This window comes from Columba livia, chromosome 2 (genome assembly GCF_036013475.1).
Source record: "Columba livia isolate bColLiv1 breed racing homer chromosome 2, bColLiv1.pat.W.v2, whole genome shotgun sequence".
Classification (NCBI taxonomy): domain Eukaryota; kingdom Metazoa; phylum Chordata; class Aves; order Columbiformes; family Columbidae; genus Columba; species Columba livia.
The window spans coordinates 106,994,412-107,260,206 of record NC_088603.1 but is presented as its reverse complement, the minus strand read 5'-3'; the positions used below and the strand labels follow the sequence as shown (position 1 = coordinate 107,260,206).

Genomic DNA, 265,795 nt, shown 5'->3' with positions numbered 1-265,795 from the left:
AGACAGATCGTTTTCCCAAGCCACTTCAGCCCCTGGCCACCGCAAGCAGCTGACCTCAGGCACCAGAGGGGGTAGCAAGGGGGCAGAGAGGATGGCCCCATTCACAGATGGTGCCACAGTACACCAGTTTGAAGTTTTCATCAAAGTGCAGTCTTAAAACTATTTGACTACACATATTGACTGAAATAAACTGTACTGAAGTTTGCCCTCCATTTGATTTTTCTTGCCAGCCAGAAGAAACTTCACTCAGCACGCGTGTCCGGCAGCTCTCCGCATGAGGGCGAGCATTCATAATGCAGTTACTGCAGTGCGTTGGCCAGACACTGAAATCCCCCAAAATGCTTAAACGTGGACTCTTCACCCTGCCAACTGTAGTAAAATGCTGCAGATATTTTGCACCGCATATATTATGGAGTACATAAGTGTGTCTGTAATTAGGCATCCAGGGCAGATGAAGGTTTTCTCCCTGAACACTGGCACGAAGATGTCTGTGCTCTGAAAAGTGCCTGCTTCCTCTGCAAGCAAATGGTGCTCAGCTTCCCAAAGCTGCCCCAGTCTGTGTCTGCAGCCCTCACCAGCCCACTGGTGAAGAACATTTTATACCTCCAGGCTTGCTGGCCTCATCTTAGATAATGTGTTCTGGTAAAATAAAGAGTGGAAATAGCTGTAAACTCCAGCAAAATGGTCAGTGGCTGAGTCCTTTGCAGCATGTTTTGTTGAGCTTGTCAGGTTTTACGGAACAAGTATCAGCATGTGTCATATGTGCTGAAGGACTGGTATTTTCTCTTTGATTACACTAGCTAATCTCATAATATTAAAGAAACTTGCATGTATTGGAGCACTTACCTAGGGGCCCACAGGCAGTATTCTCCATTTTTCATCTAGAATTTGGTTTCTGTTTGCAATGGCTTCAATTAAAGCAATAAAAGCATCCACTTACCACCAGCCATTCTGTTACCAGCACTTGAGCTGTGCTGTTTCCCCAGCAAAGCTGGATCTGTTCAGTGTATGCACAGAACATGTGCAAGGGGATCTTAGAATAATGAAATCAGACTTAAGCCACTATATCAAATTAACAAAGACCGCTCCTTTTTTCCTGGTAACTTCCTAGAGCTACCAAGACAGTTTAATTTTTTTGTCTTTATCTCATTAGGGAAACTGTATGCTAAAATGTGCGCTCTTTCAGTACTATATTGCCAAGACTGAAAATGTAGAGAAGTCAGAATTATGGTTCCTACAGCAGTTTCCAACAGTATGTTACAGCTGAGTCTTTCAGAGAATGTCTCCCCAACACTAAGGAACGTGACAAATCATTTACCAATAGCAGAAAGAAGAATTTCCATTTTCTTTTAATCCATGCACAAGACATGACAATAGCACTATAGGACACTGCATTTACATACATGCTGTGTTCAAGCAGCAAAAGAACTACTTTATTCAAAAGAGGAATAACTGTTGGCACTAACTCTGGGTTTCCATTGGGTTTTGCTCCTAAAGTTTTAATTTTAAGATGCATACAATAGTGGGTTTGTGCTTCTGTACTTTACAGTCCATTTTATTTACACAGTGAATTCTAGAGTAAAATGGATTGGAGGTCAAAGTGTGCCCTTTCTCATCACAGAATGGGAAGGTACTTTTTTCTCAAGACAGATAAACAGAATTCTGTATCTCAGCATGGTAAATGTTACTATTTTACTTATAAAAAAACATGTGGTATTTCCCTTGTATACTGCTAAGAAATCCATGCATACAAACAATGTGCTGCAGTGCAGCCTGGTAACAAGACAGACAGACCCAGACCCACCTCATACAGATGGTGTGAGAATTAATTAATGTTCACAAGGCACTTTAATTGTCATTGGTTTTATATAATTACTGAAATCCATTCCATCATACCAAATACTTCAGTGCATACCTAATATACAGCATTTATACATTCATTCTACAGCATTTATACATGCACTCTCTGCAGCCTTTCATGTACACTACCACTGTGTGCTCCGTTAATATCACAACCTGATACACTGCACTTTCTTCAGTTAGCTGCTGACTTTCAGTTTTAATAAAAGCTGTTATTCTTTTAGTGAACACTCCAAATTTTTGTAATGTAGCTATTAAAACTATTGCTTCCTAACTCACTGAAACAAATGGACCCAAACTTGAGGCCTGAGCCTTCTTGCCAACACTTAGTGGGGTGAATTGGATAAATTAGTGGAATTGCACCTGTTTGCAGGAGGAAAAAAAATAGCCAAAATAATTATTCACAGGTAGAACCTTCTACCTGATCACAGGGAGGGAAAGTATCCTCTGTCTCAGGAATGCCCAGTTTGCAGTGCGGAAAAGTAATCAGATCCGAAACCTAGCAATGTCAGTCAAAATCACTGCTAACGGATGTGTGCCAACACAATTTGAAAAAAATATTCTTCATATACTGCCATGCAATCTTATTTTTCGGTATTAATTGAGTGGTGGAACAATAATACTTTATTTATATATATGTATATATAATAGATGACAACTGAGACCAGAATAGGTTTTTTTATTTACAGTTACTCATGCAAAGGCTCACAAAAATTATCTTAAAATTTCTGAGCCTTTGTACCTCCAGCCACCTGTCGCTATCAAATTCGAAGTATTAACCAGTGGAAAGAAAAAATTTATTCAGACATGTTTGCGAAAGTAAAAAGGCTCACAAACACACTCTTTGCACAGAAAGATTATGCTAGGTATTAAAAGGGTCAGTAGGGAAGGGATAAACTTCATCACATTAAGCTGGAAACCTCTTCAAGCGTGAAAGGTCTGTGTCTTTTAACAGTGCTTTTCTTTAAGCCATAAGTATGTAATGGTGGTATTTGAATTTAAGGCTATTTGAGAAAGCAGAAGTATATATGAAAGTGCACTGTTGCTGTATCAGTGACACAGCAGTCCTTCGAAATACTATGACATTAATGGTCACTTATAAGACCGTGAATTGGATATATTTGTGGTGGAAATACTGGTTTATTCTATTTTGAAATTAATTCAAGCATTATTAGCCAGGCTGTCAGACAACATGGAACTAAAATCAGAATTTCATCACTTTTGTTTGTCCATTGCAATAAGTGGCACATTGTTCTTCTGAGAAACACAGATATTCTCTCTTGTCAAATGCTGTTTAATGTTGGTTTTGTTGAGAAGTACCACCAGATTATGCTGGTGAGCCCAGATTAAGAAAATGGGGGCTAAAACCTCTACCGACACAAGGGGACACAAGTTTGGTGATGTTATGAAACTCAGGGCATGGCATGATTATCACTGTAGCTCAGCAGAACTATCAATTGTCTTTGTACTGAAATAACAGCTAACAGTCTTCTGCAGTACAAATACTTACATCCATTAGGTGCCACAGTCAGGATTTCTGGATACACTGAGTGATTCTAAAGCGTTATTTCAGATGTTCAGCATGGCTCAGAGTCACACGTAGCATTTCAGACAACAAATACTTTAATGATTCATTTACTGTAAAATATAGTAATGATTATGCATACATGCAGAAACTTAGAAATTTGATGCTAATCCTCTCCTGCCTGGCGCCTGTTATAATCATTTACTACTTGTAAAAGGGATAAGATGTGCTACATTAACAGAATATTAGTAGTTTGCATTCACTTTTCAAATGTAGAAATAAATATACAATGTACAAGGGCTCACCAGTTTTTAAGACTGAGAAAATTGCTTATATTTTACTGTAGATTTTTTCAGATGCATTGCATCCATGAATTATTTTATCTAGACATAAAACCACAGTGGGAAGAAGGATTAGTCTTAAAGATGCAACCTGACTTCAAAAGATATTAAAGCCAGTTATTTACACCCCACTGACTCACTAGTCTGTATTAAATCTGAACCTAAGTCTACATCTGGAAGCAAAGAAGAAGACATGAAAGTCATTATAATCCATATAGACTTTTCTTCTCCACAGTTTTGTCTATGATGTCCTTCTGTAATTATTATATTGGAAGCTAAGAATAATTACCTTTACATGTTTTATAAAGTCAAGGCAAAGATGATACATTATATGTCTGATAACGTACTTTGGATCAAGAAACCAAAGACCTTACTAATTCCTCATGTAAGCATGTGCGATTTCAATGAATGTTCTCCACCCACTGTTATCAGTTGAATTTAAGCTCATTTCCACCATACGGAGATTTCATCATGCAAACATAGTTTTAAAATGCAGAAAAAAAGAGAAAGTCTGTGTTGTTCTATCTGTAAATAACTTTCATGTTGCACACACCTCTCAGTTTAAGCAAGTTCTGAGATCACACAAGCTTTAATCAAGTTATTTCTGTTCTCAGTTCTCCAATTACTGAAGAAGAGACCAAAAAGTGACAAATCCACTCAGGAGGCAGTATAGTCAAACTTCACATGTGAAAATGATGCTCAGATGAAATAAATACAAAGTGACTTATAGTAGTCATAGAAGAGTAGAATTTAATTAAAACCTGCAAATGTTGAATAGATCCTTTTTCTTCTCCCCACTGACAGAAGTCCAAGCCCTAGATTTTCATCATTGTTATGACTGCTTTGAGTTCCACTTCCCATTTACTCCTCCTGCAAATCAGACAGTTTATCCTAATAGCCAGCCTCACAAACTCACTGTCAGGGCCCCAAGTGCACTTACCTGCCCCAGACATTCAGCTGGCCACATCCAAGACAAGCTGACAAGTTCTGTTTTGAAGAAAGACCTGGAAAAAAGCATCAGCAAGGCTTCTTCCCACGGGACCTGCTATAAAGCTGAAGTACTGCCTCCTGAACCTGACACATGCAAATCCATGGAACCGGACAAGGTGCAACTAAAAGTGCAGTGGGAACTGGCTGATGTTGTTGTGACGCCACTTCTGATGGTCTTTGAAAAGTTATGGTGATCTGGGGATGTTCCTGAGCACTGGAAGAAGGCAAATGTCACTCTTACCATCAAGGAGGACAAAAAGGAAGACCTCAGACAAGCCAGTCAGCCTCACATCAGCCCCTGGGAAGATGATGTTCTAAATAATCCTAGAAACCATTTCAAAACACGTTAAAGACAGGACTGGGAATAGTAAGCATAGATTTATGAAAGGGAAATCAAACTTAACTGACCTGATAGCCTCCTGTGGTGTGATGACTAACTCAGTTTATGTTTATTGTGACTTCAGTTAGGCTTTCCCCATAACCTCCTCTAACATTCTCATACACAAACTGATAAGGTACAGGCTAGACAAGTGGAAAATTAAGTGGGCTGGAAATGGACTGAACAGCTGGGTCCAGAGAGTTGTGATTAGTGGCAAAAAGTCCAGCAGATAGCAGTCACTAGCGGAGTATCTGCAGGGGTTGACACTGGGACCTAAACTTCTTTGTTAATGACCTAGATGACGGGGCAGAGTGCACACTCAGCAAGTTTGCAGATGATACAAAACTGGGAGGAGTGGCTGATACACCAGATAGTTGTCCTGCCAGCCAGAGTGATCTCAACAGCCCAGAGAAATGGGCAGACAGGAACTTTATAGACTTCAGTGAAGGGAAATGCGAAGTCCTACATCTGAAGAGGAACAGCCCTACACACCAGTACTAGGCACTCCAGGAGCTGACTGGATGGAAAGCAGCTTTGTAAAGAAGACCTAGGGGACTGGGTGAACAACAAGTTGATCATGAGCCAGCAATGTGCTCTTGTCTCAAAGAAGCCTTGAAGTGTCCTGGGCTGCAATAGAAGTGTTGCCAGCAAGCAGGTCAAGGGAGTTGATCCTTCCCCTCTGCTCAGCACTGGTGAGGCCACAGCTGGAGTGCTGGGTCCAGTTCTGGGCTCCTCACTACAAGGGAGAGAGACAGGCATACTGGAGCAAGTCCAGCAAAGAGCCACTAAGATGATTAAGAGCTTGGAGGAGAGGCTAAGAGAGCTGGGATTGTTTAGCCTGGAGCAGAGAAGACTCAGGAGGATCTTATTGAAGTATAACACATAAATATTAATATCTGGTGTAATGGAGTAAGGAAGATGGAGTCAGACTCTTCTCATCAGTGTCCAGAGACAGAACAAGAGACAATGGGCACAAATTGAACTACAATAATTTTGTTTAAACATAAGAAAAAGTTTTTCTGCTTTATATTTGAAGGGTGACTGAGCACTGGAACAGGTTGCCCTGCGAGGCTATGGGGTCTCCATCCTTGGAGATATTCAAAACCCCACTGGACACAGCCCTGAGCAACATGCTCTGATTGATTCTGCTTTGTGCAGACAGGTTGGACCAGGCAATCCTGAGAGATGCCTTCCAGCTTCTGCAATTCTGTGATCCCTCCTCAGTGGCTGTTACAGGATTCTTAGACAACATCTTCTCCAAGACACAAATGAAAACAAAATTAAGCACCATCAGCATACAGATGTTAGCAGTAAACAACTGTACTCTAGGATATCTAGAGATCAAAACTAATCTTCATTGCTTTAAAGCTTAAAAAAAGTAAAATTAACAAGATGGGCTAGGTAGCACCAATCTGTAATGAATAGCTGGAAAACTCTTCTTTGCAATGCAGTGTGACAGTAATGTGACAAGCAGTAGCTCTCCGCCATTGCAAGGCTGTACTGAAAAGCAAGGTACACAGGTAACCTCAGGAACCTGATCTACTTCTTTGCTCCCTTAAAGCTTTGCTTTCAGTCTACTTTAGGTAAACCACTACTTCAAGTGAAGTAGAGTACTAAAACCAAACAAAAATCCCCCTGTCTCAAAATAAACTGAAAATAAAGGTGTAATTACAGAGAAAAAATTCACCGCCAAGCAGAATGTCACAGAACAGGATTGGTATGACTAGGAGGTGTCTGAACTGAATTTCATTAAAGGATATAATTTCTTTCTGAATCTCATAAATAAGATCAAAACATCTTCAGCGTAAGTGCTGTAAGTACATTTAATTCAACCTAAATGCTGAACTATGGAAATGGCCAGGAATATTTAGCTGTGGCTAACACGTTGTTGCTTTTTGTCTCCTCTTTAATTACTGTACTCTCTCCACAGCCCAGTCATCCAGTATAGGCCAGTTTTCTCTCTCAAAACCTAACGACACTATTCGCATATGTTCATAAAGGTTCTTAAATACACGTATGCACAGAATCCTCTCACCTGCTTACGAAAGACAGCTTCTTCCCACCATTAAAATAAGAAGATAACCAAAATACTGGGAAAGCACATTCCTTATGCAGCATGTGTTATGCTGTTTATCTAATTAAATTGTAATTTCCTTTGGACAAGACACAAGTGCAGAGCAGCATGCAAATTTGGCTCCCAAAGAAAGACTGAAAAATGCCAAACTGAGAAACAACAGTCGTGCACAGCTCAGGGTGCAGGGACTCCCTGAGTCAACCTCTACCTTTGATAGCTGAAAAGCTCCCTGGGTTAGGCCATAAACATTGTTTTGATAGCTACACAAACAACTTCAAACAAGGATATATTGTTATATGTTCATGAAGCCGTTGCAGCAGCTTCAGACTCTGTTTGATAGGCAGCCCTGCCAGAGAGCCACTGCAGCAACCCTTAGCCTGATACTATGAAGCGCTGAGGAGCAAATCCTACTCCCACTGAAAGAAATTAAACAATTCCCATTTACTGCAGTAAAATAGGTAAGATCCTAAGTTTCAGTGCTTCTACTAACATTGTTGTCACTCAGTGACATCATACCTTGAAAATGCCCTTTGTATGAGTAGTAGGGATTTTTAAAAGAAAACAAAAAGTGAAAGCCTCAAAGAGAAACAAAATGCTTGATGTATTACCTGAAAACCTGGCTGCACATATAGCAAAGCTGATATGGCTACTCTTAAAATTACTAGATGTTTCCTCCAGCAGCGTAATGTCAGCATTGCCACATTTCCCTTCCAACAAGAGATATTAATGTTCTTATCTTTGCTCTGACAAATATATTTCCTGCTGACAAATCACAGGCCTTTATTGTCTTCCTGATGGCTCAAAAAATAAAATAGATTGTTTGAAACAGTTCCAATTTCGTGCATACATGAAGAATAGAGCTTGGTCTTAACATAGAGCCACCTGCTAACAGCCAAGTATATTAAGGTTAAATCCTTAAAATCAGAACTGGCTGGTGTTGAAATCACATATTGATAATTAGAAAATAAAGGATAGAAAATACGTAAGTCAATTTTAACCAACAGAAACCTTCTATTCCTACCCATGTTGAATTTAAACTGCTGTCTCTGTTTCCTAGAAAACTACAGTTCTTGGCATTTTTTTTCTGTCTCTTTATCTGTGTCAAAGGTCTTTGAGGGAGAGAAGTTACAAAGCAGATCATCAAAACAAATGTAACTATGCAGCCATCCTGTTGTATCTTTAAATATTTGTAAACCAGCACACATACTACATGTGATATTTGAGAGAGAATCTTTTGGCACTTACCAGCACTTCCAGATTTTAATTTCAGAGGTGAGCAAATTTCTGTCCACACTGATTCTCTTCAGTAGTGAAATGAGCTGCCAAAGCCAGGGGGAAAAGAGCACGATGTGACACAGCCCATCTCTGACCGGTGTTCGGATCAAGAAGATCTGATGAAGCAGCTTGCTCTGAAAGACATGTTCGGTCTGGAAGTTTGAAACTGGCTTGTTTTCAGATTGATTATTCAGTCCACTCTGCCTCATGCACCTGGGGACATTTCAGATGCCATCATCTGTGTATGCCTGAGAGGCTATGACAAAACATCTACATTCAATCTCATTTTAAACCAAACAGCTAGTTCTGGTGTATTAGCTGGCAAGCACATGTGGTGGCTTAAGGCCATGCAAAAGCAGAATATTTTCTGCAAATCCTGATGACTGTGTTTGTTTATTTCTGCTTAGAGTTGTATGAAAAAGTGAGGAGGGTGCATATACAAGATCCTTAGGTATTTTTTTCTTTCCTTCTCAGGATTGTACAGAAAAAGTCAAACAAAATCTGATGTGGTTATTGATCTAGCAACATTTGATCCCTTTCTGCTTGTTTTCCTGAAATGTCATTGATGTGACGAGTAGACGGCTGCTTCCTGGGGCTGTCCCTGGCTGCCTTGCTGTCCTGCACCACCTGTCAGCTCAGGGCGTGTGGAGCTGTCACTTGCCCTAACTCTGCTCCTGCCAATTCACAAAAAAATATCCCTTTCCTAGAGGCCAACTGACCGGCCTGGCTTGCCCATAGAGGGCAGTCCTACATCGGGATGGGTTTTTGTGCCCATGCACTCAGACTCACACTGCCTGGGCTGGAGGCCCACTGACCATACTGGAGTTCTTCCATCCGTCCCAGTCAGCAGGCCAGAGCGAGGAACAGACTCACTCCACACCTCTGGCATTGCCGATGTGCTGCAATCCAGGAGCACAAGAGCAATGGTTACAAAACCTCACATTACACCTCTCCTTGAGCTCCATAAGAGGAATTAATTTCTGTGCACGCATCTTTCTGGTTAATGCTTGCCTAGCCTCTCAAGCAACACATAGGCACTGCATACCTAATGCTTCTGCACTTCTACAAGTATGTGTGTTAGAAGGAAAAGACTTAACACATAATCAAAGACAGAAAGGATTCATTCTGTGGGATCACGGTTCTACATGTACCCACCATAAGAAATGAAATGGACATTTGACACTGACAGAAAGAAGCTGGCATCACAGAAGGGAATATACTATGCAGAAAAGCCAGTTAGATATGAATATGGTTAATATGTCAAAATAGGGTAAGGTGCTCCAGATAGATCTGTGGAAATAACACAAAATGTGACCAATCTCTACAAGGTTTAGACCAAAGTGACAGTTTGGCCTAAGAAAGTGTGCCTCAAAGCTGGAGCAAGAAGGCAGCAACTGGCATATCTCAGCAGGCATGGCCAAAGCCTTTGTAGGACACCTGCAGCCAAGAGCCTTGGAAAATCCACTCTGAGCAGATCCGAGCTCCCAGGTCTGCACTCAGCCCCAACACAGCGTGCTCATTAACCTCTTCCAGGGGATGCAGCTCAGAAGGCAGTCAGAGCACATACTTCAGCCAGATCCCTCATCCCTACACTTTCCCTAAAAATTGAATTTAATTGGCATAAACTCTTAGAGTTAAAACAGGCTGACCTTTTACCTTGGGTATGCTTATGTCAGTATATTGCACATATAAAACTACAGCTTGTTCTCTCCCCACCCTCTGGTAGTCCCCAGGAATGACTACATCAGCATTGCTTTCTTCTTTCTCTAAAAACAAACAAAAAAACTCAACCCCAAAACATTCAAAAATGGTGAGTAGGCCAAAGTTTAGCTGAGAAAGTTGTTCAGACAGAGGCCTTGGCTGAGTGCCCACCAAAATCAATACGAGTCTTTCCATTTACTTAATAGACTTTGACTGACCCCTAAGTGAAGGAGGCAAGGGGGAGAAATCTGTGCTGATTACCAACTAACAAAGAAGTGTTTGAAATAATCTGCTGCCATCTGTCTTTGTTTTGCTAACCCACGCAGCTGGGCCTGAACGGAAAATCCATCAGATGAACAGAAAATCAATTATCACAAGAAGGATATGTTTGCATTTCTCACCTTCCATAAGAACTACCCCTATTGATGATGTGGGAGATTTCCTTGCATAATTACAACAAACCATCATGAATTTAAGAGGCTGTGGCGGTTACATACATATGTATGTATGTCATGCAAGTTATAAAAATAACCAGGTTTCTTCAGCCTCAAAGAGCTGCTATAAGATTCGTGTTCTATTCAGAGAGACAAATTATATTACCTGGGTTTGAGGGTACAAAGGAGTTTAAGCCTCTTTTAATAAAGGATTGGTAATATTTCATGTGATTGCTCAGCTCTTGCCAACTATATGAACATGGAGCTGATTATAGGAATCTAACGCTATTGCACGCAGTGTTATATGTATATATGTCTACCTGGAGGGGAAAAAGGAATACCACTATGGAGATCAGAAAAGCTACAGAAAACCAGATTATCTGATGCATTCTAACAGGAAGACAAATCCTCTTTTTAGAGTAAACACCTATAAGCAAGAGTATAGAAGCTTAGCAAAAATCTGACAAATCATTATTCAGTCAGTGTTGCAGAGGGAAGGAGAGGACAGCGTTGATGCCTGTTTAGGGGATGTGAAGTCTATTTCTGTGGGAAGGAGTGGTACATGCGACAGCCTGTGAGTCAAGTGAGCTGGTGGGACACATAGCTACACAAAAGCCCTTCAGCCTTTTGTTCTCACTGCAAATACATAATGGTTTATCAGGCTCCTAACCAAACAAAATAACTGGAAATATAACTTCTTTGGCAACTCTTCATCAGGCAGTAGTACCACACAGAAAAGTTACAGGTCTTGTTTACATTTCCTCCAGAGGGGAAAATCAACCACAGTTTTATGTTATTCCCTCTACCAGCTGATCAAGAGTGGGATTTTTCCATCAAAGAGCACTATCCTTTGCCCATGGTGAAATAGTCTCCTTCTAAGTGAATATGCTTTCCTCAGACCATCACAAATCATGACCAGCCTAAGGTGATCTGTAATAAATAGGTCTTCAGATTCCAGGGAGTTACTTTGGGTTTAGTCACATAAAAAAAGGGCACACGTACAACCGATGCCCACATCATGTTTTTGGGTACCTTCCTGAAGCATCCAGAAGATTTTACTGCCTGATTTCCTAATTTCGCTTCCTAATTTCAAATTTGCAGAAGACCCAGGCATTAGTTATAATTTTCTCAGCACACTACGCTTTGCAGATAAAACAAAGATTTGGTATAACTTTACAGGAGTTGAGTGCCATTTCAGAAGAGATAAATTTGTATGACATGCATGTCCAAAGCTGACAAAACAATGATAAAAGTATTTAACATTGGTGACTCATGCAGAAGAAGCCCATGATTTCTGCTGCATGAACATAGCCTTAACCATGTTTTTGAACCTCATGGAAGCCAGCAGAATGACAGGCAACCAGACTCACATCTGCTCTTTGACCCTAAAGTTACTCCACAATAAGGTGTCACAGGAACAGAGTCATTCTCAGTTGCTCATCATGGGAACATGGGTGAATGTTACAGTGGATATTCCAGCACTGCATGTGTTTAAGAGCTCTCTTATCAGGTAGTAGTAACATGTTCCTAGTATCCCTCAGAAAGAGAATGGCTCAAGTGTGACCATGAGATAAGACTGGCAGCCCCGTATCCTCCTCAACATGTTCCGCTCACTTCATTCCAGAAACTAAGCAAGACTAGGCCAGGTGCTACTTGTATGGTAGACCACCAAGAACACACGCCCATCTGGAGCAAAGTGATAAACGGCATGATTTCTCAAGAATCATCCAGAATTACTGTGAATACTCACCTGCTCTAGCCTCACCATAAATGAAAGGGTATAGTAACTTCATGCTTTCAGGTGTCATGACCCACACTCATTGGGTTTGTCAGGCATACTACCCAATGGTCAGAGTCAAAACCAGCAAAGCCAAACCTGAGGGGTTGACAGGCCAGGAGACAGCACATGGGCTGGGGCCAGTGGGGGAGGCACAAACAGAAATCTGAGCTTGTGAGGTGAGAGAGGAGAAAGGCTTTGGAGCTGAGGTGACCAGGGTCAGGAAGCTGCAGTTGAGCAGTGTTGGAAAGCAAGGGGTGAATATTAAGGCTCAGTCATTCAGATCTGGTAACTATTGACCTTATGGCATAAACCTGTTCCCCTCCTTCTGCAGCCTGACCCACCTAAAGGCAGGTCTGAGGGAAACGAGTCCATGTTGGGGTACACCATAGACCAGGCCAATGGCTAACAACTACCCCTGTTCCAAAGGGATTATAAAAGACAACTACACACATATGAAAATAGTCACAGTGTAAAAAAAGACCTGTTGGAGTCTGAAGGCTGACTATGGGTATTTTGGAGGGTTGGGTACAGAGGCAGGCCAGCTCTGGTCAGAAGGGGCATTTAGCTCCTAAGTCAGACTTGGACTGCAAACTAGGTCTGACAGTTGCTTGACTTGGAGGGTTCCTGCAGCTTACCAAGAGCCTTTTTATCCAGAGAGCAAAAGTACCTGAGCAGAATCTGAAAGCAGTAAGTCGTAGCAATATTTTTCTCAGTCTCTTTCAATCTGTGGTCCCTAAAAATTTCCTAGTGAAGCTGCTTTGGAAGTTTTACGTGCACATAGATTACTGTGCAGCACCTATGAATCTATTTCCTATTTGTGCATCCCTTATAAAATGATCAAGCTCAGAGGTCACTGGATCACAGGCTGAAACACGTTTCAAATGCAGTGGGATCCTCAGGAAGATCACCCATTAAGATGTCTGAGTATTATAGCCCTAGTTGTCGTGTTTTGGACAAAACAAAAATACAATAATTGTTATTTTTAATTGAATTTTGAGATTATGCGATGTAAGACACAAACTAGAGATGCTCCTTGTCCAAAAAGATTTTTAAAATTTACTTTTTTAATTAATTAGTGCAGCTACCAAAGAAGCACGAGCTCCCAGTTCAGTTTGGTGGCCAGTAGTTCTGGAGTGTTGCCTGGAGTCTGAAGCTCTTCAAGATCTGCTGTAAAAATCATAACATTGCTGTGCAGCTATGGGACAATCCCACACTTGACAGCCTCCTATTTTGTGGAGAAAATCCTCATAAAACAAAATTTAAAACTTATAAAATAAAAAGTCATCTTTCTTTCTGAATAATATTTTCTTTTCTTCCTGTAGGGAGTATCACTAAACAGTAATAAACTGTACAGATGTTAGAAACAAAAAAAAAATAACAGTGATTTAGTTTTATTTGGAGCTTATACATTTTTGAAATTGCTACTTTTGAAATGTGAAATTAAATATTCCAGTTTATCTTTGGCATGATCAGAATAAACAAATTTTAATTTTCCAGCACATTGTCTTCAATAATGAATCTTATGGGCAAAATTTCTGCTTTTCATTACTCCTGTCATAATGTAGCTCTCAATGCGTCAGCTTTCATCTAAATCCTGCAGTTCATTCACACAGTATTGCAAAGGGGGCAAATGAGGGTGAAGCCTAACTTTCTGATCTTAGTATCTTGTCTAACTATAAAACATCTAAATTTAAATTTGTTTTTGAAGAATTTCACACCACTGAAATACTCTTGGCAGGGTTTTTCTCGTGTATACAGCATGTACCCATCCATCAACACTATCTTGATCTTATTGTTAAAATAATTGAAAACCAAAAAGAACAAAATAACAAAATACCCACCCATGAAATCTCCTAATAGAGAACACTTTTCTTGGCCAGATGGTTCACTGAAGCAAAGGGTTAGTCTTTTCTTCAAACAGGGCTTTCAATATCGGGATCTTTGCTGCCCACAAAACCATTTCCAGTCAGTTACAGAGGATTTTAACTAGAACACAAAAGTGTTCCCATCTTCTTCTGTATAGCCTTGCAGATCAGCAAGATCACCTTTAGGAGGAGCCTTATCCCCTCCTGTACATCTTAGAAAACCACTCAGTAGCTCCTGCAAAGATAGACATTATAAAATATGGTTTCATTAAGAAAGATTCTGGAAAAGATGGAAAATTATAAAAAGCAGCCTCATGAGAACTTTTACTCCATAGTCTTATCTGAAAATAATCAGCCGTATCTAAGCTTTCTGTGACAGATGCTTGTCTAATTTGCTCTTTAAAACTCCCAGTGATGGTGAAGTAGTGGTTAACACAAATATTAAGAATGAACAACCAAATCTTCAACATGAACAGCTTGGCAGAAATAAAGTAGAACCAGAGGCAGGGGAGATAGAGACCTGCTGAATAGTAAAAGCAATTTAGAAACCAAAATAGTTATTTTGAGGACACAGTAAAGAATAGAAAGTCATGTCTCTGTGAAAGGGATAAGAAATAATTAAATCTACTTAGGGGTGGTCACAAGAGTGGTTCTAACAGAAATCAGGATCAGGCTTAGCTGAAAACAGGAAAGGGCAGAAAGGTTGAACTTTGTTGCTAATGCTGCTGTAAGTACACCTGTTTACTTCTTGCACTCTCCTCTTTGGTCCAGGGAGGCAAGGTACAAAAACAGTTGTACTTTGCATTAACTCTGCATTAATCTCACTCATATAGTTTGTCGGAACTCTGAGAAATAGAAGGAATGTCCAAATTGATCCTCGGTGTCCTGATTTGTCCTTTGTGTCACTTAAACGCTGGACCAAGCAATGTCTGTGTCTGAATTTACATCTTCAGTAGGCAGCTGATCCCAGGACCTAACTGTCCCCTTACAGACAAAGTGTTTCTTGATGGACAACTTCATTCTCCTTTCCTACAGGTTAAGTCCCTGTAGGCATCAAGAAAATTGTATTCCATCCTTCTTCACAGAGTTCTGTAAAATCATTGGAGGCTGTGATTCACATTTCCACTCAGTCTTCCTATTTCTCAAACTACACAGCCCATACACCATGTTTTCCAGATCTCTGATCATTCCTGCTTTCCTCTGGGTTTGTTCCAGTTTGTCAATATTGAGGGGTGGCAAGGAAAACCTGGCCTGATACTGCATGCTCACCAATGTGAAGTTGCGTGTAAAACTACTGCAAGTACCTTCTCCTCCCCACTGAATGTGCCACGTGCAGACTTTTTTTTTCACAGCAATACAACCCCTATGAGAAGTAACTTAAGCAAGCTTGTTTAACTTGAACTGCAGTGGACAAGTAACATGTATAGACTCAGTCACTGCACCTCAGCAAAGAGATAGTAAGACAGTAATTTAGTAAGAGGGATTAATACAATTGCTTATTTAACTCCACCTCTAATGATTACTCCCTTCAACATCAGCCACGTACTTTGTCCCCCACATGATTAATGTTTTCAGTGATGACTGAATCAAAACATTGCTAAGTATTCTGGTCTCCTTACCTCAACCTATGGTTCATTTTCCCTTCCTGTAAAAGAGCAGAATGATTCTGCCCTGGTTTTCCTCTTACAGCTAGTGTCCTTATACTGAATGTTATCTTGTCACATCCACATTTAATGAATGAAATCTCACTTTGCCTTGGCCTGCCAGATTTGGCTCATGCTACTGTTTTATACTCTTCCTCAGTAGGTTCTGCACACATCTCATCTATGCACTCTCTTGCCGATGTTCAAAGACACTTCTTTGCTGAGATACCCAGCTCTTACCCATCTGATGGCTTCACTGCTGCTTGCTCAGAAAAAAAAAAGGGAGCATCAGTGCAGTTTGTGAAACTACAGGTAATAACCTCCCGTTCTTACAGATCGGGACAGACCTCACAAGGACCTGTTTTTCCTGTTGCTATTAAGTCAACAGCTGCCTTTACATTAGTTAGTACAACTGTCACGCAAGTTGAAGTACTAATGCCGATGGAGGAGCACGTGCTTGCAAAACACGCTGTCCCTGCCTTAGAGCTGTGGCAGGCCTTGCACTGGGTATGTCACTTCGGGGTCTGCTTGACAGTGGCTGCACTGGTTGGATGTCTCTGCAGGGACCTCTGGGAAGAGGTGTGTGACCAGAGAGGAAGGCTCAGCTTCTGCAGGACCAAAATTTCTGCCTCCTCCAGACATCTGTGTCCCAGCCTGACTGGAAAATCCTTGAGGTTACTGCAATTTCCATATGGTTTCTAAGAGGCACTCTCCCTTCTCTTCTACAGGTGGTGGTACTAAGAGACAAACCATCTGACAAAACATCTCCTTCTCCCCTGTTTTCTCCTTCTACAGCAGGAGAGAGTATATACACAAGTATTTTGACAGTAGGGAAACACTTGATACGAATTCCTTACAAATGTGCCACTTCGCATTAGTAATTTCAGCTGTGGTCCACAATTAACCACAACATAGAAATCCAGGGTAAAACAGGCTAGTTGGAGTCTCATACTCAGAGAACTCTTTACTGTTCTCCATTTCCCACTCTCTGCGACATATTATCAGGGACACATTACAGAACTGTCACAGAATTAAGTGTCATAAAAAACAGGAAAAGAAGGGGTTAACATTTAAGAGTCCCCACACACCTGCAAGTGGCCTGAGGAGGAAGAGATAAAGGTCTAGGCTGTCTCACAGTGGAAAGTCTGTTGGTCTAAGCTTTGCTCTGGGGAAGGGAGCTATTTATTCTACCAAACTGGGAAGGAGATGCCATCCAAGAAAACAATTCGCCCTGGACTAAAGGTCAGTGGTTTTCTAGGAGCTGATAAAAACCCCCAAACCAAGGACTGAAGACATCTAGCAGTTGTCAGCCTGCCTGCTAGAGAAGCCTGGAGAGTAAAAAATATGGTGAGTGGCTCTTCTGCCCTAAACAGGTTAGTGTAGGAAAAACAATCCAGGCAACCACCTATTCCTGACCCTGAGGGTAACCTGAGTGCTGATGGTAAGGGATCAGCAGTGACAGGGTTTCCCAGTTCAGGCGCTGGCCTGTGGTCAGGCAGTTGCCTGAAAGGCATGTTCTGAGGCTCCTGGCTCTGCTTTCCCTGTGCAATAGTGCAACAGTGATTGCACAGCCCTGAGAAACAGAACATGGCTTTAAAGCCAAAAAAAATACTGTATTTGTGCCCACAGGCATACATCAAAAGGAAATAACTGCCTTTTTACCTGCTTAGTGTCCAGAAGTCACTGCTCCCTTGCCTGTAGGAATAACACTAAATACCTCTGCTGAAGCTACTGTATATATTAATCCAAGCTGTAAGCTTATTCACAGGCTCTAAAATCAGAAGCTGAGACACTTAATCTGTTAATTTGCTCTAATGCTGAGAGGCTTCAAATGAGATTGGCTTCCACTGTTGCTATATTAGCTGTAACTAGCTAATGTGTAGTAAGTCAGATACACACTAAACAAAACCCTTCTTGCTCCTTTCCCAGGTTAAAGCAAAGCGCACCTGAAGAAATATTCCTTTCCTACGTGGGGCGTCTTGCACCTGTTACTACCTCCCTGCCGTTTGTGCTGCGGACAAGCTTGGAACTTCGCTGGGGCCCAGCACCGCCGTGACAAGCGCCGTGGAGCGGGCTGGCCCCCCAGTCCACCCTCTCTCCCCGCCGGGGCCGCCGCGGGGGAAGGGCCGGGCGGAGGGGCCGTCCCGCCCCGCCGCGGGGAGGAGCTCGGCCGCACCACTTAAGCACGGCGGCCGGCGCTGCCCCGCGGCCGGGCTGGCCATGGAGGCGGCGCGGGAGTACGCGGGCTCGCTGGTGCGGTGAGTGCGGGGACCCTCACCCCTCCGGGCGGCCGCCGCCGCCGCCTTCCTCCCATGCTGATCCCCGCGGTGGTTCGGAGGTTGACGGTGGGTTCGGCTGCTGGGGAATGCTCGGGAGGAGCCGAGTTTGAGTAACTATTTGTCAGCTCCAGCTCCTCGGGAGCAAAGGGCGCTTCCCAAGCACGGTGTGAGGACTAGGCACAGGGGGCGTTGGAGACGGGAGTCAGGTTAAACGTGGTGGACGGTAGGTGGGACAAGCAAGAAGGTGTGCTCTTGCAGCCTTTCGAGCTTCAGATTAAGTACTTCTGAGGGAAGCACAAGTAGGAGATTTGCAGTTTTAAGTCCTTTCTGAGGTGTAATGGCTGGGACGTATTCACCTCTCAACAGTAGTGAAGCTGCTGTCGTGTGTGAAGAGCTTGTACGCCAGGCATGGGGCTTCAGTGTAGTTAGGAGCCACTTAATACTCAGTGAAAACAGGACCACAGCTCCTGGCCTCTGCCTGCATTTTGGTTGTGCTGACCATGTCTGTGAAGTTGTCCATTTGCGTGCAACTCAAAAATGCGTCTAGTTCTAGCTGTGCTTCTGACATCTCTATGGTTCATGTTTTAACAGGGAAATCAAGTCTGCAATCTGGGTGCAACCTACGTCTCCTGACTAATTTCTGACTCTTTTTTTGGCTTTGCTATTACTGCCATTGTCGTTTGTCAGTGAACTTTAACCTAAAAGTCAAACTGTGCTGTGTTCTGAAGCCACTCACGTTGTGCAACGTTGATTTTTCTGAGTGAGGCTGAAGACCATTGCACCACATTCTTAGGCAAACATACGAGGCATATTGCAAACAAAAGACAAAGAGGGAAATATATGTACGGGACACAAGGCAGGCTTTTAATTGCCAGGTGTTTCCCAAAAAAATAATTCATCTGTCCGACCAACCTTGACACTACACTGAATGTGTAGTTATACAAAGCGAGTTTGAAGATCTTTGCTCTTTCCATTATAAATATATTTTTGTGGTTTCCACTGGCTGACATAAGATCTCACTCTCCTTTAGGGAAGAGCTAGGATTTTATCTTTTTGACTTTAAAGAACAGCAGAACAGCAATGGAGTTGTCTATATCTAACCTGTCACTCAACTTTCTAATAAAGCTGACTATGTCTTAGTATGTTTCTTTTCTATCCACTGCTTGTTCCCTGACTTAGCTTGATCAGCTTTTAGTAGGAAATTATTTTTGATAATGCCAATCTAGCAGAGGAATTTCCTGCATCAAAAATCAGTTTGTCTGGTGTCTGCAGCAAAAATTTATCTTTTTAGGAACCCTGAAGGTAGGCTGGCCTGTTTGAGTCTGTAGCCTTTGTGTGTGGGGGAAACAAAGGAAGAGAAACAAGCTTTCAGCAACAGGCCCAGAAGTAGAAGGCTTCACACTCTGTTTATCTGGCTCTTTTTAATCATACTGGCTTTTGCTTTCTAGTTGACTGAAACCTCAGCCTGCACTGGAGCCTAGACTCACTGCTTCATAAGCAGAATTATTTAAAGATGACATTGGTTTATTGAAATGTAGGTGTAGTGGCATCGATGTTAAATAACTCCTTAAGACTTGGACTCCTGTGAAGTAATTGTCTGATGTAGCTGGTGAAAGTCCTGGTTTGTTAATCTGGTTTGTGGTGGGTTTTTTTGTTTGTTTTGGTTTGTTTTTTTCCTCTGACTTTTTACATCTGGTACGACTGGGCAGCAGTGTGACATGAGTGATCTTGAATCCTGACGAAAGTTCTGCTCAGAGCTGCAAAATATGGCTTGTATAGTTGGCAGTGCTAATGCCCGATGTTGAATCCTGTTAGCTTAAGTCCTGCCCATGATCTGTGCCGCTAACGCTTTTCTGTATCAGGATGTATGTTCGGCTTTTTTCCTTATGCTTTGTCTTTTGTCAGTAACAACCTGGCTTAAGTAATGGGAAAGAACTGTTCAACAGGACTGCTATTTTCCGTCCTCACCAGAAAAAAAAAATTTGGCAGTACCATCATGTATACCACTCAAGTAACTATTCTACATGCTAGTTTTCAAATGTGTGAGGGGGAATGGGGCGTAACTAGATCTGAAAGCATTGTCTCTTGAAACCTGACTGTTGCGCCTTCTGACATAAGGGTGCCCTGTGAAGTGATGTCACCAGCCCCAAGATCAATGAGCAAGCTTTATATCTGAGGAGAAGACTTGGGTGATTCAGAATGGGAGCTGCCCACAGACCAGATGGGTGTCTGGGGGACTATTAACTTAGTCAGTGAAGAGATTAGCCAACATGCCCTGTCCTAGCACACTACCCTTCTGTGTAGCTTCAATGCTTTTGCAAGTGCTACTCTGTCACCTCATCCTCCTCCCTGGTCTTGACCCTTCTCCAGGACAAAAGTATTTATTACCTCTTTAATTTGAAACAGTACCTGTCTCCTGAAAAACATACTGACTGCTTAACCTCACCAGCTTTGTTGTGGGGAGGAGATTTCCACCAGCCATGTATGTATACGTGCAAACTGTTGAAAGCCAGGGACCTAATGTTTAGACAACACTACTAAGAAAGTATTAGCTTGAGCTAGAATAAAACTGTTGAACATTCTGCTCCCTTAAAAAAATAGAAGTTCTAACAATGCTGAGGAATTTTTGAGGGAGGTAAACTTTGCTGTACTAAGGAAAGGCAATAGCCCAAAGCCCTGTAGAAGGGCATTTCAGAATGAGAGCAGGAAATGAATTGCCAGCACTCTATCTGGCCAGTCAAAAAAAAACCCACAAAACTTTCTGTGCATCTCAAAAATATTCTTAAAGACCAGATAAGAACTTTGGAAAATAAAGTTATTCTCCCTGGTCAATGTAGACTTGCACAAAAGATGTGACAGGGACAATGAGTAACTTTATACCACTTCATCATTGTTCTAAAAATTCCTGTATTCACTTTCTTGCTGCAGAAAGAGACTGCCGGTTCACTCCCTCCCCCTCTGTGACAGTGTCCAATAATAGATTTTCCTACATAAAGCTGACTTTTTACATCTGTGTGGGAGAACAAAGTGGGGATGCATGCCTTTCCCACCCCTGTGCAATTCAGCATTAAGGAGCAAAAGAGATACCGAGGGTGAAGTCCAGGAATGGGGGAGACAAAATGTTTTCTCCCTTTAAAAGACTTGTCAGAGATCAATCCTTTCCAGGTGTCATGCAGAGGGTGATTTTTGACAAGCTGGATATTGAATTAACCAATGTAATTTGGCAGCAAAAAGCTGTCATGAGATGTAGTTGGGAGCAGGTCTGTGCCTTGGTGTGGGAGTAGGAAGTTAGAGTTATGTGTTTGGTTTACCTAAGGAAACGTAAAGAGTGACTGTTAAAACATGTGACTGCTTAGGAAAATTTACAACCTCTTTCTAAAAGTGTTTGAATTCTTCCAGCCTCTCTGACAGCCTTCTCCAACCCTGCAATTATGTACTTTGATCTTAATTTTCATTTTATTTTATGGCTTTTGATACATTAGGGCACAAATAAGTTTTATTTTTGATTTTTTTCAAAAGTAGATGAGGTTTTGTAAGCTATAGATATTTTTTTACAATGTAAACACCTTGGCTGTTTGGAAATCAAGCATAACTATATTGAAAAGCTCAACTTGCATTCTGGTGCTGGGTGTTTTGGGTATGGATAATGTGTTCAGTCTTCCTAAAGCAAACTCGTATCTTAAATAATTAGTTGAAAGTAGTCTCAGAGTATCTCTCTGAGCATTTATCTTGCAGGTAAAGAGAATGATCTAAGTGGCTGAATGCAGTTAAGACCTGCTGCCTTTCCAATTCAGTGTTAAAACTTGTCAGCCTTGCTGTAATCATGACCTTGACATCAGCTGAGCTAGAGGTGGCCCACATCTGCTTGAAATGTTTTTAATTTTAGAAGTGTATTCAAATGTCACTGGCAAGAGACAGTTCAGAGACAACATGTCTGTAGGGCAATGTAATATTTAGTTTTGAAAGCAAGCTGCACGAGTCTAATGTGACCTGTGAATTACTTGTATAATGTGCTTACGTCACTGAACTCAAAAGTCCTCCTCCTTCTCATGGTACTTGAAGTGACTATTTTTATAACTACACTAAATTTCTATTTGTCTTAGATCTTTGGTATCCATGGGAGCATCTGTAGGAGCGGTAACAAAACAGACCCTGTTCCCTCCTCTCATGCCTGCAGGGCGACCTTTCCGTGTGTCGAATGCCTCCCGAAGCAGCCGGAAAGGAATTGTTGCAAGCAGTCTGCAAGAGCTCATCAGCAAGGTAGAGCAAATGTTCCCGCTTGGGCTGAAACTTACAGTGAAGTACAGTATCCCAGAAAGGCAACCCACACACTCGTGTTCTTCTAAAAATCGTTACTGGGGAAGTTTAGGAGAATATGGCAGGATCAGCAAATCTTAATATGAAATCATGTCATTATTTAGGTTGGACAAGACCTTTAACATCGAGTCCAGCTGCAAACCAAACACTGCCAAGTCCACCACTAAACCATGTTGCTAAGTGCCACATCTATACATCTTGGATGACAGACCCCCTTTCGAATGCTAAAATTTACTGGGTTTTTGCAGACTTTAGATGCCTTCCTTATATCTGCTGGAATAGTTACTCTGGTTTTGGAGGAAGATGGCACAATTGTGGATACAGAAGAGTTCTTCCAGTCCCTGGATGATAATACGCACTTCATGGTTCTAGAAAAAGGACAGAAATGGACACAAGTAAGTGTTGACCTGCTCTCTGTCACTTAAATATAAGTGGATGAAAGAATGTTTATGGCTGCTAAAATTGTTGGAAAGGAGAGAGATGAGAAAAAAAACTTCCACTAAAGAAGGCAAGGTATAAACTCTTTGAGCATCCTGGATGACAGATCAAGTTTGTTTTTTGGTTGGTTTGTTTCTTCTGTCCCTTGCTTGAACATAGAACTCTTGGCAAAGATCTGCCAAGAACTGAAATGAAACATTACAACTGAAAAGAATTATAGGGGAAATCTCCTGCTTTTGGGGATCCTCAGAAGTAACTTTATTCTTGAGCCTTTTTGTAACATAAAGAAAACCAGGACTGTAACTGCATGAAGTTAAAAATACGATGTCTTTAAAGGTTAGCTTTAGAAAGGAAAAAAATTCCCAAAGGTAAAAAAAGTTTTGTCTTGTGAGTGCAGTAATGATTTAGTGAAGGTTAGAAAAATGCCTGTGTTTAATCTAGCAAACAGCTAAAAGTTATCATCAAAACCCACTGTTAGCCTACATGCTTCAAGATATTTTAAAAACTGTTATAATCAGCTTGCTTTAGCCTTCTGTTCATGTCAACACAGTGTCCGACTTGTGGTTTTGTGGGGCGATAGTCATCTGCACGTTAATGAGATAAACTCCCAATTGTCTCTCTGTTAAGTGGTTGTTGCTAGAAAGGTAGCATCAAAATTTCTTCTACTGGGGCAAAGCTAGCTGAGGAGCTGTAAACAGACCTATGATTTGTCTGCTTGTACACAGGTGGCTCAATTGTGTGGCCCTGTTTTCTCAGTCTCCTATTGCAGTGTGGGCAGTTTGTACATTTTTCCCCGAGATACCTCACTGGCTTATCAACCTGCTGCATCTAGGCCATGAGCTCCAAGAGCAGAAAAGAAGTTGGAGCCAGGGCATGACTCCACCTTGCTCCTTCCCTCTTTGCCCTGTGTCCTGTCTGGCATGGAGCAGAACAAGTTTGAATGCTGTCCCACTTCAGGACATCCTGAATGACAGGAGGACTACTGCAGCTTCACAAATCATCTAGAGGGTAGCACAAACTCTGTCATGCTTTATCCAGATATTCTGGGTGCTAGTGGGGGATACGCTACCAAGAATACCAACGGCTTCTACATATCCAAAACTTTTGTTAGTGGGGAGCCCTGTTGCTAGAGCTTTGAGGCTGTTGAAGTAAAGCAGGCATAAAATTGCTGGCTAATTATATACTACAGTGTTTAACTTGGTTTGACTTATCACAGTGCTGTCTGAGTGCTGGGGTAACAAGTACAAAAAGGCCCAGTCTTACACAACTTTATTGCTTCATTCAGTATGCAAAAAACAGCCTGGCAGCTGCCAAGTCAGTAACCTTGAGCGGGATGTGCTGAGCGGAGTATCTAGTGTTTCCACTAGGTGTCTCTGTAAATATGGGTCTGCTCTACTATTTTCTTATTTTTCTTGAAGCAAGCATGGTGAAAGCATAATTGTCAGCCCTGAAGCTGACAAAGGCTGCTCTCAATAAAGAAGGCCGGATTTAAGGTGGAAGATGACTTTCCATGCTTTTCCTCCTTTTCCTCTTAAAAACCTCAAACCCTAGGCCTAATCAGTAGTGGCTCCCACCTCATATTACTTTTTTAGCAGGAGGAGAAAGAGAGGTGTTATGAGCCAGGATGTGAAATGACTTTTCACAGATGTCATCTTTGCAGCCCTCTCTAAGAGTGCTTATCAGTATTGTGGTTCTTCCTAAACAGAATAACCTAATGTCATCCTGGTAATTTGGTGGCCTACTTTGGTGTTGACTGTGCTGCCCCAGGTAGCAGCTGGAACATATCGGGATAATTAAGTAATGACGCTGTGCTCTGGCATTACCAGTGGTTTCAGTATACCCTGAAGAAGCAGCCATATTATAAGAAATAAATATTCAATGGGTACTACATCACTCTAGAACTTCTGTGTCTGTTTGGAATACCTTCAGGCTCCTGGTCAGGACTTTTACAAAATTATGTGAGCCAGGGTCTTGCTTTTCTGTGTGTGAGTGCTTTTAATTCTATTTTAGAGTTGATTGAGAACTAGCCCAAAGACTGGAATAAGCAAGCTGTTTCTGAAAAGCTGCACTGTTAACAATTGTCTTGCTGTATTTTCCTGGCTTATAGTACAAATTGCCTCTTTCTCTCTTTTTAAATTAGACACGAAATGGAGTCACCACCCTGAGACAAAAGAAGAAAATGGGAGTAGCTAACATCACATTTGATTTGTACAAGCTGAACCCTAAGGATTTTATTGGCTGCTTAAACATCAAGGCAACCTTCTATGAGATCTACTCTGTCTCATATGACATCAAATGTATGGGAGCGAAAAGTGTATTGCGGTAAGCATATTTCCACTACTGGTGAGGCGTATGCATTAATGTAAAATCGGTGTTTGCTTATTGTTTCCGTGAAGCAGGTGTGTTTATAAATTTAGTATTTTTATTCTTACATACTGGCCAATGTACAGAATCCCCAGATTTCTTTGACTTGTTTGAAGAATGCAGGAGGCTGAGGAAGAAGCAAAATACTCTTTGAAGAGGGGCCTTCAAGGGAATGAAATGAGAGAGGAATTTGAGATCTGATGGCAGAGGTCTTAAAGCTTGTCCAGACTTGGCAATCACTGGTTGCCAAATTCATCACCCGAGCTACACAGAAGAGATATGACACTGTCTACTGTCTTAATGTGAATTTATAATCTGTAGTAAGATTGTGTAATGTCACTCTTAAAACCAAGTGGTCTCTAAGCAAACTAATGGAGCCTAACAAGAACCACTGTTCCATGCGGGACCAATCTGTAGTGGGTTGTGAGTTTGGTAGAACTGGCTGTTGTGAAATGCTGTCTTATGCAGGAGCAAAAAGTTGTTGAGTCTCCTTCTCTGGAACCTGCTTTAGGTCAACCTGCTTTAGCAGGTGGGTTAGACTAGATGATCTCCAGAGGTCCCTTCCAACCCCAACCATTCTGTGATTCATTTGTGAAAATAATACCTGTCCTCTCTGCTGCATTCATGTGTTGAAAGTCTGTATCTTGTCAAAACTAGCTGTGTCCTGCCCTGATTGAAGAAAACTTTCGAGTTCAGACTCCTTCACAAAGGTGCCCTATTTAACAGCTGTTTAAGCTGCAGCCCCGAATTTCTCTACCTGACCTTTCAAATTCTGGTTGAGAATCTGGTTGAGAGGTAGTGGAGAGTTGATGCATTTTATTACTTGAGGACCAGATCTGCTCTATACAAGACAGATGTATCAGCCTGTTAGGTTTTCACTTTCCCTGCACAACAAGTAGTCTCTAGTTTGAAGTGTTCGAACAGTCCGTCCTCTCATGATGCAGCTATTAAGAATTGTAATGCTAAATTTGTTCCCTGTTTTTCTGTCTGACCTCTCCCACCCTACTTAGGTGGTCCCTTGCTTAATCTTTTAGGCTACAGCTGATGTGACTGTAGATGAGACCCATCTCTACAGTGAGTCTCCAGCTATATGCTATGCCCTCCTGTAGCGCTGGCTTCATTAGGGTTCCTTCAAAGCAAAGGGTTACCCTTGAACAGCTGTGCTCCTCCAGTTCCTATGTTTGTCAAGTCTCTTGAGCCAGAACAAACTCTGATTTCTGGCTATCTGCTATGGAGATGAGTATCAGCACTGGAACTTGCACTGTTACAGAGAATTTGAAGTGACAGTTCTGCCTCCCTGCCAACACAGGGCAGCTGGTCAGAAAGAAGTGATACTGACAGACAGCTGAAGTAGCTGTGGAGTTCTGGAAGCGCTGTTATGTTACGGAGTTGAGATGTGAGGGAAGCGCCAGTGTCAGGGTGGGAAAATAGTCCACTAGCAAAGAACAGGGGTGACAGAAGAGACAACTGTGGATACTCTTGAACACAATAGTGAGATGGCATGTCTCAACTTGCTATTGAAATTGAAGACAGATGATGTTTGGTTCTTGGCGTTGCCCCTCTGCTAATGAGATCCAAATTACTAACTCTGATGCCCTCTCCCTGAGCCCACCTGCGGAGTGTGAAGGGAAAGGACTTTAAAATGCTGCAGTTGTTCATTGGGGAAAGGGGCTCAGAGCCTGCCAGATCTGATTAGTGCATTTCCCCTAGCAGTTTCTCCCTGTAGTGTCCAACTGAAGGATCAAATGTCCGGTTCAACAAATAACTTCCTCTGTGGCTTAAGTGACAACTGCACTTGTGTGCAAGTGACACACTGCAGCTGCTCAAAAACTCAGTACCAGGTGCAGCTTTCTTTACAACTGTAAAGCTCCTTGGTCTTGTACTATATGGTGGAAGGAAGGACATACTGAAATGGTGTACATGAGGGAAGCATGAACAAGGAGTACAGTGGGTTTTTTTGTTTGTTTGTTTGTTTTTAAGGCTTCCCAGGCTCTCTAAGTACGGGATACTCTACTCTATTGAAGCATTGGATTTTCACTGCAAACTTTCTTCATCACCGTGGAAAAAATGAATTTTTAGGAAAAAGACTTTGCCTTCTCTGCTAGAGCTCAAAGGAGAAGTGAATAGCAGCATAGGTTTCACAGCTGTGTATTTTCTCAGACAAATTCAGAAAATCTTCCCCCTTTTTTGCAGAAGAGGGAAGCTGGTCTGGTTTCTGCATCCTCAGAAAGGGATGCATTTCCAGTTTTGGAATTGTTCCAGTTCTTGTGTACCACATCCCCAATGCCTCAGCTTCACACTTGTGAGGGCCTACTTAACTTTCAGGGGATGAGGCTTGAACATGGCTCTTAGTACTGATGTCCCCATTGTTTTGTGGAGAATAGAAGGAAGATGCAGCTATAACTAAGTTGAATAAATGACCATTTATGATGATCTCTATTCTCTTGCAATCCTGTGGTGGCCTACAATTTATATTGTAAACCTCTGATGCTTATTTGATCTTAGTTTAGGGATCTGTACTGGTTCTCAGACAGTATTATGTATTTGAACACTGATACTTATTAAATCTTTACAAAATAGAATAGTTGTGAACTGAGAATTCTTAAGGTTTGCAGCTTAGACAACATTAATTTGCCTGGCTTCACTCATTTTGTTGTTGGGCATCCACTGTAATGTGATTGCTCAGCTTCAGATCTAATTAAGTTTGATCTGCAGCTTAGAGATACACACAGTGTTGTATTAGTCAATGGCCTAAAGGTGAGATGCAAGATGGATTCACACTGCAGGAATGCTGCTGGGCTCCCAGGCAAAGTTGTTTTCAGTGGTGCTCTAGTAGTTTGTGATGGCTTTGCAAAACACCTGTAAATGTCTAATGGGATGACTGCCTGCTTTCTTAAATGTTTTTTTCTGCTTCTGCCAACATGTCAATAGTTTTCTGTTAATCAATGGCCACATAAGTGTTTTTTCTGAAGAAGATACAAAAAAGACAAGCTTATCAGAAGTGAGGAGAAATTAGAGTTTTTAAATGTATCTACCTAAATCATCCTAAAGGTGGTGTGGGTGGGGAGAAAGGAGTGATGCCATTCTGCTGGTGATTAAGAAAAAACAAAACATATTTTCTTCTATAATTAACTTTTCTTCTAGGAAGATACTTCAGCTAATGTCCCATGCAGCACAAATAATCGGACAATTTCTTCTCTATACTGGAACGTATATGTTGCAGTTGATGGGTGAATATGATGAAGACGTCCCATGTAGAAGATCAAGGCGGGAGTAGTCAGCACAGCTACACTTCTGATATCGAATCCTTTTGCTTAAAGACATTCTCTTGCCCAGTTTTGATTGTAATGATGTTATGGTAGGGGGATGTCCACTGATGTGAACTGACATTTTTCACACTTGGGAATGCTTGTAAGCCTTAGTCATAAAATAAGTGTTTGGTGTTCACAGGCAAAAGCAGCAAAAGGATGGGTGCCTCATGTCTGAGAATGGAGCAAAAGGAGAGAGGGCAGGTTTTTGCCTCAGCAAAAGTATACTTGGAAACTTGCTTGCTTTGTAACCAGTGGGATCAAAGCATAGTTGGTTTTTGGTTTGGTTTTGTTGGTTTTTTTTTTTCCTGGTTTTTGTTAGTTTTCATGGCTGTCTGTTTGCCTTGTGAACAGACTGGGCTGTAAGGTGGTGGCAGGGGGTCTGTGTGTGTTTTTGTTTTGTTTTAATCCTTAACAGTTTTGGTATTAGTGCCCAACTGGCATTGAGGTACAAAAGTGTGAAGTGTACTTCTTTACTCCTTCTGACAATGGAACTACACAATACAGCTGAATCCTGATTCTCTCATTAAGTCTGATTTGAAGAAAGTGCAACTAAACAGAAGCTTAATATTTAGCCTTATTTCCCTTAAAACAAAGAAAAACCTTTCATTATGACTCATTATATTACTATAGCTCATACCAGTTGAAGAAGCTGATGTATTTCTTTTATGAGTCTGATGTCTATTTCTTCCTGAAGTGTTGAATAATTTACCGTAGTTTCATGAATGCAGCTTACAAGCAACCTGCTGAAGCTTGGTTCAGGGGTTAAATGATCACTTATGTAGTTTCTAATGTTCATTTACAAGATGACACTACATTCCAAGTTGTACTTGAGGCACATGTAAGAGATGCTGGATTTTTATGCCCCTGTGTTCAGGGGAGAGCAGCAGGACACTATCTAGTCTTGTGTAACATGCATATGCTCTTAACTGGATATTTTGGGGTTTATAGTTTCTCAAGACAAGCTGTATTAAAGGACAAAATTTTTAATCCTTAGGTAAAATTGTTCTTAATGTTTTCTACAGTTTAGTGAGCTGGCTAGCATGACCAGCTTCCCACAAGCTTTTCCTCAACAGTGTTGAAAACTGGAAAACAAGCAGTGTTAGGTGCCCTGTATTAAAATACAAACTTCCATTGGTGAAGGGAAAAAGCCCAACTTTGGTTGTTCATAGGTGTGGCTTTTAAGGTTTTCATTTGCTCACTCATGAATAATTTTAGTAAGTTGTTATATTCTTGCTTAGGACTGAAAGCTGGTAAGGAGACAGTGGATACAGTTAAATATGTCTGACCTGACAGCAGGTGCCACCTAGGAAGAGAAGCTCTGGTGACAGAGTGAACAAGTGGGGCAGGAGAAGAAAGCAGTGGGGGTGAAAGGGAAAGGAAAGGGAAAGGGAAAAGACCAGTGTGGACCCTGCATTGCCTGCCATGTCTCTGCTGAGACAGGGATCCATTAACTGCGCTCATCAGTTGGGGGAAAACCTAATCTAAAAGAGGAGCAGGTGGACTGCAAAGACCAAGACCAAGCATCTTGGTTGAATGGATCTATTCTGATCTGTCAGCTGGGTCTGTGTCATGTCAAATGTCACTAATATGTGGGAATATTGCTCTCACTTTAATCTGCAAATTTCACCTTCATATGCTTATTTTTGCCTTCCCTTCATGGATGTGAGTTAGCCAGCTGGAACCGCATCTTTCAAATCACTATTGTGATGAAAAGCAGCCTAAATCTAAGTGTTAAAGGGACTGATTTGGCAAGTTTGGCAGGTGTCTGCCTGTCTCTTCAGTAATGGTATTGCAAATAAGTAGACAGCTAAGAAAAACCTTGATTTCAGTTGTTTTGCATCTACTGAGTGTTGTCTGGAGCAGTGTGCCCTCTTCCAGCAACGGGGAGGACTGATTCTTTCCTAATTTCTCACAGGGAAGAATGTCTGTAGCTTACAGCACTGTCAGGTTTCCTACAAAAGAAAACAATAAACTATTCTGTGAGTAATGAGAAAGAGGTTATATTAAAATGGAAGCTGTATACTTAATGTGTTGTTCTTAACACCCTTCCCTCCTATCCCCCCCAAATGATTGTTGCTGTGATAACTGTTGGCCGAAGTCTTTCTACCCCTACCAAAGAATTGCATTTAACCAATGCAGTGCAATGACTTTGTCGGTAATTCTTTCAGCTTTTAAGGACCATTTATTCAATTAAAAAAAGCACACATCTTGAAAGCAAACTCTGTGTAATGATCCTAAGAATATTTATGTTGCTAATGGTGGGAGCACAAACATTTAAAAAAAACACAGCAACTTGCGTAGCACAATATTGCTTTGTGTGAATTGCTTCTTCGACATCTGTAATAAAAAAGCTTTTGCAAGTCTGAACTGTGCAGATCTCAAATTCCAGCCTTCTGTAGCTAGAGGCAATTGTTACAGAACTAACACTCCAGAGGTTCCAATGGCACTGTCTGAGAACCTAATGTGATCTAAAATGTTAACTCAGTATGAATTTGCAACATTTTGAAGCAGCTGCTGCTTTGACAGCTTAACACTTAAAACTTGAGCTGCTGAAGGTCATGTGAGCTGCAAAGTCTCAATCTCGGAACATCTCCCTCTAATTCAAAATGCAAACAGCTGAACAAAGTAACTCAGCTTTGATATTTTCTCAAAATGGAAGATGTGTCTTGCAAGTTGTGTCTGAAACTGTTTCTTTGCTTCTGAATCTTGTTTTGCCACAGGCTTGGTATTTGGGGGATGATATTTGCTACTGTAGCAACTGCTTTCCAGAGATAAAGTTTTGGCTTTGGGTCAAACTGGAGGAGTTTGTCGTTCTCTAGGTTGGAACCAGTTTGGGTTATTTGTTTTACAGAATGCTTAGAAGGCATAGCTTTCGCTTCACCTATGTGTGGTACACAGCAAAGAACTACTTCAGCATTATCTACCTTTCAAAAAGTTATATACAAGTTGTGTACAGTATTTAGCAAGAGACAGGAAAACTAAAAGCACAGGCTTTTCACTACAGGTATCTAGAGAAGAAGCTAGCTTTCCCACTTGACACTTTTAGCTTTAACTTTTTCCCATGAACTGGGTTAATCTGCGATCGTTACTGTTGCAGGCGAGGCTGGTGGCAGTGTCATGTGGAAGGTGTGAAATGTGTTTACTGCCTCCTTGCTTGCACTGGCCCTTTTTGCCTGTTGCTTTGCATCACTTGCTAACAATGTACCAAGTCATACTCTCTAGTTACCAAAAAAGGAATTTTCACTGAAGTACTCGAACTTGTTGACTCAGACACTGTTCATGTTCTGCAGGCAAAACAAAGTTGCTCTCTTCATGACTGGAATGAAGAATCTAGTAGCTTTTTGTGTGTGTAATTTATCACTACTTCATTTCCTTCCTTTCATAAACCCATGAAGTTGTTGCTTTCTTCCACCTTCCTATTCTTTCAGGAGAAACAGGGTTACAAGAGGAAAAGGCAAGGTCTAAATTCCTTAGATAATTTAGAATATGCTCTAGGAAACATCCTGAATCCCTTCCCTACAGAGAAGGGCAAATAAAGGAAAAACAGGGTTTTTGAGCTGGAATTTTTTCTTAGTACTGTGAGAAGATAGGTAGGTGCTAACAATTTAGGAAATGTTGGTAAGACTAAATATTAACTGTGAAGTTAACTATATGTGATCTTTTGTAACTGACTAGAATTATAACTAAATCATTTCAGCATGCCTCTTCCTGAGATAGCACTTGAACTAAAGGCACAAGCTTCTTTAATGAAAACCAAAGTAAAAAAGTATATTTTTTACTTGACGCCTCAAGTTTTACTGGAGGTATTAATGTGATTAACATATCACTTCAGTTATGTATTAATAAGTATCCTTTTGGGTTTACAGGTTATCACTGCTTTCTCTACCTTACCTTGTCGTGTATGCAGTTAAGATATTTATAAACTTGAGGATCACTGTTTTGCTAAGGGTGGAAATAGTATTTTACCACTTCACAATTTTCAAGCTCAGTAGTTTAACTTGCTATCACAATTGAGGCAGGTGAGAATTATGTGTCAGTGTGGTGCCAATTTTAAGGAACACTGTCCATGAATGAATAAAATCAGATGGTGGCTTTGGATGTTGTCTCTATTAATTTCTAGAATAACTTATTCCTGAAATAATCATGAATGTTAATGGATCTGTGGTCTGGCACAGACAGTTTCTAAATGCTGGACTGTGGCAGTGAAGTAACTGGATACTGTTATGTGGCTCTGAACTCTTAACTCTTTACTGCTGACTCGCTTTCTGGCCTCAAAGAAGCTGTGCAAACTGTGTTTCATTTAATGCAAAAGGAATGTCTTCCTCCATCTTTTACCAAAGCTGGAGAAGACTACAAGCTACTGATTACAGGAGACAGAAGGCTTCAGCATTCTTTGTTTTTCACAAAATACTGTAAGGATCAAGGACCTCTTTTTATAATGCCTCATGAAAACTCCCTGTAGTCATTTACCTACAGATACAATAGTACACATTTGACTGCAGAAAAATATGAATTTAATTTAGTCAAAGATAGATTTGTCTGGTTTGGAATTAACTTAGTCTTCAGGAGGAACAGCATGCAAGTATGATCAGTCTAGCATGTTTCCATCTAATAAGTACAGTTTTGCCAAGCTTGATTATTGAGCAGTTCTCCTCTTGTGGGAGAACCTCGGTCTGATTTCTTGCAGTGGAAAAGCACAAAATAGCGCTGTATTTAGCTTACTGGTAAGGTGGTGGTAGTGGCAGGTGAAGGGGTGCTATGGGGATGGCCTCAGTGAGTAGAGACTGGGGTTGCCTCTGCATGGTTCAGAGCTGCTTCCAGCTGGCTCCAAAATGGACCCACCATTGCTCAAAGCTGAGCCCTTCAACCAAGTTTGTGGTGCCTCTGTGTGGTAAGGGATAAAAAATGCTGTGCAGCAGCTGTGAGAGAGGACTGAGTAAAATGGGGGAAAAACAGCCCTGGAGACACAAAGGTCAGAAAGAAGGGGGAGGGGGTGCTCCAAGTGCCAGAGCAGAGATTCCCATAGAGCTTCTTGTGAAGACCATGGTGAAGAAAGTTGTGCCCCTGCAACTCGTGGAGGACCGCACCAGAGAAGATATCCACGCTGCAACCCATGGAGGCCCCATGCTACAGCAGGTAGCTGTGTCTTGAAGGAAGCTGCAGCCAGCAGAGACCCCATGCACAAACAGGTTCCTGTCAAGAGAGGAGCCCAGGCTGGAGCAGGTTTGCTGGCAGGACTTGTGACCCCACAGGAGATTCATGTTGGAGCAGTCTGTTCCTGAAGAACTGTACCCTGTGGAAGGGCCCCATGCCGGAGCAGAGGAAAAATGTGGAAAGGAAGGAGTAGTAGAGAGGAACTGTTGTAGTCTGACCATGACCCCTGTTCCCCTGTGCCACTTGGGGCCAGGGAGCGGCGGTGGAGGAGTTTGGAACAAAGTTGAGCTTGAGAAGGAGGAGAGATGGGGGAAAGGTGTTTTTAGTTTTATCCTTGTTTCTCATCATCCTTCTCTATTTTTTAATTTACAATAAATTAATTTAATCTTCCTTGAGTCTAATCTGGTTTACTGGTGTTGGTAATTGGTGAGGGATCTTTATCTTGACCCACAAGTTTTTTCCCCATGTCCTGTTGAGGGTGTGGAGTGAGAGATTGGTTTGGTGGGTACCTGGCAGCCAGCCAAGGTTAACCCATGACAAGCATAAAACACTGAAAGTAAAAATAAGCAAGAAGACAGCTGTCTGTGCTATAGGTGACCAGTAAAATTGGAAACAAACAAACAAATCTGAGTGTTTTCTGAATGGCTTTTCACAGCTGTGTTTGCAGAGACTACATCCAGTCATACACAGACAGGATTATTATTTTCAGTTGTCATGGTACAAACTATTTACTAACCTCAATCTCAAGTATGTCTTTTCTAAGGTTATGCATCTGTTTGAATTCATTTGTAGTAGGCCCTATTCCTAATGTATTCTTGGTTTGGAATATTTATTAATAAATATTAATTATCACTTGAAAGAACATTGAAATAGTACTGCTAGTTGTTTTATGAAAAAGCTAATGAAATTTAACTCTAGAAATACAGTATGTCTTTATAGACTCCAGAATCCAGATAGTGCATTCTATGCAATTTCAACATAAAAAAGTTGATTGATCATCAGTTTTTCTAAAAAGACTGCTTTAATAATCAGCATGCATTATGTAAAGATTGTGTTTGGGTTCTTGTTAAAGTAATGTAACTATTGTCAAAGGTTGGTTGTGAAACTGTTGTGTTTAAAAAAAAAAAAAAAAAAAAAAAAAAGCTTAGATCCTCAAAGACCAACTATATTTAAGAAAACAGTAGCTTAATGATGTGGGTAGTCAGTCTATTATAGACCCAGAGAAATGTCAGACATCGAAGTCCTTTAAAGTCTTAAAGTTAGGTATAATTATTTCTGACACATTTTATAATTACATTGTGAAGTCCATTATCCTTTATGTTAAAAGCACATCTAATTACAAAGCATCTTCCCTTGCATAGGTATGTGACTTGGTTTGCTGCTGCTCTTGATGAAGTCGTGGTTTCAAATGCTCTTCCTCCATCTCAAAAATAGGGAAAGAATAAACAAGAAAACAATAAATAATCTTATTTAGGTGTAAGGACTACTGATTTATTATTTGAGCTAGAGAAACTGAAGTCTACTGTGCTCTCTGTTTTGTTCCTGCAAGGTTAAAGTGCAAATGGCATTATTTCAGTGAGCCCTGTACCAAATGTGCTTAATTCAGGTGCTCTCCCAGCTGCATCTGTCCTGCTTTCTTGCCCATTTAGGGAAGTTGCCTAGAGAATCCACCTATTTAAAGGCTTGAATATTGTTCTAATCTGCACTCAACTCTCTGAGTGATCATGCTTTCCAAATAAAAGTCACTGCCTTCCAGAATAACTGATGTGTTTTCAGAGACAATCGATTATTCAACAATAAACCCATTTTATCTGAAATCACAAATTACTAAATAGTTGCTGAAAATAGCTAGCTATTCCAGTCACCTGGAAAAGCCATTTCATCTTTCGATGGGATCATCAAGCTGGTTTTCCTCATAATTATAAGTATTTGCTGCAAACTCCATGGAGATCAGAATTTCATGTAGATAAATACAGCTTCACCTGTGTTACCACTGAATTCAGTAAACAATTATCTCAGTTTCTCCTAGTCTTACCTGGCCCTGACATGCTACAGTGTTTAGTTTTCACAAGAGTTATGAACAGTGAAAACGAAGCAGGTTTTATTACTAGTAGCACCAGCAATGACTAAAGGCAGTAGCGATCTAATGGATAAAAGTCACCTTTGTTTCCATTACTTGTACCTCTCCAAAGAGTTGGTTGTGGGTTTTTATATTTTCTTTTCTTTTTTTTTTTTTTTTTTCTGTGGTGTTTTGGTTTTGTGTGTTTTGGGGTTCTTTTGTGTTTTGTTGTTGTCGCTGTTTTTTGGTTTGTTTGTTTGTTTTCTTTCCCCAGAAAATTTCAACTGCTACATTCTGGTTTTCTCTTGGAAGTTCCCAGCACTTTTTGCACTGCTCTTGTTTTCTTTCATCTAAATCTTTCTCTCTCTGATGCCATTACTTAGATGTCACCAGCTTCAAGCACTCAGTTCTTTCTTCTGTTTTTCTATACCTTGCTCTGGTGACCCCTTTACACATGCAACCTGTTATGTTGTTCCTTTTGTGGCCTTCCGTCACCTGTTCCAGATTCCCTTTGGACACATTCAAACTAAAAATACTCGAAGACTGAGGAAGTGGGCAGGGCAGGGGGTCAGGTGTTTAAACAAATGTAAATCTTTTTTTAAAAAAGACATTTCTATCTGTCTTGCTCTATCTGTAGTTCATATTAATTTTTTATATAGAACTGGTCAGCCTCTTTGTTTATGCAGCATTTTTAGCATAACTGTCTTCCACACTAACCAAGCTACTGTCCTGAGATAAAAAGCTTTTGACTACTTAGAGCTGCGCCCTATTCCTGACAGATCATACAGGCCACACATAATATAAAGTCCCTATTCAGTAGAGAGACGGGACACCACAATGAAATAGTTTTACACAACAGAGATGTATCTCTCTGCAAATCTGTGCACAGGCAACAACTGCATCTCCACACCCTTCCCACAAAGCAATGGCATTTAATCATGCAGTCAACTTATATTGTAACCCCATATCCTCCTGCATTCTGGTACACTGTTTAACAAACGGACCGTGAAATGGATCATTCACTGTGGGTGGGCAGTGGGTTGAGTCCTGGCCACAGGCCAAACTGACCTCTTACATTCTTAGCATTCATAAGCCTTTAAATCATTAATATGGTAATGCTGCTAATAGGCTGCAGTCCAAGGCAACAGGCACACACCCTCAGTCTCACTGCTACGGAGTAGTTCTCTAAAAGAAAAATTATCAGTTCTCTGTGTGTAAATGCTGTTTTCCCCTCCTAATTCCCAGTCAGTAGCTCTCAGGCTACCCTGCTCAGAGGGGGATGCTTCAGCTGCTTCTGTGCGTTCAGCACCAGACCACATTCCTTCTGTGGCTGTACCCACCCGCCCTTGACAGTGCTGCAGACTGCACTGTTAAAAATAAGCCAGACTTTGTCCAGCCGTAGCTTCTGCTGTGCAGTTTGTCCTGGGGCTGATGGACTTGCAAGGAATGGTGTTTTTCTCCTTACAAATGTAACCTGAGAGAATAATTTACAAAGCAGGCTAGAAGCAGTATGCTGATTTGGTTTGGACATGTGTGGCAGATGAGCAGGATCTATGCTGGTGAGGGAAGCAGGTCAGACTGGAGCCACTCACCACCTGAGAAAAAGGGTAAGGAGGAAAACCATGACTCACTTGTGAAATCCAAGACCTAACTGGAGCAATTTATAATTGATTTTAGCTACAAAATTACTCTTTTAAAATAAACGTTTCTCACAGTGAGATGAATCATTTTACTTGGAAACCCATGCATTTGATCTCAAATATATGCTTGGCTTAGTAAGTGTTAAATAACTGACAGTCTAGACAGGACTCCAGTCCTTCATCTTAGAGGTCTATTGCTTTGTCTTTTTTTCTCAGAGAATAAAACCATGAAAAATTATTTGTGTAATGCAACCTACACCTGCCCTTTCCCCCCTTCCCCTTGCACACGCTGCTGTACAGAGCTCTACTGCCAAGCATTGCAAGGTGTTTTACTCCAGAGTCTTAAGGAGATGGAGCTAGATGGGATAAGATGCAGGTGCTCTTCTGCTTTAGCAACAAAATACAAGAAAAAAAGTCCAGAACAGATCCATCAGTTGTGCTTGGACCTGTTCAACTTAATCCTATATGATCTAGGAAAAACATAATGAAGTGGTGAAGCCTTTTGATTGTATAAAAATCTTTAGGGTAGCCAACACTGCTTGGAATGAGTGTCAGAAGTATTTCATTATACCAATTTGAGTGAAACAATATCTGATGAAATTAAATATCTGTAACTGCATAACACAAGGCAAAACAACTCTGTGTCTCTGCAGTTAAGGGATCTAATTTAGCTGTCACCACTCTCAAAAGACATGTTGGAGGTCAATGAAAATAAAAGCTCAGCAGCAACCAAGAGGGCAAACATGATGTTGAGACCTATTAGAAAATAAAGACCAGATTAGGAAGCATCGTAGACCACTGCATATATCAATGGTTGTTATTTGAATATTGTCACTCCCATTTCACAGAGGCTGCAGCAGAGCTCATAGATGTAGAGAAGGGTGATAAGCAATGACTAATACAGGAGTGCAATGTCCCCCCCAAATACAGGAAAATTAATTAGGCTAGTCATTTCAGCTCGGAAATGTTGGACAGACAGGGAAAGAAAGAACAAAACAAATACTAGAACCTTCATCTTACACACAACTACGATGGTCATTAGAAACTGTTAGTCCCTTTTTCTCAGAATAGAAGAATTATGGGGCATCAAATTAAGGAATTCAGTTGGGCATGACAGGCAATGCCATAGGAGACTTTGGAGGCTGAAAGTGTAAGTGGGTTAAAAAATCAATTAAATAACTTAATAGATGCTTCAAAAGGACTATTAAATGTCATGGGCCAGATTCAGTCTTTGGCTCAACAAATCCTTAATTACTGATAGTCAGGATATAGAAGGGCATTTTTGGGGAAGCATTACCATACTCTTTCCCTGGTACCCATCACTGACTACTGTCAGAGATGTAATTCTAGATTAGATGGAGCTTCCATCTAATCAAGACCAGCTGCTGTCAGTGTACTCATCTAGTCAGAACATGCTTTTTCTCCTGATAATCTTTAGCGTGTCTTCTGGTTAAAAGACCATTTTGTCCTCATTCTGATGTCTCCCACACTCAGAACACTAGGACTTTACTGATAAGCTCTGCATTGTATTGACATCTATTCAGAGCTGACTAAACTCCAAAAGCAAGTCAGCAATATCTCAGATTCATCATCCTCTTACAGCTGTACCACTCACTGTGTGATACAGATAATGGAGAGTACACCTGCCAGCTAAAATTTGTTTTCATTCTGTCCTTCAAACAACTCAGTTCCTCCCCATGTCTGATGTCCAGAGAGGCTGGAGAGTTTAATATAGAGAAATTCCTGACTTTTCATTCCTATGTTCTTGGTTGAAGCTCTAAGAAAACACTAACCTAGATATTTCACTGACTTTGTGCAGCCCGTTCTCTGGCTTTGTTTGTTTATGTAGCCAAGTGATCTATTAAAATGGAAGTTAAAAACATAGCCACACCAGACACACATTCTGCCTGACAAAACAGGCAGGTACATGCCTCCCTCTTCTCCAGCTGCTACAGCTGTTGCATAAAAATCACTATGACCAACTCTGCAAAAAGTCCTGGATGAGTTATTATGAACACTGAGGCTAAACACAGGGGGAAACAAAAGAATATACTCATTTCCAAAGGACAGACAATGTGTTACAAATTAAAAGACAACAAGTGCTGGAAAGTGCAAAGGTAACTGAATTCAAACATGTTAATATTCTGGGCTGGTCTTTTAGTGTTTTTGCATTCATCTTGTCAAACAGCGAGAAAAGTGTTTGAAAATGTAGGTGGAAACACTGTTTGATGAGATGGTGGAATTCCTCCAGCGTTTCTTCACACTCAGACATTTCAACCATAAACATATTTACCCCTGACCTGATGCAGTGACCTCTGCTTTAACATTACAAAGTTCGGACCACATCTTGTAGGCTAAAACACAAACACCAGCATTATCTCCACTGACAGCTACACTTATAAAGCAGACATATAAACAGCATTAAAACAAACCCCTGAATAATATGTTTGAGCATAAGTGACAATTAGTGACACTACATCTTCCACAGCAACAAGCCTGATGGGGAGGAACAAAACAAGAAGCTTTCTGAGTACCATATGAAATATAGTAGCTTTCCTAGGCAAAATATGTAAGCTGCAAGACACCTGTGATACATGTGTACACTGGTGTTAGCCTTGTTAGACTGTGTGTTTCTCTGTGTGTCTTGCTGTTTTCAACCCCTTTTCAACCTGTCCGACCATGCTGTTAGGTTCTTGGGCTGTTTCTAGACTCTTTTGCACCTGCAATATCTCTGGAACTCACATGCCTGTGACAGATATTCTCACAAGAGGCTGACAGATTGAAAGGTGGTGACAGAGATAGATAGGCACATGCTTGCACAGAGCATGGCTTCCCATACTTCGTTTCCTCAGGAAGCCAGGCAAAAAACCCTCAAAGCCAAACTATTTTAAGATTTTTTTCCCCTCTTTTTAAACAAGTGAAAAATTTTCAGACTAAAAAGGAGAGAAAGGAACAACATTCACCCTGAGATCTTTCTCCTAAAGGTGACCGTGGGGTTAGTGGCATTTACTAGTCTGCTACAAGCTGTCATAGTGAATCCAGTGTGTGGATTATATTTATTGCTCTGGCAGTTAATGTGAGTGCTAACAAGCTACATAATACTGGATGGACCCTTGTTGATATTGTTATGAATCAAAATACAGCATACTTATCACTCTGAAAAAAAGAATAGTAGCTATCATGTTAACTGTTCTGCTATGACATGAATTTCTCTCTACTTCTTAAAAATGCCAGTAAATAGAAATAGTCCTAGCAACAACCCTGATATAAACACAAATGTGTTTCCTGAAAAGCAGGAAGCAGCTTAACAATCATATCATATGACCAGCTAAATAGAGAGGAACTTTGCTGGGGTTTTTCCAGGGCATTAAAGCAAATTTCCATGTGAGTTTGTGGGAGATGACTATCGCCTAAGTTGCTATTACTGGAAAATCCTTCTAGTTGGTAGCATAGGCATCTTACACATTTTGTCCTGCCTTGTGAAATTCATCATCTTGTAGGTATCCATTTCTATTTTAGCCTTTGCAAGAGCAAGGAGTACGTGAGAAAGGCTAAAAGCAAGAACTCTGGAGGCTCTGCAAGCCCACATGGCCCCATCAGTTTGTCTTGACCATTAACATATTCAGCTTTTTCAAGGCAGCTGCGTCTCGCACAGGAGCCCTATGAGTATTTTGTTTGCTGACACTCTCTGATACCACTGCTAGGACTGACAGCCAAGATCCTTGTCAGTGCTGACTAGCAGGAATAAAGAACCACATTGGGGTCTACCCACCACATCGGAGCACCAAAGGGCTTTCCAGTGGAAATTAACTGTTCTTGCCTTTAACCAGGTAGAAATCTCAGACTAATCCAGTCCTTGCCTAGAGTCAGATCTTCCTTAATCCACATGCTGTCTATTGTAAAGGGTCGTGACACTCTTAAAATGCAAGCATGGACCTCTCTTATTATTTTAACTTTTCCTTCCACACCTGGGAATAAGAATTACTTTGGGGATGTAAGTCGTGTGAACAAATTGTTCAAGAGGTTGTCAGGAACACGATTTTGAAAAGCTGGGCTGATATTCTGCAGCTATCACAACACCTTAGTAATTTTTTGAGTTTAACATATTATCTACTTATTTGTTTTTCACAACAGAAGTGGAGCTAAAATTGCAAAAGGAAGGAAAAAAATGAAAAAAACAATGGAGTAAATTTACAAGTAAAATATTAAGAAATATTTCTTCATTTTTTTTTGCATTAAGACAAAAGGCATAATCAAATTAGGCTGTGAAGCGAATGGGAAGAAAAGACTATGAGTTAAGAAGAGCTCAATATATATTGTAGATATCTGAGAGAGACTACACAGCCAAATAAAAGTTAAAATCCATTGTACAGAATTTACAGTGTATTCCTATGTTAATCTATTTAAAGAATGAATCTTATGGACTCAGTCAGATGAAGCACCTAGAGAGAAATCTTTAAAGATATTTAAGTGCCTTAATTTTCAAGAGGGGTTTTAAAATACATCCAAAAGTAATCCATAGCAGCTAAATATATAGTAGGATTTTGAAACACGTAAGTGCCTTTAAAATCCTGGACCAAACCTGTCAAAACTTAAAGAGAATGTGTAGACTTTTGTAGACGTGGGTTATAATGGCACCTCTGCCTCCTACGTCAGTTGAACTACTAAGTAAACACAAACATGGATGAAAAGGATTTGAAAGTACATTTTTATTCAATGACCAACAAACGGGTGTTGCTTCTTTTCAGATTACTAGCAATAAAACATGGAGAAACTGCAGGTTGATTCAGGTCTGACTGAATATTAGAACATGCATACTTAGTTATGAGTACAAGTGAGGTGCAAATTTGTTGGGTAAACTATTGCTCACCTTCATCACACACACAGTTCTACAGTCTTACATGTACTGCAGTGGGTTACTTTGTAAGCGTGGGAAACTGATTGAAGTTTTGGCCTCTAAATGGTGTTTGACCAACTGCTGCTCCCAGGAGAGTAGACAAACCTTTTGAAGACAAGAGACACTGGCTGGTACAACCTACACAGATTTTCAGGAGGCATGTGGATTAAAGACTCTACTACAATATTCTCTTATTGCTTCTTTTAACCCCACAAATACTAAGGAGCACAGAGGAACAGTGACAGGTAGGGGAATCCCAGTAGTATAGCCAGACAAGAAGAAACTCTGCCCTGGTTCCTCCCAGAGAGGAATCAGCCCATGGGCCAGGAGTGACACCCATCACCAACAGTCAATGGGAAAGGCTCCATGGGTCACTGTACAGAGTGGAGTTACTGCCTGCAGTGGTACAGGTCTCTTTAGGGCAGGAGTTTCAAACTCATTTTCACTGGGCACCACACCAGCCTCGTGGTTGCGTTCAAAGGGCCAAATGTAATTTTAGGACTGTATAAATGTTTGACACCCCGGCTTTAGGGGATGGAAGGGAAGAGCATCTTTGGGACTGTACAAGATTACTTAAAAGACATTTAGAGGAGGAATCAAAGGTGGGGAAAGGAGGGGGGAAAAGGTGATTTGGTGTAGAAAAAAATAAGAGTATGGGGCTAAAATGGCCTAGTTGGCTGGCCAGTATGCTTATCTGACCATGCCTTGCACCTGATCACCTTAGTCTGTCTTGTCACATTAATCTGTATTTTAATTATTTTCCTAGGTGAGACAAGGTCTGTGTTCCGTATGTATGTGTGTGTGTGGTCATCCGAGTGCTAGCAATTAGAGGCTGGGGCCACAAGTCATGCGGTCTTCTGTGTTTGTGATGGAGCAAATGTAGAGACCAGCGTGCATGCACATTATGCAGATCTGTATGTCAGTGTGTGGTCAGTGGTAAACACCAAGCCAGGCTAGCTGGAGGGTAGGGTAGGAAGCTTGGGAGTAAAGTTTTGGAGGAGCCATAAGTCCAGGTAAGATATTGAAGAGACCAGAGGGTCTGTGAGTTGGCTACTGGAGGGATCAGGGGGTCCAAGACAGCTACTGGGGAGACTGTGGTGGGGTCTGGGGGTCACCTACTGTTTAGGTCATGAGTTTGTATCAGCTACCAGAGGGACTCATTTGCCTCTTTGTGTCTCTGTGTGAGGCAACTGGGGATCCATGGGCCAGATACTGAATAGGCTGAGTGTCCTAAGACCAGCTACTGGAGGAGTGAGCCATAGTTCATGTGTGTGACTGTGTCTGTAGGTCTGAATACCAGCAACTGGAGCAGAGCTGCAGGCCTCTGGGGATAACATTTCCAGGTGCCAGCAACTGGGAAGACTTTGGATCCAGGGGTCAGCAACTGAGTGGATGTCTAGGACCAACTACTGGAGGGATTCATATTGCATAGATGTATACAAATTCGTATTTATTTTCCATTAATGGGCTTCTATCCTGATCGGCCAGAGAAGGCAACAAGATGAGGCCATTAGTGCTGTTTGTGTTTGCACGAGTGCTGCGGTTTTTGCTTGTGTTAATTGGTGTGGCCAGCTGTGTGTGCATGTATGTGCGTGTGGCAGGGTATGCATGTGCATGTGAATGTGCATGTGCCTACTCAGCTTCACCACTAGCTGGACCCAGGAACTGACTGAATTTTGAAAAGTAACATACCAGCAGAGTCGATGGCAAGTATGAGCCGCACAACTGTATACGGAAGGATCTACAAAGTGTGGGGAAAGCCAGGCCTGGAAGGCGTATTCAAGGACCTATAGATTCAAGCAAAGCCCAAGACAACCTCATTGATCAGGCTACTGAACAAATGACTTTTTTTCATGGACCTCTTCCAAAAACGCAGATCACACACAAAAGGACATTTATTTGAGTCCTTGGGCAGATAAAAAGGCACATAGTATCCAATGCTGAGCTGGTGGCTGCTTGCAAGGCAAACAAACTGATCCTCCAGCTGCTACATTTATATCAGAAAGACATTTGACTCAGCCAAATGTGGTGTGCGGGAGCTTCTCGGACAAACAGCAAGAACAGCAAGAAGCTGTTAGCCCAGTTGAAAAACATTTATGAAAAGGTGAGATTGATGCCCTGTGCACATAGTCTAGCTGGCATCAGTCATGTCACAGCAACATAAGGGTAGGCAGGCAGGAGGTGGCCTCTCAGCCTAGATACAGATTCTGGGTTATTTTGGGATTATTTATTGATTGATAGGGGTTACCTTAACTGTGTTCAAGATGGAGAGAGCATGCAAGATTCTTCTTCTGTAGAGTCCTAGCTAGGTCACCTTTCATCAAGCAAATAATGAGGTTCTGTAACTCTGGCCTCAGGGCTGCTCTTGCACAACAGCAGAGATCAGGTCAGACAGTAAAGATGTGCATAGATACATGAATGCTTCCCACCAGGGCTATATATCACAATAGGCTATGTAGACAATAGCATCCCACAGAAGAGTCATGCTGGTGTTAAAACAGGCAGACAAGCTAGGCAGCTTTTTTCTGCCAGGGAAACCATGAAACAGCTACCTAAAGGGATGATAAAGGAGATACATCAGGTGTGGGAACTTGTTTTCTCTCTGGAGGAGACAGAAAATCTCCCTTTTAATTAAAAATCAAGCTACTAAAACTCAGAGTATTCCATGGCACACTCTGTATTGTGGTTACATGGACTTTCAGGGAAGCTGCTGCACAGAGACTGCTTGCCTTTCCAGTTACAAGTTTCAGGCAGCAGCTTGTTATCTGCTGGTAAAACCACACGAGCAAACAGCGATGCAAAGAAGATGGCAGTTGGCGGGGCATTGAGAAGGTCCTCCACCCATTCCTCTGGATGCTGCCACTTCAGTGGAGGTTGCAATCTGACTGTTGTACAGGGCAGCAGACAAAGGCCAGCGATGGAGAAGGTGATGACCACAGAATCACAGAGTGTTAGGGATTGGAAGGGACCTCAAAAGGTCACCTAGTCCAATCCCCCTGCTAGAGCAGGAACACCTAGATGAGGTTACACAGGAATGTGTCCAGGTGGGTTTTGAATATCTCCATAGTAGGAGACTCCACAACCCCCCTGGGCAGCCTGTTCCAGTGTTCTGTCACCCTCACCGTGAAGAAGTTTCTTCTCAAATTTAAATGGAACCTCCTGTGTTCCAGTTTGAACCCATTGGCCCTTGTCCTGGCTCCATCCTCGTGACACTCACCCTTTACATATTTATAAACATGAATGAGGTCACCCCTCAGTCTCCTCCAAGCTAAAGAGCCCCAGCCTCAGCCTTTCCTCATATGGGAGATGCTCCAGTCCCTAAGTCATCTTTGTGGCTCTAGTGCTGTCCACCTGCACACAGCAAGGGCAGGATTCCTCGGCGAGTGAAGACGCCATGCCCATCTTCACCAAACACGGGCTGGGCGGAAAGCACAGCGGGGATGAGAGACACCTCAGGGGCCAGAGGACCCTGGCTGAGGCCGATGTTAGGGAGCGGGTGGCCCCGAGGCGCCGTGGGTTCGAGGGCGGTTCCCGCTGGGGGCGGCCGTTGGCGGAGCGCGCGCGCGGGGCGCCGGCCGTTGGGCGAGACGCAGCGGCGAAGTGTGTGTGGGGGGAGCGCGCACCGCCCCGGAGCCCATAAAGCGGCGAGCGGGCGGCTGGCGCCGCGCAGAACCGGGTGCGGCGGCGGGAGAACCGGGGCATCGCCATGAGGGAGATCGTGCACATCCAGGCGGGACAGTGCGGGAACCAGATCGGGACCAAGGTGAGCCTTGAGGGGACCCCCGCTGCTTGCGGAGTGTCCCAGTGCCTGCAGGACGCTCCCGGCCGCTTCTGCGGGGCTGCTGTGCCTCGGCGGGGCGGGGTTGTGCTCGCCACCGCCGGCCGCTGCCGTCCTGCTCCCCTTGCCGAGCGGCGCCGGGCGCGCTCGGGGCTCGGAGCGCCGCGCATCTCGCCTCTCTCCGTGACCATAAATGGCTTTGGGAAGCACCGAAACCAAACGGGGCTTTTCAAATTGCTATTATTTTATTATTTTTTTAGTGTGTTTAAACTGGCCAGGCCGGGGCTCAAGGGCGAGCCCGAGCGGCCCCCTCCAGACGCCGGGGCGCCACAGCCCGTCCGGGCGTGGAGTTGGCGGCCGGGCCGCTTGTCCGTTGGGTTTAAATGCTGGTGCTCGCCCGGCTTGTGCTGTCCCGTCCCGTCCCGCGCAGGGAGGGGCGGCGGGCACGCCAGGAATCCGGCAGCTGCGGCCGGGCCGGGCCGAGCCGAGCCGCGGGGCTGCCGCCCCCGCCCGCCCGCCCGTCCGCGCTGAGGCCGGGGCGCTGGGCAGGGCAGGGTCGCCGGTGCTCCGCGGGGCAGTTCCCAACCCGCTTCTCCTTTTCCTCCCTTAGTTTTGGGAAGTGATAAGTGATGAGCATGGCATTGACCCAGCCGGAGGCTATGTCGGTGACTCAGCGCTGCAGCTGGAGAGGATCAATGTCTACTATAATGAATCATCGTGTGAGTGTGGGACGGGGAGGGGTGCGGGACAGGGGTCTCTGTGGGAAGGGACACAGGTATCTGGGAGAAGATGGGTTTGTGAAGCCCTATTGCACATCTGGTTATGCTTTTCACGTGCCATCAGCCCCCATATCTGATCCCAGCTCATCCCATTACACACAGAAAAGATTTTCTGCTTTCTTAGAAGCTTATAACTGGGTGTTACCTCCCCTGGCAGAGAAAAATGACACAAGGAGTTGTCCTCAGGGGTGGAGGCTTATTTATTATTTAACACTCTGCTAGACCTTTGCTTTTTAAACATATTATTATTTCATCACATGTGTCTTATCAGTTTCCCCAAATTAAACTGTTGATTATATGAGCCTGTGTCTGTAGTAGAGCCCATGTCTGTAGATTTTGTGACTGAGAGGACTGGGCCACAGGTAATGCAGAAGTCAATGGTGATTCATTAATAAGATGTGAAAGGTGGCTAAATCCTCTGAGTCAGTCTGTTGTTAAAGGGTGTTAACAGTATAAAATAGGGATCATGAGTCCTTTGGTCTATTGACATGAACCTGCAAGTGCAAATGTTTCACCTTTTGTCCAGTTCAGGTTAATTCATATTATTTGCCTTGGTTTCCTGGAGCAACTTCAGATGGATACAGATTCTTTATCTATTGCTAAAACAGAGTTTACAAAATGTAATCTACCATCTGTAGGACCAAAAAGATGTCAGCTCTGTCTTTCAAGCAGAACTGATTTGTTCCTATGGTGCTGAGTTTTTTCACCACCATGGTTTGCTGTATCAGAAATACTTACATATGTACAGTCTTAAGTAGAATAATAGTATGAGATATAATGTATTTGTGTATTGAAACCTGTAAATGTGTTAGCTTATTTCAGAACATTAAGGGCATGCTTACTTTTTGTTGTAGCCCAGAAATTTGTACCAAGAGCAGTCTTAGTGGACTTGGAGCCGGGAACCATGGATAGTGTGCGATCTGGTCCTTTTGGTCAGCTCTTTCGGCCTGATAATTTCATCTTTGGTATGTGAACATCACTCTTTAAAAAACAGAACTATCCAACAGGTGCTTGATTACCAAGTGAAGAGTCAAAAAGCATTTAAGCTCCCTATTCAAAGTAGTTGTTTGTACTGAGAAATCCTACTAGCTTAACAATACAATTACAATTATCTGTAAGTCAGATAAAGATCCTGTTAACTGGAAAAGTCATTCCTTTGTTAATCATTCCTTCAATTAGCAAACTACTGAAACTTTCCTATGGTGTTCAGACAAAGTACATTGGCTTTCCATATACATGAACTCCAGAGAAATCCTGAGACCACTTCTTCACAACAAAATGTATGGAAATTTTGCAGAAAATGGAGAGGGGGAAAAAACTTCAGACACAAACCAACCAGATTACTCTTCACTTGAATTCACATTAAAAGCTTGAGCATTAAATTTTTTTACAGTCTGTGTAATTCAACTTTTTCAGCAGATTCTTACAGAATAGTAAACAGTACAGGAAGACCAACTGTAATATGAAAAGACTGTCATATATAGCCACTTACTGGGTTATTTTCCAACATAATGGGGAACTTCTGGGTTTGCAGTGTTCTAGAAGAGGGTTGTTCTAACCTTTACTGTTTCACTTTGGAATTTTGTAGTACTTTCCATCTAAGCTTAAAAATGCACATTACCAGGGTTAAATTTCGTAGCATCCTTACAAAGTACAGTCCCTTTGCACTAAACAAGAAACAGTGTGTGGAAGTTAAGTGGTCCACTTGCTGAAACAGGAAGTCTGAATGAAAGCTACCATGAGAACTCTCATGTCCTTTTGGTTTTCAAGTCTGCACTAGCCACAAAACACATTTCTTCCTGCCAAGGCAAGCTTAAGTTGCAACTTAGTTTGGTATATTGTGTTAACATAAGGAAGGAACAATGCCAGGGACAGACAGAGAGAAGATAAACATTATTTAGGTGGTATAAACCAAACTTCAGTCTGTGTTGTTGCTGTTGAGGTGGGGACTAAAGAAGCCATACAGAGTCACTTTAAGTCTTTAACTGACTTCGAACTTTTAACACTATCACTGTTGTTCTCCTGTATACCCCGTAGCAGAGATATTAAGGGACTTTTTCAAAGGAGTTTTAAGTTACAACATATAGAAGCCATCTTGGGGAGAAAAGCCATAGACATGGACAGCTTTATGACATATGTTTCTATGTTCAAGTTTCTCCTTTCATTCCTTTCTCCTGCATGGACCATACGAGCCTCCGAAAGTGGATTCACCTGACCTATGGAAATACCTGAACTGGAGATTTGCCTTTTGGCATACCACCAGTAAAAACAGAGCAAAATCAGTTCAGAGTGTCTTCAACAATAGTTCAGTTCACTGTACTCCCTTTCTGCCAAACTAACAATGAACCAACAGCATGTGATCAACTCGTATCTGACAGAGGCCCCTGCCAGCATCAGGCACTGTCCTTCCAACCTGCTGAATAATGCAGAATGGCTGCCTGAGTGCTGAAGTAATGATCTTCTGTGTCAAAAGCCAACAAAGCATTTTATTTTCTCTTTTAAAAATCTGGCCTGGGCTCACAAAGGATTTTGTGGCAGAAGCTGGCAGTTCCATGCTTCCTGTACCCCAGGCTGTTAGGGTTCATTCTGATGGACATGTTTTCTGCCTCTGCTTGTATATGCCTGCATGCATACCTGTCTGTATAGCAAGTAACTGTGGACCATCAATCAGGATTTCATTCAGGTATATTGAGTACATAACAACACACTCCAGATACAGGAGTTTTAGCTCAGACTAGCAGGAGACTCAGGTGGACACAAAATAATCCTTATGCTTTAATGCTTGTGTTGGCAAGGTGGTGATCCAAAATGTGAAGAGGTGCAACTGGAATGAAGCTGCTGTACAAGAGCAGCAGGTCTCCTGGCCTTCTGACAGCATACAGTTGCCCACCAGGAGTTGTTAAGAACTCTGATGTATCTCTTCTTGTTAGCCAGTTTTCATTTGTACATTTTGCATTTATCATTCTTGTGTACACTCCCAATAGTTTTGCTACATAGATGCCACCCCAATTTAAGTTGTCTGAACTGGTAGGGGCAATCACAAGATGGCAGTTAGCCCAAGAAGCTGTCCCTCCCTCTAAATTGTACCATTAGTTCTACACCAAGGCTGTTCACACTGGGCTTCTAAGTGTTAGCGTGCAAGCTACTGATCTGTCAGTTTATCTTGTGTTTCCAGCAGTGAAGAGAGGAAAGGAGTGAAAGCAGATTGCAGGAAATAGTTGCCATTTTAGGGATTAAAAAATAAATGGACTTTTAGACAATGGACTTTTAGCTGCATTTGCAGCTCAACCTGAACGTGTGTGATAACGCTACAATGTGTTAGAGAAAGAAGTAGTGGTAGAAGGATCTGGAGGTACCAAGAGTGCATATCAGTTGTAGGATTGTGTTGTGTAAACTCCCTTGTGTAAACTCGGTAAATGCACAGTGAGAAAAAGCAGATGCAGGATGCTAGAGGTGGGCTGCATACAATCATTGCAGTTTAACCCAAGCTAGCAATCAAAACCGTAATAGCTGCTTGCTTACTCTTACCCTTCCCTCCCCACCAAATAGAGGAGAGAATTAAAAGGGGAGAAACTTGTGGACTGAGATAAGCACAGTTTAATACAACAACAAAATACTACTACCACTATATATATATAATGGAAAATAGAATATAAAATAAAAGATACTCATTGCTATTCCTTAAACACTCATCTGTTCTGAGCAGCCAATCCCAGAAAGAGAGAGAGCACCCTGGTCTTGAACAGTGATGCAGGGGGAAGGGAGAAAAAAGGCAGAGGCTCACTGCAAGGACTGGCAAAAAATCTGCTGAGTCCTGGTTTCTACGGACACGTGCTCATTTCTCCCATAGAAATTTAATCCTGGGGAGCTTGATGATTTTATGTGTTTGTCTAAAATTTTTCGGAGGTTTGGTATATACTTGGTAAGTGGAGGGTATCCAGTAGGGTTTCACAGGGTCATGATCAAGATCTCCAGGTGTGTGACAGCCTAGTCAGTCCCATGGCACCTCCAGACTGTACTGCATTGTCCTGAGTAAGAGGTCTGGATTCCTGCACAGCAGAAAATTTCAAATGCCAATGTCAAGATCCTTGACAGGTGACTGACTAGTGGATGAAGTGCATGGGAGTAGCCGATAGTTGTGGGCTAGAGGGAACCCATTGGTACTGGTGTAGGCAACTGCTGCTACAGTTTCACTCAACAATTTAAATACAAAGGTTGTATTAGTGCAATAGAGAGGTGGTAGTAGTTGTGTGAGCATCCAGGAGTTCAACTCAGATTAAGACTGAGGGAGTGTAGTGCAGTGGAACGCTCGAAGGAGGACATGTCCACCTCTGTGTTAGGCATTTTACCTCCTAACTTAATTTGCAAACTAAGCAAAAGCAAGTAAAATCAGTCTTTACTGATTTCTGCCTCCCGCCCCCCATTAAAATAATATTTCCATATTTGTGAGAGTAATTCCCATTCTTCTTTTGTCTTGTTCTTTGTTTGTATTCTCCATTCTCTCCTGTTCTCCATTCTTTCCTTATGTCACTGTCCACAGAATGACAACACAATCTTTACGCAAGGAGCAATCTATAAAATGAGGTCCTAAACTCAGAATTTAGCTTTCTTAGGATCCTACTGCATCTTGAAGTGTTGTGTGCTTGTTAGTGTGCATCCTAATATGCTGCCCTGTCTGTAGTAGGGGATCTGCTCAACCAGACCCCAGATGGTTACAAACATGTTTAATTCTGGAAGGATATTACTTTGTGCTGTGCCCAGCTGGACAGGAAGTGCTGAGCTCCCTATGTTCAAAGAGAGAAAAATATAGCAACCTGCAGAACAATGCATTAACTAACCAAATACATCATGAGGAAACCAAGCATTTATGCAGTGAAAATAAAGTGCATCATATTTAAACAATATCCCAGCAAGTAGTTTCCCTGATTCACATGTTTGGCATCAACAAAGTGCACTGGGAATTGAAATGAGATATGGTAATAGGAAGGAAGGGGAAGGTCTTGCAGAACAACACAGAAGCTGACAGCCCTACACCTGATTCTGAAACTATTGCTCTTTCTGAACACCCCTCACAAGAGTACCATTAAGTGACTTCTGTGGCACAATGTATGTATGTAGTAGACACAACGAGGAACAGGAGTATTGGAAAACTGGCCCCCCGTTTCATCCTCCTTATTATCTAAGTAATAACAAAATAGTGACATAGCAAAGGATCCAGATTGTCCATCTTAATAAATTGAGTGGCACATAAAAGGCAAATGGAAGCCTTGGGGAGAAAAAGAGGGACTCATGAAATGTCAGTGATCTGATTTTGCAAGTTGCTTTGCAGATCCTGAAGAACAGTGAGTTCGTAGGGAGAACAGTAAAAGCTAAAAGGCACTTATTGACTACCAGATTTTTTAAATAACATTCTCGAAGCTTCAGTCTGTCAGTATTTTCAGTCAGATTAGGTAACCATGAATTAAAAAAGCTATAGTTCTTGATATAACAAGTTAAATAGAGCTCCTGAAGCCCAGCCTTATCCTTGAATGACAACAATGCCTCCATGTCTCATGGGAACGGTCCAAGAACCTTTCGTTTAGGAATGTGTATCTGTGGTTTAGCTTTGTGTACATCACTGTTCTTAAAAAAGTATTTAAATATTAAACAGTCATCTTGTGTTTATGGAATAAGCAGGATTGGGAGTGTGAAAGCTTTCAAAACAAGGAGACAAGGCCATCTTTGCATTTATGGAAGGTTAAATACCAAAAAATAAAAGAAACATGCAAAGGCATAAATGAAAACTACCAGGGATTTGAGACAAAACGAGACTATATAAAAAGTTTCTGTTTATACTTACGAAGATATTTGTGGGCAAAACTGAAGAGCACAGTTATCTACCTGACAGATTTATAGCAGCTTTTGTTACAGATGTAAATCCATTTGGCATGCAAATATCAAACCTTACCAATAATTTTGTATATTTTCTTTCCCTATTGTATGTTATTTTAGGACAAACTGGTGCAGGAAACAACTGGGCTAAAGGACACTATACAGAAGGGGCAGAGTTGGTTGATTCCGTACTTGATGTAGTAAGAAAAGAGTGTGAACACTGCGATTGCTTGCAAGGATTTCAGCTCACTCATTCCCTGGGAGGAGGGACAGGGTCTGGCATGGGAACCCTACTCATCAGCAAGATACGAGAGGAATACCCTGACAGGATAATGAATACCTTTAGTGTCATGCCTTCTCCAAAGGTTTCTGATACAGTGGTGGAGCCTTATAATGCTACACTCTCGGTCCACCAGCTGGTTGAAAATACAGATGAAACCTACTGCATTGACAATGAAGCTTTGTATGACATTTGCTTCCGCACGCTGAAGCTCACCACTCCAACATATGGTGATTTAAACCATTTGGTTTCTGCCACCATGAGCGGGGTGACTACATCCCTGCGGTTTCCAGGCCAACTAAATGCTGACCTCCGGAAGCTGGCAGTAAATATGGTCCCTTTCCCACGCCTTCATTTTTTCATGCCAGGCTTTGCTCCTCTGACAGCCCGAGGCAGCCAGCAATACCGAGCACTCACTGTTCCAGAGCTCACCCAGCAGATGTTTGATGCCAAAAATATGATGGCAGCCTGTGACCCAAGACATGGGCGATATTTGACAGTGGCTACTGTCTTCCGTGGTCCCATGTCTATGAAGGAGGTCGATGAGCAGATGTTGGCCATCCAGAACAAGAACAGCAGTTACTTTGTGGAGTGGATCCCAAATAATGTCAAGGTGGCAGTGTGTGACATACCTCCTCGTGGCCTCAAGATGGCTTCCACATTCATTGGCAACAGTACTGCTATTCAAGAGCTCTTCAAAAGGATCTCGGAGCAGTTTTCGGCCATGTTCAGGAGAAAGGCCTTTCTCCACTGGTTCACAGGAGAAGGAATGGATGAAATGGAATTTACAGAAGCAGAAAGCAACATGAATGATCTGGTTTCAGAGTATCAGCAATACCAAGAAGCAACAGCAAATGATGGAGAGGAAGCATTTGAAGATGATGAAGAAGAAATCAATGAATAAAAAATTAGGTGCGCTGTTTTGCAGGCCAAATACTCAAATCTGGATTTCTAATAATTAAGCTTATCAATTTCTATTTAGGCTTATTAAAAAAAGAAAAAAGAATAAAAGGAGCATGAGCCTCAGATATTAGAGGTGCTCTTCAGAGTCCATTGAGGTCACAGAGAACTGAGGACATTCAGCATTTCTGGAAATCAGGCCATTTCTATTAATGAGACAAATATAAGGTATTCAGTTAAGACTTTGACCTAAGAATTGGAACACACAGATTTCTAGTTTGGGATATTTTTTTTTCCCCAAAATTCATAACTTGTAAAGTTGTACAAGAGAAGATGTAAAATAGGCATGAAAATCTACAAAATAGAGCTGCACTATTTTCATCCAATTACGATTAAGAAAATTTTGTGTGTTTGAAGTATTCATTCTGTACCAAACGTACACTACTAAAGTGCCAGGAACAAATGAATTCATAATAAAAGGAAGAAAAAAGTTTTTGCTATTCTGTACAGTAACTGTTAACAGTGATATTTTACTCCAGTCCTCTAGAAATAAAAGAGATGAGTATCCTTTCAAGCAAAAGTGTTTCGAGCAGTCAGTGCTGTATAAATATCCAGTGAGCTGCGGGCCAGAAGCTGGATTTGTGCTAGGCGACTCCATCACTTGCTGCTGAATAATCACAGATTATGTATATGAAATCTAGCCATTTTGGATGTATTCTTTAAGGATCCTTGGGGTTTAAAGTGGCACCTCAATATCTGGCTGGTCCCATGTCTTTCTGACTGTCCCCAGTTACAGGTGCTACTCCTATCTCTGTTCCACCTGGCCCATATAGCTGAAATTCAGATACTCCACAGAACATGGTCGGAGAGGGGACATAGGCTATGTGCCGATATATCTCACTACACAGGTTTATAAGTTCACCCCACATAGATGCTATGGATGTCTTGTTACGATAATAGGTTAAAATCACTGGACAAATTAAAGTTAAAAGGCAAATAAAAGCATTTATCCACAATATTCAAAACTGCTGGCAAAATGAAAGATGAACAACAGTTGATCTGCTTACGCTAAAGCTGAAACAGAAAGGTCTCTGTCTTACCCAGCTGACTTACCGCCTTGACAAAGTGACTGTTGGGCATTCGCTTTTCGTGCGTGCCTTATGCCTCTGCTCATATCAATTAAACAGTCCTTCTCCATTAGAGAGCCTCTACCAGAGAACACTCTGTCTACATGGAATCTCTTACTTAGGTCAGTTTCTAGGCAACAAAACAAGCAAACAGAGGAGAAACCCTCTGGAAATCCAAACTTTAAACGTTTCGGGAACTCTTTGCTCTTTTTCTTCTCGCCTTCAGAAGCAATTTCTGAACAAAAGTGTTGCTCAATACTTAAAAAGGCACTTTGCAAACAGTGTAATTTCCAAAGATCGTTGCTCCTAGTAAGATAATGTTACATGTTGTTAGTTTGGGATTCAGGGAAGGAGACAGTATTTTATAAAGTATATGACCCAGGCAATTGTTAATCACATAAGTTGAGGTTGTCTGCGCAATTTTATTTACACAGAAATGGAACTGAACTAGTTTTGATTGAGTACAAGTTTTCCATGTGACATGATTTCATGGCTTGAGACACAGTCATTGGAACATACTAACCAAACTGGCTTTGGCGTAGGTGTGTAGGCAGAGGTGGGAAGGCCTGGCTGAGTATCTTCTGAAGGGTCATGATGGAGTCAGCAAAATCACAGGGACCGTGTTCTTTGCAATGGCTGGTGATGTCTAAAGAATTTGCGCATAGCAATAGAGCACCTTTAAATAGACATTTTATAAATGTTTAGATATGCTGTGTCTGCATATTTATCATGGCACGAGTTTATGCTAAAACACAATATGCATGAAATAGAAATTAATATTTAGTGCAATATAAAGCAAAATCCATACGGAATAAAGTCATTAAACTTAGAATTTTAGGTGCTGCTTTGTAAATGGCAGCTTTTTAGCCTCAAGAGGGAGGAGAATGTGTTACAGGCTCAGAGCCTGCCATCATACAGCTGTGGCACAGACTTTTCAATTAAAGCCCTAGCATAACTGCTTCTGAATGAAGTAAAACCAACCACCTCACACTTTGTGGAATTGCATGTTGTTGTAATACAGAATTTGTAACTAGGTCCCAGCCATAAATTCTGATTTTATTGGGGAGAAGGGGAGAGGAAAGTTAATACTTTAAAAATGCCAAGAATCTTGGAGTTCCTAAATAACTGAGTTATTCACTTGGTAGGCCAGCCTGTTCTTTACTGTTTTTCACACATTGACTCAAAATCCATAATACAGACTCTGAGCCTGTGGAATCCAGACCTGACAACGTCCTCTGATCCTGGTTTAACTCAGCCATTCCTTCACATGTATTTACTTGCAGACGTTTGATGTGAATTTCTAGAACGTGAGGATGTGGGGGAGGCAAACTAATGCCCTCTTTAGGAAAAAAAAAAAAAAAAGGGAGATAGGTTTCTATCTGATCTTAAGAAAAGAAAAAACCAAACAAACAACCCCCCCACCAAAATGAACCCATGAACCTCTAGTAGGAACATATGCAGAGGACCAGCTTCCATGTAAGCAGTAAGAAAGTCACGGGAAGCACAAATGCTTCCTGTTCCTCTTCAGTCAACCAACTCACATCATCTTTTCCTGGTATAAAACTGAAAACTGTTTTAGTAACAGGTCTGGTGAACAATTCCTTCAGTTGCATTTCCTTTCGAATGGAGTCCTACTTTTTCCTTGGAAACTTTTCTTTTAAAATCTGCTTGCTGAATCCCACCTAGCTATGTCCTCTTCACATTCCTCACCTATGCGGTTTTCATTTTCCCCGTAGTTTTCCAGCCTAGTCTCTTGTACCTGTTCTTTCTGTGCTCCGCTCACCTTCATTTTATCTCCTTTTTACCGCTTTGCACCTGCCAACTCTAAGAAGGCCTGGAAGTCCAACTCCCAGTCCTGCCCAGTCACAAAGACCTCTGCCAGCACTAGGATGAGGGGGAAAAAAACTAGCAACCTGCACAGCTGACAGCACTTGAGAACAGGGAGTGGGTGAGCTGTGCCATGGGAAGAAGGTGTAGTATCGGGACAGAAACAGGAATCCTGAAGGGCCAGGTCCTTTGCAAAGTCACTCTGGTCAAAGTGACAGTGATCAGAGGGCTGGAACACCTCTCCTACAAGGACAGGCTGAGAGAGTTGGGGCTGTTCAGCCTGGAGAAGAGATGGTGCTGGGGAGACCTTATTGCAGCCTTTCAGTACTTAAAAGGGGCCTGTAAGAAAGATGGGGACAGACTTTTTAGCAGGGCCTCTTGTGGTAGAACAAGGGGTAATGATTTTAAACTAAAAGAGGGGAGATTCAGGCTGCACATGAGGAAGAAAGTTTTTACAGTGATGGGGGTGAAACACTGGCCCACGTTGCTGAGAGGTGGTAGATGCCCCATCCCTGGAGACATTCCAGGCCAGGCTGGACGGGGCTCTGAACAACCTGATCTAGTTGAAGATGTCCCTGATCATTGCAGGGGGTTGGACTAGATGACCTTGGAAGGTCCCTTCCAACTGAAACTATCCTATGATTCTGTGATAATGGGGAAGACTCTTATTCACAGACATGAGAGTCCCTGCATGTGCTACCTTAACCAAGCCACTGCTCTTGATTGCTCTGTATCCTGGGGGTCACTTCTTTCCATTTCTTCTCTTGCATTTACACCCTAGAGGAAAACATGGACACCTCCTGGGAACAGGGTCAGGCTGGGAAGGAGGGTCTCAACCTGCTCCTCCCAACAATGGGAGGATCAGGGAAGTCAGTGCCTCCCTCCATGCTGTACAAGCCCCTACTAGTTGAAGCAGCACTGCCCAGTGTGTTTCCAAGAAAAAAAATCAATTTGGCTTCACCGGCAGCCATAGCACAGACTAAACTTGATTTTTTTGTTAAACCACCTGAACTTTTAAAGCTGTGAGTAGGAGGAAACTAACAGTCCTCTTTAAGAAGCAGGGTGGGTAAACAGCTTTTAAAAAAATTAAAAATAATAATATTTTTTTTTCTCCATAGCTTTGTTTTCATTCCAAAATCCCAGCACAGTCAAATTCTGCCACTTTTGGCACACAAAATACTAAGACTGAAGTAAGAGTACACAAAGCAAGTTAATGCTCTAAAATAGGGGCAAAGGGACTTCCCTCTCCTTTATATTATCACATGCTATGAATTGCATGCTGCAACTAAACAAGTGTGAAATATAAAAGTAGAGAGCACAAGCATGGAGTAAGAGAAAACATTTTCTGGAGGGGAGGTGGTTCTTTTACAGTCCGGTAGTGCCATCATGAAGAGTTCAGTTAGGGCTGTGTTTTTTGGGGGACGTTTGGCTGTGGTTTGTGGTTGGTTTGTTGTTGTTTTAAATAAGGAATGGAGAAATGCAGAATTCTGACCTTTACAACATAAGCACGGTTAGTCCTCAACACTGGATACAAATTGCCTATTCTAAACATAAAGTGCTCAGCTAAAAGCGGAGGGCAGGGAAGGGGGGCTGTAGGGAAATAGAACAAACAAGGCATTAATACAGAATACATCTTAAGGTACAGCACTAGCGTATATGCACAGAAATCAGTCACTACCATGTGTGCAAGACTTAAGTTTTGTAAAACAAGTTTACTGTTGCAATAAATAATTTTAAACTTTTACTCCAGTAATAAAGGAACTGAAGTTTAGTTTTACTGAAGACTTTTTTATCATTTATTCTACAACAACAAATCCAACAGGGATACATAGAAGTGTTGTTTAACAGCTAAAAGTGCTCAGTATATATACCCAAATTTGCTGTATTTGCTCTGTTTCTCTTGTTTCCTCTTCACTGTAAATCCAAAGCAGGGACAGCAACAGCTTCATCATGGAGAAAAAAAAAAAAATTCCCCCAAAATAATTTCCATAAACAATTCACTTCAAATAACTCAAGCAAAGAGCCTGTGTCTGACCTTTCAGAGCCAACTTTTTCCTTTGTCATCTCACTGCTTTCCAATATGTTGCAACATACAGATGGAATCAATCACTAGTTATTCCATTAACCTGCCCTTTCAGTCATAAACCTTAGAAGATTTGTTATCCAGCAGAGAAGCTTGGCTCCTTCTCCTTTCCCACTTCCCCACCACCCCAACCATGCTTCCCTCTTCTTCTGGGACAGAGAGATGGTCAGTTCAATTCTGAACAGTTAAATTCTCCAACTCATAAATCCTCAGCATGTAGCAGACGACCAGAAGCAGATTACTATACTAAGGCAACTGTATTCAACTAAGCAGAGGAAAATAACAGCTTTAGGTTAAGCAAACCTATACGAATCTCTGACAATCTGATTTAGCAACTTCAGATCTAGATGCTGGTTTTGGTATTTGTGAGCACAATCTTGCTACCCTAATTTAACAAAATCTTATGCTTAAGTGGAAGTTTTGTATTGGTCTGAATTCTATATCAAGAAAACAGAAAAAAAAAACCCAAAAAACAAAAATGAGCTTTGTTCAGAAAAGTACTGATTTTATTGACCCAAACTGTATTTACACAACACATTCATATGTTCAATATCTTACAGAAGTCTGTAAAAAACCTGACTAATAAAACTGCAGGAGCCAAGCTGAGTTTCAGACTTAAAGACACTGAACCACGAGAAAATTTTAAGGTATCTAAGTGGGTGTTGAGTTTCACTGTCAACTTACATGGCAGTTCTCTGTGGGAAAACTTTTAAAAATCAAAATGAAAGATAGAGGGGAAAAGGGGCAGATGAAAGAACCGATAGCTTTGCAAAGCTAGTACTCGGTAAGACCAAACTTTTGGCTAAGCATTCAACAATGCATTTTGTATGATTTTTTTTTTGGCAACAGGTCACATAGAGGTATACTTTAGATTAATAATCAGAAAGACTTTAATATTTGTAAGCTTACATACATCTTTAAAAAACAGAGAACAGGGCCGCAAAGTTTATGCATGAATCCAAACTGTTTCAAAATTTGAGAGGCTCAGTTCTGGCATTCCACTGCAGCTCAAATCCAATGTATGTTTCTTCAGTTGACAAATGAAAGATGATCATCTTTTACCAGTGAACTGACGATATCACACATGTAAAACAGGAGCAGAATATCCTTATCTCATCACAAGAGATCACTCTTCCACCCATCCCTAATACAGTTTGGTTGAATAAATATTTTTTTTGTTTTGAAGTACAAACCAGGTGAGCTTGTTTCTCTTCCAGAGTGCAAGTCAACATCACCACACACTTTGCAGTTAAAACGGTACCCCTCCTGTGGTCTGCCTAGCAACCTGTTCATCTGTGGTCTCCTCTTTCTCTTTTTCACGCTCTTTGTTCCAGTCTTTAAGGCCTTCTGGTAGTGAAGTGTCCTCATCCAAACTTCCTGTACCTTCAACAAATTCTTCATATGTAGACTTTTCTGCAAATGGTCTTGGGCCAAGCAAGTCTAGCATATCGCTTTTATCAAGCACTTCCTTCTCCAGTAGCCGTAGTGCAACCTGGAACAGCAATAGGTTATGTCACACACATAAAATACCTAAGCTAGCTAAGTTGTTAAGGCAATTTGGGACCAAATACAGCACTGATTAATTTTGACAGAAAAAAACAGGTTGCTCAGAGTTCACTTAGTACATGATTTTTCTCCCCTGTGAGCATTTAGGTAGCAAAAATACCATTTTTTAAATCCTACTTCTAAGATTTGGCACAGTGCTGCTGTTGCTGTTATTGTTGCTTCAGAACAGCGGTCTGTTGCTGCTTCCAAAAGGCTCCTGAGGCAAGACATGAAGCTATTGATGAAAACAAGCAATCCCTTCCTATCAAACCAGAGGGTTCAACAGGGCTGCTGTTATGTTACAAGCTAGAGAACACCATAAAAAAATGTGTACAATAGTGTAGTTTGTAGCTTTCTTGGGTTTGTGAGTGCTCTGTTCAGCACAAACCCCATTCAGGAATCTTTTGTGGGATGGTAACCTGCTATACCACCATTTACTGAATCTATACAAACTTGTCCTCTTGTCTGTAAGTCTGTCAGATGCCTATCCTGGAAAATTATCCTCTTGCTGTATCAGGCTTTCTGGTGTGGAGGAAGAAGAGAATATGCACAAGGGTAATGTCAGCTGCAGTGCGGCAGATGATAGAAAGATTCTTTTTATATCATGTTCAAAAGGAATTCAGAGAAGGGAAGTTATACGAACTTCCCTTCTTACAGACCTTCTTTTAGCCTAACAAATTGGAATCTTGGTATTTCGTGTTTGGGTTTTTTAAGTTTCATAGTTGTCTAATACATCTACCAAATCCTTCTTTAGTAGACAGACTCTTCCCTCCAACTTTCCAAATTAATAATGACCATGTAAGGGAAGAGGGATGTTAAATCACATTCTTGAGAACCTTTGAGGCACTCTAACAAAAAAGCTTTCTATTTACTCACTTCAAGTCCTGTGACACACTCTCAAAATTACAACAAAAAGTTTGAGCAAACTTCCTCATATAACAGTCACTATTTTTAATCTATTCAGTTCAATTCAGATTCTGGCTTGGCAGCTGAAAACATTGCAACGCTCACCTTCTCCACTTCAGCTTTCTTCTCTGTCAGGAGACGTAATGTCCTGTCATAAGCAATGTTAATAAGTGACCGTACTTCTTCATCGATCAATCTGGCAGTTGCCTCACTGTAAGGTTTCTCTAATACCATGTCTCCTTGACGAGGGAGGTCGAAGGAAATCTGCCCTACTTTTTCATTCATACCAAACTGAACAATCTGAAGAATAAAAGAAGAAAATAAATAAATAAATAAATAAATAAATAAATAAATAAATAAATAAAACAGAGTAAGATTTTAGGGTATGTTAATGTAAAATCTGGTAAATGAAACTGAAGGGAAAAAGTTATTTTGCTGTGACCCAACCTTTTCCTCTAAGCACAACCCTCCCCTGAAAACTCAAGTCTATCTAAGCTAAATTACCTTACTTGACTTTCACCTATTCCTGTTTAATGATTAAATTGAAGCACCCAAATGTCACCGTTCAAAGGTAGTTACTCATGATATATATAATATTTCGCTCTTTAAGTACTAAGATATTACAGAAAAAATACTTCAGCCTTCACTAAGCAGTAAAACTGTTTTCCTTTACCAGAAATATAAGCATTTTTCCAATTCAAAATGCTTCTAAAGTATAACATATTCCACTCATCTGTATAGATATATTAACTTAAGGGTTAAAGCAGAGGGTCTTGAAGATTTTGGCTTATATGTAAAAATCATATGCTATATTTCATCCCAAGACACCCCACTACAAAGGCAAAAAAGATTCTGGTCTTGCTTGACTCATTACTGAATCTTAACTTCTCTGGTTACCAAACATGTTTTAAGTTGCATTTTAGTCCAGCAGAGGCAGAAATAATTTCAAACTGCTATTTATATATGCACTCCATGGTCACTATCAATTTGATCATTACTAAAGCAGCACTCCCCTGCTTGGCCGTGCAAGATGAATATAGCTATGACAAAGAACATTCAGAATTCAAAGAGATCTGAACATTAGAACCAAGCATCTTCACCTTAAGAAAAAGTCCGTACTTTTTTTTAAGCCCCAGTTCTCTCTGGAGACGATGTGTCTGGTTCATGCGAACAAGAGGCTACACCTAAACAACTTTTAATTTAAAATCAAATGAGCACCACAGAAGGTCCTGCAAAATTGACATTAGCAAGACTTCCTTACACGTTTACTTCCAGAACTGGGGCAACAAGCACCACACCAGAACCAGCACATGGGTGTGGTTTTGGGGTAGGAGTAAGTGTTGTGCAGGGGAAGAGAAGCATACTCCAAAATGTCCCTCCTGCTCACCTTGTGAGTGTCTTTTAAAATGACAGCTGTTGTGGTGATGCAGGAAATGGAATAAAGTGCCCATGTGTAGCACATGGCTCTACTCAGGTGAGTCATTACACTGATAAGATTTTGAATTACTCATCAACACTAGTTAATATGGTACAAACAAATTAATTTCAGCAGCTTTAATTGACAGCAAATACTGCTTAAATACAAGGTTCTCTGGATTTAGTTACACGTGTGAATCCAAACTGGGTCTTCAAACTGGGAAACTGTAAATGTAGGATAAGATGATCAAATCTGTGCACTAAATTTCATTTAAAAGTACATAATTTCCACATATATTTGAATCCAATTGTGGCATATATGTTCCTGCAGGCAGATGTAGGATAGTAATCAAAGCCTAATGCATGAACTCCTGTTGTAAGACTATAATAAAATACTTGAGTCATCAGCATCTCTATACAACAGCATAAAGTTTAGTTATACAATATTTTTTGCAACTAGGCTTTTGAGGGACATACCTGATTAATTGAATCCTTTCAAAATATTAGTGTTAGGTGGTAGATGAGGAAAATTGTAAGAAAAAAAACCTGCCTTCCTACTGAAGAACCTACCTGAGCATATGCACTCTGGGTCACTTTCTTCAAGTCATCTTGGGCACCAGTTGTAATTCTTCCAAAGAAGATTTGCTCAGATACACGCCCTCCCAGAGTCATGCACATTCTGTCAAGTAATTGCTCTTTGGTATAAAGATACTGTTCCTTGGGTAAATACTGAGCATAACCCAGTCCTTTACCACGTGGGATAATGGATACCTACAATCAAAATTAACAGAATGCTAGGCCCAAATAGTGTTAAAAAACAAAGCTTTATTTGGTTTGACTTAATTTTTAATACCACAACCTATGCCATACTCACCCTTGAAGTTTAATTCAGACATTACTTCCATTTAGAGTTTTGCCCTCATTGTGATTTATCCTTAATAGCCCTGGCTAGCTCTAAACTGGGATAACAACTACTAGAATATCTGGAAAAGAAAGGTAAGACCACTGTCATATCCTTTCCAAAGATTGTATGGTATTTTAAAAATCTTTAAATGAAAAACCACAATTCTTTTGGAGTTACATATTGGGCCTTAACTATTCTGTAGGAGACATGGAATTCCTGCATCTTCAGTATTCTGAATAGTTGGAGGAGTTTCCGTGTTTACCAATGTCTGTTGTTCCAGTAGGAAATTGTATGAGATGAATTTTAGGCTTAAAAGTCAGATGAGATTAAGAACAGAATCAAGCAAAACTATGAATGTTAAAGCAAGTTTGGGAGATTGAGGTGTTTTTTCCTTTCTCTTTGACTTGTCAAGCTGTGCATCCAAAAAGCAAATTAAACTAATCAGCTTCTAGATGATAAATTTTATAGCTACATCCCTGAAGAGGCATCTACCTGCATAACCTGCTAAGATTAACTTAAACCACTGAGATATGCTAAAAGCCTCAGAGAAAGAGCAGCTATCAAGGCAGGTAGACTCATGGAAGACAAGGTCCCTTTTGCTTTCCAAGGACATTTATAGTACAAATCCTGTAAGAGCTAAGTCAGAAACAGTTAAGAAAGCTACAGAAAACAAACCAAAAAAGTACTCTAAAATTTACACACACTATCTTTGGTGATATTATATATTTTAATACCCTCTAAACATTGGGGAGTGCAGCAGGTAAAGAAAAGAAAAAGATGCTGTCCATGCTACTATTAAATTCCAAGTTCAAATTGGTTTCCTTTACCTTTAAGAGTGGGTCAGCATGTTCCAGAAACCATCCCGCAACAGCATGCCCTGCCTCATGATATGCTACTGTCTTTTTCTCCTCTGGTTGCAGTACTTGAGTTTTCTTTTCCAAACCTTTATAAAACAAATTCGATTAATAGTTTCAGACATACCTTTTCTCCACTGAAATCCCTTATCTCATTTAGAAAGACAGTGAGCAATACTTAGATGCTATGCACACTATCTACTGGAAAAGTTAAAAAAAACCAAAACAAACACAAACCCCAAACCTGCAAGTTTCAGAAATGTGTATCGTCCAGATTTTACTGTAAGCTTCTCCTTGATTAGGTTTTCTAGTTTCAAAGTATAAGTTCTTAAGAATATTCAAACACTTAAATAAAACGCTTGCACTTTAAAAATCAAATAGTTTTTTAGACTACCTCAGGCTAACAGCAACTACAAGTATTGCTAAATCCAAACAGCTATTCCTCTTGCCAATTTGAAGCAATTAGAAAAGCATCCTGATGAAACTTCTCTCCACTACACCCTTGTCCATTACAGAAGTTGGCAATATAGACAGGATATTTCTTTCCTAAATATCAAGTTCAGGAGAGGAAAAGAAATACCAACCCTGAAGAACAGGAGAAACATTTAAACTGTGACTTGAAATATACATATATACACATATTAAAAAATATATAAACATATATATGTATATAAATGTATACATAAATCAAGTGGCCTGTCCTATTACAATTTTTGAGAAATGATTGATGCAATTCACCTACCTCCAATAACTCTTTCAATTGCTTGCTCAAAGTGCTTTTGGTTTATAGCATCCGACAGATGCCTCGCAGCAATTAAGGCAGCTTCATTACAAACATTAGCAATATCAGCACCTAAAAGCAGAGAAGGCTTGAATTACTGATCATTTTCAACAACTTTCTCTCAGTGTAACATAAAGATAACCTCATCCAGAATCAGATTTCTATAGATTCACACAGACCTTGAAAATTAAAGGCAATGCTCTCTGAAGCAGTTAATTACACATAGCATAATTTTAAAAGACATATTTAAATACACATACTACAGTTATAGGCGTTTGGATTTTCCTCTTGGGTAGACAGCTACTAAACAGAACTTATTATCAGTCAAGTATTTATTTGATACATCCTACATTCCATAAGTTTTCTGTCTGCAACAGGCTATACTAGTATATATTTACCAGAATTCATTTCCTACATATGGATCCAGGACAGCTCAGACCTTGATGTATCTCTAAAGGATCCCCTTTCACATCACTGGCTTCAAGCCATCCACTTCTTGTTAATATTATTTGCAGTAATTCTACTGAGATAACTTAGTTTAAGCATCATCACTGCAATTGCCAGAAATGCTAACCATCAGACCTCAGAAAACCAGTTTTATACAGACCACAAAAACAGTGAAGAATTTAACCACTGGTCAACATGGATTTTAAATGGATTAAATTACAAGCCAGTAATGACAGTTCTCATATCCATTCCTAATTCAACACAAGGTTGCAATACCTTTTCCAGAGATAATTTCTTACATTCAGAAACAGAAATCCTCCTACGAGATGCGTGCACAAACTCCACAAAAACCAAGTCTTCTCTAATAATATTCAAATAATCTAACAAACATATTAAAGAAAGAACACAGGCACAAGTGACAGCAATGAGAAATCCCTGGATTGCTTTTGCTGAAGAGAGAAGAAACTGCCTTTGGTAGTCATCTTGACTGTGGCAGACAAAACTTAAGATCCTCAGAAGATAAGAAGATAAGGAGAATTTCATGCTATACCAGTCTATAAAATAAGAGTGCCATCCAAAAGATCAGGTGCAAGAAAAACAGAAGCAGTAAGGAAGTAAAATATATACAGCTTATATAGTAAATGCAGAAAAATAGTGGCACTAGAAGTCACTTACCAGAAAAACCAGGTGTTAGTGATGCGAGTTTTCTTGCTAGGTTATCTTTATCTAAGACAGTGTCTAATTTCAGAGGTCTGAGGTGAACTTTGAAAATAGATGCTCTTCCTTTTATATCTGGGGGTCCTTCAAAATTAAAGAAATATGCTTTTACTTTTCATATATATATATATATATATATATATATATACACACACACACACATATATATACACACACACACATATATATATGTATATATATATATATATATAGTAATTGAATGTGTGCAAGGAAATTACACATGTAAATAGCTGCAGTGATTTCAGTGGTATTCTACAAATGCAGAAGTATACAGCGATGCAGATAAAACTTACCAATGTAAATCTGCCTGTCAAAGCGTCCTGGTCTCATTAAAGCAGGGTCTAAAATATCTGGCCTGTTAGTACCTGCCAAAATTACTACATTTGTGGTTGTATTAAATCCTGTAGAAGAAACGTAATGAAGAGGAAATCTGTGTGAATATAACTTCCATGAAAAAAAAAACCAAACAGAAATAGACTGTCCGCTTTACAAGGCCATATAAGAGCTAGTATTGTAAACAAATTATCTTCTAGCTGAAAATACTTCCACTTATTAGAGCACTGTCCAGCTTTTCATAACAAGCAAAAATTGTCCTTGGGCTCTGCTTTGTGAAGTACTACATCAAATCCTACTTTATCTTAAAAACACAGTAATAGATTAACTGCTTGGGAAATCAGAGAACCAGCATGGCTAGTTGTTGTTGTTTGTTTGCTTTTACAGACAGACTAGTCTCATGGAAATATTTTTTTTGGCCTATTCAACTATGACAGAGTTATCAGATGTAGAATGATGGTTCTTTTTTCTGAACAACTTAGAGCAAAACATCATGCTGTAGCAAAATGAGTCACCATTCTTCATCATAGGAAGCAAGGAAACACAGTTTATATTTAAGCTAGAACCCAAATCTTGGTTAACCAGTCTGAACAAGTGTATCAGTTTTTTCCCTTATCCTTCTTATTATACTGTAATATCAGATGTAAAATACTTACCATCCATTTCTACTAGAAGCTGATTTAGCGTGTTCTCTTGTTCACTTTGTCCTCCAAAGTTGCCCCTTCCTCTCTTCCTTCCCACTGCATCTATTTCATCAATGAAGAGAATGCACGGGGCATTTTTACGAGCAAGAGCAAATAAGTCTCTAACCTTAATAGGAGAACAGAATATGTATCAGGTAACTGTTCAGGGTTGGGTAGGAGGGAAAGAAGCACATCAGTAACAGTATCACTGTAATTGAGTAAAGTTGTTAATAAGTGTTCCAAAGCCCCCAGCCAGCTCTCAAGGCAATAGTAAGTTACACTGTAGCTGCTGCTAAGCAAGAATCACTCCTGTGGAGGCCTATTCGTTAACAAATCCTTTCTCAATCCATAAATTGAGAAGATTAAATAAACTAAAAGCCTTAAGAAAGAAACATTTTCCCTGAATAACTGATATGTATCTTCAACTTCAGCTCCAAAAGCCTCCAAACTGCAGAGATTTAAAACAAGATTTCTCTTTTAAAAGCTGCTCTTCAATGCACATTATCGCAAGCAGAACTGGAGCAAGAACAGGCATGCCACCAGACAGTAGTTCTTCACACAAAGAAAAAATCTTCTAAGTTTTCCTGCAGTTACAACAGGGTGATGTAGCTCCCACGGTGAAATTAAGGCTCACTTACAAGTGCTGAACATTGTACTCTAACCATATGCTGATAAAATATTGACTCTTAGACATCCTGTCTTCCCACTACATGGGCTAGGAAAACTGAATTCACCTCCAAATATTTGGAAACTAAATTAACTTCTAGAAGCCTGAAAAAATGGCCAAGACTTCAACAGACAGCAGAAAATTTTTTTGGACTTTCACATAAGATATTACCTATCAAATTCTACTGTAGTAGTTACACCACAACATGATTTGCTTTAAGATGCAACATTACTATGTCACTCTGCTTGCCAATGTATCAGAAGGACCTCATTAAAACCAGTTCAGTGAGTTAACAGAGCTACAAACAAGGAATCGAACTGGAGCAAACAGGAAATGAAAAATTACAGAACAATTTTGACTTGAATGGGAATTACATGCAGCTCAGAGCTTTACTACTTTGTTTTTGAGAGATGTAATTAGAGGAGGCTTCTCTGATGACAAACAATGTACAGCAGATATGAAGAAATGCTAATTTTGGAACAGTACGCTCTATGACAGAAGGTAACTCTGATTTATAAAAAGAATTTGGAAAAAAACCAAGTACAGCGAATAAGGCATGAAGGAATGTGATAAACAAGGAAAAAGTGTTAGATGCTCAAAGCTAACTATCTTCTGGTTGGAAAGAAACAGAGATCCAGAAATATACAACTATTTTTCATACAGAATGGAACTAAAAAATACTGTTATGCATACATAACTTAAAAACAAAACCACAACAAAGAAAACAAGGCTGTGCAACCAGTTCTAGCATATCCTAATTTACAAATAATTAAACACCATTAAGAATTGTCTTATTTACTAAACTCATAGGAAATGAAACTAGAATTCTCTCTCCTGCAGTTTTCTACAGGCATCTGAAATTATCAAATGTGTTGAAACCTCGATTCACAGCCAAAGCAGCAACTGTTATGTCAACAGATTTCACTCAGCAGTAAAAGCTGATAATCATCTGCATAGACCAGCAGAGAAAGGTTAAGTCACTTTGCTTTGGGGCTTTTCAGGTATTTACTGACATCTGATGACAATGTAGTTTCTGAGTACCATTATTATTTCAGTGTATCTAATACTTTCCCAGAGGATATGGATCAGTTTCTTATCATTTCTTGGTAAAGTCTCTTCTACACTGTGCGCTCCCTCTTTCAAGTCCCACTCACCTCACATACACAATCACTACCCCCATACCCTCTGGCTTTCAAACAATTACTTTTTTCAGTCACCATTCATGGTTTTTATCATTAGCCATTTCTGCGTCTATTTCCCCACTCTGTCTAAACCCCCTCCCCAGCTTTTCCCAATCTCCTGACACATTTCCAGTCTCTCTCCGCATCCTCACTGAATCTTCCACTCCCAACTAGCGCCTGCATTTGATTTTCTGAATACCTCCTGTTAGTCCCAAGCTCTGTGCCTACCTGCAAGTGTCCCCTCTCCTCTTCCCTTTTTTCTTTTCAGAAGACCCAAAATTATGTGGCTTCACTTATATTTTCCCACCTATAGTACTGGAAGAATTCCAGTGAGAGACCATCAAAAGAGAGCTGGGCTTGCAAGAGGTGTATGTGTGCACAGCTGCGACAAACTTAGGATCAAACCTTGGAAAGTTTCTCTGCTAAACTCTAAAACACCAAGTTATGTGAAAATGGCAGTTTTTCACGGCTTTACAGAACTTAGCCAAAATGAGTTTTCCTGTGAATTTTCACAGGACATAAAGCCAAGTATATCTGGTAAAAGCCATTCCCTGTCAAATTTCAAATGCAAATCGAGACCCTAAAGCATTTCTGTTTCATGCTATCAGAATTAGTTTTTAAACAAGAGTAAAAACCATGGCACACTTCCTTAAGTCTGTTTGCAAAGTTTGCAGCAAACAAATCTCAAGTTTTCCAAAACTGTGTCACCTTGCAGTAAACTTTTTAAGGCTTAAGACAAGATGGTTGGCATTTGGTGAAAGGACGAGCCGTTTGAAATGGAGTATAATTTTGGACATTATGAGAAACCTTTTTTTGTGCTAAGTGCCTTGTTTGTAAAATATTATCAGTAACTTGATTATAAGTGTGCTGCTTTCCTTCCTAGACAGAAGATAGATTTAAAATGAAATGTTTGAAATGTAGTTGTAATTAAAGAAAAATGGATGTACGGAAAAGAACTAACTCTCTCCACTTAATATGTTTTTCATAGAACAGAACGGAGTATTTCAGTTGGAAGGGACCTACAACTATCATCTAGTCCAACTGCCCGACCAATTCAGGGCTGACCAAAAGTTACAGCATGTTATTGAAAGCATTGTCCAAATGCCTCTGAAACACTGACAGGCTTGGGGCATCGACCACCTCTCTAGAAAGCCTGTTCAGTGTTTGACCACACTCTTGGTAAATAAATGCTTCCTAATGTCCAGTTTAAACCCTTCCGATACAGCTTTGAATAATTCCCATGTGTCTTGTCACTGGGTACCAGGAAAAAGAGCTCAGCACCTCCCTCTCCACATCCCTTCCTCAGGAAGCTGTAGAGAGAAATGACGTCACTCCTCAGCCTCCTTTTCTGCAAACAAGACAAGCCCAAAGCCTTCAGCTGCTCCTCACAGGACATTCCTTCCAGCCCTTTCACCAGTTTTGCTGCCCTCCTCTGGACACATTCAAGGACCTTCACATCCTTCTTAAACTGGGTCCCAGAACTGTTCCCAGTACTCCAGGTGAGGCCGCACCAACACTGAATGCAGCGGGATCATCATCTCTTTTGACCGGCTGGTGATGCCGTGTTTGATGCACCCCAGGATGTGGTTTGCCATCCTGGCTGCCAGGCACCACTGCTGACTCATGTTGAGGCTGCTGCTGACCAGCACCCTCAGACCCCTTTCTGCAGAGCTGCTCTCCAGCCACCCCTCTCGCAGTTTATACTTCTGCCTAGCATTACTCAGTCCTAATAAGCTATTTTAAGAGAGTTAAGGCAAAAAAGCAAAAAAAAATGTTAGATAGATATATTTGGTTATTTAAATCACCTGATCTCCAGAAATCATTAGCTCCGTGACCCTTGGACTCCTATTTCAACCTTAAGTTCACTCATGTGTCCCAGAAAACTATCTATATCTAAGAGTTTGGCACTACAAAGAGAATAAAGTTCTTCAGAGAAATAAGAATTCAAAGCAGGAGAAGACACTCCCATAGCAGTAGTCAAACTAGCTACATATTTCTGAGCCAGCTAGTAAATTTACTTCAGAGTAGACCTTGGAGAGTTCTGTTCTGTTTTCTTAAGTTTTTGCAAAGAGGTAAACCCTTAAGGTCCCCCACAACAAGAAAATGAATTGCACTGGTTCCCTTTATGAAAAGTACATCTGTAATTCTTGGGTTTAGATAAACATCTGGCATCACTTATAAGTAATGTGCATAGATGAGAGAACTCCAGCTACAATCAAACCGCCGCCCAAACTTGACAATGGCCTTTCAACAATCAACACTGAAATAAAAGAGGAAAGCAAAAGACTTACTCGAGCTGGACCCACACCAACAAACATCTCTAAGAACTCTGAGCCATTGACTGTGATAAATGGTACATTAGCTTCTCCGGCTGTAGCTTTAGCTAGAAGTGTTTTCCCAGTACCTGGAGGACCTGTCAGAATTGCCCCCTGCAAGAGAAACAGGCATATTTTCCTCATGAAGAAAACATAAGTAAGAAATACCTTACTTAAAAGATGTTATGAGGTCAAGTCCACTGTCTCTTCTTCCACCACAGTCAAAATGGTGCAAGGAAACAAACTGAGGATTCATATCTCATTCAAACCAGCAAAAAAGAAAAAAAAAATACAACATTGTGATGATGTCTTAGATTTACAGGAACAGTGTTTTCTTTGACTTACACATTAAAAAAAAAAAAAGGAAGGTGGGCTACCAAGACAACAGAGTCAAATGACAATTCTATAACAATTATATGCAATGATGGTACACATGCATATGATGTATTATTTCCGACCCACGTGAACAGATGAAGTATTCCACAGGCAAATCTTCTGGCACCATAGTTATGCTGTTTGCACTTAATGCCTATTTTTTCTGACTGTGAGAAAAAGTAGCTTCAAAGCGTTGCCTAGGTAAAAATTACTAGTTCAGTTTAGACTATTAAGGAGTACCAAAAGAATGAAGTCTTTATCCGCTAAGTCATCATTTTCTTACCTTTGGAATTTTTGCTCCCAGATCTTCATACTGTTTGGGATTTTTCAGAAAGTTAACAAACTCCATTATCTCTAATTTGGCCTCCTCACAGCCAGCTACATCTTTGAATTTAACATCTATTTCATCCTTGAGGACTTTAGCTGTGGTTTCACCCACACTGAAGAGTCCACCCATTCCACGCCCTGTTCGACCTAAGCCTGCAGGACCTCTTCTTAGTGTGTACAGTAAAGAACCAATAATCAAGATTGTAGGCAGCAAACTCAGGAGAAATGACCTGTGAAGAAAAACCAAACAAAGAAGAAAACGGTGTATATTGCAAAAATCCATTACTGCATGTAACATGTACAAAACGTTGGTTCCATCAGAAGTGAAAAAAATTCAGGACTAATAGTCTATTAACTCATAATGTTTACATTTTTTGCAGGTTGTTCACACAGGGAAATACACAAAATAAATTTGAGAACAAAAAAAAATAGATTCTGAATTACAAAAGCCAAACAAGCCAAAACTCTCATAACTACAATTAAAGGAAGTGTTGGAATTAGTTTTTCATTGCCCATCGTCCATCCCTCACAACCCTGGGAAAATGTAAATTAATGATCTTCAACGATAACACATTTTTACACTTGATGTTTAAAAAGTGACACCTTTGGGGTTTGTTTTATTGATGTTTGTTTTTAAACCAAGCACATGATCATGTGACAATGACGAGTTTTAGAGGAAAACTGCATTACCTAGTACACAGAAGTAGCTCATTTTCTGTGCCCTTCAAAGGTAAATTCATGGGACTATTTATGCAAATGGTTATATTCTTAAAGTTTAAGTTGTATTAGGTAGCATATAGTCAGTGTATGCTACAACTTCAAGCATAAATTTCTACTCACTCTTCTTTCCTTGTGTCTTTCTCAATTTTTACATTTTCTTCTTCTTGCAATGTCTCTATTTCCCTTCCCCAAGGCAATAGGTTAGGTTTATTTGTTTGGTGTTTGGAGTTTTTTCTTTTTCTTCCCTTTTTTTATTTTTAAATTTATTTCTCATTGCCCATTATCCTTCACTGTCTGTCCTCCAGCTTTCTAGCACAGCTCTGTACAAGCCAAAACTCCTAACACAGCCCTCATTATCATAGTGTCTGAGCAATGCACAGATTCTTCTGTGGCAAGAACTTCAAAGAACAGCTCACAAGAGGTTCTGTCAACACTCAGCAAAAACCAGAATGCTGAGAAGCACCACCGCAAGTGAGCACAGGATTTCCAGGCTTTATTTATATCCTGCATTCCTGGGATGAAGAGGAAAAGAAGGATTTTTCCCTGTCCTACGGTATCCAGCAGACTCTGATCTGTCAGGTAACAGCAGCACTCTGATCATATAGCTGCTGCTTTCTCCTGTTTCCTGTGGCATTTCTAGGGCAGAGCAAGAAGATGTGGGCAATGTATACTATGAAGAACAGACACTGAGGAAGAAAGGGCCAGAGACTGGGGTCAGAAAGAGGGGGTCAGCAAGTAAGGGATTTGTGTGAGGCTGAAGGTGGCACAGGAACTGGCATACTTTTCCCAGCCTGCTGTAAGAAGCCTCAGGCTGACATGCAGCCTCTTTGCACAAGCACTGGGTTGGCCTGTCCACTGTTTTCTTTTCCCCAGATTTGTTTAAATATGGGCTCAACAGGTTTATTTATGAACTGTCCTTAAGAGCATGCCTCATTAGACATAAACAGAGAAATAAAGCAGAGACAGTTTGTAGAAGAACAGGGAACAGAAAACCTCTATTTGAAGTTGCAGGATGGCCTAGAGTTAAGGCTACTGTTTTTCCTGTTGCCGCCAAGACAAACATGCTGCAGCAGCTTGGTAAAACACATTGCAGAAATAAACAAAACTTTCCCCTCCATCCCCAAAAGCTGAAACACACACCATAGTATCAAGAATGAAAATAAATGAGAGGAAGAAAATGAGCCTTTTTCATTAGTAATACAAGCTACTATGCCCAAAGTTGAACTTCCTGATGGTGCAAAACCTATTTCACAGGTAACAGCACGAGTAATTTTCAAGCTGCTCACTTGGATCAAAAAGAAATCAGTTATTGGGAGAAAACATTACATCTGTCTTCTAAGCCATTCTGAAAACCACGCCTAGTATCTTCTAAAGCCTAGCCCAACAAAACTCAGATACATAAGACTAATAAAAAGGATACAAAGCTAGTACTGGAGCCATTATTCCCTACTGGGGAAGCAACAATGCCGTAAACCAAATGTCATTCCTATTTTCCTTAACCAGTTTAGAGATTAAAAGCAAGATGCATCTTCCAGCTCCTGCTAACAGGCAGGATAAGGTGATTTACTTTATCACCAATTTCTTGCCTTTTTGCAAGGCAGCAGAATTTGACTCCTCCTGAATTTACAGGCAGATATTGGTGCTTGTTGTATCTCACTTGATATACTGGAGTTCTATGCCATATTTTGTACGTCCAAAAACCTGTATGAGTGCCATCTCTGGAGCTTTACAGCTCTGCCTGGCTGATTCCTGTTCTAGTCCAAGTCACTTGGAGAAAGGGCTTAAATGAAGGGAGGACTAACTGTAAACAGTAACAATTATGTTACTGCATGTCAGCCTGAGGCTTCTTACAGCAGGCTGGGAAAAGTATGCCAGTTCCTGTGCCACCTTCAGCCTCACACAAATCCCTTACTTGCTGACCCCCTCTTTCTGACCCCAGTCTCTGGCCCTTTCTTCCTCAGTGTCTGTTCTTCATAGTATACATTGCCCACATCTTCTTGCTCTGCCCTAGAAATGCCACAGGAAACAGGAGAAAGCAGCAGCTATATGATCAGAGTGCTGCTGTTACCTGACAGATCAGAGTCTGCTGGATACCGTAGGACAGGGAAAAATCCTTCTTTTCCTCTTCATCCCAGGAATGCGGGATATAAATAAAGCCTGGAAATCCTGTGCTCACTTGCGGTGGTGCTTCTCAGCATTCTGGTTTTTGCTGAGTGTTGACAGAACCTCTTGTGAGCTGTTCTTTGAAGTTCTTGCCACAGAAGAATCTGTGCATTGCTCAGACACTATGATAATGAGGGCTGTGTTAGGAGTTTTGGCTTGTACAGAGCTGTGCTAGAAAGCTGGAGGACAGACAGTGAAGGATAATGGGCAATGAGAAGGTACATTTAGGGTAAGAGGATACGTATTTCTACATAGACAAAAAAGTCCTGAACAGCTGCTCTTACAGTTAACATTCAAAAACAAAGCCAAGATGATTGTTATTCTGATAATAATGCCACCTAGTGAGCATAAGGTGCATGTCTTACAAATCTACTTTTCTACTGTAAACACAACCATTTTTTAATCAAGAGACTTTTTAAAAGCAGCTTCTTACCCATCACTCTCTGTTGAGTAGACTACAGGCAACCTGTTCTCCACTTCTATTCCCAGATCTTGCTGCACAGCTTCAAGATTCCGTTCAAAAGTGTCCACGCTACCAATATTAAACCAGACGTACTGCTATTAAAAAAAAAAAAAAAGAGATCACCACAAAGTGCCCCATCTTATTTCAGCTTTATTACAAGCCAACTTCTTCTAACATATACACAAGCAACTATCAGAACAGATCCAGACCAAGTTTAAGTTGCCTTGTAAAGTGTGTAACTGATATAAGATGCACCCAATAAATTTAAGTCCTACCGACTTGAACAGACTGTATCCATCATCGCTTCTACAGAAATCGTACGTGCAATAGTTCAATAGTTTGGGGGCACTTTAAATAGACCGAAATCCTGGCATTTTCTCCAGGAACAAATGGAAGGAGAGTAGGTAAACAGTTCTTTAGGAGAGAGCTATGCAATCAGAATAATACAGAGCGCTGAACCAGCAAATACAGCAGCCATACACTGTTTCACCTGAAGGTCTCAGCTTTTCTAGCTAAAAACCACTATTCTCTACTGTTGGAGTCCATGCTAGCTTTAAAGTTAGCTGTCTCCACAAGAGGGAGCATGAACTTACATTATACACCAGAAAAAAAGATTCAGACATTACTTTCAAATGGTGTTGAGATTCATTTTTTCAAGAAAATCTCCCCTTTTGCACCATGACCTGCCTGACTTGTCCCTAACCCTAACCTCGAAAAAGAAAAAAAAAAAAAGAAGAGTAGTCCTCAGTATTAACTGATTGAGAAACCAAGGCAATTAGTGGTATGTGGGCTAAAGAGTGGGTGTATAAATAAATGACACTGAACAACCACTGATGAAGTAATTGCTGCAGATTTCACTTTACCCTGGGGGGAACTTGCAGACCTCGTTTCAGAAAGTCAGTTAAAAAACTCTACCACCCAGGAAGAGGTAACCTGATAAAGCTTCTCTTTTGCTTTCCAAATAACTGGCTAAAAGCAGTCCAGAAAAGAAAAGATCCAAAAGCATGTATCGTCAAGTCTGGGCTTTTCTTGAGCAGATGGAAAACAGCAGTTAGAAATACAGAACCTTCAGCAATTTCTCACTTTTCATGTTTGTGTATTCATATTAAGAGCATGGCGCTGGAAAGGAACTACTTGCCATAACCAAGATATCTGTGGCAAAACAATTGATACAGCAAAGTGAAAAACACACAATGTAACGGTAAATCAGAAAACATGTTTTAGATTAAGAGATTATTAATGCTCCAGACCAAGCTTTCTGCATCAGACTTTACCTAAAAAGATTGCTTTCCTGTTTCTAATGTCTCATGTATATGTACTAAAAGCATTTACCCATTCATGAGGAGACTTTCCTGGAACAAAGATCACTCTAACAAAGCGCTTGTTCACCACTTCAAGTCTGTCAACCTGTAGGAGGAAAGCACAAAAGGTGTGATGTGTCACGAGTGTACAGTCACTGCACATCAATCACAGCTAAGGGCTACATATACCAAATAGGAACCTGTTCTGTTTTTCAGTAAGAATAAAAAAAATCACATTTGTAGATTAGGATGGTTCCACAATCTACAGTTTGCCATTAGGAATGACATGAGGAATCATGTATGTAATCAGTAAGCAAGTAATACTGGCACATTAGAGTTTAGAGTGAAAGGATGACCTCGTACCCTTTTTCAAGGAAAAAACCCAACGTGCTCCTCAGCTCAAATCACAGGTACATAGAAACAGTTAAATAATATTTAACTATTTCAGTGGTCAACCACCAAAAGCAACAGACCACACAACTTCAAACACTTTAACAGCTTCCAAAACAAATCAAACTGAAGAGAATGAGGGAAAATTTAACTTTGCTCTTACAGATTTCCCTAATATAGGACCTCCTGTGCTACCAATATTAAACACAGTAACATCAATTAGATGAAGAAGAATTTCATTGAGGTAACAGATACCATATAAACTAAAATCAAGAACTGAGCTGCAGTTCTGCAGATATGCATTGTTTTAATAGCAAAAGTCTCAAATGGTTAGTTTATTGAATGTTACTAAAGTTTCCTTCAATTTTTTCTTCCTGTTTCCATGAAATAACTGGTTTCAGCATCTTTAAAGAATTTAAAACTAGCGATGGTTCTACAAGTTGGGCCTGAACTGTACACAGACTAGTAAAGTATCCCTGAATTCATTACATGTGGCCATTTCTGGCAGAATTTAAGCAAAGTATGAACTAAGAAGCCACTCTAGATCTAGCCTGACTTCATGCAAAACTACTTGAACATCTTTGTTTTGAAAAGTGCATAACCCCAGTAGTGTTGATGTCTTTTCCCCACTGACTGGCCACCACTATGGCAATCAACAGCATTTGATAGCTACATATTTAGCTTATCTGAATATCCAGACTACATCTTACAAAGGCCCAAGAGACTTGGTTCTGTGCAACAACCCACTTTCATAATGCTTTTCTGCAACAAGGGTTCAGGCTTTGTTCACTGTAACAGTTAAACTAATCTTTTTACTGAGCTAGCGTCTTACTCCTTCCCGACAGATCTAATCAGTAAGGTTTTTTCACAAGTTGTACACATGATTGTCAATTAAGAACAGGACTATAAGACACAGTCCAGGCAGAAAGAGAGAAGCACACAGAGCAGCTCTGCATAGATCAGTAAAACAAAGGAAGGTAGGAAAACACCTGTTTAGCAGTTTACCAAAGTAATGGAGGGGTAGGAAGCATGCTGTTCACACAAAATCCCAGATCTGAAATCTAGAGGAGGAAGCAAGCCAAGGTTTTCCTAACCTGCAGGTGAAGCTACAAACAGGGAGGTAACAGAGCCAAGAACTAGCGGCTCCTGAAGTGGAAGATGCCTGTGTAAGATACTCGATTTCCTGAACTTCAAGGCATCACCAACCTATTACTCCAAGGGTGGAAAGCTGCCAAGTTCTATAGAGACAGGACACCGAGAACAAAATTGATTGCTTCAGTAGTGGGTCCAGGTAAAAAGAAAAGAAGAAATAAGAGAGGAGAAAACAAATAAAGGACGCTATTTTGCGGCAGTTATGCCAATTTATTGTCATCAGGATTTTTCCATTCCCTACTCCCACCTTCCTGTTTGCACTGCAGCTCCTCAAAATTCCCTGAGGAACTGATTTAAGGCACGAAACAAGCAGAACACTTATTTCTTCAGGGGGGTGGGGCTCACGGAAGTGTTTCAGGTTAGAAGTAAGTTTCTCCTGAAGGCAGCTCACATGTCTACTTAAGTAACTAGGCCAGCTCACCTATACTATAAGAATATGCTTAGAGGCTGTGGTTCCTCTGCCTCTTCAAACAAGCATGAATAGGAGCTAGTCAACAAAAAAGCTCTGTCCTGAGCTGCTCATTCCTTCTCCTCTCTTGAATGGACACAAATCTTCAGACAGCCATCCAGAACATCAGATCAAGGAACTGATTAAGATGAAAGCTGATCCCCTTCTCCCTCAAAAGTTACTCTTGAGTCAGTTCTCACTCCACAGATGCAGTAATACAAGCATAAGCGAGGAGGCAGAAATTAGCATCTTCAGCACACTGATTTTCCATGTCAACTCCCCTCACTACTCACCAGTCCTTTAGAAAGGTAGCTATTGACAAAGTCTTTCCAGGTGATTTCTCTCCCAGGAACCCTGAAGAAGAAGTAATATACAACCATCGTCCAGAAGAAAGAACTTCCCACTACGTACATCCGAAACTCCCTGACATCCCATGGAATGTCACCCTAGGAAATGAAGGAAAAGAAAAGGCTTTAGAGTCTGTAATACAGTAAGAACATAACAAAGAGGTCAAAAAGGTTCTTGTATCTATTTCTGGCTTCTACTCCCAGCCCTCAAGGTTACTACAGAGAACATAAAATAAAGCTGCATTTTGTTGTATAAACACACTTCAGTACCTTCTGAGGAATTACAACATTAGTAGAAAATCTTTTAAGGGCTTTACAAACAGCAATTGAACACTTTTGATCTATGAACTACTTATATTACAAAAGTTTTGCCATCTGTTATATGACCATTGTCTCTCCATTCTACAACAATTTTCCCTGCCTTCCAAGACTACATGCAAGACTTAGGAAAAAAAAAAAAAAAAGGATTAAAAAGTAACATGAAAAACGCAGGAATGAGGAAAAAATTTTGCTCACTAAGTAAAAATCAGAAAAATATTCTTTATATTCTTGTACTGCCACATGCTGTCACATTTGTGCTACACCTAATGACAATAAATATAAATTAAGAAAATAAACTTAGGTAAGTATTCTAATAAGGTCAGAACAGCTAATAGTAAACTGCATTTAACTAGCACTGTGTGGTCAGCAAGTTTTACAAACTGACATTATGAAACAAATTACAAAGCCTTTCAAGGACTGAGGCTCCACTATAACAATACTGACTACTAGCAGCCATATCTGTATAGCTTGAAACTCCTTTAATGTTCCTGAACCAGAGTTAGATGCCTCTAAAGTATATACAAAACAGTTAGTTATGAAAGGCTTTGAGCAGGGAGCCACCTAGAGTCAGTTACTACAAAATACTAGGCATAGGAGGCTTAAGAAGGATTTAGGCAGAGTATGGCCCTAAAAAGCAAAAAAGCATGCAAGGTTATTACAAGGGACAAAACATTTAGTACCATAAAGATATTTTAAAGTAAAGACCTTCTGTAATCTGGTCCACCAGTTAGTTTCTTCTTTCTTGCCACCTTTTTTTCCACCACTGCCACCTCCTCCACTACTTGTGCCATTAGGCTGTCGGGTGCTAGCTGGCTTTGCTTCTAACAAAAATAAAACATTACAGAAATACATCTTTACATCTTATACCAATCTCACACTATTTTTATTAATTTTAAAACTGAAAAGTTGTTCTGAAAAATGAACTAGTTTGCAATGCTACAATAAAAGATGTGAGAAACTGCATTTTCCATAGAAAAAGAGAGACATAGTCCATTAACTGTCAGAGAGACATCTATCTCATACAGCTGTGATCAGTAGAGAGGTCTGCTAACTGTATAACTGATGACACTTGGGCACCAAGAACTGAAAAACGTATCAAATATAAAAGAAACCTGTTATGGACACTGCACGAGACTTATTTGCATGTCTTGGATTGGTGAAGTAGAAGATAATTCTAAGCCTTTTGTTGGGGATTGGGAAGCGGGGGGATGAGTGGAGTTTTTCATTGGTTTGGGGGCAGGGAGGGGTGTGCAGGTATTTTTTGGTGTGTGTGTGTGTGGTGTGGGTTTGTTTTGTTTTTTAATAAAAAAGAAACAACCACCCACATACCACAAGCTCTAAATAACACTTCCTTCTCCTATAATTCACCTCTCCAGTCATACTATGGTCCTCCTAAAGCTCAGGATTTATTGAAATCACAGGTTGGCATCATTTTTATTACTCTAGAGACAAGCACAGCACAGTAACAGCCAACTACAGCTGAGGAGCTAATCTGAATCATTCCTCTACTCACTCAACTCATAAGGTGCCTGCAGGGTGCAGCATAATGTCATATGCCAACACACTCAAGGGGTTGAGACAGAGCACAACACCAACACATGCTCTTCTAACTCCAGCTCTTTATAGAACTTTGTAGTTTGGGCATCTAGGAATGACACTAGATTTTACCATTCAAGGCACAGAGGAAGAAAAACTACTGCTCTCATAAGAGACTCACAGGGTTGCCATCTCTCCTTCTCCTTGGAAGACATTACATTGACTTCCAATATAACGGAGTGGCTGTTATTGCTAATTTCCAGATTCATCCCCCTCCTTGTAAGCACACAGCTCCTTCTAGCACTGCCACTTCTAACTCCTCTTTCAAGCAGCAGGCTACGTGGTTAGTCCTGGCTCAAGAGCCAGTTCTGAATCATCACTCAGAATGACAATTCTGGTTATTCCATACAACAAAATGGGTATTTTAGCTTGCTCTAGCAAAAGCTGAGAACTATACACAGTCATGCATTCAGAGATTCTCTATCTCAACTAATAGAAAACAGTAAAAAAAGAATATCAGGACAGCATTCAAACAGAAGCATAAGAGAAAATAAATGTTATTCCAGAAGATACACATGATATGAAAGCAAAATAACATTTAATAAAAATATATAAATTTGCACTTTTAAACTAATCTGGTACAGTTGTGCTAAAATCTAATCTAATGAATACACATTCCACAAAAAGAACTAAAATCAAGCAGCTTTTTGTACCTTTTGTTTCTGCAGCTGCACCTTTAGTTCCATTAGCTTTCTTCCCATTGGGAAAATATTTTTCAAATCCTATTAAGAAAGAGTCATAATTGGTTTTTAGCTTAAAATTCTGTCATTACATTTCAGTAGTCACAAATTAAATGTATACAACAAAGAACTAGCAACATATAGACTGCAAAAGTGGTTTTGTTCTTGTATTTTTGTTGAAGAGTTCTACCAGGCTCCCATAAATAAATCTACTACTGTTGACAAGAAAATATGAAATGTTTCTACTAATGTGAAGTGAAGTGATCCTTTAAACCAGAGATAGACAAGCTCAGGTCAATAGAAAATTGCATTGCATAGTGTGAAGTTGAGCAAACCGCAGTCATTCTTTAAGAGCTCCCAAAAACCCCATAAATCAACATACCATATCAAGATTAATGGCTGGTTAATGCAAGAACTTACTTCCTCACAGACAGTAAACCTAAATGACACACAAGTGCAGTCCTCAGCAAGGAATGCAGTCTGCTTCACTTCACTGATCAAAGTTATAATCACCTTTGGGAGGCTGAGAGAAAAGCCTTCTGCAAGCAGCAATCACACTTGCCAAGATAGTACTTCTGTCAGTGGGAACTCCAGTGGTAACTTTTTCATGAAGCTGAAAAATGAAAAACAAATATGAAGCAACAAAGATCTTCAAGCTCCCTAACAGTCCTGACCTGCAACAAATCAGATATTACTTTACAGCAGGAACTTTACAACAGACTTCATAATAACTGCTGTGGACTAGAGCATAAGACAAAAATGGAAAAGTCAATCAAACAGGTAATTTCTATATCAAAGAAATTTTAATTCTATTTGTTAAGAGCAGAGTTTCGTCTTACAGACAAACACAACATTCTTTATTAAAAGCGTAAAATCAAGCAGGAAACACTAAAAGCTATGAACACTAAACACCTACACACTGTTCCTATGGGAAGTATTTCATCACAGCCAGCTGAAGAACACTTAAATGCAGCACTGACTGTGATTGCACAAGAATGGTCCACAGAGTCCTGAATCATGTTTTGTCAAAGAACTGCAACTGCTTCCAAATAGTTAAGAACCTGTATCTTCTGAATATGAGAGGTGTGTTTCAATCCAAAAGAAAGGGGTACAGCAGACAATGTTTACATCAAGCTAAAAAACCAACACAGAGGAAGAATGCCAGTTCAAAAACATATGTAAAGATCCAGTTATATAAACCCAACAAACCCAAGTCCATTACATTGTGTTCTCAGACTCTTTACTTTTATTTGCCATTTAAATGCAATGAAGGAAATATAAATATTTTAAATTACTAATTCTTGAGAAAACTTTTGGCATCATAACTAAATACTTAAAAATAGGCTAAAATGCATTTTTTTAAACAGAGAAATCAAACCTCCTTTCTCCAAGAAAGACATATTTTAGATAAAATCCTAACTTATCCCCTTGTAAGAAAAAACAAACAAACCCAACATTATTCACATCAAGATTTCTCCACAGGCTTTCTTTCTACCTCCATTCCCTTTTGCCCCATTCAGACACTCAGTCTCCTCCTGTTCTTTTTAGATTACAAGCTATTTACCTTAGGATTCAGAGAAATAGTAAAAAACAAACAAACAAACCAACCTCCACAACAACCCAAAACAAAACAAAACAATAAACCAACCAAACAAAACCACCTCAACAAAGAACAGAAAACATGAGGTCCTGGAAACATGATTCAAGGTATCCATGCAAGACAGCAAACATCCATCTAGGACTAACACCTCTAGGGCTATGTGAGTGAAGCAAAGCTCAATGCTAGCATCTCCATAGCAATTTTGTTACAGTCAAGTTAAAACCTATTTTGACATGTTAAACAAACTTGTAGGATACTAGAACACAAGCTAAGACTCCCCTAGGAATGCTGATGTATCATTAAATGAATTCTAACACTCCTGAAGCCTTCTGTCTGGGAGTTTCCCTCTACACCCTTTATTAAATGATGAAATACATTAGACTTATTTCGAGCAACCATCTAGTTCCACCTGCTGGAACCAAGAGGAATACGAAAACGTCTTTGTTGCTCACTTTGGCTGTAGATTTAGGCTGCTCGATTCAGCCATTATTTTGTTCCACTGCATGTCTTTGAACAAACTCTGACACTGAAAATCCCAGATCATGAAAAGCATGCGTAGTACAGATAGTCTGGAGAGCAGCTAATCTAGAGAATAGCTGCTAGGTCCAACACATTATGACCTTCACTATGAGCAATTGCATCTGTGCTCCTAGAAGAAGCTTTAGGACAAGTGGGATACATCCATGGGGGGGGGGGGGGAGGGGGAAGAGTATTCAAGAAACCTTTACTCCAACTAAAATAAAGCAACTGCTGACATTTAAAAGAAAAGTTTGGAGTAAGCCAAATCCCATTCCGTGGCTCAGCTAGGCCAGCATGGGTTTATTACAGAGTTAAGTTATAGTTTAATCAGGTTGTGGGGTGGAAGGGAAGAAATGAAGCGAAGGGTAAGCAGATTGAGCTTTGGGTCAGACCTGGATAATGGAACTGGTTTGTTGCTGGATTGTCTCTACAGATCCTAACTTCCATTAATAAATAGAGAGCCATCTGTCAAGTTAATATGCAGAGAGCTAAGCGTTTTAAAAGTAATTTTGTGAGAAAAAGAAACAACTGACTTCATGGCACATTCAGTAACTCACCCAAGTCTGGGAGTTGTGCTTTTACGCTACCAACAGGCCTTGGTGAGTCAATCTACTGAAACATGCAGTTTCCTTTTTCCATAGCATTCCACAAATGTGAAAGTTACACTGGTAACAACTGCTTGGGTTTGGCTTGGTTGTTTCATTTTTTTTGACTTTGTAAATCATCAGCATGAAAACTGATCATATTGGTCTTGATACAGGAGCTGTCCCTGGGTTGGCTGGCAATGGGAATGCCAAAGCAAGCTTAGTTGATATAAGCACACCCACAGCCTAAGCAGAGGAAAAGAAAACAAAGCACATTTGGGTTGGATGCTTAAATAGCACAGTGGCTGTTCTGGGCATTGTACCATGAAATTGTCACAGCATATAAGGCAAAAGCCTTATCATTTCTGACTTGTTTGCTTGTTCTCAGACAAACCTTGGGACACCTTCTTAAAAAAAAAAAAAAAAAAATATATATATATATATATATATATATACATTTTAATAGAAGTTCAAGATAAGCAAGCTTAAAGCACACAACAGTCTGCTTTACAAATGCAATTGAGGTGTTACTACTCCAGTAAAACATAAACACAAGATCTGTAACAACAAAGAAATGCCTTCTCCCTGATTCCAGCATTAAATAGATAATTTTAAATAGACAGAAATATTGACTTCACAAAAACATGGTAACCATAATCCATGTTTTAAAAGAGGATACACAAAGCAAGAACATAAAAATCCACTTGATTATGTAAGCAAAGATCAAGAATCTATTAATTCAAAGAAGTTACAAATTTACAGTTTTATTCATAAATAAGTTCCAAATCAAACAAAATAAAGTCAAGCCAAAAGTCTTAATTATCTAACAGTCACCAAAATATTACATAAGAGCATGTTAAAGAGGGAACGGAAAGCTGGTAAAGAAATCTAACTTCATGCAAGCTACTTATTTTGTTTTGCCAAAAGCCATAACTTTTTTGTCCATTAAAAAAAAAAAAACCAACAACGTTGTTTTGTCACCTATACACTAACCCAGATGCTAAAGTGAATACAAAGTTCTCTTAATAGTTTCTGCTCCAAGTAAGAACTATTAAGTTTTAATGACAGAAACAAGAATCAGCTCCCTGACAGATTAGCAGTACTGCTGACAGAGCTTCATTTACTGTTTTAATTAATAATAATCATTTGTTATTGTATTGTTTAGCTCCAGCCAAAGAAAACCCAGAAATTCAATTTTTAAAAACCCCACATATTTACACTTAGGACTAAGTTACTGACATCCTACGTTCACCGCACAGTTATCGCTATCCTAGCGATAACCTTCATAACTATAAAGGTGCAACTGTTTTCATCTACATGCTACAGAAAAATGAAGCAATCTGCCCAACATGGCACTGAAATATGCAGGAATTAAGCGTTTCCCTTTTCCCAAGCAGTAGTATAGGCCTGTCACTACTCCAGTATGTTAGGGTTGACAACAAGGGTAATACACCGTCTAAACCATTTTACTAAGAGCAAACATCCAGCCACCACCATTTATCAGTTAATGCTAGAACAGCAGGCTCAAATCCACGCTGCCATAGCACAGTACAACCCCAGAAGGCAAACAACCGACCTTCAGCACTTCAGCGCTGCACTCACTGACAACCCAAACTCCTAAACAAACCGCTCAGCCCACAACTCAGATCCACAAACCCACCCACCGCCAACCATCACCTGGAAGCAGCAATGGAGGTACTTATGAATTAGACGGAACACGCCCCTCGAGAAAAAGCTACAAACCCGGCAGAACCGGCGGGGCGCAGCAGCAGCTCTGAGGTGCTGCCTCATCCTCTGCCAGGGCAGTCTCTCCTTCGGCCGCAGCCCGCCGTGCCCGGGGGTACCCACCCACCGGCCCTCGCTCGCCGCCGCAGGCACCGACCGAGCCTCCGGCGAAGGAGGTGAAGACTCCTCGGGGAAGGCCGCAGAGAACAGTGAGGAACCCCCGCCCCAGGACAGCCCAGCACCGCCCCTCGCCCCGCTGTCTTGGGCAGCGGAGGGGCCGCGCCGCACGTCACCATGGTAACCGAGACCCTCCCGCCTCCCCCACCCCCCCGTGCTTGCAGCCAACGGGCCAGGGAGCGGCCGACTGGGCCCTTGCCCTGCCTCTCACCTGCGCCAGGCAGGGCCTCGTCCCCAGCAGGCCCCTCCCGCAGAGCAGCTGTTGCAGCAGGACCCCGGGGAGCCCCCGGCGCCGGCAGCTCCCCCGCGCCAGCAGCAGGTACCGGTGCGCCATGGCCCCAGCGCCCGCCCCGGCCCACCGTGCCCGCCGCCCCGCGCCGCGGTCGCTGCCGCTGCCCCGCCCCCCCCGTTTACGACATCTGACCTCATCACGCTGTCGCGTGCATTTCCTCTACGTCCGAAGGACCCCTCCCGGAGACCCCGCCCCTTGGTGGCGGCAGAACCTCGCCCGGCGCGGCCCCCTTTTTTTTTGGCCACGCCCACCGCCGTCACCTCTGCCGGGACGGGGCTGAGGGCGGTGGCCGTTCCGGCCGGGGAGATGGGGCCGGTGGCTGATGCGTTTGCTGAGTCAAGGCGTGTGGGTGGTGCGGCGGGGCCCGGCCGAGGCCGCCAAGAAGGACGGGATTTCCTGCTTCGGCGGATGGAGCAGGTTATGGGGCTGCGGGAGGGCGTCGGTGACCGAGCTCCCCTCCTCGCCGGTGCTGGGGGGGACGGGTCTCCCATGGCGTTGCCGTTTTATCCTGCGGGAACGTTCAACAAAGCCTGGTGGAAAATAAGAAACCTTGTCTCCCTTTATTTTTTTTTTCCATATGTAGTGCGTTTTATATCGAGACGTTCACTATAAAATTACTTTGTGAATTAAGGCGTTTGGCAGCAGCGTTTTGCACGCGTCAGGAATAGTGTGGCCAGCAGGACCAGGGCACTGCTGAGGCCACACCTCAAATGCTCCGTTCAGTTTTGGGCCCCTCACTACAGGAAAGACATGGAGGTGCTGGAGAGAGTGCAGAGAAGGGCAACGAAGCTGGTGAGGGGTCTGGAGCACAAGTCTGATGAGGAGCGGCTGAGGGAGCTGGGGCTGTTTAGCCTGGAGAAAAGGAGGCTGAGGGGAGACCCTATCGCTGTCTGCAACTGCCTGAAAGGAGGTTGTAGCATGGAGGGGGTTGGTCTCCCGAGTAGCAAATTAATAAGACGAGAAGAAATGGCCTCAAGTTGTGCCAGTTCAGATTGGGTATTAGGAAAAAATTTCTTCATGGAAAGCATTGTCAGGCATTGGAACAGGCTGCCCAGGGGAGATTGAGTCACCATCCCTGGCGGTGTTTAAAAGACACATAGACAAGGTTCTTGGGGACATAATTTAGTGCCAGAGTTAGGTTATGGTGGGACGCGGTGATCTTGAGGGTTTCTTCTAGCAACAATGATTCTATGACTCTGTGATCATTTCACTCCTAGGCGCCGCAATGCACACACTACACCTGGCTGCGTGTTACACCCACAACCGTTAGCACGTTGAAAGCAAAACGCCAACGCAACGGCGGCGCCGTGTGCGCATGCGCGATGCCGCTTCTCCAGGGCCGGGCGGTACCAGGCGGTGACGGCAGTGCATGACGCAAGCCGCCCGGGCACGGCCAGTGCCGGCACCCGGAGCTCCGCCCCCGCCGCTGCTCTCGCTCGCCGACCTGCTTGCGGCTGTCAGGCACCGCCGAGCTCGGGTGCTGCTGCCCGCCTGCCATCCCGCCGGCCCCGAGGAGAGACGGAAAGCGGCCATGAAGATCTGGAGCTCGGAGCATGTGTTCGGGTGAGGGGCGCGGGGGGCAGGGCTGAGGGGCGGCGGGGCCCCCGGGCGCTGAACGGCGGCGCCGCTCCTTCCTTCCCCCGGCCGCGCGGGCGGGCCGCCGCTCCGGCGCCTCACCGGGCCGGGCCGTGCGGGGGAAGCCGGGCACTGCCAGGGCGGAAATGGGAAATTCGGCGGGCGCGGTCAGAGGAGGGAGCTGGCAGCGGCGGTGGCTCCCGAGCGGCTGTGCCGGCACGAAGGCTCGCCCGGCAGGCGGGGGCAGGGAGGGGGCACCGGCTTCTGGCGGCGCTGAGGGGTGGGCTGGGGCCGGGCCCGGCGGTGCGTCAGCGCTCCCACCGCTGCGGAGTCTGCAGCGTCTTCGGGTGTTTCCTGCGCGCTCGGACCCCGTGCGGGGATCTCTCCCATCTCCTGCCGCTTTCGGCGGGAAATACAATTCCAACGGGGCTGTGGTGGAGGTGGCCCGGCTGCGTAATCGCTTGATGAGATGTGGGTATTTAAGGAAAAATAACTTTCACACACTAAAAAAAACAAGCAATCCCAAACTACTGACGTACTTGATGATACATTCCAAGAGGTATGCACAGAGTAGGTGTGTTACCTTAGCCGTCAGATACTCTCACAGACAACATATGTGATAGCTGAGTAAGTTTTCTGACCATTAGTCCCTTCTTGCATTTCCTGCATTTTGCACATTGTTCTGGTCATCCAGTTCCACCGTTGTGTAACAAGGGAACAACAGGCAAAAGTATCAACAGGTTTATAACGACCTGCACTGGGCACCTGGTGTGGAGGACACAGGAGTTCCAGTGCAACTCTTAAAATGCCACAGATAACTCACCTGCTACAGGTCTCTTGAAAATCCTGAAACCTGAAGAGCATCGGGGTGACAGTTCTTAAAATATTTACAAAATATCGCAGATATGCAGTTTTAAACTTCTTTAATTTCATTAACACAACTGACATAGGTATTAGGTATTCAGCTTTAACATTACTCTGCTATAAGTAAACGGTAGCTTCTAGTATGAAATGGCAAGCAGAAGCTAGTAAAGGCTGCTTGTGTATGACATAACTTCTGAGTTTGAGATGAATACGTGTCACCTGGAAAACACAAAATTGATTTTTATTTGGCATTTTCTCATCAAGGTATGTATTGGAACACCCCCATACTATGGTGTAATGTGTTCAGGTGTAGATTGTTCAAAGCAACTAAACTGAACTATCTACAGGGGTTAATAAAACATAGTTCAGGGATTTATAAAATGCTGTTGTAGCTTATCAGATCTCTAACCCTTAAAATCCCTCAAAGACACTTAACAGAAATTTGATGGTTTTCAATTTGTTTTTCAGTCTTCTGTTGATGATGGTGTATAGTTACTGCAGATAACAAGGAATAGTTCTCCAGTTCCCCTTCTGATGTAGGAATTGAGGGCTCTGTTTTTCCTGCTTACACTAATAAAGCTGAAAGACCTTTTCTTTGTCTTCTTGTTGGAAAAATAACTTCCTTTTCCAAGCTTCTGTTTGTTCTTGTGGTGGTGTACTGTTGATTCTCTTCTGTACTGGTCTATTTTAAGAATAAAAGTAGGATTCTTAGAAATCAAATCCATTTAGGGCCCTAAGTGCAACTCTTCCATACAAGTTGGCACACCAAGGCTTCTTAAGTTAGATATCAATAGCTGAATTTTTAAAAGTACCTTTCAAGATTATAAACTTTTCATTCGAGATCTGTCAGGTATGCTGAATATAGAAATCATTGCTTAGGGACAGAAGTTCAATATTGGATCAAGTCCATGATTTCTCTAGCCCCCTCTTTCAGAAGAAGAAATATGAAGCCCCACAACATGAACCATGTGAACAGCCTGGCCTCCAGGAGTGGGTCTGCTCTGATCTCTGGAGTTTGAGAGTATCAAAACTTGTCTCATAAAAACAGTTCTGTATTGAGAAAAGTATCCATAAATGTAATTCATGCTAACAAATTTCTGGAAGGACAGGTAGCACAGGTACAGACTGCACCTATCATATCAACAGTGAGCTGATACGGTTTCTGGAAATCCGTTTCTTTATTTTGAACTTCCTGATTTTTTTTTGGTTGAATTGACTTACACTTCGCTTTTTTGCTATAGGAAGAAACAAAAGCTAATCATTTCTTCTTTAGTTTATTTGCTGTGCTTAGAATTATAGAAGAATTTATGTGGACTTCTACAGGTCATCAAGTCCAGCTGCCTTCTTAAAGCAGGATTAACTTAAATGTTAGGTCAGGTTGCTTTTCCGGTTGATTTCTGAAATGAATCTCAACGATCTTTGTGGACAGCTACCCTGTTATTGTGGGGTTTTTGCACAGCTAATTGGAATGTCACTTGCAACAATTCGTGACTGTTGCCCATTGCCCTCATTTCTGTTAGTCTTGGGTTAATAATTCCTTTCTTCACTCTGGAGAAAGGAATATTTTCTTTTTCTGTTTGTGTGTTGATACTGTCTTATTGCCTTTCCAAGCATCATTGTATCCTGCAGGGACTTTTGGAAGCTATGAAGTTACAGCATGTGCCGTATTACACAAACTAGATCCCTGATTTACAGGGTGTTTCAGAAAGATGGACCCAATTTCAAAGATGTGGTGATTTCAAATTGTGCCCATCTCTTTGAAACACCCTGTAGTATTGTCTGAATACTTGCAATTAGATACAAAAGAGTTGCAAATATTGTGTCCTCTTCTTTTTACAGACACCCCTGGGATACAGTGATCAAAGCTGCTATGAGAAAGTACCCCAACCCAATGAATCCCAGTGTGGTAGGAGTAGATGTCCTCGACAGAAGCCTTGATAACCAGGGGAGGTTGCACAGTCACCGTCTCCTCAGCACAGAGTGGGGATTGCCGAGTATCGTAAAGGCGGTACGCTCTTACAGGCTTAATGGTTTACTAAGGGTGTGATGCAGTTTGATGTCATCATCTGAATTGGAGCTGAATTCAAAGTAAAAGCTTAATTTATAGGAAATATCATCCACAAATATCACATAAGCTGCAATTAGTGTACTTAGAAGTGAGAATATGTTGTAGGCTTTAATATGCTTATAGTGTGTGTATGTCTACACATGCCTTCCAGTCTGGTCTGTGTCATGCTATATGGCTGATACAACCTACCAGGATGTAGTCTTCCCACTGATCAGAGTGTTGTGGTATTCATTAATTACTTTGTATTTATCTGGGGTCACTAAGAACTTGACATTTATGCGTTTCTCCTTTTTTTTTTTTTTTAAATTATAGTACTTAATTTTTAAAATTTGTAATTTCTTTTGTTTCTTCACTTTTAGATTTTAGGAACAAGTAGAACCCTGACTTACGTTGCAGAACATTCTGTGGTGGATCCAGTGGAAAAAAAGATGGAGCTTTGCTCAACGAATGTGAGTGGTAGCTAAAGAAGTTTCTGGTAGTTAGTTCTGGAGATTAGATGTTTTACTCTTTAATATTTAGATTAGACATGTGTTTGTATCTTTGATCAGGAGGCAGCAATGTCCACGTCTTAGTTATTTTTCCCTCTGTCTTTCCACAAATAGGAAACTTAAATACTTAGGAATCAAACATTTGTGATTCTGTTTTTAATGTACAATTATTTCTTAGGATGCGTGTAAAATAGTTTGACTTCGAAATTAATAGCTTATTCTACATTACACAACAGAAGTTTTCATGTGAAATGCCTTTTTTTTCTCGAAATATAAATGAAGTATTATGCTGTATTTTGGTATCCTGGGAACTTGTAACTGTCAGATTTAAAGTGAAGTTGTCTGTAGGAGAGCCCTACCTCTGTACAGAGGCATTGTCTTTCCTGAGTATTAATTTTCTGTATAGTCCAAATAGTGTTATGGTGGTCTTGGTCTTGGAGAGCCTCTCTGAATCACATGCCATAAATCAGGGAAAATTAATGGAAAGCTGTGCTTTGTACCGTGAATAGAAACTTTGATATAATTAGATCTAGGATATGAGAAGACGCATCACCCTTTATAGGTCTTTTTATTGAATGTGGTTTGAGTTTATATTCTGTGTACACTGCTTTGCCTCGGACACTAAATTGAGTGTTCTACTCTTGAGTAGTGCTTTTGGTGACAAAAAAACGAAAGGTGGGAAGTGAAGATTTCAGCTTTTTTTTTTTTGTCTTTTTAAGATTACTCTCACAAACTTGGTGTCTGTTGATGAGAGATTGGTTTATACACCTCATCCTGAAAACCCTGAAAAGTAAGTAAGGATATTTGTGTGTTTCTTTGTGTATAGGAGACATTATGTTAGTCCAATTCAGTTTAGGTATTAATTTTTCTTTGCTCTCTTCTAGAACTGTGCTAACTCAAGAAGCAATTATTACTGTTAAAGGCATTAGCTTGAGCAGTTATCTGGAAAGCTTAATGGCAAACACGATATCTTCTAATGCCAGAAAGGTACATCTTTATTCTGTTTTCTCTCTTTCTCCCTACCACCTTTCTTTTTGTTGAAACAGTAACTGTCAGTCACATGTGCTGAATACTGTATTTAATTTCTCTAAACATTGTGCATGGAGTTTAAACTGATTTTTTCTTTTTTTTTGGACCTCAGCAAGTAGAATATAATTTCCCAAAGTATGAAAAGGTTTCACTACTTCATCTTTGTTTTTCAGCTAGAATTGCACAGCAGAACAAACAAACTGCTCTGTGGATGCTGCAGTTATGTGTAGCAGAAACATTGTTAATTATTAGTTGATTTTTGTTTTGTTTTGTTGTTTTTGTTTTTTTCCAAAGCACCTTTTTAAACACTATCCTCCTATTTCCAGGAGGTCATGCTAGTAGTGAATATAGCTTCCTTTTCAGATTTAGCAGTCAATGCTAGCGTATTTTCTGTGCTGCTTTGTCAGTTGTTCCAGTTCCCTGTCCATTATTGAGCTGCTCCTTGCCTTTGGCTGAAAGTAATGTAGTGTAAGCAGAGGCACGATCTTTGAAGAGGTGAAACTATGCTGACTTTTGTAGGTAACACTACACCGACTCCTCTGTCTTGTGCTTGCTTTTCCTACTTGGCTTGCAGCCATGGAGCTGCACTTGAGCACAGGCAGAGCTATGGGAGTGCTTTTTCTTGCGCACTTTGTCCTATGCTTCTTCAGAGAAGGTGGGAGAGAAATGGAGTTGCTGGAGAAGCACAGGCATCACTGCCAAACAGCAGGGTGAGTGCCCCGGCAATTTGAGTTTGTGCTCTGTGCTGCTGGAGACGTTCAGCGCTGTGGGAGTCTGGCCCAGGTAACTCCTGCTATGCCAGAGAGCTTGTGTTTTGGCCAGGCCTTGGTCCTTGTGAGAGATGGTGCTTGACCAAGGCAGTGTAAGCCAACTTGAGAGGGAATATTGACCAACTAGGTCAGAGAAGAGGAGGCCTCCTTTTCCTCCCCTCTGTGCACTTCTCCAAAAATGAGAGGAAAACAGGCTAAAATCAGGAGATGGGGAAGGAGTGATAGGTAATTTCTAGAAACTAAAGAGTAACTTTAGCTGAGTGCACCCTGTGTTTGTTTGAAAGTCATAAATAGGATGTATTTCAGTTAAATTACAATTCTATTCTGATCCATTTTCCATTGAAAAGTCTATGTGGGGTACAAATTCTTGAAAGAGAAGTCCAAATCTGACTCACAACCAAACTTCAGTCTGACTCAGAGGTAGCAAAGCACCAGCTAGTTGGAATGACCAGATCAACTGGGCACACTTAAAAGTGCCAGCTGAGTTCCTCTTGTGGTGTGTGTCACATTTGCATGTCTCTATTGAGCTTGGAGGAAGCGTGTAAATATTTCTTGGTGCCTCTTCAGGTGTTGCCTGTGTGGGAACTCTATTTCTTTTAAAGATTGTTCTTCTGCCATTTTCAAGGAATGCACTGGCTCACAAGCTTCTTGCAAATCAAAAAGACCTTCTTGACCTGTGTGTTTCACTGAAGAGTCTCTTCAGAGGTTTTGAGCTTGGCAGGAATTTGTATTTGCTGTTACCAGCCCTTTGTTTGCTAGCCAGTAATCTACTCTGCTGTTACGAGTTGTTCTTGCATGCTGTGCTGTGCTTCTGTGCTCTTAGCACCCCTCCTTCATTGAAGTCGCTGAAAAATGTGTTGTTGTTCTGAAGAAGTAGGAAGTATTGAGATTTCGCTCTGAGGCAAAGGTGGCAGATGACACATTATTACTTTTAATAACAATGGGAAAATCATTTGCCATGTGTTGTAAATCTTTTTTGTGTTGCTCCAGGGGTGGGATGCTATTGAGTGGATAATTCAAAATTCTGAAAGCGCTCTAAGCTAGCAGTTCTTCACATCTACAGTTTGTACTAACTAGTGGTAATGCCAGCATTCTTCTTCTTGGTACAGCATTTCAGCTTCCTAGCAAATATGTGCATGGATTGTTGTCATGTGAATTTCATAAATTAACCTGCATGTATGTTTTATATACATTGCAAACAGGAATGGCAAACATGTTCATTACACTGCAGTTGCAGAGAGTGGGAGTAGGTCAGATCTGGACTGCGTCAGTTAACCTGTGCTTATGTCGTTGCACAATCAACTTGCTGCAGCCATGTCTTGTGCCACGCAGTATTTCTTATGGTTTGAAAGTGGAACAATGACTGCGGATAACTAGGCATGTGGATGAGTCCCTCCACCAAGTGTTCCATCTGCTCCTAGTTTCTGTCATTTCAGTATGTAAAACTGGTACCCGAAAGAAATTAATAAATTGGTTAGTGGCTAGAATTGGCATTATAAAAATGAAAGAGAATTGTATTCTTAGGATATAAAACTGATTTATTGAAACAGATTACCTAACAGGGGTAATCTTTTGCATAGTGAAATTGTATTTGCTTTTCTTATGCCTGAGGAATATTGTTGCCCTCCTGTGAACTTCTGTGGGAATCTGTACAAAGCTTGAAGCTGTCAGAATGCCAGACTGTTTGTGGTTTTTGTTGCTCTTGTAGTTATATTCATTTCAGTAGTGATGTGTCCCTTAAGTGACGTACCTATGAAAAAATCTGACTTAAAGGTTGAGAGAACAGTGTGTACTTGCCTCTGTGATACCTCTGTGCAGATTGTTTTCCTTCCACTAGTCAGTGTAGCCTCTGTCATTCCTGTATTGGCTTATGCTTCAACTAGTAAGATTCTTTTAAAAAAGAAAAAAAAAATCATTATGCTGCTTCTCCTGGTTAAGATTGTACAGGTTTTTAACAGTGCTTACTTTGAGATCAGTGTATGCCATGAGTTTGTTTCTACATTCTCATTTCACTAAGCTTTTATGGCTGTTTTTCTGGAAAACATCAACTACAAAGGCTCAGCACTTACCAGTCACTTAAGCTCTACCAACAAGTCTTCCTATGCAGCATTTGGTCTGTCAAACATGTCGTACTGTTAACATATGCAATAAAAACTAATATAATATGCATGCTTGGTTATGAATGTGCTTGCTTAATGACTTACTACAGAATCTGTACAATATGAAACTTTATAGACCAATCCTCTGTCAGATTATTTTTTGGTAACTGGGTAGTCCTACAGTACTTGGAGGCTTTGCATCTGATTAAGATTTTATAACTTAATTTCCTGTGCAGAATATTGCTGAAACCTTCCTTGCCGATATCACGAGTTTCTTCTTAGCTGCAAAGTATAGCACATAGTGTATGCAGGTCTAAGGAAATGTGCAGACCTGTGTAGTCTCAAAAGCTGAAGGAAATATCTTGGTGCTCCAGTTGAATGTCATGGATTTTTTTTTTCTTTGTTATCTATCTTATCAACAAATACATCAACTAAAACACTATGACCTGCTTGTTTTGTAGTCAGGACCTGGAAAGAATCTCAGCAGTTTCCTGCTGAGCATTTTCTAGGTCAAAGGTGTTTGACTTTCTGACAAGTCTTCATTGTGCAATTAGACAAATACAACATCTAAGGTGTTCCTGTCTTTACTCAGTTCTCTGTGCCTGTGTCACTGAAGAGAGGACATTTTAACCTGACTTTTAAATATCCAAATGCATGCTTACTGAAAGATGATCCCCCCTCTCTCCCCCCACTTTGTTCCTTGCAGAGCACTCTACTCCATTAATTCATGGCTTGTTACAACTTGTTGCTATGCAGTAGCCTACTCCCATCTGGGTTCTTTTAGCTGTGCTTTGCTGGTGTTCCCAGGTCTTGCAGAGGATGTAGAGATGATGGAAGCTATCACGTGCTGAAGCGTGGCTGATTTGGTGCTCAAATGGAAGGAACACAGAAGTTAAATCATGCTCCTCTAAGGGCTTTTTTCAGCAGCCCATACTTAAATTGGACAGTTTAGATCATGCTTTCTTGAATATTGTCATTATTTTTTAAAAGGCATATCTTGAACTAAGTTAACTTAAAGATACTAGTTCTTGAGGTAATTCTGAGTAGGGCTGAATCCTCTCTTTCTGAGCTCTGGCCAAGGCTTGAATGCTTTGTTGCGATATGTGGATGGCTTTTCTCTGTGTAAGGACTGTCAGTCGGTGCAGACGCTGCATTAGTATTTATGGTGTGAGTCCCTGTAAATATGAAAAACTGGAAGAGAAGCAGCCAGCCCTTGACCGAACTTAGTGACGATCTTGGGATAAGTGTGCTTTATTTGTAGTAAAACTTAATTTCTTTTGAGAGGTTACACTGTGCAGTCTAGAACTGGGCTTTTAATATTGTTCCAGAGTAGTGTTCCTAAACTCCAGAACCAATTCTTCAAGAATATGTATAGGTTTTGGTTTGACTTTTTTGTTACATTTTGAGATTTTCAAAGCTGTTTATAGAGATTCTTGTTCATGCTTAGTGATTCATAATAGGACATAACAAGACAACAGCAGGTTCTGGACTCTTCAAGAGCTTTTGTTTGTTTGTTTGGGTTTTGTTTTTTTTCTTGTTTTGTTTGTTTGGTTTTGTTTGGTTTTTTTTCACTCTATCACCTATAATGCATGCAACAAAAATAGTACATCGGAGTTCAGAACAGCTCTGTGTGTGTCTGGCTGTTCTCCCTCTCTTCCTCAGCCTCTGCAGAGGACTCGAACACTGACACTCTCTTGAAGACAGGACTTTTTGGGGCTCAGACCCTTTATCTCCAGAACCCCTCTAGACATGGCCAGAGCCACGTGGCTCCCAGTTACTGGTCTCCGGTGTTTGTATTTCTTATTCTTAGTGGGGTAATAGAGGTGAATATCTCTTGGCTTCTCTCTATGTGAAGAAAGGCCAGGTGTTTTCCTGCTCTGATCCCATCTGCTGGTTTTGGCAAAAGCTGTGATTCTGAGATTGTGTGGCAGCTCTAAAATCTTGCACTTTTGTTTAGTTAAAGTGCTTCTCTTTATGGTCTTGGCTTTATTGTGTGGCTGCTTGCTCATCTTATGGTCATCGGGGAGCAGCTGCTGCAGCAGGGTTTTGACATGCTTATTTTATTGGAATCCCCGGTTCTTACTGAATTATTGGCTGTCAGTGCCTAGCTGTGAGGCATTCGTGTTCTGAGACCTGAAAGAGAAAGACCATACCTTGATATAAAATGTATGACTATAGTCTCTCAATTAAGCCTGTTTTATGTGCTGAAAAGTTGCTGTGCATGAATACAGAACTCGCTGTGAATCCCCCTCTGAACTCTCGCTAGAGATCAAATCAATTTGTTGCTACTTCAAAGAGCACTTGGAAGACTATCTTTCTTTATCCTGGATCTTCTCAATAGCTGTACCTGTGTAACTCGGCTAATGAATCTGAGAACAGTATGTAGACTTTGCCATAAATGCCTCGGTGTTCTTCAGGTGTTGTGAGCAGCAAATATAAAACCAGCAATATGCTTACACAAGGGAACCTAACTATTGGATTAGGCTTTTTGCCTAGATGTGCTGCTGGGAGCTCACACCGATATGGCATTTACTTCTTGCTTATGGGTTAAGCAAATGACTTGGCAGTGAAGTTTCAGTAAGAAGATGCTAACAAATCACTGATTTAATTTGCTATCAAACCATGCAGGACACGGAATTAATTTTGAAACAAGTTTCATGTCTGACAGAGGAAAAAACTATAGAAACATGAACAGTGGTGGTGTATCTGTTCTGATTCTAAATTCCAGTTATTTTCCTGGCAGGGTCGGGATGCCCTGGAGTGGGTGATCAGCAAACTAAACGCAGAATTGGAGGAGCTGAAGTCAACACGTGAGGGCATGAAACCAGCCATGGCAGCAGCTTCAACAGAAAAGTAAAACCAAAAATACCAAGTAACTGGCAGAAAAGTTTTATGCTGCAGACTGCATTGAAGATCTCCTTTCCAAGGCTGATCTGCATAGATTTTATATATTTATACGAATATTCGCATCAGCGGAAAAGTAACCTCATCTACCATCTCTGCAGCAGCTCCTGTTGCCTACTGAAGATTAAATTGACCTCCTGCAGACGCTCTTTTCATTTAAACAATTCATTTTTAACACTGGAAACAAAACAGCACATTTAAAACTGCCTAGATGTGCCTTTTATAACAAAAGGAGAGAGTATGTTATATTTACACCATCTCATTTTTTCGTACTCAAAACTTGAAAAGAACGCATGTGTGGTATTAAGAATTTTCCATGTGATTGTTTGCTCTGTGAAGGGCTGATTGATAGGTACTAGAGCACTGAAATTTGTCCGTTTTGTAATCTGATAGTGTTTTATAATAATTTAAAGGGAACTATCTGAGTCAGAACATGATACTGTAGAATTAGAAATCTATCTAGAGGATGAGCCTGAAAAGATAAAACTTGTGTGGTACTAATTTTTCTTATGGTGTTTAAATGTGCTACCTGTACATGACACACAGATGTTTTTACCTCTTAAATGTTTCTATCTAAACAAAGAGAAAGTTTCTATTGATGTTAATAGCCTAATTTTGTGTATGTGTGTGGGGAGAAGGGTATATTAATAATTTATTTTCATATTATTAACTTGCCCTAGTTCCTCCCCTCCCTACGAGGAGAGGAGTAGTGATTCCTGGAAGGTGCTGGAAAATACTTCTCTTATTTATCTCTAAGAAATGTATTTGTAGGCTGCTTGAATGAAGAGACTGTGCTGTTAGGCTGGTCCTTGCTCTTCACATCAAGTCTCAACTGAGGGAGAGACTGACGCAATAACCAGAAGAGTTGAAAAAAGCGGGAAATTTGAAATCCAAAGGGTACAGTTCCATGAACTTCTCATGCCCTGAGTGGAGAAAACAAGAGTACAAGGAAAACAAATGGACTCACCTTTTTGAGTGCTTTCTACTAACTGCTGACTACCAGTGTAACTGAATTTTATCAACACTTTTCCACATCGGTAGAAAACGGTTTTAGGATCATTTTAAGTGCTTCTCATTATCTAGAAAAAATACTCCAGTAACTGCAGAAATTGTTTCCTATGAAACATGCAGAATTATATATTGGTAATAATCTTAGCCTTGTCTGATGTTCGCAACATTTTCATATTTGGTCCAGGTGTAGTACATGTTTCTTAGACAGCTCTTTATTAGGGCATTTTAACTTATTTTTGGGTGTGCACACAAAGTGAAATAAATGTAAGGATGTTTACTTGTGCGAGTGGCAAGCTTGTGTTTAGGAAGCTGTTAAAGAGCATGAGTCACTTCTAGAAAACTAGAAGAATAAAATCTTGGTCACTGTTTTGATCTGGTAATTTTAAAGTGTCTATAGCTTAAGGGAAATTTCAGCATTTTTATTCTGGTTAGTTTGAAAGTGAGCATTAATTTGGGTGTAACTATCAGTAAATGACATGATCCTAATGAATAAACTTAATTTAAAAAGATGTATATATATTAGTCAAAAGCAATTAAATGAGTGGCTAATAATTACATTGCTCTTTTTATATGGACCTAAGGCCTTTCTTGTTTTGGAACAGAAACTTAGAGCTTAAAGTCTGATGGCAGCTCCTCTCCAGAAGATACGCTGGGTAGCTTTGATGTGGGTCAGTTGTGCTTCTCAGAGGAGTGATGCTGCTTCCTGGATAAAGAATGCAGATGATGTTCCAGCTCCTGCTGGGAAGGGGAGTGCAGCTACGGCAGAGCTCTGCAAAGGAAAGGACGAGATGAGTAAGTGTGTGTGCGTGTGGAAACCTGTGCTACAGCGTTTCCATACATGCCTCCTGGAGATGATGAAAGCATAGCTGTCAAGCAGGGTAGAAATGTCTTTGGAGAGGCTCATGTATTGCTTCGTTTTGAAAAAAGAATTGTCTAAAGGTACTTTTTGCATCAGATTTGAAATCATTGCTTAGTGTTGTCTTGTGTGTAGCACCTTCCAGCACTAGCTGGTGTCCCAGAAGAGTCAGCAGAGGCTCCTACATTCTGTCCAGGGCTGAACTCCTCTGCCATAGCCTAGGGCCTGTACCAGCTATGCATCAGTTTTCTGGATTACTTTCTGTGCACTTTGTTTCCTTCTTCCAGAAACAAATCCTTACCTGCTTGTGTTGCAGTATCTCCTTTCAGTTTCATTCCCTGCTGTAGGTTTTGGGCCGCTCGCTCTCCATGTTTCATGCTGCTTAGGAAGCAGAGAGCTAGATACTTTGTTTGCCAGTCTCTTTGATGCTCCATGTGCCATGGATCAGCACCTTGCCTGCTTGTGCTTTGTCCTCTTCTGCTGTTCTCTAGACTAGATGGCAGTGGGGAGGCTTCGGCTAAGAAAAAGAGTAATTCTTTTTGTTTTAAAAGGAAGAAATTCCAGAGGCTGGTTCTGTTACCCAGCTGCCTCTCTCTGCTGCTGGACAGTGCTGCTGTTTCTCACCTTGTCTTTGGGGTAGCTGACACTCCGGCACATCTGGGTTGATCGATCTTCCCGTGGTTGCTCATCTCGCCAGTGCGTACAAAGGACCTTCCTTGCAGGCCGTGGTCACACTGGGAGCAGGTAGGCTCCGGTGTTTTGCAGATCAACAGATTCTTAATTTCCCGTAAGCTTTCCTGGACACTTTTCACTCTTCTGCTTTCTGCTCATCTGATTTGCACATGGGGCTCCCACCTTTCTTCTCCTTTGACCATGTGAGTCTTCTCCATGGGATCTGTATCTGTATGTTCAGCCCTGCTATGCATGACACTGGTTTTGAAGCACTCCATTTCCCACTCCAGTTCTGTCAGTGTTACAGTCGAGTTGACCTTTTGGGCAAAAATCCCCAGCCCGTGTTTGAAATTGCTTATCTTGGTCTTGTACCCCAGTCCTTCCCTAGGGAACACCCCCCATCTTTTCTTTATTTACTGGAAATGGCTCAAAAATGTTTCTGAAGTCAGTTTTACGTCACATGCAGTGTATGAGATCTCTGTCAAGGGCAGACAGCCACGTGTGAGAGAAAGTGCTGGGCTGTTTGCAAGAGGCAGCTTTTTGGGCTGGTGCAGAAACAGCCAGGTACGTAGGAGAAAAAAATTTATAAAGCAGAAATGGTGTTAAGTCTATAGGCATTAACTTGGCAGGATGTTGACCAAGCAGAAGCAAGCTCAGCACTTGTAACCATGCTGATCAATGGGTAGCAAGTTCCGTTTTCAATAAGAATTCTGCAGAGTTGAAAATAGAAAGTCGAGTTTGGTGTGTTGATGGAGGGAGGTTGTTTGCTGCTGTTGTTCAGTCCACTGAGGCTTGCAGTTTAGTGTTTCTCAGCCATTAGGCTGCAGTTTGAGGGAAAGGGAGTAGGGGGGGTGCGTGCAGGGTTTGGTTTTAAGAATTGATTGCCAGCGTATCAGGGCTCCAGGCTGCTTAGATGTGTGGCTGCTCACCTTGCCCAGTAACAACAGCTGCATCGCACACGCCTGCTGTGGACTGGTGAAGCTGGGGGGAGCTGGTTTCTGACTGAGGGGGAAAACAGAGAGGGAAGCTGGCAGTGCCGGCTCCCAGAGTTTGGCAAACTGGGCACGTGAGCTCTCAGCCCTGTCAGATTTTAAGATGTTGATGGTACCTGACTTGAGGAGGTAAGCTCAGGTTTCTGGTTGGTGTTTATTTTTCATGCTAGTGCAGAACAGGCTCATGTTAGCAACAAAAGGTGTTAACTTACAGCAGTATGATCAAACGGTCATGTGGGTCATTGGTTTTGTGTAGCCTATCCTTTTTTTTTCTGATTTGCCCCAGTGCCAGTGTGAGTCTTCCATGCTCCCCTGTACTACTTACTTATTTTTCCCCACCAGGTCAGCAGGTACAATGGGAAAAGGGTTGTATTTGTTGGGAAAATGGGCAATCCTAGCAAGAGTTGCAGTATTCTTGGAAGACTTGCCCAATGGAAGTGAAGGCACTGAACTGCACCACTTAGCATGTATCGGGAACTGATGTATAGCACGTATCAGGCATTGATGTATGTGATGATGTAATAAAGTAGCACTAAGATGACCAGTGACATTCCTTGTTGTGACACTTTTCATTTAAATCTTCAGGTGGAGCAGTGGGTAACACCTGTTCTTGCATCATCCTAGATTGTAAGCTGTGAAGGGCAGGACTCTGTGAAGCGTCTATGTACACTGCGGTGCTATCTTAAATAAATGCCATCCTCAGGTTAAAAAAACCACTCCTGGGTGTAACTCCTGTCATATAAAATGGGCTGTTGGTTTTCAGAGGAGGCTGAAGAAAAATGCACGTTAGTCTGTGCTGTGTGAGGAGCAGGTCCCAGTACCAGGCTCCCTGGGGTTTGCTGTCAGCCAAGCATCATGCTGCTCAAAAACTGCAGGGATCCTCTGCACCTCAGCTGCATAATTCTGCAGTAAAACAGAAGGAGTCACCTGAAATGATTAGCCTTGACTTGTAGGACCTTTTTAACTGAATAAACTGTCTTCTTACCCCATCAACAGTAATTGCCACTGGTCAAAATCCTGCAGGTTATGGGCTAGCCTTTTGATTGCAGCTCCAGGAGGCAGGTTGTGCTTTTGCTATGGATTTGTTCAATGAAAAAGCATTTTGGTGAAGCACAAGTCCTGTCCTCTGAATTTTCCCACAGCTAAGGTGACTGATGTATAATTCCCATTTTACTGGAAGGCACCTGCAAATAAATTCATCAGTAATGGTTCCTAATTTGGGGCCCTGCTCTTACACTCTTTCCCTGTCTGACTCTTCTATAATTTTGTTTCTAACCTGGTTAAAATCAGGTTAAATTCAGGGTTCTAACTGACCAAACTGATGTGGAACGTGCCCTTACCAGCTGCACTACGAAATGCTGCTTGGCATCTTTACAGGTAGCTCAAGGACGTGAGAGCAATGCACTGCCATTTCAAATAACTTTTTATTAGTAAAGCATCAACAAGAACTTGCATTTCGGTACCACATCACATGAAAAGAAGCAGAAGCCAATTCTATTGCCTTTTCTCTGTTAGAGCCGATGCCCCGGGCGTGCCTGAAGCCGCACAGAAGGGACACGTGCAGTGGCAGCACAGAAGCAGAAGTTCAATGGGGAAGGGTTTGTGCTTTAGGCTGGTTGATGTCCAAAAAGTGCATTTTCTGTTTGGGATTTTCTTTTTTCCTTTCTTAAAGGAAGGGGTTGGGTAGGGAGCTTTAACTACAGTACAGCTCAAACACGCTCCTCATGGTATCTTGGTTTTGCTCTCTAATTCACAGGTAATGTAGCTGCCAGCTCCTTCATCAGACTCGTGCCCATCTTAAACTGCCCAAGCCAAACTTGTCCCTGGCCTCCAGCTGTGCTGTAAGCTGGGCCATGAGAGCGCAGCCTCGCTACATATATAATCAGCTGAACTGGGTGCTTACTCCCACCAAACTTTGGAAGCCAAATTTCTGCAGAAGTTGCATCAACTTATGCCCATCTCCTTTAATTCCAGGTTTAGCAACCTCTGAAATCCAGTTCAACAATCCCACCCTGCAATGTTTGGCTCACAGCCTGTCCTGCCAAAGCCAAGGTGCTACTGGCTCCCACTGTTAAAATGCTGATGTGACTGGTTAAGGAAGCACAATGAGCACCCGTAGCTTAATGTAAACACTACAACTGCACAGGAGGCACCAAGAACCTAATTTTTCATACTGGGTGCTCACCTTTTTGCACTTGCAGGTTGGGGTTTTTTTGTTTGTTTTGTTTAAATTTTTTAATCAAATAGGTTGATAATCAAATAGCTCTTACCCAGTTGTGACTGTACAAGAAGTAGCCTGGCACCTCAAAAGACTATCTGCTTAAAAATGTATTTTTTTATTAGCTACAGAAAGGTCTATGCCAAATGGCTTCCTCTAGAACTGTTCTACCAAAACCATCTCGATGACCTTTGCAGACTGCAGCGGCTGCTGCCATTCCAGGACACCGAGCCCAGGCAACCTGCTGCGTATCTGACACTCGGTTCCACAGGCACGGCCGCTGCAAAACAGCCTGACCGGAGGAGAAACCGGGAAGTTACTGAATTGCAGTTCAGTGCAACTAAACCATCAAAGCTACCGCTACAGAAAATCTGCTGTGTCTGTTTCATAACTATTTAGCTCCATCTCCGGATTACACTCTGTGACATTTGTTGAGTGCGGCCTACCATGGTAAAATTAATTCACAAATCTTGGCTTATCGAAGTGTTGTAAAGTTTGAGCTGTCTGGAATTCGGTGCTGCTGATTGCTGTCAGCTACCGAGAGGGGTGGAAGCCTGCAGCGCAGGATGCCATCAACCCCCACGCTCGGCACTCGGCTCCTCAGCAGCGGCTCTCAAAATTCTTTAAACCCCTGTAACCACTTTGTAGTCCCTGTTGTCACAGATGGGGACCCTGAAGCATGGACGGGCGCTTGCGCCTGCTCGACTGAGCAACAAGAGCAGCTTGGGGATTTTCCCATGTTGAGCTGAGGATGCAAGGAGGGCTGGGGGCTCTGTCTGCTCAGCCCCCAGGCCTCGCACAAGCTCTGCCAGCCAAGGGCACCGCGGCACTGGACTCGACTGAGCTGCCACGAGGACGCCACCAGTGAACTTACGCTTCTGTGTCTTTGTGTATCAGGTCAGACTGAGCCAATGCCCCTCTCCGGTTGCTCTACCAGGAAATTCTGGTAATGTCTGGTATCCAAAAAAAACTGAAACACGGTAGTAAAAATCAGACAGAAACAACAGAACACATCTTTATAGCTGGAATCAATATTGATGAACATTTTCAGATTGACCTTAAGATACAGACATACATATAAAAGAAGAAATAAACCAGAGCAGCTCCAAGTCATTAACATGGAAAGTATAAAATTTGATGGCAACATTAACATAATCCATATGCTGTAGCACCAGAGTGTACAGTAGCAGCACCTTTCCCTTGTGCCTGTGTGGTGTCGCTGTTTCACAGATGAGACTGACCTCATAGGAGAGACATTCTGAAAAGATGTACAGAGCTGCTGGATGAGGTAAAGCATGAAGGCAGCAATCAGCGTCTAAAGTTGGAGCTTTTAAATTAGTTTTAACCTATGCAGCATGCAGCCAGTAACTAACCATGGAAGCTGATGCTAAATTTGCCTGGGGGAAAAGGGAGCTTGAAAGAGAAAAGAGAACAACATAATCGTTGTGGTTAAAATGTTCTCTCTGCTTCTGGTTTAAAAACTAAATCATCCAAAAACCTCTCCAGAAGACTGCCAGCATTTCTCTCCTGAAGGCGAGGGATGCGGATTTTTCTAAGCCGGGACTACCTGCAGGACAAGCGCATCTCACCTACAGCCCGTCGGCGTTGGAAGGAGCGACACGTTGGTAACGGAGCCGGCGGGAAAGGTTCACTATGTGCTAATCACATCACTGGGGTTACAGAAGCAGTTTTATTGCTATTCTAAGAGTACCTGGACATGTGGTGGACTTGGCAGTGCTGGGTTAACAGTTGGACTCGAATGTCTTTTCCAACCAAAATGATTTTATGATTCTGTTCTATAATTCTATGTTTCCAGCCCTTCCTGCAGCCCAGCCAGTGCTCAGCTGTTATTCAATCCTTTTCATCAACAATTCTTTGCCAAAGGAAATGTCTGACTAATCTTACAAAACTAGAAAAGCATGAAAAAGGAGAGAGACAGAGTATTTAAATCGGCTTCCACATGAATAATTAACACAGACAAAGGCTATAATGGAAAGGCATTTTATTTTTGCCAGGTAACACCCCTGTATAAAGGAAGCAATGGGGAGAGGGAGAAAAAAAAACAACAAACCCCATAAGCACTATTGTCACCACGAACATTTGACAGGTCATGTTTGTTACCGCAGCACAGGCCTGCTCGCCTCCCCCATCGCTGCCGTGGGGCAGAGCTGCTGCTGAATCCTCCACAGCCAGGTTCGCATACAAGCCAACAAAACCAGTGCCACCAGCAGCATTTTTAACTCCTTGGGTCTCCTATGAGATATTTAAACAGACCTTGGGCATATTAGTAAAGCTAAAAAAAGATATTTTAAAAATTCATGGAAGGGAGGAGCTTACTGTGCTAGTCCCATGTTCTTTTCAGCAGTAACTCGCTCTAAAATGCCTAAGGAGTGCAAACTGTAGTAGGGGGCCGAAAGCATTAACTCTAATAAAGATAATAGCCAACACACATATAAATAAGACTCATTTCCTTTTTAAAACATGATGGGAAAGTTGATTTGAATTGCATGATGGATGGAGACTTCCTAAATATTAATAAATATATTACACATATTTACAAGCTTCTGATTTCATCCTCTGACGCTAAATGTGAAGTTCAGACCGTAAGTAGGCCATGCTGGGCAGCACCGCGGGGTAGGCAGGCGAGCGGCTGCGGTGGATTTGGGAGGCGAGCGCAAGCAGCGAGATGGGAAGCTAAAAATAGCCCATTCCGCAGAGACCCGGGCAGCCAGCGAGCGCAGCTCCTCCAGGCTTTGCCTGGCAAACCAACCCGCTGCTTTTTCTTTTGCGGAATGAGATGCCGGGATAATGCGGAGCGACTGCGGCAGAGGGAGGGATGGGGGGGAAGGGGAGAGGCAGCCCCTGCACCACGTTTTCTGGAGCTTGCCACAACGCGTGTCAGCAGCCCGGAGGGTTTTTTCCAGGGGGAAAAAAGGCGTCTGGGACCGGCCCCGTGGTGTCTCTGTGTGAGCAATGTGGAGCAGTTTGTACAACCACTGAGCTTTCTGGGTCCCTGCCTTGCCTAGCGCAGCAGAGCCTGGCCTGAGCCAAGGGCTCCCAGGAGGGCAAAGCCAGAGCACGGCCCGAGGCACAGGGTGGCCCAGGTGAGCCCCGAGGGGCTCATTTTCTTTCACACACTCAGTATTTACTTAGTCCTTGATCCTGCCCGCTCTGTGACATCCTAAATCCTTCTCAAAGGGGAAAATAAACATGCGGGATACCTCGCACCTCAGTGGCTTGAGGATGGCAGGGAACATGACTGCGAGCAGAGGACTGAGTGATTGTAATGTGTGGCTGGGGCATTTCCAGGAGAAAAGGTTAAGAAAAAACAAGAGGGGAGATTCAAAGCGAGATTTCATGTGTTTCTTTCAGTCCAGCTTTCCTGATGTGCTGTGCAGCAAACACACGGCCTGGTTTTGGCACAGAAACAAGAAAAAGTGCTGATGTGACTGAGATCGGGCGAGCCTTCCAGCAACAGCCGACCTTTCCAATCAGCCCGCGCTCCTCGCCTCCTGTGCTCCTACATCCTTCTCTCACGCCAGGGCTCCGTGTGCTTTAACATGCAAGTGCTAGAGTTAGGGTAGGTTATGTTTGTACTCGATGATCCTGAGGGTCTCTTCCAACTGAAATGATTCTATGATTTTATGAAAAGGCGTCTCCAGAGGTAGCCCAAGGAGAGGGCCGTGACAGCTACGAGGGACAGTGAGCCTCCAGCCCCGCTCTTCCTCTTTGCATTGCTTCAGAAGAAATTAAAAACTCTTTCAATAAGCCCTGCACATGCAAACATTCTCATTTTCCAAGGGGGCATTTGAAGAAAAATACAAGGACGGACGAGTCCCTGGGAAGGTTTAAGGAGATTTTTTTCATGTCCTTTTCAAATTGACTTAGAAAAATACGATACGAGTGGCTGCTCCAAAGGCTGCAACCCAACATGCAAATACACTCTGAAGGGGAAACCTCGCTCCCCTGGGCAGCAGGAGGCAGCCCCCAGTGGGACCGGAGCTGAGCTACCATGTGGGGACAAGCACCCCTGGTACTGGGGCTGTGGGGACAGTCTGCCATGCCTTGGGCTTTCCAATGCACGAGATCTGGAGAGGAGAGAAACTGCTTTGATTAATACATCTTTAAAATCATGTTATGGAATTCCAGTCCCAGCTACTTTGGAGCAGTTCTGAGGTATCTCTCATTAAATCCAAAGTATAGAAATGTTAATAAATAGATCTGAAACTTCTCTGCTATGTCATTCTATAATACACTGCTATATAGATATTAAATATGCCTCAGGGTATTAAAAAGTTTATGAAAAAGTTACAGTAGTTGATTTTCAAGTATTAATAACTTGGCTATGTTAGCTTGTTTTTAAATGCCAAAATGTTCTGGCCCCGATTTATTGACTAAACTCTGGCTATGCCCGAATTAAGAAAAAAAAGTATTTTGAATACCAAAAAAAAGTGCAAAAAAGCATGAGATGTCAGTTAACGTTGTAACATTGTTGGAATTTCTAAACAACTAGTCTAGCACTCTTTCATAGGTGAATTAAAATGAGAAAAAGAAAGAAAAAAGGTAAAAGAAAAAAGACAGATTGCTCCCAATCTGAGACAGCACTGTCCCAAATTTCAGCAGAACACAAATTTTTACAGCCAAGTTATAAACCCCAGAAAAAATGGGGTTGCCAGTGGATATGCTGTCAGACGTAACTATAGCAGTATTTGTGTGCTCCAATATAATACAAATGTACACCTTACCCACCGTATTCTCCGAGTAACCACAAGAAGAACTTTACAGGTTAAAATTAGAAGCCTCCCTTATTTCCCATCCTCCCCATAAACTGTACAACTCTGCCTACTGTGAAAAGTCACTGCTACTAGTAGTCATCACCGTCATACATTCAAGATAGAAAGTAAACTACTGAAACCTGCTCAGGAGACACTGAGAAGTGCACTAAGGCTTCAAAAGTCCAGCATCTCAGGGGAACGGGCAATCACACGGGCAAACAGCTTTGTCACGTATTTTGCCCCAGGACGGTGTCCTGTGCTGAACCCTGATCTCAGAGCAACCAAACAGTTCAAACAAAGGTGGTTTTGACCACAGTCGCTCACACTTGGTGTCTGGTGTGCGACAGGACCCTTTGCTGTTTCAACCAGGACGTGAGCATTACTACTGGGGTGGTGATGCCAATGTGACTTCTTGCCGGCTACCGTGCTAACACTGACGCTTTGTTAGATTTGGTTCTTCGTTCAACTTAAGTTTTCAGCTCATCTCCTGAAAAAAATGATTCAAAGCATGGTTAAAAAAAGATTGAAAGCAAGAAAAGGCTTTCTAGTTTCAACACGCACATACAAAAGAGGCAACGATTTCAAACTCTCAGTTTTCTTCCAGTGCGAGCAGCTGACCTGTCGTGTATCATTCTGCCCAGATCTAAACGTAAGAGTTCTGTGTCCCTGGGAACCGCTGGAGCAGGAAATCCTGTGATCGAATGCAAATTCAAGCCAGTCAAGTGAAACGAAGCGACGGAATGATGACCCGGTTTCAGTGACCTTGCTCATGGATGACGACCTCATGGAGACAAAAGCAAAGAAAAAAGGCACAAGGCTCAGATCTCATTGATCGTCCTTTCAGAGGGGCAGTACTCGGATGTGCCTGGTGATGACATGTAGAAGGACTGCGTTTTCCTTTTTAACCTGGCTCTCTTGTTGGCCAGGGACAGGCTGCGCCGGCTGGAATTGATGATTTCTGAAATGAACTTCTTGCAGTCCACGCACACCTCCATCGTGCTCCAGTCCTCCATTAATTCTTTGGGAAACTCTTCATGTGACTTATCCACAGATTTGGACCTTGAGGTCAACCTGAAAGGCAAAAGACAGGAGCTGTCACGTTATTTAGCAGCATGGGAGTGGGCCCCAAGGGACACCTTCAGGAAACAGCACGTCAGAATGGTCTTCATTCAAATCTTCCTTTCTTCTGTCCCAAAAATAACAGCAGGGGACAAAACACCGGAGATGACCCCCAGCAAGGCTGCAGGGTCACTAACTGAAGGTATGTGTAACGTTTCCCTTGACAAAAACAACCAACAACCTTCCTAATAACTATAAACAGATGATGTGTTTGGCTACTCTGACACAGCATCATAGAACCTTGTGATTTATGCAGGTGGTTTATACTGTAGATCCCCTCAAAAAGGAGCATTTCTTCTATATTTCATTTATCGGATTAACTCTGACAACCATCTGCATATAAGATATAAAACCAGCAGAGAACTTCATAACGTCAAAGTGAAAAAAAAAAAAGGTGAACATCAGAAAAATTAAGAAAAAAAAAGGTAAAGTTATGTAAGAGATCATTGAATTCCTGTTCCGTGAGTGAATCTGGCCTGCGAGATTTATCTCTGGAGATTCTACTCACACCAGAAAAAGACGCACTAGGGATATTTTTGCAGAGGTGCTACAGAAACACAGTTGTCCCAGACTCCTATTATTTTTCACCTGTAATGTGAAAAAAGGTTCAAGACACGCTGTTAGTAATGCTGTTTCTCTAAATCAAAGCAACGAGTGGAAGCGACACGGATTTTCAGGCTTCTGAAAAGCTACTACAAGCACTAGAAACATTGACAACTACAAAATGAGCAATGAGTAACTCAAGAGGAAACGTTGGGGAAGTGTTTCCAACAGGCAGGGGTGAGCTGGGGTTGTTCCTCACCGGGACATGCTCCGCAGCGATCGGTGGTGACTGGTAGAGGGTTTCTCCGGCCTCATAAAACTTTCTCCTCTTTGCAAGGTGGAAGGTCCCAGCGAGAAGATGGGGAGGGTAGAATATGGCTTTGATGGCAACCGCATCTGTCGTGAGAGCAGCAGAAGGAACATGCAGTATTCATTACAAAGATCACGGCTTTTTAGGGAGGGTCTAACCAAAAATTCATTTACTTACTTTTTTGCAACACTGTGAGCATACAGGCCTGTGTAAGAAAGTAAGAGCATGAATAATTTCATTGGGCAAAATTACATTAAAATCAAGAATGAGAGAGAAATGTTTTTCAGAGTGAGAATCCTCCCTCATGCTCCCCTTAAGCAAACGTTTTTTAAGGCTTCCTCAATGTAATAACTTCAACCAGAACACGAAGCCAAAGTGCTAAACAAGAACTCCAGCTAAATTAAAAAACAAAATAAGCTTTTTCCTCCAAAGAAACCTCATTTGGCAAGTGACACAATAAATTAGTGATTCCATACATCTCCAGACTTATTGTCTCACTGTTCACCTTAAAAGTTTTCATTTTGGGTGAAAAAAAAATATTCTTTCTCCCTTCTCCACCCACCAATACTCTAAAAATAATTGAAAAGGTAAATTGCTCAGAAAAGTTTTCCGTAACAATGGAGGTTATAGAAGTGTTGACTAGGGAGTCTGAATAAATCTGTCTCGCTCTCCCATGACTAGAGAAGAACAAATGGGTGTTTCTCTCACTTCCAGCCTAAAGTTTCACTCCAAGGAAGCAATTCTGTCGCTTAGGAAGGATCTGGTTTCGCGTAATTGTTTTTTAACTTGTTACAGATAATAATTTTTTTAACCTGTTTTTCTGTTACAGAAACAAAAGTCAACAGTATGCAGCAGAAACATTTGGGGATTTCTAACACATAAATCAGTATTTTTCCCTCTGAAATGGTACTAATTTATTATCAGATGTTAAATACTTACCTCTTACAGAACTGACAAGTGTAAGACCACGTAAAGAAAGAAAACCTTCTCGTTCGGCAGCAAAAGCAGAGCTGAAAGAAGAACAGAGCAGTCCACAATGTTAGGCCAAGTCCCGCATGATACTTACTTCAGCCACCAGTTGCCACCAGTGAGACCACAGTTCTAGAGTCTGTACTTCTCAGAAGATGTTGAAAAGAATGGTCCAGAATTGTACCTTCCTGTATTTAGAAATACTCCTTAATTTTTTTACCTAAGTTAAATACTTGTCAGTTAATTGTTAACTTATTTTTACTCCTCCCTCACTGATGCTTACATCATTACTATGATAAAAGCAACAGGAAAGTAGCAGCAGTGAGGAAGGGTAACTGTTACAACTGCAAACATAAGAACAAATAGGCATAAATTCAGCCATGAATACATTTAGGCTGGAAATTGTTCCTAACCATCTGGGTGAGGTTCTGGGACACAAAGTTTTTGCTTGTGGTAACATTTGATTATTTTATTCCAATCCTACGCTCTTGAAATTCAGAGGATGTGCAGGAAAGAACTACTATAGCGACTTACTTGAGGAAAATCTGCTTTATAGTGGGATAATAAATCACATCTATGCAGTTTATTCAAAGGAGTTAGGGATCACAGCTTAAGAGCATTTCTAGGAAGGAAAGGCACTGAACAATGAAAAGTTTTGGAGTCAAATGTAAGATGAGATAATGAGATCCAAAGACTCAGGTGATGCTAGATAGATTTGGTTAGAAATAAAAGTGAACAATTTTAATAGTACACTAAATTAATTGAAGCATCAACTTTGTGATTTGATAAAAGCTCATTACTAATGTTTATATATGATAATATGCAACAGCTGAACCTAATGAATGACATTTTAAGATTATTGTCCCTCTGCCTTAAATGTATTAACTCTTTACATTAAATCTGCATACTAAACATGGGTAGGCCTGTAGGTAAAATACACTGTGAAGTCAAAATACCCTTGCTGGAGGTGTTCAAGAAGCACAAGTCAAAAGTGAGAGAAAAGGACACAGCTTCTACTGGTAAATACCAATCCCTAGTCTGCAGTTTATGGAAAAAAAAGTGTTAGTTAATTGGTTCTCTAATATTAAAGTTCCTTCTGGGGTCACATGTTGTCTGACTTCTGTGATGGCTTTTATTCCCTCTTTGCGCGGCAGCGAGGATTCAGATGAAAAACCTGTTGTAAGTTCCTATTGCCAGCTGTAATTCCATTTCTGGAGTAGAAATGCGAAGCAATACTGCAAAAGGCCCAGGGGCAGAAATCACTTTAGTCAATGAAATTTAAAAGGTACGTTCTATAACTGCAAACACTACTGCATTTTTATAGACAATCTAAGCAAATAAAATATTTCCACGAAAAGTTTTCACAGAATCACAGAATGTTGGGGATTGGAAGGGACCTCAAAAGATCATCTAGTCCAATTCCCCCTGCTGGAGCAGGAACACCTAGATGAGGTTACACAGGAATGTGTCCAGGTGGGTTTTGAATGTCTCCAGAAAAAGAGACTCCACAATCTCCCTGGGCAGCCTGTTCCAGTGTTCTGTCACCCTCACTGAGAACAAGTTTCTCCTCATATTTAAATGGAACCTCCTGTGTTCCAATTTGAACCCATTACCCCTTGTCTTATCATTGGTTCTCACCAAGAGGAGCCTGGCTCCATCCTCATGGCACTCACCCTTTACATATTTATAAACATGAATGAGGTCACCCCTTAGTCTCCTCCAAGCTAAAGAGCCCCAGCTCCCTCAGCCTTTCCTCATAAGGGAGAGGCTCCACTCCCTTAATCATCTTTGTTGCCCTACGCTGGATCTCTCCAGCAGTTCCCTGTCCTTCTTGAAATGAGGGGCCCAGAACTGGACACAATATTCCAGGTGTGGTCTCACCAGGGCAGAGTAGAGGGGAAGGAGAACCTCTCTGGACCTACTAACAACCCCCCTTGTAATACACCCCAGGATGCCATTGGCCTTCCTGGCCACAAGGGCACAGTGCTGGCTCATGGTCATCCTGCTGTCCACCAGGACTTCCAGGTCCCTTTCCCCTACACTGCTCTCCAACAGGTCATTCCCCAACCTATACTGGAACCTGGGATTGTTCCTGCCCAGATGCTTCTGCACGAAGTTCAAGGAAGCTGAACTATGTGTTATACATTTAGGGGGAGTTTCACGGATATTCTTTTTCTCCAATTCAGGGTAAAAAATGAATGTGTAAACAGGAGGCTGGTGCTGTACCTTTCCTTTCTTGAGAGCAGTGTAGACATCTTTATACTGCTGGTACTTTTCCAGCTCTGCCTTCACCAGCACCTGACGGATGTGCATGACCTCCTCCACCGTCAGAGCCAGACATTCCACCGGGTAACAGAACTCCTCCTGGAAGCCAAAAAACCTGTATTATTTCAAAGCCAAGCAGCTTCTTCCAGACTTCAACCTAGACAACCAGCCACCTGGTTAGTAACTCCAGAAACAGAGGGTTTCTCCCTTCAAACTGGAATAGCACTGGCTCATTCGTGGGCATCACATGAGTTTCAAACTGTTGCAGACTGCCTAAGTGTGACCTAAATGGTCTGAACTTCAGCCTTCACAACAATGACAGTTTTCTTCATTTTTCCTCCTCAAACCACTCGACCTTTCTCTCCATCTTTTATTACAAAGATTTCTTTCAAACCAATCAATGTTCAGGATTGTAATTTTAAAGGGAAAAGGTAATTTGGCAGATGGTAACACTACTAAGTATATTGTTTGAAGACAATCCAATTTCTTTGAGACTTTGTGGTGCCCAGAGTGGCCAAGGAAAGTTGTTAGTAGCCCATTCTAGCAGAAATTTTTATTCCGTGGTACCACATCTTGGTGCTCACACGATCAGAATCCCACCAAGACTACAAAAAGTTTACAGCAGTTCAGGCAAAAAAGTTCTCCTTTCTCCCCCAGGAAAGTAACAACAGCTATTTAATCTTTATAGAATAATCTTCAAATATAAAGCAGGAGAACTGGTTACCCAGTGTTGCATTATTAATGACAGAGACTCAAACTAACAACACAACTCCCCACTTATAACATTTTGTGTCTGTTCTGTATTGCAGCATTTAGGAGAATATTGAGAACTCCTGAATTTGGTACCAGAGAATAAAAAGCACCAACCCAATTTGTAATCCAGCCCTGTAGTTGATTAGACATTTCCAACAGAAAGGCAGAAACCTCTGTGGGAACTCCCATGGCTTTATGCTCAGCGAACCTTTTCAGTCAGCCCAGAGGGGCTGCTGTGCGGTAATGACAATGACCCGTAATTCTCTCTGAATAACTGAGGGAAATTTCTCCTGCAAACACAAAGATGTGCCTGACAGGTCGGAGATCCCGTTTACAAATTGAAGTGATGAATTGGATTAGTAGTGAAATGCTCATTTCCATGTACTCAGAGGTCGGTTCTGTCTTTCCGTTAGATTACAAAGAAAATCTTTCTACGTTGCAGACCTGGCAAACATTAGCATTTAGGAACCACCACATTTTTAAAAACTGTTGTCTTACCTATCTAGAAAGGGAACACAAAGAAACTTCACCCTGCTTAAGGTACCCCACAAAAGACTAGAATTGAGTTAACTTTGTTAGATTTGCCAGCTAAACCTTCGGGGGTATAGAATAACTATTTTTCTAGGAAAAACAAACTACGTGAAAAACAACTGCGATTCGCTCTGAGGTGTAAAAACTGCACAGCCAAACCAAAATAACTTTGTGTTTCTTATGATCAAACTTCACAGCTCAGCAGCAGCTCTCAGGGCTTCGTTTCTGGGCTCTCCCCATAGCAACTGCCTCGCCATGGAGAAGGCACGGCCGCTGGCCGGGGGTGGGAAAGCGGGACACGCACAATGCCGGCAAAACCCCCGCGATCCTGCACCGTGGGAGACCAAGAGAAACTGTCCGAGGTGAATGAGGCCGCCTGAATGCTCGTCGTCAATCAGTCAGAGCTTTAAGTCCTTTAGAAATACATTTCTTACTTGGAGCTCTTCCTTCCCCCTCACGAACGCCCAATTCCTTTAATTTACAGAGTGGTGACGTTGGGGAATTACCGCTCCTGGGGAGAAAGGCTGCGGATCTGCTAAAGGTGCAGAGCAGGTGCTAGGGGAATAGTGTGGGTCTCTTGTTGTACCTATCGGAAACGATTATCGCTAAAGCAAATAGAAAGAGCTGGCAGGCAACAGGGGAAACATAGAAAATGTTCACATGTTTAAATGCTAATGTTTTAATTCCAGCGGTTACACAAGGACAACAAAATGTTAATGCAACATTAAATGAGAGATAAATATGATGCTGATTTCAGAAAACGGCTTGGTTTTTTTTTTCCCCTTTTTGGAATAGAAATAAAGACACAAGAAAATCTTTTGTTTCAGCACTACCTCTAAGGCATTGAAATGAATTAAAATTACGCTAAGCACTGACTAAACTTCATTAAACAATGATGCTTTGGAGTTATTGCTCAAACTTTCAACAACAATCTGCACCCAAATTAGGCAGCTCCAAGTGAGAGAACTTCAGCTCTCTGCAACACCTGCACACAACAGAATGTACTAAAGAGAAAATGTGGTTTGGATGGTGTTGATTTTCTGGAATTGTACTCAATACTCAATTTAATATGAAAGACAAGTCAGTATTCTTATTTTTAAAGGGAAAAAAATCTTACTTAAAAATACTATTTTGAACTTGAAGTTTCCATAATCCTCATGAGAACTGGCTTAAAACTTTGACTGTGCAATCATCTTATATAGACTGTAATAGCTTAAGGCATATATGTGTATTTTTTTTTAAACTCAGGAAAAGCAGGCAGTAAGAATTACATATCCATAATGTGAAATAAAGTGCTTCATAGGTCATTCTCAGCATACATACACCTAATAGGTTCTTACGACTAACACACTTTTACACTAATGTATTCCTTGTAAAACTTCTCATTAAAGGACGTCACTAGGCATTCAAATGAGCTGCACTAGTAAATCACAATATGAACAAGTGCTGGGTTTGCCTCTAAATTCTGCAATTCACAATTAGTCAAGCAATCTAAAATCTCATTGCTTTTGCAGGCTAAAAAGTTTTTAAGAAGTCAGCTAGATATCTCAAATATAAACTCTACTGCAACAGGTCTCATGCTTTCACTTACTGGTTGGGACAAGAAAAAGAAGGAAAAAATTAAATTGCTCATGTTCAGTTCTACATAGGGGTAAATGAATTAGCTTTTGTCTTTAGTGGATTTGCTTTCCCTGGTACAAGGCTATTTGTTATTCTGCAAGTTCTGATAAGTAAGTATGTTGAGGACTGGAATCGTACGTAGGTTTTCAAGTAAAACAGATTGCAAATGCCCTTCCATTCTACATAATGTATCTTGGTAGAAACATAAAACCTCATTACTTTCAACATAGTCCAAGGATTCCAATAGTTTTGCCAGATTTTTGCTGCAGGATCTTCACGTGCCCTAACATTTAAGGTCTGTCCCATTGATAATCTTGTGATGTTGCATTTTTAGTTTGCTGTCCTTTCAGAACTGATTTCTTTTCCCCGTGAGGTGATTGAAGACACACAAATATCCTTCACACATTGAAATCAATGTCAATCAGGTGCAGTGTCCCAGCCTAAGCTTTAATTCTTGCCACAGCTTAGGAAGTGCTCCCCTAAGGAGGGAACATGCTAGTGAAGGTGATTTCCAAAGCCAGCAAAAAGAGGCAAACCTTTGCGGGTTTCCACCTGCTGGCAAAAGCTCTCTCACAGAGATAGTACATAGCCCCTGCCACCCCGCACATGACTGCTTCAACGGGATGAGAGCTGAGCAGAGAAGCTGTTTGCATAGTTGAAAAAAGTGGTCTGAAAGTCATCCTTGGAAATAAACTGGTTATCCTAGGAACCTGAACAATAGATAGGAAGCAGAGAAGCGAATGCTGCGCATGAACAAAACCATTAGCTTTGGTCCTTTGGCTCATGAAAAATTAATAATGATAATAATAATAATTTTAAAAGCAAACAGACTACAAAGGCATTCATATGTACATCTCAGGACACTGGCTTCATCTCTCCGATTAAGCACCGAGTCAGCTCACTGCAGTGAGCACACCACCAGGACGACCACCCGAAAAATCGCAGAGCTGCCCTGCCTGTCCATGCAGTGCTGGTAGGGCGACACACCAATAGCACTGTGTTTGGCCTCTTTCCAAATCTGTTTCCCCTCTCCACCTCCTGAGGTCTAACTCCCTCTGTCTGCTGAGATGCCAGCTCACAAAACCATCGTTAGTATGCAAGACAGACCAGTTCCTTGCTAATCCTGACAGGAGACTGTAGCAAACTCCTGCCTGTTTTCACTGGCTATTGATGAGCTCTCTTTCACCTTGGAAAGAAACTGCGGTGATGGGAGCAGCTGATAAGAAATGAAACTCCATCAGTCCTGGAGGAAGGGATGAAGAAGTGTGAAGTCAAATGAAAAGTAAATAATATTCTACATTTATTAAGAAGCGCTCGCTCCAGGAATGTCAATGTTCCATACGCAGCACCCACAGAAAGAGGCTGGCACCTCTGCGGGGAAGGAAGGTCTTGCAATAAGCCAAAGCGTGGAACTGGGCCAGTGCCAGCATCTCAAAAACCATGGACCAGAACTAAAAAACAAAGTATTGTGCGACTTGGCTGTCACACCCTAGAGGGCACTATTGCCAAGCTAAAGAATTAGCTCTCTAGGTATCAAATAAAATCGGTTCTTATTAACAGAACATAATTTCACTGCTGATTTTCCTTGTTTCTCACTTCGTAGCCAAAACCAAGCTAGGTGACAGTGTTCTGAAGATTAAAAAACAAAAAACCCAAAACAACACAAAAAAAGCAACAATACAAAACACAAAAAAACCCTCAAGCACAAAAGAAACTAGTAAAACCCTTCTCATGTGTTCCCCTATTCGCCTGACTTATCTAATGTCTTCTTCTCCCTTTGCCTTTAGAATTTTTAAGGGGAAACGGAATAATCGCATTAGTTTTTCTGCAATAGCTTTATTTTGTATCTATTTTTCTAGACGTATGTCAGTGAACAGACTGGCAGAAGGAAAATACTCAAGTGGTCAAAAAGGTCCTGTTAAGAACTTGGCTGACCTATTTAAAATAATGGCTTCATATATAAGATTTTTAAGTTGCATGATGCCCTCAAATACATGATACGAGATCAGCATTATGGTGTAACATATTTAGATACACTAAAAGCGTGATGGAGCAAAAGCATCAGTGTAACAGATAAAGCTTTCTCCCCTCTTCCCTTAAACAACATGTTCATGAATGACTCTGGGCCCATCGGAAAATAAAACTCGTGCTTCCACGTGCAGTGAGCGTGGCAGGCGATGACAGGCCATTCCATCAGTGTTTCAGTGTTTTCAAACACACACTGAAGGAACCCTGCAGCTTGATTCTAGTGCAATATGTTCTGCTCCAAGTTCACTTCTACTTGTGCTGTGCGCTTATCAACATGCTACTACCTGGCCTTCACCTGGAAAGAGAAACTGAATTCTAAATTGAAGGATATAACAAACAAAATGTGGCAGACTGTCAGAAAAGAAGAGGAGGAAGCATGTTGTGGGAATATTTGGAGATTTTTGTTACCGTTCAGGTTCATCACTTAATAGGGTTGGGTCCCGGCCACCATCTCTTGGGCCAACAAGAACAATCTTCAAAGCCTGTTAATACCACTGCACTAAAAAACAGGGCAAGTGTATATTCCCTTCCTTTCAAAACTAGGATGTGTTTATCGATTTCTCTATTCACCAGCACCTCATGGGGCATACTTCAAAACCCTGCTGGTAGGAAAAGTGATGAGGAACATAACCTGCATGAAATTACAAAGCACTAATCACAGCATAAATGAACCAGGATTTCATACCCTTTGCTCTTTATACTCTGTTGGAAAACAGCTCTCAATTAAAGCTAATTGATCAAATGTACTGTACTTTCTTTCCAAGCAGTAATACAGGTTTTTGCCTCAGTAGCTTCAACAAAGTGACACAGACAAACCTTGATTTGGATTACTGAAAGAGCTTTCACATGTATAAACATTACCACGTATGTTCTTAAGGTGGGAAGAAAAGAAACCATTCCATTCATTCAACCGTTAACTAAAATACTTTCAGCAACTAAAAAATTCCCCCAAATCCCAAAATAGATCCTCTGCTTTGGAATTGTCTCTATTCAAATGGAAAATCAGTAAGGTGAAGTTCGTCTGGTTTGGTAGCATTCTGAAATAAAATCAAGGCACATGGCTTTACCCAGAGTCCTAATCGCAGTGCAAATGTTTTCTGAGGCACCTGTACCTGGGATTTTGGATAAATACGCTAGAGAAGCAAAGTTCAAATCTTGACTTCAAAATGTCTTTAGTAGCCAAGGGCTGTTTCTGCATTGAGGAGTTTTCTTTAGGTTCTAATCACACTGAAGCCACGTTTTAACTTTCATTATACTCTTAGCATGCCTCTTTTTCTCTCTTCTACCACCTACTCCACTTACAAGTGATCTGGAGCTCTGTTTTGAAGGTGGTAGGAACTGTCTCACATTGGTTGGTGTCTCCTTTTCAATGGAGTGTCGTCTCTGAGGTGGCTGCCGTCTCTCAGGCTGTGGTGTAGATGATATGGGCAAGAATTTCAGAGGCACTAAAGATTCAATCAGTATAAAAAAATTAGTTCTTGTAAGACAGACTGTTGGATAACATTGCCCAGTACTTACACCAGCCACTGATTTGCTAGAATTCCCACTACTGGTGGCTGAAGTTACATGTTCATGCTCAGAGCATCTTCAAGAGAGGTATCACATTTTACAGATCGAGAGAATAGGAAAACTCATAAACCTGGCAAATACAGGCATGCTACTGTCCAGTTAACACTGTATATAAATTCAGTGTGTCAGGGTATTGGCTTGTTCTACTTATTTCACCACAGTGCACAGAAAGTACATGCACAGATTACCTGTTTCATTACAAAACCTCTCCAGTGACAGGGAAACACTTTGAAACAAATGAAAAATATTGTTGCACAGTAAACACACATAACTATGCCTGAAACAAACAAACAAACACATCAGATCCTCCCCTCTTCCCAGTAACTACTAATGAGAATTACTGGTGATTGCTATGTGCTTTTCAAACAAGTACATTCATTGCCATAGTGACACAGATGCAGAAAACATTTAAATTTGTCTTACATTAGAATGTATTTCTGCAGCAACAAATTATTTTACAAGATGGACGTAGCTAAACTACCCCACACTGACTTGTGACTTCTTCTACAGTTCCACATCAAGGATGAAACTCACATATAGTGGAGGCTAATGCCTTTCAATTGTTCGTTATATTTGACCTATTCAGCAGGTTCTAGGGTTCAGATTTAGAGATTTATTCTGTTAACAACACTCAGCTTCAACTTTCCATAAAAGTTTCAGACAAAGTTCATAGAACAGAAGACAACAGAAGTGTGTAAAAGCAGCCACTGGGCTCTCTCATGGAAACTCACTCTTTCTGCTGCTGGTGCCTTCTTGAGAGGGGTCTTCTGCTTGCGATGGGGAGATGCTGCTGCTACTTGCTGATTTGTGCACTGATTCCTCCTGTGAGGCCAGAGGAAAAGAAACAGAATTTTTTTTCTTCTCTTGCTGCTTCTTAGCACACAGAAATCACAAGCTATCCAAGGTATTTTGCACTGTTCCATCACTCAAAGCCCTAGAACAGGGCTGTCAAACTCATTTTCACCAGGGGCCACATCAGCATCGCGTTGCCTTCAAAAGGCCAAATGTAATTTTAAGGACTGTATAAACATAGGAGTAGGTATATTTATACAGCCCTAAAATTACATTTGGCCCTTTGAAGACAACTACAAGGCGGATGTGCCCCCCCGTGAAAATGAGTTTGACACTCCCGCCCTAGAAGTCCTGAGAAAAACATGGAGTACACTGCAAGAGTGAGTACATGGAATTTTCAATGCTCTTTTCTTTTTTTTTTCAAACTGGAATAAATGGTACATGATTGGAATTCAGTGTATTTAACTATCCCATGAAAGAACATGACCAAAAGAGAGGTGCATGAATCCACTGTAACCTGTTGATTTTCCTCATTGTATTCAAGGACTTCTAACGATTTGCAGCTACAGGAGATACATTAACTCAACTTTCTATCTCGCACTAGCAAGCAACCAGCACTTGGATTTCTTTGATCTCCAAAGGAATGAGAGCCACTCATACAAGTGACTCAGGCAAGGAGAAATTAATCTGATCTCTGCTGCATTGTTCTCTAATCCCTAATCTGGGTGCATTTATCCTTTCTTTGCATTGAAAAGAAATCTCATTTATTATGTGTTTCATCACAACAGCCAACAGCAATTCCTGCAAACTAAATGAAAGTGAAACAGGCTTTGACTAGCACCTTTCAGCTATCTAAAGCATTACACCACCCAAATTATTAAACCCTTTTGGTTTCACCTGAAACTTCTGTCTTCAGCCACCAGATATCAGCAAGATACAGATCATCACAGGAGCCTCCCAAAGGAGTAAAGTTGAGGGACTGAGTGTGAATGCTCTTTACCTCTAATGTGAACACTTTTAACCAAGGAGACTTAGATCATTTAAGCTGTCAAGATTTACAGATCAAACAAGTGACCTGCTCTAAATTCCTGCCAGTGACTGAGCTTCTCCCTCACAGATTTCCTTAGTCATGGGAAGAACAAGCAGGAAAACCTTCACCGGCTGAAAGATGGTCCTCTTTGGTAAAAGCGAGTCGGAAAAGAAAAGCTGGCAGGATCACCTCAGTGAGCACCATGCATCATAGGACAGAGGCCCTTACAAACTCCCACCAGGTGATCTGTACATCATGCTCAAGGGTATATGTTGTATGCGAGGACACTGGTGCACACTGTTCCCAAACATGCGCCACAACACTGTGTGTTGCAAAGGGACCCAAACCAGCTCAGATCCCAAACCAAATCAAACGTGAGCCCACAAAACCGTTGTGACGGGAAGCTCTCAGGGAAGTTTGAGCAGCACATTTAGCTACATCAGCTGTTTTCCTTCCAGAAATCAGGACAGTTTAGCTAAGAGCCAGTTCAGACAGCTTTGCAGACCACGGCTTCATGCTGCACCATTGCCTTCAAAGACCACTGAAGACCTTGTAAGACAACTGGATGCACTGCTCTCTAGAAGGGGTGCAACAGTGTTCACAAGTGTAGAGTTAAATATTTAAATCTTGTGAAGGAGAAAAACCTCTGTGCAAAGGGAATTACTAAACTTTTCACTTTGTAGAAGTCAAATTCTTCTGAGTGGAAGCTTACTTTCCCATTGGCAGAGAAGCTAAGAAGCTAAGACTAAGAACTAAGTAGGTGTCGATTCAAAAAAGCATAACCATGGTCCCATCCAGCTTGTTTTGAAGAATGAAGAGTAGCCAGGGCTTCGGAGAGAGCTTTTTGAAGAGTAGAGGAGGAACACCTGTCTGGAGCACAATCCAAGCAATCCTTTCTCTAGAGAAGTCTCTTGTTCCGTGGGGCCCTACCTAGTCCTGACCAAAAATTAGAAGTGCTTCAGCTGTCGGCATCTTAGGCTGTAGAGTTTTACAAAAGACTGAATCACGATTCAGGCAACAGCCCGTGCACTGAATTTGTTTACACGCTTTCCTGTGGTTTTTTGTTCTCTGTTTTCTTCCGTTTTTCCTGTGTCTCAAACACTGGCACGGGGAGAAGGGAGACAAAACAAGGTGCACAACTGAAAATACCAAAAGCCTATACATATTTTAACATAAAGCTGTAAAACAGGTATTACAGAAATGTTTCACATGTCTGTCTAATTTTGCTAACTGCCAGCTTTCAGTGGAAAGATAGCTGTTGACCATCCTTCATTCCACTTCTGAACTCGAGATGGACATGATGTCTGTCACATGTCGCGAAAGCAGGCAGCACACAGATGCCTCCATGTTGCTCCCATTTTTGTGAAAGATTTCCAGATATTTCATTAGTAATGGCTCAACGCTGGCTATTCCAGTGGCCTAGCAGTCTTGAAAAAAACAGAGTGAAAGAAATGGACAAAAATAGAGGAGTAAGGTGCTCCTCTATGGTAAACACCTACAAGAAGGATTCCAGGAGCCACACTTCTTATTCTAAAGAATGAGAGGGAATGAACTGTCAGAGCCAATGGCTAAGTATAAATCATAGTAAGTATAAACAACAAACCCAGGCAGAATGGAAGCCAGAAGTATGGTAAATTTGACATATCACCCTAATAGACAACAGGTATTCCTGGTTGTCATTTCAAATTATTTTTTCTGTGCACTACTGCAGGCACTGAGAATGCTATTACTGCCCTACAATTTCTCAGACATTGAAGGCTTTTTTTGAGAATGAAAACTTGTGTAGGAAGTGCTGATGAACCATCAAACACATTTCTTCATATCAATACAGTAACTGTTGACTATTATGGTAGACTATCTGACATTTTACATTTGAGGTTGGATCAACCCAACATATGGGACCGTGCACTTCTCCACAGAGAGCTAAAAAACTAGAATTTTACATGTACTGAGAAAGCTGCAGCTTTAAAGGCATCACCTTAAAACATCTGAATATGCTACCGACATGATTTTTGTCCAGACAGCTCTAGCTTCGTTAGGAAGATAACATTTTTATACCTATATCAAAAATCACTTCTTTTAGCCACATAAAGCAAAATGGCACTTCTGGCTCCCCTTCTGAAACTGTGATTCTATTGGTGATGCAGAAAAAATTATGGACAGAAAGCAGGAAAGGATTTTATAATATTCATCTTTGCCAGCAAATGGGCACAGGGCTGTATCAGACCCTTCCTTTCACCTCTGGCTGGAAACACTGAGTGTTCGGGTATAGTCTGCATCACAACACAGCTGAAAGAAGAACAGAGAGGATGCAAAGGAAAAAAAAGCATCTGCATCATAGCTCATTTGGAGGTCCACAGCTCAGCAGTACAGATTCTTGCAGCCTGTAATTTAGGGCATAACACAGTCATAATTTAACTCCCAGTGAGTAACTCTCAATAGGTTAAGCCCCATTCAAATTGTAGGCAAAGAGGTGGCCAAGTCATTCATAGGCAATCAGGACAACACATAGGCTCTTCTGTATGTTAGAGACAAAGTAAGTCAGGAAAGAAATAGGACATTTTGGACAAAAGTTATCTTCACTTTCTTCAAATGTTCTCTGGCCTACTCTCCTTGTCAGCTTCGAAAATTTCACCCAAACTCCCTTCAGTGTGTTTATGTACACTACTCTAGCACTGCTCCTGAGCCCCAACCAGTATTCTACTGAGCATCTTAATCGTCTTATTTGTTTCACCAGCTACTTCTGTTGACTCAGACCAGTACAGCATCTGTTCTCTGTGACAGCTCGATGTGGCTGATTTATTTTCAATTCCTCTTTTGCTGTATGTTCTAGGGCTTATTCTATATGACTTTGCTTGCCTACACAGTATTCTCCAATCAATAGTCACAGTCAGACATCTTATTTTTTCTTCCTATAAGAATCACTTCATGTCTCCCTTTACAGAATTTTCTTTTAGTGACTTCTGCTCATTTTTCCGTATGAAATATGCTGCATTAGCTTCAGGATATACCGAGCTACAAGCTGGGAAGTTGCAAGTTCAAGATCCAACTCTCATTGACAGGTCTTAATATTCCTGCATCCTGCCCAGCTTCATTGATATTAATAAAACCTGATATAGCCTCTATTGTAATTTTAAAGACTGCTGAGAGATTTCAGAATGCAAATCTCTTCTGCCTTCAGAACAGATGCACCAAATTATGCACCCACACAAGTCACCCATAGGATAACTCCTAATACAAAGAGTCAACCTTTCACAGATCAAGAAAGTATGCAAAAATATATTTCTCCTCACATATATTTCCACCCAGCCTTGTATCTTTCAGCTTAGGCGCCTCTGTAAGTGCCCTGTCAGGAAACTCCTCCTTCCCCTTTTACTAGAGAGAAAGAGAGTCAGGGAAGGCTGCTTTCCCCAGGCTAAAATGAGCCTCTGTGAATAAAACCTGCCTGCATGGGCTTTCCAGGCAGCTTCCCTTTCAGAAAGGTCCAAATTCAATTAATACTGCTACTGGTGCAGAAGACAAAGCTCATTCTTGAGGATGTAATGTTAGCGCTTCTTGAGGATCACATGTAATGCAGCTTTTAAACTAGACAGCTTTTGTTAGCTTTTCTCCTTTTTATGCCTTTAAAAAAAAAATAAATCTTTAACTCTCCATTTGAGACAGGATGGATTCAAAGTCATTTCTCCATCTAAGTGAAACATTTGTTGGGTGGTACTTCCCAAGCCTCTATAGCAAACCAAATGACATCTGCACCAAAGTGCAACCCCCCTGGCACAGCTGATGCTCTTTATTTACAGCTGGTACAGTGAGGCTGTGACAGCTTTAGTGACAGCTCCTGCACAGGTGCCAGAAGGGTGCAACACATTTGCCTGCATTCCCAAAAGTATAATTGCTGCATATACACTGTGGACATTCAGAAAAAACAAGAAAATACTGGGTTCGAGGCCAAAATTAACATTTAACCTTCTTAAAGAATATTCTCATTTTTGAGGTCTGATCTAATATTTTTGAAGTTCTGCGGGTTGACAAAGCACTCACGGAAAATTCAGATCATAGTCTGCAAAGTCACTTCTCACCTGATCAGCTCAGCAAATTAAGGAATAAGACTCAGTTCTGACGAATCGCGAAGCAAGTTGTGTCCTGATTTTTTACCTCTGAATCTGAGCTGTCAAGTTCAGCCAACGTGGGAGCCTTAAGGAGTCTCTTGCGTTGTACTGTCACTTGCGTGGCCCCGTTCTGCTTTCCCTGTGGTGCCGGGCCACCGTTCACTACAGAGGCATCCAATAATTTTCTTCCAGCCTCTGGAGTAGCTACATCTACCAAAAGAAACAGAACAATTTTTATTTTGCCTTCTCAAATCTTACTGTCAAAGCAATACACACAAAAGAAAAAAAAAAAAATCGTGATAGTTATATGTGTGCAATTATTTTACTTTAGCAATGCATTTCTCAGAGAACTATAGGCAATGGCTTGTGTTATAGAAGCGATATGAAAGAATGAAGGCAGTGGAAAAAAGCAGCAGTGCACAATACTAAAAATCAACCTCAGACTAATACCAATCGACTTAAAAAAAAAACAACCCCTGTGTTAAGCCCGAAAATATTCTTCCTTCAACTTATACTCTATAGTTAACTATACAACAAGTATCAGAAGAATAGACAACTGTATCTGGGCAAGTAGGTTTCCAGTGAATCTGAAGACAACACAACACAGAAATTAGGAGGTTTAGCATGGAGTAAACCTTGTTTTTCCCGTGAGGACAGAATTACACTTTATTCTGCAGTATACAGAAAAGGAATGAAAATGAGCTGAATAACTAGCATTCACCAAAAAGATGCACAATTCCTAGGTTTGCATGGTCATTTGTATTAAAAATATGCCTGTGATGTAAAGTCTTCATCTAACAGCGGAAACATGAGGCTCTAGCTCTGTTTTCATCTACATGAGTTTTACAAGGATGTACCTCCACTGGATAAACTACTCGGGATTTCTGCCAGTGTGCAATGAAGACGCATTTCGGGTAATGTAAGCATTGGGTCTGCTGTGCTTAACCTAGCTTAGCTTAGACATTAAGATAATGACCTAAGCTTTGATATTTTAGGAGAGCTTAGAGTTTGGTCTGATAAATCAGTTCTATCCCTGTAAAAGTTCAAAGTGCAGTATTCCAATCTGGAGAAAATTATGTCGGAGGGAGAAGGAAGAGAAGCTTTTAATCTCCCATTTGCATGTGTGCCTAAGCATCTGGTCTTTCTACAAATGTGTTTTGCTACCCATGTAATTATAGGACTCATTCCCCAGTCTTGTAATAACAAAGTACCTCCAGGTATTTTAAAGCTAGGGTAATGACAAGTTATTATTCTCATACATGGCAAAAAGAGGCAGAGAAGGTCAAATGACTCGTACCTCAGGTTACTGGGAGGACTACGACAGAAATGATATCACCCAGATACTCCCAATGCCAACAACATAAGTACTTACACATCATTTGGAGTTACTTCCACAGTTGCCCTGGTATAAACAGACACAGTCACTGCTGCTACAACACAATTTGCATTGATAAAAGCCATTCTTGAGCTAGGTAAGTTAAAACTACACGGTCTAGACAAAGCTCCAGTTGCAGCAGTACATCTGTTTTACAAGATTCTCACCCAGAGTAGCTACTGAAAAGGAATGAGAAGAGGAATAAGTGAAATGAGTATACCTTTTTAATTAATGAGGTTATTGTTAAATGCTGGAAACTGAGCTAGAAAGGACAGGGGTTGTATTACAGTTCCTCTATAAATCATACCTTCAACTAGGAGTATAAGAAAAGGCAATTATTTGGACTATTAAAGTCATGGTGACATTCCAAGCCTGTGAATCTGTGTACTACAGTGTCATTACTGCCTTCAGGTCCTCCCTACAAAGACTTGCAATCAAAGACTTCGACTCTCTAACCCTTAGTTCCTATCTTCAAAGGCTTTGCTAATGGGTGTCCTGACTACCACTATGGCTTATAGGTCACGGTTATTTTCCTCCTGGATTTCTGTGAGTACAGTATGGGCGTCCTCCACATCAAATGCATTCCTGCTCTAACAGCCACTCAATGCAACCCCAGAAAGCAACAGGAGGAAAACAAAACCTGAACTGCCTCACTGCCCTGCTGCCAATACCACTTTTCTTGAGACCTCGTATTTAGCTGGTGTGCAGTCGATCGAGGCAGCTTTCCCAAATGAGCAAGAGAAAAACCCGTGGTTTGTCTTTCCATTGCACAGGGCAGTTCCTGAACAGACCGTTCGATGGTGCAGCCCCGGCACCACCACCATGCCAGCCAAAGGTGGTGTCCGTCCTCACAAGAGCTTCCCGGGTGGTGACTCCCCTGCCCGGTGGCAGGGAGGCTGAAGGACGCCCTGCCAGTATTGTTGGACTCACCACAATAAAAATTATGGGAAGGCCAACAGTATCGCCCTCTTTCCAAAAGATAAAACACACAATAGCTCTGGGGAAAGGCAAGAGGAGGGAACATCCACTAGACACCCCCTAGCACTATGGGAGTTCATAACACATATCCAGTTTCTGTTCTTTTCTGGTTTGTGCTTTTGTTTGGGGGTTTGGTTTTGTTTTCTAAGAATTTAGAATCATAGAATCATTCTGGTTGGAAGAGACTCTCAAGATCATCAAGTCCAAGCATAATGTAACTCTACTACTAAACCATGTCCCTAAGAACCTCATCTCTAGGCCTTTTAAACCCCTCCAGGGCTGGTGACTCCACTGCTTCCCTGGGCAGCCTGTTCCAGTGCCTGACAACCCTTTCCGTGAAGATTTTTTTCCTAATACCCAACCCGAACCTCCCCTGGTGCAACTAAGATGGGGTTTGAATTGTGTGCAGCAGAACAGCTCTTGGATCTGTTCTGGGAAGTAAAGCCAGTCTTCACCTATCTAGTGCCACAAAAAAGAGAGACTATTTCTTTAGGCTCCAGAAAGGGAAATTTCTGATGCATTTTGGAAGTAATTTATGTAGCCAATCACTATGGACAAAGCCTCAAACAGGTGTTATTTAAGTTTGCACATGTATGAATTGTTCAGAAACAGATTGTTTGTAAGTCTTCTTGAAATACCACGGAAGCTTAGGTGAATTGAAAATACAATCCACAGTATTTGTGTTGTCATTTACTACCATTCTTTCCTCTAAAGAAAAAACACAGGAAGTGTTTTTACAACTTGCAACCACTAAATAAAACAATAATAAACCAAAAATTGGTTACAAAAGTAAAATTAGAAAATGATCCAATTTATAAAATCTGGTTTGACAACAGTGCTCGAGTTCAGTTTATCATTCCTGCACTTACGGTACTGGATATACCTGAATAAAAGGATCATAATAATTTAAGGAAGAGATCATGAAATTTTACAGTTTCAGCAAATAGATTTCAACAAATATAACTTGTTCCAAAGTTAAAACCAGGATTTGTTACCAGATACAGTCCAAAAAGCAATTACTTTAAGCTATTTTAGTGAGGTGCTCAGGCAACAGAAACGTTACCATGTGGCAAATAATCGTACATCATCATAAACAAGATAAAATTCATCAGGATAAACAAGTCAGGAACAACGATTAGACTAATACTTATAAAAATGAATATGAGAGAAGAAATTAATGGACAATTCCCTGAAAGAAAAGCTTTTTCTTTTTTTTTAATGGGCAGTAGTTTCACAATCTCTAGTTTCATACAGCATCTAAATGTTTTGGAGATGATCCAAATTATGCTAAAAAAAAAAAGGTCTTGTATGAGTAACACCCTCGGGTTAAGATTTTATTAAAGAGTCAGACACACTGGGAGAGCGTCACTTCTCCATCTTTTCAGGCAGCAAGTACAATGAATAGCACTTGCAAATTGGATATGTTTGGTTTCTTTCGAGTTTCTTCTAAGCTATCATTACAACAGGCAAATTAAAGAAAAGGGCTTAATTTGATACTTCATCTTTGTGTTGGCCTTTCCTGATTAGCCTGAAGAAGAGGCAGACAAAAAAACCCCACCCTAGGATAATATGAAATGCGCCTTTATTTACATGTACGATTATGTCTCTTACGAAACAAGGAATTAAGCAGACCACAGATTACATGCAAACCACAGTATTCATGTAACCATATGCTGTCTGCCTCCTAACCAGCTCTCCTTGGCAAATAATGACAACAGAAACCTGATTTTGTTCTATACAGCGAATGTACTCCTCAACCTTATCATTTTTACACTGAGTTTAAAAGGCTAAAATGGATTTGCAGAATGAATATAGGTATATGATGATGATATATACTGGGAAGGATTATATAATGAATAGTGGTAACCGAGGTGTGCTGTTCCTTTCAATGGACTTAGCTGTTAAAGTCAAACCTGAGAACTAATAATTCAGTACAGCAAACTGCCAGGCTTTCGCTGGTGTTTGCTACACATTTTTCATCGTGTTACCTGAACTAAGCGATTACTGGGACCTGGTGGAGTTCCTTCCTCACACTGGTCTGAGGCACAGACCATATAAATCCAACAGTGACAAAACACCACCTTGCAAGGCTGGGAATAATGGGAATAATCCCCATGAAGTCTGGGTTTACACGTTTCCACTCACTTTTTCTTCTCTCCCTGCACCCCTCCACCCCCAAGAGGTACAAACTGTCTCTGAAGTAACAACTCCAAAGCAGTCACGCATACAGCTTTCAGGTAGGAACTTGAGGGTTAACAGTGGGAATTACTGGTCTTTCCAGCTACATTCAACGCTGTGCATAGAAGTGAAGCTGTTTTTAAGCTATTTTTCTATTAGAAGAAGTCGGCAACGATTGCCCTGCTCCCTAGTTGATATCTGAGTACCTCTCAGATTACCCTCATTATAGGTAGTTACTGCGTGCTCCTTGTGTTCCACGGGTAGCAAACAGCAGTGTGAAAGGAGGTCCCAGGCACCTCTCGGCTGCCCTTGGGGGTGACAGCAGCAGGCAGATGCCTGGAGCCAGGCAGTGGGACACACCAGCTCCACCGGCTCGGTGCCAGCTCAAGTCTTCTCAGTGTTGGTCTGCATCATATCCCAGTTGCAGAGAGCAAACACAATAAAAGCCTGCACACCTGTCCTTTAGTGCTTCGTAGGAAACACTTCTGGTTTTCAGCTGGTTTGTGTTTTTCCATGACAGCAGTTCCATCAAAGCAGAAAACAATGAAAGCAGTGAAAAAGCAAGCGTGTGGAAACGGTAATCACAGAATGAAAGCACAGGATAGCTTCCCTGACTCCAAAATAAGGAAAAAAGTAAAAGCACACAAAGCAACAACATTTAAAAGTATCTCTTATCTGCTTACTATCGACATCCCAACCCACCTCATTCACTTGTACTGCTCATCTGGTGTTTCACAGCTACCTAATTTGAATGTTTTAATCATCCTCAGTTTCCTTCTACAGACAATTTATCAGATCACTCAGTCACGCCATATGATACTATTTGCTGAGAACCACATGACTTAGAGAAACAAAAAAACAATCACATTTGGAAGATGGATAAAGAAAACAGGAAGAATTCTTCAATGGTCAGTCAAAAGGAGAAAATCCATGTCCAGTATAGATTGCTATGGAGCTACTTCTTTCAAACAAAAACATTATGGTAATGAATTAATGGATTATGAAGAAAGCTTTTACAAAATGTTGGTTGGCTATAAACAAATGAGGATGTCTTAGGATTCTTGGAAATAAAGAGCAAAAGAAGAAGCAAACAGACACATGTAGCAGGACAGATCTGAACATTTCTCTTTTGCTGGTCACTGGCACATTCAGTTTTATTGTCTTAAAACTGAAGGGACTTCTGGTGTTTCTGAAAGCAGCAAAACTTTTTGAAAACTGATGTTTGCCTGTTTGTGTTGCTCTCTGACCCCCTGAGGACCCTTCAGCTTTCAGTGGAGTAAAACGTGCTACCAAGTACATCCATAATTTGAATCCCAGCAGGCAGCTGTAGTAGCTGCAGAATATGCCAGTGTAAGGTTTCACAAAAGGGCTTGAGCTGGATTAACAGCTTGTCACTGTCCCTGGCAGGGAGAGCCTGTCCCTCCCTCCCTCCCATGCTCATCATCCGTCCTCAGCCAGCCCTCGGATCATCTGATCAGATAGTCAGAGGGTTTAAATGACTGAAAGAGCAGAAAACCAACAAAGTATTTGTTCTTGGGTTACATGGGTTTAACCAGGTCATTTTGTGAGTAAATGAGCAGGCCTGGCACAGGGGAGGGGGAATCACCTTGGGGAGAGGGAGCATCGAGACCCCCTCCTTGCCTCTTGACAGGAGGACAAGCTCTTTACTTGGCTCAGCCAAAACATGAAGCCACGTTCACACACAGGTCACTTGTGAACTTCATTCACTCCCATATTACAAAACCACTGTATTTTTTATATTATGGTAATAAAAAAACTCCTGTGTGGTCTTTCTAGTTCACAATATGCTAGCACTTAGGTTAGAGAATAAGCACACGAGGTGACAGGTTGCACGGAGAAACAGAGGATGAAAACTCTGCAAAAGTAGCAGATGAGATGTTTCTATGTGCAATTGGAAGAGGGAAGGGTACAGCTGCTGTTGCTTCTTCACAAAATGAGAGCACGGATTTATTTGGAGACTGTTTTTCTTGGGAGGCGCTTAGGGAAAATTAGGTAAGAGCTAGCATAAGAGCTCTCCTCAGCTGACAGACCTTTGAGGCTAATGTAGGATACTTCCAGCCTCAATGACTGAGTCTGTGGGCCTGAGCATCCTGGGAAGCTAGCGTACAATAAGTGAGGACTTGATTTATTTTCTGGCTAGTGGGCACAAGCTCTCTCTGACATTGCTGTCTTTGAAGTAGAGCATGTTCATACAGTTATTGCATGTCCTAACTAATGGCCCGCCAAAAGGAAATTTGAAATTAAATAGTTCATGAAGGACCAATCTATCGAACCTGCTGCATCAGGTATTACCAGCAAACCTTAGCAACTTATTTTGCTAATTAGTAAAGAAGAAAGGTTTAGCCTCTTTTGAGTGAATGTCTTTGATTTCATGACTCACAAAACATTTACTGTAAAGACACTCAGTAGAACTGACAGTTCCTTTCTAGATCAGTATTCATAGGTGTATTTCATTACATCCAGAAAGGCAGATGAGTTCAAAACTAGTTTTTGGACCCTTGTGAGAAATGAAGTTCTGCAAAAGATAGTCTAGTCAAAAAGTGAGTGTAAAGACACTAAGGTCAGATGAATAAATAGGTAAATCAGACTTAAAGGTGATGTTGTATTCTGCAGTCCTTTTTAGAGTTTGGAATATCTCTGGGCCGCCTTACTTTGGTTATTTATTTAAACAGAATTCTAGCATTCTATTTCAGGTGAAATGCAGTTGCTTCCTATACCTAGGCATCCTTTTGTGGCAAGGGAAATGTAGGTATTAGTAAGTAATTTATCTTAATTTTTATTTTCACTGACCATATATCGGAAGAATCCCTTCAAGTTTCTTTTTAAAATGGGAATTCAACAAACAGATGGAACAAAATTCACAATAAGCACAATAACCACGTCAGGTGTTGTTGCACCTTTTACCTGACAAGTCAAAACTGTAAGACATGCTAAGTGGCCGCATTGCTGTAAAAAAGAAACAAAAACAACAGAAAGAAAACAATTCAGCTATTAGAAAAGCAAAGGGATAATGAAAACAAAATATTAACTCCACTTGAGACATTTTGGATTCTGTTGCCTAAATCCAAAATGTGTCAGATACACTATTGCTTTACTGTAGTAAACTCAAAGTCTGAAAACTATAGTAGCACAAATGGGACTTGCAAACCAAGCAGTTATAAATGTATTTGTATAGTTTTAGAATGAGATTTTTGGAATTCAACAAATCAAATATCAAAACAAGAGGCAAGTATCTTAAAAATGGAATATTTTCAATTAAAATGCCATGAAAGAGAGAAAGGGGAGAGGGAAACGAGAGACGGAGGAGAGAAAGAACTGAAAAGAATTGAAAGTACAAAGCCACACTTCACACAAGTTTCAGTGACCTGAAATAAATATATTTCTTATTTTTTAAAGCATAATCTCCAATGATTATAATTAAACTAATAAAGAGAGACACTCAAGCTAAGCTTGAACAGTAGTTTCCTTGAAAAGGATGGGAAAAAAGGCCAAACACGGTGTGATTTGTGCTGATTCTTTTTCTTTTTAAAAACCTTAGGTGGACTTAGCCTTTAAAATGTATTAATAGTATTATCCTCATCTTTCTGATTCTCTAACCATTTTATTCTTCGATAAGAAAGTGGTCAAATGTTCTTTATTTCTGGAAATATCTGTGTATATTTCTAATTAAACCGTGTAATACAGGGAGCAGACACTCAAAATATTTCTCGACTGAAAACAAAATGCCAATGCATTAATCCAAGTAAGCAGGCCAAGCCCAGTGACAAGAATGTACAAAAATGCATCGAAACTGACATCAGCTTATCTGTCTTACTTGACAGATGATAAACATGCAAAGTGGTAGGAAAGGGCCTGTCAGACTCACATACCACTGCATTAAAAGATTTTTGTATAAAGTTTGTGCTGGGACAAGTTTTGCTCATGAGAACAGATCCATGTCAGGGGTGTCAAACTCATTTTCACCGGGGGCTGCATCAGCCTCGCGGTTGCCTTCAAAGGACCGAATGTAATTTTAGGACTATATAAATGTAACTGCTCCTAAAATTACATTCAGTCCTTTGAAGGCAACCACGAGGCTGATATGGCCCCCGGTGAAAATGAGTTTGACACCCCAATCTATGTGGAGAACAGAGTAGGTGGCTGTCTCAGAGCCAAATTTGGGAGTCAGGGTATTTTTCCTGTAGTTCATTAACGAGACAACATCAGTCACAGACAACAGGTACAGAAACAGCATCTAAATCCTTGTCCAAACGTAGCAGAAAGGCAAATACATTTTAAAGCGTAAGGGTATTTGCCACCTAATGCTGAGTCCTAACTGAAGGTTGATAAAACATATACCTGAAAAAAAAAAGCTTTCTCCACGCTTCATTAACTCAACTTGCTGCAGTCACAAATCCATGCTTTTAATTAAAAGAACATGTACCTCAAGGCTGTGTTTGTCTCCGTAGCTCACTCTGATGATTTCATGAGGTCATTTGAAAGCTCACCTCAGTTCCTCCAGTCAAACCTCTCCCTCTGTGAGAACAGCTACCAAGAATTAAATTACCATTTCCAATGAAGTTTTAGACTGAGAACAGCCAGCCATGGCAGCCCAGGGCAGAGAAGATCTTACCCGTGGGCATGTGCTGTGCAGAGCAGAGGGACAAAGCCTGTGGCTGCTGGGGAAAACATGCCAAAGGTCCACCCGTGTCACAGAGGAGGAACTGAAGGAGTGCAGCCCTGCTCACCTCAATAGTCAAGTGTAGTTGTGCTCTGCTATGAACCGAGCAACAGGCAGTAACTGGCACATGTGCAACATACCTTATACTGCCAAATATTTCACTGTAATGCTCTTTTTTTCCACCTTCTTTTTAATAGCAACAAATGACAGAATCATGGAATTGTTTTGGTTGGAAAAGACCTGTAAGGCCATTGAGCCCAACTGTTAACCTAACACTGTCGAGTCCACCACTAAACCGTGTCCCTAAGAACCTTATCTATGCATCCAGATGGCACAAATGTCCCACATGGTGTTTCTACTTAGATTCGTAATCCTTAAGCCTCATTACCTTACACGCTGTTACACTGAATTACATTCAGTGGTCATTTAAACTATATGGCAGATCTATTTGTACCATACTGAACGTCACTAGCATTACTCTATTACCAATTTTGCAGAAACATGTTTTATTCTAAAAGGAACTTTGGACATAACAATCATTTCAATATGAGAAAGAAAAAAACCTTGTATTTCAACATGAGGAAAATTATCTTCAAGGCCTTTGCTCTTTTTTCTTCTTCATGCCAGCAGCAAATAAACACTTGAGAAGTAAAATGTGAATGCATCCCCTTCTAAAACTCCAGTAATATGGCATTTAATCGAAATGATTCCCTGGACTAAAGGGGAATAACCATAGTTTAAAAAAACCTCAAAAATTTAATTCTTTAACAAAAAGGGAAGAATTGGTTGAAGACAGGTATCCCTCATTGGAGGGAAATCAGCACATGAAGTCCTAACCAGTAATACTCCAAAATTTAACAGTTTTTAGAAACTGTTTACTAAAGGGGTTTGACGTCATTTATATCAGTCAGAAATTTTAAAGGTCTGTTAGATCAGATTTGCTGCCCCTGAGAAGACACGGTAGTTCCCAGATGGAAAACATTTAAAATACTGAAATTGAGTGTTTGAAAGAAAACTAAGGAACCGTTCCAAATTTTTACAAGCTTCCTACATTTGGAAAAACGTCCAGGCCTATTAGAAACCTTAATTGATACAGCAAGCACAAACTGCATCCAAACCAGAAATTGGAAGGCCCAAAGGAACAATATTCAAAACAACATGCTTTTAAAAATGCACCCAAGCATTCACCAAACTCTACCAAGCACTTCCAAAACAACACAACAAAGCAAGACTGATGAAATTGTTTTTCTCTGGAGACAATGGGTCGTCACAATCCACTTGAATCTGGAGCAGTGCCTTTAAGCACATGTGGCAAGCACAAATATTTTGCAAAATGCAGTGACAGGGAGTACATACGTGGATTATTTCATGCATTTCAGCCATAAGATGCCACTTTTGCTCTTCAAAAATCCAGCTAGGTCAGTTTTTCTGACACAGGTAAATACCGTGCGCTTAAAGAAATGTAAGTCACTAGGTAAGACAGTATTTGTCATGCTTGTGTCATCAGAACCATAGAACTAATGCAAATTGCTGCTTGTTGGAAAGCATAGTATTGGTGAATTTCATAGCAGGTTCTTGAATATACACTGTGGAAATGAAATGCTGTGCAGTGCAGGTCTGAACTATTTGGCCACGAAAATATATACAAACACATGTTCCATAACTGAGAAAATGAAGCAAAGATTTGGATTCAAAATTAAAGCAATAGATTCAGTAAATGAAATAAAAGATTTTAAATTAAGATAAGGACATTGATGACAATAACAACAGGAAACAGAATAAAATTAATTAAAAACAGATATGTAAAGAATTCTTGCAGACATGGGTGGAATATTGCACTGTGGAGAAGCAACACCAATGCCATTCTGAGCAAATCTGTCATGTGCAACAAGCAATATAATGCCATTAAATTTATATAATACTTACATTAAAAACTTGAAGGGAATCAAGCTGAATGATACAGTATCTTATTTTTGAATACAACTTAGCACAAAGATCGCAGAGCCCTAGCAAAGCCTGTAGGTTCCTTCTTTTTCTGAAGGGACGAGAATAATTGTATCTTCTGTGAAATCTGCACAAGTATCACTAATATTGCTGCTTCTTATGTGGGCAGTTTTCTGCGGATGCTGCAGGTGAAAACCAGCAATGTGCTTACCCAGCCGGCTGCGCCTGATCTCATCAGGTGAGACTGGACGTAACTTCCTCTCTGCCTTGATTTCCTCCAGGATCCTTTCATGAAGGCTGCGTGGACGTGGTGGGGTTGGTTTCAGTTTTCTTGCTGACGCCTTGGGATATAAAGATAATCACGTCTACGTAAACCAGTCCTTCCTTGAAAGTAGATTCCATATTTTTTTCCAAAAAATGTTTGGAATGTTGTGATGTGATTTTATATGCACTTAATTGTAAAACTCACTGAAATTGGAAAAAGGATTGTATTTTTCCCCAATTCATAATGATTTATGAGAGATAAAGGGCTGCTGGTAATTACAGCTGCTAACTGGTAGTGCAAGATATTACACGCTGTTCTTTTAAGATATCACATTCTATACACAAAAGACAATATTTTTGAAATCCTATGTCAGAAAACATAATATTTAACATGTTCCCTGGACACAAACATGCTTTTAAAAGCCACATTTTTGTTAGGAATGAAGCCCACTGGATTACATACCGGATTTAATGGAGGTCGCGATCGGATGAAATCCAGGATTATTTCATGGGCACTCTTTTTTAATCGAGGTGGAATGTCACCGTTGACCTGGAAAGGAGAAAGTGAAATATGCATTTCTGTGTTTTGCATTCATATTCATGCAGATGATGAGATCAATTGAAAGCTCACAACAACCCCAACAGAGCTTGCAGTGTTCTGGCACCTGCACCCAATGTAAAACCCCACCAGTCCTGAGCAGAACAACCATCCATGTGCAGAGCACAGGCAGGCAAAAAAAGCGGATGACAGCTTTTCAGCTTTGCAGATGGCTGCAGAATAACCACAGCTTCAATCAGTAATACTTAGGATTTTGAAATGATGAAATTGCATGTCAAGGCTGCAATCGTGTATATGGGAGAACGCAGATGAAGACTCTGTCTTGCTTGGGGGAAAAGTTGCCAACACCATTTGAAAAAACACTTATTTGAACCATGTCTCACTGTCAACCATTACACAGCCTCTAAATCTCTGTCCTTAGCCCCTGAGAAAACAGAGATGCTCTTTAAGGCCCCAGTTTTCTTGAGCTCCTTACCATCTCCCAAGCACTGACCTGAAAGCTAAGCTAGATCTGGCACGATCACCAATTATTTGCTTGTAGCACTGGATGAAAAATATGTTCCCCTTGTTTTTTTGCCTTCATCTTTCTGCTCTGGCCATGAAGAGCTGCCCTTGTGTGTAAATCCCAGAAAGAGGAGAAGGAAGCCCTGAGCGTAATTTCATAGCTACCTCTTCACCTGTGTTTTAAAGGTTACTCAAGCGAAAAATGAAGTTTGTTAATATGTCTAGAAAGCAAATCATTAGAATGCCATGGCATGCCATTTGAAGTACAGGAAGCATGTTTCCTCACTATAAAACATATATTTCTGTAGAACAAGGGCTGACTGAGGGTTGTTTGCTTGTTTGGTTGGTTTTCTCCAGAGAGACAGACATGTCTTTCTCTGATTACCTCATTTAGACATGACACCATATACAACACGTATGCACAGGATATAAAAGAAGAAAATGGAAGTTCTCCTATCACGTGGAGAATTTAGAGATTGGTAAATAGGAATAAGTGTACAGATTTGCTTTAAAAAATCCACCTATCAGGTTCAGCCTTCATGTAGCACAGTGCCCAAGCGCACTGTCAGGGATGAGAGAGCATCCTATGCCAGGCATCCTTCTGGTACCTCTTACCACTACACAGTAGCTGGCTATCAGCCCTGTGCTCCAATTTGACAGAAATTCCCACAACACCGTATTTTTTAGATCAAAGTGTCCCAAATTTCAGCAGTTTTGTTTTTTTTTCTTTTTCCTTTTTAAGTGTCAGTTGGCTCATTTTATTTTGGGAGACTATTCATACAAGTTCTGTAGCCAGAAAATACATGTAAAGACACAGCTCTGGTTTGTCAAATCGCATGCACTTTTGTTAACCAGAAGGAATGCTGCAGTCAGAAAAATGGTTTTAAATGGCCACAAAGTCACCTGAATGTGATTCCAAATTGAAATTCCCCAATGTCATGCAGCTGCCGTACAAGCTCTGCCCTGTTTCCAGGCTGAGGCAGCGTGACAGCCTCCCAGAGAAGATTCATCACAGCCATGATAAGGAAGCCGATGAGAGTCTCTCCTGGGGAACACTTCATTGCTTTCCTGGGAACTCTTTCTGGAGGTATCCTACCCCAGACACGGTCCAAATTCTATTTGTTCCCCCCACACAGCTCCTTCGCTTCCTTAAAGTAAATTTCATACAGCTTGGCAGAGAACACCAAGCTGCTAAACTCTGCAACATGCATCACCTTCCTAAAAATAGCTCAGAAAAATTAAAATTGAAGAGGTTTATGTTAAACAGCGATCTGACATTTTATCACAAGGAGAATATTATTTTAAGTGGTGTGATTGATTTCTTCTGTTTAAAGACTGAGCAATTTTTTGAGGCCAGCATGCTTTGTGGGATCGTTAATGAAATGAGGAGTCTCTCCTCCTCGAGTTACTGTTCATCAGATGTCAAAGTTGATAGCTGGAGCTGAGAATTATTACCATCAGAACAGCCATTTTGTAAACTCATAATCTCCATTCCAGCCTTGGGGAACAACCCTCTGCATGACAATATGAAATAAATTATACATGGCTCTGAGCCTTTCACCTCAGGGCACTCTACGCCCTGACTTAGCACCACCAAGGGTATAATTAGTATCAGTATTCCCATTTGATTGGAAAAGGAGGAATGTAAGGTTTGCTTAAGTGATTTTCCACAGGATATGCGGGGAGCTGGTGGTGAAGCAAGTGGATGTTTCTCAGCCAAGAGCAGGAGCGCTGATGGCAGAACCCAACCTGTATTCAGCACCCAAACAAGATGCTGATATGAAAGACACTGAAGGGGAAGCTTTTATACTCTGTCCACGCTAGATCTATTTCTTTACTCAAACTAACTTTCTGTAATGAACAATTTCATATGCATCTTTTAATTAATTAAAATGAATGGCTTTTGATTAAAATCTAAATCAGAGGTATATTGCACAGATGCAGCCATGATACATGCAGGCAGAAAAAAAGACAAAACACCACACACCACACCCAACAAAATTATCTTTCTTTTCCCACATACCAGATTGGCCCCAATTGCAAAATAGTATTTAAATAAATACCTCAAAACACTGTAAAACTATCCTAAGTCTTCATGTGTATAAACCAGCTTTTGTACAGAAGCATGCATTAAAACTGGCAGTGTAGGGAAAGCATAACCAAGGATTATAAAATTCAATCAGAAATTTAGACATCTAGACAGCTAAAGCACAGAAAAATTACCATGTAATCATCTACTCACTCTCAACCTGCTACCATCACATTTTAATATATAAATATGGATTTGTAGTTTAAAAAATAGCTGCAAATGGTACTTAGTAACCTTTGGCTAAAGCCTGAGCTTTACATATGGTGATCCTGAACAAGAAGTACATTGCACGTGACATTCACAAAAGAAACACCACTTATCATTGACATTCAATTATCTCAGCCATTTCTTTGTCTCACTGTAAAAGGTGACAGCATGAAGTAGGAGAGTGCTATCTCTAATTAAGAGGCATCAATAAACTGATATTGTTTTGTACTATGTAGAAATTTTCATTTAAAATGAAATTGCATGGACACTGAAAGAGCCAGAGAGGGCGTGCTACATCATTTCCAGAACAGCTCATGATAAATGTCTGTTGCGAATTAAAGCATTTTAAGTAGATACAGATTTGCCATGTTTCATTATGCAGACAGTATAATGCTTTTGGCTAATACAGTTGTTACACAGTGTGTATTTGACACCACACAGAAAGCTCAAGTGTCCAGGAATGAAGTGCTTTGGTGCTTCACGTCATAAGCCACTGTATTCACGCTGCTGTTCCTGCACATCTGTTACAGATCCAAGTTTACAATCCCACATAATAACCACAGTACTTGCACAGAGTCAGTCCTTCTCGGAATACCCCTAGAGCACGATAGGAACCGCAAAGCTCACTGCTCTGCCTAGGAGGACTCCTGAACTTCTGCAGAAACGTGTGATGAGGGCAGAGGATGAAAAAGGCGAGTTCCCCGCTACAAGCAGCTGGATACCCCTCAGTGACACCGAGTCAGAGCTGTGCATTAGAGCACGACAGACTCCACAATGCTCAGCTGGACAAACTGGGCAAAGTCTTTTCCTCACATTCTCTGTGTCCAGCTTGAAACATCTGAAATCTTGCTTATGAAAATCCTGTCCATGCACAGCTGTTAATGCAATTAATGTAAGTAATGTAAAGAAATAAATATTTTTTTGTTAAAAATACCCAAACAACTATGCCACAGGATTCTCAGATTAGACATTCAATTTACTGGATATTTTTTATAATAATAGCTTCAACCTATAAGCCTATATATATTATATATTCACCTTTTGCAACATGTCCAAGCGAATACCATTGCATCACAGGTACTTGTGAAGAGTTCGAATACAAAGAGCATTGTTGCCTGTGAAGAATTTAACTGCTGTACAATGTAATGCTGAGTTTGGGTACTACATAAAAGGCACCTCATGGCCATGAATTGAATAAGTAACGTACGAGATATCAGTTATCATCCAATAAGTGCTGCTCAAGGAATGCAGTGAAGGGTGCACATCTTGGAGGGGGGAGGTGGGCAGGAAAGGGAGCTAATTGGCAACCAATGTGGAATTAGAAGCTGTAGCTTAACACATGTGCATAATAAAGAAAAAATATGCCTGTAAGAGTAATTTAATTATCAAATTTCCCCATTTCCAAGTGTTGACTCTACTAATGTTCACAATTTTTTACTATTTTGGGAGTGAGCGCTCCATAGAAGAAAAATGCTACTAAATCTCTTCAGGTAGACATGCAAAGATTACAAAATGCCAGGATTAAACTTATCTTTTTCCCACAACAACACCACAAACAAGGACTTGCATTGGAGGGATAGAGAAATGACAAATTTGAAATTCTTTTCACTTGTACTGAAACAGAAATACCAACGTGACTGAAACTAGTTAAACCAGTTATTTACAAAAAGCCCAGAATTTGGCATTTTACACCTTCAGAACATTTTTAATATTTGCACGCTGACTGAAGACAGGCGAGAACAGCCAGTTCCAGTTATTGGCATCTGTTAACTAACACTTTTCATAGTCTGAAACACCAAAATAGTACCTGAGTAATGCACCTATAGGAACATTTGTTCCTTTCCTGGTTTCTACTCAGACTACTGAGCAGTAAGGGACAAATCAAGCTACCCTTTTAAATACAGCATTATATTAATTAAAAGAACAGTAAAGACTTCATGTTGCATCTCATTTGCTTAAAAAATGTACTTAACCTCTTGTTACTATTAGTAGCATATGCATTTTCACAAGCTAACAAGTCTTAAAATACTCTCTATAAATTTAAAGCAAAAAATTGCTTTTAATAAAAATTTTGCCAAACATCTGTTTTGACTGATAGAAAGAAACATAACCCATCTTGCCCAGGCTGCCTTAAAATTCAGATATCAGATTTTTGTCCTTTTCTCCTCTTCCCAAGAACCACAACAGTTTTCTCTGATGGGATTACATATAGAATCATAGAATCATCAAATCATTTCAGTTGGAAGAGACCCCCAGGATCATTGAGTCCAACCATAACCTAACTCTAGCACTAAACCATATAATCAGCTTCGAACCAATGACGGTCAGCTAAAAGATGCTGTGATCTAACTAAACATGCATTTTTGTTTGAATCCTTCAGGCTCCACACATTTCATGTCAATCTGCACTCATCGTCGTGCATGCTTTGCACATTTTTCAAGGAGACCCTGCAACAGAATCCAAGTTAGCGAATTTAAGGTTTCCAATAAGGAGATATTTTTTTAACACAATGTCACTAGCAGTTGTCAAACTAAGCCAACAACCACATCACAGACAGCACTACAGGTACTGTACCTGCAGCTGACTGTAATCCCAATTCATGTTTACGTCGAGAGGTCACTTTGGACAACCTACCTAGCAGGCAAGATAGCAGGACAAAAATAGATGCTTGCAGGGATTTCATATACAGTGAGAGTCTGGATAAGCAGAGGAACAGCTGTGCCCCCATGACCTACCATATAATGAAGAAAATCTCCTCTGAAGAGGCAGGAGCTTGCTCAGCAGAAGGTGAATTTGAGGCTAGTCTGACAAAAGCAAAATTAGATGACCCGGGGGATCCCAATCAAACAAAACTACTACACTGACTGCACACAGGAAGCGAGGTCCTGAGGGGACTGCTCCTCTTCTGCACTGGGAAGCAGGAACACTTAGCGCAGTTCTCTCACTTGTTAGCAGAAAGAGATCACATCAAGACCTGGGTATGTATTTTACCCTATTGATTTAATACTTAAGCAACATCTGCTGCAGAAAACAAATACAACCTGATAGTGAAAATCCAGATCTTGATTAGGAAAGTACTTTCAGCTCATACATAAAAGGCATTTATACTTCTAACAGAACTCATTTATTTGCTCCCCATGTAGTTCTTCTAATTTTGTCTTCCTTTATTCTTTTTTCTAATGATCTCTGACAGAACAAACCATACACTTTCTGTCTCCTCTCCACCCCCACCTCTGATTTTTTCTGGTGGAATCATGGCTTTCTCACTAACAAAGGTTATGTGAGGTTTTGCTAGGAAAGCAAATACATTTGGACGCTGCATATTCTAAGACAATGCTTCCACTGTAACTAACGCCAGGCAAAGATAAGTAAGTGCAAGGTATAAATATTGACATTGACCAAATTTATGCCTCTGACAAAGGGGTTTAAAATGTCCTACGAGGGTAAGGGGCCCTTCAGATCAGTTGCTAGCTTATCAGGAAAACACCTTAATGTTGAACAGACTATAAACCAAACGGAAAGAAAGAACAGGGAGACACCACTAAATATCAAATGGGTTCTGCTAAAAAGAGTGACCTAAGTCAATCTTACATGCACCTGTCTGAGTACCTAGGAGGACGAGACCAATCAACACTCTCCAGCTTGCTTTGGCATAGTGTTGACTTGAAGGCAGCAACAGGATATGCTGAAAATAATTAAGCTCATCTTCTACAAATTGAAGATTTAAATTTTTTTACATGGAGTGTTCCTTGAAAATTCATAACAGATCATGGTAACATAAGTTTTCAAACACTGCAATATAGTTCATAGGTAATCTAAGTTTTCAATCACTGTAGGTTTTCCTTTCCTGTCACAGTACCACTCATGTAACAACACGGTAGCACTTTACGTTCTGGAATTCCAAAAATTATGTTGTAACTCAAAATAAATGTTCTCCCCAGTAAGAAGAGCCTAAAATAATCTCTCAGCAGAAAGTGTGACAGGACTTCTGATGGGACTCTTAGCATTATCATAAAACCAACACAAGTTATTTGTCCAAGCATATGATATGTAGGTATTTCTTTCAGAATGTTAAATGTCTGCCATATGGAAAACAAAATACACAATATTTGTTGTTTTCACATTTTTTACCCTCAATATACTATATAAATTCGAGATGCCATATCAAAACCATAAACATTACTATTTACATGAAATCATAATTTCAAGGTTCTCAGAAAAAAAAATAAGAAGACAAAAAAGGAAAAGAACATTTCAGATTTGACAAATTCTAGTGACTCTGTTGACTTACCATGACCTTCCTCAAGGTATAGCGTTTGGATCTAATATCATCCATCAGCATTTCATAGGGCGTGAGCTGATATTCTATTGGGAGCGGGTTGTACTGACGCTCTTGAACTTTCTTAAGTTTAACACCATTCCGGAGATCTCGCATCACTTGTACCCAAAAACGAGCCTGAAGAGAAAACAGAGAGAAATTTTATTTGATACTTTACCCTTGAATACCACCTCAGATTAAACCAAAGTTGTTAATTCCCCTTTCATTGTTGTTCATTCCCCTTTCCACCAAATAAGTACAGTTGTACTATTTTAACACATCAAGCAAACCCCATTTTATTTAAGTCTATTTTTAACCCTCATGAATGTAACAAAACTTTGTTGCAACTCAGCATGACTGCAGTCTCACCTCAAGTGATGGTTGTCTCCAAGATAATACAGAAAAAGAATCTGAAATGCTCATATCATACCTCTATATTTCCATTTCAAATATACTGCAAGCACGTCAGGAAAGTTTCTAGACTTACAGCTAACAGTATGGGAATTAAAAGAGTGATTGAATCTAAAACTTTGGTTCCCGTAGGCCCAGAACTTTCTTGCAAAAATTCCCAGTAGTTGTTCTTCGAACAGAAATTTTGGAATAGACCCCAAGTCCTAAGATTTAGCAATATCCTCTCAGTACTGAACTTCCTTTTGCTCTGAGGTGCTAATGCCTCCCTCTCATTTTTTGGGCAGAAAGAATGGCTGGAGAGGACGAAGAACATGTGGTGGATAGAAGAATGGGAGACTGAAATCAAGTATTTTTAAGAACCTCATAATATTCCTCTATGAACTGGCAAGAATAGTAACTAGAAAACAAAACAAGCTACTTTCTGTTAAGAGTTTCTCTGCAACATTTTTCTTTCACCCTTGGAGAAACTGAGTTGATGGCTCTGCCCTTTGAAGGGCAGTCAGCACGATACCTGCCTAAATGTCCAGTTCTTCTTAAATTGCAAAAGCTTCTCTACAAAACCAGTCTAAAGAAAAAAGATAATGCTTGGATACTTGTATTATTTCATCTGTCTGAGAAGGAAGGTTGAGAATTCATTTAGTTCTAACTTGTCATGGCTTACTATGAATTCATAGGTTACAAAAACAACACGCACTGATTTTAAAATAAAACAAAGAAATTTAGGTAAGCTTTATAAAGAAATATAAACTGCTAGTAATGATGCTGAATCACTATTCAATTGTTGTCTTACCCAGTCAGCATTTTTTAAGTCATCAAGATCTGTGCTGGATTCATCACTTGCCTCTTTGTCCATTTCTTGAATCTTCTTCAGATTCTGCCAATGAAAAGAAAATGAGTCAACAAACAAATGGTGGCATTGCTCTCAAGTGAAACTGAAGCTTAATTGTTGACACTGGTTAACTTGCGTTGCTTAGGTATTCTACTGAACGTTTCGTGACTGTAAAAGTAACTTGAAGTACTATTTGAATATATTTCTCTTCATTGAAAAGTTTTCCTTAAATGCTGGAAAAAAAATCTAAAGTTTGGAGTACAAAAGTACTTCAGATAACAGCATACCAGATGAAAACCATGTATAGACATTTTAATATTGCTAAAATCAGGCTATGCACAGAAAAAAAACCCCAACCATCTAGCAGGTCTGTTCAGCTACAACACAGAAAATGTTACTGACTTAGTAAGGATGCCATTAATAGCAAAGTTATTGTTACTTGTTGAATTCAAGACAACTCATTCTTGTAGAGGAGAAATTCCCAGAAACTCAGTTGTGAGGAGAAATAAACTTTGAGAAATCCTTTAAACTGAATAGTGACAGACTTGCATTTATATTGATATCAAGTAGTCTGTATAACATGGTTATTGATTCTGAAATCTGAGTAACAAAATCATGTAAGGAAGAGAAACAGATCTTTCAAAGGTAAAAACGGCTATTTATGAACAAGATCAGATCATGCAAATACAGAAAAGGTTGTCTGAAAAGGCGCAAAAAAGCGCTTTCATACTAATAATAAAATGAAAAATGATAAAAAATTACAGTAGACCAAAGAAGAGGCAAGCTTGTACATAGGGAAGTGCAAGTAAAAGATTTAAAAGGCCATGGCTTTACAGAAATGATCTCATACACATGAAGAACTGTATATTCAAAATGCTATTTTTTGGTTTACCTCTGTATTGAAATGTTCTGGAATCAGACGTACAAACAAATTCTTAATACTACATTCCACTTGTACTTTCCAGGAAATCCCTAACAATGTTTCATTTGATCTGCTGTCTAAGTACTCAGTAATGTATTCAAAATAGATAGTTACATCCTCTGCTAGCTACTTGTTTATTTTATGAGACTAAAGCAACAGGTCAGAGATCCAACAGTCGTATTTATCATTAATCTTTTTCTCACTTTTGAGTACTCAAACTCTTTCTTTAATAGAACTGAACAATTGGTCTCAATTTAGTTTCTGAGCTTCCCATAAAACTTAAAAATAAACTTATTCTGTAAAAAATTATTTTCCTGGAAGTAGTTCCAAAACTGTCATCCTTTCAGTGGAAGAAGTGAAAGCCCTTACTGGAAGAGCGTTTAACTTGCACATTTATCAGAGTGCAAGTATCTACCAAACCTGGTTACAGAGAGAGCACATGAGAGTCAGCCACCACAAAGGTTTTGGAAAGAGAGCAGATGGGTTGTTTACTGTCTTATTTAAATAACATACTTGCTTTCATATCAAAGAAGAAATACTACCATTGCCCTATAAAAATAAAATACATCATTTACTGAAAGACTCTAAGAAGACCCATAAATCACCTGCACTACAAAAGCAAATATACCATGGGACAATGCGGGAACATTTGGGCATGACTTGCAGCATCACCAGAGGATACACAATTGGGAAAAAATGTCTTCACAGAAACGTGTGTTGGTCCTGTCGCTGCAGTCAGTCTGACACTTACAGACAATCACCCTTCTCTAAGGAAAATAAAAAATAAAAAAGGAAAATGGAAAGAACGAGTATCTTAAAGGCCTCACTTCTGTGTATTTCGCTGCCTAGCCTATCTTCTTTTCTGTATCATAGAGTTTCAGTAATCATTTCAAATGTGGTATCTCTGAACCGTAAATTAGTTGCTTTCTTGCAAACTGCTAACACTGACAAACTGCAAAATTAAAAAAAAAATAAATCCATCATTTTCATACTTTCTCGTTTTCCTCTTTGTAATCCAAAAGCTAAACTCGGTAAACGAGCTCACAGCTGTCAGGTTTGCTGTTCCTTTCCATATTGGAAGGTACACATTAATTTTTTAAAAAATAACATGTTCCAGCTGCTTAACCTTTGCTCTGACTGTTCAACAAGATTTGCCGCAACTACCCATCTCGGCAATCACGTTCCCTACCATACAGTTTACTGGGCTGGTTTATGCCCAAAGGTTCATGCCTTTGATTGACACAAATATTCCATGAAGCTAAAAAGATTGCAACCTGTTTTTCTTAACAGTTGAAAATCAGAAGGGAACAAAAAAAAACCCTGAACAGCTGAAAGATGTTCCAAATAAGGCAACCATCCAATTAGTCTCTCTGGAACATAGCTAGAGGGGCAGTTTCTACCCGAGAAAGCCCAGGTGTAAGCGATGCTGGAGAGCTGGAAAAGCAAAATCTGTCAACCAAGAGATAAGTCTCTCAAAGTGCAGTTTTATGATCCAAAGGAGCTGATCCAAGCACAGGCCACTGCCAAAGCTGGGCTCCTGCTCCTCCCCATCGCAGCTGAGTGCTCCAGCTGCATCGCTCACACCAGCACAGACCCGCATTTTGCAGGGATGGTTCATTCCCCTCCACGGCACCCAGCTCGGATCTCTAAATGCAGCTCACCACGCAGTTAGTGGAGAACAGTAGAAGGAAAAGGAATTTTCATCATCATAGATGTCAGAAAGCTTTGTAGGATTGGGGAGAAAAAGAAATAGCAAGTTCTCTATCCTGCAGCCAGTGCTTCTTTTAACTCTTCTGCACCTGTCAGGTGCTGCTTAGGAAGGAATAAATTCACAGTCACAAATGATTATCTTTAAACTTCCAGCCTAAATGAAATATTATAATTTCCCTCCAGCATCCCCGGCCAGCATCAGTGGGTTTCGGCATCTGTTTCGATCATAAATTATGGAAACCGACACATTCACGATACAAGAGGCCATTTGTCAGAACTTAACTGGGATCCAAAATCTGAGTCACCCCAGTGGCTGTAGCCACTTGTACTTACACCCTTGGCACAACGGCTTAAGAAAAGCTATGACAGCATAACAAATACATGGCCTAAATGGGTTTCCATTTCAAAACACAGAAACATCTTAGAAGGGTTTTTCTAAATCATCCCAGAACCACAGACCTGATTCACCTATTATAGCCTGGGCATTCATTCAGGAAATAAGGGTTAGATGTGTAGGGAGTGAGTGTTTCAACAGCTTTGGCTTTATAAAAACCATTACAGCATTTGGTCACTAAAAAAATATATTAAAAAAGAAGCATTTTGTGACAAAAGCTAGTAATAAAAATACCAAATGTCTTCAAACGTCTTGCTGTGCTATTAAAAGCAGGCAGTTGATTTGCTGCTGCTGAGTGCCCCACATTTTAGACGCGCTCTCCTGGGCTCGCTGACAGATGGGAGTTTATATAAGACACTTGTCAGCGCAACGTCAAAGGCTCGCTACCACAAAATGCTCTCTAACATGCAACGTTTTAATGAAGACGGCATTCTTGGGAATCCAGATCTGGACTTAGTCTTTCACCAATTGCAGAACACAGTCTACTGCAGTTCTCAGTTGATTTCCTTATTTAGGAATCATTTCTTATGCTGCTACCTGCAAAACTAATTAAAAATTCTTGCACTTCTAGGCAAAGCTTTAAAAAATATAACCTTCACATAGGGGAAAACTTGCTTTTATATATTCAGCTATCCAAGATGGGTGTAATGTCTAAGGGCTTGGCCAGCAGTATTACTCAAATTCTTTGAAAAGATCCAAACCTCTTGTAACACAAAAGTGAGAATAGGATCAGTTAAATCAGTCCACGAAAACCTCATGAGTGAGTATCAGACAAAGGTCTTCATATAGTAGTGGTATGGACCAAAACACTTGGCTCAGCTCTGGCAAGGGCAATATTCAAAGAGGCAAAAAAGCTCCAAACCAAGCACATGTAACACTTACTGAGTGACAGTGCCTGCATCACTTAAGAAAAACAAACCAACCACAAAACTAAACCAGCAGCCTTTTCCCTTATTAAAGCACCTAAATTGAGGGATCAAACAAATCAGTATGGGGCTGCACGCCTGATGGCAACACAGTTGCAAAAGTGGAGCCACTCGAAGTCTGGACGTGCAGGCGAAAGTGAATTCGGAGCAGAAAAGTTTGTGAATCAACTCCTTTCTCCAGCTGTGCTTTCTGAACATGCAAGCAGCAGGGTATTTAACAGCTTTTACAGTCACAAGACTATTCAGAGTAACTTAGCCAATGACCACCTTTCCAAAATAAGTTAGCCATTAACATTGTCTAGGTACCTATTAACTACCTCTATTATCATATTTTGCACAAATAATACACCAGTACAGCCATGGAAAGCAACACTTGACTTTTTTAATTAACTGTTTTCAAATTGAGACTTCACATGGCATGAAACCAGGAAAAAACAAAAGGAACAATTTCATTTCTGCTCATGTACTTAATTAGAGTTTGTATGTTTACACATTCATACAGATCAGATTGAAATATATCCAGGTAAACGGAAAGAATTTTGATTCCACATCAGAAAGGACAGAAATTAAAGGCAACATGATTTAAAATAACAGTATGAAGATGACAGATTGGCAGCTTTATCTGCATTCTACCAAAAACTTAATTACAAAGTGTACTGTGGATAGCGAAATTATGGATGAGTTTTTGATGAACACAGACTTTCACTGCAAGCAAAGATGGCACTGCAATTATAAAACTATATACCATCTTAATTAGTTTGGAAGAAATATTAATTTTGATGCTTTAGGGCATAAATCAATCTCTAAAAACTTTTGAGAGATGAGCCAAATCTACTGCAGCAGATTAAGACACATCTGCCTACTGGACACTTGTATTTTATGCTGCCCAGCACCGCATGGTGACTTTCAGCACCAGCTGTGCCAGCTGTGGAGTTTATCACCCACAGCACACCCATGAATGCTTGGCTCTGCTACGGGCTGGCATCACCATTTGCTGGTACCACTCACAGGGCGGTTGAGGTTGGAAGGCACCTCTGGAGGTCATCTGGTCCAAACCCACTGCTCAAGCTGGGCTACCTAGAGGCAGTTGCCCAGGGCCTCACCTAGGCGTTCCTGCTCCAGCAGGGGGATTGGACTAGATGATCTTTTGAGGTCCCTTCCAATCCCAAACATACTGTGATACTGTGATACTGTGATTATCAGGCTGCTTTTGAATAACTCAAAGGATGGAGATTCCACAACCTCCCTGGACAACCTGTGCCAGTGCTCAGTCACCCTTACAGTGAAAAAGTGTCGCCTGACGGTCAGAAGGAACTATCTGTGTTTCAGGTTGTGCCAAGTGCCTCTGGTTCTGTCACTAAGCACCACTGTAAAGAGCCTGGATCTGTCCTTGCACCCTCCCTTCAGACATTTGTAGATGTAGATGAGACCCCCAGAGCTTTCTCTTCTCCAGCCCAAGCAGCCCCAGCTCTCTCAGCCTTTCCTCACAGGAGAGAAGTTCCAGTTCATCATCTTTGTGGCCCTTCATGGGCCCTTTTATGTCCATGTTTCTCTGGTACTGGGAAGCCCAGAATGGGACCCAGTGCTCCAGCTGTGGCCTCACCGGTGCTGAGCAGAGGGGAAGGATTACGTCCCTTGACCTGCAAGCAATATTTCACATTTTTTGGTGACAAGGGCACACTGTGGGCTCACCCAGGCATGAAGCACACATGGAACACAAACTCCAGAAGACAAGACTGGGCAGCATGAGGGAGCTGCAGGAGGCCCAGGGCAGATGTCCCCTCAATAAAGCAGGTTCACTATGTGGACAGCAGGGCAGGTGGATCTGGTCTGATCCAGAGCAGAAATTTCTGCTCTCCTGTGCTTGCACAGTCTCTCTCCCTGTCTTTCTCAGCCACACTTGTTGCAATTTCTGAGCAACGTGCATGACCTTTTCAGATACTCCACAGCAGAAGCATTTGCTTTATCTCATGGACATCACTTATTTGTGCCTACATTCCTGTCTATGGCTAGGTGCCAACAAAGATGATCTCAGTGACTTTTGGATGATCCTGAAAAAGATTAATCTTTTCTTTTACATGAGGTCCATTTTCAGCAGATATTCAAACTACCTTCCCCTTGGCCACCCATGCATGCATTTCCTCCACCTTGTTGACATTTTTCCCCACGCACAGTAAATAAAAAAAAGGGAGGGAGCCCCTTTTTTTGTGGAATTTTCCTACTGCAATTTTAAGAGCTCACTGCCTGAGACGAGAAACAAGTTGTACTCTATTTTTGCCATCAGTGCTAAATGCTTAAGCAGTAGGAAACAGAGTTAGGAGGTATTGGCCCATCAGAAGACCACTTCTGGATGGCAGCAGAGGGTACCCGAGGTGGATGTGCAGCAAAGGCAACTTTCAGAGTCTGAGCAGCGTACAGATGCTGCCAGCAAGCTGAAAAAACACTGCAGTAAACTTGCTAGAAAAACTTCAGCTTGCAAAAAGATGCAAAGTTAGATCAGATTTGTTAACGTAATTTCAAGCCTATCTTTGGAGTTGCTGCTGGCATTCCACAGAAATGGGCATTTTTACTACTGTTACTCTGTTTATTTTTTTTCTTATTGCAATAGTAGTATCACACCTTTCTCAACTCTGGCTTGAGTCCTGCCCTGTGCATCCACTACATTAAACATTTAATTCTCTTTAAGAATAGAAGTACCGTCTTCCTGTCTGCAAGTCAGCTTTACTGCTGACCTTTCATACACAGGCAGACTGGAAATAAAAACCACATAGCATCAAGTATGTGACAAAGTGCCTTAAATGTTTTATTTGGCATCCATTGAGATGACCTGAACAGCTCACTCATTGCTTCATCATTTCTGATTAATGCACTCACCCAAATGCATGCCAATAAAACCCTTTCTGAAACTGCATTCCATTTGTTATATGACAGGGATGTTCACATGATAGACTGGAGAGCACATGACTACTCAGTATATATATCAGCAACAAAACATGTTACAACTCTATATGCCTGTCCTTCCTGCCTTGTGATCTGTCCCTCATGAAACCCTGCAACTCTCAGAATCCTGACAAGTTTTTACAGTGCCAAATTGAAACCAGCATGACAGCAGTATTTTTTCTGCCTCTTTCACAGTTTATTTACCATATAAACCTGTCCTGGGCTGTAGTAAAAGACATGTCAGATTGGGTCCAAATGCAAGTGCATTTCTGCAGATAAAAATTCTCCCTCTTCCACCACAATGAAGTGGGCTGTTTAAGCACTCACTGAGTTAAAACTATGATCTTCATATACCTGGAAACAGATACCCAGATGCCATCCAGTGGCCCTAGAAGGAATCCATGGGATTTCACAACAATTTTATTCATAGGTAAGCTATTTTAAGTAATTTTAGAGGATTTTTTTCTCCCTTTTAGTGTTTTCAGTTTCATTTTGATCTCCAATCCTCAACTGTGTCTAGGTCTGAGGGATTTTAAAGGAAGACCTCCAGATAAAGCCGTCAGGTTTTGAAATAAACTAACAGTTTAAAATTCCTGGCATCTTTAGTGTGACAAACACAATATCACACAGCATAAGGTTTGTTAAAATTGGAGCTGATGTATATAACTTTTTTTTTCCCAGTTAACTGCCAATACAAACACCACAAGGTAATGACAACAAAATATCCTTACTGAAGTATTAAGTGTTTATCTCCTTTATACCCAATACTCATCTGAGAACAACAAATGGAAAAGGATTTTATTGACTTAAATGTATTTAACTGTATTCCTCATGAATTAAGATCCTTCTATGTATTTGCAAGAGAGAAAAGCACATAAACAACACCACAGCTTTTACTGGCACAAACCTAGTGTGATCATATGATTCCTGCTTGCCTAAAGTATAAACTACAGAGGTCATTTTAAAATGGCCTAGCAAGATTTAAAGCATTCTACCTCATATTTTCTTCACACGGATCTTTTTCTTTGTATGCTACCTTATTTTCAAAATTAAATACATTCTAAATCTATAGTCAAATGAAAGCTATAAGCAAGGATCAAGCACATCATAAAACCAAAGTATTCAGATTCCAAAAGCTGCTTGTAAGACAGTTTTCTTGGTCACTTCTTGCATGCCTACAGGTGGACTGAGCCAGTGTAAAATGAAATCAGAATATCAAAATTCTGGCCTTGGTTAGGTGCAGCAATAAAAGTCTTGCTCATTTTAGTAGGGCCAAAATTCCATCTAGAAGGATTACTTCCTTTGACCTAAATGTGCTTTGAATCAATGCCTAACAACCTTTGAGAGGCAAATGGTTTCTTTCATTTGGGATTAACTCATAGTATGCTCTATGGTGCGATCAGACACTGTTGGTTTTTCATATCCAATTACAAGGTGACTAAATAATTTGCAAATTCAAAACACCCCTTTATTTTAAAAATAAATTTTAAAACATCATTGTTAAGTTAACTTAAAGCAGTTATAAAAGACAATATTTTGTTTTGACATTGACAACAGACATGTCATAATAGTGCTTACTGTGGCCAAAATGTTCAAGAACTACTGGAAACATAATTCCTATCTGAGCAGAAAGAAAAACTCCAAAGGGTCTTATCTTTGAGCCTCAACATGGCCTTTGCAATAGTTATTAGTTGAGGCATTTCTAGCACAGGTCTCTCAATAAGTATGTCTGGTGGTCAGAACATTAAGGAGCAGTCAAAAACCAAGATGTGAAACTAACGATGTCACGGTTCAGGAGATAGATTTAGCACAGAGACACTCTACACGGTCTGCTCGCTGTACCAGGCATGTTGGATGCAGATGAACTGCAACACAGGCATTTTGGAAAACAGGTGGCTCTTTAGTTGCACTGACACTTATCAAAATTATCCTTGTGTGATGCTGCTTCAGTTAAAGGAGGAAAAATGGAGATGAAACTTGACCCTGTGCAACAGAAAAACATCTCTGAAGGATTCTCCCCCTTGGACAGATGCATCTCCACCAGGAAGAAAAGACAGCACCAGTCCTCTATGCCTCTGCCTGGTTTGCGTCTTCCCCCAGCAGCATGAAGATAAAAGCTCTCTTCTGCTGCTTTGAGGCTCATCTGACCCTTTGATGAGCTGATTCAGCTCATTAATCTGACAAGGAATGACTTCTTGTTTTGGGGGGTGGGTATTGGCTGTGTTTGTTTCCAAAAACCAGACAAAGGAAAATAGTGGGAGTATGTATGCGTGGGTGGAATAGCTCTGTCTCTTGCAGCAGAAAAGTTTTGAGATCAGGCTGTAAAATCCCATCCTGCTTTTCAAAGGTACTGACTTACAAAGAAAAGAAAATCCTTCAGGGATTTATTAAAAAGAAAAATTATGAGTGTCGTTACGTGAAAAGATAAAGAAAGGTAAAGAAACCAGCTTTAAGAAGCATCTTTCCCTTCCCTGCCCTTCCCCTCACCCACTAGTTTTCCAATGTAGCCAACACCTCCACTGTGTTAATAAAATTGTTTATGGAGCCATTCTGCAGGCCAGATCACTGAAGCTATCTTAGCTAAAAATCATCTGCCCACCCTAAAAGTTATCCTTCAGCCAGACCATTTAATTGCAGTGGTTCATAGGATGGCCCTTCAGTCAACAGTAACATCCAAGCGGGCAGTGAACACCAGCATCATGCCCTACAGGAGGAAATATTTCTTTTTTAAGTTGGCTCTGTGGTGAAGCCTATGCAAGAGACAAACAAGGCAATCACATCATAGATAAGGAAAGCTGCTGACTGGGGACAAAATATCAGCAAGAAGAATCTCGGATAATTCTCAGCCAAAGACATGGCATGAGAAGGAGGTGAGGAACAACAGGTAAAGGTCTGACACTTCACAACATCCCTGAAACACCAGAGAAGTTTTTAGACCTTGCACATATGCATGCAGGAATGGATGCACATATGCAATGTGTAACCCCCCCAAGAAAATATTTCTTTTACTCCCAAACAGGTTAGTCACAATTAATAACTGTTTCTACAAGACACCTGTAAATGGTTACAAGCCAAAAGAAAAAAAAATCTCAGCTGTAGAACTGCTCTCTCTGAACACTACAGATCATTTCCTCAAGTATCTGACGTTCACTAGTGGCTGAGTACAAAAGTGATTTCGTAAGCCTGGTTCACACAGTAATGAGCTCAAAAGTAGAAAACCTTCTCAGACTGCTTACCTCTTTTGCACTTTTAATTTTGGCCAAGAAAGTGTAGAGTTCCATTGTTTCTGTAAACAGAGCCCGACATACTGCTTGATAGTGGTTTGGTGCCTCTGATCGGGTTGGCAGGTGGGCAGCACACAGCTAGAGAGAAAAACAAAGAGTAATATCAAAACAATGCCCCACTGCTTTCATTAATGCTACAGAGCATGAGCTAACATGAAAGCAAATGCAATGGAATATTTAGGGCACAAAAATCCATGAGACATTCAAGTTCAGGCAGAAATGGGGGTGCATCTTCTAAACCTTCTGCTACCATTTATTTTACGAGATGAGTTCTATAAGGACGGTACGGGGACTGGTTGACCGCATCCTGAAAATCTTTGAAAACCAAGACACTGCCTTTTCACTTAAAAATAAATAAATACATAAATAAAATAAACAAATAAATAAACAAAAGAGACAACATAATTGTGAAGAAGATTAAAAGCAATCTTACAGTATCAAATTTTGGGAAAATTTACTTAATTCAAACCAGCTTTAACACGGTAAGTGTTGTTTAGCTTCCTATGAATGTGGAAGAGAACAGTGTCCCTATCAATTTATGAGAGGATAGAAGGTGAAGCAAGGAAAAAAGTAAAACATAATCATCAAGCTGAAACTCTGATTTAATTTATTTAAAGTGATACAAAGCCTTCAAAAACTAGCAAGAACCATGGAAGCACAGGCTTGTTGCTTCATCTCAGACATTCATTAAGATTTCCAGATACAAGCCCACCTTATGTAAAGAAACACTGATAAATGCTTTCAGATATGCTAAACCTGCAAAAACTCTGAAAGCCTACACAAATCACTACTAATAATTCACAACTACTGTTAAGCAGTTAAGTCAGTCCAGCATTGCTTTTAGAGTGAAACGTGCAGCTCCCATTTGCAACAAGACGAGTTTCACTGAGACCAGCCTTTTTATTTAAAACAGAGAACCTGAATGGTATGAGCACCATCAAGCTTCATGAACATCCAGCTTCTACTACTGTAGAATTGCTCAGCACTGATACTAATAGTTGCAATAATTTTTTCCCCTAAGGCAAATCCATCACCTGTAAGTATTAGTCATGGAAATCTCGGCTGGAAACTGACAGAACAAAATAACATCTATAATTTGTTCCCTAAACAGTTTTAAATAAAAAACCCAAAGGCAAAACTAGAGCACCCATATAATATATCACATTGGTGCATATATTAAAATAAAACAAAATCTTAACCAAGGCCTTAAAATTTATCTTGTTGCTGTGGTTTTATAGTAGCTATTTATTAAATATATAGCTGTACTTTTATATATATTATTATATTATTTTATATATCTATATATATATCTATATATATATATCTATATATGTATCTGTACTATAGCTATAGAGCTAAAACTAAGAACAAACCAAAACCTGAGGTGCTAGGTGGCTGCACTCAGACCTCCAGACCCGAAGCTTGAGACAAAAGCCTCTTTAGAAGAAGAGCCCTTAATGAGCCTAGTGGCACATTTGTCTAAATCTCTCCTGTTGTTACAGTGAACACGGCGGTAACAAGGGGCACAACGCGTGTAAAGCTCAGGCTGCTTTTCCAGATTGCTTTCCATTTGATTTAAATCCATACTGCCACTAAAAGGTGCGGTCCTGTGGCCTCCAGCTGCGCGTGTCCACAGATGCCCTGATGCTGGCACTGGAGTTCATGCCCTCGCTCAGACAGAGTTACTCACCCGGGCAAAAATTAACACCACAGAGGACGCGGGGCAGGAGACAATAATTCCTCACGGCACGGACACAGGCGTAGTAGTGCAGGCAAACAGGAGTTAGGGGAATGCGCTGCCAGAGCAGGGAGAGAAGGGGAAAGGGAGGAAGGGCAGAAACATCTCTTTGGGTTTAGACTGGCTCCGTCTCACTGACATGTTACCTTCTAAGGCCACAGTCCCCTCGTTATCTTTTATTTTTTCCAATTAGTACAACAATACAGACTTCAGAGGTAGGTCAGATTTAGGCAACTTCTTGCATAAATTTTCATAGGCACAATTTGGACTTCTGCAATATCCTATTCTGATTACTATATCCACACATATATATATATATATACACACACATCTCCTTTTAGTCATAAAAAGACTATAAGGTAAGAGTATATGTCTGTGTGGAAATATGCCTTCCTTCCTTCCTTCCAAATCATATCACCTCCTTTGCAGGTAAAGGGAGGAAATCTATAACAGATGGTCCTCTAGTGTGTGCTACAGTGACGATGCATACCACAAAGATAGAAGCTACTAAATATTTCCTTTGACATAATGAAAAAGTCAGAACATTTAAAAGAGCAGATTTTGAGTATGGTTAGTTTGTGTTCCTTTCTCTCAGTAACTAACCATGTGCTTACCTGCCTTACTATATTTTCAGTAAGGTATTTCTGGTTATTAATTATAGAACAGATTAAAAGGGTTTCATTCTAAAATAAACCACTTACAGGAATAACAATAACTATCAGAATAACAACAACAGCAATTTCAAAAAGGTCATAAAATGGTATGAGTCTTCACAGCTTAGAATAAAGTTTTATTATTATACAGATTGCACACAGGTTTTTAAGAATGTTTTTTTTCTTTATTTAGAAGCATGTTAATTAGAAGCAATTTGCATTAAATATTGAGAAATTAATGAAATGCAGCGGTGGCAAGTGCAAGCAGGGGATGGATATAATCTTGATTCTATTAATGAACAAGAAGTAAAGCAAAAAACAAAAAATTAAATGCCTGCTGCTAAACTTAGTTACAAAAACAACCACATAAAAAGTTAACCATTTGGTTTGTAAATGTTAGACTGCAGATATTAAAAGAGGGGCACCAGCTCCTACTAACTTTCATGTTCTGAAAAATCAATCTCTGAGTGATATTATATTATGTGAAGATGCATTACATACAAAAAACTCTTGTGGTAACATTAAGTCAAGTGACTTAGCATAAATTTTTGAATTGGTGAAGGTAAGCCTGAAGAAAAAGGAAAATGCACACAGGACAGACTTTTTTCCCCTTCATTGGAATATATTGTACTTGCACGTTAGTCAGAGCATGTTGTTGACAAACTATAACTTCTACATTAAAAAATACTGCAAAATCTATGCAGGCAAGGCAAATCAAGTACAAAATGTCACTTGTAGACCAAGTTCAGGATATTTATCCACTTAAAAAAAAAAAAATTAAAAATCACATATTTGATTTTTTGATAGTAGTGCTTGAAAAGCTATGTTACTGTATCACAAAAATCACAGCCAGAATGTCTGAATAATTGAGATATGAAATGATAGCCTCCTAATGAAACCCCTGCTCTTGCCATGTCGTAGTGGTCGAGGTGCAAGAAGGATTAAGATCAGGTCTCCAGTCTTTTCCAGCCATTTGGTGTTCATCGAGGAAAGGAAGCTCCTGTACACTGCTTATTCTGATGCTTTCCTTTTCATCCCTCATGGTACAACTTAAAACTATCCTAAGGAGAATGAATGCAAAGAGTGTCCAGAGCTTAACACGAGGGATGTTTGTTCTGTTTCCAAGCAGTCTCCAAAAGTACGTTTGAAAACAAATGACATGGTCTTTGCAAACTGGGAAAATATCAAAAATATTTTTAACAACTGAAACATCACCTAGCTTGGTCTGTAAGTGTTTCCATTTGCAATCATTGTGAAGAGCTGGGATTTTAAAAAAATGTTATTTTTCCTAACTGAGCCTATCCAAAATCCTGCTTGACCTAAAGCATTCAATCTTTGCTGAGATCACTAAGAAGATTAGAGACTGTTTCCATCCATATTCAGGGTTCACAGAAAAAAAAAAAGGGCATTATGTAAATACCATAGCCTTGCCAGCTCCTCCATCCAAATTCATCCTCAATTGACCAGGAAACAGAGTGCACTAAGCCAAAGCAGTGTTAACAGAAATCACAATTTAACCATCCAAGGAGATCAAACAGCATTTCTTGCATCTGTTTGAATATATTGCATCAAGGGCTCCATAAAATTACAAAAAAATACAGCTGATTCACCCACTAAAACTCAGGTAGGCTTTGCTAAACCTTTTTGGCTAGTTATATACTAGAAGCTTCACCCAAACACCTGGCCTGCTGGAATTAAGATTTCAAAAGACAAAAACAGTTTCCACTTGCAGTCATGTTGGGCAGAGGGCCTGTATGAAAGCACCACAAAGAAGAGAAAGCAAAGACAAGCTATTGATATTATGCAAAACATACTACCAGCCTGCAAATGCCAGGCTTGTTAAGTGCTTTGAAAGCCTTGAAGTATTAACACAGACTTAAAAGACGTGCTTTTTCTTAAGCAACAAGAAGAAATCACTTCAACCAGCAGATGGCTGAACATGCAACCGTACAAGGTACCTGCCTCATCCTTTTCAGTATGGTACTGCATAATAAAACTCAGTTTGAGATGCCATCCCAAGTTCAGGTTATTTTCTGAAAGGTTTTATCTCCATGCAGATAAACTAGACTTTTTTTTTTTTTTTTTCAATATATGTCCTTTTATTCCTATAAATATGAACTTCAAGGAGCCATGTGCCTTACCAGAAAAATCTTACCAAGGCAATACTTGTGTATTTGTAAAACCCAACTGAGCATTTTGCTTCACTTTATTATCCAGAATAACGTTAAGGGATGGACCATTCAAAGGAATAAGAAGTGTTTTGACATGAGTTTGTAAGATGTTTCTCCCTGCTAGGACCACCCCTGTGCACAGTACACCAGACTTAGGCCCAGTGCAAGTTTTGAGGTGGTTTCCATAGCACCTGGAGCCATCTCGGCAGCTCCTGACCAGTTCACAGCTGCTCTTTCCAACTTCCTGGGCAGAGGTTTGTCCCCACCTCCACCATTTGGAACCGCAGTAAGCCAAGGGACCGGCTAATCCCTCTGATAAAGGACCTGATGGGAATACTAGCAAGGTAAGGCTGTGATGAGACAAAAGGGATGGGAGCAGAGTTAGCTACTAATACACAAAATAAATTCACAGGAAGTTACTCTACCCAGACTAACTGCAGAAGCTTTGCAACTTTTTAAATTGATATTTTAAATGATCCTTTTCAAGAGCTCTGGAATGTCCATTTGCTTGATATGTGAGCTCCTAATTAATTTTACGCACCTCAAGGAAAAGGTCGGTTTTGCAGAAACAGAGGCAAATTGCTAGTTTGCTGGTGTCAGGCACATCTACCTTGTTATTGAAGTGTTCTCCAGCAATCTGGTAAGGCTTTGCCCTCACACTGGTGTTTGTAGTTTTGATCATGTTTTTTACCGCTTTGAGGTGGACAAGAGAAGAACTACATAGTTCTCCACTTAAACAAGTTCAGAATTTGATGTTTTAAGTGATCCTCCCCATAAAATGACTTGACAAATACAATCTTTCTTTATCAACTTTCCTTTCTAATTGCAACTAAGCTATTGCATTTAGCAATAACAGGTACGACTTGATTAAGTCATGGCCTTGGTTGGTTCCCTCTTTGAGGATTGTAAAATGAAGAAAAAAAGTGTAGCTGCCGAAATTAAAATCAAAACTGCAAATGGGAATTAGATGATGCAAGGACTAAAACCAGTGCTTTGCATAAGATCTTGATCCATAAAGAAGGGTCCAGTTGTCTGTATCATGCAATCTTCATTAACTACCCTCTGATTTGCAAACTCGGAGGATTAAAGGCCTTGAGCAAATTATTTACATATATGCTAAAATGTCAAACAGGAATGGACTAACAAATGTTTGCAAATGCTCTCCTGAATCAAAACTTAAGTCAGCGTGGATGTTAAAAGACTCATGTGGGTCGACTGGGAAATGCTGCAGTGCTCTTTCATGTGCTGTGGTTGTTTTTAGAAACACAAAGCAAAACCCAAGCAATTCAACCATGCTCAGGATGAAACTGGTGCACAGTAAAGGTTTCTCCTCCACTATTCTCTTCTAAACAGAGTATCTGTCCTGACACTCTTTCCTCCAGGTACTGATTGCCTTGAGGTGCTGAGCACTGCGATTCATTTTCTTTCTTAAAATCTGACATTTCACAGCCACTTGAAGAGTCTTAACTACTTTTCCATGCTCTTAGACTGAATTTAAGTGGTGATGAGACTCTTGATGAAAATTCAACAGACAGCAACTGCAAGACTAACAGCTCACTGAACTATCTCACTTACAAACTTGAACCTTTTCCAAGGACAAAAGCAATTAAAGGTGAAGACAATTTGTATTCTGTTATATTTATTTGATACTATCTTCAGGGAAACAAGTCTTATACATATTCAACACAATTACAAACGTGTTTGAAAGCATTTAAAACTTACATGAGTTTTAAGAAATGGAAAGCAAACTACAGTATAAATTACTGACTACATTTCAATTTTTAAGCCAAATCCTGTATTTTTAATGCTCAGTGAATCCTATTCTTACTCTTTTTTAGCTGTCTCAGTACAGAATGAAAACCTTGACTATCGAAATAGGCTTCCAGTTCAGGTAAACCTATGTTTTTGTGAGACGATGATACTTCCACTGGACTTTTTGACATTAATTTTTCAATGACTGACTAATTTTATGTGCTCATGCAGACTTCTTGACAAAGCTGCATGCGTGTAAATTCTCATTTCTTTTTGAGAGCTATTGAGCTATTTTGACCTCTCAAATATACCCCCTGCACACAGCTGTTTCTGGAATATGTGTTAGGTGTATTGTTACACTGTCTTTACACAGTGGACTAACAACATCCTGCTTCTCAAAGAGGCTTGTTTCAAAAGAGCCAATTAAGTGAAAACCAATTCTGCATTCTCTCTCAGTTTCAGAGAAACTGTGCTCTATTGTTTCTTAGCAGAATAATGGAGGAATTTATAATATAAATACACAGTAACCTGAATTTGCTAGCTCTCGTTCTATGACTAGTCAGTGGAACATCAATGGGATTATTCACGAGCAACGTCAAAATCCTACAATGTATATTTTTCCCATTCTTTTACACGAAATGTCAACCCCTGCAACGTTTACCGAAACCACTAGTTAGCCTGTCAACAGCAGCCGTTTTGTAAAGCTTTCTGCTTCACAGCAAGGCAGCAGCTCTCTGTACGTTCTCTGTACATTGGGCAGCTCCTATCTGCGCAGCTCACGCAGCTGCGTTTTGCGCAGGAGCAGCAGCGTGAAGGACGGGATGGAGGCATCCAAGTAAGAAAACCAGCTTCAGAAGCCGTGTAGAGGCGTAGATGGGGAAACATGATAAAAATGGATAATTAAAGGAAAAGGGGAGTGGCTGCACATATTCGCAGGGCTACCTGTACAGTTGTTTAGCTAACAGCCTATTAAACCGGGGAACCACCCTTTGCACTATTAAATAGACTCAAACAACTGATAGCAAAGAGTAGCACCGCTGTAATGTCATTTTGTATGGTTGTCTGCCACGCTCCTCAGGCCCTCCTTAGGGCCAGAGAGTACCTTCTTGCTGGATGTACTGCTTCTGTTCAGCAGGAAAGAGAGGAGAGCTGGTTTTGTACCAGGATGCTTGGCACACGCAGCAGAGAATGAGAGCAGGATGGATACCCTGCTTTTTCCCCCCCCTCTCCAAGCCTCCATCCAAGCATACAAAGCAGCTATTACACTCAGGGTACTGCTTGAAAAACAAACAAAACAGAGCATCTCTGGAAAAACAGTGGAACATAGTGAAGTTTTCAAACAGAATAAAAGAGAAAACAATTTCCTCAGGAGGCAGCAGAAAATGGTAGGGAATGACTCTCAAATCAGAAACCAAATCTCACTGACACACATGGAAAAGGAGGGGACAATAACGCAGAAAAGAGGTTGTTTCTTTATCAGTTTTCCAAAAATGCCCATCAATCTCCTTACTAAACAATTCAGATGCTTGCATACTTACTAAATGAGAGACAGTATATTAATGTGATGCAGTTTTATTCATCAGCCACTTAAAAGCCAATTAAAATGTATCAACTCAAATAAAAACATGCACTTTCCTTGGCAGCAATTTACAGTTCACATACAGAGCTTTAAAATGTACGTGTGGGAAGCTTTTCTGTTTTTATGTAAAGCGCTGAAACTTCTCTTGGTAGGCATAAAAATAACTTGCTTTCATGTTTTGTCCTGAAGCACGACCTTTTATTCCTATCCAAAAAAATTTAAAAAGAGATTTTTCAGGGGCATAACCAAATAAACTGCATTACTAAACACAACAAGCTTTTAAATTTCACTCCCAATGAATAAATCCGGCAACTTCTAAACAGTCTCATTTTGCTTTGATTCATTCCCAGTGTATGGAAAACTATTCTGTTCCTCCATGTATACTGTACTCCTTATTTGTAGTACATTTGTCAGGGAAATCAGGTCTTGAAACTCTGACTGCATGGAAAAGGCCTAAAGAAAATTTTTTCCCCTTCTTCTTCCAGGCAAGTATGCTTAACATTTTTTTCTTAAAATTTACAGGCATTGAATCTACATTGAAATTGTCTTATCGAGCATATCAGTTACATAAATGTTAATAATTAAAACATGCCACTCTAAGATAGGTATGAACGAAATTATCTAACCCACAATTTATTGATTAATTTATTAAAAATAAAACACTAAAATTTTTATTCAAATGTATATCCTTGCTTATTCAAGCAGAACAGATATCCAGCAAATCAGAATGTAAAAGGTGTTATTTTCTCTTCAGTTCCCCCTGTTTCTAGTGGTGGTGCCCTTTTTTGTCCTTCTCCTCTATGCACACCCCATTCCTGGAAATTGTCTCCAGTATGGTAATTACTAGAAATTGAATTATCTGGAGTCAATGGCTTTGACATACGCCCTGTATATAGGTGGGATTAACCACCTGTAGGGACTGCAGATGGTGTTTATACTGCCCCGACTCCTCAGAGACTTGCGGTAAAAACAGCTTTACTTCAGCTCCATGCATTTCTCGCCAACAGCAGCAACAGGAGTGAAACCACCACTCTACTCCACCAAGCATCAGGGCCACTTCATACATCCCAAACTGCACAGGGTCTGTCGTCAGTGCTGCGGGGACTCTGTGACAGCAGCTGCCTCGCAGTCCACACCGCATGTATTCTCTGACCCTTGCAACACTAAGGATTACCTATTCTATTGTGCTGATGGAGATCTGAAACTGATGCAAAGCCCACTGAGTTTGTCACGAATCTCTTCTGATAAAGAAAACTTCTTTCAACCGCATTAGATAATTCTTAGCATTCTTATCTAAGAAGGAGACTTGTAGAAACAAGCATGTTCTACAGTAAAAAGGAGATGCCCTTGACAAAGAATAGTGAAGGGAAAAAACAACAATAAAAAACCACACACCACAACCCAGCAAACAGCTGCCTCTTCATCAAAACCTTATTATTTGAAAGGAAAAAATAGAAAATGGAAGGAGGCAAATCACTTTCCTAGTTCTCCAGTCAACTGCTGCATGAGTGCTTTGTTTTCAAACACAGCTCTTAAAATAATTAAACCATTTAGTGCCAGGTACTCTAAGGAGCTGCACCATAGATAATTATTTACCTGTTCTCAGTTACATATCATGAAAGATATATCTCTGCAAGTCAGGCAGGAACTCCCAGCTCAGTTCCTCAACTTCAAAGCCACCTTTAAAACCCCTGGCACTTGCAGAGGCATCTACTACATGTCCATTGAAATAGATGCCTTTTCATGACATGTTTACCAATGCCTTCCAAAGCAGAAATATAAAAGGAAGGTAATTAATACTGTAGTGACCTCAGTCCATGGAGATTAAGGTAATCAAAGGGCTGATCACGGTGGAGCACTCTCCTGCATGTAGTCAAAGACCAATTGTTACTCTCGGGTAGCTCTGTTCTGTACTGACATTTTAATAATAAAGCCACTTCTGAGGGCCAAAACTCAGGGCAGTTATTTTTAAAAGAAACAAGACTCAAAAGCAAAGTACAGGTAACTAGAAATGCAAACATATAAATCTATCTCAAACATTGCTACCTTCAACAAAATGAAAGCCTGTTTAATTTCATACAGAAGAATTTGATAGCGATGGAGAAAGGGGCAAGTCTAAGGCACTGCCAAAATGCCTCAACTGGAGTTTGTTGACAGCTCTGAACTGAATTTAGGACACACCATCACATCTACAACAAGTCTGGTGTAAAACCGATGAGTGTTAAACCTTACAGCTCGTTCTGTCAGCCAAGAGAGCTGAAAACCTCGCTCTCTTGTCAAAAAGCCCCAAATGAAGTGTTTCTCAAGGACTTTTTGCCAGTATCCTTCAGCATACCCCAGGATCCCACAAGACAGATGACTTCGGATGGAAACTGGGGAGGTGAGGGGGCCCCAGTTCCCCCAAATTCGGTGTGACACCAGCAGGCAGCAGCCAAGAAATCACTCTGCTTGCAGCATCTTCATTAAAAGGCCTACATAGCTGCCAAATTAACCTCAAAGAGAGGTTATCTTTATCCGTCGGAGTGGTGAAGAAATTAATTGTTTTATTGTGGCAGGCCTCTGGGACAATGGAGGTTGGCGAGGGGGTGGCCTCATTATCTCCTCAGTTACCTCACCTCAGCAGTTCGCTGCTGGGCACCCAGGCAGCAATGATTCCCGCTGGGAGAGATTACAAACCTCTTGAGTTTCACCTTTACGGCAGAGAGTGTCCTGAATGTGACAAGAGACGCCTGTCCTGTTTGACCTGCCGGCCTGACCCTAGAGTCAGGCCGAGGGCAGATGGGTGCCATGCAACATCCCCCGGCCTGCTGGAGAGCACGTGCAAGGAGCGGGCATGTCCCCTTTCCCCTTCTCCTTCAGCCTCGTGACAGAAACTGGGCCCATGTAGGAAAGAAAACCCAACCCGTAGTGTTCAGAGGTACACTTTGTGCGACTATTTGGCAGTTTGTTTTGTTATATTTTGTTTTCTTAAGGTTTCCCGTAAGGACAGATTTCAGCACTCCTGCAGAAGGTGACCACCATGAGGCCAAGTGCCAGGCTCCTCACTGGAAAATCCCCTGCTCTGAATGCAGTTAAGCACCATTTCCAGAACAAGAAATTGCAATAAACACCCCTCCTTTTGCTCGCTAACACATTCAAATGCGAGAAGGACTGACATCACCCTTTTAAAATGAGCACAGTGGTTACTTTCAAAGTAAAGCAGACCATGTGTTGACCTCCAATTACACTGCCCAGAATGAAAAAGCTGAGCATCTCTTTAAGACACCAAATGACATCACTTTAATTAATGAAACCTGTCTATCAACATAATTCACTTAAACACTTGTCACGTTCAAAGCTGCTTTAAAATTACCTTAAAGGGATTTACACAAACTGTCCCCTGCTTTCTTGATCAAGCTAATGTCCAGGAATTCTTTCACTTTCTGTATAGGTTTATAAGACATCAAATTCAAACACAAGGACAAAAATAACTTACTGAATATTTTTATTTCCCAATGTGTGTGTTGCCTGGAAAACATATTTGCCTTTTTTTTTTTTAAACCTCTGAGCCATTAAAAATATTTCTACTGTGACACAATCCCTCTGTCCAGACTTGAAAAGACTTAATAAATCATGCTAATACTCTCCTGAACTTCATTTTTTTAATTTGTTTGTTAATATTACATGCTACCACAGAAGTCAGGTTTGTTGGGTTTTTTTTAGGTAAGCCTATAGCTCATGTTCTTCCCCGAACACCATCATGTTTTCAAATAGCACCTTATAATATTTCCATTTTGATAAGTGGACTGAGGACTGTGATATTTTACATCTACCTGTGCAGGTGTATGTGGCTATATAAAACACATATATGGGGACTTGTTACACACATTGTATGATATAGCAGACTGAATTGATTACAACAGATCAGTTCATAAAGAGATTTGGCTTTATAACAATTTGGTCATCTAAAGCAAGCATTCCTTTTAGTGCTCAGATGAAGAAACCTTGGCATTATGAAAAGGAAAACAAATAAAATTGCTCATTAGGACCTTCTTGTCCCAACTCCAAGCTTGCTTTGTCCTAAGAGAAAGCCATGCAAAAAAACCATAGAACTCTCTTTTGGCTTAAATCACCCAAAGTATCTTGTTCTTCCTTGCCATCATGAACTCAACAACAATCTAACAACCCGCTGTTTTTTCTAGTGTTTAAGATCAAGTTTCTAGCCTCTTTCTCGGAGATGCAAATACATAAACAACAAGAAAATAAAGGGGTTTCTTCTCTCTCCAGGGCAAAGGCAGAAAAACTCCTCTGTTTTCCATCCAAAAAAGTCTTCCCAGTGCCTGCTTTACAGGCATTCCACAAAGCAAACGGAGAGCAGTGTCTGAAGCGTTGCCCCTGTGTGCAGCTGGCTTCCTTCAGCACAACCCCTTAGCCCACTGCCCTTGCCAGTCCCTCAGCTACATCTTCTCCTTCATATGATTTACTTTGTGTCTCCAGACACCACGTAGCCACAGTTGCTACTCAGCTCTGCCAGTTCGCTTTGCTTCCCCACACAAAATCCCTGAATCCCTGTGCCTGCTGTCTTCCTATAACATCCAGGCTTACCTATGCCTTCCCGTCTACAAATGCTGTCCCAGACTTCATAGATTCAAGGAATTTATCTCTTGGGATCATTTTGTTCGGTTGCACAAGTTAGTGTGAGTTACTGGGAAGGCTGCTAGATTAAAACGTTCAAATAATTCTCCACAACTATGCATACAAGACTCATCTGCACAGATGCGCAAGCTTTGGGACAGTGTAGCCCAAGCGATGCAGTAAGGTATAGCTAAAACTACCTAAAAAATGCACTGAAGCCATCACCCAGAAGAATACTGATTTTCCCACTAGGTTATTTCATTACAAATATTTACAAATCAATCATTTACAATACATCCAGGGCTGTGCATCCTGCGGACAATAGTCTTTTGAAAGCTACCCCTTAAGACTACTTCAGCTATGATACTACTAAAGGGTGTTGCAGCTACAAGTTTTAAACAAAAACCTACTGTAAAAATCCTTTAACTAAGAAATGCAAAACACGCCCTGCCTTCAGACCAGTCTTTGGGATAAATATGATATTCTGACATTTGGATGTAGACCTTCAGGGGACAGCACCATCTAATATACACTGTTTATTTCTTTGTATCAAATGGCCTTATCTCGCTCAACTACTTTTCTAAAATACAGCATGCAACAGTACACTAAGCAAAGGGGTACAGAAGATAGCTAAATTAGAAAAATTATTATTTTGGAAAATGAGCGGTACTTCCAAGTAAATTCAAACAGCTTTCCTCCAAATGTTTCGTTTCTTTTAATACTGTTACCTCCACTGAAATAAATACACCAAAATAAACTTTGCCTCAAGCCCAAGGCTCCCTCTTGAATAATTCAAAAGCAAGAAGATCACAGTGGCTTAATTAAAGGGCCCTCGCTTCGTTTACTTTTCCCATGTTGCTGTTACAGGACAACATCAGGAATTAAGTAATTTTGTAGCACCTATGTTGCTTCCATTTTCTTTGGCAATGCAATTATATCATCCTTAAAGTGACTCCGAACTTGCAATATTGACAACTAAAATACCCATAGTTTTTTACACAACTGCTTTCGGCAAGAAAAACTTCCGAGCATCCTCCAATCTGGTCATTTGTGTCCTGGGAAGAACCAGAAAGGCAAAACTTCCACAGCCACTTCTCCTCTTGACTCTTCTCCTGAATTTAGTGGTGGATTGTGAGGCATTAACACCTCACAGAATTTAGAGACTTCAAAATTTATAGCAGAACGGTGCTTGGAGACTCTGCCCTTGAACCTTCCATTTCAGCATGGATGAGCTAACAGATGTTCCCCTGGCTAAATCAGTTGGCCTAATTAAGAAGTTCTCTCCGATCCCAGAAATTCTGCTCCTCTCATGCCTGTAGAGCATTAAAGCTACAAGAACACGTTTACCGCCCATTTCAAACAAGATCTGTGTGTGTACAACTTAAAACCTGGAAAAACAAGTTAATCTACTGTTTTGAATCTGGTATTTGAGGGCAGCTACTGGGAACCTTGAAGAGATAACGGTATATGAGTAAGAAAATTGTACAGCAATTTTGCATGTCACCATTAATTTACGTGTCTACTAAAACATATATCAAACACATAACATAAATAATACAAGCAGTACTGATAAGGTGCATGGGAGATGCCCTATGGGATGCTGGCATTACATAGAAATCAAAGAACATTTGTGCCTTACAGACACGGTAGAAGATGTCGCATGAATCGTTATAAAAATTGACTATATTTTTAAAGGAGAGAAAGGAGCCAGTCGAGGTAAAAAGCTGTCTGCGACACCATGTATATCCAGAACTGCAAAGTCTGCATGGGTGAAAACCAGATTCTGACAAGATGAACCTTTGCCAAATGCCAATGTACAATAAGCTGCTGTCCTGGCTAATTTTTCTGAGCAGATCTACTGCCTTTTACCAGGCTGACTGTGAACCTGAAAAATCCATCTATCATTTTCAACACCTGGAGCGGGAAGAGAGTTGAGAATTGCGGGACTCTCAGGTAGATCCCTGCAGCTTTGGGCAGGCCAGTCTGCATCCCCCGGCTGAGCGCTGGAGTTAATTCACAGCACAGATTAGATACAGGTCACTTTTGTAACAACAGCTCTGCTCTTTTTATTTTTTTTTTTACTTTGTTATGGGTCACTACAACATTACTGTGTTAATTGACCATTACCCTGATTTCCAGTCATTAGTTAGAATTTCAAATTAATCTGATCAAACAAAATGGTACCTTGTTAAAGTAAACACTCATTGATCTACTTTAGTCTCCAGGGTCTATTTTAGGCAGCACAGGCTAACACAGGCTCTTTGATACTTCAGATTAAACCTCATATTCAGACATGTTATTTCTAACAGATTGCTTTGGATGTTTTAGATATATGTATTTTTAAAGGGAAAAATAGTGCTCTGTCATGACAAAAATCTGTATTTTATGCACTATGGGACACCACTACCACCAAAGAATCCTTCCACCTTCACTAAAAATTAGGTCCTTACTTTTACCCATGTAAAAATTATTTATAATACTTGCAGCATAAAACAGATGGGAAAAAAGTCCATGCCCTACTCTGCTTCTTTTAGATGCATAAAGGCCACACACGAATTTCAGGTGTATTCTAACCTCCCCATACATAAAAATAATCTGAACACCCAATCTGTGTTTCCTGTTTTTTCTGGACAACTCCTTGGATTCCTCAGACTATTTTAGACCTTAGACAGGTTATACCAGTATAATTATGTGAATTATGGGTACAAGGGTTTTTAACCAGTGTAGATGTGTTACTGTGAGCCATAATGGCAAGGTAAAAATCACTGCAGAAAAGGTGATACGGTTTTGTCCCCCAGCCCAGAATAAGACACTCCAATCTATCTAAACCCATGCTGATAGAAAGGGTGTTTCCACTGTTCTGCATGAGAATAATTAAGGAAAACCAAACCAAACCAAACCCCACGTATTTTTTTAATAGGAAGACCAAAATCATGAGGGACAACTTCCTTGCAAGTACATTTGGTATAATGCAGTTCTAAGCAAAACCTCTCAAAATAAGCATTGTGAATAGTGCAAAATTACTTCCACTTCTATTTACCTTTCAATTGCATACTCCTCGGTTGTCATAAATCCACTTGCTCCACAGCTGTTTCTAAAGCCCTTCGCATCAAAACCATACTATGGTTGTTAAATAATTTTAATTTAAAACCAACACCATGGAGATAATGCTCATACATTCTGAAGACTTAAACATGCAGAGAGACACTTCTGCTTTATCTTGCACAGTCTGTCCTCAGCTCAGCTCCCCGGGCCCACACAGTACTGGAGCTTCAAACACTGACTCCTTTCACGGCTCAGCCAGCAGCACAGTTTGCTCTACCAGTCCTTCAGTTGTGCCTGCACAAATGTTTGAGAGGTCTTGCAGCAAAAGAGATAAAGGAACTGATGGAGTTAAACAAAAAAAAATAAATCTTTCAGGATGCTTTGACTAAATATAGGTGACATGGAGCCCGGCCAAGGTGACAGGACACACAGAAGAAACTCTGTGCTTTGGATGAATAACCATGATGTATAAGGCTTGCTAGGGCAAGAGAAAAATTTAATAGTGGGTTTATTGCATTTCTAAGTCAGCCCAAAGAATGGTGAAGGAATAAGAAAACACGTGTGGATGGGTCCTATTCAGTCAAGATGCATATATTCCTTTGTTAACCCAATCTCGGCAATTGTTTTCCAGGGAACTCCGTGACATCTGTGTGTCTTGTCTGAAGACACTGGGTAGCTGATAAAAAAAGGTGTACGCTCCGTCACCTTTGGAAGGGTAAGAGCCCAAAAGGGAATGTTTTTAAGCCCCTGAGCGCATGACATGAACACTGGTCCTTGGGATTTTGCTGCTGAACTCAGAGGCCCCACTTCTGTCAATGCAGCACAGACAGAAAGGGTAGTCTGGGAGTGTGCCAACACATGTCATCTACCTCCTCAGACCAGCACCATGAAGGTCCCTTCAGAGGCGCAAACTCCCCAGGGGCATCCACGTGGCGCTGCCCTGTCACAGCAGTACGATATGGAGGTGTGTTCACAAGACCATTCTGAGAGATGTTTGGGTTTCTTTCTAGCTTATGTCCCCCAAAAGACTTAAACTACAAAATGGAATAGCTAAAGGAGAACTTGCCCCCACAGAACATAACAGGTACAAAACTTAGGTAGTTGCACTTTCAGGGACACAGACAGTTGGGAAAGGAGGTTCCTCAATGCTACAAAAATGGTCTCAGCACCAGGTCTCTGTGGACAACTGAAGATCCAGGGGTAGAAGGTAATTAATTTTTTGTTAAGACAACAAATCAAGCTCAAGAATTGTGACAGTAAAAGTAAGGGGAAATGAGGACTTCCAATCTACTGCAATTTCAGTTTTTCTCCCCATCAACATATGGAGACACAGATCGCCTTTTTCTAAAAGAAGATGCATGAAGATAAAGACTAGCGTGTGACATTTAAGTACACTAAGAACAGGACTCAAGAAGAGAGTTGATCACTTATCTTTATTGAGCGTCATGATTTTATAAATGCTCAATGTTGTTGCCTTTCTTTTTAACAGAAAATGTAGTTACAACATCTGGGGCATTGATCACCATCTCAGTAAGGTTCCAAAATATTTACTCAAATATTAACTCAGGCAGAGTTGCAGGATACACTGCAAGTTGCTTGTTTTGAAACGAAGCATAAATACTGTTCTGCAGACTCATATAAAAATGCTAAAACCAACCCAGCCTTAAACAGAGTTACACTCACAGAGCTGCTTCTTACTAATTTTAACCTCATGGACTAGGCAAAATTATGGGCCTTTGAATTCCAGTAACATGAACTCTTTAACTGTCTGTCATAAACAAATTCCAAGACTTGTTTTTAACTGCATTTTCTGGTTCCTCTCTGACAGGTTCTCATACTATACTTACATGGGGTCATACCACATGTATGATAATAATGTATGTCCTCAAACTCAGAGGGAGCCTCCAAAATAGACCTAAATGTAGATGATCTTATCCCGCCTGTAATTGCATGAAGACAGAACATACTCTCCTTTTCCTCTCTAACTCTACACATGCCACAGATAGTTGATCTGTAATACCATCAGAGTACTCAAAACACAAGCAGATCAATATCACCACTGTAATTTTCAGTTCCTTCCAGGTGAAAGAAGTCAGTCATATACTTGAACTATCAAGACACATGAGTCAGCTTCACTAACAGGTTTCTCATTTTAGAGACCATGCCAACGATTAAAGGGCAACTAAAATATGTGAAACATGGGGGGATGGGGTTGACTGAAACATAACTTATTCTTCCTCTTTGCTTACAAGCAAAGCACAAACACAAATTTCTACCAATAAAAATATTGCAAAGCATAATCTTGTTTACATTTGTAGCGAGATAACACAATATTGCACATGCTGCTCTGCAAATAATTTTCATACAAATTAAAAGGTCAGCATGGAGATTTCCTAAGTACAAGCTTTGTTCACTGTGGGACCTGGGTATTTCAACTTTGCACAGCACCAGTTGCACAAGAGTTAATTTTTGATCGGAATGAATGAACGAACAGTATTACTGCACTACCTAAAACCAATTATTTAGGTAAGGCCTGGGACCAGAAGCCACTGGGCACCAGGAGCCACCCACCTATATTTGACTCTGAGACAAGAAGGTGTGGCTTGGCTTCAGATAAGGTTCCTGTTATAGCCGAGTTAACTTTTGGGATGAAAGGTGAATGTAAGTAAGAACAAGATATTGGTTCAGGAAAACTGCTGCCTCCTAATGTATCTTCTAGCAGACCTGCAGAAAAAGGTAGCAGAGGCAGTGGCAAAGGCTAGTGTCATAACTTGCAGATACTGCTGATAACACTTCTGCTCTGAAGCAGAGCTAAGCTAACGTCTAGTACTGGCAGTAGCGATTTGGCTATGATGACATTCAACATGGAAGAAATGGCAGGGCTAGGGCTGGGATGGCGGTTCAGCCCAGCGAATACCAGCACAGAATAAAACCTGCTATCAAAGGGTAATGTGGCTTTATATACATCTGCACTTGAAGAGAGTGCTGGCCTAGAATAAAGGATAATACTTGAAATGGGTTTAGGGTTGGGGCTCAGGCCAGCAGATATTGATAAACTACAGCTTAGAAAGCACCTCCGGGTTAACATGAAAAGTGGTGCTGGCTTAAATCATCTGACTGCAGAGATCTGTGTGATAAGGAGTGAGATAACATTAAGACTAGGAGTGGAATTAGGGTTTGAGCATACTTTGGAAGAGGTTGATCATCTCATTTCAGTATCAGGGATGGCCACACACTGTGATAAAGGTGCCACATGACAGGACTTGACACATCTTTGGCAAGCCCAACACAGCATGCTGGGCCTACCCTATCTATTACCTCTGTTGACCCAAGGCTCCCCAAGCTGTACATGTCCTGTCATAGACTCACAGAATCATTTGGTTGGAAAAGACATTTAAGATCATCGAGACCAACTGTTAACCTAGCACTGCCATGTCCACCACTAAACCATGTCCCTAAGAACCTCATCTACGTGTCTTAAAAACACCTTCAGGGATGGTGATTCAACCACTTCCCTGGGCAGCCTGTTCCAGTCCTTTACAACCCCTTTTGCGAATAATTTTTTTCTAATATCCAACGTGAACCTTCCCTGGCACAACTTGAGGCCATTTCCTCTGGTCCTATTGCTTGCTGCTTGGGAAAAGAGACTGACATCCTTGTCGCTACAACCCCCTTTCAGGAGGTCAACCTGATGGGCTCCTGACCCCTTGGATGACTGTATATTTCTGTCCTTCTGTATCTGCACAGTGAACCTGACACTCCTGAGATGTATAGATTTCCTACACTGTATGTGCACAGTGTGTATGTACTATGGATGGGGGCAGGGAAGAGGGCCCCAAACAATGAAAGCATCTATCTGAAAACATCCAGTCCTTACTGTCTCTGTTTGTCCTTTCATTTCCGCTAGGGTTGCCATATTCAAAATACATCAAAGACTAAAAAGTGTTTGGCAACCGTCATCTCCTCTTTTCATAGACGCGTTTTTAAAAACAGTGCATCGAGTCTGTGCAACAGGTTGGTCCTGCCAAGGAAATTAAAATCCAAATCAGCCCAATATACCAAGAAGCAGCACAAAAGCTTGTCTGTGTCTTCTCCAAAGAGAAGCTTTGCCAATTATTTATCTTGGCAGTACTATTTAGCATTTAGCCTTTTCCCAGTTCTTGCAAATAGGTGTCCACCACATTACTCAGCGTTTTCCAGCCTAGGGGAGGGTTCAGGATTGACCTTGCCTACTTCACATTACAGAAAAAGCCAAAACATATCTTATCTAGCTCTGCGTTTTAATCACAAAACGGGCTCACCCACATTAGTGATTAATGGTGAAACATTCAGTACTAGTGGCAGACAGGCTTTGAACCTGACAATGACACTTTCTGGAGAAGGACAAAACATACAATCACATTTCAATGACAAAATAATGTCCATACCGGAGACTATATAGTTGAAAACCTTAAAAATCAATATAAGTAGCTCACAGCCCATCTCTGCCATTTTCCAGGCTTGCAATTTAGAGAATGCAGGGTAGGCACAAACATCACTTGCCCAATTCAATGAGCAAACCAGATTCAGCATTCACTACAAACTGCAGAAGAGGAAGCTTCGCAGTGAGACTGGCCAAAAGGGAATTAGAATAATTGAGTCTCATGGTCACAAGACCACACACTACTGTTGTGAAACAGTCACTGGGTAAATAAGGGTGTAGCCTGCAACACAGTTTATTACCACTGCTGGAAAACAACAACAACAAAAAATCCACACGAAAAACCTGGTCTTACCCCGGAAAAGGTACTAAGAAAAAAGTACCTTACAAATCTGCACTCGTGTAAAAAACACGGCAGAATGATGCTGCCATTCTAGTACTGTTAATGCAGTAATGACACAGAGTAGGGAATAAAGGCAAGTCACAGAGTTAAGCCTGCATCAAATAATTTAGGCAAAAGCAAGAACACCAAGAAAACAGAATTCCAAGGGATGGAGCAGTGAAAGTTAGGAAGATGTAGAAATGACAGCTGAACTTCAGTTCACTAAGGTGAAGTGACAAAAGCAGTGCATTTCCAGAATGATAAAAAATTAACCGTGATAAAAGTTAAAATGCAAGACACTGATCTTAAAAACATTTTAAAAAGCAGGTACCTCAGACTAGCAGAGATATGCATTAACAAAGCAAAACCAGAATGATGCTATTCAGTAGCTTTAACAGTTGAAACCTGACTAAACATTTTCTTATCCTTTTTGTATTCCAGGGATGCGTACCAGTGTAACTGAAGAGTTAGTTGAAGAAAGTTTACGAATTTATCTTATTTGCAGAAATCAAGTAAAGAACTTGCAAAATAACTTCCACAAGCCACTGCCCTCTGTTCTGTTTATACAAAGGTCTCATCTGCCCCTGCACTAAGCAAAACTTTCCCTAACAATTCAACTTTGACTGTCCCACCAATTCACAGCATTTTTGCCAAACCAGGGGCAAAGAGGATGTATTACATCTATCTTCTATGTAACAGCACGCTGTTTGGAGCAGCTCCCAGGAGGGCTCAGCCGGGTGCTGCTGGACACATCTAGAGAAGGTGACTGGGTGACAGGGAGCAGCAGGGGGAGGAATGAGCAAAGCACCTGCCTGCAGCCAGGGCACTGACTCAGCATGGCTGGGAGTGGCAGGGGATTGAAGTGTGGAGCGCTTCATCCAGCCAGGCTTCCCATCATCAGTGACAGAGACAGTGAAATCAAGTGCACTTTTCAGCAAGTTTGCGGGTGACACCAAGCTGAGTGATGCAGTTGACACACCTGAGGTCATGCCATGCAGAGGGACCTGGACAAGCTCAAGAAGTGGGCCTATGCAAACCTCATGAGGTTCAGGAAGGCCAAGTGCAAAGTCCTGCACCTGCATTGGGGCAGCCCTGGTATCAATACAGGCTGGGGAGGAAGGGATTGAGAGCAGCCCAGTGAAGAAGGACTTGGGGATACTGGTGGATGGAAGATTAAATATGAGTCAGCAACGTGCACTTGCAGCCCAGAAGGCAAATAATATCTTGGGCCGCATCAAAAGCAGCGTGACCAGCAGGTCAAGGGAGGTGATTCTGCTCCTCTGCTCTGCTGAGACCCCACCTGGAGTCCTGTGTCCAGCTCTGGAGCCCTCAGCACAGGAAAGACATGGACCTGTTGGAGAGGGTCCAGAGGAGGCCACAAAAGTGATCAGAGGGCTGGAACAGCTCTGCTGTGAGGACAGGCTGAGAGAGTTGGGGTTGTTCAGCATGGAGAACAGAAGGCTCCGAGGAGACCTTATTGCGGCCTTTCAGTACTTACAAGTGGCCTATAAGAAGAATGGGGATAGACTTTTTAGCAGGGCCTCTTGTGATAGGACAAGGGATAATGGTTTTAAATTAAAGCAGGGAAGATTCAGGCTAGACACGAGGAAGGTATTTTTTACAATGAGGTGGTGAAACACTGGCCCAGGTTGCCCAAAGAGGTGGTAGATGCCCCAACCCTGGAGACATTCCAGGCCAGGTTGGATGGGGCTCTGAGCAACCTGATCTAGTTGAAGATGTCCCTGCTCATTGCAGGGGGTTGGACTAGATGACCTTGGAAGGTCCCTTCCAACTCAAACCATTCTATGATTACAGGGGAGCAAAATGTCGTTTCATTCATTTCTCCATGTGACCCTTGCTCCTCTGAAGGAGGGAGAAAAAACTAAGGCATTGAGTACTTAGCATAATTTTGATGCAAGGAGGATCCAAAAGCATCTCAAGCAAAAGTTACTCCCATCCTCGTCTCCTAAGAGCTTCTGTCATTAGCGTCAACCCATCAGAAGTGGCAAGTTTTAGTGGGGTTTTGTTTCTGCATGCAAATGTATCCTGATGTGGTATCCAGGACACTCTTCTAGTCTCAGCTTCCACCACTACACTCTTAATTTCTGTGACACTGTAAGCTCCTGGTCCTTAGATGTAACTTGCATTTATAAAGAAGCAATATACAGGGTTCAATCCCCTGGCACAAGTTAACATACAATTTTCCAAACTGCATTAATCCCTCAGATTATTTATGAGGTAAACCAATTATACAAGTTTTGTCAAAATACGTGTTTATTAATACTTTTGTCTGTATTAAGAGCTCACCGGGCTCTAAAATCTGTACTGAAGACTACTCTATAGAAAACAGAGGGTTAATACTTTTAAATGATTGTTCACAGTAGCCCAGATAACATTAAATGACCTGTTGCAATTAAAAGTCATAACCTATATTTCCAAATCTCACAACTCAGGTCAAGAATTGCAACCATAGCAATTGTCAAAGAAATCCTGTGTCCTGACTCACTCCATACAAATAAGCTACTCTTATAAATGCCCTTCACTTCTCTGCCTCAGTAGAGGAGGGTGGCAAAGGAAGAAACTGATAAGGAATAATTAAATACTGCACTAATGAAGAGGTGAATTAATTAAAACACCCCGTGAAGTATCCAAGTGTACACAAAATAATTCAACAGATATTACACTGGAAGGCTGAGTATGCAGTGCATGGATGAAAACAGAACGTGATATTAATGGCACATACAACAATGAAGTTGATGAAATACTACTTCATGTCATTTTTGAAAGCAACCCTTAGAGAATGACCAGGAAAATAAAAATATTATAAAGCCAGTATCACACTAGGCAATAACATGGAAAACAGGGTTGATTTTCTCATAGATAAAACCAATGAAGTATCATGTAATTGCCCATTACTGTACCTTCATGACATCTTTATAGGAATGAATGGCCTCAACTTCCTCTTTGTCATTATCATCGTCATCATCTTCCACTCCTTCATCCAGAGCATCATATCCTTCATCCCTGCTCCCATCTGTTTCTGTGGTGTTAGTCATGTGGTCAATAAGCTGCTCCAGTGGAGGACTTAATTCCCGCTCTTCATTATCCTTCAAACCATAGTCCAGGGCTTTATATATAATAATCCCTAGTGATTCAATAACCTGTAGAAGTGAAAAAGAAATGTTTATTAATGCCACTTACATGAATGAATAGGTCAGTCTAGGAACACCCTTTTATGGTGTTTTTATAACAAACTTAGCAACTGAGAGGGCAATAAAACATCAAACTTAACGAGAAAAATGATCCTCTAATACCTACAGCAGTATTTCAGTAATGCAGCACAGAACATGCAAGAGCAAGTCATACCACATACCTACCGCTTTCTTATTTCAAAGTTTGAAACAAAAATTTATAATTTAAAAACAAAGCAAGACCTTTTAAGATCATTTTCCTTTTCCTTCTAATAAGAAAAACCTCAAAATAATTTACTCAACATTTTTTAAGACTATATTACATGCACAAGACCTTTTGGGATGGGACAGCGGGGAAGAAATTAAAATAAAGAATAAACTACTGTGAGATGCCTCCCTCCTCCCACAGATTAATGACACTTGGGAACTGCCCTTCAGTTTCTGCATCTCTTTGTTGACCTGAGAGGTGTCTGGACACAGCTGTGGACATCCCAATATTGACTCGCTGAGCACTGGGACATCAGATCCCAGGAATTCCTTGGCTGTTGCACAGCTGTTGAGGGCACACGTATTCCACCGAAACTACCAACAACTGGATGTCATACTAATGAAGTATGACCCTGATTTTTAATTGAACTTAAGGCTTCTCTTTTGTGCTCTGTCGAGGGCAAAGCAAACAGACAACCTCTTACTCAGTATAAGCTAGTGAAAAATGGTCATGAACATCCCCAAATGTTAAATTGACTCTAGCAGTTTACACAGCAAAGTATTTTGGGTCTGAGAGGCTGGAGGTTAGCAAAGACTTAAAATGATGTCCTATTAGTTTATCAAGACAGACAATTTAATGAACTAGCTATAGTCTGACAGCTTTACACTTGCAGGCCTCATTCCTCTGTTGAGATTACTTTGCAGTGGAAATTTACATTGCAAGACAGTGGCTAATAAATAAACATAAAAAACAATTAACAAATCTCACCCTTCTATAATTCATTTCCAATAGTTTTGGTAATTCAATAGAAGCAATTTTTCTATGCTATTCTCTTGAAATGTTTTTATACATATTTGGAAAAAATTCTTAAAATGTAGTTAAGAAAAGTGATCATGCAAATCAATGGAGAAAAATTTGTCTTGGTTCATTCAGTTCAAAGAACAGCTTCTGACTTGGGAAATGCTAGTGGGACAGCAAAGTATCCCAAGGAAGCATCACTGCTCAGCTCTCATACCATTCCCCGGGCTTCTGCCATGACCCCCTTTGGAGACACGACACTGCACCATGTAGACCTTACAAATAGCTGTAACAGATCAAACTTGCATTTGCAGCATATCTGGTTTGCCTCTCAGAGAAGCTATTTTCTCACAGCTGTCTTGTAAACCTTGCACTGTTCTAAAAAATAACCTGAAAATGTAAAAATTTCACAAAATATAATATATTCTACTGGTAGATATGTATGTTTCCTGTAACTCAGGTTCTGAGTACGACCTCAACATACACCTCTTCAGTAGCTGAAAGGGAACAAAGAACACCAAGTTAATTCCAGTTTGAAGTAGACCTAAATGAAAATGAAGCAGAATTGAATAATTGCTTTGATATTTTAAACACTTGGGAGTAAATACAATGTGAGTAATCTCTAATAAAATCTACATTTGAAAGAGCTTTGCATACATGAGAAGGACTGCGATGTTCAAATTAGATGCAAAAAAATAACATCTTGTGCCATGCAGTGACAGCTGCTAAAGACAGCTTCTGGATTTTGCTGTACCAACACTTCAAAAAAATAGAAAGTGGGGGACATACAAAGAAAGTGTGCGCGCTCTGCCTCCTCCGGTTTGGGAAGAGGATTAAGGCATTCAAAAGCACCGTGGCTAAAGCTGGATGACAGCTGCTGCTCGCTTTGATGTATCGGCAGTGGAGCTTTGCAGTTCAGTAATAAGGTTTGTGCATTTTTATGTACTATGAACAGATTTCATAATACATGCAAAGCTGACACAACACGAAAACCTGCAATGGCACCAACTCAGACCTATATTCCAGTCTCTCAGCTCCTTATTTAGGAGTCGTGATCAAATCCGTATTTATTCAGCGTCTGTCAGCATCACGGATTCTTCTTGCCGAAAGACAAAGCAGCAAACACCTGAACTAAGAAACTTTGCTTTGCATTAAAAATGAAAACATTCAGTTATTTCAGTAACACTGGTTTACCCGGGAACTTGTAGAACCACACAAGTGGCATACGAATCCCAAACAAAAGTCACGGAATCCTCAACACTTCTTCACATGGACAAAACTACCAACGCAGTTTCACACACATAAAACTCCTATGACTGTATAACTGGAAACATAACATACAAGGTTAGATAGTCAGCTCCTTGCTGCTTAAATGCATGAGTGCTGTCACTATGCCTGTAATACAAATCAACTACAAACAAAAAAGGAAAAGCTTTTCACAGCTGAATTTATGAACTGATAAATACACGAGTTTTTTAGTTGGATAATCAGGGACTATCACTTTTTTTTTTAAGCATCGTTTACAATGTAGTCACTGGTTCTAAACTGCAGTATTTGCTATTTTCACACAAAATAAATACTTCTGGCACCTAACAAGTGACAAGCACTGGCATAGTTTTCAATATATGTCAAAACAGAAGTATAGTAGAAAAATGGGGGGTAAAAATGGACCTAGCAAGGCTCTTTTAAACTACAGAGTTGTACATGAACACACGGAAACAACCGAATGGCACTGAAATAAGTGTCAGCACTGATGAAAAATAATGTTACTCAATTCAGATGGAAAAAAAAAATCATCTGTATCTTGAAATTTAGAACTCATTTGTTCCTGATAGATTACAATTTTAGTGAAGGACCTGACCTTTGCAAATTGATCAGTGGCTAAATAAAAAATAAACAAGGAAGTCTGCATTATTATGCTTTACACCTTCTCACCAAGTTCTTTTGAAAGTCATGGCTTCAGACCAAAAAAAAAATAACCCAACTAAACAACACATCAACATTTCCCACAGACTGAACTTGTACTCTGTTGTGCTTAAATCATCAGCGAAAGGGGAATTTTGTCTCACCGTATGTGAGCATTCTTTCAGTTCCTACACCAGTCTGACCTCTTATATATACTCTTATATATACTTACATATACTTATATATACTCTTAGATATACTGTTCTTTTATAGCAAGTTGTGATGAAGTTGCTGGAGCTCTTAGACATCAAACACGATGTAAAAACAATATCCTTACGCTCCTTTTATACATGCAGGAAAACCCAAACAATTCAGATTATTTTCATCCACCAACACCGCATGGAACTTTCCATTCCATATACCTTCCTCCAAGACATTAAGGCACGCCTCTCGGAAGGGGGTTCATTAGGGTTTTAAGCCTTGTATATGACACAAATTATGTTCTTCCAATGAACACTGCAAATTGAAAATTCTCAAAAACTCCTCAAATATACAGACTTTGTATAGGAAGCAAACATGTTTGAGGCTTGCAAAAATCTCAAGTGAAATTACTTCAAGTACTTCACGTATACATATTATATATATATTTTTTTTTTAATTTCAAGGAAGAACCCTTTTTTCCCCTCAACACGTACATCTCTGACTTGCTGAATGAAGCGTAGACGACAGCAGGCAGAACCTCCATGCCATTCCCCCCACTCGGCACACACACAATAGGGCACTCTCTCAGTTTTCATCCCCTTCCTCAGCTTTGCCTTAATTTTTAAACAAAGCAACAAAGCCTAAGGACAGGTTTGTACTTAGAGCACCAAAGGTTTTCATGTTTTTTTGAGCTCAAACGCCAGTCCCTCCCTAAAGTTCTCCCTTCCTCCAAAAGTCACTCAGGTTTTGCATCCCTAAATTGGGATTAAAGACCCTGTAAAAGCTCCAGCTCCCAAGGTGAGTCAACTAACTTTGAACTTTCCCACAGGGACCTCAGATACGGCAACCAGCCACAACAATATTTGCATTGCTACCGCACTGTCTTTCAAGCATTTGCATATTTGTTTTAATTAAAAATGTACACTGCAATTATTATTTTTAAGTGCTCCTATTTCTTACCAGCAGACCTCCAACACAATTTAGGAAGGAGAATCACCCTGCCTTGCGGAAAGCGCCGTGACAGCGCCGGGCTGGCGTTAGCCACGGCACTTCTTGGGACACAGCTCCTCTGCCACAACCCCTGGAGTTAGGCAGCGCTTAGTCAACCTGCAAAGATGAACCTGTCCTACTGCCAACTTTCAGCCAGCCTGGAATCGTAAGACATATGCAAACATATCCATAGACACTCCCGAAGCCAAGAGTTATGTACCTTAAATCTTCAGTGGCACAATTAGAAGACACGCAAGCATGCAAAAATTTTCATGCTAGAACTCTGTAATACAGTCCAAAAGACAGGCGTGTTAAAATTTTACATAAACCAAACTGTTTCTCTCCAGCTAGATGAGCAAGCTATCGCCCTGTTACTGCCTCCATCTGTAACAAAATAATTTTCCTGTTTCTTCAGTATCTAATTCCGGAACTGAAAAAAACATGCTTTTAGAAAGGCTGAACTAATAATGGGGTTAGGATAAACCAAAATACACTTTTTGGTTATTTACCTCATCCTTAGATGCCCTACATAACTCTTAAGAGTACGTCACAGAAGAGCATGTTGAAATAGGTTGCTACAAGAGATGCATTGCTGTCACTGTATACCTTGGCTATACCAAGGTAGTTTTTACCACAACATTCCCCGGTGGAAACAGGCTGGCCTTACTCAGGTTTGAATATTATAGCTGGGGACATTGCTAAATTTAAATATGACCTTCGCTAAATTAGAGCAACTTGCAACTGACTGTCAAATGAGAACAGTGAGTAAAACTTCCAAGCGCTTCCAGGTAAGCAGCAAATTCAGAATATTTCCAGAATCAGAATAAACACTCATTTCTAGAGAACACAGATGTAAGACACAGAATCATTTAACTTCTGGGTGATGTTGGTTTCCTACTGAAATAATGAGATACTGCTTTCTGCAAAATAATGAGCCTTGCTTTTTAAGACAAAGTAGTAATGAAAGCAAAGAAAAAAAAATCTAAGTATGTAGAGTCTAATAGAAAATAAATAGGAAAGGAAATTAAATGCATCCTTTTAACAAGATTCAGTCTGTTATAGATACATTCAGAGTCAGGAAAATTTCTCTACCATATTCAGGGGAGATCTTTTTCAAAGTGATTTTGTATCTATGAGTCTTTGAATGCACTAAGCGGGTAGAGAGACCTACTTACTGAATTCTTTTTGCTATTCAGGAAGAACTCCTGATCAAAGACCCAGAAGGAGCCTAAAATATACAAAGGAGATGCTAGCTTTTTGGGGCTTTGTTTTGTTTTCTTCTCCTCAAAGTGAAAATGTAAAAATTTAAGCAGTTAAATGTTGTTGGACTCAGCTGCCTCTAATAAAATAGCAGTAATTTAACTCTAAGCTTATTTTGGCTCAAGTGCAATATATCTTTCCAACTCATTCAACGGTTCAGATAATTATAAGCATGTTTTTGGTTGTTTAAGTTTCACTACAGATATTATCTAAGGAGAACTGTCATGTATCAGCATAAATGAAAGCAAAATTTATGCCATTGTATCAGTCTCAACTTACATTTTATCTGCTGCAGTAAAACACTGAAACAAAAACCTCGTCTTACTTCCAGTTTTTGTTCATACATTATAATCCTCTGGATTAAGACAAATTGTTACCCTGTTATTAAGGAATTTATCCAGCCTGAAGGAATTTCACCAAAGTGACAGTTCATCCCCAGAGAAAAACAAAATTTAATTCCCTGATTTAACTCTGGAGACTCCAATAACAGCTAAAACTCCAGTAAAAGAATAAGGTGCAATAATTAAGTAATGCAGATGGTGCAAGTCAGTTGAAAGTTCTTAAATATACCTCTACTCATATAACGGTTTTCAATACAGGTCATGTTATCCCTACCCCATTTAAGTAAATGGCAGAGATGGCGAGGACCTTAAGAATTCTAAGGTTGGAATATATTTGCTGAAACAAATAGGCAGAATAGGTACATTGTTGAATTTTAGGCACAGTATCTTGTGTTGATTTTTTTAGAACATTTTATTATCACAGTCTATAAATACAATTTGCTCAAAAACTTCACTCCAAATATTAATGGCTTCAGAATTAAATACATCAAAATTACACAAAAACACCACGGTCTACGGAAATGTTATTTGGAAATATCAAGAGAATATATGCTTTGTATCTAAAGTCAAAGACACAAAATCAGACCATGTAACAAGCTTCTGCTCTAGTTCCCTTCTCATGTACATCAAAGCCATAAAATCTGCTATCACCCTTCAGCGTAATGTTTCTTACACATAAGAGATAATAAAAAAAAAATTCAATCCAGAATTAACCTGATAAAACAACAGATAGTATTGCTGTATCATAATACTACACCTATCCAACCAAATAAATTATTATTCTTTTCAACACACATAACCCTTCAGTATTCCTGACCTTACTAAAGAAAGTCAAGTCCAAAGTTTTTGTTGGTGGTTTTGTTTGGGTTGGGTTTTTTTTTGTTTGTTTGCTTGCTTGTTTTGAATGATGAAATATAGTTGAACATATATATCTAGTTTTATATAGAAATAGAAAGCCATCAGGTGAACTTCCCAAGTAAACCAACAGGTGCAAACACAACCAGGCCACAGAAACTCCAATGGGGTCCAATTGTGTAAGAGGTAGAAAATGCCAATTTGTCCTATGACCCTTTTGAATAAAGCTTTATCTAAACTACACGAGAGTACCACATTAACTACAGCAAAAGATGTGAGAGACAGAGGTGACCAGCTCAAGGAAAACTGGTATAAAGAAGAGCGAAACTAGTCCAGTAGCTCTGATCCTAAGAACTTGTGTGTGACTGGTTTAAATTCAGCTGATACTGCATACATTCTTACAGTCTGCAAAAGAAGCTATGGATTAAAGAAAATAAAACGCTTACAGTAGCTTCGATTCAGTTCAATTTCAGTAGTCACAAAGCAATGCAAAATCAATGCCACTTTTATTCAAAACACCCACACAGTTCAACTAATCTACCCAAAAAGTCAGTTTGCATTAACTTCTCAGCTTTCTCACAGGTTTCCTTTAAACCACTACAGCTGTCTGCTACAGGCTTGGCCCCCATTTAATAAATCCAGAAACTGTAGTGACTAAACACCCACTGCAATGTAAACCATCTCCTCCTATGAGTCAAGAACTTTCTCACACCTATTTTCCCCAAAATTAACGACTGCAAAAGCCAAGTAAACAAAATACCTGTACAATGAAAGCTATTCTTTTAAATACAGATTTTTGATTAGTTAACATTTTACATCTGCATGTATGTCTTATAAACTTTCCAGCAGCAGCTCTTCAACAGACTTTATAAAAATTAGGCTGGTTTTACCAAATTTGTCAGAGGTATGTCTGCATTTCAAGCCTTTCACAGATGATCAACTTCACAGAGACAGATGAAGCACCTGAACGAGTTCACACAGTTGGGAACATGGCACCGCTTCTGGTTTCACTGCAGCTTTCCTAAAATCCATCATCTTCCAATCCTAAAAAAATATGTCGTCCTGCCAGACTTCTCCCATCATCCAAATCATTGTAATTCCAAGATTTCATGCCTAAACTCAATGATGTCAAGAAACAAGCTCAAATGCAACCACGCCACGGGTCCTTTTTAAAGCCATGTGCCGCAAAAGAAGGCTGACATATGCTGCTGTTTTCTAATGGCTGGAGTATTCATTAACTACACAAAAAGCAACACAAATTTAATACTGTTTGCCTTAAATGTACTGAATATTGATGGAAAGTCGACCAACCACTGATAAGGTTGTGATTTTCAACCCTACCGAAGGAGGAACTTCTGAGATGTCTATGGGATGCTGGCATTTATTACACAGCCCCTCAAGACGAACCATGCAGAGCTACCCCCATTATCCTGTGGAAGAGCACTCTGCCAGACCTAGGTAGACATTTATAAATGACTTCTTTCCTAAAGAAACTAATGGGAATTCACAGACATGGCCTGTAAACAGAAAGCTAAAAACCAGAGATTCTTACTGAGAGGTTTTTTGCTAGTCAGCTTTGCAAGGAAATATGAGGTTGACATTAAGGACATGATGTGAACATTAAATAAGTGAATTTTCAAATGGAGTATTATGATAGTCCAAGGAGTTACTGAAGTACCAGACAGCTATGCATTTAGGTCACATATGATGCCTAGCTATGTCACACAAGCATAACACAGCAGACTGACAAAGCCTCTGCAAAGCTACTGATTTTATGAATATTCTTCCACATCCTCTTTGCCATAAGCAGCAACATTGGATACCGGCATTTGGATCACTGGCATTCAAACAAATATTCCTCCAAGAGTGAATGCCTAAGTGAACATGAAATATTTCAGTGATGAGAAAAGGGAGTTGCTGCACAATTACCTTTGAGCCCTCGCAATGGCCTCGTTGGAGAGACCGGCACTTGCTAGAATAATTCAAGAAAGCACCAGTAGGTACTGTTGACAAGTTATCTACTCATAACAAGCTATAAGCCTGACATTATGTTTTAGGTCTGAAATTCATATACAATCATAGCATGGAAGACTGACTTACCCTACACCAAAGAGCAACAGAACACGTGGCCAAGCCTCAGCAGAAAGCTGCCAACAGCTCTTCAGGCCCCAGAGATCCCATTTATGGAATGACACACACAGTTTTCTGTTTCCTTCACTGTTCCTCCTGAACAGTGAAATCCTCCCAGAAGAAATACACGTTAAAACACACCTCTATCCCAGTGAAAGGTTATTGATATAGAAAACATACAGTTTATAACCTCAGGCATGAAGTACCATAGCACAAGATATTCCAGCACCTGCCATCTCCCAGCCGTCAAAGCGCTCAACTGTGAGAGTTTATTATCCCTAATGGGACAGCCGTATTTCCTGGATTACAAATTGCTGAGCGTTGTTTTATTGCTCTCTGCCAATAACGATAATATTCATGTATTCCAGTACAGTGATGAAAAAGATTTGCTTGCACTCACAGTTTAGAGGTGTTATGCTATTTCAAGTAAAATGCATATGCATTTTTTGCTTTGATCAAAAAAAACCAAAAATGTAACCAAAGCAATTCCAAACTGGCTGGCTGCAGAAACCTGTATCACACTGCCAGATTTTCTAAAATGGTCAGAATTTGGCCTTCTAATAAAGTAGAGATTTTAGCTAGACAATTTTTTAGCTGCTTAGATAGCAGCCAAGTTACTAAATATCCAGCCATTGTGGAAGAGGGATTAATTCCAACACTTACATCTATGTAAGCTGCACAGGTACTTGGGAACAAAAAAAAGAGGCTAAATTTAAAAAAAATAAAATAATGAAAGGTATATGCATACCAATTAACTGGATTGCTGCCTCAAAATCTATAGTGAAATTCTCCGTCCTATTCAGTGCTTTTTGCACTGCTTGGAAAACTTGCAAGTCACATAAACTTACACCTAAAAGAGCAGATTCTGAGTTTCTTCTGTGCTGAGACCCTGTTAATGGATGTGCTGAAGTTATTTAGTGTACAAACCACTCTCCCCTCCTCAGCCCAAGGAGAAACAAGACATGTAAAGATGCACATTGGAAGTAACATGATAGAAAGGGGCAACACCAGGGCAGAGTGACCTGTCACATCCATAGGACCACTATAGGAGCGCTCAAACATAGTTCTGCAACATTCATCCCCTGATCAGGGATTCACACCAAGCTCCTCACAGCTGCCTTGCTGGCCTGCAAAGAACAAGGCCAAGCTCAGGAGTACAGGGAGTATATATTCCTTTGGACTTCTCATGCTTCGGAAATTAAAATGATGCTGTAATATTACCCTGTCTTTCTAGCCAGATAGTCAGCCTTTAAATGACAGAATGGGATCCCCGCCTGGAAAAAGAAAATCAAGGTGTTATGTTCATACTATGGCAAGTTTCCCGATTTTGAAAATATCACACTTTTTTTTTTTTTTTTGTAAAATATCAATTACAACTCAGAGTTTAGAATTTCCAGGTAAGTGATATCCCAGCACCCCTAGGTCAGAATACAGTCGCCTCCACAATTTTCATAACACAAAACAACCATAGAATTCCAGTCCTAAATTTAGTCTCATCTTCATGCCCCCAACTCCACAGCAAAATAAACTCAACTGCTGTTCCTCAGCACACTGTAAAACACGGGCATGACCAATTCCATGCAGCACTTGAGCCAGTTTCAAATGTAGGAAGTGTATGGGGCTGAAGGTCCTGTGGGGTTTTCCTAATTGCTCATTTCTGGTGAGACCTCACACTTGTCATTTCCCGTCTCCTATAACGGTTTTGCCACCTGTTCTATGAGGATACTGACCCATTTTCAAAGCTTCGGTTGAGAAGTGCTGTGCAAGTTTAAATGATATTTCTGCATGTCACACACACAGGCTTAAAACCCAGCTGGAAGTGCCTCTAATCATCCACTTTTCCCTGTGACTTTTGTTTCCTATAAACCAGGGGAAGGAAACATGAAGAAAAGCCCATGCCTGAGGCTAATGGTTGGGCTTATCATCTGGGTGCAATGCAACACACAAATCTGCCTTTCTTTGAGAACATAAAGTAAGACATACAAGTGATTTATTTAAATGTAAGTGTAATAGCACAGGTAGCCAGAGAAAACAGCTACTAAAATTACATTATCAGATTGTTCTAAACTTCACAGGAAATAAATCCTGACAACATCATCCCTTTGTCTTATTATACCAACATAATTATACCTACCAGCCTGCACTCTAGAAAAGTAATGTCTTGAAGTTTAAGAAACAGGAAAAATGGCAAAGTTTTCATGATTTTTGATACTGTGATTTTAAATGTTGATCCTTAAATTAATTACAAATCCCTAATTATTTTTAGTATCCTTTAAGATTTAACATTTTTTACAAACTTGATCATATCCAGAGACCCTTTTGGGAATAACTTTGTAATATGCACAGCATGACAGTTCATATTATAGCTCAAAAAGAAACAACCTGACAATTTCTAGACCAAGCAAAATGAAAAGAAGGTTGTTTCTTCAGACAGTTCTCTAACAAGTGAAATCATTTCCCTGGAAGGCATTTTTATTTCTTTAAAAAGGTAGCAATGTAACAGTCAGAAGTTCCATTACAGAAGGAACACTTAATTCTGCTGGACTTCCATAGGAAATGGTAGCTTTGGAATAGCAAAACCATTCCTGCGTAGCCAAGAAACAAGTTACTTAAAAGTAACCTCCTTAAATCGCAGAGACAACCATTCGATTACATCAGAGAATATTTTTTCTCGTTCTTTTGTATTGTAGCCCCCCAAAACTTTAAGAAATGTAAAAATAAAATAAAATTATCATTGTATTACAAACATAAGCCTAGATTTCTTTAACTAAATGAGCACAGTCATCAATACTCTTGAAGGAGTTAAAAGATCTTCAATCAAATCGGTTTGAAAGAGCATCTACTCAACTATCTCCAGGGAATCAAACATGCAGTACTTCAAATGCCAGTGAACAATTTATGTCTGTGAATTCAGGAGCTCAGCGTGATGGCAGGATTTGTTTTTATTTTCTTCCCATTAACCCTTTAGTAAGGCTTATATTTCTCCTTTGTCCAGTCATACTGTGCTTCATTAAACTGCATATTCTCGTGTAAACTACAAAACAGGCAGCAGCATGTAAATGTCAGCTCATGAGCAGGTGAAGGAGGGGAGCCTTTTGTAAGGGTTGGGAGCAGGAGTAAGCGTTGGACAAACTGCAACACCTCCATTTCAGAGAACATGGGTTTTAAGGAATAACTAGTACTTGCTAGAGGGGGGGGGGGGGGGTGTGTCATCCTCACCTCCCCACCTGCTCCTTGCTACCATAGTGGTGTGCTGCAGTGGGGTCTGCTGGATCACAACACTGACTTTAATGAAAAAAGGGGGAGAGAAAGAAGGGGAGAGAAAGAAGGGGAGAGAAAGAAGGGGAGAGAAAGAAGGGGAGAGAAAGAAGGGGAGAGAAAGAAGGGGAGAGAAAGAAGGGGAGAGAAAGAAGGGGAGAGAAAGAAGGGGAGAGAAAGAAGGGGAGAGAAAGAAGGGGAGAGAAAGAAGGGGAGAGAAAGAAGGGGAGAGAAAGAAGGGGAGAGAAAGAAGGGGAGAGAAAGAAGGGGAGAGAAAGAAGGGGAGAGAAAGAAGGGGAGAGAAAGAAGGGGAGAGAAAGAAGGGGAGAGAAAGAAGGGGAGAGAAAGAAGGGGAGAGAAAGAAGGGGAGAGAAAGAAGGGGAGAGAAAGAAGGGGAGAGAAAGAAGGGGAGAGAAAGAAGGGGAGAGAAAGAAGGGGAGAGAAAGAAGGGGAGAGAAAGAAGGGGAGAGAAAGAAGGGGAGAGAAAGAAGGGGAGAGAAAGAAGGGGAGAGAAAGAAGGGGAGAGAAAGAAGGGGAGAGAAAGAAGGGGAGAGAAAGAAGGGGAGAGAAAGAAGGGGAGAGAAAGAAGGGGAGAGAAAGAAGGGGAGAGAAAGAAGGGGAGAGAAAGAAGGGGAGAGAAAGAAGGGGAGAGAAAGAAGGGGAGAGAAAGAAGGGGAGAGAAAGAAGGGGAGAGAAAGAAGGGGAGAGAAAGAAGGGGAGAGAAAGAAGGGCAGAGAAAGAAGGGCAGAGAAAGAAGGGCAGAGAAAGAAGGGCAGAGAAAGAAGGGCAGAGAAAGAAGGGGAAAAAGAAAATAAAAAGAGAGAAGAAAAAATAAAAAGAGAAAACAAACCCCCAACAACCCCAGCCCCCAGCTCTCTATGCTACCATATGCAGTCTCTACGCATGTGCATACACATTCTGTGCTCCCATACATCAGCTTTGGCTTCAGGCCAAAAGGAAGCATTAGCACTGCAGAAACCCCAAAGCTATACTTACAGATAAAAGAAATGACTGTTTTAACTGGAAGAGCTAAAATTAGCCTTAAAAAAAGAGTGACAGCATGAGTTTGGCCATGTTTTTAGATAAAATGCTTGGTGTGAACATAATCCTTTCTCTGACAAGTTTTCTGTGTTTTTTCAATACCCTGACTTCCCTAATCTCCAGTTTTACCTATAAACATTGCTTTTCACCAAATACTATAACAGAGCTGAGAGGAGGAAATGTTAGAAGGTTTTGCTTTGTATATTTAAGATTTTTTTCAAAAGGTTTAGTTATTTTAAAACTATTATATAAAAATTAATCAAGTCAACCAAAAGCAAGACACAATAAAATAAAAGAATACTAACTGAAATAATAACATTACTTTAAATTAACATTTATCAGTAAGAGGAATCTAATAGCATTAGAGAGATTTCAAAGTGGAGCCAAATACTCCAAATACAATGTTTTCTTTTAGATTTTTTTTTTTTTTTACCTGATTAAATAAAAACCCCTAAAATCAAATTTCTAGGGATTTTCCCACTACACTTCAAGGCGTTTTTACAGCGTCATACATGACATTCCAACAAAGCCCAGGTGCAAAGGAACAAGCAGACTGGAAACACAACCACCCTCTCTGCTCATTGCCCTTATCTAATTAAGCTAATAAAAAGTATTCTACCAGAAGATTCTAAGCTTTTCTCTGTCCCAGAAAGCCCTCTATTTTTAGATGGTAAAACTGGGGGAATGAACAATGTTTATAATAATTTTAAACACACCTCCCAGCTAAAACATTTATTCCATGACTTGACAAACCAGTGGCACTACCTAAGTGTCTGACCTAGAAACTTGTACAAAATAAATTCAAGAGAATTGTTTTTTTCTTTATGCAGAAGGTACACCTGGAACTGTGGATTCCTGCTCACTAGAAAGCACGGCCCTCAGGGAGAAACTTCTTCCAGTGAGCAGATGCTTCAGTACTTGCTGCTCATATGGGAACACACCATGAAATATGAAATGTTGGGCAGGATGGCCAGTGGCCACCACAGAGACAGACTGCAACAATTCCTGAGGAATTTTTAACTGAAGGCAAGACTTAATATTCTTACAGTATATGTGATTTTTGCCCAGATCTCTCTGACTGTTCAACTACAGCTAATGTTTTCTGGGCTGATTTACAGCTGCTTCCTCCAGACATGCCTCATCTTAATATGAAACATCCAGTTAAATCTCTGTTGGAGTATTTTGCTCTTTTCTAAAGTTTAAAAAACTCTGGTCTAATGTTAACAATTACCTGTTCTCAACAGCCCACTTGTCACTGTTTTGCAAGGAACAGTAGTCATTAAACCTAGGAGAAGAAGCTTGAGATGACTATGAGACCTCCCAGGTCTACTCCAAACATTTACCAATTTTGCAGCATTCATTACTGAGGGCCCACATTTACACCTCTTGTTCAGTCACATTTTTGGGCTACAGCTTTAAAGAAACACTGGACCCATAAAAAAGCACTGTCTTCTGTAACTCACTAATTAAGAAGTAACTGCTTACGAATTATAAACACATATGAAATACATTCACAGTCCTGTTTCTGCATTCATTACTCATCCCACGATGAATGTGGTACAAAGTGGAATGATGTTTCGGACTTAGTGTGGGTTGCTAAGCTGACGATGAAGCACCCACAGTCACTAAAGTGTACTATGGTACTTCAGTTTTCAAGTAAAATGGGCTTTGGTTCACCTTACTAGAAGAGAGTTTTGATCAACCACATTTTTCTTTGCGCAACTCACATTAGTTTCTACGTTAACAGATCAGACCAGCGCTTTTGAAGTCAACCTCCCCATCATCTTTCTTGGAGCTTTTGGGATGCATCATGGTATGCTATGCACAATGATAAAACTAAAAGAGAAGATCTACACACAAAGCTCACCTACTATATTCACATTTTGCTGACGGCACACCCAGCCTAAGGCTCTCAAAAGAGCTAAAGTTTCTTTTAAAACCAGAAATGTCAATAATTCAGATATTCTAAAGAAAATAGCCTGTTTTTTCTCCTTTAACAACATCAGTATATTTTCTTCCTGCTACACGGCTGTGAAACTGCAAGTTAATTATCATCAATGTAAAATTACCAGAGGAATGCAACAGATCTAAAAAAGAATTTGGAGCTTTGGATATTAAAAGGTGAAATAATACAGATACACCTATACTGCAGTTCAAATCAACACCTTATACCCACTCTTCTTCACTCTGTGTGAAGGAAATCACACGCGGAGTAGGCAATGAATACTTTGAGTAAAAAAATAAAAGGTGGTTTAACATTAATGACAACATTTGGTCTTCTTTTTAAATAAATACCAGTGCGTATACACATGTTGTTCAGCAATCTATTTGTCTTCTTTTAGGACATCTACATTTCTTACTTCAGGTCCAATTTTAATGGGACTACAGATCATGAAATACGGATGAAATAAGGTTATAGTTATATGCTAAACATTTACAACACCCTGTGAATACTTAAGGCACTGTAATTATGATCTCCCAAGCCACACCTTTCCCATACAGGATGTTTTTCACCTGTGTGGTACCTAGCATGCAACTCGGGCATCTCCTCTCTGCTGAGTCCCTGCTTGCTGAGCAAAACCCTGTGAGATGGGAGTGATGCTGGAGATGGAATTCACCACGGCCTGGCCACTTCTACTACCAGAATGTGGATACATCTTCTAGTACCTAAAAGAAGGGATTCCAGAAGGCCAGAGGGGTTCTGGATTCTCTGCACTCACCAAATCTAGTCCCTCTTTCCACCCCAAGGTTAAATTACTTAACATTTTTCAGTCAGCAACAGGGAGAACAACAGCTTCTCAATAGAAGCCAAACATGGACTGCAAGTTAAATTCTCAAAATGTTTTCTTTCATTCATAACCTTAAAAAGGCAGGAAAGGAGGTATATGAAAAGAGCTACTAACACGAAGTGACATGCTGGAGCAAGAATATTCCCCATCAAAGAGTTCCTCAGGGCGGAAAATAAGGCTTCTTTTGTCTGTCCTACAGGGCCTCTCCAACACTAATGAGTACTTGCTTCATGACAAAAAATATCAGATGACTTTGGACACCCTGTGAATAGGTGTATAGGTATATATTAATACTTTTTAATCTCATCTCACAGTGATTGATAAATTCACTCCGCTCTTCCAAAAGCCTCTCTTTTACCATACACTTTGCAATAGGATAAAAAAATCCCACACAGATTAAAAACTCCACATTTTTAACCCACATAGCCCTCACCTGAGATAACCTGCTTCCTATAGGTAATACCTGTATTCGAAAGTAAATCCTCAGGTAACGTGTCATCTCAGAAAACCTGCACATGTGGTGGTATCACAGAACAAAGAGGAGTAAAGGAGCTTTTGAGGGATCAGAAGCAAGGGTGGGAAAGGGGAGAGGGGACTGCAAGGGAACAGGGTGCTACGAGTAACCTGCATCTTATACAACCACTCACATATACAGGAAACTGCACTGATTAATCTCTGTGGGGAAAAAAAAGGAATCAAAAACCGATAACCCATGTGAAATGCACCTGCAAATACAGCCATTAACTATGATCCAGGGTGCCTGAAACAAATGGTGCTGGGAACATGAGGGGATGCAGTGCTCTGAGCCACTTCATCACACAGATTTTTACCAGAGAGATCCCTCTCAAAGGAGCATTTAGTCCAAAGGGGAGACGACTCCTGTGCAGATCAGCATTTGTCCAACATCACCTTGAACAATTTGCCAGGCGGGAGCTACGCTCCGAGAGACTATAAAGGACTCTAATGAGGACCTGACTCACAAAGCGGCATTGATGTACAAACCTACTTTACAAGTAGTTATTGTAGTTATTTCACAATGCCTGGCCTGTGAGATGCAATCTCAGGTGGTCTACACCTGTTCTGCCGGGCTCTGGGCTGTCAAGGTCAGGTATCTCGAGCTGGCTGTAACCTGAACTCGGCTGGAGTTAGAGAGAGAAGAGAGAGAGCTTCAGTGTCTCCTGAGCATCCTATTCCAACAAAGAGCAAAGGGAAACAGAAAGAAAGTTTGTGTTGGTAACACAAACCTGGCTCTGTCTTTTTTCCCTTCTTCTCTCCTGTCCCCAAATCCACAGGTATTGTTAGATGTCTAATTTTAGTTTCAGATAGCAGATATCTTTTTCATAGCTTCTCCAAGCAAAGGGGGGTTTCTTCAAAGTTTAAAGGGCAGAAGAGAATCTGTTGAATCTCTTGCTGTTACTGCTAATTACAGGCACTAAATAGATTTAATTAGAACCAACCAAACAGAAAAACATATGTAATCTATGCCTTTGGCATAGCGTGAATCATGCAAAGGGCAATGAAGCAACTCCCTGCTGGACAATTCAATTAATTTTATTTTAAAAGGAATATTCCGATCAGGATTCGGCAGGGTTATTTGCAGTAACTGATATATGATCATCGTTATGAAGGATAAGCTTTAAAACCACATTACATTTTGAGACAATAGATCATGACACATTAAAATCTTGCTATGTGAGCACAAGGGGCTTCCTATTGTGATTGAATGGGCAATACTAATTTTGACAGTTCCCAGCTCTCACATGCAGGAGTTCATAGGTTTTACTTCATGAAAGCAAGAAGTAAGAAAAGGTGGTGGGAGAGCTGAAAAAAATGAGCTCTGTCAAAGCATTACTATCAAGACACCTGTAAAATTGTAACCTTTAACCCAGAACCTAAGCACAATACAAGGCTGCTGTCTTCCATGTGGATTGTTTTATCCTTGGCAGACATTTGCTGAAGGAAAGAATTTTCCCTGATACTTTTGACCAGAACCCTCCAAAAGTGTCTAGCCTGTCTCTCTTTCACCTGCATGCTCTTCAGCCCATTCTTCCCCATGTTTCATCTCCTAATGGAAAAAATGAAGATATATTGTGTTAAGATTGGGCAACCTTTTATCGGTAAAACTTTAGTCCTCCCCACTGATTTGAAGACTGGCTTAAAACATGGGCATCCATGGCTTTGTTTTCAGGAATGGCTTTTCTTAGTTTTTAGAAAAATCTTTCACAGTAGATCTTCATAAATGGCCAGAAGGCCAGCTGCACATACTTTGTACAGTCAGCCACTACATTTTATACCCCTCTTTTCCTACAAGCCTGAATTGTAGGTGTAGGTCTGAAGAGGAGAGGTGTGGAACCACTGGAGCTGAAATGGAGATCAGTGCTTGAGGTGCTATACGGCATTAAGTATTCTGAAGGTCAGGTTTGGGGTATTCAGAAAGAGGCACCTAAAATTAGATGGTCTGTACAACAAAATGAAAACACGTTATGAAAATATACATTTATAAAACCTTTTGAAATTGGAGCAATTCAAACAACAGTAAAGTTCACGAAAGAGTCAACCCTTCTTTGAAAATTTACTTGAATAGTGCAATTGTAACATAGGATGACTCAGTGAAAATCCTATGGAAAACCTGTAGGATGATGCAGACACAGAAAGAAACCAAACTGCTCTGCAAGGCCACCATCAATTATGGGCATTCCGAGTTCGTGAACTCTTGAATTTACAACCTTAAGTTTTTCCTTTTTAAAACGTGTGTGTATAAATAGTATTAAACACAGATCTTCCTCCAAAATGACATTTTGAAATATATCTGTGCATAGCCCACTGTACTAATGTTTTAACATGTGTGCACCTATAGTATGCACATGGGTAAGTGCACAGACACACAGAAGCACCATTACCTACGGCAGTAAACAATGTTCCCATCTACCCCCTGCTATGGCTTTGAAGCTAAGCTGTTTATTTCAAAAGAGTTGAACCTAATGAACCTACTCTATTTACTCTGGAAGCTTATTAGGAGCAATTTTACACCATAACAGTTAGAGGGATAATTGCTTTAAAAAAAAATATAGGTTTGCCTTTTTCTGAAGACCATAAAATGGTCAACCCTCTGTCTAGTGCCTGAGTATTTCACAAAGGAGAGACCAAACCTGTACTTGAGTGGTTTTATTCCTGGGGGAGAAGCTACTACAGAGAAGACAGGCAGCCTTTGAGATAAGGCTGTCTGAGCCATTTAGGCTTTGAACTTAGGCAGCCAGATTTAAAGCCGCACCCAGGATGCGAGCTGAGCGGCAGCTGAGATCAATGCAGGGCGCAGGCACGGCCCTGAGCACTCTCAATAGTAAAAGAGTAAAATTGGCATTTGTTCCCTTCATGTGGCCTCTTAGTCATGGACTGGTGAGCTACAGATACCATAATTCAGCCCTTCACAAGACTATTAACCACAGCCCAAGAAGCAGTCAAGAGGAAGGAGTTTAGAGCCCCATCAACAAAAGGTATCAGATGTCAACCAGCAGCACTTGTTAGCAGCTTGCTTTAAATTAAAACTAATAATTTGAAGAAATTATGCAAGCTTTTCTTAACTACCAACTGCTAGTACCACCTACATATTTCAAGCATTAGGTCAGTTCCACAGAGCCTGTGAAAATCAGCTTAATTTTAGCAAGTCTTGTTTACAAGTGTTTTACAGTGTGATTACTCAAATGGTGAATTCAAGCATAGTTTGAACATACCGAAGTTCCATTTATGAAATTTGACTTTCAAAGGTATTACATGAAATTAATTAGGAAAACAGTAATTATCTGGGACATAGTAATAACATTTTTTAAATGAAACACTTAGCAAATTCACAGCTATCCAGAATTAGGGGGTTCATAGCTAATATATCTAATATACTGTTGTTCTTGGTGTTCCTTTGGTTGGTTTGGTTGCTTTTTTTTTAAAGGAACAGCCATAAGGCCTGTTAAAAGATGAACCTTTACAATCCTGTTGCTCTTTCAAATTAATGATGCCATACGGCGGGGGAAAAGAGCAATTATTTCTAGACATTTAACAGACTTAATGATTTTAAAATAAACTCTTAATAAGATCATGAATGAACGTGTGAACTTCCACACCGCTTGAAAGATATATGAGGAAAAAGATAAGCATTTCAGTCAATATAAGCATTACTAGCAAGCTGAAATGAGTGGTCTCTGTCATGACAGATGGGCTTAATTTTTTGCACATGCTTTTACTGTGTACCTATTCCCATCATAATATTCTGCAGGATTCCATTTCAACATCATTTCAAACACCCCTGCCAGCAATTGCTAGGAAAAAAAGAAAGTCAAGGGTGATTATGTATGTCCTGCTCAATTCAGATCTCTTTACAATATAGTTTTGCAGAATTTTGTGAGATTAGAGTGCGTGGAAAAAAAAGGATTTTGGAAATATATGCAAATATACCGCCTAATAAAAGAGTATAATCTGAACATTAATGTTGCAAGTATACAAAATAGATAGCACCAAAGAGGATTTCCTGGTGGCTTTTAATTAGGGAGTTTGTTAGTAAACACTGACAGCATAACTAGGAATTTTGCTCTGTGCCTGCAAGGGCAGAAAGGTCAAGAGCACAAAAGCTCCTTTTTCATGAGCAGGAAGAAAGAAGGCTGAAGAAAATGTCACAAAAGGATTCTTTCCCCCTCTTTGCTTTCAAATAAATAAGGGACTGGAGAAAAGCCTGGTTAACTTTTAATCCACACCAATAATTGTTTTGTTCACATAAAGAAGCACTTTTATTTTGGCAACTACCTCTACTGTTTTGCCTCTATCCTAAAAAATAGTCAAGCCCAAGAGCATCTTGAACATTATCAGTTTAAAGAATTCAAAACAGAGGATGAAGAGTATCAGAATAACTGCCAGTAAAATGAATGATAAAGATCTTTTGTTTTTAAAAGCACACAGACCTTCCTGCAGAATATTTCTTTCACTGGCAGACTGCTTTCCCAATATGACATTCTGTTTTCATGAGCACTAATTCAAAACTATTGATGTATCTCAAACATCTCCACTTATTCTTAGAGCTCGTTTCAACAAAGCCTTGACGAAGCAATCCAAGAATGTCTCCAGAAAACAAAATTACATGAGTGCTTACAACAGATTCACGGAAACAGATAATCAGATAACACAGGAGAGCCTATTATACTGCATAGTTCAAAAGCTTAAACCCCCTCCTTATTAAGATTTCATTTTTAATCATTAAAATACCCTGTATCCTTAATTATAAGGTTCTTACATCTTTGTAACGCCACTTTTCAAAGCAGTGAGTTCCTCAGACCAGGCTTTGATTGTGAATAGGCCGAGTTTCCTTTCAGTTCAACTTCACAGTGTTCTGGAGATGTTCCTTCCCATCGCTCCTCTCCCCTCCTCTGCTCTAACTAGCCCTTAAAATATTTGCAGAAAAATCATAAAAAACAAGACTTACAAAGATAAGGACAAATCCCTGGATAAGACTGTCTTTATTTTGTTTATTATAGATGGTTGGGTGCTGGAATATTTGCCATTAAAGTCAGATAGACCTGGGCTTCTTCAAGGCTGGAGAAGGTAAAATGTTGAGGTAACCAATATCTGCAAAGTGATCACTGAGAAGACACAGCCGGGCTCTCCACTGAATTGCACCGGGTGAGAACAAGAGACAATGATCATATAGTGAAACAGGAGAGTTCCAGATCATATATAAGGAAAAAAAAATAAATAAATCGCCTGAAGGACAAGTAAACAATGGAACAGGCTGTCCAGAGATGATGTGGAACTGCTGGCCTTGGAGGTTTTCAAAACCCAACTGGACAGAAAGCCTTGAGCAACCCAGTCTGAGCTGCGAGTTGACCAGAGGCCCCTTCCAGCTTAATGGCTGGAAAATTTTAGGCAAACGTTCATCTTTAAATTTTAACACTGCAGTTGCAACAGAAAGAGTAGTTGGCCTAAAGTAATCGTATTTATGGCCATAAGCAGCAAATACATAGCAGAAGTAAATACAGAGCAGCAGCAAATAGAGAAATGAGGAATCTTCTTTTTTTAGAAATACACTAATTAATCATCACGTATATACGATTAAAAAAAAAAAAAAAAAGCTGTCCCTTAGAACCAGTATTTATTAGGATTTATCTTTTCTTAAGATGGCATCTTTCTGTGGGCATGAGTTCGTGTACATGCACACAGTATTATTACCTCTTTATGGAATAAGTGCTACTGATATGTGTTATTTAAATTAAACTATAAAATTCATTGCATATTTATGTATGGATGTTTTGAAATAAAACTGTTTGCAGGATTGGTGTCTTGCCTGGCTAACAAAAAATAAAAGAATTTTCCTGGCAAACTGATTAAAAATTTGCACATGACAATTCATAATTTATGTAGCTATTTATAATCTGATAAGTTATATAGTCTTAAAAGTACATTTGTATCAAATAGGGTGCAAATCATAACATTTAAAGAGCCTTCCCCTCCCTTTTTTCTGAATAACAAATATAACCAGTTACCTTACTTGAGCCCCTGTATTTTTTTCTACCATTATTTTATGTGCCCAAATGACAGCTATGTACTGAAGAACTTCCAAACATTGTGCTAAATTATAATATGGGAAAGCAATCAAACATACCAAAGAACTAGAAGTCCCTAAAACTCTGTAAGAGCCACCTGATTTAGCTGCCTACTTTTTGGTACCAAAAATAAATGCATTCGTCTTGTTTCCAAGGCTGTATCGTAATGGGGAGAAAACCAACTGGAAAACTGACAGCTTAGGTGAAGACAGGCTGGCACCACGTCACATTTGAAGGACAGCAAGTAGGAACAGATTGGACATAACAGGGAAACACATCTAGGAAGACTCTGGCATATTCAGGAGAAAGCCTGGGTTACGTAGATACTTTATGAAAAAGAACAATATTGACTAGTTCGATAAAGTCTTCTCCATCTGAACAATTAAATACTTTAACTGACTCACAGAAGTGCTGCTGTTTGACAGAGCTGACTCTGAAATATTATGTAGAGTCACACTATAAAATCCAGGTCACACTCTCTTCTCAGTTCTGGGCCCCTCAGTTCAAGAAGGACAGGGAACTGCTGGAGAGAGTCCAGCACAGGGCAACAAAGATGATGGAGTGGAGCATCTCCCTTATGAGGAAAGGCTGAGGGAGCTGGGGCTCTTTAGCTTGGAGGAGACTGAGGGGTGACCTCATTAATGTTTGTAAATATATAAAGGATGAGTATCACGAGGATGGAGCCAGGCTCTTCTCGGTGACAACCAACGGTAGGACAAGGGGTAATGGGTACAAACTGGAACACAAGAGGTCCCACTTAAATTTGAGAAGAAACTTCTTCTCAGTGAGGGTGACAGAACACTGGAACAGGCTGCCCACGGAGGTTGTGGAGTCTCCTTCTCTGGAGACATTCAAAACCCGCCTGGACATGTTCCTGTGCGACCTCATCTAGGTGTTCCTGCTCCAGCAGGGGGATTGGACTGGATGATCTTTTGAGGTCCATTCCAATCCCCAACATTCTGTGATTCTGTGATCTAGTCATTTTTGTACTAAAACCTGTTCCGCCTTGAAACATCTTTCCAATTGTACTTGAAATATTAGGTACCAGTTCTCATTATTTCATCAAAAAAGACTCATACAATTTAGTCTGTTCCTTATAGTTCCAATTTCCAAGTTGCAGAACAGATTTTTGCTGCTTTGTATTAAAGTGGGAGTTTTAGCCTTTAAAGTTCAAGTAAAATAAAAATAAAACCTCAAGAATTGTGAAAGACCTGGGGCTTTAAGGAGGAAATGAAAGAATTCATACTCATGAATTTCTGAGGGGAAAAAAAGGATTTTCTAAAGCGTGACCTGATTTTGAATGCTTGGATTTTATTCTACTGCTTAGCATAATTTCAGATTTATTATTCCCATAATAATCGTTATATAACTTCTACTTTTTAACAGCTGCAGATTTTCTAGGGATGTTTAGCATATAGAGGCTTTACGACAATATTATAAGTGCTAAGGAGCAAAACGAAAAAGAAAATAATAAACTCACACTATCCCAGTATCAATATTCTTGCTCCTACAAACATTAAGCTATTTTCAAGCACCAGTCAAATCCTACACAAAGAGGGCAGTATTATTAGCAATTATCATTATAATACTTCCCCAGTGTCCAACTAACCAATCCCAAAACATATTCCATTACAAAACCCAAGCTTTCTGCACCATATTCCAATCACATGCGGGAAATCCACACACTTTCAAGTAATTCACTTACTGTAGCATACAAAATAAAAGCAAAATACATAGAAAAAAAAAAGAAACGCACCATTCTTAAAAAATCACTAAGCATTCAAGAAACAGTTTATACGTTAAACCTCTCCTAAACTTAATCTTAGCTAGGCCTGTCTTTTGCTCAGAGGTAGACCAGGCAGCCCTTTATTGTATCTAAAGGATTTTACAAAATCAGGAAATATTATCAAGAGGATAAAATATTTACAACAGAGGTGGCAGATCTATTGTGATTTGTTAACCCAAAGCCATGAAAGCTACTACCTAGAAAGCAAAAGACAGGGATTCACGTGCCTTCATAGTGGGTTTTTTTTTACACTATGATCATTAATCTTTCTTGGTAGGGAAAGCAAGAACAAAGAGGAGCAGCACAGGACTATACAAGCAAATTGACAGGAACAAACAAGCAAATTGACTACTTTCTCTAAGAAGAAACCATCAACTGAGTGAAAAGTGATGATAGAATTTAGATAGATTTTTTGCTTTTCTGGTTCCATGAAGAAGGGAGAATTACACAAGATTTCTAAAAGTCTCTTCTATCTACATGTTTATGATTCTGTGCTGAACACAGCTTGAGGCAGCTGTAATCACCAAAGAGTCCCACACCAAGTCTGCAAAATGTCATGAGACCTAAGGAACAGAATGTTTCTATTGTTCTGATGAGACTGCAATATCCTAAAAAATATTTTCTTTCTTCCTAAAAGGCAGATGCAATGTATTTATAGCACATCATTATTCTCTTAGAAGTTTATCTATCTTGCAGAATTTCATATAAGACCAACAGTCTTGTGAGATTTCTCACTTCCACATCCTGCTGCTAATGGAAGAAAAAGAAGCTCCAACCAGTCAACCATAGTATGACAATTTTTGACTTATCATAAGACATGACATTAGTTTTGACTATATCTGTTAGGCTGGCACACATCACTACTTCTATTGCAAAATGACTTCAGTCTAATCTTCCTTTGGAAAGTACATGTACATAATCCTATAAAATTTGTGTAAAGGTACAAAGAAAGTCATCAAAAGACAGGAGAAAGGGGGGAAAAAGGGCATTTTGCAAGAAAAATAATAATAAATTGTTCCCTGCCTCCCTGATACTTTTAAGTCCAAGTACCATAAGTAACCTCTCCCATAACTGTAATAAGTTTGGCTCATCAATTATACCCTACATCAAAGTAGAGTAGTATGTAGGACTCCACATACAGTTTTGTTATGAAAGGGCATATTTCAGCAACAAGTAAAGCATCTATTCTGCATGTTGACTTTGAGTGCACGAAAGATATACCCACACGATGCACGCCACCAGAATTTCCAACAAGCCAGAAAACTCTCTCTTGCGAACTGGTTTACGGGAGCATCTCTCATGCAGAGCTGTGGGCCATCATGGTAAACTGCATTCAGAGATAGCTCAGATGGGCTGACACAAAGAGCCGGGTATTCCCTGTGGTTACAAGTCTTAAATTTTGTGTCTTCTGTTTGGAAACTGTGCCACACGTTTCTGATTGAGGTATCACGCATTTATCTAACCAAGGTGGTCCACTTGTATTAGGTATTATTATACAGATGGCAACATCACAGAGATATAGTTGTTTTTTTTTCCTAAGTATTTCCTTTCTGGAAAAACTGCATGCTCAAACCCAAAGCACTGTCATCTCTACTCCTTTTAGCCGTGAAGGCAGCCCAAATACATCAATCAGCTCAAGGTGGAAGAACCTCAGCTACAACTCACTGGCTGGGGAATTTCTGTCCACTCCACATCAGTCAGGAAATGGCACAGTCATGCTGAATAGGCTCGTCCTCTTGCAAAACAGCTACCAAAAAAATATCTGTACGCCAATTCATATTCCAACCACTCCCCCTGATTCACAGCCTCAGCCAGTGTGTAGACTATATGTAGACATTTTAGTTTTTTTTTAAAAAAAAAAAAAAGTGTAACATATGGATTTTTTTTCTGTTCTTGTTTTTAATGAAATTTCTGTATTAGTAAAATAGCAGTGCTTAATCAGGGGAGCCAGAATGGCAGAAAGATGTGAAAAAGGTGGCATCAGATGATGATGTGATGCTCACCTTGTAGGATGTTAGATATAACCAGTTGACTAAATAACAGATCCTTCATTTAACACATATAATTCTTTCATTCACAGAATGGTCATGTCTCAGATAACAGCTGCCATCTTCTCTGCTGGGCTTTTCTGAAATATTGACTTAACAATTTTGAAATGGAAGATTTTTGATGTTTTCTTTTACTTTGCCAGTTTGCAATAATAGGATAAGCAAAGCTATCTAATAAATACTTCAAAATTTAGAGTTCCACAGATACATGAAGTATGTCATCATTCCTGTTTGGACAGCAATGAAAAATGGGCAAAGGACAATTTTCTGTGTTCTGCAGAGTCCAAAATTAACTTTAGCATCAAAATTTTGACTAAAATATTAACAATATGGAAGTCACAAAACTGATGTTCCTTGAAAACAGCTCCCAGTTTAGATGTTGCAAGAGGAGAAAGGACACAGTATTCACTTCGTTATGCATCCTTAGAAAGGGCAGGCTTTTACTGCTCCTATTTGGAGTTCCCTCTGCATGTTCTTTCCTCTCTTCAGAGAGACAGGATACACAAACTGTATTAGTTTGCTTTAAAACACTTTTTGCAGTACTGTGTGATGATGTTAACACTGCTAATGAAAGTAAGTGGGAACACTTATGGTATTAGATGAGATTTAGTATTTATTGAATTATTTTAGTTGGCCTGAGAGTTTAAGCCTGCTTTTTTCTGACTCATAAAGTAAGTGGACATCATCATTTCTCTTCTCAGAAGTTCAGTAAGATCATTTCTTTCCAAATATAATTTGCTATGAAACAATTGAGACGTTTGTCTTTCCACACAGGAATTTCTCTCAGTCACAAACACGTCCCTGACCTTCAAGCAAACAGGCACAATGATCCCAGTAATAATCTCAAGTTATATTGTGACTTGTTCACAATGGCCACATAAAACAGACATCAAGGGTGGGAAGATGTAAAAATGGGCAGGTCACAGTCACCCCACTGGCTGGTGGCTCTTCCGCAGATGTTGCCCCTGTCATTGTGACATCTCCACTGGCTGGGAAGAGGAGGTGGATATAAAATACTGCGGCAAACCTGGAATGAATTTGTCAGACGCTGGGGCATGCTGACTCCTGGTAGCAGATAGGACATGGCCATGCATTGGGACAAACATAGACAGCTCCTTGGTATTTACTTTGATACCCTATAATGATACTCACAAGATGGATGAGGCATTAAAGCTATGATTTTTCCAAATCCTTCATAACTTTACCTTAAAAGCCTTTGCATTCTGTGTTCTGCAAACCTGCACTCACATGCACATATTGGCTGCCACTGCAGCAGGGAGAGAAAAGAAGTGCATATGTCCTTACCCACGAGGTTCAGCATCCATGTGTGTCTATTTTCTGTACTGTTTTTCTATGCTGTGATCAGAGAAAGGAAACAAGCTTCCCTGTTTTTGAATGAGCCAAGAAAACCACGCGAGGCAGCAGCAAGAGCGGCCACCTCCGCAAGGGAAGGCGAGTCAGGAGCTGAGGGTGACCACAACAGAGGCAGGGGCCGTGCCCTCCCTGACCAGGGACACAGCCCCACGTACCCAAACAGGAAAAGCAGAGCAGGCCTGGTGACAGAGATCAGGGTCAGCCACAGTGCACAATCACCAAAGAGGTCTCAGGGTGACCAGGCAGGTCTGAGGCTTGGCCAGGAGGACGAACCAGAAGGTCAGGACCAGTGAGGGATGTGGCTGGGCAGTGGAAGAGCTGCAGCGTAACTCGAGACAAAATGCAAAGGCTCAGCTTAAACGCTGCTCCTGAGAAGAAAGGAGGAATGCTGGCAACAAAGCTTCTCATGACTCTTTACAGCTCTGACATGGCTGTTTTCAGAGCCACCTGATCCAAAGCCGAAGCTGCACCACAGCAGAGCTGGCCCTGGACACGGGCAGCCACCGCACCTGTGTGTGCAGGGCTCTGGCATGGGGTGCTGTGCCCCACTACCATGAAATACCATAGAATCATAGAATGTCCTTAGTTGGAAGAGACCCACAAGGAACATCAAGTCCAACTCCTGCCCCTACATATGACAACCCCACAGTTCACACCGTGTGTCTGAGGGTGTTGTCCAGTCTCTTCTTGAACACTGTCAGGCTTGGGCTGTGACACCTCCCTGGGGAGCCTGTTCCAGTGCTCCACCACCCTCTGGGTGAAGAAACTTTTCCTAATGTCCAAACAGAACCTCCCCTGGCACATCTTCCTGCCATTCCCTCATGCTCTGTCTCTGGTCACTAAAGAGAAGAGTTTGGCGCCTGCCCCTCCTCCTCCCCTTGTGAGGAAGCTGTAGCCACTATGAGGTCTCCCCTCAGTCTCCTCTTCTCCAGGCTGAACAAACCAAGTGACTTCAGCCGCTCCTCATACGGCTTCCCCTCCAAACCCTTCACCAGCTTTGTGTCCCTCTTCTGGACACTCTCCAGTAGCTTTATATCCTTCTTATCCTGTGTCACCCAGAACTGCACACAGAGCTCCAGGTGAGGCCGCAGCAGTGCAGAGCAGAGCGGGACAGTCACTTCCCTGCCCGGCTGGCAATGCTGTGCTTGGTGCACCCAGGACACGGGTGGCCCTCTTGGCTGCCAGGGCACACTGTTGGCTCATGTTCAGCTTGCTGTCGACCAGAACCCCAGATCTCCATGGGGCTGCCTTCCAGCATCTCATCCCCCAGTCTGTGTGTACAGCCAGGGTTGCTGTGTCCCAGGTACAAAATCCAGCACTTGCTTTTGTTGAACTTCATGCACTCGGTGATTGCCCAGTTTGTCCAGATCCCTCTGCAGGGCCTCTGTGCCCTTGAGAGTGTCGACAGCTCCCCTCAATTTTGTGTCATCAGCAAACTTACTAAGCAATCCCTCAAGTCCTGAGTCTAAGTCATTTATAAAGACATTGAAGAGTGCTGGCCCTAAGCTGGATCCCTGTGGAACCCCACTAGAGATACCAGGGGGAAAAAGTGTGTACTCTACTATTAAACAGTATGTGGCAACTATCAGAAAATGAAGTGTTATCGAAAGATCAGACGTCTGAAGTCAAGATCAAGAACAACCCAGTGTCCAGACATGATGCAAGATACTGAAATATATACTGACTTTGCAAGTTAGCTTGTGAGACAGCTGCACTGAACTCTATCTTTACCTTGAGTTTTCCTGACCTGTGAGACAAAATACTAGTCATGTTCTTCAGCAAGATGAAACACTTCCTTCTCCTAAATGAAGAAAATTTGGCAATTTGCTCGCTACACTTGTTTCATAACTGATCATAAGACCCACTAACAAACTCGTGTTGTTCGTTTTTTAATTAAATTAAGTCCATTATATTTAGGCATCTCCTGGAAAAAAGACTTGTAATAAAGTCATTAAAGGTTTTGTGCAAGAGAACAATAGCCTTTTTAAGCCAATATTGTTTATGAAACTAATACCAATTAGATCTATCAACACTATCACACAAACAAGACCTTCCTTTAAAAGAGAGGATGCCAACAACTATTGCAGAAATTACTGAAAACAAACACACACACAACTTTCACATCCGCAAATCAGTTTTGGGTATCGCGTTACGAGTCCTGCACTGGCAGATTCATTTTGGGCAGCACCGGCCTCCCCAGCGCACACGTCGGGGCTGCAGCAGCAGCATCCTCGTCCCGTTCGTACTTTGTCCTCCAGATGGGCCTCTGACTCTCTGTCAAGAAGCAATAAAGCTGTTTGAGCCAACATCATGGCTCATTCCTTCCAGCCATCTGAGCATCCTACGCTCCCAGTGACGGGCTGTGAGTCAGCCAGGGCAGCTCTTCTGCCTCCTCCCTCAAACCTCCCTGCCCCGTCTCCGACACTTCATCTCCATGTGCCCGGTCAGCGAGGGCGTTCCGACCTATTAAAATATTTCGGGACTCCCACATGCTAGACTCTCTCCTCTCCGAACCTGGAAAACAAAACAAAACAAAACAAACTTTCTTTCCAACAAATAGTTGGAGAGGATAATGCAGATGAATAAATAACACAGCTAGAATAACCCTAACTCAGAGCATCCAAGGAGCAATAAAAAGGACCAATTTACACACGCGGATTTGGCCTTTTTTACATAAATTCTTTCATTACAGCAGCATGAACAAACATATCACCAAAGTGCTCCAAACAGCATATGTTTGGGCTGGTTTAACAAAATGAGCAGCTAAGAAAACATGACTAATATCTGGGAAATACGTAAAAATTTTTGTTTATCTGGAAGCCTTCTCATTTTACAACTGAATTATCTATATAGGCATTAAAAGAGCAAAATTTTTATAATACATATTGCTTGTTGTTGAGTAGCTGTCCTTCTATGAGTAAATTCTATACGAATAACCACTGGCAAACATATATTTAAATTTGAGACATCCACGTGGGGGGGGGGGAAAAATGATGCATACAGAGTGAGAAAGATCCAAGATACACAAAGAGCTCTCAGTTTATGTAGAAACTGTCCAGTCTCATCCGTCTGGAAAACATTTAATCATGAGCTTTACTGCAAGTTAACAGTGATACAATCTAAACCAGAAAATGAAATATATCCAACTGTCTAATGACAAATTTGCCTAACAGTCTTTTGGGGATCATTCGATTAAATTTGAAACTGGCTACATTATGGGAACACATGGTGTGTATTTTAAACATTACAATCCATAAGACTTGTTAACTAACAACAAACTTTATGTAACATTAAGTTCAGTGATTTGAAGTCTCTTCTAAAACTTGTGACCAGTCACAAGGATCTATGACTCTTGAGATTACCATTTCACTTAAAGGGAAACTGTCTTTTCCCTCAGATATCTACATATTCAGGATGAGCACATATGCACTTACCATAGTTTAACAAAAAGCTACCAAGTCTCACTTGACTTTTACCCTGTGCAACACAAGCTAATTCCTGATGTTGTTTTACACCTGTGCAAATTAAACAATAAAATTGCGCTGCTAACAAGAAACACCAACGCTATGCCTTCTTTCTGTCTGCTATTTCACCATGACAAAAATGAATATAAATACATACACAAAACTGTGGTTTGTTTGCTATGCATGATAAAACATGAATTTGTATTAGAAAATAATGATACCTTAGAATGATTTGCAAAGTTTAAATAAGAACAGTCATTGAAGACTCTCATGAAATTACAGCCATTTTCCAAACGTACAAATACGAGGTTAAGCACAGAAACTAAGAACAAGAGGTTTGTTACCAGTGATCCAAATGCCTCAAGATCTGTAACCCAAAATTTCAGTACAGAAGGGCGGTAGAGTTTGGAAAGTCTGTTTCTACCTTTAACATTTCTCTGAGAAGGAGCTCATGGCTTTGTCTGTCATGTTGTGGTGCCACATCAATGCTCTGCTCTCAGCACTAACCTCCACACCCTCAGAATTTCTCAATCTGCAATTCAAAACAAGTGCTAGTAGATTAAAGACAAGACAGAAAGAATGTACTCATACCTGTGGATAACATTTTCAAGTAACTACTAAGAATTTCTTTTTCTGTGTTTATGTGGCTATCTGCACATGTGTTCTTCACAATTAAGGTGGTGAAACAGAGGAGTAGAATTCCCAGAGAGGCTGTGGAATCTCTGACCTTGGATGCAATCAAAACTTGACTGGACAAAGTCCTTATCAACCTCATTTAACATGAAGTTAGCACAATCTTCAGCGTGCTGGTCATCTGGTCCACCCCATCTGGTCCCTTCAAAGGTCTCTTCTAACTATATTATTATACAATTCAATAACATCCTAACTTTGGTTGATTTCAAGACCTGTCTCACAAATTTACAGTTATTAAAGAGCAGATCACAGAGGTCTTCATACATGCGAGGACCCAGAGTACAGCACAGTCCTTAGCACACAGCATCTCACATAGCTTAATGGTGGCCATGTGGAACAAGTCAATGCTGGAAACCTTCCCAACATGAACTCTAATGCAGCTGAGGCTCCAATGAACAAATGGAAATCAACAAAGCCAGCATGGCCACAGCTAATTAAATCAGTCTTGGCACAACACATTAGCCATGTCAAAAGGATTTGAGTAGGGATGGCCAGCCTCCACAGTGGAGACAAATATCTGAGAGATAACAGGAAGGGCTTAGACCTGTGAATGTCAAAAGAAAGTTTTTCACACTCAGAGTAAGTAATAAAGTTCATAAACTTTGTGGATGCACAAGGAAAACACAAGTAAACTGTCTGTATAAGAACAGCTGGCATAGGATCTTCAATGTCTCCTCATAAATAATGTGATTAACAGGAAGACCAACTTCACAGACAGATACACTGGTAAATGTGATGCCAAAGGTACAAATCCAATAGGATATTGTATAGTTCAGTGTCTTGTGGTACAGGAATTGAGTTGCTTAGCATCTTATGACCCAACAGTGTTCTCTGAAGGCTGGAAAGCGACAATACTTGTTTTTCTTGACCGTAGAAATCCTGGAAGACATTCTTGAGTCAGTCACTGTAATGAAAGAAGCTAAGCAAATCAGAGACTTTGTGTAGTAATTACATGAGTTTTATGTAATTTTTATGTAAGTTTTAACTCCACCTCAGAGTCAAGAGGACACAGTGCCACGCTGCACGAGTCACAAAGTTCAGATGCCAGGAACATACAATAGACAGGGACACAGCATCCATAAGAGTCACCAATTCATTCAGTAACCTGACCCTCTGTAGCCCTTGGTGTTATCAGGGAGTGCAATGGCAGCAGCTGACAGGCTCAGGGCAGTCAGTATTTAGCAATACTTGTGGCTGAGGACAACCGTTTGCTGTTATCCATTCATATCTGTTTCTTTTGCTCACTGTTTTGCTCAGGACACCCTCATGAGAGCAACAGTGGAATTAGCCCCAACACGGTCTAAAAAGCCACCCATCACCCTCACAAGGAGGTTTCTGCAGATGTGGGCTTTGCTCCCTCTGTGTGCAGAACTTGAAACCACTGACAACTTGATGCTGAGTTACTGGATCTCTGTGGAGCAGCAGAGATACTCAGAGTGTGGGTGGATGACCAGAAGTACACTTTGAGGAGGCTGTTCTCAGGAGGTAGGTTGCTGTCTACTATCAATTTACAGGAAAGCAAAAAAAAAAAAACACACAAAAAACAAAAATCCAGGCAGACTGGGATCTTAATTCACTCAAGAGATAAAGGTCTGTCACTAAGAGGCGACAGGCAAAATAATTAGAAAATAATTATTTCAAGGGAGAAAAGGACATAGAAGAGTAGTATGAGTGAGCCAAGATCATTACAATAGAATGAATAATAAGTAAATTCAGAAGAATCCATAAGACTCAGTTTCTATTGTGCTGGGTGATTCAGAGGGATGGACGTGCTCTCAACTAGATCTTCTGCACCTCACAGGGAGCCAGGACAGAGCAGCTCAGATGAACACTGTAAGAACCTCCAGTCTTGTACGTGTCCTGGTGCACAATAATCCAGGTTTTGAATGAACGTGGGAACTACCACTGAGAGACAAAGTATCATTCCTCATTCCAATGTATGTATCAGTGGAAATGTAATTACACACATAGTTGCTTTGGATATGGGATTGGGACTATAAAAACATAATTTGTGGGGAAAATAACATACTGTTTTGTAGTTTCTGCACAACTGATGTTAGAAGGGCTTTTTATTTCACAGTCTAACAATTCAGTTTCACTGCATCAAAGCCACAGAAGTTGTAACTGCTATAAAGCCTGAAGCAGCTGATGTTCTTTGTTGCTATAGCCATTGAACAGGGAAAAAGCACAGCAATTAACACTTTCCTGTCTTCTATTCAGAAAGCTTTTTTAAATCTTGGTTTCACAGTCACATCATGAAATCTGTAATAGGCCAACTCAAACAAAAAAAACCCAAACAGTGTCACATAAATTCAGCCACCTTTGATGAACAGTATCTTTCAGTTATATCAACAAAAATACAAATACAAGCATCCATTAATCCATAATGTTCAAGTTTCCATGCCAAGATAAGAAATGCAAGACACTGTGTGTGTATCTGCTGCAGTGCTCACTGTCTGGTAAAATCCATCTATCTAGATACTCACATAGACGTAAGATTGAAGAACCAAGATCTTCATACATATGCAAGCTGTCTTTTCCAAAAACAAAAGGATGAGCCACTGACAGGAAAGTGCATGGAATCCCAGTAATTTGACACTTAGTGTTTCAATATGGCATTTGAAATGCTAGAAGAATACCAAAACACCGTGTTACACTGTAAATCCACAGTGAGGTTTGGGTTGATTTTAATGATTATATCTTCGTTCATGATATGCCTGCTGAAAAATTATACCAGTCCTCTGAAGCAGATTTTGTGAAATGAAATTCTAATTTTAGGACCACTAGCTTGCTCACTTCTAACAGATTTTTTTCTTCTTCAAGTTTTCTGTCCTGCTACTTCTTACTAGAGTACTACCACAATGTGAAGCTAAACATTATTTCATCCATATTTTAATGATAATAGACCTCATTTGTTTCAACGTCATTCCAAATGCTGCAGTAAACAAAGGTTTCCTTACTCTGTGTTAATTTTTGATACTTCTTTCCCTTATTACTGGAATAGTTGCCCTCTTCTCATACCTAAATACGACTCACACCTCAAGTCCTCCCAAGTTTGCTTTTTTTTCTTCTTTGCAACTATTCATTTTTATTTTCTCCAAACATTCTACATCAGTTTTGAAATGCTTTCTCTGTCTGAAATGTATACATTAAATTTATGGGTAAGTTTGTCTTCTGTTGAGGAACAAAGCCCCGTCTATCTACTGCCAGCAAGTGAACAATAGAAAGTAAAGACTGCTTTCTTATTGCATGGCAACATCTACATGTATAACCCTGAAAGATAAGGGATTTATTTTGAAAGAGAATGGGTTACTACTTAAATAGAATTTTAAAGTATTTAAGAAATCTGCATAGAAAAAAAAGGAATAGCCTAGCCTGAAAGTAAATTCCCAGTATCTTGATTCAATGCCTCTGAAGGGAATTATTATTTTCTTGGCAGTAAAGTAACAGGTTTGCTATTTCAGGCAGTATTTTAAAACTGAAGATTTTTGGTTTTGTGATTAAGGCTTAAATAATCTAGATTCTATGCTGGCTCCACCATGCAGCCTAAACCTCACACTGGCTTCAAACTTAATTTTGATTTCTCTAAAATGAGAACAGCATTTATTTTCTCCCACCAAACACTCATCTTGCCTACTCTAGTATTCATATAACTAAGTCACTGGGGCAACTCAGTGAATGTCAAATTCAGCGTACACCTCTTTTACTACTGGTCTGAGTTTTAAACCGTAAAGTCTACTGCTATATTTGCACATATAACTAGCTAACAAGACACAGAAATAAACAGGAGAATCTGCAAGTTGCAAGCAGACAACGCTTCAGAAAGTTGGAAGCCCAGGGATTAAAAAGACTTCAACTTTTAAACAAATATGTTGGTGGTATGAGTGAATGAAGTACTTCAAATTGAAAAATAATTTTACTATAATAATCCCTCTAAATAAGTGGTAAAGTTCTCTCCATTGCAATGGCATGTTTCTCTTCCATTCTCTCATTTAACAATTTTTACCTAAATTTTTCAGATTAACTTTTTATTTCACATCCAGTAATGAATCTGAAACACGAAAACCAAATTGCATTCCCATACATTTTCCAAGTGCCAATGCTTTAAACATTACAGGCATAACCATACAGCTGACTCTCCATGCACGTGCAATATTACTGTTCAAACGTCCTTTAGACTGTGCAATAAAAGCACCGGACTTCGCATAAAGCAAGCCAGGTTCAGCACCAGCTCTGTCTACCGCATCTCAATAAAAAGCTAAGTAAGAGCTGACAGGAGTAAAGGCAAAATTTTGAGGAAAACTGTATTAGAATAAAAAGGTTGTTTATTACATGAAATCACAGCAGAAATCCTCAAGTACATTAAGTTGGATAAGAAAAGCTAAAAGTATTTTGAAAAAATAATGCTGGATGTTACGAACACATCCTGGCCAAAGTTCATTAACAACATTCCTTCTGTTAGTGTACAGACAGATAAAGAAAGAAGAAAAGGCAAAAGAACGATTTTCTGCATGCCTTACTGGTTGTAGGTTTAAAGCAAACTCCAACAGCAAACAATACAAAGAGTTATAAAGAAGAGCAGCCCTTTGGAAAATTACAAGGCATAAAAGTGGCCAAGGACCAGAGACCACAATGACTTCACTGTTTTCATGCATTTCCAACTGTATTTCTTTTCTCCATGCCCAACTAAATGAAACATTTGTGGAACACCTAGGAATTTCGTGGAGCTTTCAATTCCAGAATAAAAGTGAAATACTCAAATATTCAAGCACGAGCAACATGCTCAGAAAAAACAAGTGTAATCCGACATGCTACAAAGTGTATTCAAATAAAAGTATTGATTCACAGTCACCAAATGGTGAAGGAGTTAGAAATACATGATTAAGGGGAATACGTGCACATTTTTCTCATGCACGTTTCTCTGAAACATTTGTAAGAGTTTTGCTCCAAAGCAAACAGAATGCCCAACACAAGGAATGGCACATCTTCCTCAGCGAACACACCAGATGGAGCAACTTGTTTACTCTGCAGTGGGCGTCTGCTCCAGACATACTACAGTAGGAACAGGATAGTCTGAATGTGCAGGCCAGAGGTGAAGAGCAAAGCAACACGTAGCAACCCCAAAACCACAATGCAGCCAGAAAAGGTCTTTCAAAAAACTCTGAAGAACTATTTTACACGATCGCCAAGGAAGGAGTAGGTGCCAGGCAGTTTGCATTAGCCAAGACAACCTAACAAAAAGAAACCCATAAAGCCTGACTTATCTTCTTGGCAACAGAGAAGAGAGGGGTGCTTTGAGCAGAAGGCAATTAAGGATTTGGCAAGCATCTGGAGGAAGGAGTGTGAGTCAAAGATAACGCCAATATCACAAGTCCAGATAACAGAGAAAGATAAAGATACAATGAGAAATACATTGCAGAGAAATAATGAATTTGGGTAGCAGTACAACATCCACTAGGACCAACAGAAGGAACAAGCACAGGGAACTGTGAAAGAACACATTTGGAGCAGAGAGTCATCTCTGCAACTCTGACACTCGTCAAAGATTGATCAGAGGCACTAACGCACACCCACAAAAGCAGATTATTAACTTTTTGGTTAGGGAGAAACAGAAATAAAGGAAGTTAATGAATGAACTATAGAAGATTTTGAAAGAAAACAGGAGATGGAGGGTTGGAAGTAAAGGTACAATACAGATGAGAAGTGGGACAGGAGTCTTGAACAAGAGTGTTTCAGGCTTAGGGACAAATAAATGGAAGAGAAAAAACATCAGCTTAACAGAATACCCCTACCTGCTTAAATGAAGCAGGAGTTAATCTACTAAGTGTGAACAGCTTGCCTTGTCCTAGTTAATTATTTAACCTCCGCTTCTTGCTGAGGGTGAAGTACTAAAAGCATTACAGGTGCCTCATAATTACTACTGGTTAATAGAAGAAAGGGACGTGATGAAATACACATTTAGAATTCGGTCGCCCTTTTTTTTACCTGCATGTTTAATTTACACTCTGTGTTTCCTTTTGGAAAATAAAAGTATTTTACTTCACCTGCTATAACACACAGCAACACTAAATGATAACCAAAGCATTCAGCCCTGAACATCTTTTAGAGTCTTTCCACCACGCCATTAAGGAGAGATCTTGGAGTCTGCTTTGTTTTCCCATGATTGCCATTACAAACATGTAAGCACCAGACAAAAAAAAAAAAAAATCGAAGAGTTTAAGATGAAAATGTTGGCACTGGTAGGTCATGGGGAGCACAGAAACTTACCAGTTGCTAAAAGTTCACTTTGGAACAAAAGCTCAAATGAGTTGCACTGTGTCAAGTCAAATAAAAGAAAGCACAAAACTAACAAAAACTCCTTTTTGGCTTGGCGAGCCCCGAGACGGATTTGGTACCCTCTCTGCCAAGGAAAGCACGCAGCGCTGCACACTCTCACGACTCGACTGCAAATCTTCCTTTGTTTAACATCTCAGCTTCTCAGGTCAAGGGATTTAGATAAAAAGCTACATGTTAGTGTTCATGTGAAGAAAAACATTCAGTCATAAGCACACAAAAAAAAAGAAGTTTTGAGTATGTATTAACCAAAACCTAGAAACTAACCTAATAAAAAGTACAATATAGTGTTTTCAACAGTTTGTTTTGTGCTGCTCTCACTGTATGCTAGAATAGGCCTTATGATCTTTGAATGCCCAAGGGCAGCATTGCTGGGAATTTCTGAACTGGACACCACGACCTGCCCTGTTATTAACCTACTGAAAAAGTATATCTGGCTAAAATTCCACTTAAGCTTTAGTCTTAGTATTTTCCCTGAGTAACCTTCAGAAATCCTGTGACGGGACACGTTTCTACAACTCTCCTCCGTTCTCTTGCAGTAACTGAAGCTTCTGCAGGTTCAGAACCAGAGGACAGCAGCTCTTCTTGCTCCCAGCAGAGATAAGACAGCAGGAGGCAGCGAGAAGAAACTGAAAGCTAAACAAAGATTAACCACACTTCCTATGTGTTCATAAAAATTCTACATGTTCATTTCCATTAGGTCAGCTAAAGCTGCATGAAAAAAAAAAAGTCTTCCATAATGTTACTTCCCTAAGTATTATATATATATATATGTAAAGTGGCTAACAAGAATTTATACGCTAAAACATCATCTGCTTTATACTTGAATGGTTTAGATGAATTAGATCTATATTTCTAAGCACAATCAAAGCAGGAATGTTAAAATGACTCTATGTTATTGTAAGTTATTCCTGAAAAGAAGAGCACAGGTGTCGTTAAACAAAGTAGGTGGGAGTACTCTGGATTCACCTTATTCATAAATAACTATTTTTCTCACTTCAAATCTCTTCATTTTGAAAATACACTTACCGATATTATTAGTTTCATCTTTCAGTCCTTGCTTCATTTTCTTAATAGTTAAATTAAAAAAAAAAACAAACACATTCGCTTTAAAATTATAAATTGGGAAACTGATAGCTGGTAACTGAACTGCTGAAGCAAAATCAAGTGTTTAGCTCCCCTGAATTTCTGTTTTCTTTGACCACTGACCAAATTAAAAAGTGATAAACAAGCAATTAAGTTATCCTAGCTATGTTAAAATTAGCCTAATCTAGTAATGCATGTTATTGTTGAAATAATGCTGCTTAGACATTGAAAGGCCTTTATGCAAGAGTCAGAGAGAGCTACAGCCACCCAAGATCAATTAGGAACACACAGACAAGAGAAAAAAACCCACTTTATTACTTTATGTACTTTATTCTCATCACCTGTAAATCTCCTGCATACTTTTTACATTGTGGATGTTGGACATCTGAGTGAATAGAGATCTTTAAAAATTGAAGGCTTAGGTTGTTTTTTGTCCCCCACAGACCAAAAAGCCAACATTATCAAGTCAAACTTACCATAGAAATTTAATTTAGTGAACTCTGGGGGTGTATTTTACCTCAGTTTCAGAATTGCCCTAAGCAAAATCCACCAAGAAATAACAAAGAGCTTCTTCCATGCAATCACTCTAAGAACTACTATCCTGTTTCTATTCATCCCCAGAAAGCATAACCCTTGTTTGGATTATGTTTTTACTATTAACTACCTGCTACATAGCACAGAGGCAGGAAAACACAGCATCTCTAACAGAAAGCTCATAACTAGCAGACTTCATAGAAAAAACAATGTCATACAATCTCAGAAGCCTTTGAAAGACTTAGCAGACTAGAGATGTAGTAATAAATTTTGTAGCTTAAAATGTATTTCTGACAACAAGCAAAAGTATGAAACATAGCACTCTCGTTTCATACTGATACTCTAAACTTGTATTTTACTATATATAACAAAGGACAATACAAAGGGCTATTAAGTTGTAGACATGCAAACAACATTTAAGTCTTAATTTTTTCCTGCAGTTTGAATGAGCAGTCAGATTATGTTCTTGGTCTAAACAAACAGACAAACATGTCCACAGGCACTGGTCTGCTTAAAACATAGCACCTAAAGCTAACTTATACAATAGTTATGTCAATCAGTATATTTAATAGCTAAGATAGATAGGATAGCATGCCATTGATATAATAGGTATCTTCTCAAGGAAAATATAATACAATCTATAGAGAAAGGCTTCTGCAAAAACTAAAGACTGGTACAAATTATCTTATTCTCCCAAAAGTCTGAGGTCCCTTTCAGGGCCAGATAAACGAAGTTGGCAAACTTTCACAGTTAATCTCATGAAAAAACTAAGTAATTCTGTAGTTACCACAACTACACAGGGAATATTCTGTGCTTTGAGACTTAAAAACACAAACCAAAAAACCATCAGAAAACACAAGGGCCAACTAACCTAATGCTCTTTGTGCTTTTCACAGGCAAAATGCTCCCTGGAGGGATCAAAGTTACAGCAAGAGGTAGTTTTCAACCAACCATTATGTGAAATTGTCAGATGACCAAGGCCAAAATCTGCCTCTGGACTCTCCCCAGCTGACTGAAAGGTTCACTGCTGGCATCACTAGAATGAAGATTTTGTCATAAATCCTGTGCAACTTTAAGGCGTGTAGATTATGAAGGCACATCACACCACACTGCAAAATTACAAAGCCTTTACAAGGAACAGCTGAATTCTCTTCAAGGCTCTGGACAGATGGCAGGATTTGACTATCACTAAATCAGCTTAGTCAAATACATTATTAGTTCTCCAGCCCAATATTCACTGTGTATTCCTAATGAAATTGCTGAATGAAAAGGGCAATGTGCCAAGCTTATAGCAAGTAAACAACAGAAATCCATTTTTCTCCAAGATCAACCTCCTCCCAATGTGATGCAAACACTTAAAACAAATCACAAAAAAACCACAAAAATCCTCTTGAAAAAGCAGGTCATTACAAAACACGAAAGATCAAAACCTAAATTCTACTCTTTTGTGTGTTCACTATTTAACCAAGTGTCTGTTAAGCTGTTTCTCTGTGACTATGAAGTAATCCAGGAAAACCAGGAGGTCAGACTGACTGCCACAGAACCACCACATCAATGAACACACAGAATGGGCTTTCAGGTATCTACAGCAGCAGGTCCCTCAAAGGCTGGACGTGCAGCTTCTCTGTGAGATAATTCCATCAGCAAGGGATGAGAGTTTTGCTTATCAGAACTGGCACATAATGCCCAAGCACAACATAACGCCCACAAGAAAGATGCGCGATTCTACAGGGTGTTTCAAAAAGATGCACCCAATTTCTAAGCAGTATATTTCACGATGGCAACATGTTACAATTACACAAAAATTTACAAATAGTTTAATGAGTTATAAAGTTTTAGTAACCTTTTTATAAACGCTCTGTATTCACTCCACCTCCTGGGGTCCCATGCGACCCATCCAACATTGAGTCAGTGTGTCCATCTTTTTGAAACACCCTGTACCTTGATTTCTAGAAGCCAGTCCTGAGTCCCTGTTAATTCTCCTCTTAACAGTGCAAGGAATCAAAAGTTTTCGTAGAATTACCAGATTTGTAAGCAAGCATTCACACAGAATTTTATTTTTTCAAAGCATAATAAAAACTTATTTTTATGGTAGCCACAGTCATATCTTACTAAGAGAAACAATTCTCCTTAAAAAAAAACACTTGCCTATCCTCCATGCAGTGACATTTCTTCTCCCTTTCATCATAAGGTTAACACTCAAGAAGTATTAATAGAACAAAGTAATTATCACTGCGCATTGACAAGCATTGTTTGCTGCCGCAATTACTCCTCAATCATAATGTTACTTCTGTGTACACTCAACAAGGATAAAAAAATAAATCCTATAGACCAGTATGTGCTATATACCCCATTTTAAACTGCCTGAGTGGGTAGTGTAGGTGTGGTAGTATTTTTAGGCAAAATTACGACACCCCTTTTGAAATCCTAACATTCTGTGCTATTAAATACATACGCTCATTTTCATCAGCAAGAGAGAGATGGTTGATTTTGTTTGCATCAATAAAATAAACTAACAAGTATATTCTTATTTGTACCAAAATGAACACAGTATCCTTATAACCTATATATTTATTTCCGTAAATTTTTATCTGAAATATTTCAGATAATATTTCAATATTTCAAGTTCCCAATGAAAATGTAAAAAAAGAGCAATTTTAGCTCCAGAGACAGGTACTGTATAATTTTCACTGTGTGCTAAGATTTTAAATAATTAGAGATACATATAACTGATAGCTCATGAATAGAATTTGCATATAGAGCACACACAGTCTCCCCAAAACATTTCAACAACTGATTCCTTTTGTGATTTGACATGAGCTGAATGGTGTTGAACAATTTATTCACCACTGTTTGGGACAGGCTATTTAATTCATTTCTGACTTCAAAACAAATGTGCGTGTATCTTTATATTAGCATACATACTGGTTAAGTATATTAATCACACACAACAGGCCTGTGCTCAGTTAGGTGGGTCTTTTCAAATACACGGCAATTAAACCCTCCTACGTATGAATCACGTAGCGTTCACCGAATACTTTCTGTATGAGTACTAAATGTTTACAAATGAGGCTGGCATATTTTATATAATCTCCACCATCTCGGCTGAGACAAGGAAGGAGCGCTGTCATTACATACGTAGCAGAGTCATTGGCAGATGCAGATTAAATAAAGTCACCTTATTCCTTATTCCCATCTTCCCATTATGGCCGCTGGACTCTGACCTTGACACACCACTCATATTGCTAACTTGAAATAAATGGTGCACCAATTCAGGGTAGTCTATATGTTTTGCAAAAACATTACGACTGTTATTAACTGCAATTTTAAGAAGCTTCCCACATATTTTAATACATTCAACCAGGCCGCACTCTTCTCCACGGGAATCAAAAAAGTGAGATGGGCTGTCGCTGCTGAATTCCGAGTTCTGAAAAACACAAACATCATCAACTCCAAGCCTAAAGCTGCAGCCCCAAAGGAATTTCGGAGGAGGAAAAAGCCACTGACTCCTTCATAACCTCCTTCAAAATGACAAGGATAAACAGAAGAGTCAAAATGCTAATGGTCGCAGTGCTGCTTATGACAGACAATTTAAAATGAAGCCTCTGTCTCATGGGAAATTCTAATCTGCTTTTCTTTCCAGCTATCAACAAAAAAACATTTTTAAAATATCAAAATTTAAAAACTGTTTTCCCAGGAAAGATCAAGTATAGCATATGCAGTTGACTCTCACTAGACATTTTCATTTGAAACAAAAGCGCTTTTACTTTCCCAAAATGAAATATTTTATATTTTGTTAACAATATTTTAACAGGTTTATTATTATCTGTATTTCTAGTGTTAGGGCCTTTCATTTCCTTCCATCAAAAAACACAAAGCAAAACTGTAAACAATATTTCGTATGCAAAGCAAATGACACACTAGATTATCGTTTGCAAATAAAATACTAGATTTATGAACTGAGATTTTACAAATGCTGAAACAAAACCAGGATGCATTTGCTGAAACTGAACACATAAAAACCCAAGATGTGCCTACTTCCAATTTCTGTATGCACATCAGTTAGGAGTTACTCCTTACACTGTATCCTGCAGAAAGAACATTTCCTTTTCCTATTGTTATAAATACTTGCAAAAATCAAGATGGCTTTAGCATTTTACCATTTGTAGTTGAATTAGCTGGTTTTTCATTTTGTCTTTAACCAGCTGTTTCCGTGAACAGTTTATACGTACAAACCATTCAGTAACGGCAGTTTGTCACCTTCATATATATTATTGATGAGAAAACAGACAACCCGCCAATTAAGATGCAGGCACTTGCCCCATCTCCAGGCTCAGCCTGAGGTACCGATGGAATCACTGAAGTAGAAACTCAGTTTTACATTTCAAAGAAAGTCCAAAGGCAGTGAGAAAAGACTGCCCTGCAAAAGACACAGAAATTGTATTTATTGCTGGAAAAGTTTATTTAAGGAGTAGACTATATAATTTACTCTGCATGAGAATAAAAACTATACTATGAGTCCATGTCTTGTTCAACAAGACATTCTACTAAGTTTTCCTTTCAGTCTTGGATTAAGTCTATGAGTCTGACAAAATGATAGTTTGAACATTCTTAGAACACCAGTCACAGCTTAGTATCAAAGACAGAGTCAAATAATGGTCAAGGTATAAACCAAGCAGACTTAACTCGATTTGTGGTTCTGTAGGTACCTCAGCAAGACATAAAACAGCATTTCTTGGGCCTCAAAATATTGCCAAGTAATAAAGGAAATAAAAGTATTTGAAACTGGGATGTCTTTAGATGGACAGGCAACTCTGAGACTACTTATCTTCCCTGCTTCCACCCAAATTCTTGGGTTGTTAAAAATCACCAAACCAGTCCATTAACACTAAGTATTTACTCCCTGCCCTAGTAGTGCTTCCTAAAGAATTCAGAGAATTTATCCAACAGAAATCATTTAAATAAAATATTCTGGTGGGGGAAAAAAAAGTATTTTAAAGAAATTAATACCCAACAAGATCACATTGGCTGCATAATGTATCTTCAATCTTGCTCTTGGAAAATCACGTGGCCTTCCCTCTGTTTCTGAATGTGAGACCAAATATTCCATGCTAAGACACATTTATGCAGCTGTTAATGAAAGTCATAAATACAATACGCGTTTCACGGTACAACTTTGCAATGACAAGTCCACACTATAAATGTACCTCATTACACTCTAAGTTAATGAAAAACAGCTGAGCTAAACCAGCACCAGTAGAGAACACAAAATACTTCACTCACCTCCATTTCTGTGCAGTGTAAACGGCTCGATGTGTCTGTAATTGGAAAAAAAAGTTTCGGATTAAGCAAAGGACAATTAGCAAATACAAAAATAAAAACCTGAGTAACTTTTTTGAGTAATCGCCAAATATTATTTGCCTTACTTTATTCATACATTTCAATAATAATGCTATTATGTATGCATCACAGAATTCACAAGAAGGCAGCCCTGCCCTCTTTATTTGGATTCTTCACAATACTCCCTTTTAAAAAGATGTCTTCAATGCCTGGCTTCATTATTTAAATTGTATGACTGATGCTTAGCCATGGAGGGAACATGAAAACATGTTGGTTTCAATTAAGCAGCAGCAAATAATTATTTCAAGAGAGAAAAACAACATTAATTCATAAACCAGGGAAAAGCCAGTGTTTCATCTGATACTTCTGGGATATCAAAGAGTTCAACAACACAAAGTTCAAGGAAATTAAAGTCAAAACATCACTATAATATTTTTCTGAGTCTCCTCTTGTCAATTTTTGCATTTTCTCTGAGTTCAGAAACAACACTTTGGAATTTCTATAATACAGAAAAATTAAGTTTCTGAATTGTTTTATCAAATTGAAATCTCAATTTTCTCAACGACAAAACACTTTGGTAAAAAAGTTTAAATGGCTTGGCGGCTTACAAAACATAAGACTGAAATTTCACAGCATATTAGGAAAGTACAATTTCACTATGATCAGCAAGATTATAATTTCATATTAATAGTTCATATCAAAGTAGACTGAAGTAATTCTGACAGGATGATTTTCTGTTGGAAAAAATGACATTCAAATAAGCCAAGTATTCCACAGAAACATATTCCTTTCATAAGGGGAGCCACCCAAAACTTTAATTTCCAAACACACAGAGTTTGGTAATTAAAAAAGAGTAATCTTTTTGTCTTTGCTTTTTGGCTGCACTGCACCCGCACTGATAGTTTAAGATTTGTGACTTTGGGCCTGACGGGACTCACCCTTAGGAAATGCATGACACGATTTTGAGTCCCCATGCACTCATGGGGACTTGCCTGTGTTTGCAATGAGAGCATATGTTACAAGCAATAGTTGCTGAACGTTACCCAGTGTAGCCGTAGGATTTACTGCAATAATTCTGAAGAGCCTGCAATTTGTAGCCATAAGTGGAGGGACTGTTTCATCAGATTGCCCAGCAAGCCCAAGGAAGCTCAACCAACTGGTTAGCATAATGTTTGCACAAAGGACCAACTTAATACATTAAATCCGAACGGCATGCAAAACTGTCGGCACTAGGGGAGAGTCACCTGCTGAGAAAAAGATTAATTTTTCATATTGAACTGCTCATCTTCCCCTTGAAACTAAAGGTCAAACACATCTTGGATGAATTGGGAATATCCACCAAACCTTGTGAAAGTTGCTGACCTTCATTTTGAGCTGCTGCCAATGCCAGCGGAATGCTCAGCACTAGTGTCTTGACTTCAAAATGAACAACACACGAGCGGCTTTAAAAGGCAGTTTTTGCATCACGTATCATCTGTTCAAAAGGACTGGTGATTCTGGTTGATTCACTTCAAGATCCACGTAAGAGACATATTTTGTCTTTCAAATGGTAACAACATTCGTGTGATTGTTATAAATTATAAATGGGAGAAATCTGCTGAGAACTTTTTTGAAATAACCCTACAATTATTAGCAGATTTATGAACACTAGGGGCTACTTCTGTAAAACTCAAATGGCAGATGACCAGAACAACATACCTCCACGATACAAGATGATGTAAAATCAAATCACAGAAATGTAGTCAAGATGGAAAGGGGGGGCGGGTAGGGGGAGAAGTGCGCTGCCTCTTTTGGAAAAAAATACAGTTTTTTAAAAGATACTGCTTCAGAAAAAAGTAGTAATTTTAAATCTAGAATGATGCAAGGGCATACAGAAAGCCACCAATGTTTGCAATCACTGATAATTTAAAATATCCTGACTTGCGTCTCTGACAGTCTAATGGAGTAGGAGTCAAACTATAGTTTATAATAGATCCTCTCAGTAGCACAGATGCAAAGTATTAATTGCTACACCTCACAGCAACACTGAGATTCTATGAAGATCCTTTTAATAGAAGTCTTAACCCATTCCTGAAGCACAAAACAAATTAATGAGCCCAGACCAAAACAAGTAAGGTAAAAATTGTGAAAGAAATAGCAAGAAGCTTATGTCACAGCCCCTTTGACATATCTTCTTCAATAAACTTCCATGAAGGCTTGTTTTCAAGGAAAAGCATTCAAACTTTGAAAACTTTCCTTAATTCATACATCGTACCATCAAAATTCACTACCACTTTCAGAGCAAATAATAATTAAATTTTTGTTTTATTATTAAAAAAAAATGTTGTGAACATCTTAAACTGGATTACTTATTCCTGTTACTTGTGAAGCGGGCAACAACAGAAGAGAAAGGCAACATTTATATCAGTGCTTTTAAAAGCAATAGTGTTGTCGTGATTCCATGTGCTTGGAGGAAAGGGGAATAACAAGTAGTTTAAGTCCAACTTAAATGCAATGCGGACAGTACCCCAGACAACTGCAAACTACTGACTTACAACATTTTAATATGATATTCTGCATTATGGTAAGTACTAACCATACTGTAAGGAACATTTAACAAAGAACTGTTGTTTATACATAACTGAGGACCTGGCACCTGACCCCAGCAGGGGGGAAGGACCGAGAGACATCGGACTATGAATTCTTAATGTAATACACAGCCTCTTCCCGTAATATGTACTGACACCTGTATACATACCGATACCTGTACTGATTAGTTAATTTAGGGGGAAGTGTAGCCAAAGTATCAGGAATCCATATCTTAAACAGATTGATAAGGGGAAGGGTATTGTGTGCCTCGGGATAGTCTGTAAACCCTGAAGTACCCAACCAACGGGGAACAGGGGAGGGAAATTGCGGCCGGGATTTTGGGGGGATATAAGCAGGGGCTTTTTGCCCTATTAGGTGTGCCTACCTTTAGGTAGAACACCCGGTCTTGCAAAATTGTTATTAAAATATGCTTTGCTGAGACATTCTGCCTGGGCCTATTACATTTCCAAAGAATGTTTTCCTACAATACCATTCCATATCCCTCTGTACCTTGAGTCCAGCTATACACTTAACAGATTTCCCTCAGCTGTTTGCAGTGACTTATCAGCTCATTCCTGTGGGAATCTCGAGACCAGCATTAACAGTACTGGCCCAAGAAACATGCACTTACTGCATCTATCAAGGCTGAAATGACTTTGCTTTTGTATGGCCGATGCAAGCCAGTTTAGTTATAGTGGCTTTACTTACACTGACTGAGAGTAGAAATTTCTTCTCTCTTCAGCTGATATGGCTGAAAAAGCAAAAGCTTTGCAATGTAGGGTCATACTTAGGCTGTATTCTCTGCAAGAATCCATGGAATAGTCTCTGCCTGTAAGCAGTATTAAGCGCTTATCTAGTAAATAGGTGAAGACTTACAAAATTATTTAAGCTGCTGCTTCTTAACACAGATCCAGACTTCACAACCATTCAGCTAGATACTAATCTGTGTAGCATTTTCACCACTCTTACTGACAAAAAAATTCAACAGTATTTTTCCATGACAGCTTTCCAACAGCGACTAATGCATTCATTACTAGTAAGTAGCATAACTAACTGTCAAGTTAACTTCAGTTTATAAACAGTCTGCAATTTGGAAGATTAGATGATTGTTTGAATGAAAAAAAAATGCACAGTTTTTGCAAGAAGGTCTGAAACTTAAATTAGAGGTTTCCTATATCTCCGAAAACAATCTTTAAAAGAGACATATTTGCTGCCAAAAAGAAAAAGCCCCAAACCTTCACAGTCATTTTTCATTCCTCAAAATTTCTATTTGAAAATTATTCTTACTTCAAACCCTCAACAAGAGGAGTCATGCCAAACTTACATCAAGCATTAGGGCACACTGACTCATTCCTCAAGGCAGGAGCTTCAGGCTGCTGGTTAGACAGCGAAAAATAATTATTTTCTCAAAAATATCTCACAATGCCGTTAAAAAAAGACCGTGGTCAATTTCTCTATAGCCTGTGCTTCACTGAAGCACAATTTAAAAGGTCATGGTTAGAAAGGGTCTTCATAGGTACAAGAACAAAGAGCAAGCATATCAAGTACTGCTGCCCATAAGTAGTACAAATGGAACACCAAAATTTAAAAGCAAAATAGATAATTCAGTACGTTAAAATGGACAGACACAGGATATTTGTAAGAAAACATGCAGAATGTGCAAAACCATTTCCACTCCACTATACAAAGAAAAATTAAGCAATGTGACAGGAGAATCACACAGCCACTGCTTCAGCTGTAACCATCTACTCCAAGAGCCTCAGCTCATCACAGCTTAGAGCCTCAGAGCATCTTCCCAGCCTTCCTCTAATGCCTCAGATTCCTCTGCATAGATACAAAAGCATTTGCTTCCACACAGCTTCTTGCAGAACTGAAATTATTAGCACAGATTTTTCAGGCAATAGTGTAGCTGACATATACACTGGCAACAAACCCCAAACTTATTTTGTGTTAGAGATTAATATTCTAATTAAACACCACATTTCTTCAGGTTTTGGGTGAAATCAAGCTGCTATTTCCATGACAGCAGAACTCAAGTTGCCCTCAGGAAAGACAGTCACTGCCCAGACGTATTGGAGGACAGTGGAAAACATGGCTGAAGAAGGAACACAGAGGTTCATAGAAGGAAAGGGGGCAAAGGAGAACATGGGAGTCTAACTCAAGATCCTTAAATTGAATACTCTTTAGTCAAGCCCCCAAATTAACCCGTTGAATAGGTATTTGCTTTCTAGCTTTTTTGTCTTCAAGAGGCACTGTAGCTAGAATAGTGGGCTTTTCCCCACCCTTAAGAGAACAAGGAACTCCTTAAAAAAAAGGCGGGGAAGGGGAAGTTCAGACTCACGTTTAATCATCTGATTGCAGGAACTGGAGTGTTAGTTACCAACTCTGACACAGCTGTCAATACAAGAGTCAAGATTAGTACCAATAAAAGGGAAAGAATGAAAAAAGCAAAGGCAAACAAGCAACATAAGGAAAAAGAGATGAGTACGCGAAGAACAGGATTCATAATTAAATGAAGGGAGAGGGAAATATTGATGTAGCAGGAGTGAGCCAGACTTCTGGCAGAGGATGGATATTACAACATAAACAGAGGAGGACAGAGAAATCTTGCATGATAAACGGGAAAAGAAAAAAAAAGTGAAAAAGACAAATATAGGTAAAGTAAAGCTTAGGAGTACGAGAAATCAGGCTGCAAGGGAAGGTCAAAAGTGAGGACACGAGGAAGCAGAAAGAGGCAGACTGGATGAGGAGGGGTAAACACAGACCCCTCAGAGCAGCACCCACAGAGAGCCATGTTTTTAAGTAGAATACTTGGGCTTGGAAGATCAACACATCCTTCCATTAAACTGTAATTGGAAGGCAACAAGAAATGGGATGAGTTTTTACAGCTTGTGGCTCTTTGGATCAGAGTTGTGATTTCTGTATCAGCCTACAGCTGATGCTTTAGAAATGGTACACCTCATTTTTCTACTTGGGAGAGGAAAAGAGAAAGAAATGTCTAAGAAAATACAAGGAAAATTCTTAGAGAGGTTACTAGACCAAAGGTGTCCAGGACTTTCCTTCCCTGTGTCAGTCTTTTCTCATGCCTTCATCTTTCTCCATTCAACACTTCACTGAAGCTACTCCTCATTTTATACAGTCAAAAGCAATCCCCTTGCACATTGCAAAAAGCAAAGGTAATCACTGAAAGGTCTTTGGTGCTAATACCCAGTTACATTTTGTAATAAAAATTATTTTAAAATAATATTCTTTAATTCCAATTAGCAAATACATACTACCTTAGTGCTACCTTCTAAGATATAATTAAAAGGTCATTCCTCATCTTGTTGCGTTTCTACTCTGCACAAGGAAACCGGCTGTGGTTACCACACAGCTCTTTCCATGTTCCATTCTCGCCCTCTTTAGCAAACTCTTAAGTTTACCTAGAAATCACCTTTTTGGTTTTTAATTCTAAGATGAATGCTGTGCTAGATAAGCATCCCCAAGTGCTGCCGAGCTCTATTCGTAGCCGCCAGTCTCTTCTGCAGATGCTTAACTACAGATACTACATTCACTTTCCTCTGGCCTGTCCAGATAGCAACCCTTTCCAAAAAGTGCAAATTTGCAGAGTTCATGTCTCTCTCTCTTATTTTTTTTCTTTTTTTTAAAGAAACAAAAGTACTGTTACTCTGATCATATTCTAATTTTTCCTGGAGCTAGAGGCTTGCTCATTCAACAGCTATGTGTGCTTGTGGCAGAATTCTGACTCCACTGAAGTCAGCAGAAGTTTCTACCATCATGTTTGATGGATCCAGACTTTCAAGCAGGTTACAGGTTTTCTAAATTGATAACACAGCACTGTAGGATCTGTTAAGAACTTTCATCAGCTGTTAATAAACTCTCTCAAGTAGATTAGAAAGTAGTTCTCTTAATTCTCCTCTACCCCAGCTATGTCTTTGCAGTCTTGTATTTACACTGTAAAATCTGACTTATCTCTTTTTCTTCCTCTTAAAGTGCACAGTAATAAAATCCAATAACACACTCATAGTTGCATGTGTCATGCAAGCTAGCTTAAGGTTTTATCAGGAACAATATTAGTTTTGTCTCTTTATGAGATCCAATGCTGTAATGTGATAAATTCATTCTGAAAGAAAAAGTGAACACCCTCCAGCTTCCTTTTAACAGACATTATGGAAAAGCTTTCCCACTTCTGTTCATTGCCAACATGGGTCTAGGATGTTATGTACTTCTAATCCTCTTGTCACCTGCAACATACCTATGGCACACTTGGCAGCCACACTCGGGTCAGACCCATTCACAACGCTGTTCCTGCGTGGGTTGTTTTCACTGCCCGTCGCTCTGATCACATCTTGCTCTCTGCATCATCCTGTTAAAGGCATTCGCTCTCTCTCCCTCCGTCACATCATACACTGCTATCGTCTTCGTTTTCAAAGCCCTTCTTGTGCTACCCCAGTCCCACCCATCACCACATTCCCTCTCACTGGGTACTGCGGTGTAAACTGTCACCTCCAGCCCCTGAAGTTGGACTACATTACACTTCTTTTTGTTCTTTTTTTAAAAAAGACAGCCCTGTTCTTTCTCCAGTGATGCCCCATAGGGACACAATATTAACTCTCTGCAACATCATGGCAGATGTCTCATTTTTCACTCTAGTCTTCAGTCACAGTTAACAATGACAACCACAATTCCGCTTTCCTCTCTACAGCAACATTTTTATTGCACTAGTCAAGAAAACCTCCATTAAATTACAAATGTGTTACGTTTTACTTTAAGCCATTATGAAAATCAGGAGCCCACAATTCCTAAGAGTTCTGTGCTCTCAAGTTTTCCTTAGGAACAAAGGCAGATTTCAGTCAACACCTTCACTGCCTACTTAACATTTTCAACATCTCTGCATAAAACTAGAGGTAACTGTGGGCAACTTCCTTCCATTTCTTTTGTGCAAGCATTTGGAATATGCCTTTGTTTGGCTGGGTTTTTTCTTTTTTCCTCCAGAGATGCTATTTTTGTTACACTGTGATCTTTTCTTTGCTTATTTTGTCCTCCCCCACCAGAGCTGTCTACAATAGGGCCCCTACCCATCTGCCTACGTTCACAGAGTGCCCATGTAATCCCAGTGCACGGGATGCATCAGCATAAGCCATGACTGGAAGCCTTCCAGTTCACCCTTACGTACTGGGAACCACACTGACGGCAGAAAGCCTGGCACAAAGAAGGCCTAAGCTTTCCCTCTTCCACAGATCAGCAAAGCAAGCGAGCACAGATGAAGTATCAACTCACCGAGGCTCCTCTCTGCTGGCTAGTGACATTTTCTTCCTACCTTGACTTCCAACATTAACATATCTATATAGATATACATATATATCTTAAAACTCTTGCAGGAAAAGGTGAGGTTTAACACATCAAACCGTACTGGTTTTAAATACAGATGGTTTTGAATACCCTTGAACAAAATCTGAATTCAGAACATAGTTAACTCTTAATTCTAGAGGTACTATTTATTGTAGCCGTATTCATAACAATACCTGTTCTGAAATTTAAACAGCAAGCAAGGCTACTTGCATTCATTATCTTTCAAAAGGGTCGACAAAATTAGAAGCAAAATGTCAGTACATTCATTTTCCTCTAAAAATCCTGCATATTTTTCCTCGGTGCTCTACAAGAGACTGACAGATGAGAAAGTCTTGATGCACACAAGCTAAATTTGCATTTACTCGTGCTATATTTCTCCATGCTACCTTCCAATACCTGGGCACACCAGAGTGTAAGAAGGACATGAAAGTCATTAAAACTGCCAAGACACTGTAAGCTCAGTGTGCTTCATCCTCAGCCCTCTGAGCCCCGTGAACGCCACCATGCAGTCAACTTCTCTGTGATCTTTTTGAGGCAAAGCCAGAACACTCCACGCATCATGACCTCCCGCTGAATGCCTGGCAGATTTCCAAGAGAAAAATCTGCATAGGACTTGCTTCTGATAGAACCAGCGGTAATTTCCTTCTTGTGCTTTCTCCTCTGGGGCTGGAGGACAAGGCAGAAGAAGGGCCACTGACACTACCCACAGGAGACAGAGGGAAGGCCGAGGAGAACCACACACATTCCAGCCCTCAACAGCCAGCAGATGGATATTGGCACGGTTTGGTTTTCTGGCTACCTGCCCTTGTCCCTTTCCAAGATCCTCAGGGCTGTTTCTCTTCAGGAACTCAGTGCAATGCCCAAAAATCAGAGTCTGCCTTTGCTAAATCACGGACCTGGTGCTGACAAAACATGTGAGGAAGACTCTGGGTTTCTCCAACCCTGCTCATCCCTGCAGGACGGAGACGGCACAGCCGGCACTCTGAGAAGCAAGAGCCCCTTATCCAACTTGTAGTGACAACACAACCCCAACAAAACAACCTCCCATGCCCCAGGGCATTCTGCTGCAGCTATGTACTGCGTATGAGGTCGACTGTCAGCTCCTGCGCAGATTTTCTACTCCTTTATTACTTCATTATTGCTTCAAGTTTTAAAAAAATGCTCATAAGTACCATTCCACAAGAAAAGCTTAGAGGAGCCAAACCATGTGTTTACACCAAGCATTTTAGCTCTTTCAGAAGTTATTTTTTATTGCATCTGGCACTTTACTGGATGCCACTATTAGTTCATTTCATATAAATTGGACGGAACAAAGAGACTTTTAAAACACCCATTAGGTAAAATACATTCTACACTGTATCTCCAATTTCATCGTGGGTATTTCTAAGCAACCCACATTTCTGTGGTATTGAGACGTCAGACAGTTACAATGATTCATACTAAGATGACCACAGCGAGCCCGTCATTTTTTGCACATTCATGCTTATTCCTTACTCACTTCAGTTCTGGCAAAATTGTAAGTTTTGCAACACATGGTGAAAACATCACTCCGTGAGCATCTCTGAAACAGACTCCGTGACACGGCTGTGCTCACTCCCGACTTCACCCGAGCCCCCACTGACAGGCATGACTGATCACATCGTTCTTCGCCATCCCGAACAAAGCCTGAATGTTCACTACCCAAAGACACCATTCTTCGGGGACTCCTTTATTTGCCCACACAGGATTCTGCTGTTTGCGAAAACAGAAACTAACAGCTGATATTTGTTCCTGTGAATTATCCAAAAACCTATGCACCAACCTACAGCTATACATTTTTTTATGTATGGCTAGAACAAAATAGCTTTACAGCTCAGAGCATTAACTCACAGAACCCCTATTGGCTCTTCCAAACCTCCTGACATGGGCATTTAAACCTAAGTTGTCTGAAATACAAATGCAGGAAAACAATTAGCAGCAATCTTTCTTGATCCTGCTCTTTCCAGGGATTCAGGTAATATCAATGCTTACATAAAATGAACAGCTGAGCAACATTTTCATTCTTAATCTTTTAACTTCTATTTAACCAAAACCTTATTGATTAAAAACAAAACAAAACCACTAAGTATTAATCGAAAACATAGATAAAACTGGAAAGATCTCAGAATCAGTCTCTGAGTTTGGTGAAGCATGGGGATTCAACTCCAAGGTTGTTTTTCTGCCTCAGTATCAGTGAAAGTCATCTTTGTTTCATATCTCAAGGACATTTTCTTCAATTTCTAAATATTTTTACTTGGAATGTCAAGTATTGCACACTAATCGGAAAACTGATTCACAAGAAACAGCTTTGGAAAAGTACCATCGGTTTCTACATAATCAGCACTTAAGAAAACTTTAATTTGTATCTCAAGAGTAAAATGAACATGGCCAAACAACTTCATGGCCTGTGCTACAATGTGCTGCTCCCCAAGCCATAGCACCGGGGCAATACTGCTTCTTAAACTCTCATTCCTAATAAGCAGAATACATGAGCCTAAGAATAAATACCTCTTCAAGAGGCTCAAGCTGAAACCGGCTCAGAAAGCTAATCATCACCTAAGGACACTGCAGTGAGCAATAAGGGAAAGAACTGGGACAGTTCAAAAGATGCCAAGGAGAAGCAAGCCTACTGTCACCTCTTCAGTATTCAGGGTAGTGAATTACCAATATTTGCTGTATTACATGCAGGACGTTTCCAGTGAAAACCTCCTACAGGTTCCACAAACCAAAGAAGAATGCAGGCCAACTGACTAGGACCACCACCTTTGTTTCGTGTTGTTGACAGTTACTGCCAAAACCACACAAAATCCTTTGTGAAAGCTTGAAGGCTGAGCAACAGCCTATATTGTAGAAGTCTATCCAAAGTTAGGAAGACTGGGAAGATGCAGGGCAGGGAGGGGACCCCAGGGAGAGGAATTCTGTCTCCTTTCAAATCCAGGTGCCTACCAGCCTGCGGCTGATGCAAAAGTAGGATCTCCAGGTATGGTCTAGGAATGGACATCTTCCCCTCCTCCTCTTTCTTATTATCCACACTGGAAGGGGTACTCTCCCTGGGATATCTCCTGCCTCATGCTTCCCTGGGAGGGCCTAGCTGACTGGTTACCTTTATACATACATATATATACATATATATATACACACACACAGACACACATGCACTCTCTAAGATTTTCAAGAAAGAAGCACACATACATGGTGTTAACTGATATACAACAGGACACATACAATAATAAGGTTAAAATTTATATATATAAGAGAAAAATAGTCGAGGTTGGAAGATTTTTAAAAAAGGTCTCCAAAGATTTAAATGCAGTATCAACATACACAGGTTAGCACATGTTAAATAAAGCATTTAAAAGACTAATGAATATGCAGCATGCAGCTTTAGCATATACTAAACACACTGGATGTCAGTGAGGGTCCTGAACTTTAGATCCAGATATATCGAAGACCTTCCTACAAGCCATTAAAGATGTACTGTGAAAGGAAATAGAATAAGCCCAGAAATAACAAGGAAAAAACAACAAAAGAAAAAAATACATAGTAAATCAGTATATTTCCTACCGTAAGAGAAAGAAAGGAATGATTCTGATATCATGTCAAAACACAGTAAGTACAAGCAGCACACAATACGCAATACAGAACTCTTCAGGGCTCTTGTGACATGCAGATGCCTTGGTCAGGAAAGCATTTTCCTGGAACTTCTGGGTGTTGGTCTGGCATTTCATTAACATTACCATAACTCATTTTTAAAAATAATTTAAAAAGCACATCAGATCACATTTAAATGGAAGTCATTATTAGACTCATTCCAATTATGTCCCTTCTTCTACTCAGTACATTTTGATATTTGCATGTAGCACTAGCTCCAAACTGGATTACTGCAAATCTCTGCGAAAAGGCTTTTCAGACAGGCACTCTATTAAAAGGCTTCATTAAACTGTAACACCAGGCGTAATATCCAGGTTCTAAAGGCTGAGGGCTCAATTAACCCCATTTTGTGAATTTACCATTGCCTTCTGCTTCACATAACTTTAAAATGCTGAAACCTCTGTCTTCCTGGAAAATTCAGTGACGTCGATCGTGGACCAGGTTGATACTGGGGAGCACCATCACTTGTGATAAAGGAGCGCAACCCTCTGCTGCCTCGCTTTAGGTTCTTTTCAGAAATCAAGTTTTACTTTCAACAAAAAAATATTCATTTCCACATTCATAACCAGAAGCCTTGAAGCACCAAGAAACAGACGTGCACCCTTCATTTCCTTTCCAATGCCAAATACATTTTCCTGGGTAATTTAAGGAAACAGATGGTAGGTGCTAAGCCCCTGGAAGGTCTATAGGGCTTTCTTATTTACTTAATGTCAGCACAGTTCTAAATTGATCTACACCTTTTGAAGCTAAACTATTTCTGAAAGACACCGAGCAATATGGCCAAAGTGACTCCAAAAGCAGGCGCTATAGGTGCTGATGACACAGTGTTACGCACCAGGAGACGACCCGATTATAAAACCCTAAACCCGCATTGACCTCCCCTGTACCCAACACGCAGATGACTGATTAAATTCAAGGCGACAGTTTCTCCCTTTCCGCGCACAAACCCGAGATGGTGCAGGGACACCCACCCGCCCCCGGCACGGCTGAGGAGCCGAGCGCTCCCTCCCCGCAGCCCTCCGGCGGGAAGCGACCGTCAGCCCACGGACAAAGGGAGAAGGAGAAGGAGAAGGGCGGCCGCCCGCACCCGGCACCCGCCGTTGTTGCGCCGGACCGGGCCGTACCCTGGGGGCTGACGGGGGGTCGACGGCGGCGCCCGGCCTCACCTGCGGCGGGCGGGGGCGGCCGCTGGGGCTCGCCCTGCTCCAGGGTGACGGCGCCGTCCCGCCAGATGCGGAGGTGTGCGGCCGGCCCCAGGCGGGCGGCGGGGGTCTCTCCGCGGCGGGCGCGGGCCCGCAGCGATCCGCAGCACTGGTAGCACACGGCCCACGCCTGCTCCTCGTTGATGGGCTGGTTGTAGAGCCGGAGGATCTCCTCCAGCGACAGCGCCTCCGGTTGCCCGCCGGCCCCGCCGCCGCCGTCCTCCTCCTCGTCGGCGGGGCGGGAGGCGCCGGGCTGGGGCTCCGCGCCGCGCTCCCCCGGCAGCGCCATGCCCGGCCTCCGCCGCGCTGCTCCTCGGGCTCAGTGACCGGCCCCGCCGCGGCGGCTGCTGCTGCTACTTGTGCTGCTGCCTCCCGGTCCCGCCGTGCTCATCCTCCCCGCCCCGCTAGTGCCACCAGGCCGCCGGACAGCCCGGCCCGCGCAGCAGGCAGGCAGGCAGCGGCCGGCCGGCGGGAGGAGCGGCGCCCGCGGAGGACAGCTCATAGCAACGCAATGGCGTCCTCCCAGCCCCCGCCCACAGCGCCCGCTGCCCGCCGCCGCAGCGCCCCCTGCCGGCGTCAGCCGTCATGGCGGGCGACGTCCCGGCTGCGCGGGGCTGCGGAAGGCGGGATTCGCTTCGGGAGCTGCCACGGCAACGTCAGTGTGATTAAATCTCCACCTGCTGGGCTTCCACGTCTGCCTTCGTCACGGATAACGACCTGTTCTTACCTCATAACCATCGGGCTGCTGGTTCAACGACCCCCGCGAGAAACAAACACCTCCAGTGTGACTCCTGTACCCCCAAGAGTTAAACAACGATACCAACCAACATCTCCAGCATCGAAGGGTGAGGTTTGGGCAGAAAGCACAGCCCTGCTGTCGCGGCAGGAGCGCAGCTGTCCACCCCCCAGCCTGCCTGTGTGAGGCCAACACAGAATCACAGAATGTTGGGGATCGGAAGGGACCTCAAAAGAGCAGCAACACGTAGATGAGGTTACACAGGAACATGTCCAGGCAGGTTTTGAATGTCTGCAGAGAAGGAGACTCCACAACCTCCCTGGGCAGCCTGTTCCAGTGTTCCATCACACTCACTGTGAAAGAAGTTTCTTCACAAATTTAAGTGGAACCCCCTGTGTTCCAGTTTGCACCCATTATCCCTTGTCCTATCATTGGTTGTCACCGAGAAGAGCCTGGCTCCATCCTCGTGACACTCACCTTTTACATATTTATAAACATTAATGAGGTCACCCTTCAGTCTCCTCTTCTCCAAGCTAAAGAGCCCCAGCTCCCTCAGCCTTTCCTCATAAGGGAGATGCTCCACGCCCTTGATCAAGATGTTGTTGCCCTGTGCTGGACTCTCTCCAGCAGTTTCCTGTCCTTCTGGAACTGAGGGGCCCAGAACTGGACACAATATTCCATCCCGCAGCACAAAGCTTCTTCCTCCTGCAAATCTCCGTTTATGCAGCAGCGAGGCAGGAGATACCAAGGGAAAAGGGAGAGGCTGGACACAGTTAAACAAGCACAGTCTGGAAAGGGTCACAAAAGGAATGGTCTTCCCAGCAGCTGTGAAGTGAGGTTCCCGTCCCTGAGCACCTCAGGCACCAGAAGGGCCAAGCCTCCCCCTTGGCACCAGCTTGTTCCCCAGCCCCTACCAAGCCCATAGGCACTGCATGCAGAAAAATCAGCTTCAAGCTGTAGAGACTAAATAAAACTCACATCAAATAAACATTTCTATGCTTTTTTTTTTTAATTGGGTATTCTACAATTTTATCTAGCATATGCAAAATGAAATTTAAAATTTCCCCTCAGCATCCACTTTATATGAAAAGACCGAAGTGCATAAATGACAAGACAGCACTGTGCAGTGTCCCCTTCCGTACACACAGTGCACAGCACACTGGAAAGGCCCCACTAAGCTCTAAAAAGTCAGCTCCTGTATTTCACTTTCGGTTATTCTGAACACTCTCTTGCAGCAACATACATGTGTGTAACATGCACTGCTCAAATAAGTTACAACTAGTATTTAAATAAAGCTACTTAATTTAGTAACAGGCAAATTAAATTTTAAATGTTAAAAGAATTTTTAAAATCCATAAGGTAATAAATTCATAGATTAGCAGATTACCTATACCTAACTGAACTCTTCTTCGAAGCTGAATGTAGAAGCTATTGCTAGGTCCAAGAGAGGCAGATACAAAATTCCTGGAAAGGACATATGCTTAAAATTCAGTATTTCTGGATCTCAGCCACTCACAAAGCACGCTTGCAACGCTACTTGAAGAGCACCGTCTCTTACCCTGAAGAAGGAAAACAGACTTTTTTTCTAAATGAATTCTGACACCAATGCAGAACTGCAGAAGAAAAGCCAGTATTTTATGTACACATTTTAGTAATTTGACCCACATTCCTATTATTATTAAAAGTAACTTTTATTAAAAATAAGCATACATTCTCTTTATAAATAAAATGATTACTGTGTACACAATCCTCTTCAATACACATGCAGGGGAATTCAAAAATCAGTGGCACTTCTGTAAAATACAATATTAGTTTTTAATTGCATAATTTTATAACCACATACATTATTCTGCAGATCTAAAAAAGTCTGAATGATTCTGGGTTTTTTTAAAGGACAGAGCGGTATTTACAAGCAAACATGATCCAAACAGCACATGCAGATTCAGGGTATGTAAACACTCGTACACGAACTGCAAGTCGCACTTGGTCGCCCCTACAGCATATTATTTCTTCACAAAAAGGAGACCTATTTGACAGACAGAAAAACAAGAGTAACAGATATTACTAAGCTGTTATTAAAATTGTCAATTACATATGTGCAGTTATTTAAAATGTGATAACACGCAAACGAATGTCATGAGTCTGTCATTATAAATAACAATATTTTTTCATAGTGCAGGGGCTGTTGCCTTGGAAGAAAACAAGACCACCTCTGATCAATTTTAACAAGTGCTGAAAAATTAACTCCTCATTCTTTAACCCATGAAAAGCCTATCATGACCAAACTCACCAATGTAACATAGAAGCTCAGAACCCCATGATACACTGCATATACTACACAATTCTTCCTTCTGTTCTAATTTAAGCTAATTTTCTTTAAATGTCATTATAAAAAAACCCCAGTTGCAATTCATAATTATTACTATTTGGTTTGAACATATTTATATTTACCGAAGACACGTGGCAAATGCTCTCCTGGCATTTCTGTATACAAAATGGATAGGAAATCCTTTAAATGTGTGACCATCAGGTACTGCTCTTCTTACAGCATCTTGAAACTCTTCATTTCCTGCAGAAATGCTTGTTGTACGTTCGAGCTCATAGGCTGCTAATGCTGGTGACAACAGGTAGGACAGATGGTCATCCCAAACAGTAGAAAGGCCAAGGTCCTGTGAGGCAAGTCACAGAATGATGACAACCATGCAGAATGAACATTAAGATATCAATAAGCCTATATACTGTATAGATTCAAATGAATCCATGACAAAACATTAATTTGTAGTTAATGGCAGTAAATCCATGAAGCAATAAGATTTGTATATTAATTCACACACCAACCAGATGAATCAAACAACATCAACAAAATATCAAACATTTACCAAGAAATGAAGTTAGACTACCAGACTAAAACAAGACCAGCAGAGTTGAAACTACAGGTTTTAGCTACAGTATCTCTGCATGAAATATAGGAAGATACTGCATAAATACACAGCAAAAATACAGGAATGATCAACTGAGATACACTTCACATTCTTCTAATGTTTCTCATGGAAATGCACTTCTGAATAAGCAATGACCAACAGCTCCCCAAAACACACACATGCATGCACCTTCCTCTTACAATCCCACAAGTGCAGATGAGTAGAAAAATCTACCACACATGTTCAGCACTGCATGAGATTTATACTCTGAAAATTACCTGCCACCCAAAAGGCTGAACATTGTGTGAGGAGATTTAAAAAAAAAAAAAAAAAAAAAAAAAAAAAATTATACCAGACATAAGCTAACAGGGATTTAAAATACCATCTTCTTCATATCCAGTACAAGATCAAAAATTTCTGGCACATTACGTCTTGTAAAAATCCTGATAAAGGATGAAACCTACTTCCAGAAATACCTTCTGATTTTTCTAAAGCAATCAAGAGTAAGGTTATAAAAGCTGAAAGCCTGCTTTTATCTAGGGACCAAAACCATTTGTGACAGATAGACAAAGCCCATCGACAACCAGATTTGATCCTTCTAGCTTTGACAGACCACTCATAGGTAAGTCCGCAGGTGCCAGTAAGCTGAAGATCACAGACCCAGAATGAGAGGCAAAGGCAGGGTACAGGGAAGAGCCCACACACAAGGCTACAAAATTACCACTGCAATAATAATTATAACGTCTGAGCTAGCTCAGTACAGTCTTTCAAAACAATTTTTCAGTTATTTCACTTTTCACATACAGGATTTCTGCAAAAGCTGATGGAAAACATTGCAAAGATATCAGTATGTGAACTAACAAATGGTTATCCAAAACAAGTATACAGTAAAAACATGTACCTTTATTACCGCAACAGATCAATGACAATCTTTAAACAGTATTTACCTTTCTGTGTTCAGAGATAAGTATTCTCAGCTGCAATTCTATCTCATTGCTTGTTACTGCAGCATCTATTGTGGAAGCACACAGAGGAGGAAAAGGGGGAACTGAAGATGTTGCTCCAGGGGAACATACAGATTTTATTGCTTCTCCACTCATGGGTTTCCATTTAGATTCATCGTGCAGGTCAAACACACAGACCTCCACAGCATCAGTGGGCTGACAGTTTCCAAAGAACTTCTGATGGTTGAAAATACAACCTATCGTGCGATAAGGATACAGGGGCTTGGGCTGTTCAACTAGCGGAGGGTCATCAGGGTTGATAGGTCTGTGAATGTACCTAATAAAAAACATTCCATTTCGTATTAGTACACTTTACTTCAAGGCAAGGTACAAATATTCAAATGGAATAGATACACACCATTTCTCCTTTCAAAAATGTAAGCCAAGTTTGCTAACATATTTGTTTTTCCTAAAATGGCATTAATTTATTTATATAAAAGTAATTATACACATTTTGGAGGCATAACATACTATGAAATAATACACTTTTGTAAGTTTTGTTTAAATGTAGAAAAATAAGCTGAATAATCAAGCAGATATTCAACAGCAATTACATTTTGCAACTACAACAATACACCCATACAGTTTCCTCCACTATTCATCACATTTGGAGAAATACTGCCATCTTCAAATGCTAATCATAGGATACACAAACAGTGGCAAAACAGAATTGCTTATTTGCAACACTGGATATTAATCAGCACTTTCCACAAAGCCAAAAGTCTTATATTCAAATACATAGTCCCACTGTGCTTCTACCAATGCAACCTGAAGCTATACCTTACAAAAATTATGTTTCCAAAAGTAGTGCTTCCAATAGCACTACTAAGTCTGACGGGATGGATCACAGTGCTGAACATAATCACTAAAGAGGAAGTTCTTTTCATTAAAGTTTGAGGCTTTTAAAAAAAATATATATAAAAACTGAGACTGAGTACCATTCTACACACCTGAACAACAGAACAGACAGAATGAGAAGAAAATAAAGAATTTTTAACAAACAGGTTCCAGAAGCTTTGGAACACAAAACAGGTACATATGCCCTTCTAAAATGACTCAAGTGAGAGAATCTCAGAACTTGCAGAGGTTTCTGCAGGGGGAAAAAACTAATGTAACACTGATTTCACAAATGACATAAGAAAAAAATACGGGTTCCTGTGCTGGTTTTGTCTGGGATAGAGTTAATTTTCCTCATAGTAGGTAGCGTGTGGCTGTGTTTTGGATTTGTGCTGGAAACGGTGTTGACAATACTGGGATGTTTCAGTTACTACTGAACAGAACTTACACAAAGTCAAGGCCTTTTCTGCTTTTCACCCCACCAGCAAGTAGGCTGAGGGTGCACAAGAAGTTGGGAGGGGACACAGATGGGACAGGTAACCCCAACTGCCAGAGATATTCCATACCATATGGCATCATGCTCAGCATATATAGCTGAGGAAAGCAGAAAGAAAGTTCTAGCTGATAAACTGTTTTTACCTCAACACACAAGTTTTCTCATTTTTACTCTTCTGATTCTCTCTCCCATCCCATCAGAGGGATGAGTGAGGGAGCAGCTGCATGGTGTTTAGTTACTGGCTGGAGTTAAACCACAACAGTTCCTAAACAATCACATCAGATTTCATCTCCTTTACAAATGATGGCAGCAATAGGATCAGTGGTAATGAGCTGCCATAAGACACAGAACAGCTCCTATACTGTATTACAGCCACTGAAAACTATATTACAAACTGGCGAAATATTATACCTTACATTGAACCAGTCATTAAAAAAAAAAAAAAAAGCAGCACAAAGAAAAAAAACTTCAAAGACTTTTGCCTTTGATTACTTGAGTTACATGACAGGGTGTAAAAACAGACAAAAAAAAAGCAGCAACAAAAATAGCCCATGCAAACCTCAATATACATTGCTCAGTTTTCTCATATTCCTTTTACTCACCTATGTCCTGTTAAGCTCTCCCAAAAAGTGATTGTTCCATCAGTTCCACAAGTCATTACCCAAGCGTGGGGGACTCCTTTTGCTTTTGTTCCAACACACACAAAGGCTTCCAATCCAAACCCAAGAAGAAGACTGCACAGGAGGTTAGCATGATCTTCACAGTCACCCTAGGCAGTAAACATTAGCAAGCTGGTTTGAGTATCAGGAATGGATCAAATCTTAAAGAAATAGTGGTATTTGCTTAATCATAATTTAACAAGTCGTGTTTTCCTCCTGTTTACCTAAAGCACATGTCAGAAGTTTAAACTTGACAAGTTTTAGTTTCCTGCAATAGAAAATATTGTTTTAAAATATTAGTATGTTCTAATAATAGACTATTTATATTTTTATTCAAATATACTTTATGATTAATACTGGAAAACATTTCTTATGACTACAAAGATACCTTCAAGTAACTCAAAACCAGAATCTACTGACCTTTAAAGACAAAATTAGCATTCTAATTAAAAGCCAAAATGTACATAAGGCAAATACCTGAGGTGATATAAGAAATTATGCAGTATTATCACACAGTTCAGAAATCTGAAGTCAATAAAATGTAATTCTATTGTAATTTACTATCTTGGATGTGTTGTCAAAGTTCAGGAATTAAAAAAGGTAAAACATGTACCTCCACCAATCTGTGTAACAACTAGAAGTCATATGTAGCTGCATTTCCCTTCAACCAGAAGAAAAAAAAAAGTTTCATTCATAAATTTATTGCTACCATTGGTAATTTAGAGAAATAAATTTCTGAATGTGATGTGTAACACTCTTTTTAAGTTCTTCACAAGTGTTAGCTGTAAGGTAAGAAACAAAAATCCTCATGCAATGAAGCCTTCATAACACAAAGCACAGCATTCAGAAGTAGAACAGTACAGCTCTTTAGCCAAATACTATTCAGACTGTTGAAAACGTAAAGTTCAGTGTTCTTGGATGCATCTGTTCATTACACAGACAAAACAATCCTCCCCTACCATAATGTACAAGGGAAATATCAAGAAAAGTTTCAATAAGTTTCTGGTGAACCTGTGTTCATTTAATAATGCCGCACCACTTTTCTGCAAAAAAATTAATAACAGTACAGCTGGTGCATCGGGAGCTAAATTCAGCTATTTTCTTACACAGTGTTCCACTTCTGCCTTGGAGGAAACCCCTTCTATGTGTCTCCAAACACAACATCCTCAAACTCAAAAGTCATGATCAGCACCTCCCTCTGAAAAACAGTGCATAGCCAGTGGTGCCTGTAAATGGTACCTATGCATCATGCGACACTCAGAGACAACAGCTAATGTCTGCTCTGTGTAGTCTTTGTGACAAGTCTAAAAATTGGGATACAGCTCCTGCTGCCAAGAACAGATCTGTTTATGTTAAACACATCAGTGAGACTGTTTTTGAATGCAGAAGTATCTCCATGGCAATGAAAAGCGCTGACCACTCCAAACAGATAAAAAAAAGAGCACTATTACTTTTATTAATACAATAGAAGAGCTATAATCCAGGATGAATTATAATTTGTTTCATTTATTATAGTCACATGATACAAGTGTCGGATCACTAAGAACTAGGTTGAAACTTTTAGTGAAAATCCCTATCTTGCAAAAAAATAAATGCAAGACTGTATAATTTAGCCCATCTAAAAAAAAAAAAAAAAAAAAAAAATCAGTTTTTCAAAAGTGACTTTTCCAACTTTTCCTGGATTAGTCCAGAATTTAAATTAGTGGCCTGCACACTAGGAGGGGCTCATTGAATAATGATATGGGAACTTAGAAAAGCATATTAACAAAAGCAAGCTCATTGTCAAAGTGATGTATTAACAAATGGGCCCCAACGGCAGTAAAGAAAGTCTGCTCCAAAGCCATCTGTCTACTATTTAACACCTGTTTCTCTTTAAAAAGGTCTTAAGCAAGTTATTGTAAAAGAATTCTCCAAATTCTATTTAATCAATGTATTTGCAGCCTGTTTTAAATTACTGACTTCTACTAGAATATCATACCAACTCTCTTGTGTCACACAAAGTCCTTTTCACATACCTTGTTTCTACACAAAAAAGCAAGAAGGGTGCACCACTGTTCTTGTTTGCCACCACCTCCTCCGATGACAGGAGCTCTTTCATAACCCAGGACACTGACAAATCGCGCTGCTTGTCTGGGAGTGTCTAGTAACCGGCCTGCTCGAAGTGGTCTGATATATGAACATACTGGATGGTTTACTCCATTTTCATCCTGAACATATAAAATACGTTTATTTGCCAGACATGCAAATGTTACAAAAGATTCATCTTAACTTAAACTGTCTTTTTTGGTACAGAATTTATTATCCCTGAAATAAATATCACTGAAAAATGTTAAGACACAAAAATCCTTCTAGAATTAAGACACAAGACCATTAAGGCAATTCGTATGGAGTGACTTTACAGTTAGATTTTTCCGCTGCCTCTGTCACCAGAGGACACTCTAGACTAAAAGTTCAAATACCTTGAGTAGTACAGGTTGAACTTAATTTCCTTAAATGGTTCATGCCCCATTCACCGTCAATTTCTATATTCACATCAAACAAAAAAACCCAAACCGAAAACCCACCAGCCAAACACCCCACATCCAAAGAAAAAGCCCAAATCAAACAAAAAAAAAACCTCCAAAAAATCATCCACCCACCAAAACTCACAACTAACCCCAAAACACAGCCACTCTCAGCTGCTGGTTTGAGAGTTTAAAAGGTATATATTTGCTTCTGAATTTGAATACTCTTTACCTCTTGTCATAACAGCAAGAAACAATATACTCACAGTGCTGTCATCAGATATATAAAAATTACAAGAGTAGTAAGAATTTCTAATTTCTTGGAAAAAAAGAAAAAATAAGATGACTGGAAAAGGTCTGTTTTATTACGTGCTGCAGGGAAATATGATTATCAACTACTAAAAATACTTCAAACAGTATAAAACTCTTCCTCACTGTGCTAAACTTGTACTTTTATGTTTGTACATTTCAAAAAGGGATAAAGTCTTTTAAATATCTCCAGCTTCAGGAAATCATGGTCTCATATTTTTTACTGTTGTCACATATTGCCCTGTTAAGGCTTTCTTACACTTTTTCAGTGAGCTAGTGTAAGAAAAGCACCATTTATGTGAAGCTGACTGAATCCTGTGGTAAATTATTTCACAGCTAGAAAGCAAGGAAAAAAAAATCACAAGAAGGATTAATTATTTACTTAATATAGTTTTATGAAGGTAATGCATGCTTCTGCATTATCCCTACAAAGCTGCCTGGTAACTACACTATCAAACAATTCTCATAATCTCACTTCCGCTCCCAGAAATGAGAAAGGCCATTAGGGTTAGCTTTACTAAGATTTGCTGTGGCCAGCCAGAGAATCAATGTAAGCTTTCTATAGGTACTGAACTAGCAGGGGGCCTAGCTCCTATAGTGTTCTGAGGGCTGCCGGTTTCTATACTGTTCTGTAACAAAGAACCTAGTCCTCCAATCCTAACCACAAACTCTTCCCTCCAACCTTCTTCCCAAGCCTATTGTAGTTTTGTGGGTGCATAAAGTGGAATACCATTAATTCACACATTGCTTTATTCTCAAAATAGTAGGAGTCCCATTTTAACCTCACATTCCCAACCAATCTCCCAGTTCTACAATTCCCAATTTAATTATATATTTATTTAATTATATATTTTGTTTCTCTACAAACCCCACCCTGTAAACCTTATGCCTTTGTATTGAGTCTGGCTGGGATGCAGTTAATTTTCTACATAGCAGCCTCTATGGTGCTTAATTTTAGATTTGTGTTGATAACACACCAATATTTTAGCTATTGCTGAGCAGTGCCTGCACAGTATAAAGGCCGCCTCTGATTCTCATTCTGCCCCAACATGGACTAATTTCGGGGTGGACAAGAGGCTGGGAGGGGACACACCCAGGACAGCTAACCTGAACTGACCAAAGGGATATCCCATGCCACACAACATCATGTTCAGCAATAGAACTGGCGGACGTGAAGAACAGACTTTCTAAATTAGCCCGTGCTTGGAGACTTGCTGGGCACCAGCCTGCTAGTGGAAGGTGGTGGGAGGTGGTGAATGATTGTCTTTGCATCATCACCTTTTCCCCCTGTTCCTTTCTTTCCTTCACTCATTAAACTGTCTTCATCTCAACCCATGAGTTTTTCCTCACTTTTGCCCTTTCAATTCTCTTCTCGCTTCTGCTGAGGTGGAATGAGAGAGTGACTGGGAGGGGGCTCAGCTGCTGGCTAGGATTGACCCACCACATCCTTATTTGGAAGTTCCCATCACTAATGAACAGATGGTACATCTAGAATGGAAGCTGCTATTAATACTGTACTGAAAAGAAAGAGTAGGCAGGAATCACCTTGGGAAGTTACTTTGAAATAATAAGCTACTGCTCATTATCTGTGCTAGGAAAATTGCAACCACGCAAGATAAATTAATGGCACTAAAAAAAGCACAGAGTCATACTATTCCTTTTACTGAGGGATAGTTAGCAAGGAGCAACTGATGCGTAGTAGTTTATTAGCCTACAGTAATTATGTCTGTAGCTAGTATGTAACATTAAGCAGACAGATTGCTTTACAGACGACACAAGTTAAATATTGTGTGGATATGTTCTAACAGCTCTAATTAAGTTCATTTTTTATAACTGTTTTATCTTGTATAAAACTTGTTTGAAATAGTTTGCAGAGATCACTTAAGTCTTTGCCATTTGTGAGTATTCAAGAAAAAGACTAAACAGACTTTTTTTATCACCTCATGCATCAGAAAACATTGGAGCAACCGTTTTTTCTGCATCATGTTGTTGAGCCTCAATATACATCTAGAAGTTCAGTCCTTACAAATTTCTTTTTTTGCATGTAGCTCTGAAGTAAATGTAATATCATAAATCTATACAGATTCTATATATACATAAACTTAAAAATACATCTAAAAAGATGACTTAAAGGAAGGATTGGTCTATTTGTAAAATTTACAAACCTGTGCAAAAATCTTTACCAGCCTTACATTGTGTGTAGGCCTTATCTGTAGGTACTCTCTCCACCACTGTTTAGCATATACAAGAAATAACCGTTCTTTTTCTGCTGTTTTCTGACGTTCCAAAGCAAACTGCATGTAAGAAAAACATAACCAATCACACACATATTAATTCCAAACAGGAAAAAAACCCAGCATAATCAATAAGTAGATTAACACCAAATGGGGTCTCTGTAAAATAAAGCTGAATATTTAGTGTGCTGTGCAAGTGCTGAAGAGCAGTATTTTTAATTTAAAATCCAGTTAAAAAAACCTTCAAGTTACGTTTCTTGTTTGTAGGCTCACATATCAAGCTTCACTGAAGTAGTGTTCATCTTAAGTGATGTATTTCTATACAGAAGGATTGCTCAGCTTTTGATGTGCTTTTAATGACAGAATAGATGACCTGAAGTTATTATTTCAAATGGGAGAGAGAGCAAGAAAACATATAGTACCTGAAGAGAATTAGGTATATTGCATCTTTCTTATTTTTCTTCTCAAGTTTTGATACAGGTAAGTAGGAAAACTACTAAAGTAATATTTCAGATAATGTTCAGTATAAACAAAGCAGTTTAAAAAAAGCTAATTATATTTAAATGCAATGGGAAAAAATATCAAACATTCAAAATACCACAGTTCTCAACAAGTACATAAGGTATTCTGTACTGAGCTCCCCCCCAATAAAAGCCCTTCCCAAAACTACTTACTTGAGTATTAGTTACTTCTGGAGACAGCGTCTTATTAAGCTGTGGATACATTTCCAGTCTGATGTTTAAAACCCCAACAGAAACCTTTGATTCTGTACCTTTGAACCAAAATAAATTCTGATCAGTTATCTCAAATTCATTTTTACTTAGGACAGGTCAGCCAGGCAGGAGTAAATAATTAAAATAAATATTTTAGCTATGTAATCACAAAAAAACCACTAAACTTCTTTAAATATATGCAAAATAAGAACCTTTATTTGAATTCAAACTCAAAAGAGGCTGTAAGAAAGCATAACCAAAACAAAAAAGCAGACATCTAGATCTGAGATAATTATCCAGTGCCCTCTTTGCAGCCAGTACCAGGATATATGAGATGAATGGCATTCTAGAAATGTCTAGAATGGGCATCTAAAATAGAGTAGAAGAATCACACACTGTGAAAGTACCTATTCCTAGTGACTATACAAGTAGATCAAACCTAACTAGTTGGAAATAAGTGAAGTTCATCTTTCTTAAGATACAGTTTATTATGACAGACCCAGAATGCCACGCAAATAAACAACTTTAAAAAAAGGACAAACAAACCACAAAACACCAAAACTCTAATGTTGTTGCATAATGCTGAAAATTTAGAATTACACCACGAACAAGAAGCATTAAAAACCAGAGAGATGGGTTTACAATCAATACAAGCAACAGAAGCCTCACATAGTAGTTTGTCTATTTATCTGAGGTGGCAGCATACTTCAATGTTCTTGATGCATTTTTCACAATGACAAAACTTCATAAAAGAAGAAACAGCACTAGATTTACTGGATCACTACTTTATTACTTGGAAAAAATCTGATGGTAATTACATTGAACTCCTCCCATCACCCATTTTGAGTATTAAACTCAACTTATTTGTTATGCATTTCCAAGTAATTATAAATAAAAACCTCTCCATTTGAGAAACTGTCCAAATCCCTATTGCTTACTGAAGTTTTGGCAATAGTCAGCATTTTCAGAAGGAAATAAACATATTAGCAAATAAGCTTACTAGATTTGTATTCACTGCATAAAACACTGTACCAAAACAAACAAACAAAAAGGTAATAGTGATAACAATCAGGAATAACTTATGTAATATTATCCAATCTTCAAAATATTTAAGGTATCATTTAATCTCTTTTGAATCAAGAACTGCTCACCTACCTAAGAGGTAGAGAAACTATGATAAATACTCAAACGATTCATCAGCTACTACTTGACCAAACTGTGGTAACTAGTATAAGAAGTCATGATAGATTGAGTCCTAGATCGAATCTTTACCCACTAAATCATAATATTCAAAAAAACTTAGAGTGGAACTCCTAAAACAGGGAGTGGCAACAAGTGATACACAAAAATATACATGTATACTAACTGCTAACTACCTACACAGAGCTCTTCAGCCCCTCTGTCAGAAAACATGCTTCCAGCTACTGGAATAAACTGCAGCACAGCAGAGATCACTTCCTCCAGCAATTGCTAGTTTGCTATGAAAGGCACACAAGCTGGATTTTACTCTCCAGTGCACTGGTCTGGAGATTAATTGGTTGATTTTTGTTTGGTTTGGTTTTGACAACTTATTCAGATTTTTCAGAAAATCAGTAGTGAGAGCTCCCAGACACAGGGACCATTATTACACAGGATCTGGAATACGCATTTTTATTATTTCAGTAACAGAAAAATCTGATCATTGGTCTCCTACACATTTTCTAAGGATACCTTATAGTAATCTATGAGTTCAATTAATATTAAACTATATCATAAATACTGCATTAAGCCTGTGAGCAAGCTCAGTATCTATTATTTCAAGTCACTATTACAGCCTTATTATTTATCCTTACCTACACCCAGGAGTTCAACAGCAACATTTGTTATGCCATTCTCTGCAGCCAAGACAGATCGCCACTCCAAGAAATAGGATGCGACTAGTGTTGTCTCACCAAATGCGTCTGTTTTGATCAGGACCATATGCACTGGATCACATATAGATAACATAGTGGTTGCATCCACCATTTTACTTCCTTCACCTGCCATTATTAAAAATCAAGATAAGAGAGCAAGATTATTATAATCCCAAGTCGTCCTCAAAATTAAAATGTATGCATTTACATTCAGTACATACATTGCATTTTAAGAAAAATCTCACATCCAGAAGTATAAGCAATGATCCCATCTTAAAAATCAAATTCAGCTTAGGATAGAGCTACAGAAAGATTACAGTTAATTTACAGAGGAGATAAAAAGATTCCTGTAGTTGAGTACTCCAGTGTAACCAGTTCAGTTGCACAGAAATTAAGGTGGAATTATCAATTAAGAAAATAAATAATATTAAAGCACCATTAGGTAACAGCAATTGAAAAAATATTCTTTTAATAAGTTGGAATGTGTCAGGTGAACTTACTATACATCAGTATTTAGGAAACAAATTTCTCCGTAGTTAAGCTTGTCCCTATGATATAAACTGTTCCATGAGCAGCAGAATTTAAAAAGTCTGGTTTTCTTTGAACTTGTGGTGTACTCACTTCCTTCCCCAAGTCCAACTACAATAACTCTGGCTTTGTCTCTGGTACCTGATATTCCATAAGCTACCCTGGATTTCTACAGGGTTCAGACCAAATCCGGAAGTCTCTTCATAACACACTTAGTTCCTACGGTGTTCCCTGGCTACCAACAAAATAACAGTAATACAGGCTGTGGATGACTGACACTTCTGCAGGTGTTTGCCAAATGGTAGGCAAACTGAACTCACACTAAAGATTTTCTTTCCATCTGATGACAAATCTATGTTACACTTCTTCAACTGTCAGCACAAAGTTCATGAAAAATCACAGCCATCTTAGTATCTCTTACCAGCTCTGAGACTATTATCTCACTGTCCATTATAAACTGGGTCAAATTCAAAAGTTATTTTAGAGTGGAAAAGAAGATGCAAGAGTAGAGAATGATCTACAAGTGGCATAACCTAATACAGTAATCGGTTTCCTTAGGAAAATGTGATAAAAAATAGGAAAGAAAGCCAGTAAGTAATATCAAATATATTTTGTAATAACTCTGAAGTCAGAAAAAAATCCCAATAGCATCAGCCTTAGACCCACAACATTCCTTACCTAGGCTATCCTTGTGTACCTCAAGTAAAAAACCGTCATGAAAATCTGGCTCACAGGCACACGGGACAGGTTTAGAACGGAAGCGCTGATTTCGAAAATGTAAACACAGGGTGAAGGTAGAACAGATTTGGCCAGGCAGAGGCTCCGGTTCCTGAAGGTGTTCCAGAAAAGCTTTTCCACCCAAAACCTGAAGGTAAAGATACCTCCGTGTTGGGTCAATGTTAGCTGTAAAGCGTAGCAATAAAAATGAAGAGACTACAAACAGATCTTAAGAAGCATGTTAAATATCAGTTAACTAACAGAAGACTAGAAAACAAAAAATAAACTTTTTTTAAATGAGTGCTTAGAAGAAAGTGATTTTAAAATGTATGGAAGTTATCTTAATGTAAGATAAATGACATTAAAAAAATTCACATTTTATGCAACACTTAATTTCTGCTGCTTACGTAAATTTACTTTCTGTAGATAAGCAGGAAAAACATCCACCTTTATGGCAGTTCATACTGGACCACTAATTCAGAGTTCAAAAACTCATACACTTCAAATTTCTCTCAAACCTATGATCCAAATACTAAAATAAACAAGCAACATACTTTTTTTCAAAACTGGTGGTTCTCTGTCAACAAAATGTGTTGATGGTTTTGGAGCTGAAGTCCTCTCCCTTTCATTCACACCCTGAAATTACAATTAAGACTTTTTAAGGCATCAAGGGATGCAACAGTGCTCTTACCACAGCCTTCTAAAAATTAAAGAATCCTCAGTTTCACCTGAATGCCATTCCTCAGGTATGCTCCTACTTGAGATGTAACAAAACAGAACAAATAATTGCAATGTAATATTATCACCAAACCACTTTTAGCAAATGCCTTAAGCTGTTCTGCTCCTGATATGTCACCAATCAGTAAAGCCATTACAAACCTTTAGAAGTAGAGAGTTTTCACTTTGTCAAAACACCATGTCAGTAAGAAGGAAAAGCAAAAATATTTTCACTCTTGAAAAGCTACTTACAGTTACAAATTTAAGTTCCTTCATAACATCATCAATGATTCCTCGTTGTCTTAAGGCTTTTATCAGATCTTCTGTGGATAACTGCTGATGCTCAGGTGCTAACTCTTCACGTATAGTCTCAGCAAGAACTTCTCTGATCCTGCCATGGACATCCATCTGAAAGAAAATTCACTATATGCTACAAATACGGGGTCTTTAAATGGTAGCAGCTATGACTAAACAGTCACTCAATAAGACTAAAGATATACTCCTAGGAACACAGAAATAACTACATAAAAACATTCATCCTTTCAGAACTACCAGTTTAAAAAATCATGACCATACCAAACCTGAGCATTTTCACTGCTCTTTACAGCATTCCCTGCCTTGAACTTGCCTCCTTATAAAAAGGTCTGCAAATCCATCAAATATAAAATGGTCACTGTTTTAATCTCGTCTCCCTCAAGATTCATCTTTAGAATAATAGTTTCTTATTTTTTAAGGGGAAAAGTACACTTTTATACTTAAGACACAGAAGTAGGAAATCTCCATTGAAAGCTTCCCCTGTGCTCAAAGGGAAAACAGAATTTCTGTCCTTCATCTCAGCTGTTAAAATGCATGGATCTGCAAAACTGAGGGATGTTAGGCCCACAGCCACTGGGACTTACAATACTTTGCGACGCATGAGCTGAAGCATTTGTACTTAGTTCCCCATCAATCCAAGCCCAATAACTTCTCTCAAAAAGCAGCAAGCAAAGAACACATTCCTGTGCAGTCTACTCGGGTGAACCTGCTTTAGCAGGTGGTTTGGACTAGATGACCTCCAGAGGTCCCTTCCAATCCCAACCATTCTGTGAAAAAGGAACCAAAAACACCAAAAAGCCTCGGTCTCAGGGTTCCGACTCCCCGACTCAGCCGCCAGTGCCGCGGGCCTCTCCCTGCCCTGACCAGGGCAGCGACACGGAGCGAGAGAGCAGCAAGAGGAGGAGCGGACAGGGCGGCAGGGACCTCAGCTTCATCTCTCCGGGAGCCAGGAAAGCAGAGATGAGGGCGGGGAGCGGGGGCGGTAGGAGACGGCGAGGAAAAGGCCGCAAAGCGGGGCAAGGATCAGACAGGAGCGCGAACCGCCGCTGGCCGTTGTGCAAGAGGGCGCGAATGGCTCCTGGGAACCACCTGAAGCTGCTGAAGTAGAGAAAACAAAGCAAAGAACGGGCAGGGAGGGAGCGAGCGGGCACTGCTGCCGCCAGGGGCCGGGGCTCCGCACCGCCGGCACGGGGAACAGCAAAGCCCGACCAGGCCACCCCTCCCCCTGCGACAGGAGAAGTCGCTCCGCCGCTCTACCGCGCAGACACCCCCACCTTGACCAGCTGCTGGTGGATGATCTGCTTCAGCTCGGAGGCTTTCTCCGGCGGCAGCGCCATAGCAAGAGCGGGGACGAGTCACTTCCCACTCCGGCAGCAGCAGCGGGGAGGGGGCCCCCAACGGCCTTTCCAACGCGCGCGAGCGACGGCGTAACCGCCCGGGGCGCGGCCGCCGCCTCGCCCGCTGGGGGGCGCAGCGCGAGCGACGGCGGCCGTTACTCCCCGCCCCGCTGAGGAAAGGGGAGACGCGGCCGTTGCTTCCTGTCTCCTCTTCCCTCCTTCGCCGCCGGCATGTTTGTTCCTTGCGACCGTGGCGGGGGCTCCGCCAGCTCCGACTTTAAAGGCTTCACTCTGCTCATGGTAGGTTGTGCGCCTGTTTCTTCTCCCCTCTCCCCGTCTCGATGGGTTTGGGGGGGCGCCGCCCCAAGAGGGCACCCCGGAGCTGAGCGCTCCTCTCCGCTCCGTGGGGTGTGGGCAGGGGCCTGTCTTCCTGGATCGCCTGCATCTGTGGGGCAGGAGGGCTTGGGCACTTTCGTCTCTCTCTGCTCTGCTTGGGGGTCGCCCCTGGCACTTGCATGAGGGAAAGCGAAGAGGCGCTGGGCAGGCGGCTGCTGTGCCCGTGTGTGTATTGGGTGTTTTGCTGAGTGAAAGAGGCGGATTTTCAGGGGTCCTTCCCAGCGCTGTTTCCAGCAGAGCTTAATGCGCTCTCTTCCGTTTCCCTCGATTTCTCCTTCCTCAGCCCGTCCTTTTCTGCTCGTCAAGGGGAACATTATGTGCTGAGCTATAGCTACATGCTTTCACTCTAAGATTAAAGTGCTGTATGTCGTCTCACAGAATTTGCGGCATCTGTGGGTTGGCACTGGAATAAAAGTGTATTTTTTCACTTAGATGCCATATATATATATGTTTTTAATGAAAAAAAAATCTCATTTTTGCTATATTTAAACTCCGATTAGCATTGTTTTAGGAAGTGTTTTAATCACCTTCGTACATGGTATGAAATCAATTTAGGATAACCTAACCTAACCTGAGCTTACATTGGTTATTGTGGGGTAAGAGTTCCAGGGCAGGCTACGAAGTAGCAAACCATTATTTTTCCTGTTAGTGAGTCCCTTAACTGTATTACTTAAAGGTAAGCTTATCACCTCTCACTGAGGGCTGCACAGCTTGTAATGACTCTGCAGGCGGCACGGGAAGTCATTGCAGATCAGCTGACTGGCCACAGGAAATAGATCACTGCTGTTTTCTTTGGGAGTAACAGGCTGTTGAGTACCAGCCAGTTTTTAATGACAACTTCTTAAGTAATGTTAGGTTCTCTTTCACCGTGAGCTTATCAGCATCAAATTTGATATTTCCACAATTGGTGGCAGCAGAAATACCTAGAAATGCAGCTGCTTATAAATTAGAGGGAAGCAACAAAAAATTTGTCGTGGTCTTCCAGTATTTGTTTCTGTCTACAGGACACGAATTCTTGAATTTCTCTTTCTGTGCCATGAGATTAGGTCAGTGGCTGCCCTGATAGGTGATAACCCATGGCGATTCCTATGAAATGAATCCAAGATGACCCTTAGCATTATTATCCTCTTGTACATAGGTCTATTTACAGGCTTATAGCTTTAAAGTGTAATATCAACATTACCATTAGGTGTCACCTGAGGGCCACCAATCTCAGCTTTAGTGGTTTGAGTGACTTTGGTCTCCTCTGTGTCAAAAAAAAGACAGGGAGGAGACAGGCTTCCAAGCCTTTATTTAAGTGTACAATGCGATGGGTTTATTCACAGATGTGGCCGGGATGTTTTTGTGGGACGGGGCCAAGGTGTGTATTAATAATCTGGTAAGAAATAGTCACCTTTGTCAAATAATGAGCAGCCACTTTTAGAAATCATGTTTGTCAAGGAATGTAGTAGTTTAAACTTCCACTCTTTGAAGACCATATTGTGTTGTCCATAAAACACGCTGTAATTCAGTAACTTTTCTTACTTCAGCCAGCAGTGTCAGTGGGAAATGTTGGTCAGCTGGCAGTAGATCTAGTGATTTCCACACTCAACATGACTAAAGTTGGTTATTTCTACACTGATTGCCTGGTGCCGATGGTTGGAAATAATCCATATGCAACAGCAGAAGAAAACTCAACAGAGCTGAGTATAAATGCTGAAGGTGGGTGTTGAATGCTGAAGATATTTGCCAGCTGCATAAGGTGCAAGAGTGTCACACTTTGTTGTTGTTGTTGTGTTTTGCATACATGAACAGTGTTTAAACTAAGGTCAGTAATAACTTCAGTAACTTACAGATAAGAATGTATGTACACTTTGCAAAGTGTTACGATTGTTATTTTGGATAACCGATTTGACATATGGAACCACTAAGAAATATTGACTCTTGACCATATTACAGTGCAGCCAAAATGATCTGCAGGTTTTCACCAAAGCAACATCAAGTGTACATGTACTTGTAGTAAACTGCTGGAATGCAAGCTGGACTTCTGGTGTAGATAGATATTTATGCTTCCTTCTGTCCTTCTGTTTGCCTTTTCCTTCTGTGGTATTTCTCCCGCTTCAAATTCTCAGGATTCTTTCCCTATATTGACTGTTGCATTGCATCTTTTTTCCCCCGTCTTAAATAATGGAAATCTCCAAATGATTTGTCATAATCTTTGAAAAGCTGTATAAAGAGATTGTCTTAATCATTATGAGAGGCAGAACTTAATATATTTTTCTTCATTCAATTGTTTGAATTTATGACAAGTGAAATTAAATCTAGTGAAGACAATGCTCAAAAATATGTATTTTTAACACTCTGGATATTGTGAAGCTTTCCTGTATGAATTGATAGTTGAAAGGTGTACTATCCTCAGCTTTGTAAATCGGATAAATCTGGATACTTCTAAGCCAAAATCTATTTCTTGCTTTCTCCTTACAAAATTTAATTACTACTTCTTCTTCTAGTGTATTCATTGCCTTCAAAGAAACTTGTAGTTCTGCAGATCAGATCACCTTTTATAAAGGTATGTATGTTCATTGATTGTTCTTACTTCACTATTCAGTTTGGATAGTTCTGCTGGAAAATAGTTTAAGTGGCCTAGGTAAATTTTAAGACATTAGACCAGACTAAACAAACAAAACTAGAAGAACTATGCCACATTATAAAACTTGGAAAAAACCCACAGACTGAAAGAGAGCAAAATATTTTTCTAATTTGTGCTATAACACCTTCTGCAGTTGATACAATTTTAGCTATAAAAACTGACTTTGTGTTTTTGTCTTTTATTGTAATAGCTTAATTTTTTATGTCATGCCAATTTAATTATTTTGTAGTGTTCTATATTAATTTGAACTATGTTCATTATGTAAAAAATGAAGAATTTGGAATTACTTATCATCCAGACAGTGGCTGTAATTTAAAATAAGCAGAATACTATACCAGAAGAAATCTATGCTGCAGTTTTTAGCAAAATACTTTGTGTTCCTACTATCCCATCTTACTCTAAAGCTTTTTCCATTGGCGTTAATGGCACACAAAACAGGGGGTACTATTGTTGTTAACATGGTCTTATTGCTAATTTTTGTCATTATATGTGTAGTTTTAAGTGAACAACCAGAGCAGTCCTCTGCTTTTTAAAAATGTATCTGAAGCTGAAGAATAAATGGATATGAAGAAAAATTTACACAACTGCTAAACATTCTATATAACACCTAGTGTTGTTGGCTTTTGGCTTTTTTTAAATTGACACAATGTTTTTTTCACATTTTAATCTGTCTTTGCATGAAGAACAAGTACAGGCCCTTCTGTCAAACTCTTCTTTCTTGGGTGAAAAGCAGCAAATGTGCCAGAGTCGTTCTTCTGTCTAGCAGCCATGCATACCAGCGTGATGACGAGCAACTTCTTGGGTATGTTTGTGTCATTGAAAGACCTAATTAATGTTTCTGTGCTTTTTGACTAAGTGACGTATTTCCCTCTACTGAGTACTGTTCAGTAGGGCAGGGTTCTTTTGCTTTGCTGTGTACATAGGTCATAAAATACTCAATATACTATTAAAACACATTATACAGGGCTCATCAGTGGACTTTGTTGGTTATTACTATAGAAAGTAAGCAAATAATAAGCTGTAAAAAAATTGCACTTGGCCTGCACTGTCAGGCAACAGAACCTCAGTTTTCTTAATTTCTTGTGGTTGTAAGCAATGTCAGGGTTTAGTTGCTAACATACAGGTCACAGATTAGATTTTTAACAATTAATTAGAATATTGGTTAGTTTCTTGCCTCTTTGTCATTATTCTGCATTTTTAAGGTTTTCTTTAATATAGGAAGTTGTCAATATTTGGTGAGGGGCAACTGGAAGGTTTAGACTATGTATTTTTATATTATCCCATTAAACAACAAACATTACTTGCTGATTGAAGACATCATAGTCGGTGCTTTAACAAAAATAAACAAAAATGAGTATTTTTGCAAGAGATCAGTTGTTATCCTCAGGCTGTATAAATGTGCAGGGCCTTAGAGATTTGGGTTCACACACATCCCAGATGTAGTTACCCGTGATACTTCCATACAGTTGCAGAATGGCCAGCTAACATGGAATCAAATGAGAGGGACTGATAGTTATTCAGTGCGGTCTGAGTCATAAGTTGTGGTGATTTAACCCCCACCCCAGCACCACAGAATAACTCTTACAGCAGATTCACTAAAGCGTAAGCGTAGTGGGAAAATACTTAGACTTGACTGAAGCCTGCATATATTTGTAGTGTGAGCTTCTTAAAAATAATATATTATGGTGAAGGCCAAGTTTACCCTAACTAGAAATTAATCACCTCCTATCTGAAGAAATAAAAAGCACTTTTTATTTGTAAATCTTTTTAACAGCTGTAAGCAGTTCTCCTACATATGTGCTTGGGTATCTGGTACTTGCCAGTTATTTGAGCCTCTAAAATGAGGGTACCTTAGTTCTGTTTGTGGCAGAAAGTTGAGTAGTTTATACTATTTTGAGGCCACAGTCTACTTTTTAAATTTGATTTGAGGAGGAAGGAGATATCAGTACGATTCTTCATTGCAGGTGTGAGGTCCTCAATGCTTGCTTCTTTCTGTCACATGTATTCTTGATTTGTTTGTAGGACACCACTACGCTACCTACTTACACCTGATCTTGAGAAAGCAGTTGGAGGCCTTATGCAGGAGCTAAACTGGAAAGAAATGGAAAAAGTAGCAGCTTACCCTGGAATAAATGATACAGAAAAAGTTTTACATATTCCTGGAGGTGGCATCACAAAACTGTTGTTTACTGAGAGGTGAGTTGCCTAAAGATAAGCACAGAAAGATAACAGAACACTTGGTTTTAGTGCATGGGTAAAATTATGTTTTAAACTGCTGTGTTACAGGAAATGTCCATCTTTTTATAGAAAAGGGTTTTATAGTAATGGAACTTCTTCCACATCAATCCTGAAATCAAGAGGGGAAAAAAAAATTCTGCATCATAAGGCTAAAATATAAAAATATAAGTGAATGGGCTAAAGGAATATAATAAAGCCTTTACAATTAAGATCATTATTTATCTGGTACCTGATTTGATGCAAATCACAATTTGGAAATAGTAAAATTCCTGTACCTGTGATATTTAACCTAAACTGTTTCCCATGACAAATAGTTGCATCATCAGGTATTAAAAAAAAATTCTGAGCACTAAGAATGAGGGGGATTTTTGTTAAAAGGTATATGCATCAGTAGTAGTGCCAAAAGCATATCTGAGTTTCAAATTTTGGACTGTAATACTCGCTCATTATGGTAAGACTGTGTTAGCTCTGCAAAAGGTGTTTGTTTTGTGAGTGTGAGGTAGAAGATTCACTTTTTTACTTATTGTTTTTGACACCTGTATAAACTGTTGCATCCAACCGCAGGAGAGTTACTAATATCATGCTTACCTTTATACTGACTGCAGTATGGAGACAATATATAAAAGCAAAAGAAGAGACCTCCCAAGACTCCAGGAAAAAAAATAATAGCAAGCTTAATATCTAAATGAAAAAAACGGAATGTTGTGAGTAAATTAGTGATATGCAGCCTTCAAAACTACTGTTTGAAACACACAGAATGATAAAGAGTGATTGTATCAAAAGATCAGTGTAAATTGCTCACCAGCACAAAAATGCAAACTGAGTATGTAGAAGAGGCCCTGAGTAACTCTTCCATGATCTAGGATTCATGCCTCACAGTGCAGAGAAGAAATTCAAAACTATGAAAAAGAACATGAAGTCTAAAAATGCAAACAAGAAAGTATGGAGAGGAAAGAAAAAAAAAAATAGGCATATATATATATATATATATATATATATATATATATATATAAATTTTTTCTTTAACAAGCTATATGCAGATTGTTGTTGTTCTTAATGCATAAATATAATTGTTCTGGATTTAGAAAAGAAATATAAATGCCTGCTCATTTTTGTTGCAGCTGTTCAAAAGGAATCCAGATGGCAGTTCTTCTGAAATTCTGCTCAGAAGGGGACAACATCCCTGATGCGTTTGCACTTGTTAACTATCTTAATGAATGGCTCCAGCTAATTAAAAGTGAAGTAAGTGCTGTTTTGTCTAGAGGTCTTGCTTTCATATTTTATATCCATTATTTTCATTTTTCTTCAATCCAGAACATAAAAATGTTACTCAGCTGAATTCTAGAAAAGTTAAAAATGTATGGGTTGGGTTTGTTTTGGCCCTTGGTCATCAAGGATACACCAAATTCAAGATACATTTTGATTAAAAGTCCCACTGAGAATTTCCCCACCTGAAAAGCCAAACCTCAGCCTCAGTCTGATTGTTTGACAGGTGTGGGGGAAAATTGCATAGAGGTTTGACCAAGTTCAATGTTACAGTACTTTTCTCTAAAGCAACCCACAATGATACACTTGAAATGCTGCTCATTATCTTAGTGCATGTGCCAGAGATACTATTGCATAATCATTATTTAAAACTTAAAGAATTTTTCTGGTTTTGTTGCAGAGCAACAGTTCCACAGATACTTCTTCACAATGGAAAATACCAAGTTCTTGGCGCTTACTTTTTGGCAGCGGTCTTCCACCTGCGCTCTTCTGATCAGTTTTGAATACTCCTGTAAGTCACATGTGCAGTCTCAGAAATCCCTTGACAAGGTGATTACATAATAATTGCTGAGCAACAGCAGCTTAATTTGTCGTGTACATAAATGCTTTATTTAAAGAAAATTCGTTTCACTTGTGTGGGTAGCTAAAGAAATTGAGGTAACTTCCACAAATTGTCCAAAGAAATATGTTTTGTACAGTTGTTTATTGAATAACTTTGGTTGATTTTTTTTTTTTTTCCTAATAAAATATTTTTTAAAAAAAACTTTTTATTTGGCTAAGTGTTACTGCTATGGAGAAGCTTATGGTGCATGTTCTTAATGTAGCTGAGAACTCGAGATTGGTGTGCAGGAATAGATTTTCCTGATAGCAGGCAGTCTACTGTCTGTATAAGTTTAATCTGATAGACTAGTTGTGTGAGGAGCACAGAGACATTTGGTAACTGTTATGTGAGTGTCACTTACTGCTGTGCTTTAGTTTGGAAAGCTGAATCTGACAAGCTGGTTGAAAACTTTTGCCTTGAACCTGTAAGTACTTTGATGACCTCTTAACTTGAAGGACACAGGCCTGTGTAAATCACAAGAACTACCTGCCTGTTATTAGGCACTGCTGAATCTGGAACAGAGTATTCATTTTCCTTGATTAGCATCTGACCTTGTAGAAGCTTTCCTGAGATGAAAACTATTTTTCAGAAAGAAGGGGATAAACACCTACCTCTGCATGACCTCAGTGTAGGTCCTTCTGCGAGATGAGCGTGCCCTGCATTTGTGCAGGGCTCAGATTGTTACTGCTGTAGTGACTGTAAAGCAGCAGCCCTGAAGGGTACATCCTTTACTACTCTGGCTTGCAAGGTCCTGAACAGCACCTGTCGAAGAGCCAGCTCTTCAAACACAGCTTGCATATTGCTTGTACAAGTACAGCTATTTGGAAACAGTTATATATGCACTGGAGATGCTTCATGAGGCTTTTTCAACTGTCATAGGATGTTGGTAGGAGGAAAAAAAGGAATTGTCAACAGGCACAACCTTGTGGATTCCTCTTCAAGTACAACACCAATGCAGCTTGGGTTGCTAGCAGGAAAGGGCAGGAAAAGGATTCCATGGGTATACTCAGGTGAGTTGGAGGGGGAGAGAAGCTGATTCTGTTCCAAACTCAGGAAACTGGAAGGTGGTTGAACAGCAGTGAATTCAAGCAACATTAACTCAGACCAGGTTGACAGTGGAGAAACCACTAGAAAGCGATGGTAGGTTGTGGATACGAGATGGTGCAGTTCTAGTGAAATAACCAAAACATATTTTTTTTAGGAATTTCCATAGGTATCCAGACTAATAAGCGAGTCAGTGTGGATGTGGTCAAGGACCACAGACAAAGGCTGCATGTGGCACAAGGCAAGTCTGATAAGCCTAAAACTGGTTGGGAAAACTAACCCTATTGAAAACTGAGACAAGGGCATGAATTGTTTTGAGGCAGAAGGAAGAAATGAGCCTGCTTGTCGTCTTTATTCCCAGCACTTGTGCTGTGAGGCACAGGCCAACCACTGCCTGACAGAAGCTGCTTTGCAGAAACTAACTGGTCTGTCACTGTCCATCAGACAGAACCTGAGGTTGCTGTTCTCTTCATGCTGGGGCAGCTGGTGGTTCAAGTACCGGACTTCACTACCACCGGGAGCGAGGTGGAAGGTGGGCTCCACACTGGACAACTGAAGAACCTCTCAGGATTTACTTTTTTCCTTCCTTGGGTTCCCCTCTCCCCCATCATCCCTAATTCACTATCTAATGGGTATGTATTAAAGCTTTTTAAAAGTTATGATGAGGTGTATATATAGCTAGGAGACCAGACAAAAGCTGTGACGGTGGCGTCACTTGCCTCACAATATATTTCTTAAATGAGGTACCGGTTTTGGCTCTTCCAGACGTTTTAGTCTTTATTGGGACAAGGGGGTGGCTTGTACTGGGCCAGGTGGCCACCAGCTGCCACCGCAGCACAGACAGCAGCTGCCCTTCACCTCCCCTTGCCCCTGAGAGCAGATGCAAGTCCCTCCTGCTTCCTGCAGCCCACCGTTTCCCCTGCCCACCCTTGGGACGCATGAGCACAACTGCTGCACACAC

The 265,795-nt window shown here is 40.4% G+C and overlaps 7 protein-coding genes across 16 annotated transcripts; 4 read left to right on the top strand and 3 right to left on the bottom strand.

The window, feature by feature from the left end:
- Window positions 1-17,967: 17,967 nt before the first annotated feature.
- On the top strand, window positions 17,968-29,245 carry CIDEA (cell death inducing DFFA like effector a). 2 transcript variants are annotated; one of them, XM_065053103.1, is made up of 6 exons: window positions 17,968-18,125; window positions 22,250-22,406; window positions 22,712-22,858; window positions 25,042-25,223; window positions 28,410-28,567; window positions 29,004-29,245. In XM_065053103.1, the coding sequence occupies exons 1-5, from the start codon at window positions 18,088-18,090 to the stop codon at window positions 28,540-28,542; spliced, it is 657 nt and encodes a 218-aa protein (XP_064909175.1). In that variant the 5' UTR covers window positions 17,968-18,087; the 3' UTR covers window positions 28,543-28,567; window positions 29,004-29,245. The 2 variants fall into 2 exon arrangements, with proteins under 2 accessions (XP_064909175.1, XP_064909176.1); XM_065053104.1 differs by lacking the exon at window positions 17,968-18,125 and adding an exon at window positions 18,192-18,212.
- A 16,645-nt stretch (window positions 29,246-45,890) lies between these two features.
- Window positions 45,891-54,514, top strand: TUBB6 (tubulin beta 6 class V). Of its 2 annotated transcripts, XM_065053097.1 has the most exons (4): window positions 45,891-46,089; window positions 46,715-46,823; window positions 47,738-47,848; window positions 52,875-54,514. In XM_065053097.1, exons 1-4 carry the CDS (start codon window positions 46,033-46,035, stop codon window positions 53,936-53,938), a joined length of 1,341 nt encoding a protein of 446 aa, XP_064909169.1. In that variant the 5' UTR covers window positions 45,891-46,032; the 3' UTR covers window positions 53,939-54,514. The 2 variants fall into 2 exon arrangements, with proteins under 2 accessions (XP_064909169.1, XP_064909170.1); XM_065053098.1 differs by lacking the exon at window positions 47,738-47,848 and having other exon boundaries at window positions 45,956-46,089.
- A 4,941-nt stretch (window positions 54,515-59,455) lies between these two features.
- AFG3L2 (AFG3 like matrix AAA peptidase subunit 2) lies at window positions 59,456-87,039 on the bottom strand. Of its 2 annotated transcripts, none has more exons than XM_065053088.1 (17): window positions 86,841-87,039; window positions 82,538-82,637; window positions 81,998-82,066; window positions 80,454-80,569; window positions 79,374-79,526; window positions 77,122-77,196; window positions 75,760-75,884; window positions 72,400-72,673; window positions 71,718-71,855; window positions 67,552-67,705; window positions 66,856-66,963; window positions 66,500-66,625; window positions 65,339-65,449; window positions 64,570-64,685; window positions 63,409-63,609; window positions 61,528-61,722; window positions 59,456-60,463 (listed from the first exon to the last, which is right to left on the bottom strand). In XM_065053088.1, the coding sequence occupies exons 1-17, from the start codon at window positions 86,961-86,963 to the stop codon at window positions 60,221-60,223; spliced, it is 2,427 nt and encodes an 808-aa protein (XP_064909160.1). In that variant the 5' UTR covers window positions 86,964-87,039; the 3' UTR covers window positions 59,456-60,220. The 2 variants fall into 2 exon arrangements, with proteins under 2 accessions (XP_064909160.1, XP_064909161.1); XM_065053089.1 differs by having other exon boundaries at window positions 75,760-75,881.
- Window positions 87,040-88,172: 1,133 nt separating this feature from the next.
- Window positions 88,173-102,797, top strand: PRELID3A (PRELI domain containing 3A). 3 transcript variants are annotated; one of them, XR_010470428.1, is made up of 7 exons: window positions 88,173-88,484; window positions 91,200-91,368; window positions 91,788-91,877; window positions 92,636-92,706; window positions 92,801-92,903; window positions 94,706-94,818; window positions 98,558-98,703. XR_010470428.1 is itself a non-coding variant. In XM_065053102.1 (7 exons), the coding sequence occupies exons 1-6, from the start codon at window positions 88,291-88,293 to the stop codon at window positions 94,757-94,759; spliced, it is 681 nt and encodes a 226-aa protein (XP_064909174.1). In that variant the 5' UTR covers window positions 88,173-88,290; the 3' UTR covers window positions 94,760-94,794; window positions 98,558-98,703. The 3 variants fall into 3 exon arrangements, 2 of the variants coding, with proteins under 2 accessions (XP_064909174.1, XP_064909173.1); XM_065053102.1 differs by having other exon boundaries at window positions 94,706-94,794; XM_065053101.1 differs by lacking the exon at window positions 94,706-94,818 and having other exon boundaries at window positions 88,180-88,484; window positions 98,558-102,797.
- Window positions 102,798-106,454: 3,657 nt separating this feature from the next.
- SPIRE1 (spire type actin nucleation factor 1) lies at window positions 106,455-239,230 on the bottom strand. Of its 4 annotated transcripts, XM_065053084.1 has the most exons (18): window positions 238,706-239,230; window positions 225,894-225,928; window positions 180,666-180,905; window positions 157,343-157,468; window positions 147,176-147,259; window positions 145,948-146,112; window positions 138,761-138,847; window positions 138,245-138,374; window positions 134,334-134,375; window positions 126,924-127,087; window positions 121,681-121,771; window positions 120,683-120,825; window positions 117,889-118,062; window positions 114,410-114,547; window positions 112,154-112,224; window positions 111,392-111,419; window positions 111,164-111,300; window positions 106,455-110,313 (listed from the first exon to the last, which is right to left on the bottom strand). In XM_065053084.1, exons 1-18 carry the CDS (start codon window positions 239,028-239,030, stop codon window positions 110,061-110,063), a joined length of 2,433 nt encoding a protein of 810 aa, XP_064909156.1. In that variant the 5' UTR covers window positions 239,031-239,230; the 3' UTR covers window positions 106,455-110,060. The 4 variants fall into 4 exon arrangements, with proteins under 4 accessions (XP_064909156.1, XP_064909158.1, XP_064909157.1 ...); XM_065053086.1 differs by lacking the exon at window positions 117,889-118,062 and having other exon boundaries at window positions 238,706-239,228; XM_065053085.1 differs by lacking the exon at window positions 134,334-134,375 and having other exon boundaries at window positions 238,706-239,228.
- A 1,919-nt stretch (window positions 239,231-241,149) lies between these two features.
- Window positions 241,150-256,755, bottom strand: CEP76 (centrosomal protein 76). Of its 2 annotated transcripts, XM_005514028.3 has the most exons (12): window positions 256,598-256,755; window positions 255,261-255,416; window positions 254,846-254,927; window positions 254,253-254,477; window positions 252,987-253,172; window positions 251,116-251,213; window positions 250,373-250,501; window positions 247,410-247,601; window positions 245,338-245,504; window positions 243,346-243,679; window positions 241,929-242,146; window positions 241,150-241,503 (listed from the first exon to the last, which is right to left on the bottom strand). In XM_005514028.3, exons 1-12 carry the CDS (start codon window positions 256,658-256,660, stop codon window positions 241,365-241,367), a joined length of 1,989 nt encoding a protein of 662 aa, XP_005514085.2. In that variant the 5' UTR covers window positions 256,661-256,755; the 3' UTR covers window positions 241,150-241,364. The 2 variants fall into 2 exon arrangements, with proteins under 2 accessions (XP_005514085.2, XP_064909163.1); XM_065053091.1 differs by lacking the exon at window positions 254,253-254,477.
- An 18-nt stretch (window positions 256,756-256,773) lies between these two features.
- PSMG2 (proteasome assembly chaperone 2) lies at window positions 256,774-263,952 on the top strand. Its single transcript, XM_005514026.4, has 7 exons — window positions 256,774-256,960; window positions 258,586-258,757; window positions 259,546-259,604; window positions 260,369-260,487; window positions 261,708-261,881; window positions 263,045-263,165; window positions 263,590-263,952. The coding sequence occupies exons 1-7, from the start codon at window positions 256,892-256,894 to the stop codon at window positions 263,680-263,682; spliced, it is 807 nt and encodes a 268-aa protein (XP_005514083.2). The 5' UTR covers window positions 256,774-256,891; the 3' UTR covers window positions 263,683-263,952.
- The last annotated feature ends 1,843 nt before the right edge of the window (window positions 263,953-265,795 follow it).

What these genes read in the sequence shown, in the direction of transcription:
- CEP76 (XM_005514028.3), bottom strand. Translation starts at nt 256,660, where the DNA reads ATGGCGCTGCCGCCGGAGAAAGCCTCCGAGCTGAAGCAGATCATCCAC. An exon ending in GGTACACAAGGATAGCCTAG is followed by an intron (nt 253,173 to 254,252) that starts GTAAGGAATGTT and finishes TAATAATGGCAG; the next exon opens with GTGAAGGAAGTAAAATGGTG. An exon ending in GAGAGCTTAACAGGACATAG is followed by an intron (nt 243,680 to 245,337) that starts GTGAGTAAAAGG and finishes GTTTTTTATTAG; the next exon opens with GTACATTCACAGACCTATCA.
- AFG3L2 (XM_065053088.1), bottom strand. Translation starts at nt 86,963, where the DNA reads ATGGCGCACCGGTACCTGCTGCTGGCGCGGGGGAGCTGCCGGCGCCGG. An exon ending in TTTCTCTCAGCCTCCCAAAG is followed by an intron (nt 82,067 to 82,537) that starts GTGATTATAACT and finishes CTTTCTTAATAG; the next exon opens with GATTTGAAAAATATTTTCCC. An exon ending in TACTCAACAGAGAGTGATGG is followed by an intron (nt 72,674 to 75,759) that starts GTAAGAAGCTGC and finishes TTTTCTTCACAG; the next exon opens with GTCATTTCTCCTGAGTTTGC.
- PSMG2 (XM_005514026.4), top strand. Translation starts at nt 256,892, where the DNA reads ATGTTTGTTCCTTGCGACCGTGGCGGGGGCTCCGCCAGCTCCGACTTT. An exon ending in GCTGAGTATAAATGCTGAAG is followed by an intron (nt 258,758 to 259,545) that starts GTGGGTGTTGAA and finishes TTCTTCTTCTAG; the next exon opens with TGTATTCATTGCCTTCAAAG. An exon ending in TCAGATCACCTTTTATAAAG is followed by an intron (nt 259,605 to 260,368) that starts GTATGTATGTTC and finishes CTTTGCATGAAG; the next exon opens with AACAAGTACAGGCCCTTCTG.
- SPIRE1 (XM_065053084.1), bottom strand. Translation starts at nt 239,030, where the DNA reads ATGGCGCTGCCGGGGGAGCGCGGCGCGGAGCCCCAGCCCGGCGCCTCC. An exon ending in GCCGCCCCCGCCCGCCGCAG is followed by an intron (nt 225,929 to 238,705) that starts GTGAGGCCGGGC and finishes TTCCAATTACAG; the next exon opens with ACACATCGAGCCGTTTACAC. An exon ending in ACTTGTCAGTTCTGTAAGAG is followed by an intron (nt 111,420 to 112,153) that starts GTAAGTATTTAA and finishes TTTCTTACACAG; the next exon opens with GCCTGTATGCTCACAGTGTT.
- TUBB6 (XM_065053097.1), top strand. Translation starts at nt 46,033, where the DNA reads ATGAGGGAGATCGTGCACATCCAGGCGGGACAGTGCGGGAACCAGATC. An exon ending in CTACTATAATGAATCATCGT is followed by an intron (nt 46,824 to 47,737) that starts GTGAGTGTGGGA and finishes TTTTTGTTGTAG; the next exon opens with CCCAGAAATTTGTACCAAGA. An exon ending in GCCTGATAATTTCATCTTTG is followed by an intron (nt 47,849 to 52,874) that starts GTATGTGAACAT and finishes ATGTTATTTTAG; the next exon opens with GACAAACTGGTGCAGGAAAC.
- PRELID3A (XM_065053101.1), top strand. Translation starts at nt 88,291, where the DNA reads ATGACGCAAGCCGCCCGGGCACGGCCAGTGCCGGCACCCGGAGCTCCG. An exon ending in AGCTCGGAGCATGTGTTCGG is followed by an intron (nt 88,485 to 91,199) that starts GTGAGGGGCGCG and finishes TTCTTTTTACAG; the next exon opens with ACACCCCTGGGATACAGTGA. An exon ending in TGGAGCTTTGCTCAACGAAT is followed by an intron (nt 91,878 to 92,635) that starts GTGAGTGGTAGC and finishes TGTCTTTTTAAG; the next exon opens with ATTACTCTCACAAACTTGGT.
- CIDEA (XM_065053103.1), top strand. Translation starts at nt 18,088, where the DNA reads ATGGAGGCGGCGCGGGAGTACGCGGGCTCGCTGGTGCG. An exon ending in TACGCGGGCTCGCTGGTGCG is followed by an intron (nt 18,126 to 22,249) that starts GTGAGTGCGGGG and finishes TATTTGTCTTAG; the next exon opens with ATCTTTGGTATCCATGGGAG. An exon ending in TGCAAGAGCTCATCAGCAAG is followed by an intron (nt 22,407 to 22,711) that starts GTAGAGCAAATG and finishes GGGTTTTTGCAG; the next exon opens with ACTTTAGATGCCTTCCTTAT.